The 278,833-nt window shown below is 38.0% G+C and overlaps 1 protein-coding gene and 1 pseudogene across 3 annotated transcripts; one reads left to right on the top strand and one right to left on the bottom strand.

Moving 5' to 3' along the window:
- The first annotated feature begins 90,226 nt into the window (after positions 1–90,226).
- UNC79 (unc-79 homolog, NALCN channel complex subunit) lies at positions 90,227–277,376 on the top strand. Of its 3 annotated transcripts, XM_063091206.1 has the most exons (49): positions 90,227–90,329; positions 98,515–98,607; positions 105,587–105,642; positions 106,275–106,404; positions 139,131–139,195; positions 141,800–141,888; positions 142,521–142,561; positions 144,880–144,908; positions 153,013–153,242; positions 155,041–155,212; positions 156,650–156,880; positions 158,846–159,036; positions 159,649–159,772; positions 161,647–161,787; positions 163,890–164,111; positions 166,280–166,507; positions 170,399–170,540; positions 173,477–173,556; positions 173,641–173,789; positions 178,818–178,975; positions 181,677–181,858; positions 184,151–184,352; positions 184,975–185,154; positions 186,595–186,660; positions 194,156–194,442; positions 195,809–195,991; positions 196,590–196,752; positions 199,280–199,429; positions 200,005–201,213; positions 207,843–207,950; positions 211,257–211,373; positions 213,847–213,930; positions 217,213–217,315; positions 219,456–219,596; positions 222,472–222,510; positions 230,701–230,813; positions 230,901–230,986; positions 231,894–232,067; positions 236,367–236,435; positions 239,451–239,561; positions 248,144–248,248; positions 255,226–255,303; positions 259,208–259,297; positions 261,289–261,464; positions 262,370–262,556; positions 263,966–264,163; positions 266,172–266,249; positions 275,765–275,806; positions 277,170–277,376. In XM_063091206.1, exons 1-49 carry the CDS (start codon positions 90,242–90,244, stop codon positions 277,374–277,376), a joined length of 7,587 nt encoding a protein of 2,528 aa, XP_062947276.1. In that variant the 5' UTR covers positions 90,227–90,241. The 3 variants fall into 3 exon arrangements, with proteins under 3 accessions (XP_062947276.1, XP_062947278.1, XP_062947277.1); XM_063091208.1 differs by lacking the exon at positions 186,595–186,660; XM_063091207.1 differs by lacking the exons at positions 186,595–186,660; positions 199,280–199,429 and having other exon boundaries at positions 90,242–90,329.
- On the bottom strand, positions 126,725–130,119 carry LOC134371772 (large ribosomal subunit protein uL24-like; annotated as a pseudogene).
- Positions 277,377–278,833: the final 1,457 nt, after the last annotated feature.

Here is a 278,833-nt window from a genome sequence, read left to right as displayed (position 1 = left end):
CAATGGCAAACTATATATCTATAGCTACATCTAGCTATATCTTATACATATTTTGTACATATATTTCTGTATGTGTTTGTATGTATGTGTGTTTGTGCGTGTGTTATATAGACATATATATTGTTAAAAGAAAAACTTTAGATAAATTTAACAATATATTTGAGGAAAGAATGATTCATGAATGGAGCAGCACTCAGAAGAACCAGAAGAGGTGCAGAAAGCTCCACCCACTGAACCTTTACAGGAAACAAAGTAGAGAAATGAACTGACTGGCTACCACCTAGGTGTTTGTCTTATTTGGGCATGGTGTGATATGGCATTTGCCTTATTTGGGCATGGTCTGATCAGTTGGCTGCCTGTGATTGGCTGATGCATTGCTGTTTGTGATTGGCTGAAACCCAGCTGTTTGTTACAAAAAGCAAACTCCTAAATTGGGATTTGGTTTATTTAAGTAATGTGCTAAGTTAGGTTGCAGTTTGTTATGTAAGAACTCAAAAGTATGGAGATAGCCTCAGGCCAATGGCTTTCTGCTTATTTAGTTTAACAATATGCGTATATGTTTTTAAGTAAACTTTTCAGTTAGAAGTTATTTTAGATTTGCGGAAAAGCTGTGAAGATAATGCAGAGAGTTTCTGTAAATGCTTACCCAGTTTTCCCTAATGTTAACACCTTGCATAACCACGGGATACTTGTCATGACTAAGAAATAAAAATTGGTACATTACTATTCACTGAACTCCAGACTTTATTTGGATTTCATAACTTTTAAAATTAATGTTCCTTTTTGATTCTAGGATCCAAGCCAGGGTACCACACCGCGTTTAGTTATATTTGGGCTTGATTCTTTAGGATAAACCCCAGGTGCAACAGCCTTGATAGTTGAGACAGCTTCAATTAAAATTCTCTTTCTCTCTCTCTCCTGCTTTTGCTGTCTCTCATTTTCTCTAGCTTTCTCTCATGCACTCGCATAGATATGTATGCAGGTATACAAACTAGAGTTCTCCCTTTGTCTTTGTGGGATCAGTAAAAGAGGAGACACTCTCCATTGGCACTCAGCCACACCTGATGGAGTGCATTTTGCAAGACTCAAGAAAGGAGTGGAATGAGAATAGTAGTTTCTTGAAGGAGAAGATGGTATACTGAGGATCAAGGGCTTCAAAAAAACAACCTCAAGGGGAAAAGGAAAAGTACAAGGAGGCAAGAGTTGGAGAATAAGATAGTGATTACGTGGGACACATTCTGAAGGCCCAGCCAGTGAGATCTTGCATATGTTGTGTGATATAAAGGGGAGAATTAACTATAGTGGAACACAACTCTCAATCTCTTTAGGACACATTTTGGAATCCTATAACAAAGAATTTCTTGAACTTCTAGTGTAATCCAGTGTATATTGGGTGGGATGACAAGCAAGATGGTTTTGGGAAGGGATAGCCTGCTCATGGGTCCCTCCATCCATCCTGTCCCAATATATATTATTACGTGGAGAGGTGTATTGACCATTAGAATACTCTCCAGAAGGAGAGACCACAAAAAATGCTCCTCTAATTCTTACTCACTCCCAGAAAAGTTACATACAGCTTTCATGGAACCAAGAGGAGAATCCCTGCCACATGAATTTGTAAACAACAACAAATACATTTCAGTTTTTAAACAGTTTACAAAATTGGGAAATACTTGGAGTAATAATCACGTATCCAGACTTAACATTTGTTCATTCATTAGTAGTTACTAAAAATCAGCCTATGGCAAATGAGTTATGGGTAGAAAATAAGCCTCAGGATTAGGACTCAACCAACTCTGACACTTCTGTGACTGTTCACTGTCATGCTTTTCCCCTGGAGGTATAAAAGAGTGTTTCCCAGATGCTTTTGTCTGCCTTACCATGGCTTCCCTGCAGGGACAAGGGAGCGCTCTTTGGTCTCGTCCCAGTGCAGAGGCTGAAACAAACTTCATCAGAGACTTGTAGTGACTTCTCCTTGAGGACTGGCATTCCTGCTCTGTCTCTAGGTGATTATAAAAATTTTCAATTCAGGAAGAGAAAATTTTAAATTTTAACCTTTGGGGAACTTTTTCCTTGTGATTAGAGAATATAAAGTGGGTGATACAGCCTTATTAGAGGTAGCATATACTACTCATAAAATCAGTATATTTGCCAGAATTATGTTTCTCCCTTTAGTGTATTTGAGAAGAAGAGGAAACTTGTGAGTTTGCCAGAATTATGTCTCTCCCTTTAGTGTATTTAAGAAGAGGAAACTTTTGAGAGATGCTGCCTTTGAGGCTTGGGGCTATAAAAAGAAAGAAGAATGGCTTGGAAACTTGGGTTGAAATATCAGGAGGAAAAGTCATGTACTAGAAATGTCACATGCCTGTCTTAGCCATGTCCCATTCTAACAGAAGCTGCTCTAGCCATAGGTGCTGCATTGGTGTGCTTTGTTATCATGTGTCCCAATTCTGTCCTTGGATATATTTGATTGGACTAAGGGGTTGTCAAATATGGCCAAAGATGCACTGGGCCAGTCAGTGTCTCTCTCTCTCACTTTTTCATAGAGATTTGTCCTTAGATACATGGTGTAGTGGATTGAATTATGTCCCTCCAAAACTCATTGAAGCTTGAATTGTGTCCCCCAAGTTTTGTGTATTAGAAACTTAGCCCCCAGTGTGACTGTTAAGAGGGTGAGAAATCCTATTATGGTAATTGAAAGTTGGGGCCTTGAAGAGGTGATTGGATTGTAGGACCATGCAGTAGTGGATGGATTAAAAATAGTGGTCAGGGGTGTGGTTCTAAGGGTTTTCAAAGAAGAGGAGAGTCTGTCTTTCACTCTCTCTGCTCTGCCATTTCACAATGTGATACGCTGTGTTACTGAAGTCACCACCAAGACCCTCAACAGATGTGTTCCCTGGACTTTGGACTTACTACCCTCTGAAACTGTGAGCAATAAATTTTGTTTTCTTTCTAAATTACCCAGTTCCAGGTGTTTTGTTATAAGCAACAGAAATGGACTAATAGGCTGAGGTGAGTGTGGCCAGGGTATGGCCAGCTCGGGGAGCCTGGTGTAGCTGGGACATAGTGAGTGCAGATGCAGGACTCCCTTGAAGATTTCTTGTAGGGCTGGTTGTGTAGTGGTCAACTCCCGCAGTTTTTGTTTGTCTGGAAGTGCTGGCCTTGGTTTGAAGATCTAAGAGAGTGGCTTCCAGTCAAGATGGTAGAATAGACAGTCCCCAGCATCACTCTCTCCCACAAATCAACCAATTTACAATGATTGAAAAGCAGCAATAGCCAAGCTGGGGCGTCTAGAACTCAGGGGAAGAGAAGAGACCTATGGAGTGCACGAAGGCAGGAAAAGCCATGACGAGAGAAAGAAAAGAACTGTTCCCACTGTTCTGACTATTTTGAGCCCCAGCCGCACCCAGGCTGGAGCTGCTGAGTGTGTGGAGCAGGAGACGGCAAAAGCCACAGCTGTGCCCTTTAGATGGAGTTGTTTGGAGGTGGCAGGGGAGAAGAGGGCTTGGTGGTCTCCAGGCCAGCAAGACTACTAATAGGGTTCCCGTGGACCCACATAGGAGTGAGGTGCCACAACAAGTGAAAAAAAGAAGCCTCTCAGAGGCCAGTGCACTACAAGGGACCAGCATATGGCCCGTTTCATGGGAAGTGTTTGGAACATGGGTGGTAGGTGAGACAGGCCCACTGGGAGAACACTGGGGCACAGCAAGGAGAGCTGATCTGCCCCCCAATCAGCACAGGACCACTCAGTGGAGACTGGTCAGGAATACAGAACTGCAGGGGTTGCAGTTTGCTGAAAAGACTCAGGCTCAGACCAGAGTTTCTATACAACCCAGGTGTACTGGATCTTTTGAGTTCTGGAAACACCTATAAAGCCAACCACTAAAACCTCAGCTGCACATAAAAGCCTTCCCCAGGGAATCAGCAGCAAAGCAATTTGGCTCAACCACAGAACTCAAGTACTGGTCCCCACAGGAACTTTCCCATTTTAGAAGTAAGCAGAGGACAACAAATTAGTTCCAATGCAGAGTTTAAGTGGTGGGAACAGCAAATAATCCAACACAGAACTGAAAGAAAAACCAAAATACCCACAGACCAGAGACAAAGTTTGATATTAATTAGTAAAAGTTTCTCATCGCTGAAGAATACCTGTGAAACCTAAAAGGACCAGAAGTCTCTTGGGCTACCAAGCAAGGGAAGGGGTAGGGCTGGGGGTCTCAGCCATGCTCCCGGACACCTGCAACCAGTCCTGAGGGTGGGGGGTCGAGGGCCTCAGCCACGCCCCTCAACATCTGCAACCAGGCCAGCAACAACCACCGAGCTGCTGCAGGAAGTGCCCCAGGCTCTCCCGAGTCAGGGTAGTGTGGGGCTGAGGACCTGGGCCATGCCCTCCCAACACCCACAACCAGCCCAGTGACAACCACTGAGCCACCGCAGGAAGCACTCCAAGCTTCCGAGCTGGGGCAGTGGGTGGGGGGAGGTGAGGGTTTCAGCCACACCCCTCTGACATCTGCACACAGCCCAGCAATGACCAAGACATTGCGGGAAGCCCCCTGGTATCCTATGAAGGAATGAGGGGGGTGCCTCAGGCCTCAAACCCACCCCTCCTCCTTCCTCCTTCTCTCACCCTATTTCCTTCCCCTTTCTGCTCTCCTCCTCCCCCCAACTGCTCTGCAACAACATCACAAAATGTGAAAAAAAAGTAATATTAATAAACAAATAAACTTAAAAAAAAGGACTAATATACATGGGTAGCATTATATAACAAACAGTGGGAGATGAGACTCAAAGGCCAGAATGTGGGGTAGTTGGAGAGGCTACAAGAGGCCACATGAAAGCCAACCTTAGACAGAGCAGACACTATGAAAAAGCAGACGAGTCTAGGACGAGAGGAGCAAAAGAGAGTAGGAGAGTCACGTTAGCAGTAGCAAAAGAGAGGATTCATGACCTGCCACTGCTGTGGTTGATCTCTGCTTTAAATCTAGAACTACTTCCAGCCCACACCTGTACTTGAGTTCCTGTTTGTGGACATCTATGATATTCTTACTACTCTAGATGTAACATTTATAAACATCTTTTACTTGAACTAGGTAGATTGTGTCTTTTTAGTTTTGCAAAGAGCCAAACTAAAACAAGTAGACTTATAAATGGGTGAAGGTTGAGAGAGAGTTTACACAGGCTATAGACACCTGAAAAAGTCATTATCTCTAATTATGCAGGGTTTGGTAAATATGAACAGGCTAGTAAACTTTTCTGAATTTGGTGAATCACAGAGATTTCTGTAATTGGCCATAAATGTTAAAGGTTTCATGACTTTAAGCCCAAACATGACCTTATATCCTGAAGACATTTATAATATACGTCAATTGCTATATTTCAGAATTTAATAAAACTGAAAAATTTCTTCACTGTTGATGGAGTTTGGATGTGTTGTCCCCTCCAAAACTCATGTGGAAATTTGAACTCCAATGTGGCAGTGTTGGAAACTGATTGAGTCATGAGGATGGATCCCTCATGAATGGATTAATGCTCTCCCTGGGGGAGGAGGGGTAGTGAGTGAGTTCTCACTTTATTAGTTCCCACAAGAGCTGATTGTTTAAAGGATCCTGGCACTTCCTCTTTCTCTCTCTCTTGCTTCCTCTCACCATGTGATCTGCTTGTACCTGCCGGCTGCCTGTCACTTTCCGCCATGAGTAGAAGCAGCCTGAGGCCTGTGCCAGATGCAGCTGTCCCAGAATCATAAGCCAAATAAACCTCTTTTCCTTATAAATTACCCAGTCTCAGGTATTTCTGTCATAGCAACACAAATGGACTAAAACAACTGTCAGAACTACCCACTTTAAAATATATATATTTAAAATTACACATTAAAACCGTTGTTGTGGCTGCTTGGGATTCTAATTTACAGAAGCAGATTTTAGAAATTTGCTTACAAAATGTCAGAGCTCCCCGTTGGTCATTCAGGTCTTCTTAAATATTGATAGTACTTCACATTTCAAATCTCATGACACAAGAGTTTATACAGACCAGAATTTAAATTCCAGCTCTGCCACTTCTTAGTGTTGTGAGTTTGGGTAAATTATTCCACTTGTCTCTTCCTCAGTTTAACTTCACAGGTTTGATCTGAGGACTAAAGGTACAACATAAATAAGGAACCAGGCATATATTTGATACATATGTTAGATTTGTTCTCTTTGTTGGGTGGCATGAGGAGTGGGACGGTGGGGATGACATTTTTCTCTACCTGGTTCAAGAAAAATTAGAACCGAGATATTATATCCACTTCCAAAGTCAAAGTATAAACATTTCTTTTCATTAAAGAATAGTACATTAATATTTTTGATATGGAAAAATGAAGATTATATACGTAATAAAAAGCACGAAGACTTCTTTCTCCCATCTCGTATCCTACTTCTCTCCCCAGATTAAGGGCCATCTCTGAGCCTTTCCCCTTGCTCTTCTCTCTGGAAGACTCTTCTCTATCATTATCCCCCTACCGCACAGTGGCTACTGCTGTATCTTCAGGTCACAGCTTGAATGTCATTTGCTCAGAGAAATCCCCTTTGACCACTCTAAGTAGGCCCCCGCCTCCTATTCTTTACCAGTACACCCTGTGCAGTTTCTTCACCATATTTATGCAAAATTGAAATTATGTAGTGAATATATTTGTTTGCTTCCCCTACTGGACTATAAGCTCTGTAAGGGCCAGACTTTGTTTTGTTCATCACCGTATACCAGGACCTAGCAGAGTGTTTGGCATATAGAATGGACTCAATAAATATTTGTTGGATTGAATGAAAGATGCTTGTTTAATGTTTTACTTTAGATTATATTCACCGTGTAGTTAATCTCATACTCATATTTTGGCCAAAACTGTAATATAGCCATATTGCAGAGATACTCCAGAGGAATCTGAAAATAGCAAACAAATGTACAAAATTAATATAGTTTCTAGGTTTTTTGATAGTTAAGGAGTTTTGTTGATTCATTAATATTTGTCAGTCATTTAATAAATAAATATCGAATGCCTTAGATACTCAGTGGTAAACAAGACAGGTATGTGGTCCCTGCCTACGTAGAATTATATTCCTAGTGGAGGAACACATTAATTTTTAAAAATTTTAACTTACAGATTGTAATTGTACATCCTTATGGGGTACAATATAATGTTATTTTAATTATTATTATTTTTTTAAAAGATGACTGGTAAGGGGATCTTAACCCTTGACTTGGTGTTGTCAGCACTACGCTCTCCCAAGTGAGCTAACCAGCCATCCTTATGTAGGGATCCAAACCCGTGGCCTTGGTGTTATAACACCATGCTCTAACCAGCTGAGTTAATCAGCCAGCTCTAAAAATTACTCTGTATTGGACATATTAATATTAATTTTTGAACTCAGAATTCAGTAGCTATATCTATTTATCTTCTGGCTGTTAATAATATGAGGTATATAATAGATGTGCCTCTGACAGGGAGGTTTATTATTGGCTAAGTGTAACACACATATCCCAGGAGGTTACGAATTGCCTGAGATATTACAACACATCCTATTCCATGTCTTGGTTTTAAGAATGAACTTTAGAGCAGCTTTAAGAAAAAAAGAACACCATTTCCCCACTCTGAATGTGTAAGAGTATGTGGTAGACAGAATAATGCCTGCCCTACTGCAACACCCAAAGTTGTCCTGGTCCTAATCCCCAGGACCTGTTAATATGTTACCTTACATGGCAAGAAGACTTGGCTGATGTGTTTGAATGAAGGATCTTGAGATGGGGAGATCATCCTGGATTACCCAGGTAGGTCCAATGGAATCACAAGGGTCCTGATAACAGGGAAGCAAGAAGGTCAGAAGGCCGAAGGAGATGTAATGACAGAAGCAGAGGAAGACAAGGTGATGTGATGCATGTCCCCAGCCAAAGAATGAGGAAGCTTCTAGAAGCTGGAAAAGACAAAAAAGGAGATTCTTTTCTAGAGCTCCCAGAAGGTACCAGCCCTGTTAAAACCTTGATTTTAGACCTGTGAGACTCATTTTGTACTTCTGGTTTCCGGAACTGTAAGAGAATAAACTTGTGTTGTTTTAAGTCACTAGGTTTGCAGTAATTTGTTACAGCAGCAATAGAATACTAATACACTGTACTTTAGTGTAAGTAAAAAAGTGGAAAGAGGCCCACAGATAATTCTTTAAATATTTATTGTTATCTAGGTTTACGTTTATGGTTTTTTTTTGTCTTTTTCGTGACGGGTACTCAGCCAGTGAGCGCACCAGCCATCCCTGTATAGGATCCGAACCCGCGGCGGGAGCGTCGCTGCGCTTCCAGCGCTGCACTCTACTGAGTGCGCCACGGGGTCAGCCCTTTCCTCGTTTACCTTTGATGTGGGTCTAGGAGCCTTAGATAATTACCTGGAATTCCATTTACAGGTAAATTGAAAAAAATAAAAGAAGCTTTATTATGGATGTAAGCCTATGAGTTGGCTTTAGAAGAGAGGTGTATCTACCTCAGGAAAATTATATAAAGATTTATATAGGTATATATTTGTCAGGAAGGTAACTACATATATATAGTGTGTGTATATATGTATACACACACTATATATATTCCTGAGGAAGCTTATACACACACACATACCTGGGGAAGGAAAGGAATATAATAATAATCATATATATATATGGGTTTAACAGTTTGCATGTCCTTTTCCTTTTTCCTTGTCTGCCTTTCTTTAAAATTAATTTTTTTCTTTTTTTAATAGCTGTTTTAGTTTTACGGATAAATTGAGCAGGAAGTACAGACAGTTCCCATAGCCTCCCCTACAACATACACGGTTTCTCCTGCTATTGACACCTTACATTAGTATGGTACATATGTTACAATTATGAATCAATGTTGATATATTATTATTAATTTTGCATTAGGGTTCCTTCTTCATATTGTGCGGTTCTGTGGGTTTTGACAAGTGCATAACATCATGTATTCACCACTACAGTATCATAGGGAATAGTTTTTGCTGCCCTAAAATTTCCCTGTGCTCCACCTGTGCTTCCCTCCCTCCATCTCTCTCCCTTATCCCCTGAAACCCTGGCAACCACTGTTTTTTTCCCCCCATCACCTCACACATTTATCATATCTCTATGTTGGAAACATTCAAAATCCTTTCTTCTAGCTAATTGAAACTATGTGATAAGTTGTTGTTAATTATAGTCGCCCTACAGTGCTATAGAACATTCTGTGTTATTCCTCTTATCCAGCTGTACTTTTGTACAACCTCTCGCTATCCCCCGTCCCCTCTACCCTTTCCAGCCTTGGGTAACTGCCATTCTCCCATCTACTTCTATGTGATCAACTTTCTTAGCTTCCACATGGGAATAAGAACACGTGGTATTTTTCTTTCTGTTCCTGGCTTACTTCACTTAACATGCTGTCCTCCAAGCTCATCCATGTTGCTGAAAATGACAGAATTTCATTCCTTTTTATAGCCGAATAGTATTCCATTGTGTTATATACCACATTTTCTTTATTCATCTGTTGATGGACACTTGGGTTAATTCCATGTCTTGACTATTGTAGACAGTGCTGTAATAAACATGACAGTGTAAATATCTTTTTGATATACTGATTTCTTTCCCTTTGAATTCGTACCCAGTAGTGGAATTGCTGGATCACATGGTAGTTCTATTTTCAGTTTTTTTGAGGGTCTTCCAGACTGTTTTCCAAGATGGTTGTATTAATTTATGTTCCTACCAACAGAGTTCCCATTTCTTTGCATCCTTGCCAGCATTTGTTATTTTCTGTCTTTTTGATAATAGCCATTATAACTGGAGTCAGGTGATATCTCATTGTAGTTTTGATTTGCATTTCCCTGATGATTAGTGATATTGAGTATTTTTTCATATACCTGTTGGCCATTTGTATGTCTTCTTTTGAGAAATGTCTATTCAGCTCATTTGCCCATTTTTGGATTGGATTATTTGTTTTCTTGCTGTTCACTTGTTAGAGTTTCTTGAATAATCTGGGTATTAATCCCTTGTTGGATGCATAGTTTGCAGATATTTTCTCCCATTCCGCAGGTTGTCTGTTCACTCTGTTGATTGCTTCCTTTGCCATGCAGAAGCTTTTTAGTTTTATATAATCTCATTTGTCTATTTTTGCTTTTGTTGCCTGTGCTTTTGAGGTCCTCTTCATAAAGTCTTTGCCCCGCCTGATGTCCTGAAGCCTTTCCCCTATATTTTCTTCTAGTAGTTTCATAGTTTTGGTTCTTACACTTAAAGCTCTAATCCATTTTGAATTGATTTTTGTACATGGTGAGAAATGGAGCTCTAGATTCATTCTTCTGCATATGGTGATCCAGTTTTCCCTGCACCAGTTATTAATGAGACTGTCCCTTCACCAATGAAAACTTTCAGCTCTTTTATTGAAAAATCAGTTGGCTGTAAATACATGGCTTTATTTCTGGGTTCTCTATTAAGTCCCCTGGGTCTGTGTGTCTGTTTTTATGCTGATACCATACTGTTTTGGTTATATAGCTTTGTAGTATATTTTGAGGCAGGCAGTGTGATGCTTCCAGTTTTGTTTTTTTTGTCCAGGATTGCTTTGGCTGTTCAGGGTCTTTTGGGATTCTATATGAATTTTAGGATTGTTTTTTCTATTTCTGTGAAGAATGTCATGGTATTTTGATAGGGATTGCACTGAATCTGTAGATTGCTTGCATAGTATGGTCATTTTCACAATATTAATTCTTCCAATCCATGAACATGGAATGTCTTTCCATTTCTTTGTGCTATTATAAATGGGTTGCTTTCTTGATTTCTTTTTCTTCTTGCTCATTATCTGTGTATAGAAATGCTACTGATATTTGTGTTTTGATTTTGTATCCTGCAACTTTACTGAATTTGTTTATCAGTTTTAAGAGTTTTTTTAGTGGAGCTTTCAGGTTTTTCTGTGTATAAAATTATGTCATCTGCAAACAGGGACAATTTGACTTCCTCTTTTCCAATGTGGATGCCCTTTTGTATTAGTCCATTTCTGTTGCTTATGATAAAATACATGGAACTGGGTAATTTATAAAGAAAACAATATTTATTGCTTACAGTTTCTGAGTCTAGGAAGCCAAAAGTCCAGAGAACATATCTGGTGAAGGCTTTCTTTGGTGGTGACTTCAGTGTTGGCAGAGTATCACATTACAAAAATGGTGGAGCAGAGAGAGAGCAGACAGAGCCAGACAGACTCTCCTCCTCTCTTCTTTTAAAGCCCTCAGCCTTCGACATTATACTAGAAATCCTAGTCAGTGCAAGAAAGTAAGAAAGAAATACAAATTGAAAATGAAGAAAAAAACTGTCATTATTTGCAGATAACATGATCGCATATACACAAAAATCCAAAAGAAATGAGAGATTAGATTCATAGAGAACTCAATATTATGGAGATATCAGATTATCTTCAGCTTGTCTCCTCAAATTATTTGTAGATTCAAAACAATACCAAAGTCCCCAAAGTGTGCATGTGTATGTACCTGACAAGCTGATTCTAAAGTTTATATGAAAATTCAAAGATGAAGAATAGCTACAGCATTCTCCAGGACAAGCAGCAATATGGAAGGACTCCAGATATGAAGACCTTTCTCTAAAGCTGCAGTGACTATGACTGTAGTATCAGCACAAGAATAGACAATAGATTGAGACAACAAAATAGAGCCCAGAAATAGAGTCACCAGTATATAGACACTTGAGTGGACAAAGGTGCCATTGTATAGCAGTGGATTAAGGATAGTCTTTTCAATAAATTGTGTGGGACAGTGTATATAAGAAAAACAAAGAAAAAAAAAAAGAAGAAAGAAAGAAAGAGAAAAGAAACTTGATGTCTACCTCATGCCATATCCCAAAATCAATTCCACGAGGACTGTAGATGTGAATGTGCATGGCAAAATGGTAAAGCTTTATAAGATAAAATAGGTGAATATCATCATGACTCCGGGGTAGGGAAAGATTTTTAAAAACAAATAAAAAGCACTAGCAGTACAGGAAAAAGTTGACAAATTTGACAGTAAAAGGAAGATCTTTTCATCAAAAGACAAATTTGAGAGAGTGTGCAGGTAGGCCACAGAGTGATAGAACTTATTTGCAAGAGGTATAACTGAAAAAGGGCTTGTATTTAGATGATATAAAATACTCCTATCAGCCAAAATGTATATCGACAAAAAAAAAAAAAAAAAGAATATATTCTAATGTATATATCATATAAAAAAATAAATAAAATAAAATACTCCTACACATGGATAAGGAAAAGAAAGACAATCTATAACAAATGGTTGAAGACTTGAGCAGGAGTCTTCCCAGAGAGGATATCCAAATGTCCAATAAATACTTGAAAAATGCTCAACTAATTAGTAATTAATGAATTGCAAATTTAAAAGAGAAACTGCTACACAAATACTTAAATGGCTTAAATTAAAAAGATGGCCACATATGGGCAAGGATGTGTAATGACAATTGGTGGGAGTGTAACCTGGCACAACCAGTTGGAAAACAGTTTAGTGTGATGCAGTAAAGTTGAATATGGCAGCCCTGTGGACAGCAATTTCACCCCTAGGTATGTACTCAACTGAAATATATCCACATATGTACTGGGAGACATGAGTCTTAATGTACATAGTACATTATATTTGATAGTTTCAACTTTATTATTATTTTATTTTATTTTTATTTTTTTTTAAAGATGACCGGTAAGGGGATCTTAACCCTTGACTTGGTGTTGTCAGCACCACACTCAGCCAGTGAGCGAACCGGCCATCCATATGTGGGATCCGAACCCGAGGCCTTGGTGTTATCAGCACCGCACTCTCCCGAGTGAGCCACGGGCCGGCCCAGATAGTTTCAACTTTAAATAAACATCTATTGCCAAGAATTGAGAAATAAGTTTTTGGTATATTTGTACAATGAAATACTATATAGTAATGAAAATAACAGGTGAAAGTTACATGCAACAACATGGATAATTTCAGAAGCAGTGTTGAAGGCTAGAAGAAAGACCAAAAGAAGTTATACTGTATGCTTTTATTTATGTAAGGTTAAAAAATAAGCAAAACTAAAGTGTACTCGTGTTTAGGGATACATACTTAGTGGGAAGGGTACAAGATGATTAAAAAAGAATCAAACACTTCAACATTTTTTACACAGTAACTATATTATACATACGGATAAGTAGTATGTACCATATTATAGGTTTCCCCCATATTTCTCAATATTTACACAGTAAGTCTTCAGTCCATTCTTTTTTATGAAAAACATAATGACAGGGATCACATAATTCAAACAAGCTAAAGAAGTGATTTTTTCCTCCACAAATAGCCACAGGAGGTGTCTAACAACTTTGACTTCATTTTTACCTCATTTCTATCACACATTCCAGCTGTTCCTTAGTAAGCATTCTCCATGGAACAGGATTGGGTTTTCTGTTCGAAATATTGACTGTGGATGAATGATCACTCAAATCTCTTGAAATGCATTAAGAATTCTGTGTTTGTACCACCCTGAAGAAATGAAGGACCTCATCATGGTCACCATTTCATCACTGGTAATAGGCTACAAAGGGTTTGGAATATATTAGGCCTCAGGATTGATATATACCATGAAGGTAACTTGGAACTTTAGTAAAACTATAAAAATAATTGTGTTAGTCCCTTTAAAATTGTTTTCAACTATACGTTCAGATACAGTCTAGTGATTAAAACTTTTTTGATAATTTTCCGTTCTTTCAAAAGCTCCCTTGTATAAGGAGAATTGTGAAGGCAATTACCCCCAGTCAGGTAGTTGTTACCTTTGGGGTGAAGGTGAGAATTCTAGATAGGAAAGGCAAATTGGAGGTTTTTCTTGTGTTGGCGTGCCCTGTTTCTTGACCTGGGAGATGGTTACATTGGTGTTTGCTTAAATAATAATCCATTAAGCTGCATATTTATGGTTTACATATTTTTCTATATGTGCTTTATTTCACAATATAGGTTGAGTATCCCTTATCTAAAATGCTTGGGACCAGAAGTGTTTTGGATTTTGGATTTCAGATTTTGGAATATTTGCATTATACTTACCATCCCAAATCTGAAAAATCTGAAATGCTCCAGTGAGCATTTCCTTTGAGAGTCATGTTGGTGCTCAAACATTTTTGGATTTTGGAGCATTTCAGATTTCAGATTTTTGGATTTGGGATGCTCAACCTGTATGAATGGCTTTAAAGAACCTGGGAGAGAATAATTGTAATTTATGTGTTTTATAAGTATCTTTTTTTTTTTTTTTTTTTTTGCAGCTAGCCTGAATGGGGATCTGAACCCCTTGACCTTGGTGTTATAACACTGCACTCTAACCAACTGAGGTACCTGGACAGGCCAGTAAGTATCTTTCTAAAGAAGACAAAATGTCAGAATATTCCTCTAGGCCTTTGTTGAATTTGATTTGTTAGAATATTTCATTGAGGATTAAGAGGTACCATGTGAGTTTTCTTGAAATGAGCATTCTTTGAAGAAAGATAATCAGTAGCTTGCCAGTTTGTGATTAGATATATACATATTGGATAACAGAGAGAAACTGTGATGTTTCAGAGAATGGAGAGCAGGATATATTGCATGTGGTAGGTGTCTTACTCCATTTTCTGCTGCTGTAACAGAATACTACAGACTAGCTAATTTATAAACAATAGAAGTTTGTTTGGCTAATGGTTCTGGAGGCTAGGAAGTCCAAGATAAGGGGTTGCATCTGGTGAGGGCCTTCTTGCTGCATCGTAACATGGTGTAAGTCATCACATGGTGAGAAAGCACATGCAAGGGAAGGCAAGAGTGTATGAGACAGAAAGATAGGGGCCAAACTTACCCTTTTCTCAGGAGCCCACTCCCACAATAGCCCACCTACTCCTGTGATAACAGCATTAATCTATTCACTTCTTACTGGTACCACCTCTCCACACTGATACATTGGCAATCAAATTTCAACAAAAATTTTGGAGAATACATTCAAACCATAGCTAGAATTCAGTAAATGTTTTTTGAATTAATCTAAGACTCAGTCATTAAAGAGGGCTCTTTTCAGAAACTGGACCTTACATTTGACGACTTCCATCAATATTTTATTGAGAATAAAGGTTGCAGTTTTCCATAATTAACATAGGAAATAGGATTCCTCTTATCAAACTGAGCCAAATTACATAGGCTTATTTCCAAAATTTTTAGCTGTCAAAAGTAATTTAGAGATAAAGACATTAACATATTACTTGAGTGTTCTTGCTGTTTTTCAGGGTGAAATTACATCTCGGGAGTACAGTCAAGTGAAGAATACATGTGTAAACTCCTCTAGGTAGAATCTTTTATTTTAGCATTTTCCTTAGAATATTCTTTTATAGGAATGACAAAATTGAAACAATTTTTTAAACAGCCACATTAGTTTTAGAAATGCAAGGATTCTTTTTCTTCTGGTTGTATGGTTGGATATTTTCCCCCTGGAAAATATTTACACTTTTTTTTCTTTTGCTGTTCCCCAATTCTTCCGTTTTCTTTAAGGTCTTAGTCCTTGGTCCTCTGCTATTATTTATGAATGCTATTTTATTTAGGGAGTAACTATTGTCCCTTTACTTCAATCATCACTTTAATGATCATAATTTCCAAGTTCTACCTCCTTTTCAAACTCCAGCCCAATTTTATCAGATTTCTTTAGAACATCTGGACGTCCCACCATACATTCAAGCTAAGTGTCTTCTAAACAGAATTTCTGGGACCTGTGACTAACTTCTCTCAAACTCTCAGCTTCTGCCAGTAGTCCTACCATGTTCTGTAGTGGAAATGAAGGCTATTTGGCTGTGAAATATATCATGCCATTGATCATCAGGTTTGATTTGCCTTACTTAGCTGTTTAGGTGGTTATTTCCACTGTTATTTTGCATACATTGTAATAAAAAAATACTTAACATCATTCAGTTATTACTATGTGCCAGGTACTTTTCTTTTTATTATTTATTTATTTATTTGTGTCAGGTACTTTTCTAAGAGCTTTACATGTATTTACCTATTTTATCCTCACATCAACACAGGTTTTTAATTTTTGCTTTATGCAGTTGTGTTTAAATAATATACGGGGGAAAAAGGATTATTACCCCCCTTTCTACTTTTATTTAACTGTGTAATTACCTTTTCTGTGCTTTTAATTTCTTTTGTGGATTTGAGTTACTTTCTAGGATTTTTTCTTTTAATTCTGAAGGACTCCCTTTAATATTTCTTTTCTTTTCTTTTTTTTCTTTTTTCTTTTTGTTGGCTGGTACAGGGATCAAATGCTGGACCTTAGTGTTATCAACCTGTGCTCTAACCAACTGAACTAACTGGCCAGCCTCCTTTTAATATTTCCTTCAGAATGGTCTGCTAGTGATGAATTCTCTAGGTTTTTGTTTATCTGGGAATGTCTTAATTTTGCCTTCATTTTTTAAAAGATAGTTTTGCTGGATATAGAATTCACATTTCACAGTTTTATTTTTCCTTGCCGAACTTTGAATATGTCATCCCACCATTTTTGGTGTCCACTGTTTCTGATGAAAAATCAGCTGTTGATCTTACTGAGTATCATATGTACATGACGAGTTACTTCTTTCTTGCAGCTTTCAAGATTCTCTTTGTCTTTTGACAGTTTTATTATGATGCATCTAGGCATGGATATATATATATTTTTTTTTTTCTTTGCATCTTTTTTTTTAAAAATTTTATTTTGTCGATATACATTGTGGTTGATTATTGTTGCCCCTTACCAAAACCTCCCTCCCTCCTCCCTCTCCTCCCTCCCCCGCCAACAATGTCCTTTCTGTTTGCTTGTCTTATCAACTTCAAGTAATTGTAGTTGTTATATCTTCTCCCCCCCGCCACGGTTTTCTTTTTGTGTGTGTGTGTGTGTGTGAATTTATATATTAATTTTTAGCTCCCACCAATAAGTGAGAACATGTGGTATTTCTCTTTCTGTGCCTGACTCGTTTCACTTAATATAATTCTCTCAAGGTCCATCCATGTTGTTGCAAATGGCAGTATTTCATTCGTTTTTATAGCTGAGTAGTATTCCATTGTGTAGATGTACCACATTTTCCGTATCCACTCATCTGATGATGGACATTTGGGCTGGTTCCAACTCTTGGCTATTGTAAAGAGTGCTGCGATGAACATTGGGGAACAGGTATACCTTCGACTTGATGATTTCCATTCCTCTGGGTATATTCCCAACAGTGGGATAGCTGGGTCGTATGGTAGATCTATCTGCAATTGTTTGAGGAACCTCCATACCATTTTCCATAGAGGCTCCACCATTTTGCAGTCCCACCAACAATGTATGAGAGTTCCTTTTTCTCCGCAACCTCGCCAGCATTTATCGTTCATAGTCTTTTGGATTTTAGCCATCCTAACTGGGGTTAGATGGTATCTCAGGGTGGTTTTGATTTGCATTTCCCGGATGTTGAGTGATGTTGAGCATTTTTTCATATGTCTGTTGGCCATTTGTATATCTTCCTTAGAGAAATGCCTACTTAGCTCTTTTGCCCATTTTTTAATTGGGTTGCTTGTTTTCTTCTTGTAAAGTTGTTTGAGTTCCTTATATATTCTGGATATTAATCCTTTGTCAGATGTATATTTTGCAAATATTTTCTCCCACTCTGTTGGTTGTCTTTTAACTCTGTTAATTGTTTCTTTTGCTGTGCAGAAGCTTTTTAGTTTGATATAATCCCATTTGTTTATTTTTCCTTTGGTTGCCTGTGCTTTTGGGGTCGTATTCATGAAGTCTGTGTCCAGTCCTATTTCCTGAAGTGTTTCTCCTATGTTTTCTTTAAGAAGTTTTATTGTTTCAAGGTGTATATTTAAATCCTTAATCCACTTTGAGTTGATTTTAGTATATGGTGAGAGGTATGGGTCTAGTTTCATTCTCCTGCATATGGATACCAGTTATCCCAGCACCATTTGCTAAAGAGGCAGTCCCTTCCCCAGTGAATAGGCTTGGTGCCTTTGTCAAAGATCAGATGGCAGTATGTGAGTGGGTTGATTTCTGGGTTCTCTATTCGATTCCATTGATCAGTGTGTCTGTTTTTATGCCAGTACCATACTGTTTTGGTTATTATAGCTTTGTAGTATAGCTTACAGTCGGGTAGTGTTATGCCTCCAGCTTTATTTTTTTTGCTCAGCATTGCTTTGGCTACACGTGGTCTTTTATTATTCCATATAAATGTCTGGATAGTTCTTTCCATTTCTGAGAAAAATGTCTTTGGAATTTTGATGGGGATTGCATTGAATTTGTATATCATTTTGGGTAGTATGGACATTTTCACTATGTTGATTCTTCCAATCCAAGAGCATGGGATATCTTTCCATCTTCTTGTATCCTCTCTAATTTCTCTCAGGAGTGGTTTGTAGTTCTCGTTATAGAGATTTTTCACCTCCTTGGTTAACTCAATTCCTAAGTATTTTATTTTTTTGGTGGCTATTGTAAATGGGCAGGCTTTCTTGATTTCTCTTTCTGCATGTTCACTATTGGAGAAAAGAAATGCTACTGATTTTTGTGTGTTGATTTTGTATCCTGCTACTGTACACAAATCATTTATCAATTCCAAGAGGTTTTTTTTTAGAGGTTTTAGGCTGTTTGATATATAGGATCATATCATCTGCACACAGGGACAGTTTGACTTCATCTTTTCCATTCTGGATGCCCTTTATTTCCTTCTCTTCTCTGATTGCTCTGGCTAGTACTTCCAACACTATGTTGAATAGGAGTGGTGAGAGTAGGCATCCTTGTCTAGTTCCTGTTCTTAAAGGAAAAGCTTTCAGCTTTTCCCCATTCAGGATGATATTGGCAGTGGGTTTGTCATATATGGCTTTAATTATATTGAGATACTTTCCCTCTATACCTAACTTATAGAGGGTCTTTGTCATGAATGAGTGCTGAATTTTATCAAATGCTTTTTTAGCATCTATAGAGATGATCATATGGTCCTTGTGTTTGACTTTATTAATATGGTGTATCACATTTATTGATATGCATATGTTGAACCAACCTTGCATCCCTGGGATGAATCTCACTTGATCGTGTTGAGTAATTTTACATATGTGTTGCTGTATTCTGTTTGCTAGTATTTTAGTGAGGATTTTTGCATCTATATTCATCAAGGATATCGGCCTGTAGTTTTCTTTTTTGGTTATATCTTTACCTGGTTTTGGTATCAGGATGATGTTTGCTTCATAGAATGAGTTTGGGAGATTTGCGTCCGTTTCAATCTTTTGGAATAGTTTGTAAAGAATCGGTGTCAATTCCTCTTTGAATGTTTGGTAAAATTCTGCTGTGAATCCATCCATCTGGTCCTGGGCTTTTCTTTGTTGGGAGCCTTCTGATAACAGCTTCAATCTCCTTTATTGTTATTGGTCTGTTCAAATTTTCTACGTCTTCATGGTTCAGTTTTGGGAGCTTGTGTGTGTCCAGAAATTTATCCATTTCCTCCAGATTTTCAAATTTGTTGGCATATAGTTGTTTATAGTAGTCTCAAATGATTCCTTGTATTTCAGATGAATCAGTTGTAATATCACCTTTTTCATTTCTAATTTTTGTTATTTGAATCTTCTCTCTTCTTTTTTGTTAGCCATGCTAATGGTTTGTCAATTTTATTTATCTTTTCAAAAAACCAACTTTTTGATTCATTGATCTTTTGTATTGTTTTTCGGGTTTCAATTTCATTCAGTTCTGCTCTGATCTTAATGATTTCTTTCCATCTGCTAACTTTAGGTTTGGATTGTTCTTGTTTTTCTAGGTCTTTAAGGTAAAGTGTTAGGTTGTTCACTTGCCATCTTTCCATTCTTCTGAGGTGAGCATTTAATGCAATAAAATTTCCCCTTAATACTGCTTTTGCAGTATCCCACAGGTTTTGGTATGATGTATCATTATTTTCATTAGTTTCAATAAATTTTTTGATTTCCTGCTTGATTTCTTCTTGGACCCATATGTCATTAAGTAGAATGCTGTTTAATTTCCATGTGTTTGTATAGTTTCCAGACTTTCGTTTGTTATTGATTTCTAGTTTTAATCCATTGTGGTCTGAGAAGATACGTGGGATAATTCCAATTTTTTTGAATTTATTGAGACTTGATTTGTGACCTAATATGTGATCTATCCTGGAGAATGATCCATGTGCTGATGAGAAGAATGAATATTCTGAGGTTGTTGGATGGAATGTTCTGTAGATATCTGCCAATTCCAATTGGTCTAGAGTATTGTTTAGATCTTGTGTTTCTCTACTGATTCTTTGCCTAGATGATCTGTCTAATATTGACAGTGGAGTGTTCAGGTCCCCTGCTATTATGGTATTAGTGTCTACTTCCTTCTTTAGGTCTAACAGAGTTTGTTTTATAAATCTGGCTGCTCCAACTTTGGGTGTGTACATATTTATGATTGTTATGTCTTCTTGATGCATCAGTCCTTTTATCATTAAGTAGTGTCCCTCATTGTCTCTTTTTATGGTTTTTAGTTTAAAGTCTATTTTGTCAGATATAAGAATAGCTACTCCAGCTCGTTTTTCTTTTCTGTTTGCATGGTAAATCTTTTTCCATCCTTTCACTCTTAGTCTATGTGAGTCTTTATGGGTGAGGTGGGTCTCTTGAAGGCAGCATATAGTTGGGTCCTCCTTTTTAATCCAGTCAGCCAGTCAGTGTCTTTTGATTGGGGAATTTAAGCCTTTTACATTAAGAGTTGTTATTGAAAAGTGTTGATTTATCTCTAGCATTTTATTGATTGTTGTTTGGTTGTCTTAGGTGTGTTTTGTTCCTTGCTTTCTGATTTACTGTTTGGTTTCTGTGTTTGTTGGTTCCTTAGGTTGTAGATAGCATTTTTGTTTGTTTGTTTTCTCTTCATGAATGCCATTTTTATTAAATTAGTGGGTTTTGATTTTTCTTGGGTTTTTTGTCAGTGGTAGTTATTTTTCAGGAACCAAACCAGTACTCCCTTGAGGATTTCTTGTAAGGGTGGTCATGTGGTAGTGAACTCCCGCAGTTTTTGTTTGTCTGAGAAATATACTATTTGCCCTTCATTTCGGAAGGATAGCCTTGCAGGGTAGAGTATTCTTGGCTGGCAATCTTTGTCTTTTAGTATTTTAAATATATCATCCCGTTACTTTTAAGATTTTAGGGTTTGTGGTGAAAAGTCTGATGTTAACCTGATTGGGGCTCCCTTATAGGGAGATTTGATGCTTCTCTCTTGCAGCTTTTAAGATTCTCTCTTTGTCTCTGAGTTTTGCCAATTTGAATATAATGTGTCTTCGAGAAAGCCTTTTTGGGTTGAATATGTTTGGAGATTGTTGAGCTTCCTGGATCTGAAGATCTGTGATTTTTTCCTATACCTGGGAAGTTTTCTGCCACTATTTTGTTGAATATGTTTTCAATGCAATTTCCATTTTTATCCCCTTCTGGGATACCCATGACTTGGATGTTTGAGCACTTAAGGTTGTCTGATATCTCTCTCAGATTTTCTTCAATGTCTTTGATTCTTTTTTCTTTTTTTTGTCTGCTTGTGTTATTTCAAACAGCCCATCTTCAAGTTCAGAGGTTCTCTCTTCAACTTCGACAAGCCTGCTGGTTAAACTCTCCATTGTGTTTTTTATTTCGCTGAATAACTTCTTCAGTTCAGCAAGTTCTGCTACATTTTTTTTCAGGACATTGATTTCCTTGTACATTTCCTCTTTCATGTCCTGTATACTTTTCCTCATTTCATCACGATATCTAGCTGAGTTTTCTTGTATCTCATTCAGTTTCCTTAGAATTATCACTCGAAATTCCTTGTCAGTCATTTCAAGGGCTTCTTGTTCTATAGGATCTAGAGTTTGAGATTTATTAACTTTTGGTGGTGTACTTTCTTGATTTTTTGTATTTCTGGTATCTTTTTTTTGATGTTTATTCATTGTGGCAGGAGGTTTCACAGTCCACCGGTTTGAGACTATTGACTAACTAAGATGTTGCTGTGGTTGCCAATTTGGTTTGGCTGCCTCCATGACTGCTCATTTGGCCTCTAGTGCCTTGTGTGTATGGTTGCCTTGGGTCTTGGGCCTCTCTGGGGAGCCACCTCTCTGGTCAGCTTGGACTCTGCTGGGCTGGTGGATCACGGGGCGGTACCGCAGGGTGTGTGGTCTCTGCTGAGCTTCCACTTCCCATGCAGGACTTCTCCCTTTCCATGCACTCTGGCCCGGGCTGCTGGATCACGCAGTGGTGGCCCCACAGGGTGTGTGGTTTCTGTCAAGTCTCCGCCTCCCTAGCTGGATGTCTCCCCACTCTGTGTGCTCTAGGATGGGCTGCTGGATCTCACAGTGTCGGCCCCGCAGGGTGTGTGTTTTCTGCTGAGTCTCCGCCTCCGTAGCTGGACATCTCCCTGCTCTGTGCGCACTGGGCTGGGCTGGGACGTGTCTTCTGCAACCCTTATCTATCAGCCGGGCCTTCAAGACCCTGCTCAGCACCGCCTCGCCCAGGAAGTCTACCAGGTTTCTGCTAGGCGCAGAGGACCAGTCACTCTGGGTACCTTTGTAGCACTGTGTAGATCTTTCTCGGGACTTATCACCTTCCTCCTGGTATCGCGGTTATTTGTGTACTTGTCTTATCTCCCATACCAGATTGTGAACTCCTCGGGGGAGGAGCCCACAGCACACGGTTCACCTTTGACTCCCCCTGGCGTGGACTGACTCCGGTGCCCGCCCGCAGTCAGCTCTCCGGCAGGTTCAAGCAACTCGGGATCGCTCTGACCACACTATTCCTAACCAGAAATCAGTTAGGCATTTTTCCGAACTGGTGGCCACAGAGATAGTATCTGCATCCCGGTAACAGGAAGTTTACCGGGGGCCGGAGCCCAGGGTGCGGTGGAGTGTCAGTAGGCCCAGCCCGTACTGCCTTGCCCTCCTGACACTGGCCAGGGATGCCCCACGCCACCAGCCCCGCCAGAAAACTGCGGAGGGAGTGTGAGGGGAGGCTGGCCCGCAGGCCCCGGAAAGCCCTGCGCCGTGGCAAGCAAGGGGGAAGTCTCAGTGAGGAGCCGAGCCGGGCGAGGAGGACAAGCTGGGCCGGAGCCGTCACCACCTGAGAAAATGGAGGCAGCACTGGGGCCGGTGAGTGGCCCGGTGGGGCAGGCGGAAGCCGGGCGGGCATCTGCCCCCCGAGCAGGGCCGGGCCGGGGGTCACTCACGGGGCTGGGCCAGCCTGGGCAGCTCCTTCTCTGCCTCTGCATCATCGCCGTCCCCATCCTCGGCCGCTGCCGCCTCGGGCTGCTCACTCGGTCCCGCCGCACAGCTCGGGCGCTCCCTGGAATCTTCTTTTATGCCAGCCTGAAACCTTGAATCCTGAATAGGGCAGCTGGCTGCTGCAGCTAAGAAACAGTTCTTTTCTTGCTCCATGCTTCAAAGCTGTTGCCTGTAAATGAGGCAGCCTCTCCTGCCAAGGGCAAAGTGGCGGTCAGCCCCCACGACTGGCCACCAGCAGCAGTCCTCCCTTAAGAGATGGCAAGAGGAATGTCCACAAGATTCCCTGCTGCCTAAGCTAGGCATGGATATTTTTGAATTTAGTCTACTTGAAGTTTATTGAGCTTCTTGGATGTGACAATTAATATTTTGTGTCCAGTTGGGAAGTTTTCAGCCAATACTTCTTCACATATTCTTTCTGTACCTTTCTCTGTCTCCACTTTTTCTAGGACTTCCATTATACATATTTCTGAAGTCCTGTTCATTTTTCTTCATTTTTTTTTGTTTTGTTCCTCAGACTGGCCACACTCAATTGACCTGTCTTCAAGTTCATTCATGTTTTTCTTCTGTCTGCTTAAATCTTTTGTTGAGCTTGTCTAGTGAATTTTTTATTTCAGTTATTGTTCTTTTCAACTTCAGAATTTCTTTTCAGTTACTAAAAAAAATTCTATCTCTGTTGATATTTTCTATTTAGTGAAACTTTATTCTCATACTTTGCTTTAGTCCTTTAGATATCATTTCCTTTAGTCTTTTGAACATATTTAAAATAGCTGAATGAAGTCTTTTTTTCTGGTAAGTTTAGTGTCAGGGCTTTCTCAGGACCAGTTTCTATTGATTGCTTTTTTCCTTGTTTATGGTTGATCCTTTTCTTGTTTCCTTACCTGTCTTATAGTTTTTTGTTGAAAACTAGACATTTAAATAATATCATGTGGTAGCTTTGTAAGTCACATTTTTTCCCTCCCCAGGGTTTGTTGTTGTTACTATTTGTTTTAGTTTGTATGTTTAGTAACTTTTCTGAATTACTTCTATAAAGTCTATATTCTTGTTTTGTGTGGCCACTGAAGTCTCTGCTTGGTTTGCTTAGTGATCAGCTAATTATTGGATGGAGATTTCCCTAACTGCCTTGAACCAAAAAATCTCCCAGACTTTGCTGAAGGGGTGTGTGTGTGTGAAGGCATGTCTTAAACTCTCAGTCAGACAGTTGACAATTCTGTCTTAGCCTTCACTTCCTGGTTACACAATGCTTCAATGTCAGCCATTGGTGACAGCTTAAAGCCTCCTTAGATTTTTCTTAGTATGTGATCACCCCTGGGTATGTGAGTAGTCTTCTAGTTTCCTAGGAATATATTGGAACTTTAAAAAAATACTGGAACATCTCATTCCCCATTGTTTCCCTCTAAGCTTTTTGGTTATTCTATTGTTTGTCCGAACTGTTATCCACCACCTCAGTAAGCTGTGAAGTCAAACAGGTTTGCCTTAATTGTTTTTGACAAAAGCCTTTGAAAAAGCCCTTTTGAATTTGCACTTGGACAGGCTCTAAGGGTAAAATACAGACAACATTGTAAGTGGGATCTTCCAGGGAACCACCAGACAGATCAAATAATGACAGTCCTCTGGGAACGGGGCTTTGAAGAAGCCCCAACAGTTTGTGACCCCCTCTAATGGCTGCCAGCTTCTAGTTTTCACTGCAAATGCAGTCTGTTGATTTTCAAGGCTGCTGCAGATCTGTAGTGTGGGGGATGGGACTATGGCAAACTAAAATGCCACAAAACTCTTTGTTCTTGCTGAGATTCAGTCATTTTTCTTGAGTAAATGCTGCCTGGATTGCTGCAAGCCTTTAGTTAATTTACAGAGTTCTGAAACAATTGATTCTGACAAGTTTTGCCTGTTTTCTCTTTGCTTTTACAGAATAGAATTTTCAGAGGTTCTTACTCTGCCATTTTCAGTGATGTCTTCTTAATAACTATTAATAACTTAATAACTCTGTTTTACATGATGTGGGTATATAGAAGCATAAGATTTTGTGTGTGTGTGCCACAAGAGTCTTGTGAATTGGTGTTACCTACAGAATAGGGATAAGCCAACCAGGTGGGATGTTTCTCTGGGCACAAGACAGAGTGTAACCAGGAAGACAGTAAGCCAAGGAAATTTGAAGTAAGGCATCCAGGATAGGGAAGTGGCAACATGATGGAGAAGAAGCAAGGTTGGAGCCTGGGTTACAATATTGTGCATACATCTGGAGGGGCATAATATGGGCAGAAATAAATGAATGTTAGAGCATAATCACATAAACAGGCCCAGGTGATTGGTTCAAGACTGAGACTATGTGTGACAAACTGGACCAGAGAACTCTAATTACCTGATGTCCATTGCATGTTCCTGGAGTAGAGTGGGGCAGGTATGGCTTATGAGAGTTATACCAGGCTAACAACTTGTAGTTTAATTGTCCAGGCAAATACCACAATGAAGCTTTGAATAATGCCAAGACAGTTTAGAATTTTCCTGAATTTTGTTATAAACTGAAAGGTTTTAAAGGAGAGGAAAATCAGTAATAGCTACAGTAGCCGGGAAGGTCTTCATGTAGAAGAAAATACTGCCCTTCAAATAATAGATGGGGTTTGGATAGGCAAGAGGGTAAGACATGCGGGTAGAAATGACTATGAAATGGAAAGGTGTGTGTTGGTGTAAACATGGAAATCCATTTTGGGTCATATCAGATTTCTTGGTGAAGTAGCATTTGAGAATAAGAAAATTTTTTTTTTTTTTTTTTTTTTTGTCTTTTTCGTGACCGGCACTCAGCCAGTGAGTGCACCGGCCATTCCCATATAGGATCCGAACCCGCGGCGGGAGCGCCGCACTCTCCCGAGTGCGCCATGGGCTCGGCCCAGACAATAAGAAAATTTTAAAATAGGAAATTGTCTGGAACAGAATGAGGTAAGGCCTCTAGGGAATCAAAAATAAGTGAAACATTTGCTGAGCACTATTCAAGATGGACACCATGAATTCATGGTAGGTCAGTTCTTCACAGTCATACTTTTTTTCCCACCCATTTTTCTTCTATTTTTCTCTTACTATTTTTGAGGAAAAAAGAGGGCTAATTTTATTAGACCCTAATATGTGCCAGGCACCATGCTAAGCACTTTATATGTGGATTTTACTCTTATCTGCTAGTATAAGATCTTTTCTGGACTGGCTGTCCAGGGAGTTAGGTAGAAACAAATAAACACATAAACCACAAACTTCCAGATAGGGAAAGGTGAGCCCAGAGGAATAGAAGAGAGAGAAAATAAAATAAGAACAAAATCCTCTCACACAAGATATATCCAAAGCAAGATCCCACAGATTAATCTAATGATAAATACAACAAAGAAAAAAAATATAAGAATGTGAATTCACTATAAATAAAATTATTTTTGTGCAGCAAGCTTTCAAAGGCCTTAAAAAAAGTATGTTTGATCTTGAATGAAGGAATAAAATCCATAAAGAAGAATAAAAATTATGAACAAAAATGAAGCAGATATGAAATGAGAACAAGTAGATATGAAAATATGCAATTAGATATGTGAAAGTGAAATATGTACATTATTGAAATGAAAAACTTAGTTGAAATATACACCAGATTGAACACAAAGAAACTAGTGAATATAAAAGTATTGGAGAATTCACTCAGAATGCACCATGAGAGGTAAAAAGATAAGGAATATGACCAAGCAGTTAAGAGATATGGAAAGAATAAGAGGTTCTGAAATATCAGATAGGAGTTCCAGAGCAAGAAAAGTGAGAAAATGATAGAGAAGAAACACAGGAGATAATGGAAGACAATTTTCCAGAATTAAAAAATGTCATGAGTTCACAGACAGAAAGTTCATTTTCAACATCAAGCAGTGTAAAATAAATCCACATGAAGACACCTCTTAGTGGATCTGTAGAACACGGATTATCAAAACAGTGTTTTAAAGCTACTAGAGAGGGAAAAAGTGGATTTTTTTTTAACAGCAGCTTCTCACCAATGAAGGATTCCAGAAAACAATGAAATATCTGATAAGTGTTTAAGGGAAAATGAATTTCAGCTAGAATCTTATACCCAGATAAATACCACATTAAGAGCGTGGGCAAAAGACTTCAGACCTATAAAGACTAAGAGAATTTTCCAGTCACATACCTTTTCTAAACTAATCAAGGATTAATTCAGTAAGAAGAAAAGTAAACTCAGAGGAAGGTACAGTGTATAAGAAATAATTGTGAGCACAGAAATTGATGAAGTGTGTCGGTAAATTTATGTAGTTATTGATCAAATGAATGATGAGTTTTATTTTTAAAGGCAAACTGAAACTCTAGGTAACATTAACAAAATGTGGAGTCGTGCTAAATTGGGAAGAGGATAGAAATACTGAGCAGTTTTACAGTTTGTTAGAAAAATTCATAAACATTTTATTTTTAAAACTACAAAACTAATCAGCAAAAAACTAGAACCACAATCCATATTTTTCAAATGAGCAGAAGAAAAGAGGGGATTACAGACAATTTTTTATTGAAAGTAAGATGGGAGAAAAGGAGAAAAAAGAAAAGACAGTAAAGACTATATAAAATAAGATGGTAAATGGATAAATGTCAAAGGTCGCTTCACATTAAAAGTATTAAAAAACAAAAGAGTAAACATAAGCTAAATTATATTAAAATCAATATAAAAAGATTCAGCACATTCATTAAAAGGAATGATCATATTGGATATAAACAAAATTTAGTTATTTGCTGCTTAAAAGAGACAAACTTAAAACCACACAGTTTTCAAAACACTAATTTTAAAGAGCTGATATAAATATATCATGCAAATTAGAATTTAGGGCAAAATCATTTGAAAGAATAAATAAGGATGCAGCACAGTAATAAAAAGAGAATTCACCAAGAAGATGTAACCATTTTAAATGTGTTTCCCTTAATAATATACTATTTAACTATGATTTATAATAATAATATTTTTATATAAATATAGATAACTAGAGCTAGAGCTAGGGTCTGGAGCTCACAGACCCCTCGAGCCCTTTCACAAACCCTTCACACGCAGGTCTACGAGCTAGGTAGCTGGACAGAAATGTCCTTGGAGCCTTGATTGAAGAAAGAGGAGTCTTTATTCAGCACACACAACACTATGAGCCAAGCAGTCCATAGAGAAACTTAGAAACTCAACTGCTACTGGCAAAGTCCAAAGAAAAACTGAGCAGTTGCCAGCAGAGTAAACATGTTCTATTTTTAGACACGAGCTCTCTGCCATCAGCTTCTGCTTCACCAACTCTGAAGAACACACACAATAGCAACAAAACTAAAAAGATACATTGGTGCACATGAGCACTAACTCCACCCACACACAACTTGTTTACAAGAAATGTGCTGCTCGACCCCCAACCGACCTGAACCCAGGGAGCCTAAATTATCCTATTTTCTCTACAATGGTTAAGTGTTTAACTCAAGAAACTAGAAATGGAACAGCAGAAGAGTAATTTCCTCCTCTCTCCTTATACTAACACCAAAAAATACCAGTAGAGTTTCATTTACAAAGGTCAACAACTGTCTTGATTGGTTCAAGACTGAGGGGATTTCTGGGACATTGTATTTTTAATGCTAAACTGGGACAGTCCCGGGCAAAACGGTATGGCTGGTCACCCCACACCTAACCATCAAAGAATAGATAATCGCTATTTTATATAAACTGAGATTAGACAAAGAAGGAAACCTACTCAGTTCAATTTTTCAGGCTACTATAGCCTTGATACTAAATCTGGACAAGAAAATTATTAACCATTGTCACTTCACACCATAAATGCAAAAATTCTAGAAAAAAAATTAGCACAGCAAATTCAGCAGTATTAAGAAAAAAAAGTATATTATGATCAAGTTTATTTCTGGAATGTGAGGATCCTTTAGAAAATCTATTAATGTAATTTATTTTCTTAACAGACATAAAACTGTATGATCATCTTAAAAGGTGATTTATTAAAACTTAATACAGAGTTCTGGTTTCTGCTCTAACACATAAAGAGCTTGAAAGTTATCACTCCTGTCCTCACAATAAGAAAAAAATCTGAAAACAACTCTTCTTAGATCTGTCAAATTATTAAGGTCAGAGGGCAAACTGCATGTATTAATTTCCTGGGGCTAGTACCACAAACTAGATGGCTTATAACAACAGAAACTTGTTCTGTTCCAGTTCTGGAGACTAGAAGTCCAAAAAATCAAGTGGAAGTCATGCTTCCTCCAAATGCTCTAGGAAAGAATACTTTCTTGCTTCTTACTTGCTTCAGGTGGCTTACAGAAACTTTGGCATTCCTTGACTTGTAGCTGTATCACTTCAACCTCTGCCTCCATCTTTACATGATCTTATTCTCTGTTCCTGTCTCTGTGTATCCTCTCTTCTTTTTATAGGACAGCAGTCATTGAATTTAAGGTCCACTTTGATACAGTATGACCTCATCTTAACTTGATTACATCTGCAAAGACCCTATTTCCAAATGAGGTTACATTCTGAGCTTCTAGGTAGACACAATTTTAGGGGATACTATTCAACCCATCATATCACCCCCCCCAAACTGGAGAGAGAGATGTATACAGAGAATCACAACTTTCAGGGAGCAGAAGCTTCTAGAGCCAATCACTGATAGAAACACTTAAATGATAATTGATGAATTGTTGGAGGCTGAGTGTGTACCAACTTAAGACTTAGAAACTCTTGGGGGCCTAGACTTGGTGGGGGTCCACTTCCATGAGTTTTACCTCTAGCAGGCCCATCAGGTTCTCATGGTGAAGATTTGAGAAAAATCTCCTTATGCTTCTTGCTGTAGAAGGAGAAAATGAATCACTTAAGAATACAACCAGAGTGGTCTGTTCTCCATGACAGAGGCCTGTCTTCAAGGGAAACTACCAGAGTCTTATCTGAGCTAGGGGAAGGCAATTGGAGCTCACTCTAGCCTTCCTATCTCACTAAAAGGAGAGAAAAAAGGCTAAGAAACTTTTCCTGAGATCACAGTCCAGGGACTCTGGCCCACTAAAAAAAAAAAAAAAAAATGGAGATTTAATCAGAACATTATAGGATGCTTCTCCTCCCCAATACCTTGTGACCACATCAACAGGGCTTCAGTATAACAGTACTTTATAAGTAAGAGAGTTGCAAGACAGACTGTTTATGAAGGAGTTTCTAGGGAAACTCAAAGACAGCAAGGGAGATAAAAACAAAGGCACTAAAGGAAATCGAAGCCTCTGACACCTACATCTAATATTAAAAACAGCTTTACTTCTAGCCAAATAAATGTAAAACTTAAACATAAAACCTCACACTGCAGACCTATTTACCTCAGTTCCTTTTACCTAATACATTATGTCTGACTTTTAACAAAAAATTACAGGGCATGCTGAAAGGCAAGAAAAAACACAGTTTGAAAAGACAAAGTAAGCATCAGTACCAGACTCAGACAAGGCAGAAGTATGATCAGACTGGGAATTTAAAATAACTATGATTAACTGGCCAGCCACCAAATAAATAAGTAAATAAATCAATACAGCTGATTAATATGCTAAGGGCTGGAATGGAAAAATGGACAATATACCAGAACAGATGGGTACTATAAGCAGAGAGATGGAAACTCTAAAATAATCAAAATGAAATGCTAGAAATAAAAAACTATAACAGAAACAAAGAATGCCTTTGATGAGCTCGTGCCTAGAATTGTACAACACAAAGAGTGAAGCCTAAAATAAACTAAGGACTTTAGTTAAGAATATTGCATCAACATTGTTTCATCAATTATAGGGAATGCACCACACTAATGCAAGATGTTACAAACAGGAAAAAGTGTGTGGGGGTGGGGTGGGGGGGGGAGAGAGGGTACGTGGGGGACTCTCTGTGCTGTCTGCTTAATGAAAGCTTTATACAAAATCTCAATACGTTTTCATCATTAAAAGCACTTAGCTAAATATAGCAGGAAACTTCTTCAACTTCCTCAAGCACATCTATAAAAATGTCTTATAATAAATTTAGTGATAAATTTTAGAAGCATTATCAATAAAATTTGGAATAAACTATACTGCTTTTATTCAACATTGTTCTGTAGATCTAATGCAATGTAATAAAACTAAACAATAATTATAGTAATTGGGAAGTGTGAGTCAAAACTCTTATTTGTAGATGCTGAGTTTGTCTGTGTAGAACATTTGGAGAATCTACAAAGTATCAGAACTCGTAAGACAGGTTAACAAGATTGCTGAATATAAGATCAAAAATTGACATTCTTTCTATATTCTAATAATAACTAATTAGAAAATGTAATATGAATGATATTTCACTCAAGATATCTATAAAATTATAAGGTACTTAGAAATCGAACAAAAGATGTTCAGGACCCTTATGGAGAAAGCTACAATATATTATTGAAAAACTGGATACGTGGTGTATCAATCCCTTTCTTTTGCTTATAACAATACCTAAAACTGGTTAATTTATGAAGAAATGAAATTCATTTCTTACAGTTTTGGAGTCTGGGAAGTCCACAGTCCAGGGAATATATCTGGTGAGGGCCTTCTGAGTACTCTCTACCACAACACTGCAATTCAGGGTGTCACATGGTGAGAGAAATGGAGTGAGCAAGATTGCTGACCTTCTTGTTTGCTCTCCTTATGAAGCCATCAGAACCACATCCATGATAATGCATTACTTCCTGAGTGGATTAATCCTTTCATGAAGGCACTCCTCATAATCCAATCACCTCTCAAAGGCCCCACCTTTCAAATACCACACTTGGATTTCCCACCCTCTTAACACTGTTACAATGGAGATCAAGTTTCCAATACATAAACTTTTGGGGAACACATTTCACTCATAGCATTTTGCCCCTGGCTTCCAAAGTTCATGTCCTTTTCACATGAAAATACATTCATTTGATCCCCCAAATCTTAAAATGTTTCAACTCAAAGGTCCAAAGTCTCATCTATGAAATCAAACAAGTTATCTACTTCCAAGATACAATGGGGGGACAAGCATGAGACAATTTCTTATCCCAAAATGGAGAAATGAGCCAAAAGAAAGGACTAACAGGTCAAAGTAAGCCCAGTACCCAGCAGGACAGATGTCAAATCTCAAAGCTGGCAAATAATCTACCTTGATTCCATGTTTGGCATCCTCTGCACACTAGTGCGGAGGTTGGGCCTCCAAGTTCTTGGGCAACCCTGCTCCTGTGGTTTTCCTAGGCTCAGCCCATGCTTCAGTTCTCCCAGGCTGGCATTGTGTGCTCGTAGCTTTCCAGTTCTGGTGTCTCAGTGGTAGTCCTGCTCTCATGGCTTCACTGGATGTGATCCTGAGGAGGTTTCTTTGCTGCAACTCTGACCCCCAGTTTGTGCTAGGAATCACTCTATGAAGGCTGCCTGTGGTGACTCTGCCCCTGCAACAGATCCCTTCCTGGGCTCCCAGGCTTTTCTATACATCCTTTAAAATTGGGGTAGAGGCTGCCATGACTCCACAGCTCTTGCATTCTGTGAGCCTGCAGACTTCACACCACATGGACCATGCCAAGATTTCTGGCTTGTGTCTTCCAAAGCAGTGGGTCCAGCAGCACAGGGAGCTGAATTAGTCATGCCTGGAGCAGGCAAGGAGTGCTGTGCTGGAATGCAGGGAGTAGCTTCCTGAGGCAGCCCTGGACAGTGGGCCTGTGGAGGGTACCCCAAGCACGTTCTTTGAAACCATTCTGTCTTCCCTAGGCCTCTGGGCCTGTGATGGACAGAGCAGCCTTGAAGATCTCTGAAATGCCTTCAAAGACTTCTTTCCATTCTCTTGATAATCCCTTCCTTCTGCACTAATCTCCTTATCAGAATGTCCCTGAGCTACACTTTTGGTTTCCTCTCCCAAAGACACCTTTTCACTCTTTAGGTGGCCAGGCTAAGTGTTTTCCAATTTTTTACCCTTTGCTTTCCTTTTAATTATAAATTCCAGCTTAACATCATGCCATAGCTGCCATACTGTAACGTTATGCTACAAGTAGCCACGTAGGCTGTTACAAGTAGCCATGCAGCTGCTTGACTGCTTTGCTGCTTAGAAATTTCTTTTGCCAAATACTCTGGTTCATTTTTAGGTTCCACAGTCCACAAAGCCCTCCAGCATGGACACAATTCAGCCACATTCTTTGCCAGTTGATAACAAGGGTGATCTTTGTCCCAGTTTCCAGTTAGCTCCTTCCCTTTTACATCTAAGACCTTCTCAGAATGGCGTTATTATCCATATTCCTGTCAGTATTCTGGTCATCACCATTTAACCAATCTCTAAGAAGTTCTAAACCTTCCCTGGTCTTCTTGTCTTTTAAGCCCTCACCAGAATCTAGACTGTTTTTTTAGCTGCCTACTCCAAATTCTTCCAGCCTTTGTCCATTACCTAGTTCCAAAGTTGCTTCCACACTTTCAGATATTCGTTATAAGCAGCACCTTACTTCTTGGTACCAATTTTCTGTATTAGTTCACTTCTGTTGCTTATAACAGAATACCTGAAACTGGGTACTTTATAAAGAAATGAAATTTATTTCTTACAGTTTTGAAGGGTGGGAAGTCCGCAGTCCAGGGAATATATCTGGTGAGAGCCTTCTTCTGGGTGGTGACTCTCTACTGTAACTCAGGGTATCACATGGTAAGAGAAATGGGGTGAGCAAGAGTGCTAACCTTCTCACATGCTGCCCTTATATAGCCATCAGAACCACACCATTATGACTCATTGCTTCTTGGATGGATTAATCCATCCATGAGGGCACAGTCCTCATGGTCCAATCACCTCTCAGAAGCCCCACCTTTCAAATACCACACTTGGATTTCCCACCCTCTTAACACTGTTACAAAGGAGATCAAATTTCCAATACATGAACTTTGGGGGACATATTTGGCCCACAGCACATGGAAAGAGAAATCATGTTCATGAATGGGAACACTCAAGACTAATTTGTTATTTCTAAATTAGTCCATAAATCCGAAGCAATTCCAATAAAAAACTCAACAAGTTTTTTTTTCATGAAATTTGAAAAGTTGATTCTAAAATTCATATGGTAGGCCAAAAGTTCAAGAATAGCCAGGACAAATTTGAAGAAGAAGAACAAGGTGGGGAGACTTGCCCTATAAGACTTATTATGAAGCTATAGTTGTTAAGACAGTAAGGTTAAGACAGGAATGTACAAATAGACCCATGGATCAGAATAGAAAGCTGGAAGATAGCCTCATGCATACATAATAAGTGGATTTATGACAAAGTTGGCATGGAATTAGACATTTTTACTTATTTTTATTTTTTTAATTTATTTTTATTTGTTTGTATTTTTGGCCAACAAAAAGCCTTAATACATTTTAAAAGACTAAGGTCATAAAAGAAATGATCTCTGACCACAATAACAGAAGGAAATTTAGAAAATTCACAAGTGTGTGTAAATTAAACAACACTCTCCTAAATAAACAATGGGTAAAAAGAAAAATCACAGGGAAATTAGAGAGTACTTTGAGATAAAAGTCAAAGTGCAACATATCAAAATTTATGGAATGCAGGGCGCATGCAGTGCTTAGAAGAAAATTTATACATGTAAACACCTACATTAAAACTAAGAAAAATCTCAAATCAGTAAGCTTCTACCTTTAGAAAATAGAAAAAGAAGAGCAAACTAAACCAAAAACAAATAGAATCTGGAAATAAAAAAGATTACAATAGAAATATATATAATAGAGAATTAAAAAGTAATAGAGAAAAATCAACAAAACCAAAAGTTGATTCTTTAAAAGATCAACAAAGTTTGTAAACTTTTTCTAGACAGACCAAGAAAAAGAGAGAAGACTGAAATTACTAAAATCAAAAATAAAGCAGGGTCATTATTACATTATCATTATGTTTTTTCATGGTGGTAAGATTTAGTTTCCTTCTCTTTCTCATTTTCAGTTTTGCTCTGCCAATGGGTTTTGTTCTTGTGTATCCAGGGTAGTGATAATTGTTTTTCAGATTCCAGATGCAGGACTTCCTTAAGGATTTCTTGTAGGTCTTGTTATGTGGTGCTGAACTCATTCAGTTTTTATTTGGAAAATACACTGTTTCTCCCTCATTTCTGAAGATAGCCTTGCTGGGTATAGTATTCTTGGCTCGAAGTTTTTTTTTTCTTTTAGTATTTTGCATATATCATCCCATTTTCTTCTGGCCCGTAGAGTTTCTCTTGAGAAGTTTGCTGTTAGTCTGACAGGGGCTCCCTTATAGGTGACTTGATGCTTTTCTCTCACTTCTTTTAAGATTCTCTCTTTGTCTTAGAGCTTTGCCAGTTTGACTATAATGTGTTTGCAAAGTATCTTTTTGGGATGAATCTGTCTGGGATATTTGAACCTCCTGGATCTGAAGGTCCATGTCTCTCCCTATACCTGGAAAATTTTCTGTTATTATTTCATTGAATGGGTTTTCAGTGCCTTTTCCTTTCTCCTTCCCTTTTGGAACATCCATGATTCAAATGTTAGTGCACTTAAGGGTGTCTTCCAGCTCTCTTAGATTTTCTTCATTTTTAAAAATTCTTTTTTTCTTTTTTTTTTCTACCTGGTTTAGTACAAAAAGACTATCTTTGGGATCCGAAATTCTTTCTTTTGCTTGTTCTAGCCTGCTGCTCAAGCTCTTGGTTGTGTTTTTTAAAAATTTTTTTGTATGAATCTTTCAGTTCCATGAGTTCTGATACATTCTTTTTTAAGGTATTGATCTCTTTGAAAATTTCCTCCTTCATATCCTAGAATTTTTTTTTCTCATTACATTATATTGTCTAGCTGAGTCTTCTCATATCTCATTGAGTGTCCTTAAGATTGTTGCTTGGAATTCCTTTTCAGTCATTTCAAGGGTTTCCTGCTCTATAGGGTCTAGTGTTTGGGAATTACTGTATTCTTTTGGTGATGTCATATTTTCTTGGGTTTTCACATTTCTAGTATCTCTGCGTTGATGTCTGGTCATCTGGTATAGCAGTTGCTGCTTCTATTACTCTGGAGTGGCTTTGAGGAGAGAGACATCCTTTTTTTTTTTTCTGGTCTCCACTGGTGACTCTCATTGTGTCAATGCAGTTGAGTGTCTGGTGGGCCACTATGGCTACTGCTGTGGTGTTGTGCTGCTTTTGTGGCAGCCATGTCTGTGGCAGTGGCTGTAGTGGGCCACCTGCAGAAAAGTGGTATTTTGGGTGTGCTCTCTTGCCTGCTTCCAGGTGTGTGTGTGTGTGTGTGGGGGGGTAATACCCTTAGCTCCTGCCATGATCCTGGGCATTGCTCTCTTGCCTGCTTCCAGGAGGGAAAGGGGGGCTCCTTTGGCTTGGAATTAGAAATTGTTGAGGAATAATTTAATAAATAGTTTAAGATGATACTTACCCATGCAGAAAAATGTAGTCCCATTCACACCATACACAAAAATAGATTTAAATTTAAACGAATGCTTAAATGTGAAAAGTAAAACTTTAAAACTTTTAGAATGAAATATAAGAATATTTTTATAACCTTGGGGATAGGAAAGAATTTCTTGAAATATGAAAGCAAAAAGTATAAAGAAAAGATTGATAAACTTGGCTACATTTACATTTTAAAACTTCTGTTCAATAAAAGACTCCATACACAAAGTTAAAAACCAAGCCATTGACTGGGAGAAGATCTGCATATTCATACGGTATCATTTTCCTTCAGCCAGAAGAACTTTCTTTAGCATTTCTTGTAGGGCAAGTCTGCTGGTGACAAATTCTCTTAGTTTTCTTCTATCTGAAAATGTCTTTATTTTGTCTCCATTCTGAAGGACTTTTTTGCCAAATGGACTGCTGCATTGACAATTTTCTTTTTCCTTTTATCACTTTAAAGATGTTATTTCGTTTTCTTCTTATTTTCATTATTTCTGACTAGAATTTGAGTTGATGTTACCTTGTGTATTAGTCAGGGTTCTTCGGAGAGACAGAATCAATAGGATACTTTATAATTATATGAGAGGGATTTATTAGGGGAATTAGCTCACATGGCTATGAGGAAAAATCCCACGATAGGCCGTCTATAAGCTGGATGCCGGTAGTGTGGCTCAGTCCAAGTCCAAAGGCCTCAAAACCAGGGAAGCTGATGATGCCCTTGGGGTAAGTCCTGGAACCCAAAGGCTGAAGAGTCTCGTAGCTCATGCGACTATAAAGAAAAGTCCCACGATAGGCCGATTGCAAACCGGATGCTGGTAGCGTGGCACAGTCCAAGTCCAAAGGCCTCAAAACCAGGGAAGGTGATGGTGTCCTTGGTGTAAGTCCTGGAACCCAAAAGCTGAAGAGTCTCAAGCACTAATGTCCATGGACAGGAGAGAAGATTGTATCCAGCTCCAGCGGGTCAAGAGAGAAAGCTTCATCTCTTTTCTGTCTTTTGTTCTCTCTGGACCCCCAGTGGATTGGATGGTTCCCAGCCACATTGAGGGTGGGTCTTTCCCACCCGGGCCACTCAGACTCTCATACTAATCTCTGCTGGAAACACCCTCATGGACACACCTAAAAAGATAGCTTTACCTGGTTTCTCAGCATTCCTTTATCTAACCAAGTTGACATCTAGAATTAACCTTCACACCCTGTATGTAATGTGTGTCATTGTGTGTCATTTTTCTCTGGTTGTTTCCAAGATTTCCACTTTATCTTTGGTTTTCATCAGTTTGAACCTGATATTCCTGGGCTTGATTTTCATTATATTTATACTGCTTGGGGGGGTTGCACTTCTTTTTGAATCTGTAAGTTTTTCTTTCACCAAATTTGCAGAATTTTCAGCCATTTTCCCCTTCTATTTCTCCTTATCCTTTCCTTACGTGAACACAGTTACTCATGTTAGACCTTTTACTGTTGTCTCACAGACCCCCCAGGCTCTGTTCATATTATTCTAATTTTTTCCTTTTCTTTGGATTGGATAATATCCATTGATTTATCTATAAGTTTATTTGCTATTTCTTCTATTTTTTGCATTATGCCATTAATCCCATTTAGAGATTTTTTAATTTCAAATATTGCATTTTTAAATTCTAAAATTTGCAGTTTTTTGAAATAGTTGCTATTTCTCTGTTGACTTTCCTATCTGTATGCCATTATGAGAATATTTTCTTTTACCTCACTAAGTATAATTAGATGATTTAAAATTCTTCTCTGGGCTGGCCCATGGCTCACTTGGGAGAGTGTGGTGTTGATAACACCAAGGCCATGGGTTCAGATCCCTATATAGGGATGGCCGGTTAGCTTACTTGGGAGAGCGTGGTGCTGACAACACCAAGTCAAGGGTTAAGATCCCCTTATGGGGGGGGGGGGAAAGTAAAATTCTTCTCTGCTGATTATAACATCTGGACCATCTTGGATTCATTTTCCGTTTCTTTCTTTTTTCCTGGTCAAATGGGTCACATTTTCTTGTGTTTTTTTTTTTTTTAATCTGTTAAGTAAATAATTTGGATTATATCCCAGATATTACAAAAGTTATGTTGTGGAGACTCTGTGTTCTGTTATTTTCCTCTGAAGAGTGCTGATATTTTTTAAAGCAGTTAACTAATTTAAAGGAACATAAACTACAAAGCAACCTTTGAGTGGCAGCTCAAATCTCAGTGTAGTTCTTTTATCCCTAGTTGTTTCATTCTTATTTGCATGCAGCCCTGCACATGTATGGCTCAGAGATCAGCTAGAGATTTGGGCAGAGACACATAATATCTCCTCCATGCTGGCTCTCTCTTTCTCATAGCTCTCCCTTCACTTTCCAGCAGCTTTGATTGCTTTAAACAAGGTGCTTTGATATTTCAGGTAAAAAGGCTATGAGTATGCTGTTGGAGTCTTTTGCCACTATGTTTGGCATCCCTCAGGCTAAAGGCCCTAAGTAATGAAAACTCATCCTGTCATCCTGGACTATTCTCTTCTTCCAAGTGTTGATGCCTCTCTAGAATCTCTCTAAATTCTTCATGTAGCTTGTGTGTGTGTGTTTTACCCAGAGTTTATAGTTATTGTCTTTGGGAGGGTAGGTCTGACAGTCATTTATTTTGCCATACTGGAAGTAGAATCTGGAGGGAGTCAAAACTCATGTAATAATTTCAGCGAGGAATTTGGCAGTATCTAGCAAGAGTTGAAGCTGAATATATTCTAGAGAATTCTTGTACATACACATAAGGACAAATGTGTAAGAATGCTCATTGCAGCTTTTTTTGTAGTAGCATAAAGTTGAAGTAACCAAAATTTCCATCAACAAGATAGTAGGTAAATAGATTGTGAAATATTAATCAGTATGATTAAGTCAAAATGCAATACTGAGCAAAAAGTTTTAGGAAGGTATGTACAATATGGTATTAATTATATAAAGTCAAAAAACATGAAACAATATGTATTGCTTATGGAAATAGACATATATAGTGTGTATGTAGTAGCTATCATATCTAAAATTTTACCTTACCCGAGATTTCAACTCCTTTGGTACAAACTGTTTATCCCTTAGTTTAATATTTTTCTTTTTAGTACTTATTAATACTTAATGTACTATGCATTTTACTTATTTAACTTTTTGTGTGTCTTCCTCACTAGAATATTAGCTCCATGATGCAGAGATTTTTGTCTTTTCTGTTCACCACAGTATTCCCTGTGTCTAGAACAGTGTCTGGCATGTAATAGGTACTCAATAAGTAGTTGCTGAACAAATAAATGAATAGTATAAAATATAAGAACATAATTAACCATGAATTCAGAATAATTTTTATAGGAGCTTCTAGTGTCTCTCAAATGTTTTATTTCTGAAAAGTAAAATATCTAATGTAACATGACAAAATATTAAGATCTGATGGGAATGGACAATGGTGGCATTATTGTTCATGGTATTATTTTTGATATTTCTACATTTGAAAGTACTTTATTAAACAATAAAAGGAACAAAAAGTTTGGAGAAGATTTTGGGGCACAATATATCATAGAAACCAAGGGAAGAGGGAGTTTCAAAAAGGAATATGGAGATATTTCAAATGCTGGCATTAGTCACCAAAAGTACTTGTAATACACTATTAGAAAATTATTTGTGACTTGAAAGAACCTATCTCAGCCAGGAGGTGATAGTTGGTGAGGAAATGGAGGCCACTTATATAGTAAGATGATAGGTACAACTTTTCCAGGATGGAAAATTTATCCATGTTTGTGAGCACTGTGGAAAAATCCATTGAAAAGATAGAGACTTAAAATTCTGGGAAGAGAGAAGATAATTAAGACATTAAATTCTAGAATAAATGGAAGCATTTATAATTACAGATGTAGATTAAGAAGGAAAGAGCATTTCATCTGGCAATAAGAAGAGGCACTACTTCTGCAATAAAAGAAAGGTGAGAAGGGTTGAGACAGGTGGAGATAAAAAGAAGGAAAGGTGAGGGGGTTCCTATTTGATTTATTGAAGTAAGTCAGGCCAAATGTTGGAATGGAGAAACTGGGTAATGGATATGGTCCAGGTTAGTGAATTTATCCAGTGAGCATGTCAGAAAGTTGAAGCTGCGAGAGCCTAGGTTGATAATTAGGGTATCAGTTATATGGGTGATTTCAGTCTTCGAAGGGTCTGAAACAGTCAGAACTAAGTTCAGTAGACTGGGTGCGTTTGAGTAGCTTGAGCAGTAACGTCAACAACAGCAATCGCTCATATGTGCCAGGGATTGCTCTAGATTCTCTTATGTATACTCATTTATTCCTGACAACAGCCGTTAATATGACTAATACCACCATTTTGCAGGTGAGGAAATTGAGGCATAGAGAAGTTAAATAACTTGCACAAGGTCACACAGCTCATAAAAGGCAGAGTGGAATTCAAACCCAGGCTAACTCCCAAGTCCATGACATTAGTAGCATTATACTCTCTCTCGGTGGGATAATGGGGGGTTTATTGATGACAAACAGCAGTAATAGTAAGTAGATGAAGGGAGAATAGTTTTCCCTTACATACTATGTCCTTTGTTTCTGGGTTATCCAAGGCACCCTTTAAAATTTTTTTCCACTTACTTGATCACTACACACTGTATACATGTTTTGAAATATAACTCTGTACCCCATAAGTATGTATAATCAATACATTTCAGTTAAAAATAAGTAAATAAAAAAATATTTCAATTACTGTTTTCTTTGTCAAAGCCTCAAGCTTCCCAGAAATTTCTGAACAAGTCGTTGAGCTTTCTTTTAATCACACAGAATGTTTGTCATCTTCTCAGAAATGTTCATTATATTCACATTTTCTTCAGAATGGTTCCAATTTGTTACCCAAGATGAACTCTTCAGCATCATTTTTCACATAATCACTTATCTTTTACTAAAGAATGGAACTTCTCTTCGGGCTGTGGTTTTGGGAATGAGCAATGATAGACCGACCAACCTGCCAATCAGTGAGTTGACAGATTTCAGTCATATATATATTTTATTTTATTTTATTTTATTTTTTTGAATGTTTGAGAATGTATTTATTAGCATTTCTTTACATATGACTTACTACCAAAAAATGCTAATGCAAACTTCTTTTTTTTATTTTTTATTTTTATTTTGTCGATATACATTGTAGCTGATTATTGCTCCCCATCACCAAGACCTCCCTCCCTTCTCCCTTCCCCCCTCCCCCCCAACAATGTCCTTTCTGTTTGCTTGTCGTATCAACTTCAAGTAATTGTGGTTGTTATATCTTCTCCCCCCCCCCCCGGTTTGTGTGTGTGTGTGTGTGTGTGTGTGTGAATTTATATATTAATTTTTAGCTCCCTCCAATAAGTGAGAACATGTGGTATTTCTCTTTCTGTGCCTGACTTGTTTCACTTAATATAATTCTCTCAAGGTCCATCCATGTTGTTGCAAATGGCAGTATTTCATTCGTTTTTATAGCTGAGTAGTATTCCATTGTGTAGATGTACCACATTTTCCGTATCCACTCATCTGATGATGGGCATTTGGGCTGGTTCCAACTCTTGGCTATTGTAAAGAGTGCTGCGATGAACATTGGGGAACAGGTATACCTTCGACTTGATGATTTCCATTCCTCTGGGTATATTCCCAACAGTGGGATGGCTGGGTCGTATGGTAGATCTATTTGCAATTGTTTAAGGAACCTCCATACCATTTTCCATAGAGGCTGCACCATTTTGCAGTCCCACCAACAATGTATGAGAGTTCCTTTTTCTCCGCAACTTCGCCAGCATTTATCGTTCATAGTCTTTTGGATTTTAGCCATCCTAACTGGGGTTAGATGGTATCTCAATGTGGTTTTGATTTGCATTTCCTGGATGCTGAGTGATGTTGAGCATTTTTTCATATGTCTGTTGGCCATTTGGATATCTTCCTTAGAGAAATGCCTACTTAGCTCTTTTGCCCATTTTTTAATTGGGTTGCTTGTTTTCTTCTTGTAAAGTTGTTTGAGTTCCTTATATATTCTGGATATTAATCCTTTGTCAGATGTATATTTTGCAAATATTTTCTCCCACTCTGTTGGTTGTCTTTTAACTCTTTTAATTGTTTCTTTTGCTGTGCAGAAGCTTTTTAGTTTGATATAATCCCATTTGTTTATTTTTCCTTTGGTTGCCTGTGCTTTTGGGGTCGTATTCATGAAGTCTGTGCCCAGTCCTATTTCCTGAAGTGTTTCTCCTATGTTTTCTTTAAGAAGTTTTATTGTCTCAGGGTGTATATTTAAATCCTTAATCCATTTTGAGTTGATTTTAGTATACGGTGAGAGGAATGGATCTAGTTTCATTCTCCTGCATATCGATATCCAGTTATCCCAGCACCACTTGCTGAAGAGGCAGTCCCTTCCCCAGTGAATAGGCTTGGTGCCTTTGTCAAAGATCAGATGGCAGTAAGTGTGTGGGTTGATTTCTGGATTCTCTATTCTATTCCATTGGTCAGTGTGTCTGTTTTTATGCCAGTACCATACTGTTTTGGTTATTATAGCTTTGTAGTATAGCTTAAAGTCAGGTAGTGTTATGCCTCCAGCTTTATTTTTTTTGCTCAGCATTGCTTTGGCTATGCGTGGTCTTTTATTGTTCCATATAAATGTCTGGATAGTTTTTTCCATTTCTGAGAAAAATGTCTTTGGAATTTTGATGGGGATTGCGTTGAATTTGTATATCACTTTGGGTAGTATGGACATTTTCACTATGTTGATTCTTCCAATCCAAGAGCATGGGATATCTTTCCATCTTCTTGTGTCCTCTCTAATTTCTCTCAGCAGTGGTTTGTAGTTCTCATTATAGAGATTTTTCACCTCCTTGGTTAACTCAATTCCTAAGTATTTTATTTTTTTGGTGGCTATTGTAAATGGGCAGGCTTTCTTGATTTCTCCTTCTGCATGTTCACTATTGGAGAAAAGAAATGCTACTGATTTTTGTGTGTTGATTTTGTATCCTGCTACTGTGCTGAAATCATTTATCAATTCCAACAGTTTTTTTGTAGAGGTTTTAGGCTGTTCGATATATAGGATCAAGTCATATATATATTTTAAAGAACCACTTCACTAACCTTTCATGAGCATTTTTGCAAATACCATGAAGCTTTATGTGTGCATCATAATGGGCAGCTTCCCTGTTACTTGCAGACTTTTTTTTTAGCCACTCAGAAACATCTTTTCTTGATATCTGTTCACAATATTTTTTCTGAATTGTCAAGACTTAATTTTAATATTTTGTACATATCATACAGCATTTAATATTATTTCCCCTAAAATAAGGATAATTTGTGCGTGTGTGCGATGGTAAAACATTGATTTAGTCACCACAGTTATCAGCATTAAAAATCATTGATCAACACTTCAATTCTGTTCCTATAGCTTTTGCTAAATCAGCCTGCTATGATTATTACCCCTCAGCTTTCGCAAATCAACCATTTGAGTGAAGAATGGTCATAATGGTTGGCGATTGTACAGTACTTCATTTTAAAAGGACTTTCACATCCATTACACCATTTGACACAGGCAATAGCTCTTTAGGTGACTGGGCAAGTTTTATTGCTCCCATTTTACAGATAAAGACCCGGAGGCTTGGGAAGATTAAAAGATTGGTCCTAGAGTGAGTAAGTGGTAGAACGGGGTCCTGAATCCATCTGGTCCTTCCTGATTCCAAGTCCAGGCTCACCCTGCAGTTGATCCTTTAGGCATCTTCCTGTTAATATGCATGATGCCCCTTTCTGTTCCTTCCTTTTCTGCGGGCTTCGGTTTTCCAGTAGAGGGGCTTCCCAACGTGCCTGTGTCCAGCCTGGGTGTTTGCACGGGGGCACACCTGGCTTCTTCCTGCCCCTAGTCTTTCATCTTCCTTTTCTGTGGCCCTTTCAGGTTCGCCATCCGTGGAAATCTCCTTCCCCTAGCCCCAACTTCTGGAGTGCTCTCCCAGCCCCCCTGGCAGTGGGACCTCCCGTCCCCAGTCCTCAGCAGGACTGCCCATCCGAGCCGGGAGGCAGAGGGCAGGGACCGCAGCACGCCGGGACGCCACGCCGAGGGCGACACCCCCACTCGTTTCCTCGCGGTCCTCGGGAGTAGCCTCGTCCTCCGGCCCCGGCTCTCTGCAGCCCGCCCCGGATCCGCCTCCCCGTCCTTCCTCCCGGAGGTGGAGACGGCGCGTGTGGCGCGCACCTGTGTCCCTCTCCGGTCGCCCCGTGGAGGCTCTGGGGGCTGCTTCGGGAACAAGGATTTACAGGCCCGGCGAACGCCAATGGGAGATCCGAACGGTCGGGGACTCCGGCACTTTAAGAGGCTTTTCTCTGGGAAACACCCGTCCGCTCCGTGCGCCTTATGAATGGAAACCCTCCTCCCCCGGTCGAGCCCATTTTCCCCTTTCACCAGGAGCCGCGACTCGCGCTCTCCTTTCGGTCTCCCCGCCCACACCCACGCGGGCAGCTCCAGCAGGGGACGGACAGGAAGCCTCTGGCCGCCTATTAAATCCCACCCATTTCTCCGGGGGCGATTTCCTAACCTTCCGGGACCGAATTCTGCAGTTTGATGTGCGTCTTGTCCGAATGGTAGCGACACGGGCCTAAGGGAGGGGGAGCGCGAGGGGGTGGGGGGTGGGGGGTATGCGCTCTTTTCCTCGCAACATCGCTGGCGGAGCGAGGGAGCTCACACGACACAGATTTTGGGGCAAAGCCTTTCCGTCTGGACAGCACCATGTCCACCAAAGCGGAGCAGTGTAAGTAGCAGCCGGCCCCGGCACTCCGGCCGGCCTCGGCTGGGAGCTGTCGCAGCCGCGGCGCTGGCGGCTGCCGGGAGACCTTGGCATGGTGCTGGTGCGGGGGTGGGGGCTGAGGCTGGGGCGGGTGGGGGCCGGGGGTGGAAGGACGGTGGGGGAGGGCGGGCGTTCGCGGCGACGCGGCGCTGTCCCCGGTGCTGGAAAAACAATGCGGTCTTCCTCAGGCTGGCGGTGGGCTTTGGCGAGACCGAAAGACGCTGCGAAATGGAAGGAAAATGGGGTCATTCTTGGGAAAAAAGAGGCCTCCTGCCTTTCAGATAAACATTTCAGTATCTCTTGTTGGAGTGGGGGAAGGGGGGCAGCGGCACATCAGGGGCGGGGAGCTGTCAGGGGCGACCAGAGCCTGCCTGGCCTTCTGAGCATGCCCAGCTCTCGGTGCTGGAGCCATAGGGGAGTTGGAGTCTGCAGTTTCCACTTCGGGTGGAAGAGGCAAGAAAAGGGGGAAGGGAGAGGGAGCAGGGAGCCAGACGGAATTCTGGATTCAGTGTGAGAAAAATGAACACGAATCCCAACAATACTGAAACTCACCACCACCATGCAGTGCTTAGAAGAGAGGGAAAGGGGCTCTGGGAAAATGTTGTAATTGATCTAATTATTTTTTCGAAGAGCAGTCTTGATTTGTAGGACAGCTCACACAAACTGTAACAAATAGCACAGGCGGATTTTGGTTGTCCCAGTAATGACTGACGGTGTGCTTGGTTGGAAACAACCTGCTAACTCCTTGTGGATGGAGGAAGTTTCTAATACGGTCCCTGTAGTCTTTCTTATTGCAGTGCGCACTAGTAGGCCTTCAGTATGTATTCATTCGGTAGGTTGATTAGTGTGAAACCTTTTCTTGAGTGCACTTGAGGGATTCAGGAGCTTAAACTTCTGATTGTGAATAAAACATGTTTTTATTAAGCAGTAAGTTTGAATTTTTAACAAATATCCCAGAACTTATTCACCCGAATGACTCTAATTTCTTCCTAAGCAGTACACACTTATGTTGATAATGCTGTCTCTACTGAAAAGTCTTTGTAATTCTTCTTTGGAATGGCTACTAAAGCCAATTTCTGAGACACATAAAACAATAGTTTCACTATTTGGGGGAAATACCTTGTATGTTGTAAAATACATTGTGTCACTTGTTCACCTGACATATTAAATGAGAACCCAGAATTCTTAGATTGATGATTCTTTAGAGATTGTGTATGCCCACCTACCATCCAGTGCATGTACCTCTTTATAATGTTTTTTTTTTTAATCTGGAAGACGAATCCTAGTTCTGCCACTGTTTGACCTTGGGCAAGATAACTGACCTCTCTGAACTTTATTTCTTCATCTGTAAACCTGGGGTAGTAATGCTGACGGGATTGTTGTGATTATAAATGAGAGAACACACATGGAAGGTTTAGTAGCGAGCCCAGCACATAGCATGTTCTCAGTAAATGATGACTATGATACTGACAAGTAGTTAGCACTTAAATAGTCTATCTCTTCTAAATAGTTAGGAAGCTCTCTTGTGATTTTTGGCTTGTTTCCAAAAGTTAAATCTACCCTCAAAATTAAATTTTGCTTCTACAAAGGCTTTCAAAAAACTGGATGCATTCTGTTTTGAGTAATGGTAACATAGTTGGATTCAGTGTAGACCTTCCCACTTGAGGATATCACACCCTTGAAGGTTTTATTATCGTATGGTTGTTTAAGAAAAACAACACCTGTCCTTTGGTTTTATAGTTACATATTACATAAGTAATTTCAGGTTGAAGCCAATGAGTGTTGCTGTCCTCTTCCTGTGTTCTCTCTTCCTTGTTATATTTTGAGATGCACTGGGTGCTTTGTCTTGTCTCTTTCCTGGGCAGTGAATGCCAGAAGGAATAAAATCTAGATGTGGACTTTGTTGTGCATTGCAATTAGTGGACATAAATAGCTACTTTAGACTTGTTTGTAAAACTGATTTTTTTCATCTGTAGAGAATACATGGATTTTAACTTTGCATGCCCTTCTAATGAACTTTGAGAAACTGGGTTATTAACTTAATAGTTTAGTGCCTCAGAGTTTTCGTCTTTAAAGTAAGGAATAGTAGTAGTGGTTATCTTTGTTTAGTCCTAAGGGTCTTGGAGGGCAAAGGAGGTAAATGGAAGTAGTCTCTCCTGTTTTTTTTTTTTGTCTTTTTCGTGACCGGCACTCAGCCAGTGAGTGCACCGGCCATTCCTATATAGGATCCGAACCCGCGGCGGGAGCGTCGCCGGGCTCCGAGCGCTGCACTCTCCCGAGTGCGCCACGGGCTCGGCCCAGGAAGTAGTCTCTGAAAAGGATGAGAATGCTGTTTTGGGGGGCATCTTTATTAAGAGTGTGTTTTTAGGTATCTTTATTTTTCTCTTACATGCACTGACATGAGTGGATTGACACTCGAGTGCACACTATACACTGAAAATAGAGCAAAAACATGAAAGGCTGCATAGTTGATGTTCATGCAGGGTAAATACTTTTTAATAAAAGTTGCAGTTGGTGGTGTTTTATCCTTGGACAAATGGCTAGGGGGAAAGAGAGGGCCATGAGATTTTTCTCTCCTACTGGGTGTGAAGACCACCAGAACAGAAGAGAAAGGGATAGTTCATTTCTCCTCTGCATTCAGGAGTGTGCACAGTACCACTTTCCTAAGCACCAAGGAGGGAGAATTAGGCTTGACATAATGCCAAATATTATTTCTATTACTCTTTTTCTTGGATCCTCTTGATGTAGATAAAGGTTTCATTGGTACGGGAAGTGGACATAGTTTGGTTGAACCAGCAAGAGGACGTACTTACATTTCAATCTAGATAGATTACGTGACTTATCCTTGAGGTGTAATGTGTCATAGAGATATGAAAAATGACTTTTACTTTTCTGTGGTGGCATTTTCTTTTATGAGATAAGTAATAGTGATGAAAGAGAGGCTAGTTTTAGCAAAGATATAGTTTGGAACCTGTTTTTAAATATTCAATCTATTTCCTATGTTATCTGTAGAGCATCATAACAGGAGGTGAAGGCTTCCTAGCAATTTCTCAGGTGATTGCACAAGAGTTAAATTTTTTTCTCTCTGAATACTTCTTTTACTTACAGTCAAAATTTACTGTAGTGAAAATGTTTATGTAGCTGATAAGGAATTGAGAACAATAAAATAAAAAATTACAGTTTTTTAAAATTTGGGATTCTAAAGAGAAGTTCAGCTCACCTGACACCCTTCACCCACCCAAATTTTCTCTGTCTTCTAAGAGTTAAAATTGATCAATCTGGAGTAGTTTGGGTATGCTTTTTCAAAAGAAGCTCTGCTTTTGATAACAGCAGAAGTTAAAAGTTGGGGTTCTAGAATTAGACTGCTGCCTGGTTTTGAATCCTGGCTATGCCTCCTGTAAGTTCTGTGACCTTGGACCAGTTAACTTCTCTAAGCCCTGATTGCATCATCTATAAAATGGGGATAGCAATAGTTGTTGCGAAGATGAAATGAGGTGATCCATGAGAAGTGCTTAGCACAGAATCCTGGCACATAGTGAGGGGTTAATAAATGTTAGCTACTATTATTATCACTATCATTATCATCAAGTATAAAACCATGCACTTGCTGCTGAAATGGAAATCATTATAAAGTTTGGATCTAGTCTCCAGAGTATAGCAGAAGATAAAGTAGCTATGATGTTATTTAAATGGGACATGGCTTTTGGACTATTTTTTGTTCTTCTTTCCTTGTCTCCGAGCCTCCTCTACAAAAATCAGCCTAACCCGTTTTGGGTGGGAGGGGATTCCTGCATGGCAGCTCCTTGACTTGGTATGTCTAGCAAGGCACTTGCTGATCACCTAAACAGAGCACTTCTTAGGCACAAATTGCCTATCCATTCATTACCTTTTGTATTATGATGACAGTGTAGTAGCTATAAATATAAATCCCTTATATAAATATCCATTAAAATATTTGTCAGATTTGGAATTTAACCAGCTGATAACTTGAATATAAGCTCAAAATAGCTAATTATAGAAATGTGAACATGTGTTATTTTTAATGTATGCACCCGACTCAACATCTTTATCTCGGTAGCTAAAAGTCTTTTTGATTACATCAGAGACAAACACTTGTAAGAGTATGGCTAATTAGCACTATGATTTAAAATTGACCTTGCCCCTCTCCCATGTATATTTAAGGGCCATGTTTGGAGAAATCAATAGTTTTTTAATTTCTTTTGCATATTATATAGTAATATTATTAAATTAGTAAAGATATAAGTGAAATAGAAAAGTGCTTTCCTTTGAATAGTACTGCAATCTGTAGTCATTTAGAAATCTTTGCACAACAACATTGCTAACTATTTTTTATTGCGTGTGTGTGTGGCTGGCTGGTATAGGGATCTGAACGCTTGACCTTGGTGTTAGAACACTGCCCTCTAAACAAGTGAGCTAACCGATCAGCCCTCATTGCTAACTTCTTATAGAAAGATTTAGTATTATATCTGCAAAAATTAGGTTATGGCTATTAACCATATCTATGGTTGCAAAGAGAAAACCGGTTTTCAGCCCTTGTCTTTCATGACTTCTCTATATCATTTCACATTAGTTGTTGCATTCCTTATTTAAACTTTTCTTTTCTTCTTTCTTTTTAAGCTATTCCTATTCACATTTTTTTCCTTAGGGTTGTCTTCTTCCTGCCCTTTAAAAATTGGGTTTACCTGGGATTCTGTCACTAGACCTCTGTCTCTCTCTCCTTTTTTAATCTCACAGGGTCTTGACTGCATTTTTCATGTGGTATCGGTTATCACCTCTGTGTGGATGGGCTCCTAAATGCGATTTTCTAGTCCAAACATGTCTCTGGAACCACAGGCCCTATCTCTATCCAGGCATCTTATATATATGTCCATAAACCCAAACTCATTGTCTTCTGTCCCAAATTTGCCTTTCTTTTTATATTACTCATTTTAGTGAATGGCACCCCATTTAACCAAGTCAAAAACTTGGGAGTCTTCCTAAACTCCTACTCTCTGCCATAAATACTCAACAAATCACCAAACCCTATCAATTCTAGCCCATCAACTCCATCTCTGCGCTATCTCTCCAATCTAATTACAATGGACTGGTTTTTCAGTTCCTCTAATCCATCATGTTCTTTTTGCCTAAAATGCTTTCTTTTCTTCCATGGTCCTCTTCTTTGCCTGTCTAATGCCTACTTATTGATCAATGCTTAACTTGGAAGCCTGGCCTGATTGCTTCTTTCCCCCTGTATGGCCTACTTGTGTGCTCACACTGTATTTATTTATTTATTCCCCACCGCCCCCAAAGTTCTTATTTTCTTTTTTGATTTTTATTTATTTTTGGGGCAGCTGGCCGGTACTGGGATCCGAACCTGTGACCTTGGTTTTATAAGGCTACGCTCTAACCAGCTGAACTAACTGGCTGGCTCCCTCACACTGTATTTAAATCATTAGCTTTCTTGTTGGTTGTCCCAATTTACTTTATATGTAGATTGCATTGGGTTCATTTCTGGGTCTCCAGCATGCAACTCATTGTTTAGTGCATAGTGTTTGCACAAAAAGTTGTTTCTTGGATATGTAAAAATGATCAAGAATGGATGAAATATCTTTTATAAGGAAGGATTACATAATCATGTTTTTATATATCATTAATTTGAAGATTTTACATTTTTGTTAATGAGAAGTTCTGCATTCTATACAATGTGAACATCGTACAAAATGCATGCTTTTCAAGTGGATTTACAGGTAAATAAAACTTCAGTTGTCAAAATACTTAAAATATATTTGCTAAATCAAATTTTATAGTGTTTATATAACAAGTTACACTTTTTCTGAACACTTGTTGTGGTTTTAATTCTTTCTGATTAGCTGAATTTTTCTTTTACCATATTCAGCATGATAATCATGATTCTTAATTGTTAGGCAATCTTAGCACACAGCCAACTGTTTTTCTTAAGATAAAGTGACAATAAATCTGAAGTCAGGGACTCTTCATGCTGTAATTTTACTTGGATCCTGTTCAAGTTTTATGTATTGATTACTCAACCAATAAATAAGCTTTAAGTTGGGATTCTCATTTTGAAGTATTGTTATGTTGGAAATGCACATGCATTTATTTATTATATTCTGAAAAGATATGGGTAGCTCTGCATATATGAACACATATGTTCGCTTAGAAATGAAATTCTTACTTCACCAAAAAGTATATTAAGCAAAATTGTATTCTTATCAACAAACTAGCTTTCTGTAGCATGGAAAGCTCAACCATTTTATTTAGAATTTTTAGCTTTTTTCAATCCATACATTCATTTTCTGTCTTGTTTTTCTTCTCCTTCTGGACCTTTCAAGAACAATATTCCCAAACGGCATATAGTTTATCATGTGAGTCTCATTTAATATTTGATGTGCGATTAAAATTGGAAAGGTATTCAACATTTCAGGATATCTTTCATTTTCATATGATTCATACACTTGGTCTGACACTAGAATAAAATTAAAAGGACTGGGCTGATCCCGTGGCGCACTCAGGAGAGTGCGGTGCTGGGAGCGCAGCGGCGCTCCCGCCGCGGGTTCGGATCCTATATAGGAATGGCCGGTGCGCTCACTGGCTGAGCGCCGGTCACGAAAAAGATAAAAAAAAAAAAAAAAAAATTAAAAGGACATATGTGTGTATACATATAACTTTAGGTGTATATACGCACATATTTCCCTATTTGAATCTTAAGCTCTTCAGGAAGGAGAGTTAGATATTTATTGTTTGTGCCTGCTATGTACTAGGCACTTTGGTATATATTAGCTTAACTAATTTTCATAATAGTTTTTAGAGACAAGTGCTATTATATTAGTACTCTAGTTTTATCTCTTAAATATCCCTCAAAAACCTCGTTTCCTGTTTATTCTTAACCATCGCCATTCTAATTATGGGGTTTATCATCTCTCTATAACAGCCTTTTAATTACCTCCCGGTGTCTGCTTTGTCCCCATCGAATCTATCCCCATGTGGCTGCCTGAATGCTCTGCCTGAATACAGAGACCATCATGTCATTCTTCTCTTTAAAATACTTCTGTAACTTCCCATCGCCTTTGACCCATATTAGAGTTCTGCCTCTTTGGGAGTAGAACTCTTCCTAGATGTTAGAATGTATACCATATATGTAGAGTAGTTGTTCAAAAATGTTTTATGATAACACGACTAAATTTCCAGACACTTTCCTTTTTACATCATCATTTAAAAATGTATTTCAGGTCTTCTTTATGTCTTTCTCAAAGTGTGGCACTTGTAAAAGGACTTAATAGCTCATAAGTAACCTACTTAGTGCAGAGTGCAGGAACCTATATTTCAAGATGCAAATATTCCTTTAGCTTTTTGTATAATAATATCAAGCTACTGGTCTGCTAAAATTGGCAGATCTTATCCATAGAAATGATTAAGTCAGTTTTCCTTCGTCCTCTGCCTGTGCAGTTGAAAGATGAAGGGCTTTGCTTAACCCTATATTCGTTTCCAAAATCTGCAGTAATAAAGACCACAAACTAGGTGGCTTAAAACAACAGAGTTTCTCTCACAGAAACTGTTTTGATTTTAGACGTCTGGAACCTAGACATTTGGAATCAAGGTTTTGGCAGGGCCATGACTTCTCTGCAGGCTCTAAAGAAGAATCCATCCTTGCTTCTCTCCCAGCTTCCGGTGGTGGCTGGCCGTCCTTGACATTCCTTGGCTTGTCGCTGCATCACTACAATCTCTGCCTCCGTTATACACATGGCCTGTTTCTCTGTATCCAAATCCCCCTTTCCTTTCTCTTATAAACACACCAGTAATTTGATTTAGAACCCACCCTAATCCAGTATGATCTCATCTTAACTTGATTACATCTGCAAAGACCCTATTTCCAAATAAGGTCATGTTTACAGGTGCCAGGGTTAATACTTGAACACATCTTTTGGGGGAACACCATTCAACCCATTACAAACCTGATTACATTTTATCTTAGTGACATTTCATTGTTATGTCTGATTCTGTCATCCAACATATTAGCCATTCTTCCATTAGTTTTGTATCAACTATCACAATGACATGCATTCTTATATGGAGTGTCCAAAATAAAAATGTCGATGAGGAGAAGAGAAGCACAAAAGCCCTGTGACATGCCATGAAATAACTGTTTCAAGTTGCCTTTGAGCTATTAATCAGTACATTTTAGATGTGACAGTTTCACTAGCCGCAAATCCATCCTATTGTGGTACATCTCAATCCGTATTTCATTGCTTGTCTATTCACTTCTTCAACAAATATTTGTTGGGTGTCTACAATGTGTTAGACACTGTATGAGGCTCTACAGGTGAGTCTCCACAGACATCATACTTTGCTGAGATACCTATATTCTCTTTAGCATTCCATTGATACCCTGTCTAGATCTCTAAAATAATAGGAAATTGAAATGACCTTGGCATGACTTATTCATAGAGGCCAACAATTGCTTCTAGTGACCATTATTACTCTTTTTTTTTTACTGGAGGCTAAAATTTTTGTAGAGAATTTTGTTAGAATCCACCCTCTTTTATTCCACATTGTTCATATTTTTCAACTTTTTCTGGTTTTCTTTTTCATTCCTCCAAATTAATTTTAAAACCAAGTTGCATAGCACCAGGAAAAAACCTGACAGTACTTTTATGAGTATTGCATTAAATTCATGAAATAACATACTTAGGGAAAACTGACATCTTTATGATATTGAATCTTTCTATCTGAGAGCATAATATGTCTCTCCATCTGTTAAGGTCTGTTTGTGCTTTTCCATAGATGCTTTATAGTTTTTCTCATATAGATTTGGGAATTTTTTGATGAGCTTATGCTTAATATTTTCTTTTATCTTCTTTTTTTTTGGCTATCATATTTGGGATGTGTCTTTTCACTGATTTTTGTGCACTAATTTCATAACACTACTTTACTAAATTATTTTCTTTTTTTAATCATTTTTCCATCTATTCTTTTGGGTTTTCAAGATATATAATTATATGGTCTGCAAATGAAAAATAGGTATATCCTTTCTTTTCTCTCCAATTTTTATGCCTCTAATTGTGTTCTCTTTTCTAATTACATTGGCAAATATCTCCAACACAGTATTGAACATAGCAGAGAGAGTAGGTACTCTTGTGTTGTTTTTAACTTTAGTAATAAAGCCTCTAGTATTTCTCTATTAAGTAAGATACTCTTTTGGGCTAAGGGAATATACTAACGAAGTATCCATCGATTCCTATTTTATTAAGCTTTTTTTAAAAACCTGAATGGGTACTGAGTAATGTTTATTTTCTGCATCTATAAAGACCTTATGACTTCTTCTGTTAACATTATTAATAGCTGGATTGGATTTTGTCATATTTCACTTAAGAATTGTTGCACTGATTTTAATAAGTTAGATTGGTCCACAGGTTTTTTGGAGGGTTAGGATGATGTGTAACTCTAGCCAGGATCTTGGAACAGTATTATACTCACTACATAAAGTGAGTTCAGAAATTTTCCTTTTTTCCAATGCTCTGGAATAATTAAAGTAGCATTGGGGTTATCTGTTCTTTAAAAGTTTGTTAGAGTTCCCCTGTGAAACCATCTGGTCTGATGCTTTTTTTGTAGTGGAACTCTAACTTTTTTCTCTACTTATTCTATGACACTTACTCTATTTAGATTTTCTGTTTCTACTGGGGTCAATTTTGGTAAGTTTTATTTTTCTAAAAAATTGTGCATTTTATCTAAGTTTTCAAATTTGTTTATATGGAATCATGCAAAGGAGTTTCTTAGATATTTTAAATCTTTCTCTATTTTGATATTTATTTTCTCCTTGCCATTTCTAATGTTGTGTAGTTATGCTTTATCCTCCTATCCCCTGCCCTTTTTGTATTGGGTTAGTCAGTGGTTTGTCTATTTTGTTGATTTCCTTTTTAAGGAATAAATTTTTGGATTTATTTATTAATCTACTGCTTTTTTGGTTTCTAAATTAATTTCAGCTTTTATTATTAATTCACTATTATTTTTTCCTGATTTCTTTGTTTTATTTTGGTGTTCCTTCTCTAACTTCTTGAGATGGCTGTAAATGGATTTATTTTAATTTTTATTGATATAGGGATTTCATGCAATGTATTTTTCTTTGATACATCCTTGAGTTGTAGCCTACATATTCTTAGAATGTCAGGCTTTTATTATCATTGTTTTCATACTCTGGTTTCTCTTCAGATCGCATAAATCTTTCGCCTTATTATCATTGTTTTCAAGAAAGTCTGCAATTGAATTATGTATTTTGCCTTTGACCCCAGAGTTGTTGAAAAGTGTGTGAATTTCCACCTGGAAGGGCGTTTTTGTTTATTTTGTTATTGATTTATAATTTTATTGCATTATGATCTGAGGATGTTATTTATATTATTTCTATTCCTTAGAACTTTGAGATTTTCTCTGTCTTAAGATTTAGTCAGTTTTTATGAATGTTCTATGTGTACTTGAAAATAAATTGTAATCTCTATTAGAATTTGATATATCTCTATAAGATCTACCTTATTTATGTTATTTAGGTCTTCTATACCTTTATTTAATTTTTAGTCCACTTGATCTCGGATTGTGAGAGGTATGTTAATGTCTCCTATTTTTAGTGTGTTTCTGTCTATTTCTCCTTGCATTTTCTGTAGGTTGCTGCTTAATGGAGTTATTGCGTGCATAAATATTAGCAACTAATATCTTCATTGTGAATTGTAGCCTTGAGCATTAGAGAGTGTACTTTTAAAAATCTGTTTTAATGCTTTTTGCTTTGAATTCCACTGTGTCAGATATCAAGATTATGATCCCTGTTTTCTTTCTATTTGTGTTTGCCTGATAAATCTTTCTCCATCCTTTTATTTTTAACTCTTTTGAATCTCTTTGTTTTAGGTGTGTCTCTTGTATTCTGCATAGTGTTGGATTTTGCTTTATTAGCCAATCTGAAAATCCTTTTCTTTCAATAGGTGAGTTAAGCCCATTTACATCTATTGATATGATTAATGTTTGGCCTCAGTTCTATCATATTGTTTTATTTTTATGTCTTTTATACCTAAGCTCTTTCATTATGCAGTGGGGCTTTTTTTTCTCATTTGTTCTATTGGTAACCTTCATACTAATATTTTTATATAATGCCATTACCACTTTTTTTTGGACTAATTGGTCCCTACGTTGAACAATATTCAAATTAGCTTGTAACCTCTTCTTCCTCCCCTCCTTCTATCCCAGTATCTGATATAAAGTAATATTATTTTATTTATGATTAATACCTATCCAATCATATTATACCAATCATACCCATATGTACTCCTTATTCCATGTGCCCCCTGATTTTTGATAATTGTATGATATCTACTATATTTTCTCCCTCATAACCATGGTTTAGCTTTGTTCTACAGGTACATTTACATTTAATAGTCACGACTAGTTCTTCTACTGATGTCTCTCAGTCTTTCTGGTTGTCTGAATCTCCTTTTCTAATAGATTCCTTAGGCAAAGGCTCACAGGATCAATATTCTCTGAGTTTTGGCAAGTTTATAAGATTGTTTGCAGCTTTGTACTTGAAGGTCAGTTTGGGTAGATATAAAATCCTTGACTTATATTTCCCTTATTTGAGTATTTAAAATTTTTATATCATTTTCTTTTGGCATTAAAGAATTGCTGAAAAGTCTGATGACAATCTTGTATTCTTTTTCCCGCCTAATTAGTAGTTTAGTCTTTTTGCCTGGTTGCCCAAATGATTTCAAATTTTTCTTTAATTAGCTTATATAATACGATTCAGTGTTGACCACGCTGAAATGATTGCAGTATGTCCTTTAAATATGTAATTTAAAAATATTTTTTGTTTTATGAAAGTATTCTGAAAATATAGTTTTAATATTTGTTTTGTTCCAGTGTTTGGCATTCTTCCTTGCGAATGCTATCATACATATCTTAAATCTTCTTTGCTTATCTTCTGAATGGATCACTTGCTATTGAATGTTTTGAAATCTTTTTCTGTATTTCTTTTGGATTTCTTTTAGAGCTACCCATGTGAATTAGGAAGTTAATGGTGGTTCTTCTTATATATAGAAGTATATTTATTTAGCTCTTAATTTGATATGTCAAATATGAATAAAAAGTTGACAATGTTCAGTTGAATGTTATCTTATTGCTCGTAAATCCAACTTACTTGTTATAAGTACAAGCATCTGACTACATCCTGATGCCTTCTAGTTTAGACATCCCCAAGTACTTATAGATCAGAATACATGCGATTTTGCCCTCCTTTTGATTATTACAGAAATAGTGACACATAATAAAATTCACCCGTTTTGAAAGCACAAATCGATGATGAATTTTGCTAAGTATATACAATCATATAACCACAGCCATAATCAAGAGGAAGAACAGTAATTTTACCATAAAAAGAATCCTTATGCTCTTTGCTCTTTTTTTTTTTTTTTTTTTTTTGTCTTTTTCGTGCACCGGCCATCCCTATATCCCGCTCCCAGCACCGCACTCTCCCGAGTGCGCCACGGGCTCGGCCCCTTTGCTCTTGATCTCCTTCTACTCCTAGTCCCCAGGCAGACACGGATCTTCTTTTCCATCATTATGGTGTTGTCTTTTATAGAATTTCAAATAAATGTAAATGGCATTATTCAGTACATAGTCTTTTCTGTTTGACTTCTTTTATTTAGCATAATGTTTTTGAGATTCATTCATGTCATGTTTATTAACATTTTGTTTCTTTTTGTTGCTGTGTAGTATTCCATAACCTGTGTATATTATAAATTTGTTTATCCATTTACCAGTTGATATACATTTGTGCTGTTTCCAGTCTTTGGCCATTATGAATAATGCTCCTATGAATATTTGCATACATGTTTTCATGTGGACATATGTTTTTATTTCTCTAGTTTAAATACTTAGGAGTGGAATTGCGTGATAGTATGGTAAATGAATAGTTACCGTTATATAATTGCCATACTGTTTTGCAAAGTGGGTATCACATTTTGCATTCCTTCCAGCAATGTAGGAGCAATCTGGTTGCTCCACATCCTCACTTGATAGTCTTTTAAATTTTAGTTATTCTAGTTGGTGTGCAGTGGTATCTCACTGTGGTTTTAATTAGCATTTCTCTGAGATCTAGTGATGTTGAACATTTTTTCATGTGCTTACTGACCATTTGTATATCTTCTAGGAAGTGTATGTTTCAATCTTTCGTCTATTTTTATTGGATTCTTTTTCGTCTTTTTATTAAGTTGTAGGAGTTGTTTATATATTCTGAAAAATTTTGCTTCCAATCTGTGGCTTACCTTTGTGTTTTCTTAACCATGACTTTTGAGAAGCGGAACTTGTAAATCACGAAGTCCATTTTATCAATATTTTTCTTTTATCATTTGTGCTTTTGTTATCCTGTTTAAGAAATCTTTGCCTAACCCAAAAAATCAAAGATTTTTTTCCAATGTTTTCTTCTAGAACTTTAATAGTTTTATCTTTAACATTTAGATCTATGAACATTTTTGGGTTAATTTCTATGCATGGTGTGATGTAAGGTTTGAGGTTCATTACTTCCACATACGATATCCAGTTGTTCCAGCACCATTTGTTGTAAGAACTGTAACTATCTTGTCTCTATTGAATTATCTTGGTACCTTTGTTGAAAACTAATCAATCATACAGTTATGTGTGTGGGTCAATCTCTGGACTGTATTCTGTCTATTCATCTACATGTCTCTCCTTATGTCAACAACATACTGTCTTTATTACTGTAAGACCTCCAACTTTGTTCTTATTTTTCAGAATTGTTTTAGCTATTTTAGGTCCTTTGCTTTCCATATAAATTTTAAAATCAACTTGTCATTTTTGTTAAAGGAAGCTTATTTGGATTTTGGTCTGTAGATCAGTTCGAGGAGTATTACTGTCTAAACAACACTGAGTCTTCAATCCTTGTAATGACGTATATACACACACACACACACACACACACACACACACACACACTTATTTAGGTCTTGTTTAATTCTCCTTTGCAATGTTTTGTAGTTGTTACATCTTTCATTAAGTTTACTCCTAAGTATTTTTGTGAATGGAGTTGTTTCTCAAATTTCATTTTCTAATATTTGTCGTTAGCATGGATAAATACAAATGATTTTTGCATGTTGGTCTTATATCTTGCACCCCTGCCACATTCACTTGTTAGGCTAGTAGCTTTTTTTGATCTGTATGCCTCTTGTTTCTGTTTTCTTTCTTTCTTTCTTTTTTTTTTTTTCTGGTGGCTGGCTGGTATGGGGATCCAAACCATTGACCTTTGCGTTATAACACTGTGTCTTAACCAACGAAGCTAATTGGCCAGCCTTTATTAAATTGTTCTGTTTTTGTTTTGTTTGCAGTTGGCTGGTTATGGGGATCCAAACCCTTGACCTTGGTGTTATTAACACTGCACTCTAACCAGCTGAACTAACCGGCCAGCCCACCATGAATTGTTTTTCATATTCACATTTCCCCATATTCCTATTCTACTATCCCTGTTAATCAGACTAAGGGTAAAATGTGTTTAAAATCCAAAGTCCAGGTGCCTTGTTTTCTCTGTAGACTGAGTTAATATGGAAATAACTCCCTCCATAACAATGTTAAATAAAAATAATGTGAGTGGAAGTCCTTGCTTTGTTCTTGTTCTTAGGTAGAAAACTTTGAAACTTTCACAATATTAGTCTAACTTTGCATTCCTGAAATAAACCCCATTTGATCGTAATGTACTGTATATCCTTTGAAAATATTGTTGGATTCAATTTGATAATATTTTGTTAAGGACAATTGTATCATGTTCGTGAGAGATACTGGCCTGTAGTTTTCTTTTCTTGTTATGTTTTTGTCTGGTTTTGGAATCAGTAAAATTGACCTCATAAAACGAGTTGGGAAGTGTTCCCCTTTTCTACATTTTCTGCAAGAGTTTCTGTAACATCCATAATGATTTTTATTACATTTTTGGTAAAATTCACATTGACGCCATTAGGGCCTGAGGTTAATTTTTTTCTTTTTGGGGGGGAAGGTTTTAAATTTTAAATTCAATTTCATTAATTGATATAGAGTTGTTCAAAGTGCATTTGTTTTAATTTCTTCTTGGGTCAGTTATGATTATTAGTGTCTTTCAAGGAATTTGTCCATTTTGTCTATTTGATAAATTTTTCCCATTGTCCATTTATTGGCATAAAGTTGTTTGTAATAATCCCTCCCTTATCATCCTTTTTACATCTGCAGAATCTGTTGCTATATCCCTCTTTTATTTCTGATTTGGCAATTTATCTTTCTTTTTTTCTTGATCTGTCTGGTTAGAGGTTTATAAATTTTATTGATCTTCTCAAACAACCAACATTTGGTTTTGATGATTTTCTCTATTTTCTATTTTATTGATTTCTGCACTTATCTATACTATTTCCTTCCTTTGGTTTGCTTTGAGTTTAATTTTCTCTTCTTTTTCTTGTTTCTTACAGTGAAAGTTTATATTATTGGTTTGAGACCTTTTTCTTTTTTAATTTAAGAGGCACTTAAAGCCATAAATTTCTTTGTAAGCCCTATTTTATCTGCATTCTACAAATTTTGATAGGTTGTATTTTCATTACTGTTCAGTTCAAAATATTCTCTAATTTATCTTGTAATTTTTTTCTTTGATCCAAAGTTTCTGTAGAAATGTATTGTTTAATTTCCAAATATTAGGAATTTTCCTGTTTATGTTATTATTTTTGATCTGTAACTTAATTCCATTTTTGTTGGATAACTTATTCTGTGTGCTTTTAGTCTTTTGACGTTTACTGAGACTTGTTTTATAGCCCCAAATACAGTTTATACTGGAAAATATTCCATATGCAACTGAAAAGAATATACATTTTGCAATTGTTGGGTGATGTGTTGAAATCCTCTTTGTCTTTGCTGATTTTTGTCTAGTTTTTCTATCAATTGCTGATAGAAGCAGATTGCAATATTTAACTATGATTATGTAATTAATTTTTTCCTTTAAATCTGTCAATTTTTGCTGCTTGTTTTTTGAAGCTCTGTTATTGGGTTATACACATTTATGATTATTATGTTTTCCTGTTGACTATCCCTCTTATTATTATTATGAAGTATCTTTTTTAATTTTTTTATTTAAGAAGGTCTATTTGCATGGATGTTAAGAACACTTAATTAAAAAATTTTTAACATTGTTTTTGGCAGCTGGCCAGGGCTGGGATCCGAACCCTTGACCTTGGTGTGACGTGTCTTCTTTATCCTTGTTATATATTTTGTTTCAAAATCTACTTTATCTGATAGTAATATTGCTACTCCAGTCTACTTTTGCTCGCTGTTTGTGATGGATATATTTTTCTATCCATTTCCTTTCAACCTTTTAAATTTTCCTATTGGCTTTTTAGGTATTTCTTTTTGCATTTTTAAAATAATGATTGCCCTAGCAATTATTATGTAATATTCTTAATTTTTCACAGTTAATAATCTACTACTTTATTTAAAATCATCTTGTAACCTTATAGGCCCGTAACCCTCTTTATTTTATGATTATCATATGTACTACATCTACGTATGTTATAAATCCTATAAAATAATGTTATGACTTTAATTTTAAAGTTATATGGTTAATAAAGAAGTTAGAAGGAAAAAGAAAATATAGTCTTTGGCATTTACCAGGATGTTTACCATTTCTGATTCTCTTCATTTTTCTCTGAGGATTTGAGTTTTTGTCTGGAATTGTTTCTCTTCAGCTCTGAAAACTTCCTTTAGCCTCTTTTGTAGGAGCTCTGCTTGTGACCAAATTCCCTAGATTTCTTTTGTCTGAAAATATCTTTATTTTGCTTTAATTCTTGAATAATATTTTTGCTGAATATAGGGTTCTGCTTTGACAGTCTTTTTTTATTCTTTCAGTACTTTAAAGATGTTATTCCGTCTGGCCTTCATGCTTTCAGAGAGGAATTCAGCCATTAATTGTCATATGTCTATAAAATGTATGTAAATTATTGTTTTTCCCTTTCAAGATAAACTCTTTTATCTTTGTCTTTCAACAGTTTATCACGTGCACTTCTATTGGCATGGACTACCGGGTGTTTATTCTGCTTGGTGTTTATCATTTTGTGTCTACAAATTTCTGCCTTTTATCAAATTTGAGAAATCTTTGGCCATTATTTTTGCAAATATTTTTTCTGCTCTGTTCTTTCTGTCCTCTCCTGGTATTCCCATTGCACATACATCTTACTTCTTGATGTCATCTAATAGGCCTCTGAGGCCCTGTTCATTTTTTCTTCCCCAGTCTTTTTTTCTCTCTGTTCTTTTCCTCGGCTACTTTCTATTGATCTCTTTTCAAGTTCATGTATTCTTTCCTCTGTCATGTTCATTCAGCTGTTAAGCCCATCCGGTGAATTCTATGTTTCAGAAATTATATTTTCCAGTTCTAGAATTTCTGCCTTATTCTTCTTTTATTATTTTTATTTTTCTGCTGAGCCTTCCCGTTTCTCTGATGAGAGTTTCGTGCATTGAAAGCATGTCTTGTTTTACTTCATTGAGGATAGTTATGGCATTTGCATTAGAATACTTGTCTGGTAGTTCCAACATCTGTTTCATTTCAGGATCAGACTACAATGACTTTTCTTCTGAGAATGTGTTTCATTTTCCTGGTCCTTCATATATTGCATAATTTTGAATTGTATTCTGGACATCATGAATGTTAAGTTGTGGAGACTTTGGATTCTATTATTTCCCACCGATGAATATTGCTTCCTTTATTTTAGTAGGTCATTTTCTTGGCTGGGATTGAATTGCAAACTCTTGCTCATGCAGAGCTCCTTTCTCTGTTCAGATCTTTTGCCTTTAGCTGGGCTGCTTTGAGTCTGTTTTGCACTTGTGTGTTTCAGGGTGTGTCAGAGGTGAGGACATTCAGAGTTTCTGCTTTTTTTTCTTTCTCTTGTGAGACTCCCCCACTCACTTCAGGAAGATAGCCTTTGGGTTGTAGTTTTTGGAGTCTGCTCCATCACTATGAGATCTTCTTACCTGAAGAACCCTTTCCTTGCTTTGACTGCTGTTTTCAGACTGGGCCACGGCAGTTTCCAGTGGGTGCCTGTTGACAGGTTGGGAGTTCTCATGTCCTGAAGACGATCAGAGACCGAATTTGCCTTCCTCTTATGTCTTCCCGCATGGATGTTGATACCACGTGGGTGTGTAGCTGTCAGCAGTTTGTCTGCATACTCTCATGTTGGTTCATGGGGTACCTTGTCATGTAGTTGTGTTGTCAGTATTGTCAGTGGGTCTTTGGTTTTGTTATCCTCGTTGATCTGTCTCTTTTTCATGGAAGGCCTTGAGCTGCTGCTGCCATTGCTGTCTTCCCAGAACGCTCCTCTGTTAGCATATTTAAGCTGACTACTTTTGGGTGCTTAAGCTCTATTCTCTGGTATTTAAAATCCATTTCTAAAATAAATGGCTGCTGCCTTTAGAACCAGTCCTGTGACTGTTCACCTATTCTCTGTTTCTAGGTCAATATGAAATCACAGCAGCCCCTTTATTCTTTAATGAAGGAGTGATGATCAAAGCTCATAAATACAGGAGCCTTCTCAACAATGGCAACGTGGTGTTTTTCTTTCATCACCACTGGTTTATAGTTGCTCTTTGGTTTTTAAAAATTAAGTAATACAGTGTTTGGGTAATACATATGCAGGGGATGAAACTATAAAGAAAGGCAAGGGAATGATGAACGGATGAGTTAGAAAAGTATTTGTGTTGGGCCGAGCCCGTGGCGCACTCGGGAGAGTGCGGCGCTGGGAGAGCGGCGATGCCCCCGCCACGGGTTCGGATCCTATATGGGAATGGCCGGTGCACTCCGGTCACGAAAAAGACAAAAAAAAAAAAAAAAAAAAGAAAAGTATTTGTGTTTATGGTGAATGAAGGGAATAAAAGCAGAGACAGGCTGTACTGGGCAGCTGTCAAACAAACAATCTGAGGGCCGACCCCGTGGCGCACTCAGGAGAGTGCAGCGCTGGGAGCGCCACAGGTTCGGATCCTATATAGGGATGGTCGGTGAGCTCACTGGCTGAGCGTGGTGTGGGCGACACCAAGCCAAGGGTTGTGATCACAAAAAGGACAAAAAAAAAAAAAAAAAAAAATCTGGTATAGGCACAGATAAGAAGCAGGAAATGTTCTATCTTCTAAACTTGGGCGATAGGTAAATGGTGTACATTTGTTATTATTTTTGAAAATGTGTAAATAATTGTATGCCATTTTTCATATCATGAAGATACGCTAATCAGAATCTCTGGGACAAGTCTTGAGTTCAGCTTCTCTGAAAGCCCTTCCTTGGGAATTCACTGACCAAGTTCTGGAGTGAGTTCCAGGAAGGAAGGGTTCATCCCAGTTGGAGCTTTGGCACTGCTGTAGCGTGAGCCAGGGGACTCTGGGCAAAACTGCGGTGGAGGAGTGGCTTACTCTGTATTTTTTGCTTAAGCTCATCATCACCTACCTCCAACTCTTAGAAGCAGGTCAAAGCAGAACACTTTCATGGGGGTAGAATGAGTGAGTGTCCTCGGCTGTTCCAGGGACACTGTGGAGGAGAGTAGGATCTTCATTGGCTCTAGAATGAGTTAGAATCTGGGCCACACTCACCCAGGGGTTCTGCCTTGGGTTAAAAACACAGTATGTTGGGTGTGGAGCTCTTGGTGATGACAGCTTTCAACAGTCTGTCTATTGAACCACACTGCTCTGTCCTTGATAGGGTGCCCTCTATGCCTGATGTGCAACTGGGTCTTTCTTCTCCCAGGAGAAAGGATGCGTTCATGAATGACTACACATGCCTTTGTTTTTGATTTGTAGTTTGCCTGAATATAGAATTCTACTTTGGGGATAATTTTTTTTTTCAGGGTTTTGAAGGCATTGCTTCATCATTGTCTTGCTTCTAGTGTTGCTTTTGAGAAGGCCAAAGCCATTTTGATTCTTGATCTTTCTTAAGTGATATAAAATTTAAAAAAACTCTAGAAACATGTCAAATCTTTTCTTTGTCTCCAGTTTCTGACGTTTCACAATGATGTGCATTGTTATGTGTCTATTTTTATTCATTGTGGTAGGCCCTTTTAATCTGCCTTTATCCAAAAATTTCTTAACTAATTCTGTTAACTCCTCTGGTTTTTCTGTTACCTTTTTCTGGAACTCCTTATATTCTGATGTTGGATCTCCTGGATTGATCATTTTTCCTTTATTTTGTCTCTTTGGCATTTTCCTATACTTTGAGGGAAATGTCCTCAATTGTTCAACTGTATCTTTTAGCCCTTATATTGATTATTTCTGGGATTATATTTTTAATATGCAAGAACTCTTTTTTGTTTGTTTGTTCTCTGTATGTTGTTTTCTTAAATAGCCAACATTCATTCATGGGTAGAGTATCCTGTCTTTCTGATATTAAAAACAGTTTGGTTTTTCTTAAAGGTTTTCTTCTTCTGCATAGACTGTTTTCTTCAAGTTGATTGAATTTCTGTTCCTTTTCTGATGTTGGATCTGTCTTATATGTTAGAGGCCTTCTTTAGATGGTTGTCCATGCTTTCCTGGACACATGATTAAGGGTTGGGACTAAGAAGCTGTTCTGTTGGTGGGCCATTTATTGGAGGAAACCCTGAAGTCACTGTGTTCAGGCCTTTCCCCTTTGACTGGTCAGATTCACAGAAGGAAGGAGGAAAAAAGAGGCTTCCGATCTCCAGTCTGAAGAGTAAGGGTCTGGCTTGCTAGGTGATGGGGAGCAGTGGCTGGCTCAGCTCTGTATTCAGCATGTACACTTCATACAGCCAGCAAACCCCCTGGTTCAGGTAGGTTACCTCTGTCTTCAACTATATTTGGTCTCTGCCGTTCCATAGACTCTGATATATATTCTCTCATGGCAATGAACTTCAGGTGAGGAGAAGTGATCTCTCAGGGATGTGAGGTAGCAGAGAGAATTTAGGGTTCCCAACAGGTCAGCTTCTTGTCCTAACCCTTAGTCATGATTAGAATTTAGGGTTCCAATTGCTGTTAAACAGTTTCCAGCCAATCCCTCTTGTTTCTAGCCTCCCACTCCTGCCTCTCGCCTGTAAGTACCAGAGCTATCTGGTGCTGCCAGTCTTGTGCCTGTTGAGAATTCTGAGATTACATCCATTGATTCTAAGCTTTCCCTGCTGCTGGCCTGGGATTCGACTTTCTCTGGTCTGCCAAGTCAACTGCTACTTCTCTATTTTGGCTTTTAAGCTTCCAAAATTATGTTGTTTTATGTCTTCTTGTCTATTCTCACTTTCTTCTTGTCTTTAAAATAACTTTTTCACTGTAGTTTAGTGACATTCCAAGTGTGTGTGGTTTAGATGATCGCCTTCACCTTGTAGTCTTAGCCCAGAACCTCTTTCTCCCACTTTTTCATGTTTAGCATCTTCTCATATTTTACGTCTTACTTATCTCTTCTGACAGGCCTTCTCAGACCGCCCTATGTAAAGAAGGCATTTCCTAAACCTTTCTTTATTCTCTATTTTAGCTCCCTGTATATTTCTTTATAGAACTTTAGAAAATATTCGTGGTTCTCTTTGTTCATTTTTTACGTTTTCCCATATGCTCCATGAGATTGAGTACTGTGGCTGTCTCCTACACTGTTATATCCCCTGTATTTGGCACATAGTCGACTCTCAATAAGCATTTGCTAAATGGGTGAAAGAACAGATTATACATGGACTGCATGAATTTTTTAAATTGATAGGAATTTCCTTAGTTTTTTCATCTGTAAAAGAAATAAGACAGGGAAATAAAAATAGCACCTACCTCACAGGATTGTTGTGAGGCCTACAAGAGTTAAAAGGGTAAGTACTTAGAAAAGTGACTGGCACGTGGCAAACACTATAAAAATGCTAGTTATCATGTTTTTGAGTCTTAAAAATAGTCCTCAAAGAGTTATAATTTTATATTTAATTGTTATTTAGTTTTGATTAAGTTTAAGATTTTGTTGTATGATGGATTGAATTATTCTTGAGAATTGTATAGTATGTTCTGAATCAAAGTCCATCTGAATTTTAACTCCAGGTTGATCATGAATCTCAGCTTGGATTAAGTACTGTCGTGGAAGAGAACATACTTCCACAGGAAAGTAGGATCCCAGATACTTCCCAGAGGTTGTCCGCATAGCCAAACATTTAAAGACAGTGATGTCTATGGTTCATCTTATTTAGGCAATTCTGTGATATCTGTCTTTCCTTAGGGAGTAGAATTTATTCTCAGCATAATAATTTTCTTTTGAAATTGAGCCACATTGATTGGATGGATGGTTGATAATTCAGATATGTCTTTAGCATTGCACTTAGTCGTAAAAACTTAAAGAATGATTAATTAATCACCAGCCTCTTTTATCTCTGAAATTATTTAATTTCCAACAAATAGGTCCTCAGTTCTTCAAAAATCCATGATTATTTTTTAATAGAGAGCTCAGTGCAGTTTAGCAATGAGAGATTAAAGCATTCTGTAGTTTTCATGTGCTAAATCCGTCTGCCTGGATTCGTGCTTTCTTGAACAGAGCAGTAACAATCTTGTGCCCCCCACCTCCTTGCAGTTTCAAGTACAATATTCAGATGTCTTGTCACAACCCTTAGAAAGTACAACTTGTGAGTCACTCTTTAGATGGGGTGGGAGGTGCTTCAATTTGGCCTCTTTGATTCTTTAATTTCAAAATCTTGATCTGAGGAAGCTGCTTAGTAAACTTTTAAAAGCAAGCTTCTATAACCTAACCTGATTGCTTCAAAATAGAATAGAGATTCATATTCCATTTCAAGTTATTACTAATATCATCAAACACTCAACTTGAAGAAAATCGAATGCCTTTGTCACTTTCTCCATCACACCATGAAATGAATCTTACTTACAAATTTCCTACTAGCACTAGCTCTCCTGACCAATACTGTGATAGAAATGGGAACAGCAACCTCTTTTGACTTGAGTAAATCGTTTTTACCCTTTTCTTTATTTCAAGTACCCCATATCAAATGAAGAGTTTTCATGTTTAAGCTTTTTCTAATTGGCAAGTGGTTAGTTCTCACTAATTCATGTATGGAAGCAAATTGGAAGGTTTTATGTATACATGTATCTTTTTAATGCGCTGGAAATGGGCAGTAGGCCACAATTAGTTTAAGTGTTTCTCTTTATAGGTGACATATCAGAAAACGGCTCTATCATTTACCTCCTATGTGACCTTGGGCGAGTAACTTAACGTTTCTAAGCCTCAGTTTTTTCATGGGTAATGTGGGAATAATAACAATACAACCATTGTTTATATGTTTATTGGCACACAGTAAACACTCAAAAGAATTATTATTAGAATTATTATTGTGATTATTGTGACCTAGAAGATGAGGATTTTGTCTTATTTATTGTTGACTTAGCAGCACCTCGAAGTGCCTAGTCAATTAATATTTGATAAATGAATAGCGTTGATATCTTTCCTTTCACCTTTCCCGATTAACTTGTTGCTTAATGTCTAAAATTCCCTAGAACTCCGGACATATGAGAGGTCTTCAAAAAACTCACGGAAAGATTTGTATTGTCTTTTAATTCCATTTTTCCATGAACTTTTTGAAGTACCCTTGTATTGCTTGTCACAAGTTAAGTGCTCAAAAACTTAATTGAATAATAGGTGTAGAAGTACTTTGAAAAATGTAAATGGTTACATATGTGTAACATATGATGATGATGATGATGGTGATAGTGATGGTGATGGTGATGGTGCTGGAGTCACTTGCCAAAGAGCGCTGATGTTCTTTGCCGACCTCTCCTGTCTGCCGAAAGTGCCAGATAAAGTTTGCCACCTGGAACTAAATCTGACTGTAGAATGTGTATGTAAGTATGCAAATATTTGAAAGAGCTTAACAGTGCAATTTGTGACATCTGACATCCTTTGGGCTGCTTTGGCTCTCTACCTGTGTGTGTTCTTTCCCATCACCCTTCATTTTTATCTTTTGTCAGGTTTTGCTTTCAGTTAAACAGGATGACCTTCCTCAAAGGAGGAGCATTATTCTTTGATCAAGGATTTGCAAAGAACTCTGCTTCTTGCTAGAACTCCCTAACAACATATTGTTGCTTTGTTCTCTCCACATCTCCATTTCTCAATATCTTTATTATTAGCTGCATTTATTTTTTATTCTTAAAAAAGCGACTCTCTGAATATAGAACTGAATTTTAGTACGAGATATAGCAGTAGAGAGAGAGAGAGAGAGAGAGAGAGAGAGAGAGAGTGTGTGTGTGTGTGTGTGTGTGTGTGTGTGTGTGTGTGTGTGTAGGGGGTTATGCTTGATTTTACTGATGCAAGATCACTGGTGTGTCTTCCTTACTCCACAGGTTACTCCCTTTTAAGGAACAGAGTATTGGATGAGGAAAGGGGAGGAACTCACATGTAATGGCCAGTTATAGTAGTAACTTATTATCTACTATGTGCCAGTCATTGTGCTGCACATGCAATAGTTAAAAATCCCAACAGAAATCCTGTGAGATAGATACTATTACCCCCATTTTATAGGGTAGGAAATTGAGGCTCAGAAAACTTCCTTACTTACCCAGGTTTTCATAGACAGTAAGTAGAAGAGTAGAATTCAAATGACACCTGGATTTTAGTTTTGGTTGTGACTCTAATTTTCTATATGACTTGAACTCTTCGTTCCTCTGTTTTTTCCATCTGGAAAATGTTTTGTGTGTGTGGGTGTGTGAAACACTGTAGTTGGTGGGGTAGGGAGAGGAAGAGGGTTGAAGTGACTCTCATGGTAGCTTCAGAAAGTTACAGATGTTGAGACATCAGGGTAGAAATGGAAATAAAGAAACCATAAGTTGAATATTCTCTGTGTTCTTGTGGTCTTCCTTAGGAGCCTGGTGAGTGTGAGTTGTAGTTGTGACCCTGGAAAGGCTGAGGAGGGGATATATATGGAATCTGGAAAATACCCTTCATAAATCTTGTTTGGCTCTTGATATTAAGGGATTTATTTGTTAATTTTGTTGGGTCTGATAATAGTATTGTGGTTATGTAATAGATGTCTTTATTAGTCAGAGATTATACTAAAATATTTATAAGTAGAATAACATGATGACTAGGATTTTCTTTAAGTACTTGAGCAAAAAAAGAGAAAAAGTGGAAGAGGATAGATAGTGACTTGAAGCTGGGCAATGGGTGTCCTCGAATGGGGTAGCCTGAGCTTGTTCTGCCCTCAGGGCTCTTTTTTCCTTGGTCCTTATACAACAGGGGAAAGGAGCTGCACTCGTTCTGAATAGAATGAAGCCAATTTTAGCTGTGCTAAGCCTTGTTTTTTTCTGCTTCTCCTCCTAAGATTATTTTTCGCCAAAGGTCCTTCCCAGGGGTGTGCCGCTATGCAGGGTGTTTCACTTCCCTGCACCTAGAGGTACATAGGTCTAGTTCTCAGTCACGACTGACTCAGAGAATGAAGAATATTTGTCTGCCTCTGCTCTGACTGTTCTCTGTGCTGGTCAGGGTGAGAGTGGGGCACACATCGTCCCACCCCGTGTGTGGCTGTGCCTGGCTTCTCACACGGTTCCTTAGAGCCAGGCTGGCTGTTTGCCCCTCTGATTCTTGGAAGTGTCTTTTCTTTGCTCTTGCTCAGTCCTTGCAGATATGGTCCCCTCCTCATACGTTCAGTCAGCTTTCAGCCAGACCAGCTCCATATCCCAAAATGGATAGTGGTGAAATTAAGGGATTTTGGAAGAAAATGTTAACAAGTAGTTCTTGTAATACAAATTGTTCTTCCTACAGCTAGTAGGAAGACGAGGTAGAGGAAAATTTAGTGTCATAGCTAATATCCAAAAATAGTCCAAAACTAGTCCATGAAAAGGATATAAACTCCAAACTGCTTTGTTGTACCAAGAGTCATGTGACAGTTCATTTATTCACTCGTTGATTCATTCATTCAACAAATATTTATTTAGGATCAGACCCTTATTAAATGCTGGGTGTACAAAAATAAGAGAGACAGTTTCTGATTTCAAGGATCTGATAGCCTCATGGAGGAGGAGCCATTGAAGTAATAATTATAGCATGCGGTGGTAAGTGCCATGACGGGTGCTGTGAAAGGTTGAGGGGATATACCTCGTGCAGCTTGGAGTAGGGAAGTTAGTTATCTATGGGGAAGTGGTTACAGCTGAGCTTTGAAGAATTCTCAGGAGTTGGCCAGGGAGAGAAGTATGGGTTGCATTCCTGTAGTAGAGAGTGCATACAAAACCATGGAAAAATACGAGCATCGTGAGTTGTTTTTGCAAGTTAGTATGGCTGAAGTGTGGCACACAAAGAACAGGGGTAGAAGATGAAGTGACAGGTGCAAGCAGGGAGCCATTCATGCCGGGCTAGATATGCTAAGTTAATAGCTTGGATTTCAACCGGCAGAAAATGAGGAAGATTTGAATTTTAGAAAGATTGCTGTGGGTGTCATATGGAAAAGGATTAGAATGGAATCAGTCTAGGTATCACAGCAATTAGTCTAGAAAAGAGATTGCACAAGCTTGAATGAAGGTCATGTCAGTGTGGCTGGAGAAGAAAGTAGATCCTAGAGATGATTTCTGGATAGAACTTATAGGACCAAGAAGTAGAATGTACTGGACATGAGGGACACAGAAAGAATGAATAAACACAGATATGCAGTGGTAATTAAGGAGGACGTCTGATTCCTTACCAATCCTCTAATCCAGAGAAGAAATTAAAAAGGAATCAAGCATAATTTTTACTTAAACCATGTGGTGAATAGTTACAGCAGTCCAAATTTGTGAAATATGTCTAAATACCCTTTATTTCTGTGTATCATTTTTAATGAAAGGTTAGACTGAAAAGAAAATGAATAGTTTAAAAGGGAGGAATGACAGTAAATCCATAAAGTCTTAGACTTTATGCAATGCAAGAAGAAACCAATACGAAATAAGATGGGATAAGGATATACACTATGAAATCTATAGCATTAATAACAAACATTTGCAAAGAATGTGGGGATATATTTCTTCAATTTCTCATTTGGCAGAGATAGAACAGAACAAAACAAACAAATGAGAACCCCTGAGGCTGAGATATTAAAGGATCTGCTTGAGGTCACCCAGAGCTGTAGGTGGGAACTCACACCTACACCTTGGATTTGGGGCCCAAATCATTAAAAGTAAAATCTGAGTGGCCAATCTGAAGAAAAAAATGAATACTGCGAATAATGAAGAACCTATTAAAAACATTTGGAATAAGTATCAAGTGTAATAATTTTTTTTGGAGTTCTGTTGGAATGAGAGATGGAAGGAAATAAATCATGAAAGAGTACTGCATTATTTACATGTTCTTCAAGCAAATGTTATTTAGAAATTACTTATTTGTGTGAGTTATATTAGAATTTTAAATAATTGGTTTTGGAGAATATCAATAGGACATGGGTAGTTAGCATTTAAGCTTTCAATTCATTTCAACCCCTGTGCTGCTGTTGACTGTCTGCTGTGTACTTAGCATTGTGACAAGCTCTGAGAGAGTTACAAGTGAAATATAAGACAGTCCTATCTTCCAAGATCTTAAAGTGTTATTAGGGAAACTAGACTTGCAGAATGAAACTAATTTAGAACCATCCAGAATAGTTTATAATCAGTGACATACTTATATAATGAAGTGACCAAATTTTGGAGGCAGGTAATATTCGTAAGTGCTCTGGGTAGTCAGAAAACAGAGATATTGATAATATCTGGAGTCAATTAGAAGGCTTCATGAATGATGTGACTCTGAAGTGGGACCCTGAAGAATAAAAGAGATTTAACTTTTCAAGAAGAAAAGGGTGGGACTCGTGATGTAAACATGTTTTGTTTTGTGTTTTCTAAAAAAAAAAAACAACAGATTTAGTCTAACATTTCATCTGTTCACTACAGTATTATTTAATGAAATATTGGAAACAACATAAGTGTCAGATAATAGAATAGGGGAAGTATTAATATTTCAGGCCATATTCATTTAATTGAATATTATTAAGCCAGTAAAAATAATTAAACACAATGTAGTCTGGTGGAAAAGCATGGCTTGCAGCCAATTAAACCATCAGTTCTACCCCTTACTAGCTTTGTGCCTTTGGGCAAGTCACTTACTGTTTTGAGCTTTGATTTATTCAGCTTAAAATGGGAATGATAATAAGCGGCTTGCAAAGTAATTGTGAAAATTAAAAATAATGTATATAGTGAATCCTCAATAAATGTTTTCATTCATATTTAATGGTGTATACTCTACTGGTATGTAAATAGATATTGCCTTTCTGAAGGGCAATTTCTCAGTTCTTACCAAAAGCTTTATAATGAGTATTTCCTGTTTGACCCAGCAATTCCATAACAAAAAATTTATTCTAAGGAAATAATTAAAAATGTATGCCCATATTTAAAAAGATATTCTTTGCAGCATTGAATAGAATAGTGAAAAATAACCTGAACTCTTACAAATAGAGGATTGGTGAAATAAATTATAATTCACTTACATAGAGGAAGTTATAAAGCCATTAAAATGGTAATGTAGGTATATATTTCTGATATAGAAAGTGAGCAAAACAGATTCTAAAACTATATATAATTTAATCCCATTTTTGTAAATATGTACTTATGCAGATAAAATTTTCTAGAAGGATAACACACCAAAATTTTTGCTACAATGTCTCTGAGTAGGAAGCCTTTAGGTGTTTTTTATATTCTATTAGTACTTACCTCAACTTTTTGCTTTTATGATAATGAGCATAGATAATTAAAATTTTAAAAATAGGAATGGATTGCTATTAAAAATATTTAGTGACACAGGAAAATGCTTAAGACTTAAAGAAAAAAGATGTAAAACTTATGTATTTTATGATCACAATTTTGTTGAAATATTTTTGTATCTGTGACTGAATTTTGCTTTTGTAGCTCTGTCTCACAAATGTAGAATATCTTCTAAGAAATGGTGGGGGCAGGGTGGATAGTATAGTAGCAGAGAGCAGAGATTAGGTTTGTGTAACACAAATAAAAATCATCACTTCCTTAGCGATGGATAAAACTTATCACTTTCTTAGACTCCTTTTGTTTTTTCTTCATTTTCACCACAGCTTAAGAATGGGATTTCTTGACTATTTTCGTAAATTTTTTAGTGAAGTTTAACCATTGCAAAGGCCCTGCCTCATTTCCTTTCATCCTTACTAGGAACTCAGCAAATTCAGTACTTACTAGGCACTGGGGACATACAATGGCAAACAAGAGACATGGTTCTTGGAACTCACTGTCCTCTTGGAAGAGATAGTAAACAGCCACCCCAAAATATATATAATTGCAAATTGCACTAACTACTGTGGAAAAAAAAAGAATAGGATATTATGAGAGAGAAAAATGGTGGTGGGGAACAGGGAATCAGCTCAGACAGGGAAGTCAGCAAAGACCTGAGGAAGTGACATTTAAAGTCAGCTTTGAAGTATGAGTAGGAATTAAACAAAACGTGGAGGGAAAAGCACACTAGAAAGAGGAACAAGCACACATAAAGGTTTTCAGGCAAAAAAATAGCTTTGTGTGTTAAAAAAATAAAAGTGGACAAGAGTTGGTGTGTTTGGCTCTTGTGGCTTGATATTAGATTGGAAGATAGGCAGGGACGTTGTATATTACATTAAGGATTTTGGATTTTATCCTGAGGGCAATGGGCAGCCACTGAAGGATTTTAAGCAGAGGATTGCACAAAGCAGTTTACAGTTTAAAAAGATCTCTTTGACTGCTCTGAGGAGAAATAACTGGAGAGAGGCAAGAGAATCCAGGACATGAGCTAGGCTTTAGTATCCATCTGGAGACAATGGATTCTGAAAAGAGTAATGACAGAGCAAATAAAGAACAGGAGACGGTTTGCAGAGGAATTTTGGTGGTAGCATCGATAGGACTTAATGATTCATAGGACTTAGTGATGGATTGGATTAGGGGAATGAGGGAGAGGGAATAGGAACTGTCAAGGATGATTTTCAGAATATTTTGCTTGAATGACTTGATAGATTACAAAGATGGTAGAGTAGGTTTCTTTTAGGAGAGTGGGAGGAGAGAGACAGAGTTCATTGTTGGATGTGTTTACTTTGAGATATCTATGATTCCCAAGTGAAGAAATTGAACAGATAAGGTCTGTTGTTCAAAAGAGATACCCATCTGGGATGGAGAGATGCATTTAAGAGTGCTTGACACATAGATAGTACTGAGAGCCCTGTGGATGAATGGGATTGCCTGTGGGGAGAACACTGAGAGAGAGGAACAGAGAGTCTAGGGCTGAGCCCTGGTGAATTCCAACATTTAAACATCAAGTAAAGGGGGAGAGGTGGCAAAGCACTTTGAGAGGGATACATTCCAGAGGGGGAAGACCAAGGGAATGTGTTGTCAGGGAAGTCATGGGGAGAAAGTTTCAAGAAAAGGGGAGGGATCGACTGAATGGAATGTGCTGAAAGGTCTAGTAAATTGGTGAGCCGAAAGTGTTCATTGGATTTGGCAAATCGAAGGCTCTAGTTGATTGTGGAAAAAGCAGATTCAGTGCAGTGGTGGAGGTGGAAGCCAAACCAGTGAGTGGAAGAAAGAATAAGAAGTGATGCAGAGATGAGCTTGTGTACACAGCTCTCAATGATCTTGGCTCCGAAGCCAGAGGCCAGTGGCTGGAAGGGGGTGGGAAGTCAAGGGAGAGGTTTTTTGTTTCCCTTTGACAAGGGAGATTCTAGAGTTTGTTTGAATGCTGGTGGGAATGATCTGGTAAAGAGGGAGAGATGAATGATGCAGGAGAGACAACTGGTGGATGGAGGGCTCTAGTGGTGAGATTGATGTTTGACAGGAAAAGGAAAGAAGGAGATGCAAGGAGGTTTTTGGTGTCTACTATGTGTTCAGTATGTACTAGGTACTATGTTAAGTGATTTACACAATAACTTATTTATTATTCACAAAAGCCCTCATTATGAAGTTGATATAATTATCCCCATTTTACAGATGAGGAAACTGGGGGTAAGTAGAGATAGAGCCAAGATCTTAATTCAGTATGTTTTATTTCATACTCTCACTTATAGGATTTCCTCTATGATGGTGTATTAGTTTGTTCAGGCCACCATCAAAGTACCAGAGACCAGGTGGTTTAAACACAGGAATCTATTTTCTCACAGTTCTGGAGGCTTGAAGTCCAAGATCAAAGTGTTGGCAGGTTTGGTTTCTCCTGAGGCTTGTCTCCTTGGCTTGCAGACAGCCGCCTTCTTGCTTGTCCTCACATGACCTCTTCTCTGTGCTCCTGCATTCCTGCTGTCTTCTTGTGTGTTCTAATCTCTTCTTGTGACACCAGTCAGATTGGATTAGGGCACATCACTGTAACAGCCACACTTTAACTTAATAACCTCTTTAAATGCCTTATCTCCAAATACAGTCACATTTTGAGATTAGGATTTCAACATGTAAATTTTGGTGGTGACACAATTTAGTCCATAACAGATGGTTTCTTAAAGTATAAGGAAAGGAACGGGCATAGGGGGAATTTTGAAGAGCGTGTAACTATAATTGAAGAGTAGAAGAAGGCGCTTACTAGAGAAATGTAGCCTTAGGGTCAATTGAGGTTGGAGATCATTTGTCTATATTCATCCTGTCCAATTATCTGAGTCTCTGCAGCGATAGTCAGGTATGTGCGTGCAGAACAAGAGCTCTGCTTTGATGAGATTGCTGGGTACTCACCTGGGCTTATTAACCAGCCAAATAATGATCATTGACGTACAAGGTTGAAATGTAAATAACTTTTATTTAGATCCTCAGCACAATCACAGATTACTATTTGCCAGGGAACTTTCTAGCTGTTCTCAAATAGTTGAAGGTGAAATCTATGACTGCTAAGATTTTTTTTGCATTCACCAATGCACAAATTAGCTTGAACATTTTCCCCAACCTGTTCTATATATTGTCTTTCATCATAACTCACCAATTCTTCCTCTTTTTCTCCTCACCTTTATTTCTTCCTTTTTTTCTCCGTCTTCACTCATCCATAATTTGAGTAACTACTAGGTATCTAGCCCTAGGCATAAAAAGAGTCTGCAATGTATTTTGTATGTATGTTTATGTACAAAAAACAAGTAATAAGTGCTGTTATTAAAGTGTTAATTAATTTGTTCATTTAATCCTACAAATATATCGAGTACCTAGTAAGTGCCAGAGAGAATGTTAGGCTTGGGACAGAGACTTGAGTAAGATATAATTTCTGACTTCAAGAAATTTACAACCTGGTGTAGAAAAATAAACAGGTAAGTAAACAAAGACAATACAGTGTGACTTTCGTAAAATACTATAATATCTCAGAGAAGGAAGTGACTTTAGTCTTTGCTTTCCCATGCATGTTTGGATACCTGCTGAAAAGAGCTATTGCTGCATTTTAACGAAATGAACTATAAAAAGAGTTTCCATTCATTTCACTCACATTTTTGAATGCTTGCAATCGTTGTGTAGTGACAGTTTTATAGCTCTTGAATTATGAGCAAGCTATTGAGTTGGGGGATCTATGACTTTTCTCCTCATTTGAGCATTTGTCCACAAGCTGCACTATCATCAACTCCTTTTTTAGATGGTGGAATGATTAATGGTATTCCTGAAATACTCTACAGAAACCCGCTGAATATTAAAACTTGAGAAATCATAGTAACAAAGCATTACTGTAATGGTGGGTGAGCAGAGAGCACGTGCTGGCCTAGCATATATTTCAGATGTTTGGAACTTGGAATTATTATTAATGTGTGTTTGTGGGGGGGTCCTCATAATGTGACTTTTAAAAATATAATTAATAGCAGATCAAAAACACTGAGAAGAAAATGGATTTTTGTAGATTATGTAATTGAAACATTTCAAGTGCCACCGATTTTTACCTTATCTCAGGAAAAAATTTATTTACAACCAAACACTTATGAGATTGAGACAATGGGTATAAACTTTCTTCAGAGCTGATGTGCTGTATAAACTCAAGGTATTATTATCTGTAATCTGGACTTATTTCTTTGGGAAAATGCTAACCATATTATGGAAACAGTTCAGGTAATAGAAGGGAGAAAAGGCAAATCTGATAAATGGTATATGTAGGATTTAGAATCAATGATTAACCTAATAACTGCTGAAAATTGCCTTGGTGTCATGCTATGAAAATTCACTGTCTGCATGTTGATTTCATTTTGGAATTGTATTCTAGAACATGTCCTAGTGGAAAGAGCACGGATTGGGAGTCAGGAAATCTAAGTGCTAGTCTAGCTGTGCCATTGATTACCTGTGTGCCTCCTTTTCCCCATCTTTAAAATGAAATGGCTATGGGAAAAGCTCTCTAAGGTCCTTCCAGTTCTGATATTTTATCGTTCTGTGATTCTATGTCCCACATCTATCAAAAGCATTTTGACTTTCTTTAAATTGCTTAAGCCAGCATTTCAGTTAGAATGCATCCGGGAGCTTAATTCCATGGGCTATTGGGAACAGGAAGGCCTTGCTTCTCCAGGACTTGATATGTCTTCTGTTAACTGCTGACAGTGAGCTATACCACCTAAAAGGCTCCTTTGGTAGCCTTAAAGATTGAAAGGACAAATGGACAGTATTGTGAACTCTGTGGAAGAGGAGACCAGAGAGACGTTGATCATCATGGCTCCTTGGGATTTGCAAAGAGGAATGACTAGAACTGGGCCATTCACTACAGCCAGGTCAAAGGTCAGGTCAGGAATGTGGACAATGCTGGTGACTCCAGGTAGGTCTAGGAGGGTGAATAAACCTATTTAGTCCCTCCTGAATCTTGAGAAGATCTGAGCAGCAAAGCTCAGAAAGCTATTAGGAAGTTTCCTAATTTATGAAATTCTTTGGAAGAAAAATGTGACATTAATTTTTCTATTTTTATTACTGCACAATCATCATATTCTTACTTAATACTCACCCACTACTCTTAACATATCCTCATAGTTCAAGCATTAACTAATCATGCTTTCACGATGACATATGAATTAAAAATCTGGTTTGATTTATACCATTGGGCAATGACCTCCCTATTTTTTAGGATATTTAGAGTGTTGTTGAAAGACCTTTGAATTTTCTCCTTCAATTTTAGTTAAGCAATATTAAATATATTTCTCTGCTGGCAGAGATTGTTATCTATTATTATTTTACCAATAATAAGCTAACTTGGGAGTGATTAGAAAACTATTTGGAATACTGCTTTTCTTACTAATAAAAAAATTAATGGATAATTTGTGGATAGGATATTAAACCAGATAACTAAAAATAATTTTGTGCGCTGAATACAATTATAAGAAATTAAAAGTCTTTTGTAATTGTTTCTGTCATGGAATTCCAGTAAAAATTTACATTTGTTCCTTACAATACTGATTAAATTCCTGTATGTAGTCATTTTTTAAAAATACGTATTACAAGATGATTCTTCTTTTTTTTTTTTTTTGTTCTGCTTTTATCTAGTTGCTTCCAAGATTCGGTACTTGCAGGAATATCATAACCGGGTTCTTCACAACATTTATCCTGTACCATCAGGAACAGATATTGCAAACACCTTGAAATACTTTTCTCAGACCTTGTTAAGGTAAGCTTTTAAATATCCTCTACTTTGACAGAATTATTAGGTAGTACTGCTGAATTTATTGGGACCTAAATTTTTATTGAATTGAAAGTTTTGAAGGGCCCTAAGTTTTTTAGTGCTCTGCCGGAAGAGTCTGGACTCAAGGGCTTTGGGTATACATAGTAGATCAGATCCCAGGCTTAACTGAAAAAAATGGGTTGCAGGGCTACTGCCTGCTTTCCTCAGTTGAACATCTTTTCAAGAGATTGATAAAATGATAGAAGTTCTTTGTTTGGCACTAATATAATGTGGGATTGAAAGGAGAGCCTACATTGCTTAAAATTAAGAATAGGAAGGACTTTTGGTCTAAAAGAAAATCAGAATTATGTAACTTTTTAGTTTCATCAATAGCATTTCCTATTTCCCTAAGTGTAATGTATAGTGATAAGTTATTTTTAATCTGCATAACACTATAAGTGTTCAACATGCTTTATAATTGATGTTGAAATTTCGTGGATGGCAAGGAAATGAAAACCTAGGAGCTCTTTTTATCCTGTCTACTTTTACTGTCTGCTTCATACTTCTCATTAGGAAAAACGAGCAAAGTTGAGCTTTTTAAGTAAAGCCTCAATTGTTTTGGGAAATAACAAAGAAGTCAGAAGAACACCTCACTTTCCATTGAATTCCAAGGCTCGGTCTCTTCCATTCCCATGATCTTCTTACTTCAAATCTGATTTTGGAAATACATAAATTGGCTTGCTACTGTTTCTTTTAGCTCTATAGCAGCAAAAATTTTGTAAGACAGATATTAGGAGAAGAACACAAATTCAGAATGACTGTATTGGATGTGGAGTTTCCAGCCGTCTAAGGCTTTGCCATGGCATTGGCAGACCAAAAACTTTGGAAAAGGAAGCTTCATGTGATCAAGTCAGCTACTAGTCTTTTGCAGTCCCCTTAATCTCTCTATTCTCCTTATTCTTTGGAATATCTTTTCTTCTTTAGAAATCTTGAGAATTCTTAGAATCCTTAATGTCTCTGTTCTGTAGTAAAAGGATTCTGTTTATCAGATTCATAGATTTCATACTTGCATCGTAAATTTAGGACCCTGTTACAGGCTGTTTCCCTTCTTTTCAAATTGTAGTGGAATAATTAGCCCAGTTTTCATAGTAATAATCAGATAAATTTATGAAGCAAGGCATCTGATTCTATTCTCTTGAATTCTCCTTTTGTCTTTGAGGGCAGGGTTCTCAAAGGGAAACACTTTCCTTTATCACAGATTCTGAAAGTTCTCAAAGTGAGAGACACTTCAGTAGGAAGCATTCTGAAGACTGTTTGCAAAGAAGCTGTGACATCCTAGTTGGCAGTTTAAAGCTTGCAGCTTAGCTCTTCATAATTGTGCCAAAAAGTTAACAAATTTAGGATACTGAAATCATGTTTCTAAGACATGAAGATTCCATTTTCTTGAGCAATGGATCGTTAGAATATGATCATGGGTGATACCACTTTAATGGTGAAACTGGTGTTAGGGTAATTTTTTCAAGTGGCCTCTTAGAGAAGATTCTGTGCAATTGAGCTGAGGCCATTTTCAAAGGGAGGCAACATCAACTACTCCTACCAGTGGTAGTAGAAACAATGGCTATCCTCATAGCAAAATTGTGTTACAATGATAGTATGTGCCAAGCACTGTTCTAAGCACTTTAAATGTGTCATCTCATTTAATCTCTCATAATAATTCTGTAAGTGTATTGTATACCCATTTTACAGATAATAAAACTAAGGCAAGATGGGTTAAATAAGTTGCTCAGAGTTACTTACCTAATAAGTGCTGGGACCAGGATTTGACCCTGATGGTCCTAATCCACAGCACATGCTCTTAACAAGCATGTTATATCGCTTCTCGTTAGTACTACTGTTTATCATACTTCAGGGACACTTCTTTCAGAAACAACTTGGTTTGGCCTTTGGGAATGCCAGCATCCATTATGAGTGCATAGAGTAGTTTTGGCTCTCTTTGAAATTAAGGGAAAAGGGGAGTGCTTAAAACAAAGATTTGCCATCTTTTCAAAAGTTAGATTGAGCGGCACCTGAGATGATGGGACAGTGTTTCAATTCCCAGATGTTCTGCCTCTGTCTTCCACTCAGCAATTAGTTGTGGATAGTGGGTCAGAGAAGAGTTGATAGACTGTAGTAAATGGGACGGACACACACACACACACACACACAAACACACACACACACACGAAAGAAAACAGAGGAATGTAACATGTCATGGGTTGGACTTTAATCATACAGGTTCAACTCTTGGGCTGAACCCCCAAAACAGGACTTGAAACTATTGTCCTATGTATTGGGCTGAGTTATGATTCCTTTCTCTGTTGATATATATACATCCATAACAATTGTATTTGTATTTGTTCATTTTATTTATGCTATTAGAAAGTTCAAGATCAATAAGATAGTTTAAATATTTGGTGTCCTAGATTATCGATAGTAAAATTTGCTATTACAAACAAGATGGTTCCCTTTGCATTTTACATATTTTTACATTCAGAAGCACTTCTTGCTTCTAGAACTCAGGTTCTTGGAGACAAACAAGAAAAAAGAATTAGAGATGAATTCTCGCAAAGTCGCCCTCTGTCTTTCTATTTGGATCTTCTCAATGAAGTTAAAATTATTATTGTTATTATTTTTTGTTAAAATATACAACTTGAAATTCCAGCAGCTTCATCTGTGTCAGAATTGCATTTTTAGAGCAATAGTCCTCTGGTATTCATGCATGCCTGCAACTCTCACTGATTTCAGTAGAGTTTTATACTTATTCTGAAAGAAGAGATTAGCCTAGGTGTTCAACTTCAATTAATTTCATCCACATGAGGGGAGAGATTATATGTTACCATAACTGACTATAAAATCAGTTGAGGAGTCTGCATATGGCCACTTAGCTTATAATTAGACTCATCTTAGAGTTCATGGAGGTCCCCTAAATTTTAGTAGTGGAAGGCAAGTCCTCTGTTATTCAGCTTGCTAGCCCTTGCACCTAGTAGTGCTTGGCCCTAAGAAGGGGATCAGTAAATTCTGAATTGAATTAACTTTAGTCCAAATTCCATTCAACGCAGGAACCCTTCTAGAGCATTTACTTAATCTAGTAGTGACCTGGGCTTCCGGGTAGAATTATTTCTGAGTTCTGAGGTGTATTCATTTTAATTTAGCAGGGACCAAAATTTGGCAATGAACACACAGTTTACACACAACTTCAGAGTTTAGTTTTTTATTTGCCTTTAGCATTAGAGCAACTACGAAGATCATCTAGTTCAATCTCCCCTCCCTGCTACAGAGTAGTCTCTTCATTTTAGATGAGAAGTATTCTGTGGCCATATTTTAAATATCTTAAGGTTTTAAGGATCTTGCCTTTTATTTGGCACAATATTTAAAGGTTCCCAGTCTTCTTCCTATGTCAGACATTCTTTTGGAATTCTGTCTTCTGGTGTAGTTCGAGCTGCTAGCATGTAACATCTTAAAAAATAAATCATTACATTTAGGGAAAGCTGCTTGCTGCTAACTCTTTAGAAAATGTTTAATATGTTTTTAAAAGGGATTCTAGTCTCACCCCAATAATGTTAATTGAATTATAATTTCTAATTGCTTAGGAAGAATATGAAAAAAAAATATATTTAACCTCCAAATTATTGATGTGAAGTCCATGGAGTAGATTTAGAGCACAGCGTAATCAAGTAAATTTTGTTTAGTGCATAGATTCAACTCAAATGTCAAAAATTCATAGGCTTGTAGGAAGTTTGACATATTAATTTTCTGTGCTATAAATACCTCAGGGCAACTTCTCACCTTCTCACACCCACAGAGGTCTTCTCTTATCTCATCTTAATGATGGAAGTCAAGGCTTGATAAAGAGAATCTCAGGAGGGAAAAGGAAAGGCGAAAAGTTGGCTTCTGGGTCGAGGTCTTCTGGGTCGAGGTCTTCTGAGCAGGGCATTCTTAATAACCAAAAATGGTTGGGTCTACAGACCTCTGGGAAATAATTTTAAATGGGGAGAATGGTTTTATCATTCCCAAGTTAGACAGTTTGGTTGGGGAAATTATTTTTTTTCCTGAATAAGCTTCACAAATGTCATAAAATCACAATGCATTCTACATTTATTCATAAGCCCTTCTTAAGTTTTTCCACAAATGAAAACATTTCCTTACATTGAGACATGAGTGGAATTTAAACTTGGTTTCATGGATAACTCATTTTCAGCCATTTTTTTCTCAACCTCACCGAATTACTAAATCTAAAAGCAGTGAGAGAGAAGTTTTGCTGTTTCAATGCTGACATGCGTCCCTCCCTGCATGTATGAGGCTGTTGCTTTCGTGTGGAAAGCACACATGTACAGGAAGGGAAAAATATCAAAGTGGTCTCCAAGGCTGATTTGATTAGGGTTTGTTAAATTATATCAAACTTTGGAAAAATACTAATGTATATTTGAAAAAATAATGTGTTATATTTTCCCCACCAAGGAGAAGTTTGATCAGAGCACTGCACTTAATTTAAAGGATAGCATTAATTTATGATATTCAGCTATTCTATTCTCTAAGGCAAAATGTTTTTCTTTACCACTTCTATAAGTAGAACCACATCTTGTAGTTTTGAGAAGATGCTGGTAGTAGACTAATTTAAGGCTAAGTTTGGGAAATAATATATCGGACTTATATCCATTGTGATTCTAAAGGAATTGTCATTAGGATAGAATCCTACAGGATTAAAACATGCTTTTGATGACTGGGCTTATCAAGAATGTAACATTTAAAGGTGGTACTCTTAGGAGTTATTGAGTTATATGAGAAAAGTATAAAGTCTGATAGAAAATCTGATGCATTTTATAATAGATGTAGGCAGGCAGGGGTAACTGGAATGCTGATATTATCACATTGTAAAGTCAAATATACATCACACACACAAAAAGGTAAATTAAATCCCTTTAAAAGTAAAAAAAATACACCAAATCTTAAGTTATATATTGCTAAGAAGTATTACATAACTATTCTGAAATTATTTTTATTATTATCAATTGTTTTTCCCTGGACATTGGGTAACAGAAGACAAAGGAAATCGAGGTAAATTAGGCACATGGAAAATAAAAAGCATGTAGTCATTTTTCTTACATTGTAACATTATTTTGTACTAAGAGTAAATAAAAATAAATGTAAACTTGACATAGCAAGCATGCTTGACACTAACCAATTCTTCACATCACTGTAAAATCATAAATGTAATTTCATTAACTAAGAACTTAGCAGTGTTTGATGCACATAGAATAAGTGTAAAACAGGTTCTTCTTATGTAACAAAATATTTATAAACTGTTATCTATTTTGACTAACATCCAAGTGTACCATATAAAAGCACTTTGTAAGTGCACCAGATATTATTATTATAATGTAAAGCTGTTGTCTTTAATGATAAATAGTATAGCCTAATTTTAAAAAACCTAAACATTTGGCTAAGCAGTAATTTCTTCTATTTTTTAAATTAACAACTTTTCTGCTTTATTGCTTTTACTAAAAGTTTTTTATTTTAAAATTAAGGCTAAAAGAAAACCAATCTATTTTTAGAGGTTATTTTTATTCCCGTTAAACTTTTTTTAACTTCCTAATTATCTTTCCTTTAGTTTTTAGTGAGTTTTGTTGAATAATAACGTAAGTAGTAGCAGTAATATATGAGAACTTATTGTATGATGTACAGCTATATGATAGACAATGCTTGCTTAGTCTTTAGAATTTTGAAGGTAACTATTTAATAAGCCACTGTTTGTATTCATAAAATAAAATGTTTCCTCCCTAACATGCAAAATTAAAAAAACACACATAAATAACCATTATCATTAGTTCACAAACATATGCTACGGACCATCTAGTATATATTATTTTATAGCTTTTCCAATGTAGTTTAGCTAACATTTTAGAAATATGTATTATTTCTAAATTCATATGCCTGTTTAAACTTCATTATCTCAAATGATACTGACAGAATGTCATGAAACAGTATCATAATATACATATAGACATTATTTTGATGCAATAAACATGTGATTTTTAAGACTTTCTTAATAAACACACATGTTTATTCTTTGCTAAAACATGTTTCTGCAAGTGCCGTACCTATATTTTGCAAGTTTCTATTTACCTGATTAAGACAGTCTTGCTGAAAACTTCTTTTCTTTTGAAAGCTCCTTATAATTAGAAATAAGAGCCCTTCATCATTAGACAAAGCCATTGCTTTTCCTTCCAGGAAACCTCCTTCACCAAATTGATGAACTGTAAAACATGGGTTTGGCACTGAAACATGCATTTTTATATTTTTGCTCCTTACTAACCAGATAACACATGAGATGCAATGAAACTTCCACAAAGTACACTTGTGTTATTGGTATCTCTGAGCTTGAAGCAATGTGACCAGCACTAGATTTGTAGACCCTGCTGGTGTGGCAATTGCATCTTATGTGGGATGTATCTGGTGTTTTATTATTTGTTTTAGAGTGTCATTTCAATGTAATGTGCTGTTCTTTGTGTCTTTGTTGTCTCTTTTTTTTCTTTGTCCCCCCAACAGCATTTTGTCCCGCACAGGGAAGAAGGAAAACCAAGATGCCTCCAATTTGACAGTGCCCATGACCATGTGTCTTTTTCCTGTGCCATTCCCACTCACCCCATCTCTAAGACCGCAGGTCAGTTCCATCAACCCTACTGTTACTCGCTCCCTCCTTTACAGCGTCCTGCGAGATGCTCCCTCAGAACGCGGCCCGCAAAGTCGTGATGCACAGTTGTCAGACTACCCTTCTTTGGACTACCAAGGCCTCTACGTGACTTTGGTGACTCTCCTGGATCTAGTTCCTTTACTACAGCATGGCCAACACGGTGAGCATTTAATCGAAACCTTTGGAAGTGTGCACATATATTATGAATGTATAGGATGCTGAGTAAGGGGCTCAGGGACTGTTGTTGTAATAAATCATGTGAAAGGGCTTTGTGTGGCTAAAGCCTTTCTTACACTGAAACTTAATAATGGTGTTTCCCATTATCATTTTACACTGTTTTACTGCCAGAGGGAAGTTATCCAAGGGAGCCTGTATTGGGGGAGAATAGACTGGAGGAAGGAGGAAGGACTAACAAGAAATTCTCTCTTTTCCCCTGATCAGTTTATTCATGGGGATTCTTGTTGAAATTATGATTGGGGAGCTAAGATTTTAAAGCTTGCCTCCAGAAAATGTAAGAGGCAAAGCTTGAAGAGCAGGCTCTGATCTACTGACTGATTCTGTGATTTTTTGGGACAAATCACAGAATCTCTCTGGGATCCATTTTTCCTGTCTTGAAAGTCAGGAAGTTAGATAAGAAGAAATCTCTAAGAACTCTTCCAAATTTAATTAACAGTCAATAGTCATTACAAAATGTTGTACCAAAATGTTAGTACAGAATATAATGGTGCTATATGCTGTATATAGGGTATAGCATACAGTGTTAACAAAGTATACTTCAGAATAGAAACCTAAGAGCATGTTTCTTTTCTTAACTCTTTCCCCTTTCTACTGTGTGTCTTTAGTCAATTTCATTATCTTGCTTGCTAGTCAAATTCTTTTAAGCCATGAAAAGTATAATAATATCTACTGCCAAAATGTATTTGGGAAAATCAAATGCAAAACCATACAGTAAGAACAGGGATTTTTGCAGAAAATGCACTTTAAAACATTAGTTGTCTTAACTGTAAAACACTGATAAATTTGGTCTCTGGAAGTACGACAACCAAAGTTTCACTGTACAGAAAAATTGGAATTTTGGGAAATGGGTGGGTGGTGGTGGTTATTTTGCTTTTTAGTTATGGCTAACTTTCCTAAGATAATGCTTAGTGGTTATTTAGTATGATGTGTTCCTGATTTTAAAAATTAAAAAAAAATGTACTTTCATAAAAATGATGAAATTGTGATTATTGAATTTATTTTTCATATATTTATCGTTCTGTATTATAGTGAATATAAAAAGTGTAGAAATGTGTAAAGTTGCTTATTGTATAATTTTGTAGCCATCTTAAGACTAGCCACTTTTACTGTGATCCTCTCCCAGCTCAGAACTTAAATGAAATGATTCTGGATATTAGACTACCAGAGCTGACTGTGGTGGGGGTCTTACAGTGCCTCTCCTTTGTGACTACCAGTGCTAAACTCACCATTGACCTGCCTTGTCCTGGCATGGGCCACTGTATTGGGCAGCTATCCTTTACCTTCAACCCCCCTTGAATAAGATAAAGACATTGAATTTGGTAAATTGCAACCCATATAATTGCAATTAATGTGAAAATTGTGAAAATTTCAGGGGAGATAATTTACATTTTTGCTCTTATACCTACAGCTGTTTTGTGACTTTACTCTTCATTGCTATGGACTTATTGCGTTCTTGTTCTGCATAATAGAGCTTATAAGATAGGAAGGAACTCACTAGACCATTCTAGTGAATGGTTTAGAGAAACAGTGCAGCACTGTTTCCCTAAGCATAGTCTGCAGAACATCAGAATCACCTAGGGAGTTTGGAACACGGAATCCTGGGTCCTATCCTGGGACTTCTGGATAAGAATCACTGAGGGGTCCTGAGGACCTGAATTTCTAGCAAGCTCCCCTGGGGTGCTTCTCTTGCACACTGAGTTTGAGAGCCACTGCACCACGTAGCCACCGCCACGGCTGTCTTCACCCTGGGTGTGGGTGGTGTACAGGGAAGAGCATTAGGCAGCATTTTTGTCACGGTTTAGCTACCAGCTCTCAGGTGATCTTGGGCAATCACTTCCCCTCTCTGGACCTCAGTTTCCTCATATGAAAAATACTCCAGGTGGGCCCTCAGGCCCCTTTCAGTGCTAATGTTCTGTAATTAGGCTAAAAGCCTTATTGAAAGCAGCTGAGGTGTCTCTTAGACACAGCTTCAGTTTGTAAAACACCTGTAAATTTTCCATTTCATTGATTTGCGCCCAAGGTTGACTGACCCTGGCTTCCCAATGAGCCATATGGCCACATCCTCCCTGTTGTCAGTTGATGTTCCTGTTGAGATGGCATATTAATTCTAATGATAATCAGAAATAATGTCAGGATCAAAATAAGACTAAGAAGGTAAATCTGCTGCAAAACAAACAAAAATCTATTCTTTTCTATTATAATGAATACGAAAATGACCAAAGTCTTTATTGTCAATTCTTGGCTGATGGCCTGTATTTTGGAAGGTCTACAAATATTAGAATGTACCATTTAGTGTGATGGAATTTGGTCTACATGCATTCTAAAACTAAATAGTTATGGTTTTTGAATGTCCTCTATTTTTACTCCTTGTGCAGGTAATAACAATAGTAACTATTAATATTAATAATAATGGCTAATATTTGTGGAACACACATTATGTGCTATGCGAAGCACTTTACATTTTTCTCATTTAAACCTCCTAACAATCCTTCTAATAAAGTGAGGTAGGTATCATTACTATCCCCATTTAAAAATGTTGATATATTATTATCACATGGCACTTCCTTTCATGATAATTGATTGCTAAATACACAGGGTCATGCAGTACTAGCTTATGGCTTCCTTTCTTTGGTGCTTGCTGAATCTGCCACTTTTCTGGAGTTGCAAATTACCCTACTGCCTAAGACTTCAGATGTAGGACCATTGTGGTTTAGTTAACAGAGCAGAAGTAGCCTGGTTTTATTTCTAGTCTTGCCCTTGACTTTTCTAAAACTTCCATTGGGCAAGTAATCTAACAGCATTGTGCCTCAGTTACCTTGTGTAAAATGTAATTGAGGTAAGAACACTGAAAGGATTTCAGGGTTCATTTTCACATGGGAAGGGCTTTGAATTTATGAGATCAAGTAGTAATATTAATACCATGTATTACTGAAGATTGATAGGGTGCTGAACGCTCATGTAATAGATATTTATATTTTTTAATATATTTGTCCATCAGTCATTTATTGACCAACCTCTGTAAACATAGCACACTATAGTAAGGAGTATGTTTCAGAACTCTTAACAGAAAGGGAGCAATAGTTGCTTATAATTTAAATGCTCATTAAAACTCAAAATGTAAAATTAGCATATTTTGTTAATGGCAAGTATTCAGTGACTGATTACTTAATTTTGTTTTGTAGATCTTGGACAGTCAATATTTTATACAACTACATGTTTGCTACCCTTTCTGAATGATGATATTCTGAGTACTTTGCCCTACACGATGATATCAACGTTAGCTACCTTTCCTCCATTTCTGCACAAGGATATTATTGAATATCTTAGCACATCTTTTCTACCAATGGCTATATGTAAGTTAATCTTACCTAATTCTAGATTATTTTTTATGTATTGAATGAATGGAAATTGCTTTTGCTGTTATTGGCTCTAGCTTTTCATGGTTATAATGAAATCACTTGTTATATACATGTCCTGTCATTTAAATTCAGTCACTTTAGCATGGATATTATGGTGAAAATCAAAAAAAGTGAAAGATAATTTTACCTCAGAATTGTTTTATTCACGTAGAATAGGAAGAAAGAACATGTCAAAGAACAGTATATATTTCCCATATATAAATTACAGAATCGTTTGCCATGTTAAAAAAAAAAGATGGAGAGAGTGTTGCCTCAGATATAGAAATCGTTATCTTTTGCATCTGAAAGGGTGTGATGGAAAGGGCAGTAGAGTCGGGATGGGTAGATTCTGGTCCCAACTCTGTGTTCAAGTTGCTGTGTGTTGTCGAGTAGCTCACATAGTTGAAACCTCATCTGCAGAATGAGGATCGCATCAGCTTTCCCTTGCAGGGGTGTTGTGATGATAACGTGAGTCAAAATTTACGAAAACACTTTGAAAAAAGCTAAAGTGTGCAACTCATGTGCAAGGTGTGGTTATAAACACAGAACTGATTTGAATTTTATTTCACTTTTATAGACTTAATTCTGCAGGCTTTCCAGACATGAGAGCAAAGACAAAAAAACAAAAACAAAACCAAAAAACTACAAAAAAAGTTGGGTTGTGGTTTTTATGATGAAAATCCTTCTATAGTATTTTTTAAAGGAATAGATTGTAGACTAATCCATGTTTTGTGGGTAATGTGAAAAGATTGTGGGTTTAGGAGTCAAACAGATCTAGATTCAAGTCACAGCCCTGCCACCGACTAGTTGTGTGTGTGACCTTAGGCAAATTACTTAAGCTTTCTGTTTCTTACCTGTAAAATGAGAGTAATAATAACAGCTACCTCATGGGGTTGTTGTGATAATTAAGATGATTAACCTGGTATATTGCTAAAGTGCTAGCACAATGCCTGATATGCAATAAGTGTTAGTTTACTTCTCTCCTTCCATCAGTTTTCATTCTGTAAAAATACCTTTATTGGTCACATTCAACTCCTAGCGATCATTGTTTACCATTTTAATTTTATGTACTCATGATCTTATTAAAGTTGTTGCTCTGTACTAACAATTGGTAAACATATATAAGTTTTGAGCTGCATTTGCTATTTTTACAATCAAATTTAATTTTAGCTATGGAATTGTAATTTTCATGTGTTTTCAGCAAAGAGTTTGACTTCTGCCTAAGTTATACAGTAATTCAGAGAAAAAAATTAGCAGACTGACCATACCGTTCAAGTAATTGAATATTTGATCATTCTCTTTTTTTGTTCTGTATCATCTTACTGACAAATACTTGTTTATGGATATAGTCTTAGAATTGTATAGTCATATTTTTTTAAATAAGTGGTATTAGCTATTAAACTTAGGCATAGGAATTCTTGTTTTTTTGTAGAATAGCATATGAAGCTGTATGTTTCTAATAATTAATCTTATTCACTGTATCCCTGCCTCTTAGGAATAAGTTACCAATTTTGGGAGAGGTGCTAAATACATCAGGCCTCTGCAGTTATGCTTAAGATTGATTGAGTATTGTGACAGCTGGCAATTTATTTCTTCACATTTGACTATTAATTCTACTTAGTTAGAAACACAGACCCCAAAACACACCTTGTAGTCATGTTAGAATTCTTACTTATATAACTGCGTGAACTTTGGCACCTGAGGAGAACAAAACAGTAAGTGGAGTTTACAAAATTTGTATGGGTTTTAGTACTTATTAGTGGAATAACTTGATGTTCTTTTAAGGTATGAACAAGCCACTTCATGTCTCTGGGACTCTTTTTTCCCCCAACCATAAAGAAGGGGTTTGGAAAAAATGTTTAATCTCTAAGGTTATTTCTTGCGTAATAATTCTAGGTTAAGTTACATCAATCTCATTTTATGTATGAGGCACATATCTTTCTGTAACCCAGCTTTTGATCTGGTTCATGAGTTTATTTGTTGCTCTGGTTTTAATTTCTTAGTTTTGACTTTCGGTTCTCAACATTATTCCTGTAATTCAATAGTAATCAATTGTTGTCATCTTTAATCTTTGAAAGTAACCTGTAGTACCAACCTTTACAGCCAAACTGTCAACACGGTTCAGGCGTTTCTTTTGTACAGAGACACAGATCCAAAGATAGAAGGGATCTGGATCCAGACCAATCATGTTAAAGGCTTGATGTGAGAATGTGTGTCTCTTCGTTGTATCCATGTTGTTTCTATTTTTGGTAGTAGTTTCAGTGTCTATAAAGTCTGACCAAAACAAGACTGGAGCATTCAACTTTTTCCAGAATATTTTTATTTTAGGACTGAGATGTTAGGATGAAGGATGTTGCATTTTCTGAGTACTTGATTAAGTCTTTAAGACAAAAAGGTTTTTGTCCTAACTCTTTGGTGTGTTCTTAGGGTCAGATATAAAACATGGACAGTTTGTCACGTGTTAAATGATTATATCATTAAGGACCTAGAAGATGAAGTTCTGAGCTTTGAAGTGGACCTAGTGAGGTACCACATCGCTTTCAGGTTGGGCCAGCATGTTTATCAGATATGTCTTTCATGCCATCTTTTTTTTTGTCTTTTTCGTGACCAGCACTCAGCCAGTGAGTGCACCGGCCATTCCTATACAGGATCCGAACCCGCGGCGGGAGCGTCGTTGCACTCCCAGCGCCGCACTCTCCTGAGTGCACCACGGGCTCGGCCCTCATGCCATCTTTTTCAAAAAACCAAGTGCTATACTTTTATTTTTAAGTAACTCCTTTTGAGGTTCTGCAGAGGAAATTTATTTATTATAAAATTTTTCTTTGACATGACCTTTTCTTTTTAACTCCTTCCATAAATAAAATATACTTCTCTTTATTCCAAATGTGTGCAATATGCTTTGTTTATAAAAGATATATTAAGGGAGTTACTAAGAATTGAAAAAGTCATTTGCATGTTACCATGGAAACCTCTCTTCTTCCAATAGAGGATCTGTGATTTGTGAACCACATTGAAATATGGATGTTTGAAAGATGGTGCTTTGGCAGAGAAGAGAGAAAGCTGGTTCTAAATGAACATTAATTGACGTAGACTACATTATTTTAAAGATAATAATAAAGCTGAACAATTATATCAGTTCAAGATGCTTCTAGTATTCTCTAATATCCTGGACTATGCAGTCTCATCTAGCTTTTTTTTCCAATTTAAATTTTTTCAAAAAGTCACCCTCTGGAAAAATAAAGGTTCATTCAGATCTTTGCATTGACTTAAAAGCAATTGTGTGATTTAATTGAACATCTGGTTCTACACCATTGGCCCTGCATCATTTTTTGTTCCATTATTACTACTAGGATGTGTGTTATGTTTCTATGATCTTCCAAAGAATAAAAGACAGTAAAAAAGACACAGCAAAATATTGATGATATTTAAATAATATTTAATATATGCAATCTGTTTAATTAGTGAATAATTATTTTTATAAGATAGGTCTTGCTATACTTTAACAGCTTTATTGCTGAATCATGGACAATGTTTTGGAATAGGAATCCAGAAGAGCTGAATTGTGGTTCTTTGGCTGTCAGCAAATCTCTTAACCTTTTTGAACTTCAGTTTCCTCAGTTGTAAAATGGTGAACAATCCTAACTTCCCGTGTCTACAAACCATGTTTGTTGTAAAGACCATGAAATAACATATGGGCATGGCCTTTGAATATTGCGTGATTTTAATACAAGTCCATAACAGACCAAATGCATAGTCAAATCACAGGCATGTCAAATCCCATTGCAACTAATTCCAATATTCTGTTGAAATTCACATGTTGTTCTGAAATTTTATCATCTTAAATATTGCTTGAGGTAAGGGGCTATATCCCCTGGGGCTTGGGATTTTTTTCCTCCTAGAATTTGTTGTATACAACAGTAATTATTATACCAAGTTCTGAGCTCATAGAACCTGACAGAACACTTCTGCAGTATTGATAGGCATCTCTGCGACTTTTCATTAATCTACCACTCTGCAAATATTTTAATGCTGCATAGACTTCAGGGCATGCTGTCTTAGTCTTCCCTTTATTTTTAACTGATATGCCCTTATGAAGGCAAGAATGTCTTATGCTTAAACCCTGTCTCATGGAACACAGTTACCTCTGCTCACACAAACAGAGGGCCTGAGTAGAGGAGAGACTACTTGTTAATCTAGGTAATGCAGTCTAGCAAAGCACATTCTGGAAATGATTCTGTCATATGGCAGAATGGGCACCAGAATGTGTTTTTTCTTTCCAGAAGACTCTTTTACCTTTACCCTTTAGGAAAGTGTAAAGCCCGTGGGGTTTATTTCAATATATCCCAATTCAGACCACTTCTTAACAACCATCTCTCATCTGAACCCATCCAGTAGTTGCTGAACTGGTCTCCTTACTTCCTCTCTTAGCCCTCCTACCTGCTGTTCTCCACCGAAAAGCCAGAGCTGTCCTCCAAACATGTAAATCAGATCATGTCACTTCCCTCATCAAAACCAGCCAGCTTCCCATCACTTTTACAAATCGAATGACTTGGTGCACCAGGCCTTCTGCCTACCTTCCTACTGTCATCCATGTGTTTGCTCTGCACTAGACGTGTCAGCCTTTCTGCCATTTCATAAAGGCTCTGAGCTTTTGCTTTTGCTCCCTCCTTTATACTTTGTCTCAAAGTGCTTCTCCCAAATGAATCATGGTCACATGATTTGCTTCCTTCCTTTCTTTAGGCCTCAGCTCAAGTACCACATCTTTTGAGATGCCCTTCTTTACCCTCTGGATAAAACAGGACCTTCTGTCACTTTCTATCTATTCTGTCGCCCTGCTTTATATTTCTCACAGGTGTCTGTTCGCCCTTTCCTTCAGAACAGTGCTGTCCACCAAACTTCCTGTGATGATGGAAATGTTCTGTAAAATTCTGTGCTGCTCAATGTAATAGCCTCTAGCCACATGTGGCTACTGAGCACTTGAAATGTGTCTAGTGAGACTGAGGAACTGAATTTTTAATTTTATTTGATTTTAATTAATTTAAATATAAACAGCCACATATGGCTAGTAGCTATAATATGGGATAACACAGCTCTGGATCTAAGATCCATAAGGACAAAGACCTGTCTATTGTCTTTACCACTCTATCCACAGGGCCTAGAACAGTGCCTGGTACACAGGAGGTACCAAAAAACAAACAAACAAAAAACTCATTGAATGAATAAGTGACCAGAGCATTAACTGTGAAGTTGAGTGACTTAGACTGTACTCTAATAATTAGATTGGTGCACTCATGCAAATAATTTGTTCTCTCTTTTATAAAATGGCTTTTCCCATATGTTTACTTATTTGGGTGAGAATCATATAAGAGCTGTACATGATAATACACTATGAATTATAATTAGGAATGATAATACTTTAGGAATTATAAAATGCAGGAACATGTTAAGGTATTGTTACTATTCATGGTATTGATTGTTCTGGTGGTGTTGGGAGGTTAAGGAATAAGACTGAAAACTTTTAATTGTATTTCTTGAGCACAATATTAAATGTAAAAATCTTATTTTGATTATCTTCTCCCTTTTATTGTATGTTGTTTTGGCTTTTTATATCCTCATAGGGACAAGCTGCACATCTGTTTATATCATGCCTTTTTAACAAGATTCAATAAATGATGTGTGCCTGTGCATATTTATTAAATTAGAATTTCAGTGATTTTATTCAGTCTGTTATAAGGCTAGGAAATTGCAAGGTACCGTCTGTTTATATAAGCATTGGAGCCAATTTCCTAGGACTGGAGCCAGGGAAATGCTTTTGGTTTTACGGCTGGCCATATTTGAGGGAGAGCATGGATTTGTAGGGGTAGCAGGGACATCCAAAGGTCGCTGAGCCATTTGGGCCGTTCGCCAAATAGACTTCACCTAAATCATTTGAAACATTTGGGCATCTCTCCCATTTTCGAAGTCCTCCAGGCACAGTGATTCTCAGCCTCTCTTAACAGTACTTTTCATTGTTGAGAAATGCTTATTATTAAAAAGTTCGAGATGAATTTAAACAAAAGTGAAAACACTGGTCCCAAAAGGAATGGATATAGAATATATATGTTCTTTTTTCATGAGTACATCTGAGACTGGGCTTTCTTTTCTTTTTCTTTTTTTTAAACAAAGGGCATAAGGGGCGTGCATTACTCCTCCCGCTGCTGGACACCTTGCTGGGTGTGTCCTTTCTTGTTTCTCATCCCTCTCATAGTACTTCTCAAACAGAGGTCCAAGGCTAGCTTGCATCAGAATCACCTGATGTGCTTATTAATTAAATATATAGTTTCCTGCTTTCCAAACTGACTAAGTTAGAATCTCTAGATATGGGTACCCGAGAAGCTGAATTTGAACAAGCTTCCTGGCTAAAGTTTGAGAGTAACTAAATCTTATTCTTTAGCATTTGACTCAAAGTTCTTTTTCCTGGGTTAATCATATTTGATTAATCATAATCAATTAACTTTACCATCTAAGAGCAGTGAACTGATCTCCACACCTCTGTCTAATTATTAATGCTTATTTATATTGTCTAGCCAAACTAACTTATCCACCTGAATATCACCAGCTTGGTGGTGGTGGGGGGAGGTTAGCAACAACCCAGCTGCAAGTCATTAATAAAAGCAAATTCAGGTAAATGGAATTTAATTATAGATCTTTTTTGTTTGTTTATTTCAGTAAAGCTGTCGGAAAGGCCACTGTCCATTATAGCGTTCAGAGTTCCTTATGTAACAAAAATGGAATTATGTTAAATTTTCTTTGTCTTTTCTAGTTTATTATGTGACAAATTTTTTATTAGTGTTTCAATGGTTCTATCATTCATGTGTTTTATTATATAAGTCATCTTATCCTTTTTGCATGTAGGTGAGATATAATCCCCACATATTGTACTTTAATGTAGAATAAAATAAAGCAGATTTTGAGATTATCTGGTTTTTCGTTGTTGCCTATGTCAGTGGTCTTCTCCATTATGTGTAGGAAATTGAGAGTTGACTTTTTGAGGGTGTTATATTCTCTGTTTTGTTCATGCCTGACAGTTTGCCACACAGCCTAGTTAAAAGGAGAGGTTTTTCCTACTTCTGCAATTATCCCTGAGAAAGGAGGAATTCATTTTATATTTGAGTCCTAATAAAGTTTCTCCTATTGTGGACCCTCTCTCAATTACTGTGTTTGGAATAATAAAGTACTCTTTGGAGACAACATATTACCCCAAATGACTTCCATACGTGCTACTTTTGAATACTTACAGGGGTTACCTGATACACCCTATTAAAAAGGAAAGACAAAGAAATTTAATACAGAGTTTGATGTCATTATAAACAAACCACTTAAAAATGACTTAAAAGCAGTATGTAAGTGGAGACCATAATTATACAGCTATAAGATGAATTTTGAAGAAACCAACTTGCTTTTGATTGAATACTTGTTGGCACAGGATAAAATGTCCAGCAACAGCGTTATTCACAAATGCAAAAAGTGCTTTATTTCAGACAACTCAGATGGATATGAAGATGGTAAGCTCTAGAAAACTAAAAAATGGTTCTCATAGTACTGAAGACATTGATGATTTAAGTTACATGTGAAGGTTTGAATAAAATTGTTTAATGATATATGAGAGTTGAAAACAATTTTTAAATTACTATGTTAGTTTTTAATAACACATGATTTAAAATTTGTAACTAAATAAATTATATATTTTAAGTAAACTATTAATTCATCCGCATATCTAAAAATTAATACATTCAAGTTGGGTTTAAAAATCTTTTCTTTTTACTTTCTTATTGGATAAACTTCACCATGTTTTTATATCTGGGCACATAGAGGATTCTGTTTTTTCTTTCTTTTCCATCTAGATATAAACATCTTGGGAGTAGAGATCACATCTAAGTGCAGCTCTGATAAAACATCACATTCTGGTGTTGTTCCTTCCTGTAGATTCTCAGTAAATTTTCGCTGTGGATGATGGCAACCGTAGCATGTGTATGCTAAGACAAATTTTGTGGATTGGGAATTTTTTTTCATAGTTCCTTCTTAGCTCTCATACTCTTTGTAAAGTAGCAAGTATATGCAGAGATTAAGTTGTGTCTAATCAAAAAACTTTTGGTTTCAGTGGGTTCCTCAAGGAGAGAAGGCGTCCCTGCCCATGTTAATCTCTCTGCATCGTCCATGCTAATGATTGCAATGCAGTATACATCCAATCCAGGTAAGTGGAAATTTGTGTGGCTTGACTAATTCCAAAACCAGTAATTAAAGAAGACATTAAACAAGCAGGCTGAAAATTCTCATACGAGAACTTCTCTTGATGGACTAGAAAGTTGGAGATGTGTTAGAGAACACACTTTTGAGTTGAAATAAATTTCCCTTGCCTATTGCTATTAGCAGTGATCTTGCTGGCCATTGATATTTTTAGAATATTTGAGAACATAATTTTAGAATATTGACTGGAAATTGGTTGAGTATAATTGTATAAAAATAGTTAAATTAGAAACACAAAAAATCACCTGTAATTCTAACAACTAAAGATAACAACTGTTAATATTTTACTGAATTTGCTACTGTAATGGTACATAAATATCTTTGAACATAAACTTTTTACTACATTTGTGATTATTTCCTTAGAATAAATTAATAAAAATGGTATTAATGGGTTAAAGGGCTTGAAAATTTTTCAATATTCTCACTAGTTATATATAAAAGTACTTGTCTCATTGTGACCTGTCATTGAGTATTAAAAAATGTGTACAGAGTTGGCCAGATAAAAAATAATTTCTCATTTTGATTTGTATTTCTTTAATTACTAATGATGGTGGGTAGGTTTTCATGTGACTTACTCTTGTTTGGTTTCTATTCATCAGTATAATTGCAGATGAACTTTGGAAAACTGACCTACAAAAGAGGCTGATTGTTGGATTCATATACTAATATATGAACTCAATTTTTATTTTCATTTAATGTTTATTTGGAAAGTGAACAAATTTGGTGGCACTGTGTTTAGCCATCTGCTTAGTTACATATAAACAATCTTTGAGTTTTTTACTCACGATGAGGAAAAAAGTTTTTTTCATTTCAAAATCTTAACCCTCCTTAGTTTGGAGTGTCATCTTTTGTCTTAGTTTGTTTGGGCTGCCACAGCAAAAATGCCATAAACTGGGTGGTTATAAATAGTGAAGATTTATTTCTCATAGTTCTGGAGGCTGGGAAGTCCAAGAGCAAGGTGCTAGCAGATTTGGTGTTTGGTGAGGGCCTGTTTCCTGGCTCCTAGATGGCCATATTGTCAATGTGTCTTCACATGGTGGAAAGGAAGGGAGTTCTCTGGGGCCTCTTTTATAAGGGCACTAATCCTATTCATGAGGACTCTGCCCTCATGACCTCATTACCTCCTAAAGGCCCCACCTCTAAATACCATCACATTGGGGTTTAGGATTTAACATATGAACTTCAGGGAATACAAACATTCAGTTTATAACATTCCACCCCTCGCCTCCCCAAACTCATATCCTTTTCACATGCAAAATACATTCATTCCATCCCAGTAACCCCCAAAGTCTTAACTTGTTCCAGCATCAAATCAAAAGTGCAAAGTCCAATACCTCATGTGTATATCATCTAAATCAATATGGGTGAGACTCAAGGTACGATTCATCCTGAGGCAATTTCCTCTCTAGGTATGAGCCTCTGAAATCAGACAAGTTAAATGCTTCCAAAATACAGTGGTGGGACAGGCATAGGATAGATATTCCCATCCAAAAGGGAGAAATGGGAAAGAAGAAATAGGTAACAGGTCCCAAATAAGTCCCAAACCAAGCAACGTTAAACCTTTAGGCTCAAGAATAATCTTCTTTGACTGATACTCTGCCTCCCAGGCCCACTGGGGCAGAGAAGCCACTTCTGGACTCACTGGGATGGTGGTTCTGCTCCCACAGCTTTGCCAGGTAGGGGTTCGGACCCCAAGGCCCTGCTCCTATGGGTTTGGGTGGCCCTGCCTCCATATCCCTGCTGGCCATTGCCCTAGTAGGGGCTTTCCATGGTGACTCCACCCCTACAGTGGTTCTCTGCATGGGCCCTGCTGTTGCAGGCTGCAGTCCTTTGCTTCTGACTCTCTGGGGGTGGGGTCCTGGCTCTCCTGGACATTCTTTGAAATCTAGGTGGAGGCAGATATACCCCTCCAGCTTTGCTGGTGCAGTGCATGCTGCACTGGGGCAAAAAGGGCTGCACTTAGGACATCTGTGGAATGTGCAAACTGGAGCCTGCAATGTTAGGCAGTGCCAGTTGACATGCCCTGAGGTCTCAGAAGTTCCAATGGCTTCTTCTTTGAAACCATTCTTCCCACAGTGCCCTTGCATTCTGGGCCTGTGAGGGGAGGGACATCTCTGATGATTTCTGAATTGCCTTTGAGGTCATTCTTGCCTTGTTTTGGACAATAGTTCCTAGCTGACTAATCTTCTTATTAAATGGTCACTTGGCTACACCCTCACTGTTCTCTCCCTAACAAGTTTTCTCATCCTTTCAATACAGATAGACCGGGAATTTTCCAAATCTTTAAGTTCTGCTTCCTCTTTGATTAACAATTCTGTCTTTAAATCATTTTTTTCTTCTTGCATTTTACTATAAGCAGTCAGAAGAAACCAGGCTGCACTTTCAACACTTTGTTAAGAAATTTCCTCAGCCAAATATCCAATTTCATCACTTAAAATTTCTACCTTCCACAAAACACTAGGACATGAAGACAATTCATCCAAGTTCTTTGCCATTTTATAAAAAAGAGCGCCTTTCCTTCAGTTTCCAGTAGCATTTCCTCATATCTGCTTGAGACCTCATCATAATTGCCTTTACTGTCCATATTTCTACCAATATTCTGCTCAGGATTACTTAGTTATTCTCTAAAAGACTGAGACTTTCTGCACAACTCTCCTCTTTTCATTCTGAGCCTTCACCAGAATTGCTTTTAAAGGTCCATTCATAGCAGTGTAGTTTTTTTCTAGCATTCAACTCAAAACTCTTCAAGCCCCTACCTATTATCCAGTTGTAAAGCTGTTTTTGCATTTTTAGATATTCATTATAGCAGCACCCCACTTCTCAGTACCAATTTTCCATTATAGTCCATTTGGGATGCTGTAACAAAAACATCGTGAATTGGGTGGTTTATAAGCAACAAACATTTATTTCTCACAATTCTGGAGTCTGAGAAGTCCAAGATCAAGGTGCTGATAGGTTCAGTGGTTTGGTGAGGGCCTGCTTCCTTGTTCATAGATGGCTGTCATTTTGCTCTGTCCTCATATGGCAGAAAGGGCAAGGGAGTTCTCTGGAACCTCTTTTATAAGTGCACTAATCCTATGATCTATTCACTTCCCAAAGGCCCCATCTCCTAATACCATTACCTTAGGGATTAGGATTTAGCATATAACTTCTTAGGGGGCACTAACAGTCAGTCTATAACATCCCTTAAGTATGAAATCTCTTATGATTATTATATGAATTTAGTGAAAATGTGTTTTTTGGGGGAAGTTATATTCTCATATCTCACTCTGTCTAGCTTATAGGACCATTGAAATATCAGTTGTATTTATAATATATTATGTTCTGGGAAAAAAAACCTTCATTTAGAATCTAGTTAGTCTCATCATGAGGCTTTAGTCCTAATTTCCAAGTTGGGAGGCAGTAAAGCAGAGTGGGTAAAATCATGTGGTTTGAGGTTAGATGTATGTGGATTCACACCTGAGCTCACCTGCAAATTACTAGTTAATGTAACCTTGAGCAAGTTCTTTAACCTCCTTACTATCAAGTTTCCTCATTTGCAAAATGGGAATAATTCTTTTTGCTGTACTTTAAAATGTTGTTGTGAGGATTTAATGAGTTAAGTGTACGTGAAGTGCTTACTTAGCATAGTGACTGGCACATTATAAATGCTCAATAAACAGCAATGCTAATCTCGACAATTTACCATATTCTTCTTGAAGTTGAATGTTTCACTGGAAAATTACTATGGCCAGATACAGTTATTGTATCTTCATTTGTTCATGGGGGATGTTTATAACCAGCTTTTCTATACTAGGAATTACATTTGAGACCCCAAACTAGTCTTGTGATGTGGAAAAGAAAGAGGCAGTATTTGCCAGGGGCTCTCTGGTACTAAGTATTAGGGTGTAATTCTGTTGTTTGAATTTGTATTGGGAAAAGCAGAAAGTGGCAGATAGAGCACAGTCCTTGCTCAAATAACAGGCATTCATCGAGTAACTTCTATGTACAGGGCTCTGTGCTAGGCATTGTGAAAACAACACAAAAATGTAAGGTTTGGTGCTTGCTATGGAACTTATGTCCATCTGGGAAGATCAGATATATTCACATAAATCATTAATTAGCAATGTAAAGTAGTACATGGAAAATACCAAATAAATACTGCAGACAGTATTAATTCATCAGAGGGAGAGAGTTCTACGGATTGAAATGATTGGGAAAGGCTTTAGGTCACATGAGCAAAGTATGGCTCTTAAACATGGACAGAGTTGATTGATAGGGTAAGTGGGAATTCTGGGAGGGGAAAGCAGTTTAAACAAAGGGACATTCCATGTCTGTTCATGGGGCAGTCAGTGGACTGCCCTGAACAGGATTCTTGTAGCAGACCCATGGAGAATAGCAGATGCTCTGTAAGCGAAAGTGTCCTGGAACATCTGCATTTGAGAAGTCAGTGATGGCTTCAGAACAACATTCCAATTCTAGAGTGACTAGTCAATAAATCCTTACTGAGTATCCACTATGTGCCAGGCACTGGGGACACTATGGTTAGCAAAGTAGAACTGACCCCTGCCCTTATCTAATGAAGCTTATCATATGGTTGGGGGAGGGGGAGGAGAAACTATTAATCGAATAATTATAAAATCAAGTGTAAAGTTTCAGTTGCAACAAGTGCTTCAAGTGTGTTGTGCTATGAGTCTCTATAAAAGGGGATTTTGCTTTTATTGGGGAGATCAGGGATGGCTTCTCTGTAACCGTTGGTCTGAGACCTGACGGAAGAACATTGTTAACAAGGCCTACAAGGGGAGGAGGATGGTTTGAGCAGAGGAATCTCCTGTCACCTGGCAAGCAGGTGAGACCGAAGGATCAGTGTAGCTGGAACTCGGAGTGAGGGCTGCCTGGTGTGAGATGAGACTTAGAGTTCCATGGGCCAGAACGTGTGGGATGTTGGGGCAGTGTTAGGGAGACCTGTGTTTACTCCAAGTCCAATGGGAAGCCCCTGAAGGACTTTGAGCATATGCGTGTGTCTAGCTGGTTGCAGTTGAGAATGGATTGAAAGGAGGCCAGATTGAATATAAATTGACCAATAAAGACGTCACTGCATTTGTCTGGGTATGCTAAAGGCAGGGGCAGTTGAAACTGAGAAAAGTGGATCTATCTGAGAGCTATTTAGAGAGTAAAATTGGTAGGACTTGGTGACATATTGCATATAATGCGTTCCTGGCTTGCAATAGCTGGATGCATGGTGGTTCTATTCACTGATAAAGGAAGAACTATTGGAAGAACTTCAGGCTTCTGAGGGAAGATCATGAGAGCTGTTTTGGACATGCTGTATTCAAGGTATCTTTGAGACATCTAAGAGAAGATGGTAATTATGTAGTTGTATTGTGGATCTGGAGCTCAGAACAGAGCTTTAGACTAGAGGTAAAGAACTTTGAGCCTACACTTAAGTGTCCAGTGACCTTCAGTGAATTGCACATAGGTGGGTAGTGAAGTTGAATGAGTGTGAGGTTGCTCAGGAGAGAGCATAGAGTGAAAAGTGGAGTGGTTCCATGACCAAGCTTTCAGAAATTCCAGCAGAAAATGGCCCAGTCGAGGAAGATGAGATTGCCAAGGAAGAGAGATTGTATTTATTAGGATTTCTTTGGCTGACTAACAGAGGCTTTAAACTACAAGCATGTTTGTCATTTATTTAATAGCCTACTATTAAGCCTTGAAGATAGCTCCACAATATCAGGGGGCTGAGATGGCATTTTTGTGTTTCTTTTGGACTCCCCCTCGTGTTTGCAAAGTGGCTGCCACAGTGGAGTTTATTATGTCTTCATATAACCACATCCAAAAAAAGGTAATAGGATCAGTCAGGGTCATTAGAGAAAGGCTTCCTGGTCCCTTTTTACTTCTATCTGAGAAAAAAAAAATGTCTCAGAAGTTCCCCAGCAGATTCTCTCTTAGTTCTTACTGTCTAGAACTGAGTCGTATGGCTATCTCCAGCTGCAAGGGAGTCTTGCTTTTCTAGTTTGTATATTGGCAGGTGGATGAGGAAGAAAGGGTTGTTGATAGCAGTTGAGTAGCAACAACACTGTGCACCACAGATGATAGGAGAGATTCTTGTCATGTCATGAGGCCAAGGAATAGTGTTTTAAAAACGAGACAATGGTCAGCCGTACTGAGTACTGCTGAAAAGTTAAGTAAGATGCAGACTGAAAAATTTCCACTGGATGGACCACCACAGAGGCCATTGGTGACGAAAATGAGACCTGCTTCAGTGTCATGATAGGCTTGGAATATAGATTAGGGAAGGTGTCAAACAGGCACCTAACTAGGATGAAGGTACTGTATCTTCCCCAAGTGAAGACAGGCAAATCAAGGAGGCTTGCTGTTGTGCAGCTTTTAAAAATTCTTTTACAAGATGGAATTGATGATCAAATGGTAAAGCTCCAATTCTAATCCATCAGTCTGTCACTTGCTATCTCTTCAACATTGGGCAAAATAGGAAACTAAGGCTCTGTTTCCTGATTGTAACATGGTGGTTGTGAGATAGTATATATAAAGCTCTTAGCACAATACCTGGCACATCATGGATACTCAATAAATGTGAGCTTTTATTTATGATCCTATTGGGCTATTTTTTCCCCTTATGTAGTTCTTCATTACGTTGATACAAGTTTATGTTATAGAAATATGATTACTAGGGACTTTTCTTAATATATCCTCTGTTAATAAGATGTATGAAATACTTCGCAATAAAGTAAATAAATACTTTGAAAAGAGCTTGATAAAGTCAAGGGCTTACATGATTTCTGAAAAGTACTGTATAAACATAAGGAGATAAGTCACTTCTAATTTAATGATTAGAATGAAAAGTCATACTAAAGTAGTTTATTATATCTCAAAGAATGTTTTGTCTGGTATTTAGATTTCATGTACAAATTACATTTTCTTCCTTACAGTATATCATTGTCAATTACTGGAATGTCTCATGAAATATAAACAAGAAGTCTGGAAAGTAAGTTTTGGGTCAAATTTAACCCTCCTCACAAACTTATTTATATGTATAGTAAAAATTGTTTGCATTTAATATGTTGTTTAGGTTATTTTTATTGATGTCTTATTATTTTGATGTGGCAAAACCTATAATTCTTTACTGGTTAATTATCACTTAAAGCAGAAATGATACTTTAAGGACAGAGTGTCTTGACATATAGTAATTGGATGTATCTTATTCTGGGAATTAAGCAGCTATTATATTCATGACAAATAATTTTATATAATTTGAAAGGTTGGTTGAGAATCTGTCTTCTTTCTAATAGGAAATGTGATTAGGAAAATATTTTTTAAATACGCAGTGTTTGGCAAACTGACATGCTATTCTGAAATCTTTAACATTAATCTCATTGGAGAAGAATTCGTTAAAAGATAGTGTTCTTTGAACTCTACCTGCGGGCTCATTTACGGACAGATCAATAAACAAATTAAAATGTGATCTAATCTGTAATGCATCCTGGATGATGAGATCCCAGGGAAATTACCCACCTCAACCTCTCTATTAGAGTTTTCACTGCTTTGGTAATATTGAATGAGATACCTTTATTTTTATTTGATGATGCTAAATCAAAATATGCTTCGTGTTTCCCTTAGGATCTTTTGTATGTGATCGCCTATGGGCCTTCACAAGTGAAACCTCCAGCTGTGCAAATGCTTTTCCACTACTGGCCCAATTTAAAACCTCCTGGGGCAATAAGCGAGTACAGGGGGTTGCAGTACACAGGTAAGAAGCGAAGAGCCCTGTGATGCCCCATCTTTATTTCTCCTGTATTTCTACTTGTATATATATTTTTATCTTGCTGGATTATGTTTACTGTGCCTTTAGACATTGTCGTAAATCCTTTCTGAAACTAGGTGGTTTAAAAATAAGTTAAAATTAATTTCAAAAGTGTTTATGACAGCATAGCAATTGCCCAAGTTCCAATCCCATTTGCTATGCAACCTGCCTATGGTCTTAACTCTTGCTAACATTCAGTACAAAGGCATGAGCAGTGAGAGTAATGCTGCAGGTTTGCTCATCAGTTAGCAAAAACCCCAACTGGCTAATCCTGCTCTAAGAATTTTAGCACTTTCAACATTACCAGCTCATGCACTAGGTAAAAATTAAATGATCCCGATAGCCTAGTTGGTTAGGAAGAGTCAACAATTGATGAATCTTGATGGAATTAATGAGAGGTAAATACTAAATATAATGACAGATATCTACCCCAAACCCCTGCAAAACAAACAAATAAAGAACCCCCAGGTCTTAGGGGCTTGTTTATGTTTATATACTGTAAAATAAAAGAGGAAACCTATAGATAATAAAGTTTCTGTTGTCCCTGCCCACCTTCTCACCCCACTTAATTGCATACATGTTTTTCTGAAAATGGAAAGGTGGATGTTTTTGCAAGGTTGGCTTTTATTCAAGTTATTGTAGGATTGTATGCTGATGTTCTGAGAATCTACTATTTGTTGGCATACTTGGCTTTACAAAGGTGATTTGAGGTGATTCGAAGGAGATTTAATATAATTCAGGTGTCTGATTTGTGTTCCTGATGAAAGATTTAAAGTCAAGTGTTTGAGATATTAATACCTGTCCATTTTGTGTTGCTATAACAGAAATTACTGAGACTGGGTAATTTATAAGGAAAAGAGGTTTATTTGGCTTACGATTCTGGGACAGCTGCATCTAGCACGGGCCTCAAGCTGCTTCTACTCATGGTGGAAAGTGGCAGGCAGCTGGCGGGTACAAACAGATCACATGGCGAGAGGAAGCAAGAGAGAGAGAGAGAGGAGGTGCCAGGGTCTTTTAAACAACAAGCTCTCATGGGAACTAATAGAGCGAGAACTCATTCATTAATCCCCCTCCCCAGGGAGAGCATTAATCCATTCATGAGGGATCTGCCCCCATTACTCAAACAGCTTCTAGCACTGCCACATGGGGGATCAGATTTCCACATGAGTTTTGGTGGGGACAACACATCCAAACTCCATCACCTGCTGTTTGGGCTTTGATGGCTTTTGGTGGGCTTATTCTAAACACAGAATAAGTGGTAACAATAACTTTAATAAAACAATGAAGGTAAATAGTAAGTAAATTTTTAAAATTGGTATCATTGGTGTTCTCTATCACCGATAGGAGAGAGTGTTTAAGTGTTGCTAAGTGAATAATTTGAATGTAAAAGCAGCAAGAAATTTGGAAGCATTGATAGAATTGATAGAATAAAGAAATTCGGAAGCATTGATAGAATAAAGGTGAAATGTCATTAGATCTTGAAATAAGTACTTAACTTATATGATGTATGAATGGGTAATCAGTATCCAATAAGTTCATTTGGTAAATATTTGATGAGTAACTTCTATGTGCCAGACACGTACTTTTTGTTGAGGATACAGGAACCAACAAAAAGCTTGACCTTGTGAAGCTTTAATACAGTATAGATATGGAAATTAATAAATATTTATGGGGTGTCTGCTATTAGCCAGGCATCATTGTAGGCACTGCTGGTAAAGCAGTGAACAGAACAGACCAAAATTAGCATCTTGGAGCTTACATTCTGGTTGTGGGAGAGAGACCCAGAAACTGCCTTACAATGTAATAAATGCTAAGGTAGAGCAAATACAGAGGGCTGTGGGAAGACAAAATTTGGGGAGGGGTATTTGTTAAGAAAGGTTCTTGGGTGAGTGACATTTAAGCTGATACCTGAAGGGTGTGTACATACATACTAGATGTCAGAAGGAGAGTGAGCCATGAGTGGATAAAATGTGAGTTTGAGGCAGAAGGAACTGCATGGGTTCAGACCTGGAGGCAAAAGATAGCATGATAGTGTTTAGGAACTGGAAAAAGTCAAATGCAGGTAGACAGTGGAGTGAGAGTAGAGTAGCCAGAGGTAAGCAGAAAGGCTGATAGGGCCTGTGAAGGAGTTCAGATTTTATCTTAATGGCAAAGGGAGACTGGGTACTGGTTTTAAAAAGGAGAAGCCACTTGGTGAGATTTGCCTGTTCAGAGCACCCCAGAGGCCCAGCAGACTGACAGCTGCTTCCACTTACCCCTGTGGATATAAACTGCAGGAAGAGCTAGCCAAACCTGTCTTCACTGAAATAGTTCAGCCTATGCCTATTTTTTTTGGTTATGAATATTCATGACATACAAAGCTGATTGTCATCCCTCGTCCCCATGATGTGGGGGCCAGATTCATACTGGCTGTATACCTATTACCACAAATTGCATTTGTACCCCATGTCCCCCACCCAATTATCCCCAACCTCCTTCCCCTGCTCCCCTTCCCCCCCACTCCACTTTGTATCCCTAGGTGTGCTGTCTCCCTCTTCAAGTCCATGCACTACTATGGTCTTTCTTTCCTTCCTTCTTTCTCTCTGAGCTCCCACTTATGAGTGAGCACATGCGGTATTTATCCCTCTGTGCTTTGCTTATTTCACTCAACATAAGTTTCTCCAGGCTCATCCATGTTGTTGCAAATGGGAGTATTTCATTCTTTTTTATGGCAGAGTAGTATTCCATGGTGTATGTATACCACAGTTTCCTTATCCAATCATCCGTCGATGAACATTTAGGTTGGTTCCATGTCTTGGCTATTGTGAACAGAGCTGCGATGAACATGGGAGTGCAGGTATCCCTTTGACATGATGATTTCCATTCCTTTGGGTATATACCCAGAAGAGGGTTTGCTGGATCATATGGAAGATCTATCTGTAGTTGTTTGAGAAACCTCCATAATGTTTTCCATAGTGGTTGTACTAATTTACAGTCCCACTAAGAGTGTAGGAGTGTTCCATTCTCTCCACACCCTCGCCAGCATTTGTAATTCACTGTCTGTTTGATTATAGCCAGTCTAACTGGAGTGAGGTGGTATCTCAATGTAGTTTTAATTTGCATTTCCCTGATGACTAGTGATGTTGAGCATTTTTTCATGTACCTGTTGGCCATTTGTATGTTTTCCTTTGAAAAATGTCTATTTAGCTCCTTTGCCTATTTTTTAATTGGGTTATATTTTTTACTATACAATTGTTTGAGTTCCTTGTATATTATAGATATTAGTACCTTGTTGGATGCATAGATTGCAAAAGTTTTCTCCCACTCTTTAGGTTGTTGGTTCCCTCTGTTGATTGTTTCCTTTGCTGTGCAGAAGCTTTTTAGTTTGATGTAGTCCCATTCGTTTATTTTTTCTATTGCTGCTTGTGCTTTCGGGCTCCTGTTCATAAAGTCTGTGCCCAGACCTAGTTGCTGGAGTGTTTCACCTATATTTTCCCTTAGTAATTTTACAGTTTCAGGTCTTATACTTACGTCTTTCATCCATTTTTGAGTTGATTTTAGTGTGTGGTGAGAGATGCATATCTAGTGTCATTCTTCTGCATATGGATTTCCAGTTTTCCCAGCACCACTTGTTGAAGAGACAATCTTTTCCCCAGTGTAGATTTTTGTTGCCTTTGTCCAATATCAGATGGCTATAAGCCTGAGGGGTGATTTCTGGGTTGGTTCTCAATTCTATTCCACTGGTCTGAATGTCTGTTTTTATACCAGTACCATGCTGCTTTGGTTACAATAGCTTTGTAGTATAATTTGAAGTCAGGTAGTGTTATGCCTTGCCTCGGGCTTTATTTTTTTTGCTCAGGATTGCGTTGGCTATTCAGGGTCTTTTGTTGTTCTATATGAAAGGTAAGATTGTTTTTTCCATTTCTGTGAAGAATGTCTTTGGTATTTTGATAGGGGTTGCATTGAATCTGTAGATCGCTTTGGGTAGTGTAGACATTTTCACAATGTTAATCCTTCCAATCCAGGAGTATGGAATATCTTTCCATCTTTTCATGTCTTCTTTAATTTCTTTCAGAAGTGGTTTTTAGTTCTCATTGTAGAGGTCTTTCACCTCCTTGGTTAAATTGATTACTAGGTATTTTATTTTTTTTTTGGTGACAATTGTAAATGTACTTAACTTTCTTTATTTCTCATTCTGTTAGTTGGTTATTTGAGTATATAAATGCAACTGATTTTGGGGCATTTATTTTATATCCTGCAACATTACCAAAGTTATTAACTAGCTCTAGGAGTTTTTTGATAGAGTCTTTAGGTTTTTCTATATATAGTATCATGTCATCTGCAAATAGAGACAGTTTGACTTTGTCTTTTCCAATCTGGATTTCCTTTATTCATTTCTCTTGCCTGAATGCTCTGGCTAGCACCTCTGGTACTATGTTACATAGTAGTGAAGAGAGTGGGCATCCTTGTCTTATTCCTGTTCTTAAGGGAAAGGCCCTCAGTTTTTCCCCATTCAGGATAATTCTGGAGGTTGGCTTGTCATAAATGACTTTTATTGTGTTGAGATACTTTCCTTCTACACCTAATTTGTTGAGTCTTTATCATGAAGGGATGTTGAATTTTGTCAAATGCTTTTGCAGGATCTATGAGATAAATGCCTATTAAGATCAGAGCAAGTCTTCCATTGTCTCTTGGGCTATCTGACCAAGATATCTTTAAAGGCATTCATTCTTCAACCTGTCCTTGCAATCATATGTCCATACCTCCATTCTTTCAACAGTGTGTTCTGACATGTGTGCTGCTTGCCAGGCACCGTCCTAGGCACTGGAGAAATAGCTTTCCTGGAACTCCCCTTCCAGTAGACTGTGGCATTCTAGGTAGGAAATAAAAGATCATGGAAAAAATGAATCATTCTGATCTGTATATTACTATTTATCCAGCACTGGCTGCTTGTTAGACATTTGTTTAGCTTATTATCTTATCAAAGTTTTTAGCCTTCTCCTAATTGAACACAATTTATAGGCCAAGCACCATATGAGGTTTTACAGATATTTACTCAATTAATCCTCATAAAATATCTTGGGAAGTAGGTTTTCTTATTTTAGTTCTGCAGGTGAGGAGTGGGACACAGAGTTTAAGTAATGTGCCTAAATTCACACACATTATAAGTGGCACAGCTTGGATCTAAACCCCACATTTTTCTACTCTAATGAGTATGATGTCACTTTTGTCAATTCAGTTCTTTAATTAAACTTTAGCTAGAACATTAGAATTCTTCTGCAATGCCTGCTGCAATGATAGAAATACCAAAGGGTATCATCAGTATTTAGTTGGCACTATGATCCCAAATACTCTTAATAATAAAAATTATGTGGAGATAGGATTTCATGGACTTGGAAGCTCAAGGATTAAATGCTTTCTTAGAAACCAGCAACTTTTCTATATTTTCACAGTGATTTACTTCCTCTTTAAAAACTAAGTTTTATTCTTTTATAAAAGGAAAATTTGCTTATAGAAAAATTACAACAATATGTAAGGAAGGAAAAAAAAAAAAACCCACCACCCAGAAATGACCATTGGTAACATTGGTGTATTTCTCTTCATTTTTTTAATGCACATTTTAAAATAAAATTAAGAACATATTGTATGTAATTATACTAGATTCCATCCAACCTTTCATTATAAAAATTTTAAATACAGAAAAGTTTAAAGAATAACACTAGGAACACATGTAAATTTAATTATTTTTAGTAATTCACCATAATTTCACTATACTATATATATCTATAAATTATGTACTGCTTTTTAAACATAGTTAAGGTAGGTGTGTTTATAGCTCATATGAAGAAGATCAAATAATGAGGATTTGTTGATCTCCAATGTTTACTTCTCTTTGATTTATTAGTGTATGTCAATGACAACTACTCCAGTTATTTTGATCATTAAATATGACTCTTAAAGATAAAAAAATTAGAGTCTCATGTATTTTGGGGACTCCCATGTATACATAATTAAAATGTATTTTCTCCTGTTAAAAAAAGATGCAAAAAATTATAACTTAAGTTTCTTGATAATGAAAATAGCCCTTGTGGTGTTCTATGCAGCTCTGCTTCTGTGGGGGAGAAGGAAATTTTTTAGCAATTTTTTTGTTTCAACATCCCAACTAGTAAATAAGTTAACCTTTGTTAGCAAAGAGCAGTGTCAGTTATTCTTTATTTTCCATTTGAACTATGAAACAAAAGGTGGGGTGCAAGACATGCATTTCCACGATAGAGACTGTTGTAAAAGTAGATAGAGAGTAACTAAAGATAGCACAAGGTTAAACTTTGGTTTAGGCTACTGAATATCTAACCCCACGTGGTGTAATTGGATTCTTGAGATGTATGCAAGTTGAGTATGGCAAGGTCTACTAGTGCTTTTATGTCATAACTTCCCCATTATTAAGTTCTTCATTATCTTTAAATTATCTTGATTTTATTTCCACATAATTAAAGTGTTTTAAAACTTTTTTATTAGTACATTATACACATACAGCAAAACACATAAATTACAAGTGTACATGGAACACTTCCCACCACGTATTCCCCGTCAATGATTTTCTCTTCCTTTTACTCTAGAGCTAACTACTGACCTGACTTCCAGCACCAGAGATTAGTTTTGTCTGTTTGTGAATTTTATAGAAGTGGAATCGTCCATTATTTATTAGAGTGCGTGAGTGTGTGTGTATGTGCGTGATTTGTCCATGGTGTGGAGGATAACTGTAGTTTGTTAATTTTTATCGCTATGTGTATTCTACCAAATAAATGTACCACAGTTTACTGATCCATTCTACTATTAATGAACATTTGGGTTGTTACCGCTTTTTGGCTGTAATAAATTATACTGCTGTGAACATCCTTCTACTGTCTTTTGGTGCACACATGCACACATTTCTGTTATGTATGCCTAGGGTGAAATTGCTGGATCAGAGGGTGTGCATATATCCACTTCAATGGATAATGGCAAACATCTTTCCAAAGTGGTTGTACTAATTTGTACTCCCATTATCAGTGTATGAGAGTTCTTTTTGTCTTATATTCCATGTCTTGGACAATACTTTGTTTTGTTAATTTTGAAAATTTTAGCCACTTTCAAGCCTTATTGTGGTTACAATTTGCATTTCCCTGATTACTAATGAAGTTGAACACTTTTTCATATGTTTATGGGCTATTTGTATATCCTCTTTATATAATATTTGTCAGTTATATATATCCTTTTTTATTTTTCATTCTCTCTCTCTCTCTCTCTCTCTCTCTCTCTTTGGTGCTTGGCCAGTGAGGGGGTTATTTTTTAACTTTTTTTTTTCTTACTATTTCTCCAATTAACTTTGAAAAAGTATTTTTTAAAATAAATAAATAAATTAATTAAATTGATTTTTTATTGAATCATAGTTGATTATACATATTTTTGGGATTCAGTGTTGACATATGTTGATCAAATCAGTACTACTAGTATGTACATTGTTACAAATTGTACTTATTCTTAATGCCCCTTGTCCAATCTCTCCCTATCCCCCTCTCCCTCTTGCCTCCCACCACTGATAACCCTAGATTTCTTCTCTCCCTGTGAAAGAGTAATGATTACTCTGTTGATTTGCTGCCTAGATGATCCGTCCAATGCTGAAAGGTGTGTTCAGGTCCCCCAATATTATCGTAGAGCAGATGCTTCTTCTGTCACTCTAGAATGGGCTTTGTGGGGAGAGACATCCTATTCTTTTCTTTGGTCTCTGCTGGTGGCTCTCCTTGTGTCACTGCACTCCAGTGGCTGGTGGACCATCTGTATGGTGGTTGTGATGTCTAGCCACTTTTGTGGCAGCCGTGATTACTGTGGTGGGCCACCCACGTGGAGGTGATGTTTTTGGCGTGTTCCTTGGTGCTGGCGGTGTGCTAGGTTATGGGTGGAGAGGTCCAGTCCCTGGCTCCCTGCCCCAGACCCCCGGGCAGGGCCCCGGGGTGGTGGTGGTGTGCCTGAATGTGGGAGTGGGGTCCGGTCTCCAGCTCCATGCCGTAGGTCCATGGGCAGGCCCTGAGGCGCTGGTGGTGTCCCTGGGCTGGAGCTAATTTTTTGTCCTTTGCTTACTTCTAAAGTGGGGGAACTTCCTGTGGGAACCAGTGCTTGAGATGTGTGGTTGAGCTAAATTGCTGCTTTGCTGCTTTTTCCCTAGGGAAGACTTTTTGTGCAGCTCAGGGTTTAATGGTTGACATTATAGGTACTTCTGACTCTCCTGAGACTCAGTGCATCTGGGTTGTGTAGAAACTGTCATCTGGGCCTGAGTTTTTTCATCAAACTGCACCCCATGCAAATCTGCATTCCTAACCAGTCTCCTCTGAGTGCTCCTGTGCTGACTGAGGGTGGATCAGCTGTCCTTGCTGTGTCCCAGTGTTCTCCCAGTGGGCCTGTCTCCCCCACCGCCTGTGCTCCAAACACTTCCCATGGGACAGGCTGTGCTCTGGTCCCTTGCGATGACTCACCGGCCTCTGAATGGCTCCGTTTTTCAGTTGTTCTGGCTCTTTGCTCCTGTGTGGGTCTGCGGGAACCCTATTAGTGGTCTTGCTGTCCTGGGGGCCACCAAGGCCCTCTTCTCCCCTGCCGCCTCTAAGCAACTTCATCTAAAGGGCAAAGCTGTGGTTTCTGCCGGCTCCTGCTCAATGAGCTCAGCAGCTCCAGTATTAAAGCAGCCGTGGCCTGAAACACTCTGAGCAGTTTTTTCTTTCTCTCATCGTGGTTTCTCCTGCCTTCATGCACTCCATAGGTCTCTCCTCCTCTTCCCCTGAGCTCTAGTGGCCCCAGCTTGGCTGTTGTTACATTTTTATAGTTGTAAATTCATTGATTTGTGGGAGAGAGTGATGCTGGGAACTGTCTATAGTGCCATCTAGACCAGACTCGTTTTTTACTCTCTTAATGATGTCTTTTGATTAACTGAAGTTCTTATTTTTAATGTAATCAAATTAGCAATCTTTTTCTTTATATTTAGTTGTTTTTATAAATTATCTAAGAAAATCTTTCCCTACCCCAAAACTATGATGATATTTTGTTATCTTCTATAATCTTTGATTTTACCATTTATATGTATCTGGAGTTAATTTTTCTGTATGGTGTGAGATAAAGGTCAATTCTTTTTTCTTATGGATAGCCAATTGACTCAACATCATTTATTGAAAAAATTGTCCTTCCTTTACTGCTCTGTAGTATCATTTTTGTCATAAATTGAGTGACATTTAAAGATGGTTCTGTCTCTGGATTCTTTATTTGGTTCAGTTGGTGTATTTTTCCTTTTGCCAATACACCTGTCTTAATTACTGTAGGTTAATAATAAAATGTGATATCTGTCATTGCAAGTCTTCCCACTTATTGCTGTTGCTGTCTTTCTTTTCCTTGTCCTCACCTGCTTCCTTCTCTTTCTGTGCTTTCTCCTTCTGCACCTTCTTTTCTTCCTCCTGCTTCAGGAATATCCTGTCTATTCCTAGCTCTTTGCTAAGTTAAAGAGTTTGTCAAGTCAAACACAAACAAACACTCAAACTGCTAGAATTATTATTTGGATTGCCTTAAGTCTATGTGGGGATAATCTTAATCAGTTTGGGGAACTGACATCTTTTTAATAATGAATCTTCCAGTCCATGAGCATGCTATATTTCTTCATTTATTTAGGCTTTCTTTAGTTTCTCTCAATGCTGTTTGGTAGTTTTCTGTGTAAATGTCTTAGATGTCTCTCATGCAGTTTATTCCTAGGTATTTAATTTTTGATGTTATTGTCAATAACATATCTTTAAAAAAATTTTTATTAAAGCATATTGATTGTACAAATATATCTTTTTAAAATTACATTTTCTAACCCTTTGTTGCTAGTATGTAAACATGAAATTAATTTTAGTATATTGATCTTGTATCCAGTAACCTCTCTAAATCACTTTTTAATTCTAATAATTTGTTGTGTTAGTTTTGTTTAATTTTTTTAATGTGCAAAAATATGCTATTGTTGAATAATCAAAGTTTAATGTCTCCTTTTCAATCCTTTTGTGAAGGAAGCCTTTTTATTATTGCACTGGGTAAAACCTCCTGTGCCATGCTGATGTCTAAGTTCCTGCAGGGTCATTAGAAGGATGCTTTATAACTTGATCCCTCTGTGGTCAGATAACATACTTTGTATTATTTCATTCTGTTGACATTTTTTATACTTCCTTTAGGGCTGAGCATATGGTCACTTTTGTAAATGTTCCTGTAACTTAGAACTTTTATTTGGCAGTCTTTTGTACAGTGTTCTGTGTATGTAAATTAAACCAAATTCATTAATTGTGTAGTTCAAATTTTCTGTATCCTTCTTGCATTTTTGTCTATTTCTTCTATCAGTTACTAAGGGTAGAGTTTTAAAATCCCTCACTATGATTGTGGATTTGTCTATTCCTACTTGTAGTTCTGTCAATAGTTGTGGCATATATTTTGAGACTTTATTATTAGGTGAGTACAAATTTAGAATGCAGTATCTTCCTGGTGAATTGAAACTTTTACCATTATGAAACACATGTCTTTATGTCTCGTAATGCTTTTTGTGTTAATATTTATTTTGTCTTAAACTAATATAGCTATACCAGTTTTCATGATATTTCTTTTTCCATCCTTTTATTTATTTATTTTAAAAATTTATTATTTTTTTATTGAATCATAATTGAGTATACATATCTTTGGGGTTCAACATTGATGTATGTTGATCAAATCAATATTATTAGCATATATATTATTACAAATCATACTTATTCTTTATGCCCCTTTGTTACACTTCTCGCTGTGTAATGGAGTTGTACAAAAGGATTACTCAAAGCAACATGAATGCAATGAGAAACCCAAAAGGACTGCACCTCAGCAACTCCTCAGAAGGAGGAAACTGGGTACAATCCTGATTTGAAGTTAGCTTCTGTTTTTTTATTGTAAAGACAAAGAAGTTTCACAAGAAAAATCAGTTGATTCAGTCATTTCAAAAGGACACAAATACATGGGCCGTGTGGCAAAAGTTATCTATGGCTAAGTATAGCTTATACAATGGAAACTAGTAACATCATTAAAATTAAAAATGTGATATTCTGAAGTACAATTTGTGAAAAGCTAAGTTGGTCAAACTGCGATCATTATCTAAAATATAACCTCTCCTGAAATGCTTTAAACAAAAGTTACATTCTTATGATTAAATATAAGTATAATTGTCTCTAAAGTTTCCATCAACAGACAGCTTGCCATTAGCACATTTTTTCACATTTTTCCCTACAACAATTCTTGAAAATCTCTTAACAGTATTGTTATGTCAACCACCTGTTAGCTTTAAAATCATTGAAGTATACAATCCCATACTTAAACCATGATTAGAGTTGATTAGATAGACTTTTGCCTGCTGGCTGTAGACTATTGTCTCTTAATCAAGGACTTTTGCCCCATACATGCATTATCTAAAAACCCTATTCTAAAAATCAAATGAGAATAAAGATTTCTAACCCTCTACACCCCTTATCCAATCTCTCCCCATCCCTCTTTCCCTCCCACTCCCATTTCTGATAACCCGAGGTTTCTTCTCTCTTTCTGAAAGAGTAACAGTTACTCTGTTGATTTGTTGCCTAGATGATCTGTCCAGTTCTGAGGGAGGTGTGTTCAGGTCTCCTACTATTATCGTAGAGCAGATGCTTCTTCTGTCACTCTGGAATGGGCTCTGTGGAAAGAGACATCCTCTTCTTTTCTTTGGTCTCTGCTGGAGACTCTCCTTGTGTCAATGTACTTGAGTGGCTGGGAGGCCACCTGCATGGTGGTTGTGGCATCTAGCCACTTTTGTGGCAGCCGTGGCTATTGTGGTGGCTGTGGTGGACCACCCACATGGAAACGGTGTTTTTGGTGTGCTCCTTGCCTGGTTGTGGGAGGAGGGGTTTGTCCCTGGCTCCATGATCAGGACCCTGGGTGGACCCCATGGCAGTGGTAGTGTGCTTGGTTGTGGGACGATGGGTTGGTCCCTGGCTCCATCTGTTTTTACATTCTAAGATGTTGTTTCAGAGCATTTGCGGGGAGGGGGAGAGAGGATGGGGGAAGGAAATAGGGTGGTAGAAGGAGGAAGGGGGCATGATTGAGGTCCATGGCACTCCCCTCATTCCTGCAAGGGAGACCAGGTGGCTTGGTTGTTGCTGGACTGAATGCAGATGTCAGGGGGGTATAGTTACAGCCCCCGGCCCCCCACTGCCCTTGCTCAGGAGACCAGGGGGCTTCTAGTGGTGGTTCAGTGTTTGCAACTGGGCTGGGTGCAGATGTTAGGGGGGTTGTGGTTGAAGCCCTCAGTCCTCCACTGCCCAGTCTTGGGAGCCTGGGATGTTTCCTATGGCAGCTCAGTGGTCATCACTGGGTTGGGTGTGGCTGAGGCCCAAGGCACCTCACTGCCCTGACTTGGGAGCCTGAGGCGCTTCCTGCAGCACTTGGTGGTGGTTGTTGCTGGGCTGGTTGTGGGTGTTGGAGGGCATGGCTGAGGCCCTTGGCCCTTCCCCCTCCCTGGCTTGGGGGCCCAGGGGCTTTCCAGTCCTTCTAGGTTTTGTAGGTGTTCTTTGGTGAAGCGAGACTTTTACTAGTTAATATCAAACTTTGTCTCTGGTCTGTGGGTATTTTGTTTTATCTTTCAGTTCTGTGTTGGATTATTTTCTGTTCCCACTACTTAAACTCTGCACTGGAACTTCTAAAATGGGCGAACTTCCTGTGGGGATAAGCACTTGAGCCCTGTGGTTGAGCTAAATTGCTGCTTTGCTTCTGATTCCCTGGGGAAGGCTCAGGTTTTAATGGTTGACTTTGTAGGTACTTCCAGGTCTCATGAGATCCAGTACACCTGGGTTGTGTAGAAACTCTTGTCTGGACCTGAGTCTTTTCAGCAAACTGCTCCCCTTGCAGTTCTATATTCCTGACCAGTCTGCACTGAGCAGTCCCGTGCCGATTGGAGGGCAGATCAGCTCTCCTTGCTGTGCCCCAATGTTTCCCTGGTGGCCCACCTCCCCTACCACCTACACTGCAAACACTTTCCATGGGACAGGCCATGCATTGGTCTCTTGCAGTGACTCACTGGCCTCTGAGTGGCTCCCTTTTGTCAGTTGTTCTGGCTCCTTGCTCCTGTGTGGGTCCACAGGAACCCTATTAGTGGTCTTGCTGGCCTGGGGGCCACCAAGGCCCTCTTCTCCCCTGCAGCCTCCAAGCAACTTCATACCACGGGCATGGCAGCAGCTTTTGCCTGCTCCTGCTCCATGCGCTCACCAGCTCCAGCCTTGAAGTGGCCGGGATTCAAAATGGTGGGAGCAATCATTTCTTTCTCTCACTGTGGCTTCTCCTGCCTTCATGCACTCCGTAGGTCTCTCCTCCTGTTCCCCTGAGCTCTTGTAGCCCCAGCTTTGCTGTCTTTGCTTTTCAATAGTGGTAAACTGATTTGTGGGAGAGAGTGTCACTGGGGACTGTTAATTCTGCCATCTTGACTGGAAACCCCTGCATCCTTTTATTTTTAACTTTTTATTCTTATATTTCTTGTGCTTCTTGTAAGCAGCATACAGTTCTTTTTTTAAGCTCAGTTTTTATGGTCTTTGCTGTTTAATTGGAGCATTAATCCAAATACGAATATGTATAATTACTGATATATTTGGTTTTAAATCCACAATTTTTATATTGTTTTTGTTTCTCCTGTATTTTCTGTTTCTTTTTCCTCTCCTTTTTGCCTCTTTTGCATTGATAAGTATTTTTAAATATTCCATCACTCCATCTTTGTCTTACTGAGTTATTCAGTTTTCTACTATCTTTCTAGTCATTTTTCTACAGATTATATTGTGCATCATTGGCCTATCAGTGCTCAGTATAAAATATTACTTTTACCTTTCATGACTGATGACTTTAACTCCTCTTACTCCCTCCTGACTTCCATGCTATGCTTTTATGCTATATATATGTTATTATTATTCCATGAAACATGATTATTATTGTTTTATGCAGCCAGTATTCCTTAGATTTTTTTTTTCTTGCTCTTTTTCGTTTTTTTATCTCCATGCTTCTATCTGGGATTGACATTTTTTTCTCTAATAATATCCTTTTAAATTTCTTCTAGTAACATTCTGGGAATAAATTTTTTCTGTTAGTGTTTGTCTGAAAATGTCTTTATTTTCCCTTTGTTTCTTAAGAACACTCTCAGTGTATGCAATTCTAGATTGGCAGCCATTTTATTTCCATACTTTGAAGGTCTTTTTATTTTTGTTGTTTCTATTAAGAAGTCAGCTGTCAGTGAACGCTCTTTTGAAGATAAATCTTTTTCTCTCTATGATATCTAGTTATGATATTATTTCTATTTGTGTTTTTGAGGGGTTCATAGGACTTCTTGATGTGTGGCTAGATGTCTTTTGTCAGTTTTGGAAAATTGTCAGATGTTACCTGTCTTTTGTTAGTGATAGCAGTACTTTATTAAGGTATATTTTGTACATAGTAAGATGCCCAAGTGTCAAGAGCATAGCTGGATCAGTTATGACAAATGTGTAATACTCATGTAATCATTACCCACATAAAGATAATAGGATGCTCCCCTCACCCCAGAAAGTAATGGTATGCTTTTTCTAATCAGCACCTCCTCTTCCACCCTGAGGCATTCACCACTCTGATTTCTTAATAATTCATGTATTCAATTTAGGTATTAATATAAATGGAGATCAAACGGTATATATTTTTGTGTGTGTCTGGTTTCATTCAGTCAACATAATGTTACTGAGATTCATTCATGTTGTTAAGGATATGAGTAGTTCTTTTTATTGCTACGTAAGTATTCCATTGCATGAACATGCCACAGTTTGCTTATCAGTTCTTGTATTAGTATACATTTGGGTTGTTTCTAGGTTTTGGCCAATATACATAAAGCTGCTGTGACCATCTTACACAAGTTTTTTGTGGACATGTACATTCATTCCTCTTGGTTGTACACTCAGGGGTGGAATTGTTGGGTCATAGAGTTTATAAGACATTTCTAAACAGTTCTCTAAAGCATTTATACCATTTTACATTTTATACAACAATGTATGAAAGTTTCAGTTGCTCTGCACTCTAACACTTGTGATTGTCAGTGTTTTTAATTTTAGCCATTCTTGTGGGTGTGTATCTCATCGTGACTTTAATTTATATTTCCCTGATGACTAATGTTAAGCACATTTTCATATACTTATTGGTCATTCAGATATCTTTTTTTAATGAAGTAATTGATAAAGTATTTTTCCAGTTATCTATTGGGTTGTTTGTCTTTTTATTATTGATATGTAATTGTTCTTTATGAAGTCTTGTATGAATCATTTATCAGATTTATAAATTGCACGTATTTTCTTCTAGTCTGTGGCCTGCTGTTTTACTTTCCTGTCTTCTGATGAGCACAAATTTTCAATTGTGATGAACTCAAATTCATCATTTTTTCTTTTATGGTTAATTCCTTCCATGTCTTGTATAAGAAGTCTTTGCCTTCACCAAGATGGTGAATATATTCTCCTTCCAGAAACTTTATAGTTTTATCTTGCACATTTAGGTCTTTGACCAATCTTAAGTTTAATTTTGTATATGATGGGTATGGTTGATTTATTTCTTTGTGGATTGTTCCAGCACCCTTTGTTGGAAAGATTACCTTTTCCCAATACAACTTATGTATTGGCCCTTGATCATATATATGTGGAGATTCTATTCTGTTTTATCAATCTGTATGTGTACACCAATTAAAAAAACTGTCTTAAATGCTTTTACTTTATAGTCTTGAAATCACATAGCTCAAGTTTCTAACTTTGTTCTTTTTCTTTGATCATCTTGACTATTTTAGGTTCTCTGTATTTCCATATAAATTTTAGTACCAGCTTTCGATTTCTGCCAAAAATAATCCTGCTGGAATTTTGATCTGGATCGTGTTAAATCTGTGGTTCCATTTGGAAAGAATCAACATTTTAACAACACTGCATTTTTTAATCCATGAATGTGGTACATATTTCCATTATTTAGGTCTTTTAAAATTTCTCTCAGCAGTGTTCTGTACTTTTCAGTGTAGAATTCTTGCATTTGTTTTGTTAAATTCTTAGGTCTTTGATTTTCTTGAAGCTATTGTAAATGGCATTATTTAAAAATTTAATTTCCAATTGTTTATTGCTAGTATAAAGAAATCCCATTGAGTTTTTATATATTGATCTTTTATCCTATGATTTTTGCTAAATTCATTGATTAGTTCTAGTAATTTATCAATTAGTTGGATTTTCTCTATAGGCAGTGGTGTCATTTGTGCTACTTCCATTCCAAACTTTATACCATTTATTGTTGTTGTTTTTTTGTTTGTTTTACTGTCTATAACCTTCAGAACAGAAATTCTTTTGAATAGAAATGGTAAGAATGACACCATTGTTTTGTTTCTAACTTTAGGGAACATTTCACCATTAAGTATGGCATTAGCTGTAGACTTTTGCTGATATCTGTTATGTTGGTTTCAGGAAATTTCATTTTATTTCACATTGACTTAAAGCTTTTATCCTGAATAGGTGTTAAATTTTAGCAAATTCATAGATAAACTAAAACAAAAAACAGGAAAAAATAATAAAAGTTGTGTTCTTTATGTATTTCATTGCTTTTCCTTTTAACTTTACTATTTTCTTCCTGTTACTTTCTGAGTTTAATTTTCTCTTCTTTTTTGTAGCTTTTTGAAGTAAAAACTTAGTTGGTTGATTTTCAATATTAAATTTTTTTCAGATTATCCATTTAAAATTACCAGTTTTCCTCTAAGCTGTACATTAGCTGCATCCACAAATTCTGATGTGTTGTTTTTATTAGCATTCATTCCAAAATATTAAAAAATTTTCATTGCTGTACTTCCTTTGCCTGTGTTATTTAGGAGAGTACTGTTTAATTTCTAAATATTGGGGTTCTTGTTATCTTTTTGTTTTAATTTCTACTGTAATTCCATTGTGATTAGTAAGTATTGATTTTCTCATTTAACACTTTATGGATGACAATCTTTTGTCTCTGATAGGAAATTGTACATTGTTCTTATGACTGTACCTCTGAATGGTACAATCATAATCATATTTTTAGAGGAATTCAGATAGTTCAGAATCTCTACAACACATTCTTTATTGGCCCATTACACAGTAAAAATTTTGCAAGATGTGAAAGGGCTAGAAAATGTGGCCCATAGAGAAAGAGAAAAAGAATCAAAATATGTAGACACAGATGATATTTTTCCCTGTCTCTTTTTAAGATTTTTCTCCTTATTTTTGGTATTTAGTAGTTTCATTATGATCTGAACAGCTATATAATATGATCTTAAGTATGGTGGTCTTTGCATTTATTCTGCTTGGGGTTTGCTGAGCTTCTTGATTCTGCGGTTCCATGTTCTTCCCTAGTTTTGGAAAATTTTTGAATGTTATCATTCTCAGGTATTTGTTCTGCCCTTTTCTTTTTCTCCTCTTATTCTGGAACTTTAAAATGTAGTTGATATTGTCCCACAGGTCTTAGATATTCTATTCCTTTTTTTTTTTTTTGACAAAAATTGTTTACCTGTGCTTTAGTTTGGATTTACATTAACCTGTCTTCAGGTTCACTGATTCTTTCTTCTGCTGTCTCCAATATTTTTTTAAAAAGCCCATCCAAAGAGTTAATTTCATACATTCTATTTTTTTAGCTTTATAATTTTTTTAGTTCTTTTTTAGAGTTTTCATTTCTCTGTTGGACTTCTCATCTTAATGATCTGTTTCTCTATATTCTTTAACATTTTTAAAGTACTTATTTTAAAATCTTTATTCCTAATTCCAAATGAGTTTATGTCATCTGTGTGTCTGCTTCTGTTGACACTTTTTCTCTTGATTATGGGTCACATTTTCTAGCCCTTTCATGTCTTGCAAATTTTTACTGTATAATGGGTATTATAAAGAACGTTGTAGAGTCTCTGAACTAGTTTATTTCCTCTAAAAAGTATTGAATTTTGTATTTTGTATTTGCTGGAGTGAAGTTACTGGTCAATCACCTTCTTCTGTCAAGGCTTAGTTTTATAATTTCTTAAGCCAGATATATTTCAGTTTTGCCTTTAGTCTTAGTGCATACTATTATTCCTATAGTATTATCATCAAGTTTTGTGGTATGTAGTGAAAGCAGTGCTTAGAAGGAAATTTATATCATTAAAGACATAGGTTAGAAAGAAGGAAGATCTAAAAACAAAAATACAGACTTCTCCCTTAGGAAACTAGAGAAAGAAGGTCAATTTAAGCCTACAGCATGCATTAAAAAAAGAAATAATAGGAGTTAGAGAAGTATTCAGTAAAATTTAAAGCAGGAAATAGAGAATATGAGCAAAACCAAAAACTTAAAAAAAAAAATCAATAAAGCTGATAAACTTCTAGCCAAGCTAACCAAGAAAAAAGAGAAAAAGAGAGATCATAAAAATTCTTAATATCAAAAAGGAAATAGAGGTCACCATTATTGATCCTGTGGACATTAAAAGGATAATAAAAGAATACCATGAACAGTTCTATGCCCATAAATTTGATAACCTAGGCCTAGAGCATGGTTTTCATTCCTAAGGTGTGACCTATCTGTTGACTCCTGAATTCCTGGTGTATTCACTAAAGTTCCTCACTTCAGCTACTTTGGAAATACCATGTATCCCCAGCACTTTGTGATCTCTAAAATCTCTGTTCAGCTTTCAACCATTGAGCAGCTCTTCTCAACTAGTCCGTGCAGAATTTTGCTCTGAGCACATGCAGTTTGGGATTAGGCCAAGGACCTGAAGGGTACCCTTACACAGATTTGTGGCACCTCTTTTCTGCAGCTCCCTTTTCTTCTGTACCTTTATTCAGAATTACATCTTCCTTAGCATTTCTTTACTCTGATATTTCTACAGTGAAATCCATTCCTCTATCCACTGAAAATGCTGGTTTCTTATTGGGTTCCACTTCCCTTTGCTGCAGTTTGGAAATGTCCCCAGGCAGAAAGCCAAGGTGAATGTAAAACTTAACTTGTATGCTTTACTTTTTAAAAAGGATTGCAGCTCTTTGTTAAAATCTATACCCAATGTCTAAAAGTATTTGCTTCATACATTTAGTCCAATGAGAGGATAAGTCCAATACCACCTTTGCCATCATGGCTATAACTGGAAGTCCTCTTATCTCTTCAAAAATAGCTTTTGCCATATTCTCATCTCTCTTTCTGGAATTCCAATGACATATGTTATACCTTTCCTCCATGTATCCTAAGTATATTTTGTGTAGTGCCCTTCCCCATTTCATCTTTCTGTGCTTCATGCTGAATCTCTTTTCTGACTCATCTTCCCATTCACTAATTCTTTAGCTTCCCAATTATATTCTTAATTTTGATTATTATATATCTTTTTTTCTGAAATTTTGTATCCTTTGACCAACATCTTCCCAGTCTCTCCCGCTGATTAATATATTTTTAAGTTCTAGAATTTCCATTTGGTCTTTTAAAGAGTATACACAGAAATGGCTGATTAGCTCATTTGTTTAGAGTGCGGTGTTATACAAGGGTTTGGATCCACATGCATAAACCTAACAAAACAAAAAATGTATATACAGATGGTTCTTGACTTAGGATAGTTTGTCTTATGATTTTTCAGCTTTAAGATGGTGCAAAAGTGACATGCATTCAGTAGAATATATACTTCGAGTACCCATATACCCATTTTGTTTTTCACTTTCAGTATAGTATTCAATAAAACACACAAGATATTCAACATGATATTATATTCAACGTGACAGGCTTTGTGTTAGATGATTTTGCCCAATTGTAGGCTAATGTAAGTGTTCAGAGTATGTTCAAGGTAGGCTAGGCTAAGCTATGATGTTTGGTAGGGTGTATTAAATGCACTTTTGACTTAATGATATTTTCAACTTATGATGGGTTTATTGGGATATAACCCCATTGTAAGTCGAGGAGCATCTGTATATATTTCAGTTATGTGATGATATTCTCTAATTTACTTTGTAGAACGTATTAAGCATAGTGTAAAAAAATCTGTTTCTGATAACTCAATATTCTGGATTCCTGAAGATTCTGATTCTATTATCTGTTGTTTCTTTTGTTTTCTTGTCTTCTTATATGTATGATTACTTTTTATTATGTGCAGGACATTAGATGTAAAAACTATAGAGCTAATTTGAGGCTTAGAATGATGTTATATTCCTTCAGAGAGGATTTACTTTTGCTTTTGGTGAGAAGATATGGACATTAGCCATCCAGGTCACCTTCATGCAGCTAAAAAAAAAAAAAAAAAAAATGAAAAAGACCTGTGTTCCATTCTTGAGATAATCTGAGGCTGATTTTCAGTCCCTGTGAAGATTGGTTTACTTCTGGTTCACCTTTACTCCTGTGTATGGCCTTTTGAGACCCCTTCCAACCCATAGCCTAGGGATATTTCGGGTCTCCCACTTCTTGGTGGTCCCTGAATTCCAATTTTTGTTTTGCTAGCTCAAAGATTTTGTTAAAATCTGCCTATCTTGTGGAACTGGTGGATAGAGAAATAAGCAAAGGAGGAAGAGTGGCCTTAGATTCCAGGTCCACCTCTCAGTGTTTGCTCCTTCTTATGAATCATGGCCCCATACTTCTCCCATAAAGCTCTCTGGGCTTTGTTTTGTGGTTGTTGTTTTGTTTTGTTTTTGATCTTGTCCAGTTTTTCTACTTATTCTCAGTAGGAGAATTGGCTTGAATTACTTTGTTTGTTGTTTCTGGAAATAAAACCCAGATTTTTTTTTCTGTCATATTTTCAGCAGTAGAATGTAGGTTATATGCATGTATTTTTTAAGCTTAGGCATATTTAGAAATGTCTTTCTATTGATTCACACCTAAAAGAAAACTCTGCTTCACTGTGAAAAATGTGTAAATATTGCTGCATTGTTTTCTGGCATTAAGTTATTAGAAGAGAAATCTCAGACCACTATGATTTTGTCTTCTGTAGGAATCCCTTCGTTGTTCTTTACTCTTGCAGACTTCTTTCTTTCTTTCTTTAAAAAGAAGTTTTCATAAATATTTCTAGATATGAATTTTTTTTTCTTTTCTTCATCTTAGCAGTTTTTATTGAATGTTGTATATAAAATTACTTTTTTCCTGCATCTTCTCAATTGTTTCTTCCTTGTATTTCCATTTTCCTTTCCTACTTGGTGAGATTTGACTTTCTGTTCAAGGATCTTTTTTTGATCTCCGTCCAGTTTTAGCCTAGTGATAACACGTTGCTGGAGTGAATGACCACATGGACAGTTGTGCCGATAGCCTTTTCCTGCTGTACCCGTTCAATGTAGATGACATATTTCTTCCTGGAAACGTGGATTACTTCACCAATTTGCTGACCTTTATAGTGTCCTAGCACAACTTGAACTTTGTACTTCTTTCTCAGCTCTTTAGAAAGAAGGGAAGACATAATCTTCCTGCAAATGTAGGAAGGTGCACTGAAATGCATTTTATAGCTCTTGCTTTGCTCAGAGGTCACAATGGGACTGAACGTCCTGCTGCCACCTGGGCAATGGCCACAAAAGGGAAGAGCTGAATTTCTTTTTCTTGACTTTTGCTTGTAATGTGAAGAGCATTTTCAATCTGCAAATTCAGGTTCTTTTTCAATATTTTTCAAGAAATTTCTCATTAATGAATTTTTAAATTATTGCATTTCTTTCAATTGTTTGGATATATTTCTCAGGATTAGCTATATTTCTCAGGTCAGATTTTTATTTTCTGTACTCTGTAGCTATTATAACCACTGGTTTCATACATTTATCTTTTCTTCTATATTCTTAGCTTCTCAGGATGGCTTACCTTATAGTTTACTTGATTTCTCCTCACCCCCAATCAGCTCTATTATTTATTGCTTTCAGTGAGAATTTCTAATTTTGCTATTTTATTTTTAGTTCATTTATACTTATTGTATATCTCATCCAAATTCATTTTATACCTTTCTGTTAACTTCCCCTTTTACTCTGAATTTCTATGACTTTCTTCTCCTGTTTTTATAGAGGCTATGTGTTCTTGCATCATGTTGCAGATGCCACATGCTTTCCTAAAATCTATTGATTTACGGACTAGATAATTTTCAGATGTGTGTTTCCTTTCAGTTTTTTAGTATGTTTTCTTTTCTTTGAAGTATATTTTTCATTGGCACTTTTTGTCTTCCTTTTTAAATCAAATATATCGAGGTGTAATTTTAATGCAATAAAATGACTCATTTTAAGCATACAACTGTAGTTTAATAACTTTTTTTCAGATATGTACACTAATGTAACTAACACTGTAATAAAAAATATAGAATACTTCCATCACTCGGCAAAGATTTCTTGTTTCTCTTTTCAATCAATCTGTCACACTCCCCACCATAAGCAACCACTGATCTGCTTTATGTTGTTATAGATTAGTTTTGGTTGTTCTAGGATTTTATATGAATGGAATCAGGTATGTGCCATCTTTTGTATCTGTTTATTTCACTCAGCATAATGTTTTTGAGATTTATCCATGTTGATGTATCAGTTTATTCCTTCTCATAGTTGCATAGTATTCTGTTGTATAGATATATCACAGTTAGTTTATTCATTCACTTCTTGAACATTTTTGGCTACTATGAGTAGAGCTATAAACATTGATGTAAAAGTGTTTTGTGAAAATATGCATTTATTTCTTTTGGTAAACACCTAGCAGTAAAAATACTGGATCATATGGTTAGTCTGTTTAATTTTATGAGAAATGTCCAAGGAGTTCTTCAGTAGTAGTTGTACCATTTTACACTTCCTGCAGCAGTGTATGAGAGTTCCAGTTGTTCTACATTATTTTCAACATTTGGAATTATCAGTTTTTTTAATGTTAGACATCCTGATGGCCATGTAGTAATATCACATTGTTGTTTAATTTGCATTTCTCTGATGAATGATAATGAGTGTGGTATCAGTTGCTTACTGGCCATTTGTATATCTTTTTGTGTGTGTGAAGTTCCCAGTGATGTTTTTTGCCCATTTTTAAATTGGGGTGCTTATCTTCTTACATTATATATTCAAAATATAAGATTTTTGTCAACATATTGTATGTTCTCTCAGTAAGAAACTAGGTATTTTGCCGAGCCCGTGGCGCACTTGGTAGAGTGCTGCGCTGGCAGCGTGGCGACGCTCCCGCCCGCGGGTTCGGATCCTATATAGGACTGACCGGTGCACTCACTGGCTGAGTGCCGGTCACGAAAAAAAAAAAAAAAAAAAAAAAAAAAAAAAAAAAAAGAAACTAGGTATTTCAAAAAGCAATTTTTAGTTTTGATAAATTGAAATTTATAATTTTTTTCTTTTATGGTTTTTTTTGTTTGTCTCTCCTAAGGTTGTAAAGAAATTCTCCTATGGTTCTAGAAGTTGTATAATTTAAGATTTTACATTTAAGTATATGATGCATTTGGAATTAATTTTTGTATATGGTAGGAGGAAGTGTTGCATTTTATTTCCTGTAAGGCTATACAGTTGTTTTGGTTCGATCTGCTGAAAAGATTATCCTTTCCACATTGAATTATCTGGTTCTTTTATTGAATAGTATTTGACCACATATATGTGTGTCTATTTCTAGGCTCTATTTTGTTTCAACGTCTATCCTTACACCAACATTGCATGATCTTGATTACTGTAGCTTCATAGTATATCTAGAAATTTTGCAGTGTAAGTTCTCTAGATTTTTTTCTTCTTCAAAATCGTTTTGGGAAGAAAAAGCACACCTGAGGTCCTAGGCAGGAACTGAGGGCAACCTCCTTTGCTGAGAAGTAGGCAAGGAATAGAGCTCACCTGGGGTCCTAGGCAGGAGCAGGCAAGGAACACACCAAAACACCACTTCAACGCAGGTAACCCACCACAGCAACTGCCACAGCCACAGCTGCTGCAAAAGTGGCTGGACACCACTGCAGTAGTCACAGCCACTATGCAGGTGACCTGCTAGACTCTTGACTGCATTGACACAAGGATTGTCACCAACAGAGACTGGAAAAAGAAGTGGACATCTCTTTCCTGAAAGCCCACTCCAGAGTAAGAGAAGAAACAACTTCTATACCAGATGACCAGACATCAATGTAGAGATACTAAAAATATGAAAACCCAAGAAAATATGTCACCACCAAAATAATTCTCAAATACCAGACCCCATAGAGCAGGAAACCCTTGAAATGACTGAAAAGGAATTCTGAGAAATCTTGATGAAACTCACTGAGATATGAAAAGACTCAGTTAGACCAAATAATGAAATGAGAAAAAAAAATCCAGGATATGAAGAAGGAAATTTACAAAGAGATTAATACCTTAAAAAAGTATGTAGCAGAACTCATGGAACTGAAAGATTCATTTAATGAAATAAAAAACACAACCAAGAGCTTAAGTAGCAGACTAGAACAAGCAGAAGAAAGAATTTCTGACCTTGATGATAGTCTTTTTGAAATAACCCAGGCAGACAAAAAAAAGGAAAAAAGAATTTTTAAAAAATGAAGAAAATCTAAGAGAGCTAGCAGACAACCTACATGCACAATTCAAATTGTGGGTATTCCAGAAGAAGAGGAGAAAGAAAAAGGGACTGAAACCTACTCAAGAAACTAATAATGGAAAACTTTCCCTGTATGGGGAAAGACATGGACATTCAGATCCAGGAGGCTCAAAGGTCCCTAAACAGATTAAACTCAAAAGGATCCTCTCCAAGACACATTATATTCTAACTGATAAACCTCAAAGACAAAGAGAGAATCTTAAAAGAAGCAAGCGGAAAGTGACAATTCACCTACAAGGGATCACCTATCAGACTAACAGCAGACTTCTCAACAGAAACTCTACAGGCCAGAAGAAAATGGGATGATATATTCAAAATACCAAAAGAGAAAAGCTGCCAGCTGAGAATACTATAACCAGCAAGGCTATCTTTTAGAAATGAGGAAGAAATAGTGCATTTTGCAGACAAAAAGTGCCGGAGTTCACTGCCAGAAGAACAGTCCTGCAAGAAATCCTCAAGGGAGTCCTGCATCCAGAATGTAAGAAATGATAATCACACATCATACTAGCTATAGTTCTGTTTAAACTCTTTTTTTTTCTTTCATAATTCAGTCTTGGTATGTGGCATGTTTCTAGGAATTTATTCATCTGGATGACCTAAATTGTTGATAAACAATTATTCATAGTATTCTCTTATAACCCTTTTGACGTCTGTAAATTTGGTTGTAATGACCCTTCTTTCATTTCTGATTTTAGTTATTTGAGTCTTTTCTCTATTTTCTTAATCCATTTAGGTAAAAGTTTGTAAATTTGTAGATCTCATCCAAGTACCAACTTTTGATTTCATTGATTTTCTCTGTTTTTGTTTTCTCTATCTTCTTTTTCTTTTATCTATGCTCTAAATTTTGATATTTACTTCCTTTGATAAGTCTGGGCTTAGTTTCTTCTTTATTTTCTAGTTTATCATGGTGTATAGGTGATTGTTGATTTGAAATCTTTCTTTTTTATTAATATACACATATACATTAAATAAATTTCCCTTTTAGCAAAAACAACAACTGCAGCAACAAAAAACCAAAAACAAACAAACAAACAAAACCCCCCCAAAAAACACAAAACAAAAAAGAATTGTTCTGGCTATTTTGCTACATTGTCATATAAATTTTACTATCAGCTTGTCATTTCTACAAAACAATATGCTTGGATTTTGAATGGGATTGTATTAAATATATCTTTTAATTTGGGGAGAATTGGCATATTAACAGTGAGTCTTCTTATCCATGAATGTGGCATATTTATCCATTTACTTAGATCTTTAATTTCTGTCAGCAATATTTGTTAGTTTTCAGTGTTAAGATATTGCAGATATTTTGTTAAAGGTATTCCTAAATATTTCATTGTTTTGGGTGATATTGTAAATAGTGTGTAAAAATTTCAGTACTCTGTTTATTGCTACTATATAGAAATGTAATTGATTTTTTAATATGTGGACTTTATATTCTGCAATCTTGCTAAATTCACTTAGTTTTCATAGCTTTTAAAGTTTTTATAGATTTTAATGTTTTAGAAGATTTTCTGTATAATGATTATGCTTTTTGCAAATAATTAAAAAAATTTTTTTCTTTTCTAATTTGTATGCTGTTCTTCTCTCTCTTTCTCTTTTTCTTTCCTTCTTTCTTTCTCTTCCTCTCCCTCTCTCCTTCCATCATTCCTTTTCCTTTCCTCCTTTCTTTTATTTCTTCCTTCCCTTCCTCCTTTCTTTTCTTCTTTTTTTCTCATTGCAATACTTCATATCTCCAGTTTATTGTTGAATAGAAGTGCGGAGAGTGGGCATCTTTGTTTTAATCCCTCAGTCTGTGAGAGAAAGTATTAAGGCTTTCACCACTAAATGTGATGTTAGGTGTAGGTTTTCATAGATACTTTATTAGAATGAGAAAGTTTCTATCTATTATTACTTTGTTGAGTTTTAATCATGAATGAATGAATGTCAATTTTTGTCAAATGCATTTTCTCTCTCTGTTGAGATGATATATGATTTCCTTCTTTTATTCTGTTAGTATGGTAAATTACATTAATTTACTTTGCAAATGTTAAGCCAACCTTGCATTCCTTGAATAAACTCCATTTTGTCATGCTGTATTATATTGCCAGATGTAATTTTCTAAGTTTTTGTTAAGTGTTCATGCTCCTACATTTATGAGGGATATTGATCTAGTTTTCTTTTTTTGTAATGCCTTCATCTGGTTTTGTTTACAGAGTAATGCTGACCTCATAAAATGAGTTGGGAAGTGTTTCCTTCTCTTTTATTTTCTGAAAGAGTTTATATAGGATTTCTATTAATTATTCCTTAAATGACTAATAGAATTCCATGGTGAAGCCATCAGGACTTGGGGTTTTTGTGTGTGTGGGGGAAGGTTTTATGTTATGAATTTATGGAGGTTTTATGTTATGAATTAAATTTCTTTAATAGTTATGGGGCTACTGTTTTTATTTTTATTGGGTCATATTTTGTAATCTTTGTATTTTGAGGAATGTGAGCATTTCATCCAAATTTTCAAATTTATTGGCATGTCTGTAGGATCTGTAGTGTTGTCCTACCTTTTATTACTAGAATTGTCAATTTGTCTTTTTTTTTTTTCTTTATCAGGCTGGCTAGGGGGATTATCAATTTTATTGATCTTTGCAAAGAACCAGGTTTTTGTTTTACTGATTTGGTCTATTGGTTTTCTGTTTTTAATTTCTATCATTATTATTATTCTATCATTGTTATTTTCTTTTATCATTATTATTTTCTTCTTCATACTAACATTGAGTTTGATTTGTTATTTTTCTATCTTTTTAATGTAGAAGCATAAATAATTTATTTTGGAACTTTTATATTATCTAAGAATTTAAAGCTATTAATTTCCTTTTAAACATTGCTTTAGTTGCTTCCCATAAATTTGTTATATATATGTTATGTTTTCATTGTATAGTATTTAAGTAAAGAATATTTATATTTTATTTTATTGAAAAAAGAATATTTTCTAATATTCCTTGTGATTTCTTTTTTGACTTGTGGATTGTTTAGAAGTGTGTTTTTTTAATGTACAAATATTTGGCGAATTTTCCAGATATCTTTGTGCCATTGGTTTTTAGTTTAATTCCACTGTGGTTAGAGAACATACTGTATGATGTACCTCCATTTAATTTTTTGAGACTTATTTTCTGGACCAGAATATTGTCTACCTTAGTAAATGTTGAATATGCACTTGAAAAAAATGTGTATTCCACAGTAGTTGAATGGAGATTTCTATCATTATCAATTAGGTTAAGTTGTCTGAGAGCATTCAAGTCTTATATTTTTACTGATTTTCTGTCTGCTTGTTTTATCAATTACTAAGAGAAGGTTGTTGAAATTTACAATTCTAATTGTGGATTTATTTTTCCTTTCAGTTCTGTCAGCTTAATGAGTGCACAAATATTTAAGATTGTTATCTTTTCTTGATGAATTGACCCTTTCATCATTGTGAAATGACCCTTTCATCATTTATTTTTGGTAATATTTTTTGTTCTGGAGCCTACTTTTTTTCCCCTGTAGTATTTATGTACACTCTTCAACTTTCTTAGGACTAGTGTTTGTATTGCATAAATTTTTATGTTTACTTTTAACTTATCTGTGTCTTTATATTTCAAGTGTGTTTCCCACAGGCAGCATACAATTGAATCATGGTTTTTTAAAAACTTAAGTCCTGTTTGGCAATCTCTGCCTTTCAAACCATTTACATTAATTTAATTATTGTTTAGACTATTTACATGTAATGTAATTACTGATATGTTTGGTCTTCAGTCTATCATTTTGTATTCATTTTCTATTTTTTCATATATATATATTTTGATATCTTGCCTTCTTTTGGATTTTTAGTATTCCATCTTATCTCTGTATTGGATTGTTAGCTATATCTCCTTTTATAAAATTGTTCTAACATTTATAATATGTACTTTTAACTTCACAGTCTTCCTTCAAATAATATACCAGTTTACATGTAACATAAGAACTCTATATATTTTTATTTTCCCTCTCCCATTCTTTTGTTCTTGTTATTAAACAAGATATATAGATGCTTCTATCTATAATATTAGCCTGAGTTCGTTAGTACTATTTTTTGTTTTAAATAGTCAATCATCTTTAACAACGTGTTAATATGAGTAAAAAAAAATCTTTTGTAGTTATTGACCATATTTATGATGTTCAGCACTCTTTATGCTTTTGTGTAGCCCTGAACTTCTATTTGGTATTGTTTTCCTTTAGCCTGAAGAACTTCCTTTAACATTTCTTATAGTGGAGCTCAAATAGCAATGCATTCTCTTATCTGGTGTTTGTCTTCAAATAGTCTTTATCTCATATTCATTTTTCAAGGATATTTTCACTGGGTATAGAATTCTAGGTTGACAGTTTTTTTCTTTCAGCCTATTAAAGATGTCGTTCCATTGTCTTCTGGCTTGCATTGTTTCTGACGAGAAATCAGCGATCATTCTTATCTTTGTTCCCCTGTAAGTAATGTGTCTTTTTTTTTTTTTCTGGATGCTTTTAAGATTTTCTTCTTATCATTGGTTTTCATTAATTTGGTTATAATGAGTTCTGGTGTGATTTTCTTTGCTTTTATCTTGCTCATGATTCATTGAGCTTCTTGGATCTGTGGGCAGATAGTTATTGTTAAATTTGAAAAATTTTGGCCATTGTTTCTTCAACTATTACCCCTCATGATCTTTTTGTGCTTTTAATCACATGTATTTTATACTGCCTGAAGTTTTCCTGTAGCTCAGTGAAACTCTATTTATTTCAGTACCTCAGTTTGGGTGGTTTCTGTTGTTATGTCTCCTAATTCACTGATCTATTCTTTTGCATTGTCTAATCTGTTGTTAAGCTTATTCAGTGATTTTTTTATTTTGGATATTGTATTTTTCATTTTTAGATGTTCCACTTTATTCTTTTATTATATCTTCCTGTTCTGTCCTCATTATGTTTATGTTCATGTTTTCCTTTGAATATGTTTATAATAGCTGTTTTAAACTCCTTGTTTGCTATCTCATCTCTGTAATTTCTGGGTTGTTTTTATTGATCGCTTTTTCCCTAGTTATAAGTAACATTTTCCTCCCTTTTTAAATATCAAGTGATTTTTGACTAGATGATGGATTTAATGAATATTACATTATTGAGTGTCTGGATTTTGTTGTTTTCCATTACAGAGTGCTGAAGTTTGTGTTGGCAGTCAAGCAACTTATGGATCATCTTGACCCTTTCAACACTTGTTGTGAAGCTTTGTTAGGGTGGGCCTAGAGTAGCTTTTTCCCTAATTTTATTTTAGTCATATTACTGAGGTATGACTCTTGTGGTGTCTGTATTGATTACCCCAGGTGTTCAAGAGTTTGCTCTACTCTGGCTGGTTGGAACTGGAATATCTCCAGTGTTAGCTCTAGGAATTGTTTAGCTTACAAACAACCCACAGTTTTTCCTTTATCCAGCCTTATGGGGTTTTACTTTACACACATTCAGCTTAGAATAAAGCCAAAGATCCAAAGAGACTTCTACTCTGATTTCTGGAGCTCCGTCTTTGCAAAGCTTTCCTTTCTTTGGTATTCTGTAGAGAAAATCCCCAGTCACCTTGCCTCTCCAAACTTCTGTTTCTGTCCCTTCAACTCAACAAAACTACCCTACTGTGCTTTTCTTTACCCTTCTAGGGGCAAAGTCTGAAAATTGCTTCCAGGAGGAAAGCTAGGCTGATTGTGGGTCTTATTGCATTGTTTTTCTTCTCTCAAGGATCACTGTCCTACAATACCTGTAGTCCAATTTCAGAAAATAGTTGTTTCATATATATTTTTCAGTTTTGTAGTTGTTTATGATGGGAAGGCAAGTCTAGTATCAATTATTCCAGGATAGTTGGAAGCAGATTCTTGTCTGATATGTTTTTATGCTGTATTTTTTGTTATTATTTTTGAATGGAGATCTATCATAACTATATTTACCACAAGATAAGGGATATTGATTGTCCTTATATTTAAATCAATTGTAGTGCTTTTCCTAATTACAAATACCTGTGTTCTATTCTCAGAGATCTTGATTAGGTAGATCTAACATAGGCTCCAGACATCATAGTTTAAAAAGCTCGGCAAGTGATTTTTTAATACCACAGCAAGAGCTTAGAATCACTGTTCTAGTAAGCTTAAATCTAATATGGCATTGATAAACTTAAATGAAGTATCCTACAACATGTTCTTAACTCAGTGACACCCAGGAAAAATGGAATAAAAATTTGGAGGAGTAGGACCTCCTGGATATCCCCATTGTCCACATAAAAAGCACTAATTTCTGGCAGAGCAGGAGTCTTTAGAGCCCTGATCAAGTGCTATGGTTGATGCTTGTTCTGATTTGTTTTTGCCTGTGCCACAGCATTGTCATGTATCTTGAATATCACTTCTGCCTGTAAGTGTCAAGAACCTCTTAATATTTATAAAGCAATCTGCAAACATTCTCAAAATACACTGATTCAGAGTTGGTTAGGAAATTTCATCTTGTATGACAATGCTGTTTTGATTAGCGGTGACTGCTTGGAGCTTAGTGGTAAGAAGGAACCTAAAGTCAGTTCTGGACTCAGCAGGAAGGTATGATGTTATGGATTAGCGATACCTGTCATCAGTTTGGAATTGAAGGAATGGGGCACATGTCCCATGTGTTTGCAATTCATGTATTGTTTATAGGCAGTCTTTTCCTCTAAGTTTTTCTAATTGCACAAGAAAAATGGTTCCCATTCTTTATATTCATATTGACTTTAGCACATATGAGAAACATCTTGTATTTAGGAGTACTGATACCCAAGTTATTTTTTCATTCATCTATGCATTTACTCCTTCACTTTTTCTTTCTCTTGCTCTAAAAATATAATTGGTATGATACCATGTTATTAGAATAATGGTATTTGGACTGTACTTCTTTTCTTCTTTTTAATTAAATAGACCCGTCGTATATTTCTAAAGGTCAGTGGCTCTGTTAACCATATTTTCCCGAATCTCCAACTAGACACAGAGTCTTATGCCTGGTCTAACAATAGGACAGAAGATTTGAAGTTGGGACACTTTTTGATAGAACATATAAAATGGCTGGAGCATAAATTAGTTCTGGATCGTTAATAATAAATATTTTTGAATTATAATCATATATGTAATAAGTAAGAATATTTCTCATCTGCAAATTCTTATGTATTAGGCCAATCATATTTTTATAATTTTAGAGTATGGTACTTTAGAAAAATGTCCTACTTTCAAGCATATAAACCTATTGTTATTGTTATTATCATTATTTATGAATAAAATATTGCTAGCTAAGTGCTTTGGGCTACAAAATCAACCAGATGATGATAATTACTGGTTGTGATTCTTATTCTGATTTACTCCAGGTCACTTAGTTCTTCTCCTCATTCTGTGTGTATATTGGGTTAAGGAGTTGGGTATTAGCAAACTAACAGGTTTAGTATGTGGGTCACTTGTATGAAAGAGATCTGCTTCTTTTGGGTAAGAAACTCATTTTTCCAGTCTCCATATTTGGTGGAGATGGGGTGGGAAGTGGAATGGTGGAGGATGCCTTACCATTTATTTCAGTTATTATCAATTTGGAATGCTTTCTGGTGCCAAAAATGTAGGATGTTTAGCATAGTATATTGTAGTGAAAAGAGCAGGGTGTCGAGAACCAAGAGCTATAGATTCTAGTCTTAACTTATCATTTGCTAACTCTGTGACCATATCAAGCTACTTAACCTTTATAACTTTAACTTATTTTTATATGAGATGGGATTAGCAATCTGTTTTACCTACCCCACAGAGTTGTTGGGTATCAAATGAAACCATAGTTTTTAAAAACCTTTGGGAACTTATTAATGGTATACCATTATGAGGTAATATGGAATGTATAACTGTGTGTGCCACTTATACTGGCTTGTCTTTTCCCCTGGGAAAATGCACAGAGTTGTGATATCTATGCCTGATTTTTAATTTTTTTATGGATTAAAAAAATGATTCTGTTAGGAAGCTTTCTGATGATGGTTCTATTTAGGAAAAAGAAAATTACTGAGGTTATCTGTTTTTTTACTAACTAAGTCACAGATAATTTCAATGAGGTGTATTCATCAGTTGTGCTTTGCTTTACAGCTTGGAATCCCATCCACTGCCAGCATATTGAATGCCACAATGCAATTAACAAACCAGCTGTGAAGGTACTGTTTTATTAGACCTTGTGCCATATTGTATTGTCAGTGGCCAGATTATCAGGAGCACATTACTGGATGAAGTGGGGTAGATTTCATCTTTCTTTGTAAAGCAGAGGCCTGTGATCTGTAGTAATCTGAAGTGCCTCCATGCTCAATCTGACTGTGCTTTGGTGGATTGGATCAAGACAAAGCAATGAATAGTGGTGTTTGCGGGTTTTAGCTGTGAATTCACAAAGAGCTTCCTTTTCTGTTTTTACTCTACACTTTCCAGAAAGTGTAGTTAATACTTGTTAATGCTTCCTGAGCTGGGGCCAATTTTTAGTACGGCAGGTCTGGCTTGGTGGTGTTCTTTCTTCACAATGTGAGCACTCCCAAACCCACACCATCAACATACGCTATGCAGGTCAAGGGTATTCAACATCCAGATGCTTACAAAATGATATTGAGTAAAAAGGAAAGCTATGAAATCATGTAGTATGATGCTATTGTCATTGAAAAATTACATTCATATATATTCATATTCACATTGAAAAACAACCAGTAATACTCATTAGAATGTTACAGGGATTGTATCGAGATGGAAGGTTAATGAGTTATTTGAATTTTCTTCTTTCCTTTTCTCCATTCTCCTAAGGCTCTACATTTGTCATGTGGTATATTTAGAAACAGAAAAATTACCATTTTAAATGTGTCAGACAGATATGAACACATTAGTATGGGTGTAAACTCAACTGTTCAGAGCAGAACAGAACTGACTTGACTAGTTACAAACCTTATGGGTTATGTTAATGTAATCATTCAAAAGGTCAGTGCTTTACTAGCTAATCTTTAAAGACTTTGTAGTTTTAACATCCTAATAGCTTCTCCTTTTGAGTTCAATGAAAAATATCTTTACCTGAAAGAGATATTAATGACTTATTAAAAAAGAGAGTATAGTAACAATATTCAAGAGGATTTCTAAATGTGTTGCATGGAGAAGACTTGGGGAAAATTGATTAATCCTCACTGAATACTTTCATAATAGTGAGCTACATCACTAGGCACTAATGATTTTCCAAATAGAAAAGTGTTATCTACTTTTGTTGCAACAGGCTGCAAAGAAGTGCTTTTTAGGCAAGAGTGAAGAGTTGTGATAGGATTAAGGATGAGAGTGTGTTGGAACTTATTACACTCTCCTTTTGGTTTTACTTGGTTCTATTTGAGGTCAACTTTATGAGATACTTTGGAGCCCAGATAATTATCTAAGACAGGGTCGGCAAACTACGACCCATAGCCAAATCTGGCCCACCGCCTGTTTTTGTAAATAAAGTTTTATTAGAACAAAGCTATGCTCATTTGCTTATGTATTATCTATGGCTGCTTTTATGCTACAGTCGCAGAATTGAGTAGTTATGACAGAAACTGTATGGCCCACAAACCCTAAAATACTTACTCTCTGGTCATTTATAGAAAAAGTTTGCCAATCCCTGAATTTAACACACCAGAAAGTAAGTATTCATTGTATCTGAGGAAGAATGAAACTTATATAAGGAAACTTTTTTCACACTGGGCCTTTAGCATCATGAAACATGTAGTCTATAAATTTTGATGGATGATTATTTAAATTTAGCAGTTCTAACTCTTGTTTCCTTAATCATTGAAAATCCTCAGAGTTTTAACTTTGAATTATAGACTTTTTGGGTTAAAAGTTTGGGTCATTTCCCCACTTCAGATCAGTCAAAGTAACTTAGGAAAAAGGCAGTGATGTTCCAGAAAAATTGGTATATTAGGCATATTAACTGCATACTCAGCTATAGCATGGATTGATTATTTCTTGAAGGGCAGGAACAGAATGCAAAATGACTTTGATAAATCATAGAAATTTAAACTGATACAATGCACAAAACACAGTTAGTCATCTGAATGTTTTGTTCACTTGATTTAAAACATCCAGATATTTGGAGTATCCTGATGATGAATTATGAAATTAATACTTTTTGTCTCTGTATTTAGGCTAGTGAAAATCCAGCCACAAAAAACAAGGCACAGCAGGGGTAAACAAATTATAGGTCACATGTAGGAAAAACACAACAACGTTAAAATGAAACGAGCGATTGATATAGAACTAAGATTCTGGAATAAAAAAAGCGAACCACTCAGTGTTAGATTTAATGCTAAATTTTCTGAATAAGGCATGACTTAAGAAGTAAAATTCTCTATTGCCAGCATTCTGTTATGTTATGACTTTGAAATCTTAATAATAGATTTTCCTTTTCCTAAAGAGATATCACTGTTTTTACCATTTTAGAGAAGGAATTACTGCAAGTAATATATAGCTGGTTTGAACGGCCATTGAACAGGATGATTTTTTTATCTTTGTGGAGTGAGGGTGGATTTCTTGACACTGTTACTTGAATTTGCAAATGACAGGAGAAAAGAAAAAGCACAGTTAACCACAGTTAAATCCCCAGTGTGCAGGAAAAACAGTTACAAGTTGAAAGAGTTTTCCTGGAAATATTTATTCCACTTTACTTTTGAATATCTGTCATTATTGAAGCATTTGAGCTCAGATTACAGGAAATGTGATAAATAGGAGCAAGAGAGTTCATTCTGTCTTTTCATGTGTTTCAGATGTGTATAGACCCTTCCCTGTCAGTAGCCTTGGGTGATAAACCACCCCCATTATATCTCTGTGAAGAATGCAGCGAGAGGATTGCAGGGTAGGTATAAGTCCTTGAAGAAAAGGAAATAGGACAAGATTAGAGAAGATAAGAAAAATCATTTGGACTTAAACTGGTTACATTACCCAAGTTTCCCACTACCCTCTGCATTTTTTTAAAGGTTAGTTTGTCTATTTAACATATAGCAAACTTTCATTTGGAAGGTTGCAGCTTTGAAAAGTTCCAATACTTGTCTTCATGTGACATGAGAAAGCAATTTCATTTAATAAAGCAGCTCCAGTTTTGAAGTAACCCTGTTAAAAAATCCACAGAGAAAAACAGATGTAAAAGAAAACCTTGGTTTCCAAACATGACGTATAAATCATCTGGGTTCTCTTTGCTTATTAATTTCACAGAATCACACTCAGCTTTGTACAGATCATGCAGTATTTTGATTGGCTTAATTATCATCTGGAAAGTATCCTTTAAAGATACCTGAAAATGATGAAATGCCTATAATTTATAATTTAGCTGGAATGCATTAGACATTTTAAAGATTTATTATGATAGTGCTCTTAATTACACTTCCTTTCTATTAAAAGCCTTTCAGCAATAGCGTGCAGTTTATAACATTCATGTGGAAGGGTAACATTTCAATGAAGCTCAAAGATGAATTTTGTTTTTCTTTACAGGGACCACAGTGAGTGGTTGATTGATGTTCTTCTGCCTCAAGGTACGGTTTACTTCAGAAAGGGTGAATAATGAGGAATCATGGCTAATGACATGGTTGATTTATGTCCTTTTGTACTATTTTATGTTACAAAGACAGTAACCAAAGTATTATGTTCTACATATATTCATTGATCTGAAGCATTACTTCAAATATCTTGCTTAAAAGATACTCACACATTTAATAATGAGGGAAGAGGTATCATCTCTACCAAAATTAAGGGTAGATGTTAGCGTTAGGATTCCATATGACTAAAGTCCTGCTGAACTATGTCTTAAGGGGTTTTCTGAATATCTAACAGGTTTTGCCAATGATGGGTTGCTATGCCAGGTCAGAAAGAGTGTTAGGAATACCAGCTGGAAGAAAATTGAATAGTGGGCCTTTTTCCTGCCCTCTATTACTAGTTCTGTGATTTGGGGGAAAGCTTTAATTGCTCTGAGACTCAGTCTTCCCATCAGTGAAATGGGGATGAAGTATATCTAACCCATCTCAATGGAAAGACAAGATTGCAGTGCTTCTTGAATTTTCTTAGAGTTCTGAAAGTTATGCCTTAAAAGCTGGTAGGTCCCAGACAGAACATTCCTTTGTACATGGGAGAAGCAGGTGTTCTAGCCACCTAATCGGAGGCTGAAATGACAAGGGAAAGTACTCAGGAAAGCAGAGGAAAGACAAAAGGTAGAAGAAGCTGGGGGCATACTGAGTGCAGATCAGGGACACAGGAAGAACTTGATATATGACTTCAGGTGTAGGTTATAAAAGAATTCATATGAAAGGTCCATTTGGAAAAAAAATGTAAAAACCCTACATTAACTAAATTCTGTGAACTTTCTTTTTAAAAACAAAGAAACACAAAAAACTGAAGGTCTTTGCTTGATGATAATAACACAATTTCTTTGTAGTCTAAGTTTTAATGTTAGGTCAACTCAACCTTAAGAGAGAAATTAATTTAGTGAGTTCTCTCCATCTATAAGACGGAGCAGTAATGTCAGCCTCTATATCCTTTAAAGGGACATTTTGAAAATTACATAAGAATGTCTGTAAAAAGATTTGGGCTTGTGCAAGTAAACGTAACTTTTTTTCTTTAAATTAAGCCACTTTATTAGGGAACTTCTAGTGCTCTGAGGTAAAACCCATAGACAAGTCCTATAATACATTTTAAATATCAGATATGTTGCTGAATTATGGTTATCATCTTCATATGATGTTCATATTTGGAAGAAAATTGTTAATAGCTTCTCCTTATTTATCTGGAGATGTGACACTAACCTCAGATTATCTAAGACAGACTCTAGGATATTAAACTGTTAAATAACCATTAATTACAGAAAACCAGTTTTAAAAATTGAGTTGTGAATATCATCGATTTGACATTCACTATTTTATAATTCCCAGACAGGGTTTGGGAGGCATTTACCTTTGATCCTAAATAAATTGTAACATAGACTATAATATAAATGAAGTGTTAGTCCATTTTTTGAGCTATTTCAGAAGAAATGTTATCAGATTCTTGGCAAAATTACTTTCAAGTACTCTCAAACCTCAGTTTTCATGGAAATAATTGATATGCCCATTAAAAGGAATTCTTATCCATTCATTAAAGTCAATCCTGTAAGTAGACAGTAGTTTGACAGTCTTGCTCCAACTGGTCTACCATTGGGTTTGACTATTGCTTTCTCTTAAATGACCATACAGTTGGTTTTACACTAATTAAGACTGATATAAATTTATAATTCAAGTCTGAGTTGTCCAACTTGGTAAGTTTTTCCTACAGTTTTGATATAGCAGACCATCCCATGGTGATGCTCCAAATATATCACATCAACTCAGTGTCATGGTACGATGGCAAGAGCAGAAAACAGGGAATCCAGAGATTTTAGCTCTAGGTATGCTTCCACCACTGACAGCCTGTGCGATCTTAAAGAACTCATCCAACCACAGTGGTCCTCAATCTTGTCCTCTGTAAGATGGGGAGATAAGATTAAAGTTGGTTGGCATTAACATGATCTGATTTCTAAGTCATGTCTGAAAAGGTAGAATTACTTGTGAGAATAGGTGAAATATTTACAGCATGCAGGTATATTTTACCTCATTGAACATAAACTCTAAAATCACTACTAGATGAAAAAAGAGATATATTTCATGCTTTCTGAAGAAAATAGAAGCCAATGAAAGTAGATGACAGTTTATGAGACAAGTTAAAAGCTCTTTCGGCCAAGTCCAGAGGTTGTGTTACTAAGATTTTTTTTTTTTTAATTCCCCTTCATGGCTGCCCTTATGGGCTCTTTTTCTTTGTTGATATTTTGTGTACCTTCCCCTTACAGCTGAAATATCTGCTATATGTCAGAAAAAGGTAAGAGCAAACCATCTGTGTGGTGGGGCATGATTTGCTGTGTTTGTATGTAAATTCATTCATTGACATCTGCCTCATTTCTGCACCATGGTTTCCCAGTATGTATATGTCACTGTATTTGTGAAGAGGGAGAGGAAATAATTTAGCATGCAAGATTGCTGTGTCCAAATGATCTCTATTTCCATCTCTGCTTTTGCTCACCCATCTTATGCACAATGTTTTTGTTAAGCAATCTGAAATAAACGCATATTTATAATTCTGAGATGAGTCTAATTCAAAAAGGTTTGAATGATAGTGCAATTCATGGGACTTAACTTTAGTAAAAGATGTATCTTGTATGTTAAAAATCTTTATTGTGTTGAAGTGGAGTGCAAATAGTCCTATTTGTATGTGTCAAAAACATACCCAGACCAACAATATGTGAAAAATATTCATTTATATGTGAGATGAATGACATATCTAGCTGCAGATTCCTCCTTTAAAATTTCCTTTAGCCACTTTTAATCACAGTTTCTCTAAGCCATTTCAATTTTCTCTTCTTGTTTTACTAGTTAAAAAGTATAAGAGAAGGTTGTATGGTGTTATAGAAAGAACTTTGACTAGTTGGTTGAGATACTTGGTTCCAGCCAACTCTATTCCCTCCTACCTATGTGGACCTTGTAAAAATCATTTAAACTTTTTGGGATGTTGATCACGAGTAAGTACATTTGGAGAGCCATCTCAGTTATCTTCTGCCTAACAAACCATCCTAAAACTTTGTGGCTAATAACAACAACTAATTGTTTGATCACAATTGTGGATTGGCAATTTGGCCTATGCTCAGCCAGGCAGTTCTTCTGATAAACTGCTTTAGGTTTACGCATGTATTTGCAGTCAATTGGTGGGTAGGCTGGGGATTGGCTGGTCCAAGATGCTCTGACTCCCATATCTGGGCCTCAGCTGGGATGGCTGGAATGCTTGGAATGACTGGGGTGTCTAGGCCTCCTTCTTTCCAAGAGGTGTCTCATCCTCCAGGAGGCTAGGCTCATAAGGACTTTCTCACAAGGTGGCAGTGAGAGAGTGAGACAGGAGGTTGCAAGACCCCTTGAGACTGAAGCTCAGAAGTCACACTGCATCACTTCTGCTGCATTCCATCGGTCAAAGCAAGCCCCAAGGCCAGCCCAGAATAAAGGAGTGGGGAAATAGGATCCTTCTGGTTATAGAAGGAGTGGCAAGAATTTTGTGGTCAGTTTTAATCTACTACAGCTCACCCTTTGGATATAATTATTTACGTTATTTCCACATACAAAATATGCTCACCACTTTACAAGACCTCTAAAAGTCTTATTTATTTATGGCTTCAGGCTTCAAGTCTAACATGTTGTGATCTGCCTCTGGTATGGTCACTGATGGAACTCCTTGGGTACAAATTCTCTTGATTCAGAGACCTGTGAACTAAAAAGGAAAGTTATCTGCCCCCTACCCACCCGAGACACAATGGTGAGATAGGGACAGGAGAACAGCAATAGAACTCTGTCCAAAAAGAGAAAGAGGAAGCAAGTAGCAGTCCTTGGTCTGTAGCAGCCCCAGCCATGAGCACGTCAACAGTTCTTCTGTCTCCAGGGATAGCAAATGTGCCTTGACTAGGATCTGGCTTTGTTTCCTAGGGGTAGTTAACTAATCCATTATTGCCCTCCTGAGCTCTTGGCTTCACTCTCTGAGACATATTCCCTTTTTAATAAGAAATGACCCATGTTGCAGCTAAGTAACTCACTAAATGTACTTCCTGCATGTGGAAGTTGGGGTCCCACAGACCTCTTTTCATTTTGAACTGTGTCTGTCTACTTTAGTTTTAGCTGGTGGTGCTTTTACTAGTATTTCCTAAAACTTTCCTAAGGACTTTGTGGATTTTTGGTGACTCTTGTGGGGGTTCCATACCCCCAAAGCCAAATATGTAATTATTTTTGAGACAGTTCTTTCTATACTTTGGGCATTTCAGTCTGCACTTAAAATGATTTGAAGCCCTGATCTAGCTGAGAGGCTCGACTAGGCACTACCTTATATTTTTCTGAAATCTTAACAAAAGATCTTCTAGTCATACAGCATAGGCTTGATTTGATCTTTATCTTGAGACCATTTCTTACTTTGGACTAGGATCTGAAACAGTTTTATTTTCTAAATCAGCATGTACCAGCACTGGTGGCATACCTCACATATTTGACACCCAGAGTAGATCATTTTTTAACACTTCCCTCTTTTATATGACAAAATTATTAGTAGTGGTAGGTTTTAAATTAGCACTTTTTTATTGCTCATCTTTAATAAACATTGTATTTTATATGAAAGTTAATTTGGAGAACTTCCATTAAGTTCCTGAGAGTTCAGTATTGTTTGAGCTTGTTCTGGGCACAGTTTGTGTCTCTCCCTCTTTTGGTACTAGATATTACCATATTTGAACAGTAGATTTGAAATAAGAAATGATAACATCATGACTGAAAAGATTTATTTCAATTCTGTTATTGTATGAGACTACTTGGAGTTATTTATTTGTATTTAAAATTCAAAGCAGTGAAATGGAGTGTGTGGAGTAAACATTTACAAACCATGCCCAGCTGAATCTGCATCTAAGGGATATCTCTCTAGTTTACTTTGAAAATGAATGCTTGCAGCTGAGTCCATGTGGGTTGAGGGCTTTCAGATACATTATTAAAGCTTAGTAGGAACCACAGCGATTGTTTAGAACTTTGACCAACCAAAGATTATTTTTTGGGAAAAGTATGTTATTGCTTATATTGTTTGGAATTAATGGCACAAGGTGATAAAGCAGATCAACTTTTAGTTGGTATTCCAGATACCATTGTATGCAGTATATACAGATACTACGTAAGAAACAAAATGCGGCAGCACAAACAACCACAATTCAGTTATGTTCGTGGATTCTGTGGATCAGAGATTTGGACAGGGTACAGCGGAGATAGCTTGTCTCGATTGATGATGTCTGGTGCCTCACCTGGGAAGGCTTGGGAACTGGAATTATCTAGAGGCCTCTAGATCATATGTTTGGGCTCTAGGATGGGGTGGCTTTGCTGGTGCTATTGATTAGAGACTTCAACCTGGCCTCTCCTTGTGGCTTGGCCTTCTCATGGCATCATGGCAGAGTTCTGGGAGGCAAATCCTAATAAGGAAGCTTCTGAATAGAGAACATTCCAAGGCAGCCATATGGAGGCTGCATGTCCTTTTATTACCTGCCCTCGGGAGTCATATAAGCATTACTTCTGCCATACTCTGTTGGTTGAAGCAATCACAAGCTCATCCAGATTCAAGGGGAGGGAAACTAAACCCTACTTCTTGATGGGTTTAACTTTCACAAATTATTTACATTCTTCCTACGTGTAAAATCCTGGCTAGAGGTCCAAGGTCTTGTCATCTAAATCAGGTCCAGGTGTGGATGAAGCTCTTTGGGTTTGGCTCCTTCTGTATGCTTCTACCTGTGTGAATACCTGTGGATGAAAGAGAGAGGTTATCTGCCTCCCACACAGTCAACATACAACAGTGATACAGGGATAGGATCACTGCAATAGACACTCGTGTAAAAAGTGAGAGAGTGAGAGGCACATAGTCACTGGTCCTTAAAAATTCTGAAATTCAGCAGGGTACATGTCACTTGTTCCCTTAGGGCTCAGTCCTACTTCCTGGGAGTTGGTCACTTTGGCTCTTGTCTCCACCCTCTGGGAGATGCCCGTTTTTTTTTTTTTTCTCATAAATAGTAGCCTGCTGTTTACAACTAAGTAGTTATATCATCTTACCTGTTGCTCACAAATGTTTGGAGTACAGAAGCGTCTTCTTTGTGGGCTGTCTCTGTCACTTTCAGTCCACACTGGTATAATTCCATTAAAAACATTATGGGCTTTTATATATGCAAGGCTGCTGGAAACAATGCCTTTAAGATTTTTGGAAACCTTATTGTTTAATGGAGAGAATGCTGAGGTATATATATACCCTTAAGATCCTTAGAAGGCCTTTTGTTTGTCTAAGAGAGTCTGTGATGTACCGTATTAAATTCTGTAGTTCTTTACAAAGGATTTTATATTCAAGCAACCGGTATCATCTTTTCCCTCTGAGACCACATTTTATTGCTAAGGCCCTGGATTTAATGTGCCCTGGAATTTTTTCTTACCTTGAGGACCATATGTGGGCTGGAAAGACTATCCTCAGCTCAATATTTTCCCTTTAAATTCTAGTTGAAAACAGAGTAATTCATTCTTTTGTTCATCTCTCTTCTCTCACATTTTTCTATAAGCCTCTAGAAGAAGCCAGGTGGTACTTTCGATACTGCTTGAAAATTTCCTTAGGTAGTTCTTGAATTTATTAGATGCATTTCCTACTTTCCATTATGCGGGCAATGTTGTAGCTGATCTTTATACCATTGCATAACAAATATCCTTTTCTTCCAGTTTCTGATAACATTTTCCTCACTTTCCTTTAAGTCTTCCCTGAGGTGTATCTGACTTCACTAACCATCTCCTCAAGGCCTTTCTAGCTTCTTCCTGCTGCCTGGTATGAAGCCAGTGACTCATGTTTTAGGTTTTTATTACAGCAGCACCTAACATACAGGGACTAAATTGTTCCAGATTCTCAATAATAATCCACTCCAAAGTTTGCTCTATATTTCCTCCAGCTTCTGCTTTCCAATTGAATAGTTCTCTCTTTAGCTTACCCATCTCCTTCCATACTCTATCAAATGCAGTTAACAGAAAATAATTGGCCCTTTCAACATTCTGCCTGGAAATTTCCTTAGTCACATTCCCAAATTTATTGGATGCCTTTTCTGTCTCACAAGTTATTGCAGGCAACAGTTTGCCAGTTGTTTCACTACTGTAAAATATAGGTCACCTTTTTTATAGCTTCCAAAGACACTTTCCTTACTGCCTTTTTTGTCCTCCACTGACAGTTTGCCTTTCCTTTTTGCCTTTCCAGTTTGCTTTTCACTATATCTGCTGCCTGATCCCAATGCCAATGCAACATGTTTGCAGCTTTTCTTATGATAGTACCCCACTTCTGGAGTCAATTTCTGTCTCAGTTATGGCATAACAAAACATAATAGTTTATTACAATAGCCTCGTATTTGTTCACAATTCTGTGGGCTGGCGGTTTGGCTGGGATTAACTGGGCATTTCCTCTGGTCTTGGCTGGATTCATACTTACAAGTATGATTAGTTGGTGGGCAGGTTGGTCCCAGATATCCTTACTCCCATATCTGGGGCCTCAGCTGGGATGGCTGAAATGTCTGGAATGACTGGGCATCTGAATACTTTTTCCATGAGGCATATCATCCTCCAGCAGGCTAGTCTGGGCTTGTTCACAAGGTGTCTCATCCTCTAGGAGGCTAGCCTGGGCTTGTTCACAAGTGTCCCAAGATAGCAAGAATGGAAGTTGCAAGGCCTCTTGAGGTGGAAATTGGAAGTCACACAGTGTCACATCTGCTGTATTCTGTTGGTCCAAAGCAAGCTCCAAAGCCCTCTCAGATTCAAGAGGAGGGGAAATAATCTCTACCTATTGACAGAAAAAGCTGGAAGTGCCTCTAGACAGCAGGGACCGGGCTCAGACATGATACATATGTCTCTATTTGCTTGAGTTTGAATACATATGAACACATACAGGAGAAAGAAGTGAAAAATCAGATAGGCAGTCAGTGAGTAACAATAGCCCCATGCAAATAAGCACTTTTTTGAGGACTTAGTATTGTACCAGGTGTGCAGTCGACCTTTCATAAATCCTGTTGTTGTTGCTTTCACAAGATAGCTATGTAGGATTTCTTCCTGATGTAGCTGGTGTCTACGTTATCTATACAACTGAATTTTTCAGAAAGATGGTGGGCATTATTTTCTCTGCATATCTAAATTTATTTGTTATGTTCTACATAAACCATAGGAAAGCATCACATTGATCATTCGTAGACAATTCTGGTAAAAGAAGTTTCCTTTCTTGTATTTAATGAGTCAAGAAGTCTACAGTAAAAAGTCAAAAAACTTGAGAGCAATACTAGGATTTGGATGTTATTTGGGTAGTAGAAAACAGGGTTTGTAATAGCAGACCTTCAACTTCAGGACTTTATTATAGCTAATAACTGCCTGCTAAACCCATATCCACATCCTATTTTTTTTTATTTAACAGTGAGAATCCCAAAGAAATAAAGACTAATTATAACTGTCTTAGTCCATATGGGCTGCCATGACAAAATACCATAAATTGGGTGGCTTATAAACAATACCCATTTACTTCTCACAGTTCTGGAGACTGGGAAGTCCAAGATCAAGGCACTGGCAGATTCAATATCTGGTGAGGAGGGCCTGTTCCTCATACATGGTGCCTTCTCTCTGCATCCTCCGATGGTGGAAAGGACTAGTTAGCTCTCTGGGGCTTCTTTTATGAGGGCAGTAATCCCAGTCATGAAGTCAGAGACCAAAAGGCCTCACCTGCTAATACCATCACCTTGGAAGCTAGGATTTGAACCTAAGAATTTGTGGGATAGGGAGGATATAAACATTCAGACCACAGCAATAACCAAAAGGAAGAAATAAATACTAAGAATATATTTTAGTGCCTACTGCACTGCTGGTAGATTGGTACTGGTTTGGTGGGTGAGCAAGAGAAGCCCCAGACTAATAAAGATTCACGTGATTCCAGAGTGAACTTAGCGTGTGAAAGAGAAAGGCCACAAAGCAAGAAAAATAACCCACTTAGAGAAGTCAGGGCTGACTTGGATACCAAAGAGATGAGGGCTTCCAATACAGAAGAAACACACTGTATTTTAACAAATGATTTTTTTCAAAATAATTAATAAAAAAAACTATAAACATCTTAAACTCTGAAGACAATGAGCATATGCTCTCTGGTGGAAATTTTTGAAAATACAGTAGCCTGAGTATCCCCATCTTGCTTTTATGATTGAGTGCTCTGAGTCCTGTTGAGAAAATGAGATTTTTCCAAAACTAGTGTGTAGAGTCAGCAGCCTTGTTCTAGGACCAAAGTGGAACAAGCCTTGCTCTGAAGTGGGCATTGACATTCAGTACATTGTCAGCGTTTTGATGTAGGTCTTGTACTTGCCTTTTTCCTTCTGTCTTCCCCCAGTTTATCTGTCGTGGAGGGTTCTCGAATCTTCACCAAGCTGAGTTCATAAAGGCTTAGGGTATTAGGGGCGTTCACATCTTTACAAGCCCTGCTGAAAGGCTGAAACGCTCTCTGGACTCATAGGAATGTGGGGTGGCAGCATCTCTGACGGGCTGGGGCACATTTTTTTGCTTCCTGTGGATGCTGCTACACTCCTCTGCCTCTTGTCAGGGCAGCTGTAACAATAGCCTCCTTGAACTTTGGAACCTCTCACACACTACTCTTATCGTCTCATTTCCATCACTTTGCCTGTTGATTCTTTTTCTGTGGTTGGTGTCAATAGCTCATTCTATGACCGGTTCTTGCTGTGTTTTGGTGTGTCCCTGTGGTGTCAGTTGAGGTATTCTTTAGGTCCTCATAGAGAGAGCTCTGGTGGGAGTGGAGAGGCCTGCTCTGGGGCCAACCTAGCGCAGCACAACCCCCACCTGTCCTTGAAGGCAGCAAGGACAGACAAGCTGCAATGGAAATCTGCTCTTCAAGTGGCCGATAAAATAATTTTGAAAGCGTTTATTCTGGGAGTGAAAATTATTCCTTTCCTACTTTGATTTGCAGTGATGTGCTCTCTCTGGACCACTGTTCTAATTTTTTTTCTTTATATTTCTGCTGAAAACTCTTGAAACATTAAATTGAAATAATCCAGAAAGCCTTCTCCCTTACTTCCGTCCCCCCCATAGCTGAGGTGACTTTACAGATGGCTTTCCAACACAGTTCTACTGATATTTAGAGCATTTCTACCACTCACACCAATAGAAAACACTTCTCCCTTTTATTTTTAGCTATGACTGAAATCTCACTACTTAGAAGATAACCTGCATTTTGGAAACTAGTGACACTTTAGAAATGTGCCGTCACTTTAGATGGCCCCTTGAGTTTCCATTTGTTCCAGTTCTTAGCCAAGTTTACCTCGGTGGTCAATTTTAATTGATTTCACTTTTTTTTTTTTTTTTACTTCTAGAATTGTAGTTCCCATGTTAGAAGAGCAGTTGTCACCTGCTTTTCAGCAGGGTGCTGTGGTCGTCACGGAAACAGGCCTGTTCGGTACTGCAAAAGATGCCACTCGAATCATCACAGTAATGAAGTGGGGGCTGCTGCGGAGACCCACCTCTATCAGACCTCCCCTCCGCCCATCAACACCCGGGAATGTGGTGCCGAGGAGCTGGTCTGCGCAGTGGAGGCAGTGATCAGGTACCACGCGCTTTGCTAGCAGTTTCCCCTGAAAACATCACCTTCACTTTGCACTAACCTTTGCACAGTGAGATGAGTAAATTTAATCCAACTTCAGATGCCCTCAGCTTAGCAGTTCATCTTCCCACAACATTGCAGTGATATTTTAATTCATCCATTCCATATATATGTATATGTGTGTGTGTGTGTGTGCGTGTGTGTGTGTGTGTGTGTGTGTGTAAATCAAATGTCTGTTATGTGTCTGGCACTGTGCCAGGCACTTGGGAGACAGAAGGGAATAAAATACAGTCTCTGCCCTCAAATTACTCATGAAAATTGAATTGCTTGAAAAATTACTTGAAAATTGTAATTGTGGTCCAGTATGGTGAGTGCAGTGACAGCACTGAATGAGGGGGTCTCAGGGGAAAGAAGTGGAGGTGCCAGTCGGAGTAAGGGGTGGGTTGGGGATGCCTGGCTTGACTGAGAGCAGCATTAGCCAGTCAGGAGGAAGGAAAGGTGGCATGCACAAATTACCTGCATAGGAACAGCAAGGTGCCGGCGAACTCCGAGTAATTGGGTGCTAGGGTGAACCATGAAGCTGTGGGGTCAGAGAGGGCCAGAACTTGCAGGCTGTTGTTTTTTCCCTTCTATCACATGACAGAGAAAGCGGCGTGATAACCCCTAGACTTATTCTCTTTTTGTATACTTTTCATTGAGGCAAGATTTTTAAAAATTAAATAAATAGTATTAGAATGTAAGTTTTTAAGGACAGGGGCTAAGTGTTTTTCGTTTCTCTCCTCCCAATTGCTGACATATAGTGGAAATGCAATAAATATTTGTCAAATAAAACATTACGGAAAGTTTGGAAATAAAAAAAAAAAATCAGCCATAATGCCATCATCATCATCATCAGTTTTGCCTGTGTTCTAGATTTATTCATATGCATGTTTTATTTATATAACTGCAATCACAGTTCTTTTTGATGTAACATTAGACTGTTAGCTCTTTTCCATGTTGTTGTATAGTTTACATATTTATCATTTTTTAGCAAATACATAATATTCATCTAGATGCAATTTATTTTCCTCCACCATTAGATATTTAGATTGCTACTACTTTTTTGTAATAGATTTCTTTTATAAATAATAGATTTCTTTTATAATTTATCAAAGAATAAATATTTTTGTGCATAGTGCTGTTCCTGTATTTTTTATTTTCTTAGGGTAGGGTGGATTATCACATGTGGGCTGACGGGCTCAAAGGTGTATAAATCTTTTAATGGCTTTGACACATTACCAAATTGCTTTTCAAAGCATGTATTTGAGTTTACAATGTCAGCAGTGTGTATGAAGTTGCTGATTTTTGCTGCACCATTGCCAACATTGAGTATCATGTTTTGAAATTGTTACTTGTTTAGCAAATTGAAAAAGGCATCTTCATAGCTTCACTTTCAGGTGTTTGAAATACTGAATATTTTTCCACTTGAGTACAAGTTCCTCAATCTCTCCTTGTATCACGAATTCGCTAGCCCCATGATAGACACAGGGGAGCCATTGATTTATAGTGGGATGGTTGGTGGACCAGAAGTCAGAAGGCATCTGTTCTGCTCGACTCTAATTCATTGGAGGCATTAGCTTCTTTGTGCCTCCGTTTGTTCATCTTTTAAATGGGAGTGCAGTAGGCTTCGTGGTATAATGCCTGCCAATTTAAAGGAGAGCAATCCGTGATACTGAGTACTCGTGAAGTACTTGCTCTAAATAGCTCATGATCTAGAATGTGTTTTTCCGTAGTCTAACTTGAAATCACCCCTCTTTGGCAGCTTGTTGAAAGAAGCCGAGTTCCATGCCGAGCAGAGGGAATACGAGCTGAATCGCCGGCGGCAGCTGGGCCTCTCTTCCTCTCACCATTCCTTGGATAATGCTGACTTTGACAACAAGGACGATGACAAACATGACCAGAGGCTGCTCAGTCAATTTGGAATATGGTTCTTAGTAAGAAAAAGATGTTAACTATTCACTCTCTTATTTCTCATTCCAGGATTGCACTGATGTGGAATTTTTCCTCCTCTTTTGAAAGGAGTAAATAGTGAAAAATGAACCTTAGCAACGGGACTGTGTACTCTGGGGCAGGAGCTCTCAACCCCGGGCGCCACATTAGATTTACCTAGGAAAGCTTTTAAAAATAGCAATGCCCAGATCCCATCCCAGAATCTTAGGAATTTTTAGAAAAGCTCCCCTGTTGGTTTTAATGAACAGCCAGGTGTTGAAACCTACAGTGCCAGGGTCTAGACCAGTTCAAATGCATGTTTTTGACAGGAAACAAAGGGAAAAGTTGCTAGTGTAGATTGTCAAATACTGAAGTCAATATAATTTATATATAATTCATGTCCCGTCATCTATACACATGAAATTTTTCTTGAAAGTTCAGTCTCTGGGGAGTTTTTTGTATATTTCTGGCAAGTCTGTGTATGCCAGAGAAATTATAGGCAAACTAACACAAGAAATATGATTGTAATTGACAGATTCAACTGCAACATTCATTCAGTAGAGATCAAATCTGTACAGATCCAAATTCCTAAAGAAGCTGAATTTACCAGTTCTGCAGAGAAGCCAGCAGGCTTTTTGTTTTTGCCCACTGGAGACATGGGTTAAGTCCCCATAGTGATACGTCTTTTTTATGATTGCACATAGTTCTCTGAAAAAGTCTTTATTAAATTGGGATTTAATTGTTGATTTAGCATGTCTTGCTTCTAGAACTTATTATCTAATGACATAATAGCTACTACTGTGAATAGCTACTACTCTTTGAAGGTGGAGATAGTGTTTTATTTATTTTTTGTATTCCTAGTTCCTGCTACAATGCTCAATAAAAGATTATTTCAGAATGAATGATTGGGCTGGCTGGTTAGCTCAGTTGGTTAGAGCGTGGTGTTATAACACCGAGGTCAAAGGTCAAGCATTTGGATCTCGGCTGGCCAGCTGCAAAAAAAAAAAAGAATGATTGATGTTTTAAAAAGTCTACTTATAATGTGGTGAATTGGGGGGCTCCATGGTGTCAAAATTATTACCGATACAAAATTCTTAGCTAAATCTGATTATTTTAGAACTAAAATGGATATAGGATTATTTTTCACTGAAGATATTGACAGCTTAACTTTTTAAAAATATTTATCTAGTGCAGATTATGTAATAGATTTCTTGGCTGACAAAATGCTTATTGGAAGGCGAAATCTTGAAGGAAAGTTATTTTTGCAATCATGTGTCCCTGTAGAGAGGAACACAGTTTCTAGATAAGTGATCATCATGTATGAAACTGCCTGTTTCAAATGGATTATCTGGGACTTTTAATTTTTTCTTTGCTTTTAAATGTACATGTAATAATTTTGTAAAGATGAATGGAGGCTGAACAAGGTTTTTATCTGCCTTAAGGTGAGCCTTTGCACACCGAGTGAGAACACACCTACGGAAAGTTTGGCCCGGCTGGTGGCCATGGTATTTCAGTGGTTTCACTCCACGGCATATATGATGGATGATGAAGTTGGAAGTTTGGTGGAAAAACTTAAGCCTCAGTTTGTCACCAAGTGGTTGAAGACAGTATGCGATGTTCGCTTTGATGTCATGGTCATGTGCCTTCTTCCCAAACCCATGGAATTTGCCAGGGTAAGTGGAGGTCTACAGCTTGGACCTTTTTAGAGATGAGGACTTGTGGGAGAAGCACTATCATAGTCATTAGAGTGTTATCAGTGTCTGTAGCAGAGGAACATCTCTCCTTATTTTAGTTAATATAGCTAAATGAGTTTAGTTTCAGAGTTTTGGGTGATGTGCTGCTTTGATGTTGATCTGGGATAGGGAAGAATGGAAAGATGAACTTGTGAGGTGTCTTAAAAAATTTAAGGGAATGTTCCTTCTTGACATTGCTGAATATTTTGATTAAGAAACAAACAACGGCAACAAAAGCCTTTCTGTGAGGTTGCTAAAGCTCAGTCCTTTTCTGGCTTACATTCTTTGGAAAGGCTACCATTCATCTAGGGGAAATCATGGTGGTTTCCCATATATTTCTAGATATGAAATACAAAAAGGTTCAGGGACTGCCAAAATGCTCTTTTTCCTCTGGCTTACAGGACAAATTTCTCTGTTGCTTATCCTCTTGCTTCTGCCTCAGTGGATCACAGATTTCAGTCAAACAACTGGAAAGACCCCATGTTTTTTGAATATAGTAGAATTTATGTCTAGCCTGGAAAGGTGGATGCCCAGAACCAGCTTTTGGCAGCAATAACTGACATTTTTTCAATGTATTTTCTAAGTTTTACTATTATTTGTGATTTTTTTGTTTTCTTGCAAAGAGGTCTTGAGGCTGTTTTCAGTTTAAAACTGTGCTAAGATAGGACATTTGAGGATAAAACAGAACACAGATCATCTAAAGGAGTAGATTTTATTCAATTTCCAGGATTCAGAGTGAACTGTGCATCTATCGAGGTATACTTCTTTCTTCTTTGGTGCCACCTACTGACATTCATAAAACTGAATTTTTGCGTATTGGAAATTTCCCTTTTCCTGGCATTCTTTGAATGTGTTGATATGTTTTCTATTATTGTTTCTCTTGGAATAGTGAAGGATTGGTGTAATCTGCTTCTGGAAGATGAGAAGAAGTGATTACGTTAGGAGGAAAAACTTTTCCAACTAGAGTCCAATTATGGGGGGACTGCAAATTAAGTGACAATAGACAGATTAATAGGAGAGAAGACAAGGTTTATTTATGAGTACATGTGGGAGTACTCAGTGATGAATTACTCCCGGAATAGCCAGAGATAAAAGATTTATATACCAAACTCCACAAAGGGTTTTTGCTGGGCTTTAGTGAGAAAGTATGCAAAGTTCTGTGAGGCTTTTTGGTGTTAATGGAGCTGGACAGGCACTGGACCGTCTCCATGGCAACTGAATTCACAGGAAACTTTCTTTATAGGGAGATTAATGAAGGTATATTTTCTGGAGTCTTTGCTTTAGTCAGATGATGGAAGTTCAGCTAATATTTCCTTCTGCATGTTCTTTAGCTGAAATGCTTTCACTTTAAAATAATCTTTATATCAGCTCTAGGGGTTTGAGCGGATCCCCACATTTCCCCCAGCTGAAATGCCTCTTGAAGTTTTGCGCGCGCGCGCGCACACACACACACACACACACACACACACACACACACACACACACACACACACACACACACACACACAAGAAGGGTTTGATTGCTGTGGAAAGAAGCCTCAGGTTAGAAATTCTGAGGTAAGAGATCCGCAGAGGGGGAAAAGAGCATAGATTAGAATGAGGAAACAAAAAGAAAAGCAAAGATTAATGGTTGGTATAAATTATAAACCTAGCTTCTGAGTCCAGAGGGCAGCCAGTTGAGAAGATTTATAGATGTTGAGCTCGAAGCATCTTTAGATGGTGGAGTGAGAACATTAGTGTCACAGTCATGGTTATTTCCCAGAGCAGAGAAGATGTGGATGTTTGGTGAACTTCCTGAGTAGCCCAAACTGTTGTCTTTATCCTGTTCCTTTAGGAAGTCCTTGAGTATAATTGTAACAACTGTGTTTTATTCTTATCTCCTGTGGCTATGGAAACTCCCATCAGGTTGGTGGTTACTGGGATAAGTCCTGCAGCACAGTGACTCAGTTGAAGGAAGGTCTCAACCGAATCCTCTGCCTGATCCCCTACAATGTCATCAATCAATCTGTATGGGAGTGTATTATGCCGGAATGGCTGGAAGCCATCAGAACAGAAGTTCCAGATAATCAGTTAAAAGAATTCAGGGAAGTATTAAGGTGGGTAAGTAGTTTAATGAAGTCACTGTAATTATAATGATATCTAATACTTATTGAGCACATACAGTGTGCCAGTTACTCTCTAAGCATTTTGTATAATCTTACTTACTTTTTAACAATCCTGTGGAGAAATTGGAAGCCCCCAAGTGAAATAGCTGCTATAAGATGATTTGATACCATCGAGAAAAAATTTTGTTCTTGTGTAATAATAAATAGATACAATATATTGTTTGTTTGTTTCAAATATAATTTATGATTGGTGGGATATGGTGGGATATGGTGGGAAAGTGCAAAGGGAAAATGGTTTTGGATGCTAGGGAGAAACTCTAATTCCTTAGAAATGCAATTCCTTCTGTTAAATCTAATATGAGTATAAACACTAATGTTATTAACAGCCATAGGAATTATTTGTAAGATACCTATTCCAGTGATGTAAACTATTTTCTTACAATAAAATGAGGCATGCTAATAATAATTCAGAGCACAAATTAACCTAAAGGGTTTAGCTCCCTGAATGGCGTAGAGTTAGAAATACTTTGGTGGCATCAGTAGACCCATCGGTCATTTACATTATGCGCATTGGTCATTTACTTTTGCTGCTCTGCTTTCCAGCAAAATGTTTGACATTGAGCTCTGTCCTCTGCCTTTTTCAATGGAAGAGATGTTTGGCTTTATTAGCTGTCGGTTTACAGGATACCCCTCCTCTGTGCAGGAGCAAGCTTTACTATGGCTTCATGTAAGTGAATGATACTTTTTATTACTTTGGGCAATAGTTCTTAGCCTACGAGTTTTTTGATCCCTGGGTAGAGGGGCACGAGGTTATTGCAAAGAGTCTATAAATCCCTATGTTTGCCGAGGACTGTCTGTGCATATGCACAGATAAAGGAATAAAGTTCAAATATATGTAGCTCTTGTGATGGTTAACAAAATACAAGTTCATACAATAGTATTACAGAATTCATAGTTGCTTTTGGTCTTTATGTATTTTTCCATCAATGGACACTAAAAATGTAATAGCTATCTTGAGGAATTCTGATAAATCTTTGCTATTAAACAGGTCCTTTGCTTGGAAAGGTTGGGAACTACTGATTTAGGGAGTAGTTCATGCTGTTCCCACAGCCTGGAAAGACTCCTATCTCCATTTGTGAACTCCAACTTAACCTTTAAAGTCCAACTCAGAAATTACCTCCTCTGTGAAGTTTTCTGCTCCTTCACACCCCATCTTCCCATCAGAATTCATTGTTCCCTCTCCCAGTGTTCATACAGGTTCTCTGTGTGAATTCTGTTCTATTTCGGTCTTGTGGTTAGTTTTTGTTTGTTTCTCCCATATATGCTTTGTATTTAGTGGATATTCAATAAAAATTTATTGAGTTGAGTTGAATACCTGATACAAAATTTGAACAGTTTCAGAAAAAATGATGACAGAATCAATGTTTAGATTAACTATGGGTATAGATACCCATTGTGTGTCACATAAGAATGTGATCCCATAAGTTCTTCAAGTTGATGCCTCTCTGGCTTCTTAACTAAGGAACAATATTTCTCACAATTCACAAAGAGTAAAAGGACTATTTTTTTAAAAGTCACCTTTGGGAGCCTGAATTGTAACTTCTTTATCCCCAAATAGATCTCAGTATTTCTACAGATGGCCAGATGTTGCCTCAGTTACTCATATACACATCCTTTAAGCTGTGTCATCCGGGGATGAGCAAGCAGGCTATAAACCTCTGTCTCTACCATAGCTAGAGCAGTTACAGTTTACATGTTCCATGGACCAGGCTTTGATACAGCTTTGGTTTGGAGATAGAGTGCTGCAGTTGAAGGACGTTTTAAAGCCCTAGTCTAAACATTTGGGGACTCAAATGAACAGTACAGTGGTTGGAGTTGACTCATTTGTTAATTAATTGTGGAAATATTTGCAGAACTCCTATATGCCAGCCACTGTAATAGGCATTGGGAAAAAAAAATAGGATAAGAAATGATCCTTCTCTCATACTTCCTTTCTTCAAGCAGCCCACAGTGGGAGTGATAATATTAGATAATTAAATATAACAAAAGGTGATGACTGCTCTAATAAAGTTGTATATTAAGTACTAAGAAAACAGAAAAGAGGGATAGATTAATTCTGTTGGAAGAAAGGAGGCATCTATTTCCAGAAAATTTATTACAGATAAGGTGACTTGATTTTGGCACAGAAAGTCACTGAGCTTGTACCAGAGAGCAAGATCGGATGGGGCATTCAGATGAGAGTGGGGATGGACTGGAGGAAGATTGCTCACAGTTTATTCTAGTCCAGGAGAAAGGTACTGAACCAAGGCCCTAGCAGCAGGTGTGAAGAAGAGGAGACAGCATCAAGAGAAACTTAGAAATTTTAATAGAGAGAACATGGTGACTTACTGGATGCTGGGGTTGGGGAAAAGAGAAGGTTCAATATTACTTTGATTTTCTTAGTGCTAAGATTTGACGATGACTGTGCTGATAGTCAGAATATGTGTAAAGGTAAATGTCATTGTGTTCAATAGTTTGCTTTGGAAAAAAATGTTAAATGTAGTTTTTTTTGAGTTTTAAAGTTTACATGTTTTTGGGGGGGATATATGCCTTTTTCCTCAGGTATTATCGGAGTTAGATATCATGGTTCCACTTCAACTGTTAATAAGTATGTTTTCTGATGGAGTTAATTCTGTCAAAGAACTTGCAAATCAAAGAAAATCGAGAGTCAGTGAACTGGCAGGGAACCTTGCAGCTCGAAGGGTAATTATTGCCATGACTGTTCTTGTCTTACTTGTTAAGATTTTGAAAACTCTTGTCGATTATACCAGGCGTGAAAGTAGCATCATAAGAGACCTCTCTGGAAATGCTTTTTCATCCCATCTCACTCTTAATCTTTTGATCACATTAAATAAGAAAACATTTATGTAAGATGTGTTTGGTAGAGTCTGTAACCAGTAAGTTATTGAGTTTTCATTTTCTTTTGAATTTTTTTGAATTTTAGTTCTCAGACTTGATGAAAGGAAAAAGAGTAGCTTTTTTGGTAATATTCCATTTTGGGGGGTCTCCTGTTGAATGAGAATTCTTCATCAGGTACCAGGCAGATCAGTGCTTTACTTTGAGGGTAAGGAGTCTAGATGATTTTTTTTCCGTTATGTTTTGGGAGGACATGATCTACTGGGGGTGACTATGAGCAATGCCGTCACTGTGAACCCTCTGAGCCCTTTTATTGACCCCTTTGCACCTTGGGGATAAGAAAAGTCAGTGTAGTCTGACTGAAGTGAATAAAACTGTTGGAAATTTTTGATAATTTTTCTATGAAAGACCTGATAGAATTTCTGCTGATGTACTGACATTCCCGGAGCATGATTAAGTCTGCAGAGGTTTATACTCAGGGGACGATTGGCAAGGACCGTTCTCAACTCTCTCCTCATCAAGTCTCCTCTGCAAAATTTTCTCCACTGTACACCACAGGCCCTCAGCTGTGCTACCTGTTATCCAACAACCAAAAAAATAACATGATTATGAGATTATAGTTTGTATTCAGTGCTTTTTAAAAAATCATTGCTGCTTTTCTCATCTGCCTGATAGGAGCCAGCTGCCAACTGTTTATGTTTTCTTTCTTCTATGACCTTTAAGATGACATTACTGTACAGCATTTTATTCTGTGCAATGTATTCACAGTGAACAATACCACAGAACTTTTGAGGGAGGGAAGGACTCATTATCCTTATTTTACAGCTATTTGACAAGCACTTACAGTGAAGTGGAGTGACTTCCCATAGATAACACTATCACTATCTGGGTATTCTGGTCCTTAATGGGGTACTCTTCCTCTTTACCTTAAAAATGGTTTTTGAGGAGGTTTTTGGTTACTAAAATATAAGAGAGAAAATATGATTTGAGAGTGATGTACATATATGTCAGTCAGGATCCTGATACAGAATCCCAGGTAGTTAAATGAAGAGACCTTGATGGAGATTCTGCCGATAGAGTGATGGGAAAGGTTAAAGGAGCGGTAAAGGGTTGCTGAGGCACCTAAAGTCTAACAACAGTCCAATAGGAAGCCATTATTCCCCTAGGGCAGAAGGAACAAGAAAAAGAGTTTCCGGAGCCAATTGGAAGCTGCAAGTCTAAGGAAGGGCTTGCTAGAGAGACTGTAGAACACTGGAAATGCTCCTGTAGATGGAGCACCACAGTAGACGGGCTGGGGAGAAATAGTCCCCCTCTCTCTCCTCCAGCGTCAGGTCTTCTGCTGGTGTCTCCCATTGACTGAAGCCAACTGGAAGCCAGGGGAGACTCAGTCCATAGCGTGCTTGGGCATAGAGCAGGCTAGAGAAGGGCAGTAAGGGTCTGGGGTGGGGCTGGGATGGGCAAACGGAGAAGAACCAGGACAGTAGGTTTGACGTGCATTGTTTTCCCATGAAAGCTTAATAATTGTAATCCCCAGAAGCTATTCATCTTTAACTAATCATGTCAACCTGAGATTCTGGGCTTATACTTCTAAAAATTTTCTTGCAAGATTTTACTTTAGTAAGTTCTCATTTTTTTATTTTTATTTTTTTGGTTATGATTTTCAGGAGATTCAGACAATCTAGGTTAACTGGAAATGTTTGATGGGATGAAAAATACAATGGCAAAGGCTTCCATTCTTCAGGGTGCTGAGTTTCATTCCCTGACAATTTGTTAGAAAGTTTGGGTGGTTTTAGTTCTTATTTTTATATTTTGAGAGGATCCATATGCCATTGGCTAAGGAAGGAAACCAGTGTGATAGCTGGAAATACCTTTCATAGTCCCCAGATATTTCATATACCCATTTGAGCTTCTTTGAGTTCATTTATATGTGTTGACATTCTCTCTTGTAGGTGAGTGTTGCCTCTGATCCTGGTCGGCGAGTTCAGCACAACATGCTGAGCCCATTTCATAGCCCTTTCCAGAGTCCGTTTCGGAGTCCCATGCGTAGTCCGTTTCGTAGCCCTTTCAAGAATTTTGGACACCCAGGTGGAAGGACTATTGACTTTGATTGTGAAGATGATGAAATGAATCTAAATTGTTTCATCCTCATGTTCGATCTTCTCCTGAAGCAGGTAGCTGAAGCATGAGCTTCCTTTAGTTCAGAGGTGAAGAATGAGCGAAGGCACTGTATAGTGATTCTTTCCACATGTTGGGCATCTTCTTACTTACTGAAGTGATGCAGCATTACTCAGGACATTTTACGAACTCTTTGGGGATTTCCCAAAGAGTCTGAAAACTACTTGTGGGCATATCTGCAATGACGTTGACATATGAGAATGGATTTGAATTTTAGAAACATCCAGCATCATTAGAATTGATTCTGTTGAATAAATTGGATGAACAAAGTGGATAATACTATTGTTGGGAAGAGCAAGGTACAACTTTATAGTAATGGGGCTAATTTTAATATATTTTATAAATTGAGTTTTGAAGGTAATTTCAAAAGCAAAGTTTAAAAAGTTTTGATCGGGAGAATATTTCTTCTTAACTTTTTATTTTGAAATAGTTTCAGATTTGCAGAAAAGTTGCAACAATAGTACAGAGAATCGTCAAATAGTCTTCCCCAAATCCTCCAGATGTGATATTTACCACATTGATTTCTCCCTCTGTCTCTTGCTCTGTATGTGTATGCATGAATTTTTTAATGAATCATTTGAGAATAAGTTGCAAACATGATGTTTCCCTAAAAACTTTAGAGTATTTTCTAAGAAAATAAGGAGACTCTTACATAACCACAATACAGTTATCTAAAACAGGAAATTAAAAAAAGAAAAAAAAAAAAAAGAAAAGAAAGAAAGAAAAACCAAAAAATATCAGCAAATTAATATTGTTTTAATACTATTATCTAACTTACAGAAATTATTCAGTTTTTAAACTATGATGTAATAAGGCTGGCTGGTTAGTTCAGTTGGTTAGAGTAGAGTGTTATAACACCAAGGTCAAGGGTTTGGATCCCCATACTGGCCAGTTGCCAAATAAATAAATAAATTGATATAATAATATTATATTTATAGCAAAAGAAAAACAATTATTTTTTTTATCCAGGAACAATCCAGGATCACTCACTGTAATTATTTCTCCTGTTTCCTTAGTCTTCTTTAATCAAGGACAGTTCCTCAGTCTTTATTTTCAATGTCCTTGATGTTTTTGAACAGTCAAGTCCAGTTATTTTGTAGAATGTCCCTCAATTCAAGTTTGTCTAATGTTTTCTTATGAATTAATTTGGGTCATGTGTTTTTGGCAGAATGATCACAAATGTGATGTGATGTCCTTTGTAGTGCTTTATATCAGGAGGCACAAGATATAATAACATCCCATTACTGGTAATAATAACTTTCGTCACTTGGTTAAGGTGATTTCTGTCAGGTTTCTCTACTAAAAGTCACCCTTTTGTAATTAATAAGTAGCTTGTGGGGAAATACATTAAGACTTTGAGTTTTCCTGTTTCTTATCAGACTTTCACCTACTAGTTTTAGCATCGATGGATGATTCATGGTCGAATCAATTATTGCTATGATGTCTGCCAAGTGATAATACTTTTTAATTCCATCATTTCTTCTCAAGTTATTATCTGGTATTCTACTGATGGAACAGTTTTCCCTTCTCTCCCATTTATGTGTTCATTTATCTACTTACTCTCTCATGTACCCATGGATTCTTATTTTATTCAGTGGATTATAATCTGTTACTATGATTGTTTATTTTGATGCTCATGTTGTCCCATATTTGGCCAGTTGGAGTCCCTTCAAGCTGGCTCCTGTGTTCTTTTGACATGTCTGCATCATTCTTTGAGCACTTCCTTGATTTCTGGCATGACAAGATGTTCCAGGCTCATCTTATATTTTCCTAGCCCCAACCCTGGAATCAACCATTTCTCTAAGGAGCCCTGGTTCCTTTTATTGGATAATGGTATTTAGAAACCAAGATCTGGACACTAGGTGAGGGATAGCATTTCTAAAATGTGTAAAATGTCACAAAGTGATGAGTTTAAAAAAACAACTCTCTTTTAAATGTCTGTGATTTAAAAAATAATTCCCATTACTTTGTATTGTGTTTATATTCTTTTTAGAAGAATCCATGGATAGCAACGTGTATTCATGGTCTTAAAGCCTATATTGTCTTTAAATAATTTAATATTGCTGTCAGTTAGTCAAAATTATCCCGAAGAAGTACGCCAATGGAATATTGGACAAAAGAATCAAACTCCTTTTTTTTTTGTATTTTTTTCTGTGTCTTTCAGATGGAGCTACAAGATGATGGAATCACGATGGGTTTAGAGCACAGCTTGTCAAAGGACATTATTTCTATTATAAACAATGTCTTCCAAGCCCCCTGGGGGGGCTCTCACACCTGCCAGAAGGAGGAAAAAGCAACTGAGTGTAACTTATGTCAGTCTAGCATTCTCTGCTATCAGCTTGCTTGTGAACTGCTGGAGAGACTAGCTCCCAAAGAAGAAAGCCGGCTGGTGGTAAGCAGTTGAGGAAATGAGATGACCTGTCTGTAATAGTAGTAAAGACTGCAGTGCTGGTGTAATGGAGCCTTCCTTCAGTATTATCTTATGCTCCATGCTGGCTTATATGTGAGACTGTGTTAAAAGAAAGTTTTCCTGTTGCTTCTGCCAACTCTGGCTCCAGGAAAGGGATGTGAGATGAAGCTACACCATACAGAATTCTGTCAGGTGGCTTGAGTTAGGGTTGTAGCACCTCCATTCACACGGTTTTTATGAATACAAAGTATTACTGGGTATTCTTAAAAAAACTTTTATCACAAAGGTGTATTACAAAGTTTAAATAATAATGAATACTATGAAATACACATATCAGTTACTAAGTAAGTAGGTTGTATATGGACACTAAGAATTCCTAGGTAACCTTGGTTTATAAAACCCATTGACTTCATCAGCAATCAATAAAACCTTCCTTCCTTTTTCTGGTTACTGATCCATACATTAGCTATTCTCTGTTTAGCCTGTTTTTTAAATCTAAGACATACACATCACCAGAATGCCCTCAGAAATCACAGGTAGATGAACCTGAATGATTTGAGCCAGAATTTGTCATTGCTTTTTCTTCCTTTCTCCTAATGTTTGTCTAAGGTAGGAAGTAACTTCTTTAAAAAAAATTTTTTTTTGAATTATAACATGCAGGCAACAAAGTGTTTTTTCACGTTCAGCCCATTTGAGTCATTAGTCCTACCCTTCTTAATATAACATCCCTGTAGTGTGGTCTCTTAAAATAGTTATTGAATACTTACTATAAAACAGTCAAATCTCCCTGTTCCGCTCACTCCCCAGCCTCTGGTGCTCAACATTATACTCTCTGCTACAATGAGTTTGATTGTTTTAGATTCCACATAGAAATGAGAACATGCAGTATTTATATTTCTGTGCCTGGCTTATCTGACTTAGCACAATGTCCTCCAGGTTCATCCACATATGATTTGTCAATATAAGGTAAAATAAATTTTAAAAAACCCACAAAACCAAACAAAACCTGTCGTAATAGATGAGAAAATAGAAATTAAAGCCAAGAATGTTACAGTCTAATTAGGAAGATGTTTGAACAAGGTAGCTATGGGAGTAGAGAGAAGGGACAACGAATGTAAATTAAGGGTGTACTGAGGTCAGGAAGGTCTTCTCCGGGGAGATGACACCTGGGCTTATTTATATCTAAAGGAGGAGTGGCGTTAGCAACAGGCAGATGGGAGGAGAGAAAGGAGGGGTGATGCACTCAGAAAACTGCAGACAGTTCGGTGTTGCAGGGAGGAGGACGGGAAAGCAGTGGACGCTGAGTTTGGAAAGATAGTCTTAGTTTTACGTTCACATTTATTAAGGACACTGTCTGCCAATCTAGGAAGTTTGGATGGTGTCTTGGAGACAATGGGGGACTCCTGAAGACTTTTCACCGGGGAGATGATACAATTTCATGAATTCGAGAGACTCATTCTGCCAGTGGAGGGGATAGTTTGGAGGATTTGAACTCTGGGGATAGGAATCCAATCTGAAGGCTAATGCAGTCACCCAGGAAAGAAAATAGGGAAGCCTGCCCTGCAGCAATGGTGGTGGTGATGGAGAGAAGGGGTAGGCCTGAAAGATATTTAGGAAGGAGAATCAACAGTGCTTGATGTTTAGGTATGGAAAAGTTTAGGATAGATCCAAGTGAATTGAGATGGCTTTTAGACATCCGAGTGGAGATGTCACGCTCCTGGGATGTGTGCATGTGGCTCTTGGGAAGGGTGGGAAGGAGGTAAAGGTCTGCAGTCCTGTGCATCCTGTGGTAGGACGTATGGAGTGAGAAGGGAAGAGTGCTGAGGCGAGAATCTGTGAAGCACCAACTCTTAAGAGGGAAAAAGGGGAAGAGAAGACCAGAAGTAAATTGAGAAGAGGCCAGAGATGCAAGAAAAACACTGAGGGAGGGCAGTAACTCAGAAACCGGTGGGAGACAGTGTAGAAAAGGAGACAGTAGTTAATCATGCCAAATTTTGAAGAGAGGAAAAAGAAAAGACTGAAAAGAGCCCAGACGATTCTGAAATTAGGGGGTCCCTTGTACCTTGGGGGTAACCACAGACTAAAGAATGATTCCAGTAGTTTGCAGTTTGAGAACAGGATTAGCTGGGGAAGTGGCTACGTGAAATATTGATTTCTCTTTCGAGAAGCCAGTGAGGAGGTGAAGAGACTGGATGGATGGGGGTGTCCTGAGTCACCCTTAACCCTGCCCCTAGCAGGCTTTCTTTATTGTGTCAGTTTCGACAGGGCTGTTCCCTGAAGCAAAGGGAGGAATAAGCATAAATGTGGAGAAGCTGAGCACCGAAACAACCCTCCATGTGCATAACGTTCTTGACATTTGTCACGTCTTAGAACACGTGGTCTCCACTGCATGTGCCAGCCACTTTAGCTGTTCCGTTCTCCTCCTGGGACAAGTGGAGGACCAGAGGGTAGGGTGGAGACATGAAGGATCAGCTGGCAGGAGGCTTGAGCTAGTTCGCAAGACAGGCAACACCAGTCCTGCTATCTGGGAGGACAGTACCAGAAGCATGGGTTACCGGGGTGTATGCAGAGGAGTCAATATGCAGCAGGCGCCTTTTCACCCTATCAAATGGTGTGAAACCCAGCTGATGATTTGACTCGGGGTCTTTTCACTAGGATGGCCTAGGAAAGGTATTTTTCAGAGCTCTCGCAGCCACCGTTTTAGCACTGGTTTCATTCTTCCTGGGGTCATTCTGGTATTCCATCAGTCTTTGTATCCTTCTTGCTTTGAGCTGGCTGGCAAATAACTCTTGAAAAGAATGTTATGGGTTAAAGTGTTAGCTAAAAGAGGAGAGTTTTGAAAGAGGATATTTGAAGATGGAACCCAAAAGAAAGAAAAAAGGTAGAATAGGAGAATAACTAGAGGTAGATATTTTAAATGGTAGCCATATCTAGTGCTCTCTCTCTCATTTTTTAAATAAAAAACTTCTCTTCCCCCCCATTTTTGCAGCTTGTTATATATGTATAAATATAACACATAAAGTATATAAATGTAAATATATATAAATGTATAGTGCTAAGTATATTCACATTGTAGTGCAGCCAATCTCCAGAACTTCCTCATCTTGCAAAACTGAAAATCTATACCCATTAAACAATTTCCCCATTCCCTCCTCCCCCCAGCCCCTGTTTCTATGAGTTTTGCTGCTGTAGATACCTCATATAAGTGGAATCACAGTATATGTCCTTTTGTGTCTGGCTTATTTCACTTAGCATCATGTCCTCAAGGTTCATAAATGTTGCAGCATGTGTCAGAATCTCCTTTCTTTTTAAGTCTGGATAATATTCTATTGTATGTACAGACCACATTTTGCTTATACATCCATTTGTTGGTGGTCACTCGGGTTTCCATACCTTGTTCTTTAACTTTCACGTTATGGCAATTTCTTGCTCCTAAATATTTTACTTCCCCAGACAACCAGTATTTGTATTTTAATATATCTCTGTGAACCCCTTATTATCCCCTCCTAATTAAGATCTGTTATTGAACAAAATGTGCGTGAGTGGGAGTCACTTGGTGACAGAGACACTGAACTCAGGGATTGAATCAGAGGTGGGAAGGCAGGCCTAGGAAGATTTGACGGTATTTTTGATATTTTTCCATATTCATTTCAGGTGAAAGCAAATGTTTGAGCAATAGCTGATACAGATTTCCCTTCACTGTTATGAAAATAAGCTCCAGGCTCTTCTGAGATGGTGCCTTTGCCCTCCTGGGCTGAGCAAAGGGCCTGGAACACAGCAGACACTCTGTCTTTGCTGAACTAAGCCAACCCCCACTTTACGTCACTTATCCCTCAAGGGCTGCTCATCTGGCTGTTGTCCTGTTTGTTTCAGGAGCCCACAGACAGCCTTGAGGACAGTCTCCTTTCTTCCAGACCAGAGTTTATTATAGGTCCCGAAGGAGAGGAGGAAGAGAATCCAGCAACCAAGCATGGGGAGAACCCAGGCAATCGCACTGAACCCACAGAACATGCTGGTAGGTGAACTCTGGGTGACGTGAGAGCACAGCGTGCACATCCCAGTTGGCACAGGGCCTGATGTTCAGAACCTTGGTTTCTTAGGTTAGTGTCGACTTAGGCAAGTTCAGATCTGGCTTCGTCAGATGAACCATTTCCACCACATTATGAAGTGAACAGATCCGTTCTGGTTCCAGGAGAACAAAGTTCACTGAGCATCTTCAGTGCATCAGGAGCTTATTATCAATAAAAACCCATTGTGTTAGTGTAGAAAGCATCACCTTCCTACTTACGAGGCATTGTGTTCTCCATGAACCGAGGCTGAATGGCCAAAGCAGAGGTTGCTGACAATCTCATCAGCCACTCAGGGCATTTGGCCAGAGCAGAGTGTTTTTGGAAGGAGGCCACAGAGCTTGTGCTCATGCCGCTTCTGTGCCCCAGGGGCTTGGCTGGGACCCTGGATGTGCTCACCATGCACAATTGTTTTCGTTGTGCTCAAAGGCTAGTTGGCCTGGCTCCTAGCTGGGTGGAAGGATGGCTTCTTTTCTAATTTGCTTAAAGGCTCTGAGTGGGTGTATTGGGGACAGCAAGATGACGGGCAGGCTCAGGAATCATACTCTAGCTCCTCACATTCTGGAGGCGTTTAGTGAATTTAGGATGTGACCCCTTGTGTCCCTGGGAAAGCCTGATTTCTAGATCTAGATAGTGGTACTCTGGAAATGTGTATAGAACCTGGGGCAAATTTGAGCAGTTTTTTTTTTTACCTTCCTACTTACACTGTCCTGAACTTTTAGAATAGCTTGCTCTTGGGAGGCCCACGCCAGAATTGGGAAGCATGGGCTTTACATCATTTCTTCAGTGCACAGCATGCATTATTAGGGCACTCCTGTGGGGTACATTGCAGCTGCTGGTGTGTCTTATTCAGAGCGAAGTAACTACATCATTACTATAAAATTCTTGGTCAGAACTAACTACTCCTACACGGATCACATAAATGGTCAATTGAGCATGAATATCTCTACTCACACTATTTAATGCCATTGAAACTTAGAATTTGAAGGAACACCTGAGATGATCTATTCCATTGGTTTTCAACGTGTACTTCCTGGAGTTGTAAAGGTTCTGTGTTATTTCCCTTGGAACTTCCTTAATTGTGGTGACAACTGGTGGGAAGAGGAGGCAAATGACAAAGACCCGGGCTCCCCATCCTACTTCCAACAGAATGCTCTGACTTGCTCTATTTCATAGATTGGAGTCCTAAGTAAGATTTTCTTTAAACAAAGTATTCCGCAGAAAATTTGAAATCTGCTGATCAAGTTCAGTCTTCTCACTTTGCACATGAGGAAAGTAAACCCCAGATGGGTTAAACAACTCGCCCATGGTCCTGTAGCTTGTATTTTGCACTCACAATTTATACTTTATACATAAATGCTTCCAAATCTATAATGGAGCATCAGAATCATCCAAAGGCACAAAGCACAAACAAGACAAATGAGATCCACTCTTCCACGCCTGGTTCTGGGTGTTCTGGAATGGGGGCCTAGGAATTAGAAATCCTAATATTGTACAATGAGTTAATGGCAGGATTGGGAGGAGAACCCATGTCTCCCGGTTTACTTAAGATAAATTAGCTTGCTTTAGGCACTGCCGCGGCTGAGGCCCAGGCCCAGGGTTGTGTTTCTATCAGGCATCAATGTCTAAGGAAAGCGAGGACTTCACTTATGTAACTTGTACACTTTCTATGTAAATATATTTTTTAAACCTAAGATAGCACACAAATCAATTAACTGCCACTTTTATTTGCAGTAACATTTTATCTGAAAAATGGTTAAAATGATTACTTCAGGCTCCTGTCACAGCTTTGGCCTATTTTCCTGCTTCTGCTTTCTGCTGTCTTGCAGAATGCAGTTGTAAATTGTCCCCTCAGGGAAGCCCCTGTCAACTTTCTTCCAAGACCGTTGTTCTCTGCTGCTCAGAGACTCGACCCTGCTTCTCTGCTCAGACCCTTGACCCTGCTTCTGCTCTGTGCACCTTCAGGCAGAGTGATCTTGAGCTCCTCTCTCCTGGAACCGAGGGGTGTTCTGTCGACATATGTTCAGTGATTTCCCCTTCTAGAGCATTTCCTTTTTCTGCACTTTGTGGCCTAGCACCTATTTCTTATAGCAGTCAGATATGTCTGCCATTAAAAATATATTTAGAACTTTTACATTGAAGAAAACAGAGTTGAATGCTGATAACAAGCATTTAAAATTCATTCGAGTGGAAGATCCCCAATAAACTGTTTAGTATATAGACCAAGAGGTTTGACTGCCATTGTCTCTGATCCTAGGAATTGCCAAAACTTAATAATGGTGATTTTAGCACATTTTAAACTAGTTTCCACATCTAGTTAACTTGTGAATCCTTTTCATTTGCATGCTTCCTGAACAATATATTGCTGCCCCCCACCCTGGGGGCAAAGGCTTTAGAGATCCGCCCAAGAAGATAAAACCATGAGTAGCTGTTCTCATCTGAATATGCTCAACTTCAAAATGCCCCCCTTTTGCACGAGTTCATGGGCTAAACCCCTCCTTAGGTGCTAACAGGACTTGAATGCTTATCTTAATACTTGCTTATGTCCCTTTCAGCTAGGAAAGCATGCCTAGCCAGGCTGCAGGTCCCTTCGGCAGCAACCGACTAACAGCCCACAGGAGAACTGGACAGGGACCCGAAGACACTGAGAAGCACTGTAGAAAGGAGAAACCGAGAATCCTAAATTTAGATTTCCTGCCCTTGCCCAATAGAAGGGATATATGCTAATTTGGAGAGCAAATAAAAACATTACACAAACGTTTTGTAATACTTGTACATTCTATATCTAGTTTTTACTCCTCTTGGTTTTATGATCTTGCTCAATTGATGAATGATGGAGGAAAGGAGGAGTTAGGCTAACCTTTGTGTAATTATTTCTTCACAGCAATAAAGAATGATACCGAAAGAAAATTTTGCTACCAACAGCTTCCAGTAACACTGAGACTTATATATACCATTTTCCAGGTATATTTTCTGAAATCTTTGAATATTCGGCTTAGTAGCATTGCTGTTTTGGATAACTCAGTAACCATATGGTTCTTTCCGTAGGAAATGGCTAAGTTTGAAGAGCCAGACATTCTTTTTAATATGCTCAATTGCCTGAAGATTCTCTGTCTGCATGGAGAGTGTTTATACATTGCTAGAAAGGATTATCCTCAATTTTTAGCCTACATTCAGGATCACATGTTGATTGCAAGGTATGTCTTCCTAATGGTTTACTTTTGCTTGTTTATATTGTAGGCTTTAGTTGTGAAAATTAAAGTTAAAATAAGACTTATTAGTTCATTTGTGGTAATTTTCTTAGCCAAGACAGCCTAATTGCCTACGAGAACAACTTTTCTTTTATTTGATCTAATTTTTAAGTATGTCAATACAAAGAATGATAATTTTTATTTGCCAGATACTGTAGAAATAGAAAAGGTAAAATAAGGATTATTTTATGACTTTCACTTGTTAGATGGCTTAAGAATATAGAAAATATAGAAAAATGTCAACATACAATAAGTAAATATTAACCTAGTGTGATTGAGTAAGGACTTACCCACTTACCTGAAATGGAGCTGCTAATAGACATCTAAAATCTCCCCATATATTGTCTAAGTTATTTTTTCGAGACTGCTGGGGCTTTTTGAGAATACTCATAAAACATTACTTTAGATTTGCAGTGTTTCACTTCCTGAGACCCTTAAAATAGCTCCTGCAGTCTTCCTGGAAGTAAGAAAAATATTGTTCTTATTTTATATGTAAAAGGATAAGTTGATAAAAAAAGAAAATATTGGTCAGGTTAACTCGGTGACAAAACCAAGTTGAGGCTTTATCTGTCTTTATTCATTTTGTTCATTTATTTATTCATTTATTCAACAAATATTATGAGGGTTTACTACATTCCTTAATATTCTAGGTACTTAGGGAATTTGCAGTCTAGTTTGGAAGAGGGTAAATATTACATATACAGAAGGTGACTACATAATTTGTTATTCAAATTGGTCTAGGTTTGAGTGTGAAGAGGGGATGGTCTTCATAATAATTCCAAAACAATAAGCATAAGTTGGATGGTCTTGGAATAAACTAAGATACATGGTTGCCCCATGTATTTATAAGTCATTGTCAATCCAAGAAAATGTAATAAAAGATTTTCAAATAGTTCAGAGGTGGAAGAGATCATTTCTGGATTAATGACTGAGGAAGGGCTCAGGAGCAGATACCGTATAGATGGGCATTAAAATAATGGTAGAATTTTGATTGGTAGTGACTTGAGATGGATAGGGCGTGTTGTGGAAAGCGAAAATGTCAAGAACAAACAGATATCAGAGTTGGAAAGAAAGGGTAAGAAATGAGCAGAGCATACTTAGGTGATACCAAGGTTTTTTTTTTTTTTTTTTGCTGGATGATGTGGTTTTAGAGGAATTAGGAAACAATTAGAGAAGTAGGTTGGGACCCAAGTGTGAAGGGCCTCAAAGATAGGGACTTTATCTAATGATGTTTAGAGATCCATGGACAATCTTAAAACAATGAACAAAGGCAGGACTGTGCCTTAATAGAAGTACGGAGAAAAGAGAGCTCCTTTGGATACCACCCGCATGTGAGGGAGTCAGAGCATGTTGCAAGAGCTTAAGGAACAGAAAGATTTAATACAGAGCTTTCTTCTGAAAAGTTGGTTAGAAAAGGAAGGGAAACATCAGATAGAGGGGAAAAGGAGTGGCCAGACAGCAAGGATTTTTAGGATAATCTGAACATATTTATGGTCAGTGGGAAAGGGCCAGTGGAAAGGGCCAAAAAAGGGGAACAGCTAGTGGAGCAAGGTTCTGGAAGGCAAGAGGGTGTGTGGTTAAGGACAAAGAGTGGGGTGGAAAAGAGGAGAATGCTTTCTTTTGAAAGGAGATAAATTTTGAGGAAAAGAGAAGAAAATTGGTAAGGGGAGTTCATAACAGGTGACAAACTTTAAGAATAGTAAATATTGATGTCTCCTGAGAGGGAGAAAGATAGAGGTTGGGTTGGGAGCTTGAGGAACAAGGAAAAAGCATGGAACAGCCCCCACGAGGCAAGAAGTAGGGAGTCGACAAGGAATAACCAAAGAATTGCCAGCTCCAGGGCCCAGCTGAAGTTAGCTGGCCCAGTTCATAGTAGACCCAGTTAGCAGGAGTTTGGGTTTCTTTTTCTCTAGTACTTAGGGGCCTGTGAGTGGATGAGAGAGTATGAGCGATGGGTTTATTCAGGATTAGGGATTAGGATTTGATTGGGGTGCGATGTCAGAGGGACAAGGAATTCCAGAGTGTTGAGATGGTTTACTCTGGATCCAGTCTAAGACTGGAGGCAGATAAGGCCGGAAGAATTGATGTCTGGGAGAGGAACGTAGAAAAGAGGGCAAGGACGTCTCAGTCAGGATCAGGGTGGGGAGAGCTGAGCGTTCTCCGTCTCAGAGAGGTGAGCTCGGCGGTGTATCCGATAGACTAGAGACAAAGGTCACTGTGACACCTATGAGACCAGAGCTGGATCCACTAAGGAGCTGGCCGAGGCTGGGGAGAGGAGGAAGACTGAGCGGGCTGCCCAGTTCACGAAGGAACGAGGAGAGGGCCCTAGAAGTAGATGTTACGGGTGTCCAAAGAAAGAGGCTGGTAGGAGGACTGGGGCAAGTGGTGTGAAGCAAGGATCATTTGAGCAAGTGAAGACTCACTGAGAGAACTGACGGGAAGTTGTGCGACCAGGGAAATGTCAGGTTTCAGCCAAGGTGGGGAGGAGGAAGCTGTATGAGTTTCCTAGGGCAGCTTTAGTAAATTGCCACAAACTGAGTGGCTTAAAACAACAGAAATTTATTTTCTCAGAGTTCTGGATGCTAGAAGTCTGGAATCAAGGTGTCGGCAGGGTCATGCTCCCTCGGAAGACTCTCGGAAAAAATCCTTCCTTGCCTCTCTCCTAGATTCTGGTGGTTGCTGGCAATCCGTGGTGTTCCTTGGCTTGTCGATGCATCACTCCGATCCCTACCGCGTGGCGTTAGTCCCTCTGCGTGTCTCTGTGTGTTCTATCCTCTTCTTATAAAGACACCAATTATTAGATTTAGGCATGACCTCCTCCTAACTAAGAGCATCTGCAAAGACCCTATTTCCAAATAAGGTCACATTCTGAGGTTCTGGGTAGACATGAATTTTGGGGGAACACCATTCGACCTGGTATGAAAGCATATTATGGGAAAGGAGGAAGGATTTACAGAAGATTCCGGGTAGTAAAATGGGAATTCTACAGGTACAATGGGAGGAGGAGCAGGTGGAAGGGTCACATGGCTGACCTGGATGTGGGGAGGAGCAGGAATGATCCGTAAGGATCAGTGTGAAGGATCAGACAAGCAGCAAATCCACGCAACAGCAATGGTGGAACAAGGTCAGGAGTTAGGCAGATGCTCTGTTAATTCAAGGGTAATAGGAAGACTAAATGGGCCTTTTTTTAATTGTTAAAGCAACCTCCACCTAAAATGTACCCATGCTGAATGGATTCTTAGTGCCATGGGACCTCCAACTTGGCCTTTGGGGTACATAGCCCAGATTTTCTGCCAGCACAGAAACCATGATGGACAATGAAGGGACCTGAGGGAAGGACACCCTTCCTCTTTTAAACAAGGCTGCCTTAGAGAACTGGGAAAGTCAAATGGGACAGGCCAAATCCAGGGATTTTTTTTTTTCATTTGTCATTGAGATGGGTTTCTAGCAGTGCTGTATACGGTTTGCCTCTGTCAACTAAATTAAAATTTACATGAAGGGACAGACTATATGTTCTTTTTCCTTTGCATTCTTCCTAGGGCCTATTATTGTGCTAGGGAAGTATCTTCATTCTTATCCTCGGGATGATAACAATAGCTCAAGGTTTTTGAATCCCTGCTATGTGCCAAGCACTCTGCATCATCTCATCTAATACAACCTGTGTTGGGAGGGACCAAAGGCTCAGAGGAGTTAAGAAATGTGCACACGTTGTACAGCTAATGAATGGCAGGGTTGGGATTAGATCCATATTTGTCTGACTTCCAGTACTCAGATGACGTATGCGGTGTTTGAACATTGCTCTTTTTCCTTCTATAGCTCTGGTATGTCTTCTGAGAACAAGCACCTCTAGTCCCTTGTACCTCAATATGCTCTCTGTAGAGTGGAGATGGTATGTGTCACTGTCCCCACCTCTTAGCAGTTGCATCATGAGCTTTTTAAAGTCACAAATAGCTTTAATTCTGATATTAACTCTAGAGCCAAATAGAAAACAGACACAAGGCATACTTTAAGTAATTGAATAAAAATTTTGAAACCAATAATATATTATTATCGAAAATATATTCTTAACTATTCTGGTAGAACTTGATAGGGACTTTGCTTAACTTTGCTAAGGTGCAAGATGTTATCAGGGATCTCTCTCTCTCTCTCACTGTCTTTTCTTTCTCCCCTTTCTCCCTTCCTCCCCATCACTAAGTCCAGTTCTGTTTTGGTTTCTTAGATGAATGTTAGTGTTGACTTCTTGATTAAATGTTGGCTTCTTCTCAGGCAGGCTGCCCCTGGGAGTTGGGAAAGAGAGCCACTGGTGCCCCAGATCGTCGTTTCGCTTTGTGCCTGAGATTTCAGAAGGAGAAAGACCCTCTCTCTCCCAGAGTTGATATCAGTCACCAAAAAAAAAAGGATTCTGACATTCCCATGCCTGGGTCATGTGCCCACTCCTACACTAATCACTCCATTCTGAGTTTTGAAGTGCTTTGATCAGCCTATGTTTTGTGTCCACGCTTATGATAGGAAAGGTGGGAGAGCTTGACTGACAGCTGCCAATTCTTGGAGGGGCTGTTATTAATTCCCCAGAATAAGGGGAAAGGGCTGCAGGGCAGGCAAAACCAACAGAACTTCCCAGATGTTCACTATAAGAGAGTTCTAAAAAATCTCTTATCACCTCATCAATTTTGCATATTATTTAGCAGTCATTGTTCATTTATAATATGTGATTTTTAATTTTTATGTTAAAAACGTGAGTGTATGTTAAGTGGTGTCTTTCTATATTGATCCTTAAAGTAATTTCTTAAAAAAAACAATTAACAGAACAGAGCACAGGGAAAGTTTCTCAGAGGATTGTAGTCTTGTGCATGAGTGTAATTTCATCAGAAGCAGCTGCCTATTAACTGCGCTTCCCGTGAGTTAAGACAGCAGGGTTTCCTTCTGCGGGCGAGGCTGTGATGACCGCACACTTGCTTCTCCTTGCTTCCCCAGCCTGTGGAGGGTCGTCAAGTCCGAGTTCTCCCAGCTCTCTTCACTGGCAGTTCCTCTCCTTCTCCACGCTCTGTCACTTCCTCATGGTGCTGACATCTTCTGGACAATCATAAATGGCAATTTCAACAGCAAAGACTGGAAGATGAGGTTTGAAGCAGGTACCTCTGTATTAGCTTTAAAATCCTCTCTGGGTCACAAGGTAAACCAGGTGTCCTGCCATGACACCTATTTTTGGTGCTCCATGCTCTTCCTTTCTTCCTAAAGGGTATGCTCCTGCTTGCTGGTGTTCTTTGGTGATTCTACTTAGCTGAACTTCCTCTGTAAATTGACAGTATTTTTGCACAGTGATCCTTAGGTAGGGTGACCCTGCCCAAGTTTGCCTAAGTGTCGTTATGCCTCTTATCCAAGTTTAATTATTAACTGCACACTTGTTTACCCCCAGATGGGTCCCGGCTTGGGTGATAAATAATCTGGTCACCCTATTAGGTTCCTTGCATCAAAGTTACTGGGAATGTTTATGAAAAATGCAGATTATTGGGTTCCACCCTACATCTGCTGAATCAGAATCTCAGGGCAGAGGAAAAAGGGGGTTTAAGTGAGAAACTTAGATTTTTAATAAGTTCTCCAGGTAATTCAATGAGGTTTGAGAATATCTGCCATATACCCTTTCCATTGAGGCATTAGGGACCAAGTCTGGTGCAGTGATGGGTATAATTTGCTAATGCTTGGAATGGCCAGTTCTCAGGGTCACATGATGAAAGAGGAACCTGGAAGTGTTCTCTTAGCCTCGCATCTGCCAGCTCACCGTCTCCCCAGTCTGCTAGCCAGCTGGGACAGCATGCTATTGTGGGGCTTATCAGAACAGTTCCACATATTTTAGTGTCTCAAAAGTTTGTCACAGAAACGGAAGTTGCATCAGGTGAGTCAACTATTATACCTTAGAGTTCAGTTCCCAAATATCTGTCCATTTCAAAGAGTTCTTGTTCTTTAATGCCCACATGAATCCCAGGGACTACTTTATTTATATGATAGCACGTGATGGTGGTAGGGAATTAGAGTAAGATTTTCTAGTAAAAGCCCGCATGGTATAAGCAACATTTATTTGATAGGTTTTAAAGCGAATGAAGTAGACAAATATTTAACTATACTCTTTTATTTCCATTTAGGGATTAGATTGTTGTCAGATTAATTTTCTCAATCACAGTTCTGATTGTTACTTTTCAACTCAAAATTTTAATTAAAATTTAATAAAAAAATTTTTTAATGGGTTTTCAATGCCTAGAGAATAAAGGTCAGACTCCTTAAGCTGACATTCAAAGCCTCCCATAGTCTACCTACAGATGTTTGCAGTCTCATTTCCACTTTTCTTTCTATTCACACCATTGCTGTTTTCCCATTGCTTCCTGCTTCCCCCTTCCTCCATGCCTTGGCCATTCTGTGCTCTCCATCTGAAATCCTCTTCCTTCAAGGCCCTACTCAAATGCCACCTCCATTTGATTCACCTTCCAATGCCACCATTGAGTTCCACCATCTTGGTCTCCTTGGTGGAAAATGGTTTCATCGCCTAATCTCCCATAGCATTTTATTTGTACCTCATTAAAGGCATTTACCTATTTTTATATTACATTTTAGTTATGGTTGTACCTCTTTTGTCTCTTTTAGTCATCTTGACCTTGAAGTCAAGAGTTATGTGATTCATCTTTCCATTTACTTCCATCTCCACCTAAGTGTCTAAGACAGTTTCTTAGTGACACGTATTCATGCTTAATATATATTTTTAAAAATAAATAAATCGATGAATTTATTGAGTAAATATTAAATGTTCTAGGTACTATGGGAGCAATGAAAAGAAGTGTAAGAGCAGATTTCTTTTCTCAGAATGCTCCCAATTTAATTGATGAGACCAAATATAAACATGTAAGAGGTTAACAAACTTTATAAAAGGCATGAATATAATTCAAGACCACAAAAGAAGATACATCATATAGCTATATATGAGCACACAAATGCCATATGTATTGACAGTGTGTAAATGAGTAGTTTTTTTACAGGAGTTTATGGAATGGAAAGGTCACTCTAGGAGGTCACAGTAGACTTTACATAACAAGTAGAATTTTAGCAGTAGATTCTTCAAGGACGGCAGAATGTCAATAAGTGAAAAAGAGTAGAAACAATGTTCTAGGCTGCTGGAACAGCTTGCACAAAGTACTGAAATGTGTTAATTCACATCACACTATGTTGTTTTACTAGCTATTATAACTTTTTATAAAGCTATGCTTTTAAGAGTGGCTGGAACCATTCAACACAGACTGCAAAGTAATTAGAAATCTATCAAGTAAGACTATATTTATATCATGGAAGAAGTACATGGCCTCTGTAGCCCCAGGAAGTGTCTGTTTGGTTTTGTCATTTCACATCATGACTTATTAAGGGCACAGTAGGGAGCCTAGGACCTAGAGGCAGGGTGGTGGGCATCTCCCCTCCCATCTTCTTCTGTAGTCTGCAGAGCTTCTATGGAATAGCCACAGAAATGAGCATAGAGGCATTTTGAATAGTTTGAAATGTAGCTAAAAGTTAAGCAAAGAGAAAGGCCATTAAAAATATAAAGGGCAATCCAGAGCTAAATCAAGGCTGCCTGGCAGAAAAATGCTACACAGAGTAGAAACAATCTCTGCTGCACAGAGGAAATGGAACACTCATGAAGGCATTAGAATTTCCTTTTGGTATTTAAAATCACCATGTAGGGGGCCCAGAAGTAACTTTTTCTCTGTGGGTTCAGTTCTCAGAATGTCTAAATAAATATGTGTACGTGTTGTATATATGTACACATGTGTATAAAATCTGTATTTTACATTGCAGTGGAAAAAGTGGCTGTTATTTGTAGATTTCTGGATATTCACTCCGTGACCAAAAACCACCTGCTGAAGTACTCCCTGGCACATGCCTTCTGCTGCTTTCTGACGGCTGTGGAGGATGTCAATCCAGCAGTGGCTACCAGAGCTGGTCTCCTGCTAGACACCATAAAGAGGCCAGCACTGCAGGTGATGAGTGATGTGTGTTATTGCTTTGCAGACTGTTTGTGTCAGCAATACCAAGTCATTGAGTCATTTTTACATGTCTTAGTCTGTCCCACCTACTATAACAAAATACCATAAACTGGGTGGCTTATAAACAACAGAAGTTTTTATTTCTCACAGTTCTGGAAGCTGAGAAGTTCAAGATCAAGGTGCTGACAGATTCATTGTCTGGTGAGGGCCTGTTTTATGGTTCACAGATGGTGCCTTTTGCTGTATCCTCACTTGGTGGAAGTGGCAAAGCAGCTCTTTGGGGCCTCTTGTAAAAAGGCACTAATCCTGGGCCGACCCCGTGGCTCACTCGGGAGAGTGCGGTGCTGGGAGCGCAGTGGCACTCCCGCCACGGGTTCGGATCCTATATAGGGATGGCTGGTGCACTCACTGGCTGAGCGCCGTGCGGGCGACACCGAGCCAAGGGTTGCGATCCCCTTACCGGTCACAAAAAAGGCCAAAAAAAAAAAAAAAAAAAAAAAGCACTAATCCTATTCATGAGAGCCCTGCCTGCATGACCTAATCACCTCTCAAAGGCCCCACCTCCTCATACTATCACACTGGTGATTTTCAACATATGAATTTTGGGGGGATGAACATTCAGACCATAGCATCATATAAACACATGTGATACTGATGATAATGATGATGATAATAGTGGAAATGTTTGAATTGGAAAAAAACTCCCAGAACCACACATATTAAAAGATTCCTTTTTTTTATTTGTTGATACTTCTTTTCAGTCTTTGTTCATATGCTGATATCACTTTTGGACAGATGTAATTATTGTATATGTATAACTTTTTAGTGTGTGTGGCAAAGTTTTAAACTAGGCTGGTTTATCTTATACCATTTAGCTGGCTCCCGGGCTGGAAGCCCATATCATTAGAGCCTAGGTGTTAAGTGAAATTACATGAATTATAATGTTAATCACAGTAAAAGAAAGTAAGTATACTACCACAGCGAAACATTACAAATCAAAGCCAAAGAGACATGGGATATGAGACCTGAAGAGAGATATATATTTATCTTGTTTGGCATCTTCATTTTGCAGTTAAGAAACCAAGTCTCTGAGAGATAATGTGCCTTATCAAAGGACACAGAGTGAATTAGTGAGAGAACCAGGACTAGAACTTCCAAAGTCCTGATTTACTGTTTTTCCATATTTGACATCTGATTTATTTTTGTTGTTATTATTGAAACTAATAATGGCAAGAGCTAACATTTGTCAAATAGGTACCATGTTGCCAGGGCAGTGTATTAAAAGTGTCCTATCAAGCATTATCTCTCACAGTACCCTTTTGTGTGTACCCATTTTACAGATAGAGAAGGTGTGAGTTAGAAAGGTTAAGGAACTTTTTCAGAGTCACATAGCTAGTAGGTGGCAGAATAAACTCAGACTGACTCATAATAAAGTCCATGTTCTTAATTCTGTGTGTGTGTGTGTGTGTGTGTGTGCATACACACTGCCACCCAATCCAGTATAAGGGTTCTTCCTGTATTTTAAGACCAAGAATCACGGACAAACTGTGATTCTGAAAAATTGTAGGGTTATGTTTCCTGTAGCACACCCTCTCTTGTTTAATTCCCACTTGTCTTCTGGATAGTTCTTTGTTGGTCTTACTAGGTAGTTGTATGTCCTACCCCTGGTCAGGGCCAGGAACATGGGAGGCACTCCCATGAATGAATGAGATAGCTGGATGAATTATAATTTTTAAATTTTGTTCATTTAAAAAAGAGGAGGAATGGTAGACTCATATACTAGAGAAATGGATTCTTAATCCATTCCAACTTTGTTTTTTTAACATTCTACTTTCTACTCACATTCTAAGAAGACAAGGTGACTTTACTTTCTTTTAGAATCATGAAATCTAGGATTGAAAGGGAATTTAAAGACCATCTTCTTGTGTATTCTAAAATGTAGCTGTGAAAGTATGCTTCTTTAAATAAAAACTACAGACTTTGAAAAAGATAGATTGGTTTGAGGGTTTTGGATTAAGTGGTTATTATATAATACATTAGAAAACCAATAGCATACATTTAGTTTAGATTTCTGAATCAAAATTCAAGATATTCTACAGTTAGGAGGAACTCCTATTTTGCATTCTTTCCCTACCAAAAATTCCAATAAAAAAAATTTCAATTGGATTATTTTACATTATAGATCAAATAGGTTGCCTTGTTTCATTGACCTTGCCTAGTATATTGGCTTTGATATAATTTAGATGTTTATACATCTAACTTTCTTTTTTCCCCCCTCTTTCCCAGGGTTTGTGTCTCTGTCTTGACTTCCAATTTGATACTGTGGTTAAAGACCGACCCACGATATTGAGCAAGCTTTTACTCTTGCATTTTCTTAAGCAAGATATTCCTGCTTTGAGCTGGGAGTTCTTTGTCAATAGATTTGAGACACTTTCTTTGGAAGCTCAGCTACATTTGGATTGTAACAAAGAATTTCCTTTTCCTACAAGTAGGTAAAACAAAGAACTTGCTGTAAACAGTCTCAGTTCCTATTGTGCTTCCTACATAAGCAGAAGATACTCTGTGTGTAGTTTAATTTCCCACATGGAGGATGCCTTGACTTTATGTACCCCATTCATCAAATGTTTATTGAATACCTACTGTAGCAATCCATAGATGTATAAGTATATTCTGGCATTCCAAGATCAGAATTTTTCTCATTTCCCTGAGGACCTATGAATACCGATTGTGACTATGTGTTTCTTAAATGTTATTCAATCATTATGTTTATAATGTTTGTGAGCAATTTTGTGAGATATATGTGCACCTTGCAAACTCACTCTTACATGCTTCTTAATAAGTTACCTACAGCTCTAAATAGATGGGGAAAAGACTTTTGTTGCTCAACTATCAACAAAATTAGATAATTTAATCTTATGGTCCAAACAGAAAAATGATAGGCAATAGCCATGATTTTTTATGTAAGACTCACCAGAGAGGCAGATGGATGACTCATGCCTCTGTGGAAGATGTATTTTAATATTGAAACTACACACATGAATTGTTTCAAACTGGCTGTATTACATACCTAGTAAAGCAAAATGATAGCCTCTTTAATTCCTTTTGCAAAGCCATCACTGCTGTGAGGACCAATGTTGCTAACCTCAGTGACGCAGCGTTATGGAAGATCAAGAGGGCTCGCTTTGCAAGGAACCGCCAGAAGAGCGTGCGTTCCCTGAGGGACAGCGTGAAGGGACCCGTGGAGTCCAAGAGGGCGCTCTCCCTCCCAGAAACCCTCACCTCCAAAATTCGTTGAGTACCTTCCTCCCTCCCTCTATTAAATCTGTTTAATGTCTTTCTGAAGCTGACTTGTCATGTCGAATGTTCACAGAGAGTAGCACATTTAGCAAACTGAACTTGTTCAGCCAATCTGGCTTTCAGATTCCCTAGAGAAGCACCCCAGTGGTGTAAATGCCATGGGTGGCTTTCTCCAGTTTGTGGGTGCAGCAAAGCTCTGATCTAGCAGTAGATTGTTTTTGAAATGCAGAGGGCAGCATGTCCATTGATGCTTGGCATGAAACTTAGAAGAAGCCTTTGCTCCTAAAGCTTAGAACATGAAGGTTTGCACCACTGGCCTTGTAACCTAAGAGCTTTCTGAGTGAGACTCAGACAATAAGAGTCATGGCAGCTAAGGAGAAAGAATTCAAATTTGGAGTGGATTTTCTTTTCATGCATGATGGAAACAGCCACACAAGCCCCCAGATAAACTAATAATAATACTTGCTTTTGAAAAAGAAAAATCAGGCTGAGGAGAAGTTGAATTTCTGCCCGATTTTACCAGATAACTTATAAATAAAAAAAGCTTCATTGCCAAAAAAAAAAAAAAAAAAAAAAAAGACCATAGACACCGTATACCAGACCATTTATTATAAAGGTCTTTCTTTATATTGCACATTTAAAGAAAATAAAATTTTCCTTAAATTATCAAATGACTAGATAAACTTTAATGATTAGCAGTGGCTCATGAATGACAAATAATTAAAAATTCATAACTAAATAACCATATTGAGTATATTTAAATATATTACTAACTTGTAAAATTTATTAAATAATTTAATCCATAAATAACTGCTGTGAAGTTAATAAAAATAACACGTTAAAAAGTATTTCTTATCCTGTCAGAAGCTGAAAGGTTTGCTTTTTCATTGGCATTTACTAAAAGACAGCCTTATATAACAACCATTTTTAATTGTAAATGTGATTTTATTTTATTTGTTACATTTTATGTCAAGCTCCAGAAATATGGTATTTTGAACTTTGGACGAGTCAATGAAAGCACAGGTGGCCATTTAAGAATAAACTGCACGAGGGCTAGGCCCCAGGTGAAATTGTTTCAGATCCTAGAAACCGATACCTAGATTAAGTAAAAAACAATTTTTATATGAATGTCCCAGCTCTTTTATAACCTCACTGATCAGTTTCAGATATAAAGTTTATGTATTGTTATTTCTTGCTAACTGATTCACATGATAATTTTGAAGATTAAGAATTGAAGTAACATTGAAGGATGTTCTTGAGATTCAAATAAAACCACAAAACCTTTGTTACATAAACATCTTTTATGTGATGTTAATTACAGATAGGAAAACTAAACTTTCCCCTGCTATCCAATGCATTTAGCACTGAGTATATTTTCTAGGCTCAAGTTGTTTGTAATGCTTATTTAAATAGAGTTGTTGTTGATTTTTAAGCTATGAGGTTGACCAGGCATGAGCAGTCTGCTCCAGCTCTCGGTGGGACACCCGAACAGACACCAGGTGGGTACTTCTGATATTGAAGGGCTTATCACAGGTGGACAAGGTAAAGAATGCAGTGTCTCTAACTGGACTGGGATTTGCAAGCTCCAAAGAGTCTTACTCCAAATGCTCAAGTGTTTGAGCCCCTGACGTGGCAGTTCTTTCCATCTTATTATTAGCAGATGACTTTTGATCCCATTAACTTTTGGTCCAGTAAGAAGCATCGTATTACCTGAGTATGCACCTTTCTCCAGGGAGCCAATATGAATAGAACTATACATAGTACTTATATTTGTATGTGTATTTACACATAGAAATATTATGTTTATATATATCTGCTATAGGAAAAACATACATTTCATTTACATTTAAAAGGCTATACATTTGAACCACCATCACCCACTCATCCCTTTAGCCATTCCTGATTCTTTGCAACTCTACATGCATTTCTGTTTCTCAGAGACTGGAGGATTTCCATTGTTTGGAGGACCGTAGGATCATATTCAGCATGGAACAATGTAACTATGATTTGATGTTTCGTGATATATTACAATTTATCATGAGGCTTATCCTAAGGGTTCAAGGGACATTGGCAAGGAATTTACAGATTGAAGGTTATGCACGTGAACGGTGCCATGACTCCTTGGGAAGACTGTGAAGCTTATGAATACCTGCTTATTTGTCAAAAACAAACTTGCTAACTACTACCTGTGTATCATGCTGTAGAACATTTGGTTTTTCATCTATCAGTAGTTTTAAGACAGACTTCAGAATGGTACTGACACTCTCAGAAGGAAAATTTCAAGTATGGAAACTTTGAAGATCATGTGTATAACGTGTTACAAAAAACACACTCGAAAGAGAGGGAGGAAGCAGGAGAGGAGGAAAAGAGAGAGAGAGCCCCAAGGTCAGGAATGCAGTTGGTCGATGGTGGCCAAAGTGTATTTTCTCTTTTAAAATTGATGAGAAAAAAGGAATAGCAAACACTTGGTAGGGTCTCTCTATCTTTTACATGTTACTCGTGTCTCTACTGTGCTGTGATTAAAAAAAAATAAAAGTAAGACTTTCTGATCCTGAGCTGCAATAGAAATATGAAATTCATCCAGTTCTCCTTCAGTTAGGGCATTTTTGAGATTGTTCTTATGCAGTTTCATAGCTTGTCTTTGTTTCATCCCAGCTTGTCTTTTTGACTTGAGGCTTAATTGAAAAGCTAATCTTTAATTATTATTATTAACCATTTTTACAATCCAAGCAAAGTAGTCCTCTCACATCTCTGTGAGAAAATGTGTACATGTGTTTCTTGAAGTAAAGAAAAGCCTTTAGGCATCTAATTATTTCACCAAAAGTGACCAGGTGGAAAAAGGGCAGATAATAGCATTGTTTGAATTAAATATGAAGCTAAAACTTCTGGAAGGACAATTTATTCATAACTACCATAAGCAAAATTTGCTTAAATTTGGAAACAGCTGGCCAGTTTATATTGTAATTTCAAACTAGTGATTCATTTTTGCATTATTTTTTACTGGACACTGAGTGTTCTAACTTGGGAGCAAAGACATGCCAGAATAATCATAAGATTGTGCTGGATGGTTTAACATAGTAATTAAATGGAAACTGAGGAACTTGCTACTTAACAAACATACTTTTGTTTGGTCCAATTAATGAGCTCCTCTGTGCAGACTTCTTATTGATGAGGCCTGAAATAAAGCAGATGCCCTTTAATTAGGTGGCAAGACTTAATTTTAATTGCTGTTTAAGCTGAACTTTTTGGCATTGGGCTTACAATTTATGTCTTTGATATTAGCCTTTACATAATACTCACCGCAAATAGAATAGAAAATTCTGTTTTCTCTGGAAGGTATACTCAGCAAGGCTTATAAAGAGCTGCATTCCTCTGACATTTACGAGTCAAATAAAAGGCCTTTGTGCATATGAATAAAATTTATAGAATGTTATAGATAAAACATTAGATATATGTTAACATTCTCATTTTACAGAAGAAGAAACTGAGCTTCTCACAAAGCAACAAGTGTTACAAGCTTGTTGATGATCTGGGTCTCAAGCCCAGAGGTCCTGTGCTCTGTTACAAGGCATGCCTGGTAAATGCTAGTAGACACTCGGCTTCACTTTGGCCTAATTGATGAAATATACAATCTTTTTAACTGCTAATCTGAAACTTGTATAATTAGATGTAAGGTGTATTTTTCACTGATGCTGTGAGAACCAGGAATTCTTTGTCTTTGGCTATTTAGAACACCTGTTGAAGATTGACTATAGTGCAGTAGTTATATCAGCAAATACTGAATGAATGATATCAACCCCATGTGAACATAGGGTGCTTACTTGTGTCTTGTTCCTCATCCACTGGAATGAATAATTAAATAGTATGAGTATATAAGAATTATATTTCATATGTAGATAGTACCTCTTTACCTCTAAAGAGTGTTTTTATGCATGTCATCTAATTTTGACTTCACAACAACTCTGGAAATATGTAAAATAGGTTTTTTTTGTGTGGTTTTTTTTTTTTGTTTTTTTTTCACTTTACATACAGGCAGGAAAACTGACGTACTGAGAGATTAAGTAATTCTGCTTAGGTGATTTGCTTAAGGTCACTTACGACGAACTAGTTACCGACCGAACTGATACATCTTGGAAACTTGACTTGCTTTTATTCTACAACAACTACCTCTTGATGATTTGGTCTTAGGGTATGGTCCAGTGGGACATGAGTCTGGTTATGGAGGTGACCTGGGCATTCAGGCCTGCCATAGCATGGCTTAAGCCCATAAGTATCCAGACCAAAGGACCTTCCCAGTTAGGACCCCAGATTGGTTCAGAGCTATCCCAACCCCTCACAGGAGTTGCATATTTCCAGTTCTACTCCAGCCTGCAGAGAAACCTGGAAATCTCTTGACCTGCATCTGTATCCACGAGAGAAGGTGCCCAATGCTAGTCAGCCCTGGTAAAACTCTCGTATATTGACCTTTTCCTGCCTCCTCCTTAGTATCCCACCCTAGAATTCCAAATAACTTCTCTTTGGGCTCTCTCTTTCTGCAGATGGTTTTCAATCTACTTCTTCACTAACTTACAAAATGCCTGTAGATTATTAAGATCCAATAAATCAAAGAGTACAGTTTTTTATAGGAATGCTCTTGTTTGAAATTACATTTTTTGGAAATGACAATTTTTATTCAGCAAACATTTATTACGTACCTGCTATACTAGAAAATATGAGTAATACAAAGATGAACTAGAAATATTTATACTTTCAAGTTGCATGTGATCAAGTAAGGGAGCTAAAGCATGAACATCTGTAAACTCTCATCTAAAGTGACATTGACAGTACTTAGGATGGGTCATGTCAAATGCAAATGGAAGAAGGGTCTCCTACCTGTTGGAGCCATAAGGGAAGCTCTTGTGAACAGGTGGCTTTTCAGCCAGGCTTTGTTTGGTGGACACGATGTAAACACATTTTAACAGGAGGTGGGACAGGAAGGGGCAAAGGCAGGGATCGAGAGCATATGAGGATATGCAGTTAGCCGCCAGCCCCAGCCTTCTGTGGCTGTGTGCACACACACGCAACTGCTCTGAGTGAAGCTTTAAGTTGATGTAATGAGCTAGGAAGATCGTGAGGCAGTGTAATTAGAACTACTGGCAGGATGCAACCTTATTTATGGTGTTTGGGCACTGGCTTCTCTGGACCAAATTCAGAGTAAGCTCGTGAAAGGGGTCTTTTTTCTCTCTACCTAATTGTCATTTGTTGGTTTAACAGAGGGGTCAGTGAGTCAGTTTATACAGAGGAATGTTCCTGTTTCCCTGCTGTTTTGAGACTTCATAAATTTTTCTCTTATGTAGAATATAGGACCTGAAATATTTATTTGAATCCAATGTACTTAAACAGACATTTATGAACAGTAAGCATCTACTGTATGTGCTGATCTAATCCACCAGGTACTGCCCCATATTCTGTGAGGGATATAAAAGTGGATAAGATATAGCACTTGCCTTCAAGAAGCCCTTGCTCTTATCAGGGAAGTAAGGCAAATGAATAAATAAAAAGTCTGTCTTGCATAATAGTTATGTGCCGCATGAGAGTTAGGAAATGTTAAAGGAAATTTTCCTTCATTCTTCTTTTTCTTTCTCCCATCTTTTCTCCTTTCTTGTCTTTGGAAATTCATAGAACTTAGGGATCACATCACATCCAATTGCTAAGAGGGTGGGTGTATGTAATAAGAATGGTTTTGCGGGGGGACCAGATCTGTGTCATAAAATTGGGAGGGGGCTAGAGGATCACCTTGCAAGGTGAAGAGAGTGCCATGAGCAGACACAAAGGTGAAGAAATACTGGCTCCATTCTGAGATCCCCAGCTCATAAGAATGTTGAACATTCTGGGTGGACTAATAGGAGATAAGTCTGGAAATGCAGATCCTGATCTTGCCTGGTTTCAAATCATCTGAATAAATACTATTGTGTTATACTTTGCAGTTTCAATCAGTTATGCAACTCTGTGGATGGACTGTGATGGACTCAGTCCATGTTGAAGTTATAGCAGGAGTAGCTCTGCCTCCGTGATTATAAAGACACTTACATTTTTCCTTATAGAAATAATATAATCAAACCTCTTAACATGTTAAATCTCTATGATTAAGACAGATACAGGAATTTTATAGGTCGTAATTCAAAACTACTGAGTGTTTTAATTGTCATACCTTAGAGAAAATAGTGAAAGCATTTAATTTTAAAATTAAAGTTTCATACCTTTTGTAGATAACTAAAACAATAACATTGTCTTTATCAATAAAGAACATTTCAGCTTGTCTGCAGCTCATTTTTCTAAGGTGAGAAAAGCTGTCTGATTAAGGCAGCTTTTCTTTATGAAGAGTGTGCCAGCCACAAGCTTACTCTATTTTAAAGAAAGACAGTGAACAAAGTGCAGATTTGCAAAGCCCACAACTGGAAAGGTAAATTATTGGAATGAGAAGAGATTTTTTTTTCACTTTATACAAAAGGTTCCATTAAGAGTACACAACGTTTTGTTAAAGGTCACTCATTACTGCATATTCAGGGAGAGCAAAACAAGAACAGCAAACTCACAGCTAAAGCACTGAAGATCAATGACAGTGAATCTGCAGTGAGGCTGGGGCTCAGATGAAATCATACTTGGTCATTAGGAAGATATGAAAACGTCCGCTTGCAATGGGAAGAAAAGTCTTGAAATATTTAAGCTGAAGTCTGATGGCTTATTTTCTAGACTTGAATTGGGATGGAATGAAGTGGGAGCGGGATCCTAGTTGGACCTTGTAGGGAACTCTCTTTCTTTTGCACTGAGATCCCTAGATTCTCAGGGATATCCAACAAAGATGCAACTCAGATACTCCCCAGTTCCTTTTTTTAACTTTGAGACATTGGAGTCAAGCCAGTCTGGGCTTGGAAGTGGCTGAGCAGGACTGAGTGATATGTGCTCTCTTAAACCTTGCACCCTAGAGCTAAAATGAATTAATGAATGAAGCTATATTATAACAGCCATCAGTTGTCGCTCCAGTAACATTGGACCCCATATAATCTAGACATTCCATTTGTCACATTCTTGGCCCAAACTGCCCAAAGCAAAAATGGCCTTCTAGTTGTAAAATAATACTCTGGAGGAGAAAAAAATCAAGAGTAAATACTTTTTAATGCTGAAAAGATAGTTCTCTAAACTTTTTCTATTTTTTTTTTAACAGGGAGGGATTTACATAGGTATTGCTTTGGTCAAACTCTATATTAAAAATATTAAATTTAATTATAATGTACAGCAATGCTTCACATTTCTGGTCTCTCACTGAAATCATAAATTGATTTTTTTTCTGATGCATGACTGATAAATAATGATAATGTTTATTGATCACTCTCTGCATGTGAAACACTGTAACGAACAAATCCTTAGGTTTTATTTGAATGAAATCCTCTAAAGTACATTACACATATTTATTCTTTCATGAACCAACTCTGTGAGACAGAAAATGTTAATGTCCTAGAGTCATATTGAAATGCATTAGATAGTTTCCTCTGTATTAGAGGCTCTTAGACTAACTTGCAGCCTCTTCACTTATTGTCAAACATCTCTTCTCAGTATATCACTTTTGAACAGACCAATGTTCTTCTGATTGTCTGGGGAGACTAGACAACCAAGCTTGTTACCTTATGTGCAGGCCTAAACAAGTAAATTCTGAGTTTGACCTTCACTACTATCCCAAAGAAAAATGGTTGTGCTCGAGATAGTTTATTTCTACAGTGACCAGAAACATCTTTTATATCTTGCTTCTCTTGGCTGTGTCCTGGAAGATTGAGATTGTGTCAAATTAATTGAAGAGTTAGTGGATATAAATTAATACCTAGCTCTTTATTGCATCCTTTATACCATAATTATAATGGATGTAACTGAGGCTTGGTTTATAGTGGTTTGTAACCAAAACTTGTCATCATTTAGTAGAACTTTTCCTTGCGGGATGAGAGACAAGAATGCTAGCGTGCTCATCTAACTCACCAGATAAAAACTTTGTTTTCAATTTAGAATTTCTAATGTTGTTCATCAAAAGGAGGACAAGAGTGCAAAGAGTATTTTGAATGAGCCCCCAAACATACATATAGAAGAGGAATATCACTCTTCCTTCCCTAAAGTCCTAAGCCAAACCTCATGAGAAAGGGCAGAAGAGCAAAAGGAGATAGGGTGTAATTTCTGACTTTGACACTGGACAATGTCAGGGAGCTTCTCAGATATGATTATTTATTAGGCTAACAGGAAGTTGAGGGCTAAGGTATCTTTTCTTTCCATGTGAACTTTCAGCTCACCTTCATGTGATGTTTTTCTGTTTTTAAAAGTTCATGCTTTTCTGTCTGTGTTTCCCCGCCTTGTTTGTTTCTCATTACATACAGCAGGGCTTATAATTTGCTATGTATAATTTTGACTGTCTCATTCAAAGAGTACACATTGCGAATATCTCATGATTTGGAAAAGAAAACTTATTTTTGCATCAGCTGATTCATGAACATATGAATTGAGATAATAATTTAAACAATATAACACAATGGCTTTTTTGTGCTCAGTGGATTTTTAGACTATATTTTTCTGCAGTTATTCTTACATGCTTAATTTACAAAGCTGGAAGGGAAACTTCTCCTTACCAATGAGGATAAAAGTTTGCCAAGATATTAAAAAATTTGCTAAATGTGATGTTAATTTAGATTTTTGTCTTATTGTTTGAGGATAACCTTGCTTTATAGTGCCTTATTTTTATTTCCATTCCCTTATTATTTCCAGATTACTTGGTTGTTGATGAACAGTGTAACTTCCACCCCTGGACTAATGCTATGCTTAGCAGGCCATATTGTGCCTTTAAATTTTTTTGTCTGGAACAGAATCTTTATTTAGTAGAAGCAGAAACAATGATGCTTTGTCAATATCTAAGTGAGATTTTAGTGTAAACTGACTTGTGGGGGAGCTGCCCACTGACAGCCCTTCTTGCACTGACAGGGCAACAGTCTCCTGAGAATGACAACACCATCAAGGATCTACTCCCAGAAGATGCTGGGATCGACCACCAGACAGTCCACCAGCTGATTACAGTGCTCATGAAGTTCATGGCCAAGGATGAAAGCAGCGCCGAGTCAGACATCAGTAGTGCCAAGGCCTTCAACACCGTCAAGCGGCACCTGTACATCTTGCTTGGCTACGACCAACAGGAAGGTTGCTTCATGATTGCGCCTCAAAAAATGCGCCTGTCAACTTGTTTTAATGCATTTATTGCAGGAATTGCCCAAGTAAGTGTAATAACAGCTTTCAGAAGTCACACCATCTGGCTTTTAGTAGAAGCAAGGCATTAAATTCCATTTAGCCAACACTGATTGAGTGTAAAGAATTTTGCAAATTACTTGGTATTAGGCAGGGGTCTGTGGAGGGGACTGGAGAGATGAACAAGAGTCAGTAGCCTGGTATATGAGGGGAGTGTGGGATTTTTTATATATATATATTCATACATATCATAAAGCTTATCATTTTAACCATTTTATGTGTACAGTTCAGTGGCATTAAGTACCTTAAACATTGTTATACAGTCATCACTATTTATCCCCAGAACTTTTTCATCACCCTAAACTCTATACCTATTAAACAATAAGGGAGTATAGAATTTTTTATTTGCTTGGGTTTTAAAAGAATCCTTTTTCTTTTTTGGCTTTAAGTGGAAAAAGTTGAATTAATCATTCGACATCACACTATCATTGTATTAGTCCATTTCTGTTGCTTATAACAAAATACAAGGAACTGGGTAATTTGTAAGAAAATGACATTTATTGCTTACAATTTCTGAGGCTGGGAAGTCCACAGTCTAAGGAACACATCCGGTGGTGGTGACAGTGATCCAGAGGTCTCATATTGCAAGATGGTGAAAGCAGAGAGAGACTAACTTCTTATGTGCTCCTCGGAACCACACCTATGGCCACCGTTTTTAATCCATTCACTAGGCATGGTCCTCAGAATCAAATCACCTCTTCAAGGGCCCACCTTTCAATTACTGTAATAGGATTTCCCACCCTCCCAACAAATTGAAAAATTGTTGTTTTCAATTTGGGACAACTGTAAAAAAAGCCATGCTGAATATCTTTATACATACATTTTGGAACACTTGTCTGATTATTTCCTTAGGATATATTGAATTGCTGTACTAGAGGGTATGTGCTTTTTCTTACTTTTGAATACATACCGTTAAATTGCTCTTCTGAAAGATGGTACCAAGTGATACACTTGCCAGCAAAGTCCAAGAATGCCCATTTCCCCACATGGTTGCCAATACTAGGTCCTTTTTGTTATTAAGCCTAGTTTTATTCTAGCTAATAGTTTAAAGATATATTTTAATACATAAAATTTTAATTTCAATAGAGAATAAAATAAATAGGTAATTAGATAATTAAGTAGACTAAAACTACTTTCATTTACAAGTTTTTCAAAATTTCTTATGAGGTTAGACTTTCACCCCTTTGTGTATACTGGTCACTGCTATTAATATCGTATGAACTGGCTGTTAAATATGTTGCTTTGTTTTTTTGGGGGATGGTTCAAATTTTTCCTTTGGACTTCTGAGTGTTCTTTGTGGTTTTCCTTCAGTTGGTAATATTTTTTCTATTTCAGGTTATGGACTATAACATTAACTTGGGAAAACACCTTCTCCCCTTGGTGGTTCAGGTGCTCAAATACTGCTCTTGTCCTCAACTACGGCATTATTTCCAACAGCCACCTCGATGTTCCCTCTGGTCCCTAAAACCTCACATCCGGCAGATGTGGTTGAAGGCCTTGCTTGTCATCCTGTACAAGGTGAGCTGCTATAGTCACTCGTATTTGGGTGGAATGATTCTCTTACAGAGTACAACATTAGGAGCATACCTTAGAGACTTAAGTTGAGGATTTTGTAGGATAATAATTTGACCTTCAGAAGAAGAATCATAATGAGCAATTAGTGTTGAGAAGCAAAGATCTATTGGAATGAAAAAGAAATGGGAGGACATGTCAATGTATGCTCTAAAAATGTTTAAAACAAAAAATGGTGAATTGTAGGACATTGATCAACAACCTCTATTTATGATCAAAATCTCATATTTTATCTAAATATTAATTATTGTGTCAAAAAACAAAGAAGATACCCCAAAACTGCAGTCACCCACCAAATGTTTATGCCAGATAATTTTCTTGAAAGGAATTGTAACTATGAACTAGCATGCAAAGCCAACAGAGGTTTGGTGCAAGAGGCAGGGAGTATAGTTCCTTGTAAAAATAAGGCCATCAGAATCTATGTTTTTACCTTTCTGTATATTTTTGTCCCCGAGGGATAATGAGAAAAATGGCAAGATCAAGTGGAAAAACTTACCCTTAACAATAACCATTTATATTTTCCTCCCTCCATTTTATTGAGCAGTATCCATACCGAGACTGTGATATCAGCAAGATCCTGCTGCACCTGATTCACATAACAGTCAATACACTCAATGCACAGTATCATAGCTGCAAGCCCCATGCCACGGCAGGACCTTTGTACAGTGACAACAGTAACATAAGCAGATACAGCGAAAAAGAAAAAGGTACTTTCTATCTCAGAATTCTATCCCAAACTTAGCTTAAATACGTACATTTCTGGACAGTGTTTTTCTTAAGAGTTAGAGGAGCCCCAGCAGGTATCATTTTGGAGTCAAAAAAAAAAAAAAATCACTTACTGCTTCCTTAATTTTCCAACTTTTCCATGAATGTTGCTGCTTAACCTTTTAACTGAGCATTCAAGAGAAATAATTGATATGATTCTAAAACCCATCTCGTATGAGATAATGTTTTGTAAAATATCTTCTGCTGCTTGATTAAGGGGCCTTTGTAAGCCTTTTTCTTACGTGTTGGGAATGTCTTGCTTCTGGGCTGTGAAGTAAATCTTGGTCGGCACTCAGTGAAGTCATCATTTTTAGGTGTCTATTTTGTCCCTGAACTTTGTGCTCCCAGAATTCTAAGGGAATCTAAATCTACTGAAATGCTTTTTCCTAGCCTCATTATTTAATGCAAGGTGATTCAAGGCAATGGAAATGAAACATTTTTGCTGCATAGGTTTAAATTATTTGCACTTTTTCTATTGATAGCTCTTCCTCAAAAGAGACAGTAGAATGAAACTGAGATAGAGTAAAATTATAGCCTGATGTTTTAAGATGAGAGATGAAGAACCAAGGTGTGTATCTGTAGTGCATGTACAGGTGACTACACCTGTAAAAAGGTGACATCATCTAATCCAATGCTGAGAGAAAGCCAAACATCCAATGACCCTTTGTGCTGTTAGTACAGTCTGATTTGGTAGGACTGCTCTAGAAATATCTCAGTAGGGTGGATTGTAGCCAGTGTTCCACTGTTTTATTATTGCTGAAATTTTCAAGAATGTAGGTTGGCTACAGACGAAACTCCGAGCACTAGGTTCTTTTAGTTCTGGTACAATCCAGATCCTTCCTGAAGAACATCTTGCCTACCAGCTTAGGTCTTAGTCTCTGGGATATTGGGTAGATTAGGTTCAACTATGGATGTTCTCAGTGTGGATTTAGTGTTTGGGTCAATCCCAGATTAACTTTCTGGATGGGAGGCACCATCTTGCGGTCTTTCTGTCTCTATTATTCAGTACATTTTCAGAATTATTTCAAAGTTATGTAATGGAAGTTACATAGCTATTTGCTTGAAAAACTGTATTTTTCAAAGGGAAATTTTTTTTTAAAAAGGAAAAAAAGAAATAAAACAGATCACTGTGTTGCATTTCCCCGGAAACATGGGAATTCGATTGTGGAAGTGCACTGGGGGTTTTGTATTCATTTTGATTGTTCACGTTTATTTTTTATCTGATTAAAAATATTAATATGGTTATTTCTTATGAAGTTTACTGCTTCAAGTTTCATTTATTTGTAGAATCTCGAGCATTAGGACAGGATCAGTCCTTAAAAGTAATGTTTATACTCCTCTAATACTTAAGAATCTTGAATAATGATAATTACACCCGAGCTTCATTTTGTCATGGAGGTAGACATGAATATAGGCAAAATATTCTGATTTCAGTGACTTCAACTTGAGCAGTGGGCTAATTCCATTTATTGTGGTATTGAATGCATTTTAATAGCATTTTCTCTTGCCGCTTTGTATGTGGCTTTGGCCTCTCAGAAGGATGAAAGAAGAAAATTTGTTAAATGAACTATGTGGGTTGCAACACAGCAATTCTTTCTTCATTAATGTGTCTTGGGTTTATCTTTGATTTTAAAATGGCTAAATGAGGATAGAAGAAAGGGCATAGAAACAAGCTCAACAGGTGTTCTAAGTGACTGATTTGTTTATGGAGCCTTAGGATCATATGAGTCAGAGATTCTTTCTGGGATTCATGAGGTCCATGAACGTTACATGTGGTAAACTCCTCAGAGAAGAGTCTTGCTTTAATAGGAGGAAATGTTATTTTCTGTTTTCTTTTTCCTTTGTTTACTCTTTTAGTCCATAATCATTTGTGGAGCTTTGGGGATGATAAGTGGCTTTTCTAAGCTTTTTCTGTGTGTTGTGTGTTTCATTACCAAATGTAGAGTACAGTATTTTGCATTCACAAAATATAAAGTGCATGTAGTGTTAGGCTGTGTCTATGCCAGTTCCTAAATCTCAGGGAGGCATATATTTTTTAGAAAGGGCATAATCCACTCATTTTGTTTAATTTTCTTTTGCCAAATTAGCTTGAAAATCCACCCAAAGCAGGCAAGTTCAAGCAGTGTCACAGACTCCTAGAAAAAGTAGCTGACATCTATGTGTCATCTGGTGTTAAGTGCACTGGAAAAGTTTCCCCTAGAAAGCTGTATTGGAGTATCAAGATGCCTCTCTTAAAAATGCTGCCAATTGTCACATGGAAAATGATGGGCAATTTTGTAACAGATTGCTTTGTTCAACATATGGATAATTTGATGCCTGGATGAAATATCAACCCATGGCTAGACTTGGGCTGGTGCAGGAACCACCCCAGACTTTCTTCCGTAATGCTTTCATTGAAATGCTTGTGTAGACACAGCCTAAGAGAGAATAACCTCTTAAGTGTAATTTTGACTTTCTCTCCCCAATTAGAAGAAGATAGTGTTTTTGATGAATCTGATATTCATGATACACCTACTGGACCCTGCAATAAAGAGTCTCAAACTTTTTTTGCAAGATTGAAAAGGATAGGCGGCAGCAAAATGGTGAAATATCAGCCGGTTGAGATGAATGTTCAGAGAAGTATGAATTTTTTCTCTTAGTAATTTTATGCAGAAATGTTGTACTCTACTGTTTGTTTGGGGTGAAATCTTAATTTTATTATGTTATTACACATTTTAATACCGTTGATTTTTATCTATATGTATGCACAAACAGTATATATATATATACCCATTTATATATATACGTGAATTGACAAATACATCATTAATGTCATGATCGTCTTTGAGGGCCATTGCTTGATTTGATTTGTTGCAAAATGTTTGCTTCTCTTCCACACAATTTGGATACGGTTTCCTAGATCTGCCTCAGCCAAAATATGAACCCCTGTCTTGTGCACAAATGAATAGAGCTGAGGAACTATCCTGAAGCCTGATTTTGGAAATCAGATCGTAAATTGCTATTTTGGTTTCTTTCATTTCAAAGTTTCCTGGTTTTTGAAATTAGAATGAATCCTACAAAAACTTGGCCAGAAAGTCCATTTTCCCTTCTGGTGGAGCTGGGATTGTGATTATGATTTATGCAATTGTATGAGGGGAAAAAAAAATGGTAAAACCTCTAAGTAAAATAGTACTAGCTTTTTCTGTTTTAATCAGGTGAAATAGAACTGGCTGAATATAGAGAAACGGGTGCATTACAAGACAGCCTTCTACACTGTGTGAGAGAAGAAAGCATTCAGAAAAAAAAGCTGCGCTCTTTTAAACAAAAATCTCTTGATATAGGGAATGCAGACTCCCTCTTGTTTACGCTAGATGAACATCGTAGAAAGTCTTGCATAGATCGGTGTGACATAGATAAGCCTCCTGCCCAAGCTGCTTATATCACACAGAGACAAAATGACCACGGACGTTCTAGACAGAATTCTGCTACAAGGCCTGACAATATTGAAATCCCCGAGAACCCAGCTGTGGAAGGTTTTCAAGAAACTCGAAGGCCTGTAATACCAGAAGTTAGGTTAAACTGCATGGAGACGTTTGAGGTGAACGTTGACTCTCCAGCAAAGCCTGCTCCTAAAGAGGATTTAGATCTGATAGATTTGTCCTCAGATTCAACATCTGGGCCTGAAAAGCACTCTCTACTCTCAACGTCTGACAGTGACTCCCTTGTATTTGAGCCTCTTCCGCCTCTCAGAATCGTGGAGAGTGACGAAGAGGAGGAGATGATGAACCAAGGGAATGGTGGGACGTCTGTGAAAACTGCTGCCTCCTCTCCGTCCAGCCCCAGCCATCCCTCTGTCCTCAGCCTAAGCACAACTCCCCTTGTGCAAGTAAGTGTGGAGGACTGTTCCAAAGACTTTTCCCCTAAGGACTCAGGAAATAACCAGTCAGCAGGTCACAAGGACTCTGCTCTCATAGCCCTGGAAGACCCTGCAGACTCTGAAGAACTGTCAAAGCAAGAGGTTTCCTATGGCAGCCCACTAACACTTAAGCAGAAACGAGACCTCCTCCAGAAGTCATTCGCTCTCCCCGAGATGTCACTGGACGATAACCTTGACCCTGGCACTGATGAAGAGAAGTCTGGTGGGCTGACGCCAAGTTCAGGAGCTAAAACTGTCCTCCTCAAAGTTCCTGAAGATGCTGAGAATCCCACAGAAAGTGAGAAGCCTGATACCAGTGCTGAATCTGATATGGAACAGCATGCTGAAAGGAAGGCAGAAGAGGATGGAGCTGAGGAATCAGAATTCAAGATTCAGATTATTCCCAGGCAGAGGAAACAGAGAAAGATTGCTGTCAGTGCTATCCAGAGAGAATACCTCGACATTTCCTTCAACATTCTAGACAAATTGGGAGAACAGAAAGACCCAGGTAAGCCCGTCTCTCTTCTCTCTCCCAGCCTTGACTTCACGTTTGTGCATCTTACCTGGTAGGTTATGGGCACTGAATACGCATCAGACTCAGAATCTTATAATGTCAGGGTGTGGCATTATAATGCTCCGTGATCACTCTGGGTCCTCCTTGCTTACTGGACTGTGATGGATTCAGATGTGGTTCTACTGGCTCCATAAATGTTTCTGTATTTGTTGTTTCTCAATTCTGCAGTCCGTTCTTGACCATCCTTGGCAATAAGAGGTCATGGCTAATTCATATCAGGGTATTCCAAATATCATTTTAGTCTTCCTCAAGCAGCAAAAGTCATTAATTTGAATTCTTTTGGCTTTCTTCCTGCCCACACCCCCTCTACTTTAGTGAGCTATGACATAGTCCAAAGGAGGAACACAGGTGAAGGGCTAAAATAAAGCAAAGAGTGCTTGCAATGATTAAGAACTGACTGGGATCTTTTAGGGTATGCAGCTGATTTTGTATACTAGCCAATCATCAGGAAGCAAAAAATTCCGGTTACAACCTAGACCCTAATCCATGAACACCACTCAGTGGTGAAATTGTCACAGCATATGGATTCCCTGCCTCGGGCACTATTTCTCATGTTTCCTTGGAGGCACTGTTTCTAAAAAAAAAACCTGGAAAAAGTGGCAAGTCAATAGTCCACCTCATCCTAACACACAGTCTTCTGTAGTATTACCTCAATACTGATTTGAAATGCTTCTTAATTTCTTAGTCCAGATCTAAAAAAAGAAAAAAAATTAATGTGATTCTTCGGATAAAATAGGATTAACCAGGGATGATTATTTTAGGAGATTCATAGACTATAGATCATTGGGAACTGGCAAAGATCTTGGAGACCTCCAGCCTAGCCCCTCATTTTATACAAGAGGATACTGAGGCTTAAAGGAGGTGATACAACCTGCCTCAGGCCACACGGCCAGCCAGAAGCAGTGCTAGGACGATTCTGATTCCAGTCCTGCTTCTCCCATGACTCCACACAAAAGCAACTAAGAGAACGTGCTTGGATTTTTTTATTTGAGCATTTCCAGAAGTTTCTATCTGTTCTTTAGCTCACAGGACAGTGCTGAGTACTTCAAGGATGCTCTGTAAAAATCTGTTGAATGAACATTTGGAGAAGGTCAGGCTCTAGCCATGCAGGGGGAAATAAAAAGATTCTCTTAATATCAAGAAAGCTTGAGAAGTTAAGAAGGTTTCTAGGGAAACTGAGAGACCTTTTTATTGTTTGGAGCCAGAAAAATTGCTGCAGATGGATGGAGAACAGAATTGGCCTAGAAACTATAGAGATCTATAGGGTAGGTATGTAAGAAACTATGTAAGGTTGACAGGGTGGGTATACGTGAAATATAGGTTATAGGACATATGTTTGTGTGTGCATGTGTGTTGCCTTCTTTATTCATCATTATGTCAGATTGTTCTTCAGGTTAACAGGGAGGAAATTGATTTTGTATTCAGACATTTGTTACCATAATCAGACAACTGTGATAATGTCTTTAAAATTTTTATACTATTTATTACAGTATCATAATAATTTTATGTCTCTATAGCATCCATCTCCCACAGACATACAGATCTTCTACCCTTCCTTGCTGGGCACTGGAAGGAGGCTCGTGTGCTCAGAGTACAACTTGGGCTTCCCTAGACTTTCTTGCCCCTATCAGCAGGAGCGAGGGAGCCCCAGACACCTACCTCTCCTGATCCTCCCAAACTCACAGACTCGCCACTGCTAATTGCCTTGAGTCCAAGACTAATCTCACCGAGCACTTTCTCTCTGTTTATGTTGTACCTGCAACAGGCTCCAGAGCTGGGCTGCTTTTCATCTTCTTCACTCAGCTTTCCCTGAGGCCCTGCACTCCTGTTCTGAACCTTTCTCCCCCTTGACTCTGATTCCTAAAACCCTCTCCCTGAGTCCTCAGAGATTCATGGTCCTTCATGAGCAAAATCTCCTATATACTCGCTCTCTCCTCTGACTGTTCCCTTTGTCTTCTCGGTCTGCTGGGAGCCCAGCGCTCCCTGAGGACATTGATTTCCCCACAGCCCGTGGTCACAGGGCTTGGGCCAGGGGAAGGCATCTTCCCTGCTCATTGCTGCCCCTTCCTGGGCATTCCCTCCTTGTCTTTAACCCCCCCAGCTCTGGGCCACATATCAGCCCATCCCACCCACGTCTCTCATTGTTGCATCATTACTAACCCCTGACTCTCATTTGTTGACAAATATGACTCCTGACTCTTCTTGGTCTTTCCTAAATTATTCCTGTCTTAATTCTTATTGATTTCAATATTAGTGTAGATGACTCTTGTGACACGCTGGCTTCTCATTTCCTTGAATTCATCTCCTCCAGTGATTTTTTGTTTTTATCCTCTATGTTAGCTCAGCTACTCATTCTCATGGTCATGTCACAGACCTTGTTATTACCAATAACCATGCCTTCTATTTTCTGATGACTATTTCCTCTTTCTCTGGACAACACTGTATGGATCCTACTATCTTCCACTGTCCCTCCCCTACTTCATGTCTTCTCTCCTTACTCAACTTAAATGCAAGTCTACCAGGATAGTCCCTCCTGCCTGGCCTCCCTCTCTGGCCTTTGTTTTTTCATACTTGCTTAGCTAAACACCACCCTTGTTAAATCCCATTTTTCGTCTACTAGCAGGTGAGTGTGACTGGATAAAAACACATACTGTTGACTGGTCTCATTTAAAATTCATGGCATGAATCTCAATTGGGTCCTTAAAGCTACCTGGCAAGTGCACCGTATTTTCCTGGTCCATTCACGTTTCCCTCCTCCCAAGTGACTATTTCATAGCAATTTCTCCCTCACCCCCAAACTTTCAGCAACTTTGAGCACACAAATATAATCTTATTGGGCCGGCCCCGTGGCTCACTCAGGAGAGTGCAGTGCTGGGAGCGCCGAGGCCGTGGGTTCAGATCCTATACAGGGATGGCCGGTGCGCTCACTGGCTGAGCGTGGTGCGGACGACACTGAGCCAAGAGTAGCGATCTCCTTACCGGTCAAAACAAAAACAAAAACAAAAACAAAAAAACAAATATAATCTTATTTTTCTCTCTTTAAAAAAAATCTCTGTATTCCAATTCTTGCAACAATTATTTTATTTTGTTCCTCTCCTTGTAGCAAAACTTTTCAGAAGAGTTATCGATACTATCACTCTCTCCAATCTTCTCCTATTCTATTCTTTCTAAAAATCATTTCTATTAAGCTTTCACCCAACAACTCCACCAAAACTGCATTTATCAAGGTCACTAGTGACCTTTACTGCTAAATTCAAAGGTCAGACCTTACGTCTTTTCTTCTGACATATCTGCAGTATCTGACACAGTTGGTCACTCCCACTTTACTTGGCTTCCAGGATACCACACTCCCTTGGTTTTCTTCTTATTCAAGTGGTCACTCCTTCTCAGTTTCTTCTGTTGGTTCCTCCTTATCTTCCTAATGAGAGAGTGTCCTGGGATCTCTGTCCTTGATCTTCACTCTGTTGGTGATCTCACTTAGTCTTATGGCTTTACATATTGTCTGTATCTTGAGACAACTCTCCTATTGCTGGAATAATGCTATGTAACAAAGTCTCAGCAGCATACGGCAATAAGCATTTATTGAGTTCAAGAACCTATTGGTCATCTGGGGATCAGCTAATCTAGGCTGGGCTTGGCTGGGTGACTAGGCTCTGCTTCTCATGCCTGCCAACCTCTTCTGGACGTGAAGCCTGGCATTATTCTCATGGCAATGGCAGAGCCACAAGAGAGCAAGCCCAATTGCACAAGCACGTTTCAAGCCTTTGGTCATATTATGCCTGCAAATATTCTTTTAGCCAAAGCAAACTACATGGCTGAACCATAGTCAAGAGGAGAAATATACTCTGCCTCTTAGTGGGAGGAGCTTTAAAGTCTCATAGCAAAAGGCATGGATTCAGGGAGAAGTGAAAAACTGGGACCACATCTTTCAAATATCGCATGGGACATATGCTAAAAATGGTCTGTTGTTTATCTGAAATTAAAATTTAACTGAATGTCCTCTATTTTATCTGGCAACCTTACTCTACCTTCAGAACATATCCAGGATGTGGTGCCTTCTTATTACTTCCAGTCTTTGCACCCTTGTCTGAGCCACCAACATCTCTCCCCTGGGTTAACAGCTATAGCCTCCTGACTGGTCTCCCACCTTCTACCCTTGTCACCTTCATGTCTTCTTAACACAGCAGCCACAATGATCATTAAAACATGGGCTTACACTATTCCTCTGCTTAAAACCTTCTACGGGCTCCTCATTTCTTTCATAGGAGAAACTCAAGCTCCTTAAATGCCTAGAAAGTCCTATGTGGTCCCTGTTCTCATTAGCTCTCGATTTCCTTTGCACCGCTCTCTCCACACTTCTACTCAGCCACAGTGGCCCCTTGTCATTTTGTGAACACTCTCTCAGTCTGTACTGTCAGATATCTGTCTAGGTCACCCCTTACTTCTTTTAATTCTTTGATCAAACTTCAGGTTCCAAATGAGGCTTGCCCTGGACTACATCTACCCCCTACCGCTACCTGACATCTTGGTATCTCTTTGTCTTCTCTGTTTCTCTCCTACAAAGAATTGATCTTCTAACATACAATAATTTATTTACTTTTATGCATATTAATCATCTGTCTCTCCCCCCCCCAAAATGAAAGCTCCCAAAGGCAAGGATTTTTGTCTGGTTTGTTTGCTGACTGTATCCCAACTGATGAGTAGAGTGCTGGAAAATATTTGATGAATGAATGAAAGGATAGTAGGACATTTTCTGCACATCACTATAAAAAAATTGAATACAAGTATTTTAAGCCAAGCGGACAGCTCTGTTCATATATTTGTCTTAAACTGCCCACAAATAAAAGGTTTCATAAAACGATTAAGGACTGAGAAAAAAATTGCCTGGCTTAAAGAATCTTGGTTCACTAATAATTTTTAAAAATTATCTTACAGTAATGACATTTCTTTAAAACTAAAAATATACCAAGGATTTTAATAACCATACCAAAACTCTAAAAGTCTTATTAATATTTCAATGAATTTTTGAAAATTAGCCTAAGCTTTCTCATTCTATGTTAGTGATGAGATTAGTTTGCCATAGTTGCAGTACACGTAGAATGGAGGCAGATGAGGGTAAAAGAGGTAATTATGCCTGTTTTTCAGTAGAGGTTTGGGGAGAGCACCTGAGAGAAAAATAATACCTTATCTTTAATAGCTTCGTGATTAAAATAATTTAAAATTAATAGTTATTTAATGCTTTATTAAGATGGTTCGGGAAATTTTACAACAGTTATACTCTTTTTGTTATCAAGAAGTTATTTATCTGGCAACCATATCTACCCAGAAAGACCTCTGAAAATCAAAAATAGGTGTTTCAAAATCAATGTTTAAAACCTTTTCTCCCAGGCCCCTCACCTGAGATCTATTCTACTTTTATTTCTGACAGTTTAGTATGTTTAATGATCATCCAATAATAGAAGAGCATCTGCACACTTAAATTGTATATATACATGAATGTATGGCGGATTGCTCTGTGGCAAGAAAAAATAATTGATACTACAAAAAGGGTGAGACGGACACCTTCTTAAGCTTACGTGCTTGAAGCCGTTCAGGGAGGGCGTCCCTGCATTACAGTACGGTGTAGTCAGGGAAGCCACAGCGGTCATGCCAAGTCGGCCACTGTATAGTGCTGATACGATGGAAGAAGATTGGTAAAGAATTTCATGAGGTTTGCTATGATAAACCATTAAACTTTTTGGAAAGTTGTAAGGATAATCTGTAGTCACCTAGTATAATGTGGGATGCTTGTTTCCCATTATCGATAGGTTATTAGGACAACATTATAGGCAGAAAGTATTTCACCTTAGATACAACATATGTCAAATAGGAGGAGAAAATGATACAGTCTGTTTCTTGCTAAAATATAAAACCTGAATTAATAGCGAGTATTTATTCCAAGTTAGATACAGTCCCTGTTCTTAAATTACTTCTGGTTTAGTGTAGTTTACAGACAAGTAAACAGACAATTACATAATAATGTGATAAGTTTGAAAAAGGTTAAGGACTAGGTGCTCTCTGTAATTACTTAAGACGGTCACCTGACCCCGTGTTTTTGTTTGCCTTTTTAGGGCGAGAGGGATCCTAGAAACCTCCTTGGAGGTGGAATTTTCTATATAAGTTGAGCTGTAAATGAGGAGTAGGAAATTGCTAGACAAAGGTGGAGATAGGTGAAATGGACAAGTAGGCATTTTTAGGTATTAGATGAAAGGAAATTCAGTACAGAAAGGCGAAGTGACGTGTTCAAGGGTATGCACTGCGAGCACGCTGAGCTTTAGTTCTGTCGTCGTGTTGTCGACAGTCTCTAAGAGGCACATCCATTAGATGCAAAATGTAATGTAGAATCGGCTCTCCATGGAACTTTGAAACGAGTGTATGTGTAATTTCTTTAAAGTAATTATTAGGGCCAGAAAATACATAAAGATTTGAATGGGTGTAGTAGGCAAGAGGGGAAAAGATATGGAAAAGTTTCTTGAACTTGCTCTTAATGTGTCCAGAGTTTTAAATAATATTTCTGTTTGTAGATCCCTCTGCTAAAGGACTTTCAACTCTGGAAATGCCACGAGAATCCTCCTCTGCCCCTACGTTAGAAGCCGGTGTGCCAGAAACAAGTAGCCATTCCTCGATATCAAGTAAGAGTCCCTCTGACGATCATTTCACCTGTACACTGATTTTGGAACACTGTCTTCTGCATTATGTTCAATTTTTGCAATCTTCGTATTGTTTTTTTCTTTTTTAATGTTGTGCTAGCTTTCTTGGTGACACTGTGTTGTGTGCTCTCAGAGACCTTGAGCCCACTTTTGTCCATACCTCAAGTGTTTGATGAATCAAGTGTATGACTATTGATTGGCCAAGAATCCTAATTTGTTAAAAAATAATCACTGAATTTTCATCATTCAGTAAAATAAAAATTGTACATTACTAGCCTAAACATAAAACATGGAACTGGTTTGGGGCACATGAAAAACATTGTCTATGGCAGAATTTTACATGGAACACCTTTATTTAATTTGAATCACCTCCATCACTGACAAAATTTTATCTAGGTTGTCATAAAATGTATCATCTATCCAGATCCCCAAATCATAACTGTATCTAGCCATTTTGGACTGGAAAATAAAAATGGCATGACGTTTTACATGATCTATGGGAGGCAAGTATTTTGAAACCACCTTCTGTCGTTGGAGACTAGATTTTGTCTATGAGAAGCTTGAGTTCCATTGAGCTTCTGTGAGCATGAACGTGTCTGCCTGACTCAGTGGACTTAAGAGACTTTAGCATGGGAAATTCTTAACTGGAATCAGACATACAAACAAAGGTGCAAATTTTGCAAACCTCTGTCATTTGTGCTGATAAATTTTGTGTTCCGTGTGGACACTGCCTGAAAAGCTAGTTAATTTTTATTTGATCATCTTTTTAAATGAGGATGATCCTGAAAAACCAGATAAGGATCTTAACTTAAATGCTGGACTGGTAGTATGGAACATCATCATGTTTATCGTTCATTCATTCCTGTGTTCATTCAGTCAGCAGCTATTTATTAAGTGTCCACTGGGTTCAAGGCACTGTGGTTGTCACTAGAGATCAAAGTGAATAAATAAGACACCCCTTGTTCTTAAGGAGTTTACAGTCATAGTAGTAATTGTAGCTACCTATTATTGACACCGATCATGTGCCAGGCACTGTGCTACATGGTTCACAGACATTGCTACCTGGTCCATTCCTTACATCTTTATTGCATGGCAAATATTGTTGATCCCATTTTTCAGATTAGGAAACTGAGGTCCAGAGAAGCTAACCAACTTGCTTAAAGTCATACAGCTACTAAGTGATAGAGACAGAAGTTGAGGCTAGCTCTGGTAGACATTCAAACCCATGTTCTTTTTTAGTATACCATACAGCCTTAGAATAATTCAAATTTAATTGTAATAGAGATCACAGAAAACCTAAGAAATAGTTTACAAGTGACAATATTTGGCCTTTTGGTAGCAAAGAAGAATGGCTGGTTCTGAATCTAATTGTTCTTTTTATCACAAAAAATCTGTTTGATAACATGATAAAATGCCCATTTTAAGTTCACATACTAAAATCATGAAAGCGTATTTTCTCTTACTAATTTGCATGAGTTATTTTTTTTAAAAAAAGATAGTGAATTCTAGTTGGAATTTCAAAATTTCAAGTGGGGTATAATTTGAGATAGGATGATTAAGTCAGTGTGACTTCAGTGCTTCAGTTAAATGTATCACAAAATAAATGTATCATGATTCCAAAGTCATGTTTGAATCTAAACTTTTCTGGGTTTAGTTTAGTGCATCATTAGATTTCCACCTCTCTTCTCTCCACTAACAGCATGCATCCACAGCTCCCAGTGGCGTGCTCTTGGAAGCTAATGCCAGGTTCCTTACACACTGAGCTAAACATTAAGGGTTTTTGCTCTCAGGGGGTTCTGCTGTCTTTAAAAACAACTGAGAATTGGAGAAATTATTCAGTCATTAGAGGTTTTAAATCCTTCTTTGATTGGGTCTGCTAGATGCTGCTAATTTTTAAATTTGTTTAATCCTTTAGAAGATTTCTGCTTTTGAATTTTACTTGAAGCTGCATTTTTCAAGTGAGTCATAAAATTGTAAATTTTACCAATCAACAAGAAAAATCACAGAGGTTATTAATGTTAGGTTGAGTAATCATTTCTGTGAGTTCAGTTAATATGGACTCTAAGACACAAGAATTCCCATCACACTGTTCTCTTTTGATCAGTTTATCAGCTAATTATTTTGTAGCTAACCATGGCATGACCACCATTAATCAAACAGCGTGCTAATTACATTAAGAAATAATGTTATGACTGATTTCACATCACGCCAAGTTACTGCCTTGGTACCGCGATTGCGAAACCAGTGTATAACATTTAGGGCTCTCTGGGGGCCATGCGGTCATCCCTTTTCTACCACCCCCTCTAGGGCACATAGTTCATAGCTTCAGTTTCTTAAATTGTCCTTATCAGAGAGTGAATAACCACAAGTTGTCAAATATCCAGGTGTTTGGGGTCATGTAGAAAAGCCACGTTGGTGATGCTCTGTCTCTCGCACTGGGCTGGTTGGTAGAGATTGGTGGGGCAGGAGCAGAGGAGGCAGGCTGCTTTCTAACTAGCAGTCTACTGGCGTAAGTGCATTTGCTTGTGTTCTGGTTTGAAAATGCTTCTACAGAACTTGACATTTCACTGGTGGCATATTTGTCAATGCCTATTTGCAGGATAAAAATATTACCATTGTTTTCTAAAACAAAGACGTGTACTAGAATATGATTGTGGAATGTTATTTAATTCACATTTTTCAAACAGTAGGCAGAGGCTCATACAGAGATGGAAAACAGCATTGACTTTGGAGCTGATATGTTTTGGTTTTAGGACCACCTTAGTTGCTGGTTGGTTCTAAGTAACATCATTTCATTTGCTTCAGTTTTTCTCTCCAAAAATTGGAGTTGATATGTGTACATCCCAAACTATACATGCATATACACACACACACAGACACACACGGACCTCATGGGGATATGATGAAGACTGAAACTATGGATGCACGAGCTCCATTAAAGACAGTTAAGCTATAAATTCCAAGTAGTATTATCTGTCTTAAATGTTTTTTGTAACATGGCAGAGTGTATAAATAGAAAAGTAAATGAAAATCATCATATTTCATTGTGTTGTAACTGGGGTAAATATTGACAGGTTACAGATCAGTGCTAATCGGTACTGTTGTCTGTACTGAGTGAAGAAAGGCACCCAGAGCAGCGGAATGTCTTTGGACCAGAGCATACAATTTACCAAAAATTATGAATAGCTAATAAAGATTCAATGAAGATTCTATATGGATGTGTAAAGCCTTTGTGTGCTGTGGAAATTTATTCCTCCCAGTAATCATCTCCTCATTTCCTCCATATAGCTCAGTATAGGCAGATGAAAAGGGGATCCCTGGGAGTTCTCACAATGAGCCAGTTAATGAAGCGACAGCTGGAACATCAGTCTAGCGCCCCCCATAACATCAGCAACTGGGACACTGGTGGGTCACGCTTTTTCTTCTTGTTTTACCTCTCAGATTAGCTTATGCCACTTTCTCTGTGTCCACTCTGCTCCCTTGCTGAGGAATAGAGTTTCTCTCATGTTCTTTGGTTCAAAGAATTTTTTACAAGAATCCCTAATAATTAAATCTATCTAAGTGTTCCGAGTGTCCTAGAATGCCACGTTCTTCCATCTAGGCTGGTCCAACTCTTTTTCTCTCTAAGACCCAGATTCCAGATATTAGAGTATTGATCTGGGGAGGAGGGGATGGAACTATAATTTCATGAAACAGATTTTAAAGAAACACACCAGATTATCAATATCTTCCATTTTACAAACTATAAAGTATCCCCCAAATAAGGGAATATTAATAGTAATAATAATAGTGATAACAAATGTCAGCTTAGTGATGCCATGATGTGCCAGTAGGTTTGGGAATACGAATTCTGTGTTTTAGTCAGCAGGGTCACCAGGTTCAGCTGCACACCCTCGTGTTCATAAGATGGAACTGCATCTAACCTCAGTTTTAAAGTAAGAATGGACTGCCGTGACATGTCTCTTTTGAACATGCTTACTCTGCATTTTCTCAAGCCAGTGGTACTGCTGCGATCTTCTTCTAAGTGCCTGCCTTTTCTTTATTTTTCTTTTGTTCTTTTTTAATTAAATGGGTCATTTGAGTTACAAGATTATAAACGTGGAAGCACTTTGAGACACACATGCACTATGAAAACATAAAGGTTTATTATTGTGATGCGCTCTAGGGGCCAACAGTCAGATTGGATTCATTTAGTATCTTGGATACTACTTTCTGGCTACAGTTGAATGAGTAGGAATTACAATATTCTCAAAACCAAAATCTTGAGATACTGTTATTCTCTTCAAAACAATAATATTTATATACATGTCATCTTATTTGCCCTCATTATTCTTAAAAAAAAAAAAAAAAGTTAGTCTAGATTACTAAATCCCACACACCATACCCAATCCCACATTTTAACAGATAGTTTCAACTCTCCTGGACTTTATAAGGGTTCCTGACATTTTAAAGGAGTAGTGTTTTCTCTACTTTTTAGTGATATGTGGTAGGGAGCAGTGAATAGCCAAAAGCCAACAGGCAAGGGACAGAAGGAGGAAAACGCTGGATAGCTAACCTCAAGGATTTATTTGGTTTGGGTGAAGTCTTTCAGCCTGCACCGATGAGGACTGTGTTTCTCTCTTTACTGAGATGAAGTTATGTAAGGAACTGACAATGGGGACTTTGACTGGTTGGGTCTCTGATAATTAAATGCCCAGCTTTGGTTAGGTTGACCTGAGGACTCTGAAGATTATTTTCCCATGCTACTTTATTCCAGGTCAAGTAGCTGAGCCCAAGCCAACCATCCTAGATTCTGACTGAACTTACAGCTTAGTTTGATTCTCAGTAGAGTTATAAAAAGGCAAACTGACCTCAATTTCCAATCCAAATTTTTATCTAAAAAATTCTACATGATGCCCAATAACCCATTTAAATGAACTTTTTACTTTTCAACCAAACTTCGACCTTGTTCATGTCACTCTGGTTTCTCAATACTTCCCATTTACATGATGTCTGAATTTCTTTCACCTGAGTTTTCTGGGCTTGTTTTCCATCCTCCAAGTTGGTTCTCTGGTCACCAAGTCCTACCAGAGCTTCATCTCAATGTCCTCATTTCTATCAGTGCCTTAAAAAGTACGTCCCAGACCCAAGCCCAGAGAGTCTATGAACGTGTAGTACAATGCTAGGTGGCATGTTGCTTTAAACCACACATGTTGATTCAGTGACTTGCTAGTCTCCACAAGAACAAATCAGGTCATGTGGACACACTGGGAAAGGCAGCCTACGACATGGGTCATGACAGGCTCACCTCAGCACGCACTGGCTCGTGCACAGGGCACCTTCCTCTTCTCCACCGTGCACACCTGGATGACCTGCTTCTTTGCCTCAAGTGTCATGTGAACAAATGTTCCTGAAGCACCACTCCTCCATGTCTGCCCCACCCCTCGCTCCTCTCCCCCATTCTCCAAAGGCCTATCATTTCCTTCTACCACTTCCATATGCTGTCTTATGACCTTTCTGGCCACAGACCAAAATTATCACTTATGTATTTATTGATGTGAATAAAGCATTTCTTCCATGGCTGTGACATTGGCCTTTCATTTCATACCAGGAGATAAGGGGTTTGAGCTTTTTCGGAGGGGGGGGAGTCTGGACTTCTTTTGGGTGGTTTTAGATGCTCTCCTACTTTTGGTTGCATTTTATACAATTGAATGGCAGGTTTGTAGTGAAACCCCAAACAACCCTACCCTAAAATCTAAGATGTGTCCTGTAAATGCTAATAATCAACAGTAACACTGAGAAAAAAAATGGCTCCAAGAGATTACCGGTTAAATTTTTTGTATTGTGAATCATGCTAAACTGACCACACTGAAGACCGAAATACTCTCTCTATCCACAGAACAGATACAGCCCGGGAAACGCCAATGTAATGTGCCAATGTGCCTAAATCCTGACCTGGAGGGACAGCCATTGAGAACGAGAGGTTAGTCAAGTCACAGAATCTTAGACTGTAAGAACTGAAAGAGATTATATGTTCAGCAGGTGGTGTAACCTTTTCTTCAGCAGCTCCACGAAGTGGGTCCGACCTTTGCTCAAACTCCTCCAGGGACTGGGAATTCATGACTCTCATTTTTGAATGACTGACAGAGAGTTCTTCCTTGTAGTGATTTCCTAACCCTTGGGGCCACACAAAACAAGTCTTTCTCCCATCATTTTTTGAACTTTCAAAAATAGCCACCCTCAGTCTTTTCTAGACCAGACATCCCTGGGTCCTTCAGTATTTCTCCTAATACATATCAGTTTTCTATATCATCCTGTGTCTACTGTTCTGAGCATGGTCCAGCTTATGCTTATCTGTATTTCTTCTAGAATATTGAGATCAAAGGTAAACAGCTTCTTTTCAGCTACCTAAAGTGTATATTGAAAGTATATACTTGAGTTTATGCCTGCTCACGGGAGCAAGGTGAGTCTAAATCTGTGCTAAGATCATCAGAATATTTATTTTCATAAATTCATCCCATGAGTTTTAACTACAAAAGTAGTTAACCATTATTTTTGTTCTTTTCTTAAATTCAGAAATCAGGTTAACCTGTCGTGGGTAAAAAACAAAAAACCAGAAAAGAATTATGAATCACGTCTGATAACTAATCCCTTAAATCAAGCAGAACTATTTTTTCTAGACTATATCTCTTTTCTGATTTTCCTAAGGAATGAAGAGATATTTATCTCCAGCCTTTGCTAACATTTCTTTGGCAGCAAGTAGCAGTTTTAGCCCCTGTATCAGATGAGGTGAGACTCTTTTCATCTACGGGGCTAGGAAAAGCTTTTATGAGTAGAAGTCAGGGTGGTCGAAAAAATCACTGGTACTTGCTCATGATCTAGTGACTCGGTTGCAGCAAAAATGGAGCAAGGTAATGGGAAGAGAGATGGGAAGTAAGTCTCTCACAGTTTATGGAAGAGTTCGCTGATGTGGCTGGGGGACTGATGTGTGCATGCTTGCCTTGTGACAAACACCTGTAGAGTTTCCCTGTCTCCAAGATTCCCAAAGGGGCTTTTGTCAAAATCTCCAGCTTTGAAGTTGGGCTTTGAAGATGGTCTCTGCCTTACTCACATTTCTGAGAACCCTGCTTCTGCTCCTAGTTCTGTGTAGAGCACACTCTGGGTTTTCAGAGGGGAACCAGAAGTGGAGGCATCAGAAGTGTTGGCAGCACCTGGGGGATAACAGGGACTGTCTTTAACACTGCAGACGTAGTGCTGACTCACCTATAACAATAGGTAGCTGAGGTCTGTGGCTTCAGTTTTGCACGTCCCACCTTCTCCTTGTACATTACTTTCTGCTCTCACTTCAGTGGCATTTTTCAGAAATCCATTGATTCAGCTAATGTTGCCCTACAGGGGCCAAAGCCCAATAACTTAGCCTGCTGTTACAGACGACTGCCAGAAATATTGCAGCATACAGTCTGTGTTGTTATATGGAAAAACAAATTCACAATGCTATTTTCAAAAATACCTCTTCTCTGGCATTTTGATTAGGTAATGATTATTTCAAAAATGACTTTGAGCTTCTGCCTTTTTTGGACTTTAGTTGTGATTACTATATAATAGCAATTGGCAATAATCTTCTGAAAGCTTTGACTGACAAATTTTTATTTTTATCAATTTCTTATGTTTCTAGTATGGCTGTATACCTGTCACCATATATCTTATGGGCTGAATTTTTCCACTTTTAACACAGGCATTTTGGCATCTGGTTGACATGATCTGTAAACGTTCAAGATATGTGGAGTATTGGATTTAAACTTTCTGTGTTTTGGGTTCTTGAAGCAACTTCATGCTGTTTACCATACTGTTTAATAATTAATTGTGTCTTTTGTCTTGGTCCAGTTCTTGGCTTTTCTACTATTAATCAATTTATACTTACGCTTGTAATAATGTTGCTTCCACTCAAAGCAACATCTTTATGAAATAATTGGAGATCTTTGTTAATGATACATTTAGGTATACTTAGGAAAGAATGTTATCTCAGAGATAGCTGATAAATATAGTATAAAATTTGGATTCCCATTTGGGAGCTCGGGAAGTGACATGAAAGCTATTTTCAGATACTTTCTTCTGCCATTTGGGTTTGCAGGTGTCACTTCTCGTAAGTATATTTTGTAAACTCGAACAGGCAAGGAAGTCTGTGGTATGGAAGCATCTTGACTTTTCAAAGGCTTCAATAGCATTTTCTTCCCCTCAGATTGAAACACACTGCCCACTTGGCCAGGTCTCTAAAAATTCTGTTTTGATTCCTTTAGAAATAAATTCTGAATCATTATCCTTCTATTTAAGGAATGATCATACAGTTTTATTTTTGTTTTTGTTCCTTTTTTTAGCACCAAGTTGCCATACCTTGAAGAGAAACAGATTGGTTAATGACCATTGGGTTTTTCTGCCTTTTCTGTTTGAAGAACTCAGAGTCTTAGTTATTATTTTAGTAGGACATGGCATTATTCTGGTTTGTCACTTTGGGATTCTTCTTTTCTACAGTTCCCAGAGAATGTGTCCAACATTAGTGGCTTTCTTAATAGAGAATAGCCTCCTGACTCTCCAGATTTACTCATCACTGGGCACATTGCTAAGACTCCTGCCTCAGGTTTTCTTGAAGGCATCAAAATCCTAAGTTTTAAACACTGTGGTATAGATTGGCTGGAGTGGAATGAATCACTGGATGGTTCCTTCAAAACGTGGTATTTCATTCATAAATCAGTTTGAAAAAAGCTTTGGGGCTTATGATATGAATTTCCAAAGTAGAAAACTGCACTGATATTTCTTAGATCAAATGTTCATCCTTGCTTAGGTTAGCAACACTTTAATGTTGATATGCATTTGTGATTTTAGAAATACACTATCAAATGGGCAGCTTCCATTCACGCCTGGCAAACAAGGGTTGTACTCATTTAAGTGTGCCATTGAATAGATTTCCCGTTTTGTTTTTCATCTTTGTCCTAGTCCTCCATTGGCACACCTAAACTCTTTCTGATTTTTTTCAAAGAAGCAAAGGGAGAGATAGAAGTCAGCTCTTAAAATCATACAAACAGAAACAAATCACAATCTATCTTGACTTCATTTTTACGATTGAAGGTTTTTCACAATGCATTGGGGATGACCGAGTCGCATTCCTGTGAATATGATCTTGGGAGGGTTTATAAGAGTAGAGTGGGACCTTTCCTGGCCCCCGGAAGCAGATCTTTATTCACCGGTTGTCTCTCTGCTGCTTCCCCAGGTGCCACTAAATCCAGCCTGCTGTCAGCACCCAGCATAGTCAGTATGTTTGTGCCTGCACCTGAAGAATTCACTGACGAGCAGCCAACGGTGATGGCGGACAAGTAAGCTCACACAGTCATTTTCTTCGCCCGGTTTACAGAACTAGAATTTGGTCACATGGTTGTGAGAAAGTATCAGAGGAAGCGTGCTCTGCGTTTAAGTCACAGTTTGCTCTTCCAGTGGCTGCAGCTGTGTTTGTCTGCATTTGTGATATTACGGGTGCCTCGTTGTCGAGCAGCTTCCATATATGCTTAGGCATTTTCCTTTTTTAAATTTGGATGAATGCAAATAATATCACTTATTCATTATCCCTAGCAATAACTTTGCACCAATAAAATCTCTCAACCAGAAGCCTCAAACTTTTAGGATGGGAATGAGGAGGAGACTAGATTGGTATTCCATCCCAGCAGCAGGACATGTTCTCTGAATCTCAGATTGCTGATGGCACCTCTCAGCCTGTCAGCCTTCACTATCCCCAGATTTCTTCTAGGATAAAGTCCAAATGCCTTAGCTTACTGTGTAAGGCCTTTAGACTGCGAAGGTATGGCCTTACCACTCCTCACCAGGAACTCTTTCCCCAGCACCCTTACTTTGTCCAGAGCGTGTCTGATGGGTTCTTTCCTCTGTGATTTCGTAGGTGCCCTTTTCCTTGTACCTCCTCTGCCTGGTGATCTATTCATGCTTCAAGACCAGCTTAAGGCAGTTTCCCTGATTCCATTAGGCAGAATTAGTCATACCATGTTCTGAGTTTCTATAGCATTTGATGCATTTCCCTATTTTAGCACTTACTACATTTGTTTTAATTATATGGTTATATGGACATGTTCTGTAATAGATTGGGAGTTCCTCAGGGACTAGGACCATTTCTTCTGCATTTTATACTCTAAGCTTCCAGGATATTGCCTGGTACATAAATGCTTGTTCAGTGAGTATGATAAAGAAGATAACTTATAGGATTTTAAGTTTGAAGAGATCCCCCTGGACCAGGAAGGATTCCTGGAAAAGGTGATTCAGTTGACAGACTGGGTAGACCCAATGTCTTCTGATGAAAGGAGAGGAGGGTGAAGTGAAGGGGCTGGTGTGAGTGTCCATGTAGCTGGCCATCCACTACTCATTCAGTAATGAGCTGATTGTCGTTACTGCAGAAGTGAAGCTTCCTGTCTTGTGCAGCTGCCGTGGAATGTCCATGTGGGAGCCCTGAGTTGCCTGTGGAGGGCTCTTCTTGGCTCTTCCTTTGGCATAATTTCTCCATTTTGTGTCCCCCACCAAGTCCCAATCTTTCCTAGTTGCCCTTCTGGTTGCCTCTTTCTGGTGGACTCCATTTCTCCTCTTTTAGTTATAAATGTGAATCCTAATTTTAAGAAGTCAATTTGTAAGAACTTTTCTTATTTATTTATTTTTTTATTGGCTCATATTTAGGAAGGTTTCAGATGGAAAGGTCACAACAGCAATTGTAGCTCTGGTTCCCTTGCCGTTCCTGGTAGACCTCCCCTTTGCTTTATAAAGCTGCTCGCTTAATAAAGCTGGCTTTGGTTGAGTTGAATTAAATGGAACCTGCATTAGGACACTACAAAGAGCAATAAGTTGTAAGTTACTTACGAGCAGGTGCCATTTTGTGTTTTTACATATTACACTCAGTAGGCCTGGTGAGTTCACAGAACTGATCTAAGTGAGTCGTAGAGAAGAGACTCTCCCCAGGCTTTCTAGATTGTTCTGTTGACTTGACTACCTGTTTACCCACAAATAGGACATTTTTTGAATGCTTCCATGAATGCCAAGGCATTTTTCATTTTTAATTTAGACAAATAAAAGAAATACAGTTACTTATTATCCCTAGTAATATTGTCACATGCATAAAATCCCTCACTCAGAAGCTTCAAACTGATAGTACAATTGGCACTCATTCTAAAAGGGAGCAATAACCCATGTGTAGGCCAGATGCTTGTGAGTTGAAAGAATGTTTTCAGTAATCCAAGGAACCTTCATGATCTCCGCCATGTGTGCTTTCTATCTCTGCAGTGATGGTATCACCACAGACACAGAAAGTCCTTTTGGGACTTCCAGTGATACCATCACCACAGACACAAAAAGTGCTCTTGGGGACTTTTGCAAGACTTTACAGAAACGGCTGCGTGTGTAGTATGTTATATTTTGAAACCGTAGTTGGCTTTCATAGAAAGTATTCCTTTGTTTTCTTTGCAGATGCCATGACTGTGGGGCCATTCTTGAAGAATATGATGAAGAAACTCTTGGGCTGGCCATTGTGGTCCTCTCCACATTCATTCACTTAAGCCCAGACTTGGCAGCCCCGCTGTTGCTGGATATCATGCAGTCTGTAGGAAGGTGAATGTCAGCTTCTGTTTTGTTTGGTTGGAAAGTCCCTTATTCAACCTCTATCTTGAAGTAAAGACTACCAATTCAAAAGTGAAACATTCAGTCACCTTGTAGTGCTTGGTATCTGCGGGATCACTTCAGAAGTCTTTAAAAACCCAAATGGACTGATTTTATATTGAATTCCCCAGCCATGTAGGCTCATGAGTCACAATGTCTGAGTGAAGCTAGAGGAAACTGCACCAAGAAAACCCTACTGCTTGTTGTTCTCTGTTGTTATAAATGTATGTAACAGTGCTCAGAACTGTCAGTAATTCATAGCAAGCAAGCACTATTCAGTATTAACCATTGCTGTTATTATTATTTCTCTTTAGCTGTTTTGAGATGAATTCTCTAGGCATTTTGTTGTCCAAGGCAAACCTGAGGCATTGTTATATGAGGGGATGCATGGAAATATAGCAGTTTCACATTCGTTACTCAGATAAAGAAGGATGCACACATTTTGGGGAAGATTAACCTTAATTGCCTTGAGAGTGTTCATGTTAAGAAAATTTCATTTTAGTAGATAGGACATTAGAAGATAAATGATGCATTTCATGGATATGAATGAAGTTCAAAATCAATAGCAAACTGTAGCCCTAGCATTCACAACTTATAGGAGAGGACTGAATTAATTCTGCGTGAATTTATTCTGTTTCCAAACTGAGCTAGCACAGTGCTAGGTGCTTCAGGCTGCAGGCATTGAGACTTAGCTCCTGCCCTCAAATAATTTGTGGCTTAGTTGTCGGAGAGGATGATTATTTGTGAAATCATTGAGTAGCCTTACAAGATAGGGCATGCTTAAGTGCTGTAATGAGTGGTAAGTGCTACCGAAGTTAGGATGGAAAATATTTCTTACAGAAGGTCTATAAAGAGGAGGTACGACAAGAACTGGATTCTGCAAATTTCTGGCATTTGAGGGAGGGAAAGAGAATGAACCTTAATGGAGCTAAAATTTAAACTTTTTTGTAAATGAAGAAACGCTGATTTCAAGTTAAAGACAAACAGGAAAATATTAAAAAATCCTCAACCCCAAAAGTATATGACCCTCTTACCCCCCTTCCCCAGTTTTTTTTTTGGTGGTATTCTTAGGAGTCATATAGAAAGAGATGATATAAAGATGACTCGAACCATTCCAGCTTTAAACTTTGAAATGGCCAATGTGCTAAGTAAGCCATGAATATGGGAATATAGAGAGATAAGAAAAGATTAATTATCTCATTTAAGCCCTTAGGTTTGACCTAATCATAGTAATTGTAGAATAAATGTTGTATCAGCCACACTTAACGGAGTTGAAGGGTTTTATTAATGCGAGGTCACAATTCCTACCGTCAGGACTTTTTAGTTTTAGAACAGATAGAATTTTTGTTCTGGTCTGTTACCATCTCTTGGAAACAACTGACCTAAGTTATCATAACTGTATAGAGGGGTTTGTTTTTGTTTTTATTTTTTGTTTGTTTTGACATAAGCGAGAACATTCCATGTTCAAGTATTGCCAACTGTTAGGATGTAAACACAAGAGCACTGATGAAAAGCAAAGGAAAAACAGTAGCAGATACATTTCTTTATTTTTACATATACATATATTTAAATCTCTACCTCTTTTGGCTAGACTAGCAAGCGTCAGGGAGAGCATTTAATGCAAGCTGCCACAATTCTTAGCAACCTAAGCCTAATCACCAAAGCAACCAAGAAAACAGATTCAGCAGTCACCTATTTCAGGGTTTCTTTGCATGCCTCACTCCACCAGGAAGAACAGATGAGGTAATGTGGATTCACAAACACGTAGTTTATTTATGCCAGTTAGGACCACAGGAACCATTCCCAGGGTCTTCTAAGAGTATGTAAACTCAGCATAACCTTTTTATTTATCATCCAAGATTTTCCATATGATTTCATATTTTATTCTCTACTTGGATCCCTTTTAAACTTTACCTATCCCTTTTTCTTGGTCACATTTACATCACATTTACCGCAGTCTTAATTACTGTTTAGTTTATTGGCTGACATTTATCTATTCGTTGTTGTGCCATGAGCAGGAGAGGGCCTGTAAACAGAGCAGCTGGAAACGGCGTCTGGTGTTAGTGGTTGCTGGACCCTCTGTTCCTGTCCAAATGGGCTCTTGGCTCAGCTCGCTCTTGTGGTCTTAATAAAGTAAATAAATGTGCAGCATTTTCCTTATCTGTTTCTCCAGTATGTTATTGGTCAAGACATGTTCTTCTACACCTATCGATTTACTACACTCTGTTTCTACATAACATGTAGACTATTTCCATGCATACGAAACCATATAATAATGCTTTTCAAAAATTACATGTTTGCATTGATTACTTAACCAATACATTTCTTTTCTCAATATAACAGGGTTCCCTTCTCTTCATTTCAACCCAACAATTAGCTGACAAATACCTCTGTTATCTATTTTAGCATCTTATAGAGGCTGTTACCATTTCTGGTTTGTTTGTAGTTAGGTTTCAGAGATTGCATGCAAAGAAATGAATTGCGTTAACATGGAGATGGACTGGGTCAAATGCTGTTCTGCTATCTGTCTAATCGGGCTGCAGAGGTCATTTTGTAAATTGGCTGAGTGATAGAAAATCAACTTTAATTGCATGCCTCTCTGTGGAACTATCTGACTTGACACAAAAAGTAGGTTTCAGGGACTGGGTTAAGTTTAACACTGGAGGCTAACCACTGGGTGGGCCCTCTCTCCCTGGTCGGGGTAATTGTCAACAGTTATTCATGTATCCCCATCCAAACCTGAGCTGCAACAGGTCCTACCATAACATTAGTGCATTTCATCATGAAAACTTAAGATATTTGTGTGACTGTTTCTTTTGTTTCCTAGATTGGCATCCAGCACTACTTTTTCGAATCAAGCAGAAAGGTAAGGTCCTTAAGTGAGCCCAAACCTCACTTTCTTTTTGTCTCCCATACATGTCCATCTCATTTCTGAAACACCAGAGTGCACACCATTGGAGGGCTATTGCTAGGTTCTAGTTGTAGCACCAGAGAGCACTAGGTGTTCTTTTTCTATTCATGATTTTATTCATTCATTCATTCCTCATTTTAGACCATAAATACTTTTAAGTTCACCCTGTGCTAGATACTTAGATTTTAACTGGGGGCAAAATAACATAATTCCTGCCCTCATGGGGCTCACAATCTATTGGGGAGGCTAACATAAATAAAATATTTGCAGAAATTTGTAACTGTAAACTGTGCTAGTTCTGTGAAGAAAATGTACAGAGAGACATATAACATCAATTTATTCAACAAGTATTTATGGAGTTAATTCTAGGTACTGAGGATACAGTGGTTAACAAAACAGCAAATCCTGGCTTTCGTGGAACTTATATTCCAGTCAAGGAGGGTGAAAATAAGCAAATTAACCAACGAGAAAACTGACAGTGTACTATAATGTCATTTAGTGCTAACTGCTATGAAAATTAATCAAGTTAGTCCAGGAGATAGAGAGTGACTGGAGGTGGTATTTTAGATATAATGGTCAGGAATAGCTTCTCTGAGGAAGTAATATGTGGACCAAACCTGGATGAAGTGAGAGTCATCCATGAAGCAATTTATGGAAATAACATTCCAGACAGAGGGAGCAGCCAGTGCAGTCTCTAAGTCAGGAAAATGCCTCGTATATTTGGGGAACACATGGATATGGCTGGAGCGGATTAAGCATGGACAAGAGTGGGGGGAGTGGGATGGAAGAGGTAATGGGAAGCCAGACCAGGTGGAGCCCTGAAGGTCATTGTACGGAGTTTGGTTTTTACTGAATGAAACAGGGAGCCATTGGAGTGACGAGTGATGTGTGGCATGCTTTAACTGGTGTTTTGAGAGGATCACTGTCTAGTCTAATTCGTAGAATCAAAGAGTGGAATGGTGGTGGCCAGGGGCCTGGTGGCGGGGAGCGGGGGGAGCATGTGGGAAGGGGGAAATGGGAATTACTAATCAATGGGCATGAAGTTTGAGTCAAGTACCTCTACAGCATTGTACCTATGGCCAACAATAGTGTACACTTAAAAATATGTTAAGAGGATAGATCTGTTAAGTGTTCTTATCAGAATAAAATTAAATTTTTAAAAAAGAAGAAAGAGGAGATCACTGTGGCCAATGTGTTTAAAACAGTCAAGGGGGAGGGACGGTGGGTAAGAGTGGAAGCAGGGAACCAGTCTGGAGACCATCTCAAAGGTACAGGTAAGATGACAATGGCTTGGGCTAAGGTGGTGAGATATAGTCAGAAAATATTTTGAAAGTAGAGCCAACAGAATTTGCTGATAGATTGGATGGTTAGTAGTGAGAGAAGGAGAAGAGGCAAGAATGACTTCCAGGTTTTGGTTTGAACAATTGGGTGGATGGGTGTGCCATTCACTGAGATGGGCAAGCCTCGCTGAGAGGTAGTGCCATAGCAGGCATAGCAGGCAGTCTTGATCCGGTCTGGGTAGTGGGAGAGGAAGGGAAAAGGAAGGAAGGGCTTCCCTTAAGAAGTGGTGTTTTAAAAGCACAGGCAACCAAAGGAAAAATAAACAAATGGGATTATATCAAACTAAAAAGCTTCTGCACAGCAAAAGAAACAATTAACAGAGCAAAAAGACAACCAACAGAGTGGGAGAAAATTCTTGCAAAATATACATCTGACAAAGGATTATTGTCCAGAATATACAAGGAACTTAAACAACTTTACAAGAAAAAAGCAAGCAACCCAATTAAAAAATGGGCAAAAGAGCTAAGTAGGCATTTCTCTAAGGAAGATATACAAATGGCCAACAGACACATGAAAAAATGCTCAACATCACTCAGCATTCGGGAAATGCAAATCAAAACCACACTGAGATACCATCTCACGCCAGTTAGGATGGCTAAAATCCAAAAGACTCTGAACGATAAATGCTGGCGAGGTTGCAGAGAAAAAAGAACTCTCATACATTGTTGGTGGGACTGCAAAATGGTGCAGCCTCTATGGAAAATGGTATGGAGATTCCTCAAACAATTGCAGATAGATCTACCATATGACCCAGCTATCCCACTGCTGGGAATATACCAGAGGAATGGAAATCATCATGCCGAAGGGATACCTGTACTCCAATGTCTATTGCAGCACTATTTACAATAACCAAGAGTTGGAACCAGCCTAAATGCCCATCATCAGATGAGTGGATAAGGAAACTGTGGTATATCTACATAATGGAATACTACTCTGCTATTAAAAAAAAAAAAAGAAATACTGCCATTTGCAACGACATGGATGGACCTAGAGAAAATTATATTAAGTGAAATAAGCCAGGCACAGAAAAAGAAATACCACATGTTCTGAATTATTTGTGGGAGCTAAAAAATAAATAAATAAGTATACAAACAAATAAATGAGGTGGGGGGGGGGGGAGAAGACACAAGAACACAACAATTCCTTGAACTTGTTAAGACCAGTGAACAGGTATGAGGTTGATGGGGGAACGGAGAAGAAGGGGGGAAAGAGGAATTGGTAAAGGGACACGAAAATCAAGTACATTGTATATTGATAAATTAAAATAAAAACATGTTTAAACACACACAGATACACACAAAAAAGTGGAAAAAATGAGCTGAACTTAATTATGTAACTAGTTATGGAAATAGCATGTGCAGGGGTCCTGAGGTGATAAAGAACAGTGTGTAAGAGGAACTATGAAAAGTATAGCACAGAGATGCAAGCTCCTGCTGAGACCTGCTTGCCGGATTATAAACTTATAAGGCTTATAAACAACGTAAGATATTTTGGGCTTCCTTCTAGCAGCAGTAGGAAGCCACTGAAGGATTTTTAAGCAGCACTGTGTGTGTGCATGCATGTGCCATGTAGAAAGGTTACTTTGGCTGCAGTAGGAAGAGAAAGAACTAGAAAAGGGCAAGAGTGGATGCTGTGTGGCTTTAGGCACACTGATCTCTCTCTTAGTTATCTCATCTGTGAAAGAGGAATGATGATATATGCCCTTCTTGTGCCACAGGGCTATCTGCTGTGGGTCCATGTGATAGACTGTGTGTGTGATACTGTAACTGTAGCAGGTCCTACAAACATGAGGTGGTGTTCTATAACTTATGGTCTTGCAGATGTTTGCTTTTCTCTCTCTTGTTCTATTCAGTGATATAATTTTTTTTTTTTTTTGACCAGTAAGGAGATCGCAACCCTTGGCACGGTGTTGTCTGCACCACGCTCAGCCAGTGAGTGCACCGGCCATCCCTATATAGGATCTGAACCCACGGCCTTGGCGCCACCAGTGCCGCACTCTCCCGAGTGAGCCACGGGGCTGGCCCATGATAGAATTTTTTTAAAAACTTTTTTCTCAGCATTTTATTATAAGAAATTTTAAACATACTGCAAAGTTGGAAGAATTTTATAGTAAACACTCATATACCTAGCACATAGATTCTACAATGAACATTTTTTTTTTTTGGCATCTGGCTGGTACAGAAATCCAAACCCTTGACCTTGGTGTTATAAGATTGCACTCTAACTATCTGAGCTCATGGACCAGCCTATAATGAACATTTTATTTGCGTTATCATACATCTAACCCTCTATCCATCCATCAATCCATTTTGTTTTTGGATGCATTTCAAAGTAAATTTCAGACATTAGTATACTTTCTCCCCTACACACCTCAACAAAGTTAGCATTAACTAAAGTTCAGTTTTTGTATATGGTAGTTTCTTCCCCCCCCAGCTTTATTGAGATGTGATTGACAAATAAAAAATTGTGCATATTTAAGGTGCACACGTGATGTTTTGATGTATGTATACACAGTGAAATGGTCACCACAATCAAGCTAATTAACATATCCATCAACTCACATGGTTACCTTTTTTTTTTGGTTTGGTGAGAACACTTGAAATGTACTGTTTTAGCAAATTTCAAGTATACAACACTTTATTATTAACTATAGTAACCATGCTGTACGTCAGGTGTGTTTCTTTTGTTAAATTTACATACAAGGAAGTGAGCAAATCTTAAGAGTACATTCATTGAATTTTGACAAATGCATACGCCTGCATAGCACAAACCTGCCAAGATATAGAACATTATCATCAATCCCAGAAAATTCCCTCGTGCACCTTTCTAGCCAATCTCACAGTGAACACTGCTGTGACTTTTCCCCCCAAATAGGTTAATTTTGCCTATTCTAGAGCTTCATATAAATGAAATCATACTGTATGTGCTCTTTTGTGTCTAATTTCTTTTACTCAGCATGTTTTAGACATTTATCCATGTTGTTGCTTGTATCAGTAGTTTGTTTCTTTTTCAGGGCTGAATAAGTATCCATAGTTTTATTCTTTTTCCTATTGAAGGACATCTGGGTGATTTCCAGTTTGGCACTATTATAAAAAGAGCTGCTATAAACATTCTTATACAAATCTTCTTGTAAACATACGTTTTTATTTCTCTTGGGGAAATACCTAGGAATGGAATTGTTGGATCACAGGATAGGCATATGTTTAATTTTATAGAAATCACCAGAATTTCTCTTGAAGTGGTTATGCCATTTTATATTCCCATCATCAATGTATGAGATCGCTGGTTGTTCCATATCCTTGCCAAAGTTTGGTACTGTTGGTCTTTATTTATTTTTTGCGGCTGGCTGGTACAGGGATCTGAACCAGTGACTTTAATGTTATAAGACTGTGCTCTAAGCAACTGTGCTAACTGGCCAGCCACTGGTCTTTTTAATTTAAACCATAATGGTGGGTGTGTAGTGGGTATCTCATTGTAGTTTTAATTTGCATTTCCCTGATGACATTTTTTTCAAGTGCTTATTGACCCTTTGTATATATTCTTTTGTGAAGTGTTTGCTCAAATCTTTTGTGTATTTCTAATTGGATTTTTTTTTTTTTTTGGTCTTTTTCGTGACCGGCACTCAGCCAGTGAGTGCACCGGCCATTCCTATATAGGATCCGAACCTGCGGCGGGAGCGTCGCTGCACTCCCAGCGCCGCACTCTCCCGGGTGCGCCACGGGCTCGGCCCTCTAATTGGATTTTTGTCTTTCTATTACTGAGCTGTAGGACTTCATTATATATCCTGAAAAGCAGTCCTTTGTTAAATACATTTCGAGACGATTTTCACCCTGACTGGGGCTTGCCTATTCCTTTTCTTAATGGTATCTTTTGCTGAGTTTTTAATTTAGATGAATTCTAACTTTTTAAAAGTTTTAAAAAATTTACAATGATTGCTTCCTGTCGTTTGTCTAAGAAATCTTTGTCTATTTCCAAGACATGAAGATACTCTCCAATGTTTTCTTCTAAAAGTTTTATGGTTTTAGTATTATATTTAGCATTTATATGATCCATCTCAAATTAATTTTTATGTATGGTGTTAGGTAGGCGGAGGGGTTCGTTTTTATCCACATGGATATCCAGTTGTTTCAACACCATTTTTTAAAAAAAGGACTTTCCCTTTCCTCATTGGGTCATTGTAGTGTCTGTTAAATTCAAAAAACCATGTAAGGGTAGGCGGGTCTATCTCTGGGCTCCTTATCCTGTTCCATCAGTCTATAAGTTGACCCTTAAGTTAGCGCCACACTGTCTTGATTACAGTTGCAAAGCTCAAAGTCAGGTAGTGTGAGTTGTCCAACTTTAATTATCTTTTCCAAGATTTGTTTACTATCTAGATTCTTTACATTTCCATATAAATTTTGGAATAAACTTCTAATTTTTTTTTTTTTTTTTACCAAAAAACCTGCTGGGATTGTATTGAAAGTATGAATCAATTTGTGGATAACTGACATCATAAAGATATTGAATCTTTCAATTCATGAGCATGATATATATCTCTATTTCATTAGATCTTCTGTAATTCCTCTCAGCAATGTTTTTTAGTTTTTAATGTAGAGGACTTGCACATCTTTTGTTAAATTTTTTCCCAGGAATTTTATGTTTTTTGATGCTAATATAAATGGAATATTTAAAATTTTCATTTGCAAATTTTTGCTACTGGTATATAAATTGATTTTTGTATATTAACATTGTATCCTAGCTAACTTCATTTATTAGTTTTAGTAGTTGCTTTGTTGTGGAATATACTATAAAGCATATGTACCTCACAGGGCCTGGTTTTCCAAAGCCTTGCAGTTTCAAATATTAACCTTGCAGAGGACTGGAAATTTTCCTCCGGCTATAAAGTCTCTGGTGTAAGATAAAGATTTGTGGCACAGCAAGGTTGCTGGCTCAAGGACAGACTAGTTACTGATTGAAATGTAAAGATACTGGAAAATTTCTGGAGGAAGAAGGAATGTTTGCTAAGATCAAGCTTTTGTTGGTGGATCACTTGTCTAATGGAATGTCATCTGGCTTGTTTCACTGAAAGTTACCAGCCTATACTGTTAAACTATAACCCCACCTATGTTTTCTTCCTGTAACTTCCTGATCTGGAAAATAAATGCAGGAAGAGAACCTGAATTTGGGGTTAATTTCCTGAGGAAGGGTTGCCTCTTGCTGGAGCATTTCCAGGGAAGTTAACCACTTTGGGGTTTCTCACTGCTCAGAAGAGATGAGCTTTGAGTAATCCTTTGCATCTCCGTCACCCAGGGGAAGTGGGGTGACAAATCCGTGGGGGGCGAAGCAACACAAAGCAACACTTTGTAGATTCCTTAAGATTTGATTTTTTATGGAAAAAAATCATATTGTCCATAGATAGTGACAGTTTTTCTGACTTCCTTTTCGATCTTTATGCCTTTTTACTTCTTTTTATTGCCTTATTGCAATGGCTAGGATCTCCAGTACAATATTAGAGATGTGAGAGTGGGCATCCTTGCCTTGTTTCCTATCTTACAAGAAAGTTTTCAATTCCTTACTATTAATTACATTAACTGTAGAGGTTTTTTTTTTTAAAAAAAATAGAAGCCCTTTAGCAAATTGAGAATGTTTCCTTCTATTTCCAGTTTGTTGAGTTTTTACCATGAATATGTGTTGATTTTAGTCAAATGTATTTTCTGCACCTATTGAAATAATCAAAAGGTTTTTGTCCTTTATTCTTTAATATATTGAATTGCATTGACTGATTTTTGATATTAAACTATTCTTACATTCCTGGGATAAGCCCTACTTGGTCATGATGTATATTCTTTTAATGTATAGTTGGATTTAGTATCCATGAGGACTTTTGGTTTGTCTTTTCTCTTTTTATTTCTTTTTTGTTTCCTTCTTTGTTTTTATTTATTTATTTATTTTGATAATGGCTTTATCTGATTTTAGTTTTAGGGTTATGCCGGCCTCATAAAACAAACTGGGAAGGGTTCCCTCCTTCCCTATTTTCCTAAAGTTACTTTAAGTTTGGTGTTATTTTTTCCTGAAGAACCTTTTTGACCTAAAAGTTTGAACCAGAATTTCAGGGTAGACATGGTATAACAAGGCAATAATTGGCATAATTAAGTGGGCTTCTCACCCTTTATCCATTTGGGTTCTTTGATTTCCTCTTTCTCCTTTGGTAACTTAGCCCCTACCCATCTCAGTAAACATCTAGTACCTTGATCTGCGGGTCAGGGCACATGAAGATCTTTTAGCTCCCTTTCTGACATGCGGAAGGGTACAACAGGCGAAGGGAAAACCGCACCTATTAAAGTCTTATCCTTTTTACAAGTGCCTGCTCAGATTCCTCAGGAAAACTCCCCCAGATCTCCCAGTGGGAATGAACATCTCCCTCCCTGCATTTTTCCTCAGAGCAGCTCTCTCTTGGTCAATGGAATTTTTCTGCGAGGATCTTGCTGATAATCCTCTTCCAAGGTTCTAGTCCTAACTCTGCCATTCTCTGGACATGTAGCCTCTGCAGGTCACCTTTTCTCTCTGGGCCTTGGAACCGCATCTGTACGTTGTGGGGCCAGGAGTAAGTCTGTGACGCTTTGGCACTTCATGGTTCTTGCTAAAACTTGTTTAAAGGGTTTAGATCTGATCAGAATATTTCATCTCACCCATGAACACGACAACAAAATATTCCATAAGAGGACCGGTGTGTAAATGCCTAAACTCTAAGTAAATAAATAAATACTTGAACACTTGCTCGCTGGCCCATGATTTCTTGTCTTTTCTCTCCCTGATCAACCCCAGCATGATGGTTCCTGGCAATGCAGCAGGGGTGGCCAAGCAGTTCCTGCGCTGCGTCTTCCATCAGCTGGCCCCCAATGGCATCTTCCCGCAGCTGTTCCAGAGCACTATCAAAGGTATTCATCCGTTCAGGACCCAGACACCCCAAACTTGGCTAGTCCCTGAAACCTGAGCACGACTAAATCCGACTGTTGACTTTCCAGATGGGACTTTTTTACGGACCTTAGCCACGTCTCTGATGGACTTCAATGAGCTGAGCTCTATTGCCGCCCTCAGTCAGCTCCTGGAGGTAGGTTTGCTTTAACGATCCCCTCAGCCCCAGGCGAGTTAGCAAGGCACGTGTCTGAGTCAGTCCACATAGTCCTGCTGAGGAGGAAATTCAGTCATTGAATTTAAAAATAAAAATTAAAAAAAATTAATTTTAGGGCATAGAAAGTGTCATTTGGACATTGCTGTTCTGTGTGGACTTACTATTCATTTAAAGCTTCTGGACCCTGTAATTAAATAGTGAACCCATCGTTGAGCGCTCACCCCCACCGAATAACTGGCTTTGCAAATGCGGTGCGGTGGGTAGAGCTCTGTGCACTCTATCGCGAGACTTGGATCCAAGGCTCAGCTCCCCGGCTCCACTGTTTTTCCGCTGTATCGCGAGACTTGGATCCAAGGCTCAGCTCCCCTGCTCCACTGTTTTTCCGCTGTATCGCGAGACTCGGTTTAAGTCTCAGCCCCAGTGCTTGTTAGCTCTGTTATCTTGGGGCGATTGGTGGTTGCTGGATGGGAAGCTGCTGCTCCTCTAGCTCTTATTTCCATTCTTTGTCCTGGAGAATTCTTTCCTGCTAGCATCATTCCTTGTGTCTTCTTAAGACCCAACCATGCCGATTGTCGATCCTTAGAAGATCTTTTTGGGGCGGCTGTCCGGTATGGGGATCCGAACCCTTGACCTTTGTGTTACCAACACCTTGCTTTAACCCACTGAGCTACCCCCCAGCCCTTTTGAAGACGTTTCTTATTTCTTCTCACTGAGTCAAAGATCACCAGTTTTTTCACTAAAATTTGTCTGAACTTGTCGATTTTTCTTTGTATGCCTCCTGTCTATTATGATTGTGAATATGTGGTTTTTAAACTGATCTTTACCAAAGAGCTACATGAATTCCCATGCTGTTTCAGCAGTTGATTGCGTATGCTTTTGTTTTTAGGGTCTAAATAACAAAAAGAATTTACCAGCAGGGGGTGCTATGATACGTTGTTTGGAAAACATCGCTACCTTCATGGAAGCTTTGCCCATGGACTCTCCTAGTAGTCTCTGGACCACAATCAGCAATCAGTTTCAGACGTTTTTTGCCAAGCTGCCTTGTGTTTTACCTCTGAAGGTAAGCTGAGCCCAGGATATCATTTTAAATTATTTTCTTGCCATTTGCAGACCATTTCGTTACAGAGAACAATGTAAGAAGCAAAGTGTTGGGTGATTTAATGTATTACGAAGGACTGTAAGGATCTCTGTCAGCCACAGAGTGAAGAGAATTATTTAAGTTCTCTCTAATATTACAGAATGACAGCAATATGGAATAGTGGGCATTTGGCTCACTGATTATGAATATGCACAGTGATTACATGTTTCCAGTTTATTTTAAAAAAAGGTCAGGAAGACATTAGTAGATTATGTTTATCTAGAAATTTTTCTCAGGTGGATATTAAATAAGTAAGTAAATAGATAAGGAGCCTATACATATAATGTAAAGTTTCAATTTTAGAGAATTATCTAAGGTGAGGTGATTGCTTGTGTGTTTGTGAATAAAGTAGTTGCAAGACCAAGACGATATTTCCGTTTGTCTGCTTTCCCCTCAATGCCACACCGTCCCCAAGGATACACACACAATTGCCTAGCTGGAAATCTGGTGGCCCAAGGTTCATTATCAACCTGAGCCCATTAAATGCAAAAACTGGAGCCTGTACTGCTAAAGCTGGAAGAGTCCTATGAAGATCATCCTTTCCAATGTCCCCATTTTCTAGATGGGGGACTACAGATTCAGAGAGGTGGTGTGACTTGCTTAAACAGCTTGGTGGTGGCAGTGTGCGGATTAGAGCTCAAGTCTCCTGACTCATAGTCCAGTGCTCTTTCCACTAATAGACTCCGAATGCCCAGCTCAGGGGTGAGTTGAAGGCATTCACATCTCTAGAGCAGGGAGGAAGGAGGTGGCTGGCAGCGGCATTGCTGTCTTTGAATCTCGCTTGTTCTACAGGGCTTTTTGTGCTTTCTCTATGCAGATCATAAATAGAAGTATTTACCTGAAACAGGATGAATCATTTGCTGATCTGATAAGTGAAGTTACATGTTGGTAGCTGCACTTCTGAAATGATTACTATACTATGTAAAATGTCTTATAAAGATCATCCACCTCTGATAATACCTTTTTCCAAACCGGCAGATACCGCTAATAGGGGCTGTAAGGGTGATATGTTAGTCCATTTGTGTTGCTTATAACAGAGTACACGGAACTGGGTGATTTATAAAGAAAATGAAATTTATTGCTTACAGTTTCTGAGGCTGAGAAGTCCAAAGTCCATCTGGTGGTGGCGACAGTGACCCAGGGGTCTCACATTGCAAGATGGTGGAAGCAGAGAGAGCAGAGAGAGAGCAAGACAGACTCTTCTCTTCTTTTAAAGCCCTCAGAACCACGCCCCTGACCACCATTTTTAATCCATTCACTAGTGCATGGTCCTACAATCCAATCACCTCTTCAAGGCTCCACCTTTCAATTATCATCATAGGATTCTCCACTCTCTTAACAGTCACAGTGGGGGGCTAAGTTTCTAATATATAAGTCGTGGGGGGCACAATTCAAGCTTCAATGAGTTTTGGGGGGACATAATTCAATCTACTATATTCCGGCCCTGGTCCCCCAAAATTCTTGTCCTTTTCACATAAAAATACATTCATTTTATCCCCAGAGTCTTAATTTGTCTCAACTCAAAAGTCTAAAGTTCAAATCCCATCTGTGAAATTCAAAACAAGTTATTTACTTCCCAGATAACAATGGTGGGACAAACATAGGGTACATATTCCCATTCCAAAAGGGAGAAATAGGCCAAAAGAAAGGTGTAACAGGTCCCAAACAAGTCCAAAACCCAGCAGGGCAGCCATTAAATCTCAAGGCTGGTGAATCATGTACCTTGACTCCATATTCAACATCCTCTGCACACTGGTGTGGGGGTTGGGTCCCCAGGTCCTCAGGCAGCTCTGCTCCTATGGTTTTGCTGGTCTCAGGTGATACTTCGGCTCTTCCAGGCTGGTGTTGCATGCTGGTAACTCCACAGGTCTGGGGTCTCCATGGTGGTCCCGCTCTCATGGCTCCACTAGATGTGGCGCTGATGGGGTTTCTCTGCTGCAACTCCGACCCCACATTTCTGCTGGGCAATGCTCTAGTGAAGGTTGCCTGTGGTGACTCCTCCCCGCGACAGATCTCGTCCTGGGACCCCAGACTTTTCCATACATCCTTTGAAATCGGGGTGGAGGCTCCTGAGCCTCCACAGCTCTGGCATTCTGCCAGCCTGCAGACTTAACCCCATGTAGATGCCGCCAAGACTTCCGGCTTGTATCTTCCAAAGCTATATGTCCAGCCACACCTGGGGCCAAGTTAGCCACAGCTGGAACAGCCAAAGCAGCTGGGGTGCTGGTGCTGGAAGCAGTTTCCCGAGGTGGTCCTGAGCAGTGAGCCTGTGGATTTCCCACCCTCTTAACAGTCATAGTGGGGGTTAAGTTTCTAATACATATGTCGTGGGGGGCACAATTCAATCTTCAATGAGTTTTGGGGGGACATAATTCAATCCACTACAGATGATTACTCAGGGAACCTTAGCTTGGTGTGTGCTGCTTTGAGTTTGAAGTTACTGTGAGTAGCAGGGGTATGAAGAAGGGGTCTTTACCACCTCTCACATTCTATGATCCTTGTTTGCCCACAAATCTGCACTAGCTGAAAAACCCAAGCCAGAGGACTAGTACTTTGAAACCATGTATTGTATATAGTTACTGTACATACACTCATAGGAAATCAAGTCTACACATTTTAACATGGCCACACAATCTCCCCAGGACCAGAGAGCCATTCAGGGCCATTCATTGCTAAAGAGCCACACACTCTAAGAGAAGGGGTGGGGCAGATATGGCAAATTCAAGTGCCTGTAGGCAGATATGATAGTCAAAATATTTAACTTGAACACTGACCAGTCAGAATTGTTGCCAGCTGTAAACAACTGGTATGCCTGCTTTGTGACAATTAGCCCTGCCCATGGGGATCCTGCCTGCAAGATTAATGAGTGTAGTGGGGTGAGGTAGGATAATAAGCAGAGTTGAGACCCTTGAGAACTGGAACACACCAGTCCTACCAGGGTCAGCTGCTACTCCACTCCTGACTATTGTCGTTATGTGGGAATGCAAACTTCATGTTGTCACACTTCCCATTTTTTTCTAAGATGACATTTCCTGATTTTTACTTCACTCCAGAGGCCTGATGAGCAGCCAGTTTTCAGCCTCTGGTTTAAAGTAATGTAAATGTCACATCAACTCTAGTGGGTATTGAGCAGACTGAATAGACCAGTGGTTCCCTTAGGAGGCACTTGTGAAATACTTTCAGACTTTATATAAGAATCTGCCCTGCTAGGTCAGATCTGGGCAGATCTGAGCACTATCTCAAATCATTTTCTGCTTTTATTTTTAATCTCTGGGGAAGATATTAATCAATTGAAAAACTGTCTGTTGTTTGTTCTCATCAGTTTAGAGAAGATCTCAAACTTCAGTGAACATCAGTGTCTCTAAAGGACTTGCTAAAACACAAATTACTGGGCCTGAATCTAGAGTTTCTGATTCAGTAGGGGTGGGGCCTGAGGATTTGCATTCTAACAAATTTCCAGGTAATAGAGATGCTGCTGGTCCAGGGATTCTACTTGGACAACCACTGGCTTAGTTTGTACCACCTTAAAGAGGTTAATATACACAGCTGCAAAAATTTAACTATAGCCTGCTACTGTGATATTATTTGCAATATTAAATAATATTATTTATTCTTGCTCTGACATTTTCTCCCAATCCAAGTAAACTCAATTTTAAAAGTACATTTTGATGTGGAATCTTGCCAGAATAGAACTCTTAACAGATACATAAGGCATGATTTTCTCTTGTAGAAATTTTGTTGCTTTTTCCCAGGTTTTGTCATGTCTTTTTGTAGCAGAGAAAGGGAAGATAAAACCGGTTCTTATTTGGACTAATGATTTTTAAATAGATCTAAGTAGGGTTCCCCCCACCAACATGGCCTCTCACAATTAGTGCACCTCTTTAGAGTTGGATACATTTAATATCTACCTATTCACCTATTTGTCCTTCCATCTGTCTATCCATTCATCCATCCAGTTCTCTATCTGATTTAATTTTAGGGCTGTAGCTTTGAAAAATAGTTTAGGAGCTGAGTTCAATTGTTTAACATTGTTTAATTAATTGTTTAGTTAAAAATTTTAAAGAATGATATTTTTCAATGTGATTATATGGTGTGGGAAACTGTTGAGAGGCACTTGTATTTCACATTTTTCTTTTTGCTAAAATAAATGCTTTCAGGAAATATTTGAAGCAAGAGATATATTACGGGAATTAACTTCTGCTTTTTCATATTTGTTCACAGTGTTCTTTAGATTCCAGTTTGAGAATCATGATCTGCCTCTTGAAGATACCCTCTACCAATGCCACAAGGGTATGTATGTTTTAGAAAAACATAACCAGTTGGTTATTCAATTGTGTTTTAACCTAAAAAGACAGGCATGCAACGACATGAAGACATAGTTATAGCATACTGAATGCCTCCCTTTCCACGTCCTTTCCTGTCCTTGTGCTAGCTCAGTGTCTGGTATAAAGAGCTCTAATACATCACAATGTCATTGCTTATAATTGGTCTTCCTAGTCCTGGACGCTGCTCACCAATCCACCCTCCATACTACTAACTAGGTGATCCTTGTAAACACAGATCTCATTGTGTTGGTTCCTTGCTTAAAAATCTTTGATAACTTCTCATTTCTTTCAGGATATTGTCCATATTTCTTAATATTGCCTACAAGAAATTTCCTCCGAACCTGCCAGCATACCTTTCCAATTTAATCTTTGGCTACTTGTTCCATCCCCATGCCTCTGATACATTTTTAGAATCAGCATTTTTATCATCATCAAAACAACAACCATAATTTGTTGGACACTTACCATATGGCAGGCAATGTGCGTAGTGCTTTACATATATAATCTTACTTAATTTCCTGTCTCCTTGCCTTTGCTTAGGCCATTTCCTTTGCCTGAATGCTTTGTACCCATGTTGGTGTGAACTCTTTCTCATTCTTCAGGGTTTCATTTAAATTAAAAATAAATTCTCATCTCATCTGTAGCAACTTCCTCCCATATCATCTCCCACAGTACTTGATAGAGCCCTTTATATCAGCACTGACATTGTCCCGAAGTCTCTCCAGTGCGACTGTGAGCTTCATGAAGCCAGTGCTGTGTCTCACTCACTTTTGTATTCCTGGCAGTATTTCTGGGCCGCATCAAATGCTGTTGCAATAGTTTGTATTGCAATAGCTTGTAATTGCTAATTACTGTACCAACAATGCACGTCTCCTGCAACTGTTTACCTTGACTGCTTTCATAGACTCAAGGTTTATTCTAGAAAGTTGCAAAGAGATCATTTGGTTCAGTCTGCTCATTTACAGATAAAGAAAAAGGTTCAGAGAGACGAGTGACTTGGCCAAGGTCACGTAGCTGGTTAGTAGATTTGAGACTTGAACATAGGTCCTTGGAGTCCAAGTTCCTTGGTTATCCTGTTGTATCATATTGCTCCATCACCATGCTGCTCTGCTAGATAGAAGGGCAAGTTTCTATATAGGCTTGAATTCTGGTTTCTCATTTTGCACAATAAGGTGCATTATATATCAACGTGAGACAGATTCCCATCCCGTTCATCCATTGTCAGTGTTTCAAGGCCACAACATTTACATGGAGCAAAGAATACTGAATCAACATACTCTTTCAAAGAGTTACTTTAAGATTTTCTACATGGAAAGCACTACATGGGTTTCTGTGCGGAATACAAACAGGTAAAAGACGTAATTCATATCTTCAGAGGCAACTAGCATGTACATTCATTTTTTTATCAATAAGGAGAAAGAACCTCAAAAATGCTCATGTTCTTTGATTTAGTCATTCTTTTTCTGGGAATCTATTCTAAGTAAGAAAATGAAAATGACAATTTCATGCAAGAATATATTTATTGGGATGTTATTTATAGTAAAATGTGGCTTTTGTGGCCATTAAAATGGATTATTATGAAGAATTAAATAGCACTGGAAATTTCTTAGGTTTTATTAAGTTAATAAAAAACAAAATATGGGAGCGTATATGTGTAAGATTTCAACTAAGTGAACTGGTACATGATGAGGAAGGGAAATATATAAAAATGTTTTCACTAGGTGGTGGGACTATGGATGACTTCTGTTTCCCAATCTGTACTTTCCTACATATCCTGAGTTTGCACATTGAGCATGTATTACTTTTATAATCCAGACAGTAAGGACTATAGAGGATGAGAAGTAGTGGAAATTAAGGTGTGAATGTCCTTTGGGGTCCATTTAAAATACTGTCTTCTCTACAGAGCAATTCCAGCTTTAGAAAATTTCCCTGGAACTTGGGTATGAATTCCAATTGATAGCTGTATGGCCTTAGGCAAGTTACTTGTCTTCTTAACTGCCTCAGCTATAGAACAGAGAAGGATACTAAAGCTTCAGAGGGTTAATAGTGAAGATCTTGCCTAATATTGATGGAGGGCTTACTGTTGCTAAGTGCTTTACATACGTTATCTCCTTCAGTTCTCACAAAAACCCTAATGAGGTGGAAGTCATTGTTATCTCTTAAGAGAAAACTAAGTTCCAGAGAGGTTAAATCATTTATTCAAGGTCACAGAGAGCTAGAGTTTGAAAACACTTGTGTCGGAATCTAGAGCTTGTGTCATTAACTATGTTAGAATATGCTGTCTCCCAGGATAGTTATAAAAGTTTGAATGAGATGAACTATATGAAAACACCTACCTCTGCCTGACACTCGGTAGGTAAATGTTTCTAAATGACTTAAGAAAGCATATGGAACTATAATTACCCTTTATGGATGGGATTCAGGTGGCAAAACCAAAATGAACATTGCCTTCCGGATAAACATTGGCAGGAGGCTGGGTTGTGCTGAATTTTGTCTAAGCTAATAGACTTTGGTACTTACAGACAAGGGTGGTTTGTGCTCCTTAACTGAGAAGACAGGCTTCTGGAGGATCTGAAGATCTCAATCTGATGAACCCATAGACACCTGAGGTTTCTAAAAACAGAGTGGATGATCCTAATGCAAACTTCACAGAGTCTTGATTGCGTAGGGTGGACATGAGGATAGGGTGTAGTTAGGTTTGTAAATGATGTCACATGGAAAAATGGATTTTATTTTAGCAACAGAGTGATTCAATCTATTAATCATGATTGAATCATGCTCTTTGAGCCATTAATTGAAGGTGTGGGTCTGTTTTTATTAGACCAACACGGTTGCTACAGTAGCCATCTGGCAACAGATTTTAAATAAAAAAAAGAATGATTCCATTAGTTAAAGTACTGTAAGACTTTAATACTTTTTTTTTTTTTTTTTTAACAAGGGAATTAGCAATTGATTTTATTTGGTCCCAATCTCATTGCAGAGTTTGTTGGAACCATTTTCAAAACTACTCAGCTTTGTAATTCAGAATGCTGTCTTCACTCTGGCCTACCTGGTGGAGCTGTGCGGCTTGTGTTACCGAGCTTTCACTAAGGTAACTTTCCACACGTGTGTTCCTGTGAAAATTGGCAGAAATATATTCTTTCTGCTCAGTGTCAAATACCTATTAGGTTAATTGCTTCATGATAGTTAAAAAATGAGTAATTCCACTGAGGTCTAATAAATATCATGGGGAGGAAACACTTTACACATATATACATAAACTGTGTCTAAAATAGGGCAGATTTGGAGAATTGAGGGTCATGTGGTTTAGAAGAGAAGTGATATTTTGAATGAAACAAGGTAATGTTCTACATGACCTCATAAGGCCCTTTTCAAGTTCACTATCCCATGATTAGTGTGTAAGCCAACACGACATATCATTTTTATACCCAGAATAGGAAAATATTGGCTTGTCATTTGTAAAAGCCTGTGGAGAGCTCCTTAGTTTTCATCATTCGTGACTCTATCCACTTCTGGGCTCTCGGCCCCTGAGATTGTAATCTCATCTTTTGTCATCTTGCCTCAGTAATGGTTTCTCTATTTCATTATCTCTAGTACCCCCTTCACTACTGAGCAAGTGGAAAAGTACCACTTGCCCCGTAGATATAGCAGCCTTGTTGGAGCTGGCAGACACTGTCCTCATGGAAAAGCAGAGGGCCGGGGAAACGGGAGCATTTCTGTCCTTAAGAACAATGTGCAAATGTTATTACCCTTCCTGTTTCCAAATTTTCTGAGTTTATTTTCAATGCGGTCTCTGTTTCTGTTGTTCCCTCCTGAACATTCAGAATGCTCCTTTATTCATGTTGTCCCCTTCTATAAGCCCTTTATTTTCCTCATAAAAATCTAATTTTATACTAAGGCTTTCATGCTGTTTAAAACGCCCTTATTTCCTTTCTTTCCGATTTGTGTCCATTCTGCCATGTTAAGTGTTCCATGATAACCATGACTTTGACTTTTCTGGTTATAAACTGTGTATCACCCTGCCTGGAGCAATATGTTTTCTAATTACCAAAATATTCAGCACTGTTTTCTTCTTTCAAATCCTCCTTGAAAAATAACTTCTCCCCCCACCTTTTTTTTCCACTTATAAAAGTAGATCTGTAAGACACAGCACCAAATATAATAATAAAGATGTTCTATTTTTAGAAGTCATTTTATTTCTTAATTATCTTTTGTTTGATTTGTTTATACCTTTTGTCAGAGGAAGAATCATAATGAGTTTGTACTTTCTATATCGTGAACTACAGGTATTGATTGCAGGGGACCTTCCAGCATTCTGAATTCAAGATGTTCATCATTTTGGATATTCATTATACATTCTATCCCTTCATAATCCATCATAATTTTAGTGGCATTTCACTTCCCTTAGTCATTCACCCATCCTCATTTCTCCAACACAGAATGATTGTTATTTGTAGAAAGCTTCAATCCAGGGTATTCCTACCTTCCTCATAGATAATGAGAAACTATAAGAAATACTTAAAATAACAATATCTAACTGAGCATTCTCCCTTACATAATCAAAAGACAAAGCACGGAAAGGTAAAAGCTTGGAGACTTCCCTTTCTGGCAATTTGGCAGTCTGGGTAACCTGAAAACTATCTCACATAAAATACTAGAAGTGCTGGATGAATTGTAATAAACATGATTTTAAATGTATAGCTAATTTTATAAGGGGCAAAAATGAAGAGGCAATTGAGAACCAGAGTGGTAAGCATATAACTAGTCCTGGGGTAGAGGAATGGCTTGTCTTTGTAACTTGGTGGTTTGAGTTTTAAAGCCCACACAAGGAAAGAAGATGAGGTCTTGGGACTATTCCAGGCTGGGAGTCGGAGCTGAGTCATCCCAGCAGAAAGTCAGAACCCTTGAAAGGCTATACACTTTGTAAAAGGGTGGTTTGGAAAGAATATACTCTTGTAAGGAAGTGATGATGAATGGTATCCATCTCAGCCTGGGAACTGGCAGAATTATTTATAGTCTCCCTTAAAAATTAGTGAGCATGGGCTTCTCTTTAAATAGGCTTAGAATTTGGATTTATAATACCTGCATGTTCTGGGAACCCGCAAGCTCAAAAGTCAAGTAACATTGGTGCTGAGAAAGTAATAATATCTGGCAGAAGCAAGCTCAAAAGCAAGCCCCAAACCTGTCTGGAGGGATATGCCTTCAACCTAGGCCCAACAAGATTCCCAGAGGTAAAATCCTGATGAACATGAACTCACAATTTAAAATTACAAAACAAATGAAGAAATAACCCGCTGTAGGCTAGATTAGTAAAGTCAATAAACAGCAAGATTATTCCCCAAGGACTTCCAATATTAAGACTATGCAATAGAGGCTATAAAAATACCTTAAATGATAAGCAGATAAAGGATAAAGAAAAAAAAACCCCAGAAGATATCTAGTCACTTTCAAAAGAAGAGGAAAAAGAACAACTACTGGACATTTGAACAAAGTAGAAATTCTAGAAATGAAAACCAGTGACTGACATAAAAAGTTCAATTGTCAGGTTAAACAGAAAATTAGATACAGCTAAAGAGATAATTGGTGAAATGGAAAATAGATGTGAAGAAATTAACCTACAACACAGCAAAAAGAGATAAAGAGATGAAGGATATGAAGAGAAGATCTAACATATCTAATAAGGGTTTTAGAGAAAGAAAACAGGCCTTTTATTAGTTCCAGAATTGATTTAAATCATTAATTCTCTGATTCAGGAAGAACAATAAGCCCTACAAAATATTGCAAATAAACTGAAGTTTTACCCGCTCACGTCACAGTTTATATGAGTAGCTAGAACTTGGCAGAACAGCCACAAAGAAAATATTTTAAGAGTAACCGAGAAAAAAAACACTCTAAAGATACTGACAACAGGCTTCTCAATAGCACAATGGATGCCACGAGATAAGGGGAGAAATGTCTTTAAGATGGTGAGAAAAAAAGAACTGTCTACCTGGAATTCTCTACCAGCTAGGCTATTCTTCAAGAGTGATGGCTGAGTAAATACTTGTATGCTGTGAGGAAAATAAGAAATTTTCTGATACATTCTTATTGAAACAACTACTGAAAGATATATTTTAGTAAGAATGAAGGAAGAAGGAGTGAAATGTATAAAGGAATGGTGCTCAAAGAAATTGGTAAAGCTTGAAAATCTAAGTGATCATTGACAATATAAGGCAGCAGTAATAATAATGTTAATCAGATGGGTATAAAAACAAAATGACACTAAGATACTGGATAACAACCTGGAAGATGGAGGTGTGCACATGTGGCTGTGGGTTGGAGTTAAAGCGTTCTATATATTGTTCACAAGAAGGGTAGAGATGATGAGTAATTTTAAATTCTTAAGAATACACGTAATTGTTTTAAGTATAAACTCCAAAGGCCAGAAATACAATATGTAAGTTCCAAGCAAGTAGAGGATAAAACAGTAATAAAAACTCAGTCAAAAAGAGAATCAGAGAACAAGCTATAATAGGCACAAGTAAGATGAAAGAAATAAATTCCAAATATTCCAGTAATCACAATAAATATAAATTTAATAAACTCATTAGGGATTATCAGATTAGATTTTAGTTTATTTTATTGCCTTATTTTATTATTATTTTTTATTTATTGAAACATAATTGATTGTACATATCTTTGGCATGCAACATTGAATATCAATACCTGTGTGCAATATGTGATACGCAAATCAGGATAACTAGTGTATTCAACATTACACATTGTAATCATTTTTTGTGGCCCTCTACCAATTTCTTGCTAACCCCCCTCTGCCTCACCCTTACCTGCCTCTGGTGGCCTCAGTTCTGTCAAATTGGATTTTAAAAATTGAGTGACATGTTATTTATATGAGACACATCTAAAACATGTCTAAAGACACTAAGAAAGTTTGAAAGAAAAAGACTGAAAAAAGATACGCCAGGCAAATACTAATTAAAAAAGAAAGCTGAAGTCAGTAAACTGATTTTAAGTTGAAAAGCATTATTGTAAAGGAAGTCACTATATTTTGATAAAAGGAGTAATTCACAAGGAAAACATGACAATTCTGAATCTCCACAGAGCTAATAATAAAGCCTCCAAATATATGTAAAACAAAAATTCATAGGATTGCAAAGAGAAATTTACAAATTCATAGTCATAGGGGTAGATTTTAACAGCCCTTTTTCAGTAATTGATAGAACAAACAGATAAAAAATGAATAAGACTATAGTAGATTTGAACAATACAGTGAACAAATGGGATCCAACAGACATAAAAAGAATCTCAAATCCACCAATTTGAGAATATATTTAAAAATATGTAACATTTTAAGACACAGAACAGGTAATAGGCTATAAATTAGGTCTTAACACATACTGGAGAGTTAGTTTCAAAGAGACAAAGTTCTGTAATCACAATGCAATTAAATTGTAAATCCACAAAAAAGCCATCATTGCATATAAGTATTCAAGGGTAGCCTGAACAAGGCCTCCACATCTAAGGGGATACTATTTACATTTTAGACTTTAAATTTTATTGAGTATTGAAGCAGGTATAGAGATGTGGGGCTTCCTGGTTAAGTCTTAGAGCAGCTGGAAGAGTCTCCCCCCACATAAAATCACAGCAGGTCACAGGGTTCTGAAAACATGGAGAAGAATATACAAGCACACATGACTGGTACACACAGTTGTACATGGCTGTGCCATGTCCCAACTATGTCCCAGGAGACTTTGAGATTCTTCTTTTGACTACCCCCTGTTCTCAGATGTCTGAATCCTGTCCCCTTGCCAGATTCTGACCCAGTCACTTTACCTGCAGGGGTGGGGTGTGTGTAGAGTGAGTGCATGTGTGGCATTGAAGGTGTGGGTGAATGGGTGAGAGTGCATGTGCACACGTGTAGCCAGGGCCGTTGACTGCCAGGGCTCTGAAAACTCATGTAGTTGTTCAGGTTTTGCAGTCATATAGTAATGTGAGTGTGTGTGTGTGTGTGTGTGTGTGTGTGTGTGTGTGTGTGTGTCTTTGTATGTACTTTTTCTGATTCACACAAAGGTGCTGTATGGGTTAATGGTGTCTGGGACTTGCTATATTTGGAAATTAAAAATATAGTTTTAAATAATTCATAGATCAAAGGAAATGTTATGAAAATTTAGAAAAATATTTAGAAATAAACAATTATGAAAATAATACATTCCAAAATTTGAGAGATATAGACACAGAGATATTTAGAAAAAAAATTGTCTTAAACACTTTTATTGGAAAAGAAGAAAAACTAAATGAGCTAAAGTCAGTTTAAATTAGAATAAGAATAATAAGTGCAAGAAAATTTAAAGGAAGGAAATAAAAATGAGAGCAGAAATCAGGCTGGTCCAAAGGTGGTGAGTGATCTCCACTGATCACATCACTTACAGATCTAACTCCTTGTTCTACTTTTTCCCTTTCTCACTACTGTGCTGGACTAATCTTAAATTTTCTTTTTTAAAGAGCAGAAATCAATGAAATAGAAAACATAAATACAGTAGAGGATCAGTGCAACCAAAAGGGGGCTATTTGATTAGACTAATAAAACAGACAATGAAGAAGGGAACATAGCTGCAGATGTGTTAGAGATTTAAAAATGAAAAGCTTTGTGCCTGTAAATTTGAAATCTTGGGTACTATGGACAATTCTTCAGAAAAATGTAATATGTAACAATCAGAAAAAAATAAAAGAAAGAGAAAAAAACTGATTAGACTTATATGATTAAAAAAATGGAATCAGTAGTTAAAAACATACCAACAAAAACCATCGCAGCTTTAGAGACAACTTCTGTTAAACATTTAGGAAAAGACCGATCTCTACTTTATACAAACTGGTAGAATAGAAGAAGGGAACACTTCCCAACACATTTTATGAGGTCAATAGAATCTCGATACCAACCAGACAAGAGCAATAGGGGAAAGGAAAATCGTAGACCAATATCCTTCATAGATGCAGAAAGTCTGAATGAATTATAGCAAATCAGTGCTCTAAAAATAGAGCCTCATGACCCAGTTGGGATTTTCTTGAAATATAAAATGGTTTAAATATTAGAACATCTGTTAATGTCACCATGTTATGCCAGATTAAAGGAGAAAAACTTTTATCATTATTTCAGCAGATGCAAGAAAAGCATTTTTTACAATTCAGCACCCATTTATCATAAACGCTTATCAAACTAGGAATAGAAGGAACTTAACTTGATAAAGGGGGTCTACCAGAAACCTCTTGCAAGCATTAAGTTTAATGATGAAATGCAAACAGTAGTCCCTTTAAAATCATAAGTAAAACAAGGATGCTTATTATCACTGTGGCTATTTGTCATGGTGCTGGAGGTCCTACTCGGTTCAGCAAGACAGGAAGAAGAAATAACGGGTGTAAGGATTGCAAAGGAAAAATACAACTCTCGTTTTTCATAAATGATGTGACCCCAGATGAATCAAAGAGAATCCATCTTTTTAGAATTTATGAGAGAGTTCAGTGAGGATGCTGGATAAAACTGAATACTCAGAAATCACCTACTTTCAATATTCAGTAAAAATGATTATAAAATGAGGGAGGGAGGTTTCGGTAATTGGCCACAATAATCAACCATATTGTATTTTGACAAAATAAAATAAAATAAAATATTTTTTAAAATGTCATTTATTATGGCAACAAAAAATAAGTCTAACAAGTATGTGCAAGAACTTTATGGAAATAACCAGAAAACTTTACTGAAGAACATCAAAGAATGTTAAATAGATGGAAACAGATCTCATGTTCATGGATGAGGACCCAGTATAATAAAGATAGCTAATTCTCATAGAGTAACCTATATGTCTAGTATAATTTCAATAACAATCCTGGACTTTCTCTTCTGATAATGGTGGACTAGATAATTTGAACCTATCCTCCTACTTAACTTAAAAAGTAAAAAAAAAAAAAAAAGTGAAAAAAAATATTTCCTGGAAACTTCTTCAAACCATCAAAATGCTAATCAGATACAGAAGAATTGTGAGGCTAAGATCTGGGAGAGCACAGAAATACAGAGGTGGGAGCCTAGCACTAATAAAGGCCTTTTTTGCCCTGGAGGTGTTTGTTAATCTGGAAGATGCAACTGAGAGGCTGAGTTGCAATTATGGAAGCCCCGTGAGGTTAGAGGGACCAAAATCACAATCCAGGACTTACTAAGAGTGGGCACCCTGATACTATACCCCTTGACCCACACACTTTTGGCTGGGACCACAAAGTAAAGATAACCCAGAAGTAAACTTGCCTTTACATGGGTATAGCTCAGTGGCAAGCCCCGTGGTGGCCCAAGGTAAGATATTATAAGCCTTAGATGTATAATAAGGTAACCCTGGTCTGCCAGTACCTACAGTCATCTTGCAAAAAACAAACTGAAAGCTCTTTGAAGGAAGATAACATTTCAAGCCACAAATTATTTCTGCAAATAATTTTTTGGTAAAGCATCCAGCATACAAAGATAACCAGACATATGAGGAGGCAAGGTACACTGAGTGAAAATGAGTAGAAAGAAAAGACAGTGGATTCAGACTGCAGGGACTCCAGTTACTTGATTATGAAAGGATCAAGAAAGGACACACAGGGCCTTTGAAGGAGTTTGCAATTGCAATGTGCTGTTAATCCTGCGTGGGTGGGTGATTGCATGAGTGTTCAATCCACCTCAGTCCATTTAACTGTAGGCTTATATCTTATGTACATTTCTGCATGTGTGTTACATTTGACAATAAAAAAGGCTTACAAAGTTGAAACAAATCAACAGGAGAATTGATTGATGAATTTCGGTATGTTCATATAGTAAAATATTATTAAACTGTATTTTAGAAGAATTAAAGCTACATGTATCAATAGGGATTATTCTCAAAAATATAATGTAGTGAATAATTGTAAGTTGCAGAAAGATATGGACAGTGCGATGCCATTATAGAAAGTTAAAAAGCATGCAGAACAATTTTATACATCTTTAGAGGCATATGTATGGGGTCAAAGTGTAAAAATATGCATGAAATAATAAGCATTTGATTCAGAATAGTGGCTACTTCAAGGAAGGGAGGAAAGAGGAAAGAGAAGAGAGCACTGTATAGGTAGCTGCAACTGTTTTGTAGTATTTTATCACTAAAAAAGGATGAATAAAATAAAGCAAAATGACACAATTTAACAAAGATGGGTGGTAGGTACGTAACATTCCATTCTCTCTTTTTTCTGTATGCTTGAAATAGTTAATAAAAAGTAAGTTCCTAGGAGAGAGATGGAACCCATTAAGAGTTAAGTATCATTTTCTGTAAATAATTTTGTATTGAAAAAAAAACTTTTAGACTTGTTTAATGGCTGCAGTTCTTGGGACCTATCTCCTGTGACTAAGAACCAAATCCTGTGGTTTCAATATTTAAGAGATAGCCTGTTTTTTTTTCTTATCCACTAAATTATGTGTTCTCAGTGCTTCAGTAATAACACACCAAAAAAATGCCTTTTTCTTTTCAGTTTTAATTTTATTTCTTAAGGGACAGTTCACTACACCTTCTTAAATGCCGTTTTTTATATATGATGTGTGAATCTTTTGGAAGCGCTTCTGACATAGATATACTCTAATTGAGTTTTTAAATCCCTTACCTTCTTCTATTTTGTTTTCTTTAGGAACGGGATAAATTCTACTTGTCTCGTAGTGTTGTTCTAGAACTTCTGCAGGCCCTAAAGCTCAAATCTCCTTTACCAGATACAAACCTCCTTTTGCTTGTCCAGGTAGGCTTATGCTTTATTCGTAAAATTTTTCATGAGATCCATGCGTGTTTGGAAAAATTAAGGGAGGTGTGGAGCATATGCGTAAAACCAAATGTCTTTTCCTGGAGAGGAGAAATAATACATCTTATATGAGCCATGATCTAAGTAATGCTAGGCACTTGGCACTTCCACTGGCTAAAAAAGACAGAAGGAGTATTTATTTTGTTCCCACTGTGGAATTAGTTCTGTGAGGGACAGAAAGAAGAATGAAATAATTTCTGTCCTCAAGAAATTTGTAATCCGGTAGGTTGGATGGGCAGCTGACTCACCAGAGGTGAGACAGGACTAATGAAGCCAGAAATGGGGGAGGCTGGCCGGTCAGGTCAGTTGGTAGAGTGTGGTGCTGCCAACACCAAGGGCAAAGGTTCAGATCCCCAGCTGCCAAACAAAGAAAAATATTAGGGAGCAGGCCGAGCCTGAGGTCTCATTGCAGAGTTGGAAGAGTATGGGGGGGTCATTTAATCTTTGTGAAGCAGGAGTGAAGTGCATGGTGGGCCAGGCAAGATACAGTCAAATGGCAGGATATACTGAGCCAAACCAAGGTGGGGGTAGATGTGAATCAGCCCCCATGGGACCACTGAGGCAGAAGGGCTTGAATGCATACCAGGCAGGTTCTGGAGAACTGACAACAGTTATGCTTTTGGTTGTAGGGCTGCTGCTTATGAGGGCTGAAGCCTTCCATCCTCAGCGTCCTTAACTCAGCATCTTAGGCAAGCATGCAGGTTTTGATCACCTGAGACAGGCTATGACTAGTGGAGTGTGTGTGTGAGAGAGAGAGAGAGAGAGAGAGAGAGAGAGAGAGAGAGTGTGTGTGTGTGTGTGTGTGTGTGTGTGTGTGTGTGTCCTGGGGGAATTTGGGAGCAGGAGGGATCCCACCTCATATGGTGTGAAATCAGGGAAGACTTCATGAAGGAAGTGACATGACATTCAAGCTGGGTCACGAAGGACTGGTGGATGCAGACAAATGTCTTTGCCTGGAGTTGGGGTTCAGCCCAGAAGCTGGCTGGCTTTAAGCAATAGGGGAGGCTTAGGCAGGAAGGTGGGATAAATTTAGGGATAATGAATTTATTCCTAAATAAATGGGGTTGAGAAAAAGAAGACTGGCAATGCCAGATGAGTCAGTAGGGGATCAGGTGACCTAGGTCCCCACCTCCAGCCAAGGGCTGAGGCTGGATTTAAAGACAGCCATGAGCTACAGCTGGGATCAGGGTATCATTCAGGTGGCTTTTGTGCTGAGTGCCCCTACCTGCGTCACAGCTGTTTTCAATTCTCCCTGATGAGCATTAAGACCAGTCTCAGAGTCTGGGCAGATGAGTTTGAGGTTAAATTATTGGAGGAAAATGGAAGGTTGGTCAAGGAACTAGATAGATTTCCCTGAATTGTAGAGATGAGGGAGAAAGGAACATTAATTGAGCACCTGTTATGTGCCAAGCAGTGTGTTGGGTGCTTTACTTGCTCCCCCAACTTAATCCTTACAAACCATGTGAGGTATCGGTTCTGCACTGCAGAGGGGTTCAATGGCTTTCCCAGAGCACACAGCTGGCCTAACTGATAGTATCAGCATCTGACCAAAGGGCAGTAGGACTCCAGAACCCACTCTAGTCAGTGTGAAGCACAGCCTAGTTGGGCTCTTTACATCTCTTGCCTGGATTACTGTAGTAACTCTTAGCTTTTTTCCCCGCCTTCATCTCTGTCCACACCCATCCAATCTTCTGGCCTATGGCTGCCTAGCAGAATTTTGCTAAAACTGTGCTTTTTATCGGTTCACTCCCTACATTAAATACCTAGAGTGACCTTGTAGCACCCGAAATATCCAGGTCTTCCATCACCTGGCTGCATTTGACTATGCAGCATTATTTCCCACTACAAATATTTCCTGACCACCTGTGTTGGGCTAGGTTCTGGGGTTATAGAGATGTGAAAGGCATATCCTGATAATGTGCTAACTACTGTCACTAAAGTACTATGGAGGAGGGAGTGGCTAACTCAGCCTGAGACATGGAGGAAGGCTTCAGAAGTGCCACAGGGTACCACACAGGGTGCCAGGAAAACAGACAAATGAGCCATGGCCCCTTCCTTCCAGGAGTTTGCAATCTAGTAGGTGAAGGTGATGTATAAACAAAAAATTCCAACACAGTGTAATGGGTGCAGGAGTAGAGGTGCGGACTGAGTGAGGAAGTGGTGTAGAAAAGGGACCGCGTACACCTCAAACGATGCGCAGTTCAGGTGTTTATCCAGTAAGAGAAGAGGAGGAGCAACACTTGTCATTTACCATTTAATGTCCACTGCCTATCCTCTTCCTCCCCTCCATACATTTCTAATCATTAGGACCAGAATTTAGTTTTTCTCAAAGGCTTGTGATTTAATACAAAGTTGTTGTACTTTCAGTAAAGAGTTGTCTGTAAGTTATCTCTGAAGAGCTTTCCAGGGCACACTGAAGCTCTCTGAGAGCATATGCTAGTGAGAGTTCGTGACTGCTGGAAAATGACAGCGATGGATGTTGGGCATGATGAAGTCAGAATGAAATGGCTCCCATCGTATCCAGACACTAGACAGCTCAAGAGGAAGACAGAAGCAAAATCACAACCAGAAAATATGTGCTCTCCTAAGGAGAGGCAAACTGAACCTCTCCCCGTGGACTGGTCTTGGCCAGCGCCTCGTACGCACACGTCAGCAGCAGCGCTGCTTTCGAGTACAAGCAACTCTGACAAACTGACTTTAAAGATTAATGGAACGTGTGCTCGTTTGGAGGAGAGGGCAGGTGAACAGGGCTTAGTGAAATAGCCCAGGAGGGATTTAAGGTTAGCAGATCGACAATGGCTGGGGGTCACTTGCTTCTGATGGCATTTCAGTTGGGGACAAAAACAACCTAGGTTTTAGGGCCTGAAGGGGCTTTTCTGTGGGCATTGGACAGTTATTCCCTTAATTGCCCTTAATCCTCAGCAGAGCAGATCTGTGTGGCTGATCTTTTTGGGGTCTAGCACCCCACGCTGTAACGGCCGAGGGGTGGTTTTCTATGAAGTACATTAGTCAAGCATAATAAGCACTTGTCACAAGACAGCAAAAGAACACTGACAGTATAAATTACCCAGTGCTTAAGGAAACCGTGAAAACAGTGATTATTGTATCCCAGTCAGGTGAATAAATAACAAAAACAAATTAGCTTTAGGAAGAAAGAAGGCAAAAAGTAGATACTCCTAAATATGTTTTATGGATTTTTCATCTGCCATTTTAAATGTATGACATTTTCGTGTTTTAAAAACAAATATGTATTTGTCATTGAATCATTAAGTTAAGTTTAAAAAGTCAAGTTATGGGCCGGCCCTGTGGCTCACTCAGGATAGTGCGGCGTTGGCAGCGCCGAGGCTGCGGGTTCGGATCCTATATAGGGATGGCCGGTGCGCTCACTGGCTGAGTGTGGTGCAGACCACACCGTGCCGAAGGTTGCGATCCCCTTACCGGTCCAAAAAAAAAAAAAAAAAAAAAATCAAGTTATTCAGGTTGGAAAGGTATTTTGAAGACATTCTGAGATCATGCCCGTGAGGAACAACTTTATCAGTAGTGTTTCAGCCTTCTCCAATGAATAATGTTAAACATCATGCCATTTTGAAATAACTTATCCTTGTTCTACAAACTCTTGGAGTAAACCATTTTGATTACTAATGAGAGAAATAAAAGTGAGGCATACCGTAAAAAACAGAGTAGTTCCCCTTTCTGCCCTGTGGTCCTGCCTGCCACGGAGAGAAGTCCCAGGATGAAGAAGCATTTTTGTTTCTGTTCATGAGTAGTGCCCCTTTCTGTAGGGTTGCTCAGTTCCTTTTGCTCCTGCCCTTGACTGCCTGGGCCCTCCAGGTGTCCTCTGGGGGACAGTGGAGGTGACAGCCTGCTCTCTGGTAGCTTCTCTAGGGCTGGAGGATCCTGGCTGGAGTCAGAGGGAAGCTCTCCCCTGTACTGATGGGCAATGTCAGTTCTGGGCACCTGGACAACCAGGCGCACCGTATGGATGGATATTGCGTCAGTGACGTTCATTACGGCTATCAGTGACCATCCTCTGAAGGCAGTGGGGGAGGGTCTGTTTAACTGAAAATGCAACTTGGAAACAGAAAAGAAAGCAATGTTTGAAAGGAAAAACTCCCCAGGTGATCAATCATGAATGACACTGGCCCCACCAGTGAGAACAGAGTCAGTTGCTCCAATGCTGGGATTACCATTTATTCTTTCACTATGAGGAATCACGAGGGTACTTTATCTACTGCTTCTCTAATTAATGACTTAGTAGACAGATGAGTTCACTGAGATGGAAGCGTTTATATTCTTCTCATAGATAGACCATGCCTTTGTTGTTTACCAAATACTCTGGCAGTAAAAGAAACCCTTTTTAGGACAATGAAGCACTTGCCCCAGGAATGTGGGGTCTCCCAAGTTCTAAACATGTCAGGCAGTAACAGGTACCAGTCTTTTTTAATTCCTAGAATTCTTCCAGGAGACCTGGCGTCATGGGACATTTCCCAGCCTGCTATATTGTGGTTGTCTAGTCATGACTGCTATTATCTGATTTTACTTACCTATGAGGTCAGATGGCTTTATTAAATTTTCAACTGGATTTTTTTTTTCCCAAAGAAAAAAAGGCATGGAGATAGGAAAGAATTTGCCAAATAGAAAAAAAATTATATTCTTTAGAGTCTAAATTGTCGACCACCAGGGCATAGTTCTCCTGTACTTTGGACAGATGCAATAACATGTTATTTTAATTCAGATCTATCGTCATTTATGCTTTTGCTTATAACATGTTCTCTTCTGCTGGTTTGCTGTAGATATTTTAGATGTAATAGGTTATTACAATTGTTCTTGAGATAGATTAAAGGAGAGTTTTCATAATTGAGTGATAACTCATTAAAAGCCACCATAAAGTCTATTTATGTTCAAATCAAAATGAATTTCCTCAGCTCCCACTATGTGTTGAGAGTATATGTTCTGCTGATTTGCGTGTATCCCTCCCACTCTGTGGGATTTACTTGCCTGTTAAGTTATGAGAAATCATGTCAGTGAAAGGTTTTCTTTTAAAGATAGGTTAGTTGTGGGCTGGAGGACAAAGAAATAGCAGTGGTATGGCTGTTGTCTTTAACTCAGGGAGTTGCTGTTGAGGGGGTTATTAATATTAGTTGAGTTGGTAATAATCCAATCACTCTACGGGATGAGAGGTGGAGATACTATTTTGGGTATCATTTTGATAATAAATTTCATAATGACACATAATGGATGTTGTATTTCTTTTGTATTCATGGGGGAGTGCATATTTCAGTGGCATATTTCTCTCTGAAAGTATAGATTTCTTCCTTCTATAGGAATTATAATTTCCCTCTCTGATGTTAGTTATGTCTTTATACTTTGAGCAGTTCTATAAAATTATAGTCAATTTTTTTCAGTTCATGGTTAGCAGCCATAGAAAACAAAGACAGAGGGATTTATTAAGGTTTCAATTGTATGTATGGTGTGAAAATACAGTGGATTAAAATGCGTTGATAAATAATAGATGATTTTAGAGGCGTATGTGCTTTTTTCCCCTTTGATATGCCAGACTCTCTGAGGCACCTCCATTACTTTTAGGGTGATTTTTTAAATGAATTCTGACTTATAAGGGTTATCACAAGTCAGACATTTGAATTTGACTTCAGATCTTGACCCTGTGTGGCTATTAACCATGCTGACCATGTGCTTCCATTAGGCTACTCATTCAACTTTGCCGAGTATGGTAGGTGGGAAAGGCATCTGCTGAAGGGAGATAGCGACATTTGAAGTTTTGCTTCTTCACCAATCTTATCTTGCCTTCAAGGAGCCAGCCAGGTCATGCAAGCATACTTGAGGGGCTCCAGGACCCACCCAGCTTTCCTGTGCCTTCCAGTATGAGAGAGGAATGAATGAGGAGGAGGAGCTGTCAGTGTTGAAACTTCTTTGGAGCCTCTGAACTCTGCTGCGTAACAGCAGCTTTGGACCCCCACATTGTTAGGGCCACTGGCCAGAGGCCAGGAAAGAAAAATTAAACAGGAACTAATTGCACATAGCAAAGTCTGCAGACTGTGTGTTTAACTTTTTTTCTTAAAACCATTAATATGTAGTCGAATGTTACATTAAGTGGGGAGCACCTGTCAAAATCTGTTAATGAAGCAAATTAAATTGTAATCTGGAAAATTCATCCTCACCGTGATCTCAAGTCATAATTGATTAATCTATTTGTTTCATAAACTCTGGCTGAGCCCCTCTGAGATGGCAGGCACTAGGCTGGTGCTGGGAATGAGGTGTGTCAAGCGTGTGCTCTTGAAGGGCTCCTCACAGATTGAGAAATAGACTCATAGGTCACCACAGTCTAATGTGATGACTGTTAGAATGCAAGTGTGTGAGAAGTCCTGTGGGTGGCCAGAGCAGGAGTGGGGTCATTGTCAGCAGGGGATACATGTGGGTGAAGTGGTGGGTGGAAGACCAAACGCTGAAGGCCCTTGGAGGGGAAGAAACAGGTTGAATACTCACTCTGAGGTTGATTGTTTTCCTGGTTTTATTCTATACATATGATACAATGATAAAAGTTATGAAAATCTGTGAATGTGTGCATAACAGTACTGCCAAAAAGTGCTAAAGAATAAATACAGTGACTTCAGAATAAATCTGACAATGCTGACATCTATTATTTCTTCCTTGATTGAATGTACCATTTCAGTGCCATTTATCTTTCTGGGTAAAGTAGGAATCTGCATGCTAATGTCAGTACTATAGTTCTGAGTTTCTGATAGGAATGAACTATTGTGATTAGCAAGTCCGATATATCCAGGGCAGATTGTCACAAGAGTAAACACTAACGAGTTTAAGCCAAATTAATAAAATTATAAATTTCTTATTACTGTCCAAGTACTCTTAAAATAATTATCCTTTCAATTTTTTATTAGTTTATTTGTGCAGATGCTGGAACCAAACTAGCTGAGTCAACAATCCTGAGCAAGCAGATGATAGCCTGTGTACCTGGAGTAAGTCCTGACCAAATTAATTGTCTACATTTTTATATTTAATAGAATAGTGGTTAAGAGTGTAGGCTTTAGACTCGTGCCAGGGTTTGAAGCCTGCCATTTACTAGCTGTATGATTTTAGGAAAGTATTTTAACCTATGATACTTTGATTTGTATCATCTGTGGAATGGACATAACACGGCCTAATGTGCAAATTGAGGATTGAATGAGAAAATGCATATAAAGCATATGAGCATGCTGCCAGACATATAGTAAGTGCTGAGTAAGTGCTATCTATTAAAAATAATATTAATAAACATGATCTATTGTTGTATATTTTAGGTTTTTTTCAATATTCTGAAATTGTAATTAAAATGCAGTGAACATCTTTGTGCCTGAATCCTTGTTTATATTTTAGGCTGTCTTTATAATATATTTCTGGGAGTAAAATTACTAGACTGTGGTTTTTTTTTAAGGGTTCTTGATAATAGTTAGGATAGTACAAGATGCAATGAGATAAAATCCCCATTTTCAGTGACTTAACACAAAAGCAGTTTATTGTTTGCTCATGTGAAGTTTAAATGGGTGTCCTGATTGATAGGGGAATGGGACTTCTACATGGATGTGCAGGGATCAGGATCCTTCCATCATTTAGTCCTCTGCCATCAGCTGGCGTTTGGGTTAAGAGAAGAGAATATGGTATGTGGAAGGTTTTCATGACCAGATCTAGAAGTGCATGTCTCTTTTACTCAGGTTGCATTGACCGGAACTGTCACATCACCACACCGAACTGAAGGGAGGATGGGAAATGTGGTCTAGTTGTGTGCCAGGAACAAGAGAAATGGGTCTGCAGAGTAGCCAGCCAGTCTTTGCTGCACTTGCTGTTTCCTTATTGTTTAATTCTTTAAAACTCAATGTTTGTTACCTATGTGATAGCTAAAAACAGTAACATCTCTAATATATAAAAGATATATTGAAATCCATGAGTAAAAGACAAACATTCCAATACCAACAACGAAAAAGCAACAGTTATAGGATTTACATACAGTGTTCTTCCCAATGACCAATAAGCCATTCAAATAAACCTTTTACCCTCCTTAGCAATCAATGAATTATAAATTAATTTAAAAATATTTAAAAATATAAAAATTAAAATTGGCTAGCACACCAGCAGATTTTTCCTTTACTTTAAAAAAAAATCACTTTATTGAGGTATGATTGACATACGAAAAGCTGAACATCTTTGATATATGCAAATTGATTAGTTTGGCAATAAGTGTACACCCATGAAATAATCACCACCATCTGTGCCATAAGCATATCCATCATCTCCAAAAGTTTCTTCCTACCCTCTTTATTTGTGTATTAATTATTGTCATTAGTGATAAGAACACTTTACATAAGATCTATCCTCTTAGCTAGTTTTTAAGTGTATAATACAGTATTGCCAACTATAGGCACTATGCTGTGCAGTAGATCTCTAGGACTTATTCATCTGCATAACTGCAACTTTGTACCCTTTGACTAATACCTCCTCATTCACCACCCCACAGCAGATTTTTCTCGATGATTGAACTTACTGATGGTGAAGTGAGGCAAGCATCCTTATATGCTACTGGTGGTAGTGAAACAACTTTGCTGGAAGGCAGTTTGAAAATCTATTTCTAGGACTATGTTTGAGAAAATAAATATGTCCATGAAGATTTATATATAAGTATATTTATTAAAGCATCATTTAAAATAGCAAAACTATGGAAACAAATGTCCAACATTATGGTATTGTTTAAATAAAATAAGGTACATCCATAAGATAGACTATTATGTGGCTACCAAATCAAAGTTTCAAACAATGTTTAATTAATTGGAAAATGCTTAGGATGGATTTAATGAAAAAACAAGTTAAAAAAAAGTTATCTCAATCTTATAAAAAATTATATGTATGTGTGTATGTTTTATGCATTCAAAAAAAACTTGGGAGGAAATAGTAACAGTGGTTTTCTCAGAGGTGGAAAACCAGAATTAGGATTATGGTGGTTTTAATTTTCTTTTTTAGTAATTTGTACTTTATAAACTTTCTACATAGAACATGTGTTACTTTCATAATCTAAGAAATCTAACTTTAAAATAACATACAAGTTTTGAGGAAGAATCGGATATGATTTGCTTCAGTTCATGTTTGAGGTTAGAGTATGTTTTCAAGTTCTTTACCTCAATTTTCGTATTGAAATAAATATAGGTCTTTGAAACAAACGGAGCTTGGCTCCTTATGTTTTGTTTTGTTTTGTTTTTTAAATAACACGCCTAAGGCTATATTCACACTTTGCAAAGTAAAAAAAAAGGGGGGGAGGCAGTGGAATGGAAATTATATGCTTTGTTTTATAAATGTAGATGGCTAAGATTCTCCTGACTTTAAAGCGGATTTTAAGGATTTTATTAGATGTAGTTGTCTCTAGAGCAAAAGTAAATAGATAATAGTAAATTTTTCACTCTCACTTTTTGAGATTCCAACTTAAAAGACAAATATTGAATAATGCTCCTCGTTATTATTTTTGGTGACATTTGCTTAGTTGAAATGGTATAAAATATTGCCTATAAAAGGCAACAAATCCCTTTCAAGAAATGCATGCACAGAGTCTACGCTCCTGTTTGCATGACGTGAAAGGTCAGAGAAAATGGAATAAATCAGGGGGAAATCCTTTCTTGCACTAAAGGATTAATATTCCAAAAGCAAGAACACAATAACCTTTTATAATTCCTCCACCTGATTTAAATTAAAAGAAGAAAACCTTAGAACATATGCAATGCTTGGAAAACACTCTGACAGACTGCCAATGACCTTATTTTACTGTTTGTTATCCTGTCAGAAGAACTGACAAGCGTAACATTCTAGAAGAGAGAGAAGGTGATATAGTTCAATGCTGTGCAGATTTACATGAATATGGGAAAATAAGAGCCACTGGGTGAGCTAGTTAAGTATATAAAGTTCCAGATTTTCCTAAGAAAGCCAAAAAAGGCCTTTAGCATAGTATTCATATGGCTTCAAAGACTGCCTGCTTTTGATCCGCACTATACCCAGCCTGATGTGTGGGTTCTCTCGTACAGCTTTGATGTAGCAGCCTGTCTGCTCATTTTCCTTTGCTTTGCTTATAATCCTGAATTCACTGCATTGCCCTGAGAGAGCAGGTTCATGCCATTTAATAAGTAAAACAGGCTTGCTTTCTTCTCCTTTAAAACTTCCCAAACAGTCTTCCCCAACTGCATGGGGAACATGACCATTTTGTTTATTTCTTTTATTTATCCTTGGCAAGAACTTGATGATAAGTGGTACATTTATCTATTTAATAGTGTATCTACTATGTATAAAAAGTTAATTTGTAGGTGAATTGAGTGAGAATTTCTGCCTTTTTCAGCAAACACGATGTTTATTTCTGTCCTTTTTTTTTTGGATCGAAAAAGATCCAAGGTTCTGGTGGTAGAATTTGGTGGCACATATTTATGTACATCTAAGACTTCCCTAGAGTGATAACATGTTACTATCGTTTTGGGGCTATTCATGTCATAAGGACTCTGACACTAATGGCATCACAAAGGCTGAATCGTTGTATACAAACCAGTTTAAAGATAAGTAAACAAAAATCAGTTCAATTACCCAGTGGAAAAAGCATTTAACCCTGTCTCTCACAGGCCTCTCCTTTCCACCCCAACCTTTTATTTTATTTATTTTTTGCTCTCCACCCCAAACCTTTTATCAATTTTTGTCCAAACTGTGGGCAGATAATCACAGACTATGCTGAGAAGAATGGATTGGGTCAGAAATCCAGAAAATGAAACAACTCATTAGTAAACAGCATGAAACCAGAGTGGGACAGTCATTGCAGTCAGGGCACAATTGGAGCTGTGACCCAGCTGTGTCTTTGTGTTTCAGTGTGGGACCGCAGCGATGGAGTGCGTGCGTCAGTACATCAACGAAGTGCTGGATTTCATGGCAGACATGCATACACTAACCAAACTGAAGGTGAGGTGGCTCCCATCACTGATCTCCTAGGTTCATGAAACACAGAGACACTCTTAGAGAATTGAACAGACCATGCAGGAATGTATTGCTACCTGGGGAGGCAGCTGTGGCTCCATTGAATGATCCTGTCTTGGGGGTCTGAAGAAACAGGGCCCAACTCTGCAAAGAGAGCAAGAAGAAGGGAAAGGATATTCACATGGCATCGGCTCTTTGCATAGCTTTACTTTTGCTGTTTATTCAATTCTCACAATGTCCCTATTAAGATATTATCTTCATTTTACGAATGTAGAAACTGAAGCTTGGGGTGCTGCAGTCCATTGCTCAAGGTCGCACTGCTAGTAAGTGGTGAAGTCAAGGTTGAACCTAAAACTGTCGTGTCTCCCAGTCCATTCTCTTTTCACCATATCATGTAGCATCATTTAATTACCTTGAGACAGTTTCCTCATTTGAAGAACAAGTCTAATAATACCTACCTTGCCTGACTGGTACAAGGTTTGGTATAAAATAATGTATGTAAAGAGACTTTCATAACTTGTAGCACGTTATGCAAACATAAACCATTTATTATTTTTATCTGCATCTAAGATATCTTCTTCAAGAAAATAATTTTAGAAAGGGTATAGAACAACCTTTAATCTACATGTGGCCCAAATCCCAGTGAAGTTGTTGAATTTATTGGTGGTTTTGTAGGGTGGGATGAATTGCTGATGCAGATCCAACCTCCCTGCCGTGATTCGACTAGGGAGCTACAAGATTAATAGTCTGAAAGATCTGAGGAAGGCCCTGGACAGAGGGCAGAAGAGAATGTAAACACGGTCCAGGGAGCAGCCAAATTGCAATCTGGCACTAAATGATTCTTTTTTGGTAAACAGGAACGGAGTGATCCCAGAAGTTCACCAGCTGAAAATATGATTCCTTCATCACAGAACTCAGTTTTCAGACTTGACTCAGATAATTCAGAGTGTTTCTTGGTATAGGGATAGATTTATACATGCTAGGTGGAAAGTAGAATCAAAATTTAAGCTGGTAATTTTGCATATCTAAACTCAGTCATTTCTTAGTAAGTTTTATGCTGGTTACTGATTGGTGAACCTGGTTGCCCACACTTACATGATTTTGATGTATAAAGAAGAGGAAGCGATTTTACCTAAACATTTTTAGCTTGTTTTGCAGACACTTGTCCAAGAAGGATCCATGATGATCAAAAGGTTGGGAACTACAGGCATAATCCAACCCTCTGACCTTACATATTAGGAAACTGATCAGAAAGGTCAAGTGGCAAGTGGCTTATCCAAGGCCAAGCAACTACGTAGGACACAAGTGGGCCTAGAATCTAGTTCAGTGCTCTTCTACCAGGCCACACTGAACAAAGAAATCTTTCTAAATTAATTCATCAAATATGTATTGGGCACCTGTACTGTTCCTGCTCTGTTCTGGGCATTGGGGATGCCCTGATGAGCAAAAACAGACACAGTGGCTGTCCTCATTTGATTTACAGTCTGGTAGTGGAGGCAAAATTTAATGAACATTTCACACAGACTAAAGTAGAATTGTGACTCTCACATTGCTGTAAAGAGTGGGTAGACGGTGGCGTGGACCTAGCCAGGTAACTCAGGCGAGTCTTCACGGGAGAAGTGACACTTGAATTATGATCTTAGCAAGTAGGTGAAGAGAGGCAGGAACAGTATTTTGAGCAGAGGGAATAGTAGTGGGAGGGAACATGGAGAGCAGTGTGGCTGGAACCACAGGATGAGGGGTAGGATGCAGAGGTCTGCAGTAGCTAGACTATTCCCGGCTCTGCGGGCCATGCTAAGGAATTTCCCCCTCCTTTCTCCTAAGAACGATGGGAAGCCACTGAAACAGTCTGAGCAGGTTGTGTGCTTGGACTGGTGACAGGAGGGGTGAAAATGACAACCCGATCTTTTAAAAAGAGTGTCCTGGCATGTCTCCAGGCATCTTCCAAAGTTACAGAATTCCATTTGGTTTTGTAGAGCCACATGAAGACATGTTCCCAGCCTCTGCATGAAGACACCTTTGGTGGACATCTCAAAGTTGGGCTGGCTCAGATTGCAGCCATGGAGATCTCACGGGGCAACCACAGAGATAACAAAGCTGTGATCCGCTATCTGCCTTGGCTCTATCATCCCCCTTCTGCAATGCAGCAAGGGTAAGATGCTCCTTATTCCAGGAATGAGGGTGAATAAGGCAGGAAGTGCCCCTGAGTTTCCTGGGGCTCAGCTACAGCCAATGAGTGCATTGAGGATCTGTGAGAGTGGAGTATGCTTGGTTAGGAAGACAGATGTTGAAGCCCAGCTCCATACTTAACTTGCCAATCCAGAGCACTTTGTGACATGCTGCCAACAAAAGAAACTTGCCCTCAATCAAAACCCTCAGTCATCCTAGTGGATGATGAGTTAAATCAGTAGATACGTATGAGCACTTGCTTGGCCTCTGCCTTCAAGCAGCTTAGGTTCTAGCTGGAACAAAAGCTAAAGCAGACATGAAATAGAGTGCAAGGAGGCACAAGTCCCTGCCTGCCCCTAAGGGAGGCTGAAGAAGAGAGGGGCACGCGTGGGCTGGTTTTCCTGGGCACTCAGGTCAGACTTGAGCCTGCCGTTTTGTGTGGTTGGCTTTCCTGGCTGGAGGAAAGGTTTGGAGGAGGGCAGGGGACAATATTACTGCTGGGCAGGGGAATGTACGGCTGTGTCTTGTCTCTCTTCCTCTATCCCCTCCCCTCCAGTGGGGATGGCAGAGAAGAACTTTCTAATGAGAGGAAGAAAGAGTTTAGGAAGAGAAGCTAGTCAGAGAGGCAGCCAGATTTGTGGAAGAATCATATTTAATCCTGTGTCACCAAAGGCTACTCTTTGTTCAAGAAGCTAAGATCTAGGATTAGAGCAGAAAACAAGAAAAACAGATACATTATTTGGTTGACATACTGTTGCCTTGGTGTTTTATTTTATGTAATTGCCTACAAGACTACAGTTTTCATCCCTTCCTTCAATAAGGATTTATTGAGCACCCACAAAACAGAAAACATGCAGTCACCTTTAACGCTTCCTTCTTCCCTAACAGGCCTAAGGAGTTCATCGAATGTGTCTCCCACATCCGGCTGTTGTCGTGGCTGCTTTTGGGTTCCCTCACTCACAATGCAGTGTGTCCAAATGCCTCCTCTCCCTGCCTGCCCATACCTCTGGATGCAGGTTCCCATATTGCAGACCATCTTATTGTTATCCTGATTGGATTTCCAGAGCAATCAAAGGTAAGTGATTTCTGCAAGATTAAGACCATATACACTGAAATTGCTAATGGAAACCCTTATCAGCCAATTATGTTTCTTTTCAGAAGAACGTGCATCTTATCACTTGCCCTGCTGTGGATGTAAGAAAAGCAACTTAGTGCTAATGCCTTATTTAAAGTTGTTTAAATTCCCAGACTATCTTTTTCTCCCCCTAAATTGTTTTTTGGCTTACTTTTATGAAGATAAATTATGGAGGCAAGCAAGATATGGCTTCCTAGGCATTTCTGTCTCAAAATAATGAAGAAAAATAAAAGGCTACACATACAATAAAAATTCTGTGATCAGTTTTTAGAACCAAAGACAAAGTGGAAGAAAATTTCTGCTCTGTCTTATTCTTCATGCAGTATCTTTTCAACTCAAATCTCTAGAGATACATGAAGATACAAAATGAAAATAAGAAGGCCAGTTGGGAACTCACTAAAGTACACATTGGAATCACCCACACAGAGAAACTTTGTTAATTGTAGAGACAGATGATGTGCTTAAGGGAGGAAAGTAAACCCAAGGCAAGCGTCCATCAGGAGCCCATACAAGCAAACCATGCACATAGGTACTAATCAGCTGCGAGGAGCCAAGGGCCCTTCCCAGAGCTTAGGCAAGTTCTGGAGATCATGGTGGGTTTGGGGACAGCTGGGATTTAGGCCAGAGCAAGCTGACTGTGTGATAAAATAGAGCACCTATCCAAATGACCTGAATGATGTTTGCAAAAGGAATTAGGCAGTCAGTTCCCGATATTTCAACCCAGACCTGTGTTTGATTCTTAACCTTCGTATTTGTGATTTTATGAGTTTGAGAAGTTACTTACCCTCTCTGAGCTTCAGTTTTTCATCTGTAAATTAGGTGAGAGGATGGCTTGAGAATTGTGGAGGTGGTCTGTGAAGTCTTTAGCAGTGTCTGTGGCATGTTGTAGATGCTCACTCAGTGCATGCTTACCACCAGTAGGAGTACCAGCGCTGCTGCTGCCGCAGCTACTACTATTGCTATAATGATCAGGTGCTGGGTAGTGCGTTCTTATTTACTCTTCACCCCAACTCTTTGAGGAGGTTACTAATATCCCCATTCTACAGATGAGGAAACATCCTAAAATGGCAGAATGATTTTTCTTCTTAATCTAGTTTAGCCATGGGAATGTCAGTTTCATTAAAGGGCAAGGGGGTGGGTAGATTTATTCAGCAAATTAAGGTGCCCTCTCTTGGAAAAGATGCTTTGTTCTCTGAGCACACTCCCACTGACTGAGTGAAGAGCAGACTGTTTTCAGGTGATGAATCACGAGTCTGTAGCTCAGATAACTCCTTTGTGCTTCGGTGGGCTCCCCGGCAGGGCCCCAGCTGTGCTGAGATGTGACAGCGCCCTGTCATCTTCCTTTTCAGACCTCCGTGCTGCACATGTGTTCCCTCTTTCACGCCTTCATCTTTGCTCAGCTCTGGACGGTGTATTGCGAACAAAGTGCCGTAGCTACAAATGTGCAAAGTCAGAATGAATTCAGCTTCACGGCCATACTGACGGCTCTGGAGTTTTGGAGTAGGGTGACACCCAGCATCCTTCAGCTAATGGCCCATAACAAAGTGGTGAGTTCACAGAGAAGGTTCCCCTCCAGGATAGAATCTCAGAATGCTAGACTGCTCCTCACACTACCTGTTTCTTTACAGATCGCAGTTGTAAGATTGTATAAATGGATTGGTGATTTGTTATAAGCTGGATGTTCTACTTGCATAAGGATTTCAATTAAAAACAAAGCAAACAATAGTGCACGTCTAGTACGTGATGATGCCTATAGTTAATAATGATATATTGTATACTTGAAAATTGCTAAGAGAGTGGATTTTAAGTACTCTCAGCACAAAGAATGATGAGTTTGTGAGATAATGCATATGTATATTAAATAGCTTGATTCAGTCACTCCATAATGTATACATATATCAAACCATCATGTTGTACACCATAAATATTTTTTAAAGACCCCAAACAAACAAAACAAAGAAGTAAATTTAATAAACAATTTTTTGTTTTCTCTACCTAATGCCAAATGAAATTTAAAGGACATTTCTTTTAAATGATATTTAAGGGTTGTTTTTGTGCTGCAAAGTCAGAGGATTAGGAGTGAAATTCATATTATTTTTGGATTCCAAAGCAATTTGGAAAAACCTGAGCCAATTAGGTTTTCTTTTTGTGGTGGTTTAAGAACAGACTGACCACAGGCGTTCATTCCACTGAGGCCTCAAAGCCTGAAAAGAGCCTCACCTTGTGGAGTTGCCTTAAGCCTCAGTGGAAAATGTGGGGTATGGTTAACCCGAATCTACTTCATTGAACTTGCTTGGGTCGGTCCTCATGGAGTCATGATTGGAGGGTGTATGGGAGGAATTTACAAAGGAGTCCTTTGGTTCAGTTTGCTACACTGGAGGAAGACTCTCAGCTGGGACAGTGGCAGCCAGTTTTGGCTATGGGGGCACCATCAGTGGTCTTGTCTGTGAGGGGCAGAGGACCTGGAAGAACATCCTAATGATGATTCCAGGGTGCCCAGGAACCCAACACTGCACTGTCCACAAATGCATTCGGGAAATGATTTTTTAATTGATTGACAAGACTAAGAAATATTTTCTTTTAGCTTTAATTGGAAAGGGGATTATATATTTCCTTTAGCGAAGCACTTTCTTTTCTTTACAGAAGCAGATGAAATAAGGCAATTCTAAGTAGAGAGATGTTTTAGTTCAATTTAAAGGAAATGTATGTGAAAATTTTTGGCTTTGCAAATAGTTCTGAGTACTTTGGAGATAATTATGTTTATTGGAGCACAGCTTTTAGTACTAAAGAAGAACTTGGAGATCAAGCATTCTGTTCTCTTATTTTACAATGAAACTGGAACCTTAAACTTGAACTAGAGATTAAAATTTTCCTTCTATTGTCATTAGTGTTTTGATACCAATAATACCTCCTCCTCCAAAGCACTCTTGATATTCAGATGTTACAAATGAATTTGTTACCAATGGATTTCGTAATAAATGCAAATTAATTTTATTCTGAAAGTTTTGTTAAACTGTACAAGCCAGTCCCTTAAAATCCCCCCTGGAGTGCTTACAATCTAGCTTTAGAAATTTCTGATGAGAGATATCATCTATAGTACTTTTGAATTGTTCTAAGCATGGCTACCTTGTTCCACAGAGAATAAAGCCTCAGAGGCAGATCTGCAGTAAATTAAACAGCCATTCCTCATGAAAAAACTGTGGAGAAAGGATCAAGATGGAGCAAAGGACCTAAGCCCAAAGAGTTCTGTAGTTGCAAAGGAAGGAAGCAGAAGCCATTTATCCTTTGGTGTGAGTTACAGTGCAGTGCAGATTGGTGACATCAATATGTTCCGTTGGCAGCCCCGAGCTGGGTGAGGAAGGCATGACAATTGCAAAATCTCTGGTTTCTGGTTTGAAGTTTTAGAGGTGAATGAACACCACTGCCTGTGGTCCTCTATGATCATTATGCAGAAAGACCTCACAGGCACAGGATATCAGTCGTCTGGCTGCAGACTAGTTTGCAAGGTTTCCATATCCTTGGGAGTGGAATTGACTTTCATGTTTGTTGTTTCAGATGGTAGAAATGGTGTGTCTCCATGTGATTAGTTTAATGGAGGCATTGCAAGAATGCAATTCAACCATTTTTGTCAAGGTAGGAAAATCTTAATGACTTTTATAGACCGTTTCTTACTGCTAAAAACAAATGTGGATTTATTTGGAGTGTCCTTTCTCAAGAGAAAAGTAAAACTGATTTAGTTTTAACTTTCAGAGTTGGGGCTGGACCCCCTACTCTTCCAAGCTGGGGCTGGGGGGGGGGGGAGCTGAGGGCTTCAGCCACACCCCGCTGATATCTGCATCCAGCCCAGCAATGACCCAACCACCACTGGAAGCCCCCTGATCTCCCCTGCAGGAATGAGAAAGGTGCCACAGGGCTCCACCACTCCCCCCTTCCTGCTCCCACCCTATTTCCTTCCCCCTTCCTCTCTCTCCCTCCTCTCCAACTGCTCTGCAACAACATCTTAGGATGTAAAATAATAATATTATTAAATAAAATTAAAAAAAATAAAAATTAAAATAAAAAATATTTTGGGGGGACTGGAGGATTTAGGTTCCTATAACAACCCTTTACCAAGTGAACATATTTGGTTATGTGTAACACAGATAATTAAAATCTTACTGAGGAAACGGATCTGAAAATAACCCTCTAGTAATTATAAATTGGTTCGTGGTACCTCACCTTGTAAAAGATAGCCAGAAAACCAGGGAAAATACTGTAGTCTGTAATTGTACCTAGTGCTTTTATCTCAGGTAAATGTATTTCGTTTCAAATATTGTTATTCTAAATCATTATACAGTGTATGAAAGTAATTCAGGTATTTGTCATCAATTCAGGGACATCAGAAACAAACAAGTGTGATTAAAAAAAACAAAGAGTAAAGACCTTGGTTTCTCACTCCCTTTATCTCCAGCTTCCCTCTGTTTCCTTTACGTCCTGCCACTCCACCTCTTTGTCCCATTGGTCCCTCTTTGTCCCTCTTTTTCCTTCCTCTTGTCCCCTTCCTTCTCTACCTTTCACTTCCATGTTCTGTTATCTTGGCCGTCGTCACCACCTCTACCCACCAAAGTTCATCAGTTTGGAAACTTTTATAACTTGTTATTTCACTTCTTGGTTAACTCCACTCTTGGTTAAGGACACTTGTCATGTTAAGTCACACTTTGCTGAAGAAAAGCAGCCCAATTTCAGGGAAAACTTGACTGCTCTCAGAACAGTGCAAGGTCATTGGTTCAAATGGGATAAATGTATCTATGAGAGAAACTATATGGCTGACAATTAGGCGACCGTACCTAATTTTATTTTTTACAGTGTTGTTGAAGTATAATTTACACATGAAAAGCTGTACATATTTAAAATGTACAGTTTGATAAGTCTTGACATATATTATACCCATGAAACCATCACCACAATCAAGATAATAAACATATCTGTTACCTCCAAAAGTTTTCTCATACCTGTTTATAATCCCTGTATTCCATCACTTGGTATCCATCTCTCTGACGTCTGGCAGCTACTGATCTGCTTTCTGTCACTATAGATTAGTTTGTGCTTTCTGGAATTTTCTATAAGTGGATTTATACAGTACACACATTTTTTTCTGCCTTCTTTCACTCATAATAATTATATTGAGATGAATCCATGTTGTTGCATGTATCTGTAGACCATTACTTTTTATTTCTGAGTAGTATCTATTGTTATTTATTTTCTTCTTTCTGATTACTTCTGATTTTATTTGCTCTTCTTTTTCTAGTTTCTTAAGGTGGGAGTGGAAGCTCAGTGATTTGAGAATTATTTTTTCTGACATAAGTGATTAGTCCTGTAAATTTCCCTCTAAGCACTGGATTAACTACATTCCACAATTTGGTATATTGTGTTCTCATTCCATTCAGTTCAAAATACTTTCTAATTTCTTTTTTGCTTTCTTTTTGGGCCCACTGATTATATAGAAGTATATTATTTAGTTTCTAAATATTTGGGGATTTCCAGAGATATTTCTGTTATGGATTTCTAATTTAATTTCGTGGTAGTCAGAGAACATACTTTATATAATTTGAATCATTTTAAATTATTGAGACTTGTTTTATGGCCCACAATATTGTCTACCTTTGTAAATGCTCTGCGTGCACTAGAGAAGAATGTGTCTTCTGCTGTTGTTGGTTGGAGTTCCCGATGTCAGTTCAAACCTGCTGATAATGTTGCGCAAGTCTTCTGTGTCCTTCCTTCTATATCTGTTTACTTATTCTATCAATTATTGAGAAAGGGGTATTGAAAAGTCTCTATCATTGTGGATGTGTTTATTTATCTTTTATTTATCTTTTCAATTTTTGCTTCATATATTATGAAGCTCTTTTATTGCATAAATGTTTAGGATTGTTATATTTTCTTAATGAATTGAAATTATAGAATGTCCCTCTTTATCCTTGGTAATATTCTTTGATCTTTAAGCTACTTTGTCAGATATTAATAGAAGTAGTACAGCTTCTTCTAGCTAGTGTTAGGATGACATGTCTTTTTCTATCCTTTTACTTCTAACCTATCTGTGTCTTTATGTTTAAAATGTACTTCTTATAGGCAGCATACAGTTGGATGTTGCTTTTTAAAAAACGCAATCTAACAAATCCCTTCCTTTTGATTGGGGTTTTTATATCATTTTTATTTGATGTGTTTTGTGATATTGCTGGGTTTAAATCTGCCATCTTGCTATTTGTTTCCTATATTTCTTAGTTCTTTGCCCCCTGTTCTCTCTTTGCATCCCTTCTTTTGGATTAATTGAGGTTTTTATGATTAAATTTTTGATATAATTTCCTCTTTGTCTAGTTTCTTAAGATGGAAACAGATAATTAACTTGAGAACTCTCTCCTTTTCAAACATCAGTATTTAGTGCTCTGAGTTTCCTTTTAAGTACTGCTTTAGCTGCTTTACCCCAAATTTTGACATATTCTAATTTTCATTCAGTTCAAAATACTTTCTTTTTTTTTAAATAAATGTTTTTATTGATAATTTATCACACTTATTTGTAGTTAGTATATACTTTTTTGAAGATTATTATTGTTAATTTTTAAAATTTTATTTTGTCGATATACAATGTGTTTGATTATTGTGGCCCATTACCAAAACCTCCCTCCCTCCTCCCTCTCCCTCCTCACACCCAACAATGTCCTTTCTGTTTGCTTGTTGTGTCAACTTCAAGGAATTGTAATTATTGTGTCTTCTTCCCCCCCTGGTTTTTTTTTTTTTTTGTGTGTGTGTGTGTGTGTGTGTGTGTGAATTTATTTATTTATTTTTAGCTCCCACCAATAAGTGAGAACATGTGGTATTTCTCTTTCTGTGCCTGACTTGTTTCACTTAATATAATTCTCTCTAGATCCATCCATGTCATTGCAAATGGCAGTATTTCATTCTTTTTTATAGCTGAGTAGTATTCCATTGTGTAGATATACCACATTTTCCGTATCCACTCATCTGATGATGGACATTTGGGCTGGTTCCAACTCTTGGCTATTGTAAAGAGTGCTGTGATGAACATTGGGGAACAGGTATACCTTTGACATGATGATTTCCATTCCTCTGGGTATATTCCCAGCAGTGGGATAGCTGGGTCATACGGTAGATCTATCTGCAATTGTTTGAGGAATCTCCATACCATTTTCCATAAAGGCTGCACCATTTTGCAGTCCCACCAACAATGTATGAGAGTTCCTTTTTCTCCGCAACCTCGCCAGCATTTATTGTTCACAGTCTTTTGGATTTTAGCCATCCTAACTGGGGTGAGATGGTATCTCAGTGTGGTTTTGATTTGCATTTCCCGAAAGCTGGAGGCATAACACTACCTGACTTTAAACTATACTACAAAGCTATAATAACCAAAACAGTATGGTACTGGCATAAAAACAGACACACTGATCAATGGAATAGAATAGAGAATCCAGAAATCAACCTACACACCTACAGCCATCTGATCTTTGACAAAGGCACCAAGCCTATACACTGGGGAAGAGACTGCCTCTTTAGCAAAGGGTGCTGGGAGAACTGGATATCAATATGCAGGAGAATGGAACTTAGACCCATACCTTTCACCATACACTAAAGTCAACTCAAAATGGATTAAAGAATTAAATATACTCCCTGAAACAATAAAACTTCTTAAAGAAAACATAGGAGAAACACTTCAGGAAGTAGGACTGGACACAGACTTCATGAGTATGACCCCAAAAGCATGGGCAACCCAAGAAAAATAAACAAATGGGCTTATATCAAACTAAAGAGTTTCTGCACAGCAAAAGAAACAATTAACAGAGTTAAAAGACAACCAACAGAGTGGGAGAAAATATTTGCAAAATACACATCTGACAAAGGATTAATATCCAGAATATACAAGGAACTCAAACAACTTTACAAGAAAAAAACAAGCAACCCAATTAAAAAATGGGCAAAAGAGCTAAATAGGCATTTTTCTAAGGAAGATATACGAATGGCCAACAGACACATGAAAAAATGCTCAACATCACTCAAAATACTTTCTGATTTCCATTTTGGGTTCTTCTTTGACACATAGGTTATTTAGAAGTGAATTTCTTAATTATCTTATTAGCTAGATGTCTTCTGTTGTTGTTTTACTGATTGATTTAGAGTTTATAGTGTGTATTTTTAACTCATCACAATCTGCCTTCAAGTGGTAGTATACCATTTCATGTATTGTATAAAAACTACATAAAAGTATACTTCCATTTCCCATCTGCTGGCTTTATGCTGTTATTGTCAGATATTTTAGTTTTCTATATATTATAAACCAAACCATACATTGTTATTATTTTTGCTTTAAAAACAGCCAATTCTGTCTTAAAGAGACTTTTTTTAAAGCTTTATATTTATTTATATTTTCTATTATTGTCATATTTATATTTGCCATTTTCAGTGCTCTTCATTGCTTTTTATAGATCTAAACTTACATCTTTTATTATCTTTCCTTTTGCCCAAAGGGCTTTGGTTAACATTTCTTGCATAGGTCTGCTGGTGATTATTTCCTTTAGCTTTTGTATGCCTCAGAAAATCTTTATTTTGCCTTCATTTTGAAAGATAATTTCCCTGTGTATTGAATTCTAGATTAACATTTTTTTTAGTACCTTAAAGATATTGCTCCTCCACTGCTTTCTTGCTCACATTGTTTCCAACAAGAAATATGTGGTGTTATCATTTTTTATCTGTATATGATATGTCTTTTTTCTCTGGCTGCTTGAAGATTTTGTCTTTGCCACTTTTGTTAAGCAATTTGATGATGACATACCTCGGTATAGTTTTTTTCTGGGCTTGTTGAGCTTCTTGGATATGTGGATTTATAGTTTTCAGTAGATTCAGAAAAGTGTCAGCCATTGTTTCATCAAATATTTTCTTCAGTGCTTCTATTCAACATGTGCAATCTCTCCTCTACCTTTTTGACCATGTTGAATATCGTTATAATAACTGTTCTTATGTCCATGTCTACTAATTCTGTTATCTGTGTCATTTTTGTTTTTTTCCCATTGATTGATTTTTCTCATCATTTATGGGTCACATTTTCCTATTTCTATTCATGTCTGGTCATTTTTTTATTGGATTCTTGACACTATAGATTTGACTATCTGTGTGCTGGATATTTTTGTATTCATATAAGTATTCTTGAGCTGTATCCTGTGACACAGTGAAATTACTTACAGATATTTTTATCTTTTGAGGCTTGCATTTAAGCTTTGTTGGGTAGGATCAGAGCAGCAGTTTTTCCTAGGGCTAATATTTCTTCACTACTTCTGCTTCTGCTACAGCACTGTCCTTGTGAGTACTTTACTTGATAGTCTATGAATTACAAGATTTTTCCACTCTGACTAGTTGGTACACAAACTATTCCTGGCCCTATGTGATCTCCAGGGATTATGCCTTCTAATCTTTTGGGGTTGTTTTTTTCTTCAGTGTTGGGTAGTTTTCTTCCCTGTGTGCTCTGCTCAGTATTCAGCTGAAGCCTCAAAGGGAACCCTTTGCAGATCTTTGGATTTCTCTCTCTGTGTGAGCTCTCCTCTCCAGTACTCTGCCTTGCAAACTCTAGCCACCTCTGCCTCCCCGGACTTCCTGTATGTCTCCTCAACTCAGGAAGATGCCAGGCTCTACCTGGTTTCCTCCTCCCTGTGCTACAGGGAAAACTCCCTCTAGGTGGTGAGCCAGGATAATTGCAGGGCTCACCTTGTTTGTTTCTTCCTCCTCAGTGATCTCTGTCCTGCACTGCACAATGCTCAATGTCTGGAAGCCATTGTTGTATATCGTTTGTTTGGAGGTTTGGTTGTCCAGGCAGGAGGGTAAATCTGACTTTTGTTATACCATCTTGGCTACAATAGAAAGTTTCATCATCAATTTTAATTTTGAGGGCTGGAACAAGTAGAGGTGAAATGAATATTTCCAACCAAGCAGGAAGTCTTCCATTTATTCTGTAGCATAAACAAAGATAAGAGGAAATGTTTCACTTTTATTTTTGTAAAAAACAATGTATTTTTTTTAAATGTCCTTTAGTTATATGGATATTGTTTCTGGAGAGGGAAAAAAACCCAACCAATTTACTTTATTATAACATGACAGAGCCCCCAAATAAATTACATCTAATTCTTACTGACAGCTTTGAAGGAATCACTAGCAGAAGAGAACTAAAATGGATGTTATTCAATAAGTCAAATTAGCGTTCTGTAAGTAGGATGACTGCTGGGTTATATAATCCTATCAATAATGATGAGCTTTGACCTGATGCCTTTAGTCAGGTGATCTGTAAATCACAAACCTGAAGGTTCCTTGCAGGTGCGTTTTAGAATCACATGGTCACATGTTACATCAGTGGGAAAATAACAAAACGCCTTTTAAAACCAACATCACTATTTCCCTTGCTTGCCTCATCTGGGCCCTCAGCCCCAGGGACAGACTGGGAGGGCGTGTACCCAGGGCCAGGGCACTCAGTGCTCTCTGGCCCCCAACCCTCCGCAGTCCCTCAGAATTCTTACTGGGAGGTTAGTTCAAGTTATTTCCCAAATATCAAGTCAAGAGGCATATGGTCCTGTTTCCATATTAGTCAAAGGTCAACAAAAATCTGTAGATTTAGGACCCCCATGGCCTGCTTTTTGCTGAGCAGATGTTGTGGGGGGTGATGGTTAGACTAGCTATTTTTTCCCATTCATAACGTTTAGATGAACTAGTCCTACTAAGGGCCAGGGAGCATAGCCTTATCTGGTACCAACCTTTGTAATCCCAGTTTTGTTACAAGATTTGGGGGTCTGGGAGAGTCATGGAGAGGGTGTCACTTTCTGCTAATTGGAGTTTGAGTTCAATGCCATCTTCTGGTACACACCATACTCCATTTCCAAACACAATTTTTTGTTAGAGGCAGAGCATTAGCTGGCCTTGACACAACGCTGTGTTAGGGATGTTTAGGAGTAAACGTCGATGGAAGTCAAATTAGCAAACTGTGTACATCAACAGAATGTTAAAAGTAGAGCAACAGCCAGATTTAGTCTTGGGAGCAGAGCCATAGAAGTCATTTATCACTTCACCAGGTTTATTTTTAAGAAAATATTTTGATGAATTCAGTGAGACCAGCAGCCCATGGCTATGGCTAACTATGAACTACAAGGTCACTGATACCCTGTCTGCCCCACCTCCTTGCAAACAGGCCCTCCTCCTGGGTCTTTGGTTTCATTCCTTGCATCTCTGTCCTCCACTTGGCCCAGGCTGGAAACCTGAGCCTCTTCTTTGACATTTTCCTCACTCCAAAGAGCAAGCTCGTCCTGGGATCCTCAGGGGTTGTCTCTGCAGGCAGCATCCCTCTCCATCCCTAGAGACTGTTCCTGGACCATCGAGGCAGCCTCCACTCTGGGCCCTGCCTCCATTCTCCATGGCTTCCTCCCCCTAGTCTGCAGACTGCTGCTGCAGTGACCCTTCTGCAGCACAGTCCTGCTCACGGTGATCGGAGCCCCCTCTTTGAAAGTCGTATTGAATTTGAAATAAAATCCAACCCCCCTCATTGGGCATTCAGGGTCATCTGTGGGCAGATGATGAGAGGCTCCAGCTTCTGCTTTTCTGAACTCATTTTTCATGACCCTCTCCTAAGGACCTCGCATGTCAGCACCACACAAATCCCTCCCACCCTGATCTCTCTGCACACCCCCACCTCTGAGCTTTGCTTGTGCTACTTTCTCTCTTGCAGTGCCCTTGTATTAGTTTTGTAGGGCTACTATGACAAAGTATTACAATCTGGGTGGCTTATACAACAGAAATATATTTTCTCGTAGTTCTGGAAGCCAGAGTCTGAGATCAAGGTGTCAGCAGGGCCGGTTCCATCTGAGGCTGTGAGGGAGGATCTGTTCCAAGCCTCTCCTCTAGCTTCTGGTGGTTTGCTGGCAGTCTTTGGCATTCCTCGGCTTGTAGATCGCTACCTTCATGTTTACGTGGAATTTTCCCTCTGTGTGTGTGTGTTCCCTTTTTATGAGGATGCCAATCATATTGGATTAGGGGCTCACCCCACTCCAGGATGACCCCATCTTAACTAATTACATCTGAAACAACCTCATTTCCAAGTAAGATCACGTTCTGAGGCAGTGAGGGTTAGGACAGATTTTGAGGAGATAATTCAATCTGTAACACTCTACTCCTCTTTTGGAGTGGAGAGTTGGAAGGAACGTGGAGTGCGATGATATGATGCATGTTAGCCTAGTAAGGATCTGAGAAGTACTGAGGTAAAGAAACTAGCATTTCCTAACTTACTGGATCATAACCCCTCTCCCCCATTTAAAATTTAAATCTCACCAAACTAGAGTTCTGTGGAACATGGCTCGGGAAGTGTCCTAGTCTGTCCTAACTTTCAGATTTACAAGGCTGTGAATATTTACTTAAATTTTGAAGGACTAAAACATGGCCAAGAGACCAAAGCAGAGATCAGGGAGCTGCTCCTGGAAGCACTTGGGTTGGGGCACCCCAGTGATCTCCTAGGAAGGGCCACATCATAGGGGTGAAGGGCCAACCAGAGAGGTGGCAGAGGGACAAGTCACCCCAGCAGGGTCTTGCTGTTTGTCTGCATGTGCACCCACACTCTACAAATGCCTGGCTCGATCTTGCTGTATTTCGCCTTCCAAATCACAGCCAGGCAACTCTAGGGGTTGTCTTTCTGTATCACTGAAGCATTCTGACCACTGCCCAGTGGTATTTTCTCAAGGACTATGTGCAAATAGAGTCACCATTCCACTTGGAGACTCAGTTCTAAAGATCCCTTGGAGGAAATTCTATTTCAAGAAAGTGAGGATTTAATTAAATAAATACACATTTAATTTCCCGTGCTTGGTAGCTTTCAAGAGATAATCAGTCATTTACTCTAAAGTGTGTATTTCAGGCACTCATGTGGTGCTTATTAACCTCTAAATGCCACCAGCTCAGCAGGGTTTGGCCTCAGAAAGACATTTTGCTGATAATGGGTAGCTCCACAGCAGGGGCCCACATCCTTGCATGATGCTAGAGGGGTTTGGTGTGGCCTGTTTCCCCTTGCAATAGTCGAAGCTTATGTGGGATAATGGCGAATGATAATAACAAAATTTCTGTCTTTCTCCACACAGCTGATACCTATGTGGTTGCCAATGATTCAATCAAATATCAAGGTAAGTCACCCCCTGGGCTTCCTGGAAGCTCACTGTCTTCCAGAGAATATCAAAACATTCACAGGGATTGTTGATGCTCCACTTACTATGGAGAAGGATGAATTCAACTTGCTTTTGGTCTTAGAGGGCTGATCTATTCAGGAGACCCTATGGGACAGGTAAGGGGCCTGCAGGCAGAGGCTGACAGCAGAAGCTACTGTCCTGCCAGTCACTGGTGATGACAGTGCAGGTGGAGGGGGAGTAGCCCAGAGTCCAAGCGAGGCTCAGCCCACTGATGACAATCAGGCTGAAAAGTCACCTCATCTCTGGGGAATAACCATGGGATCTAGGCCCAGGCACATCTAGTGATATTTCCTGGCCACTAAGGTTGATTTTCTACAATGGGAAGAATTCTATTAAGAAAGGATAGCATTCAATGGATGACAGAATTAGGTGTGAAGGAACCTACCCCCTCATTTTGCATATGAGGAAATTTAGGACCAAAAGGCAGAGTGACTTGGACAGGGTCCCATGGCCTAGAAGGGGAAGACCCTGGCTGAATGTATTTCCCAATCCCAGGCCTCACCTTGAATGATGCTTTGTCACTGATGCTGTTTGTGGCCACTGGTGGGGGCATCAGCACTGCTGAAAACCTCATCTCAGTACTGGTTTTTCCTGTGAAAAGTGAGTTGCTACTTCCACCTTGAAGCATTCCAGATTGCCTCTCCCACCCATTTCTTTCTCTACTTTGTGGCAGTCTGTGGCGATTTTACATTCACAAAGTGCCAAGAGAAGGCCGAGAGAACTTGATGAGAAGCTACTTCATGTGCACTAACACGTGGACAGAGAGACTAATCGTAATTAAAACGCAATGAGCACTTACTATGTGCCAAATTCTGTTCTAAACACTTTATTCACTCATTTATCCTTACAACCTCCCACCCTGCTAAATAAGGGTTACTACCTCCACTTGACCCATGAGAAAACCCAAAACAGACTGGAAAACCTCGTTCCCAAAGTTGCCTACAGAGGAGCCAGGCTTTGCACCCAGGGAGCCTGTCAGCAGAACCCTGTGCTTACCCACCACACTGGGCCATGTGGGATGCCGTTCCTGGGGGTAAAAGTGTGTGTCAGCCCAGATGCCGGGGTGTCAGCTTTATGCTCCTGTGGCATGTCATTTGAAGGATAGATTTGAGCCAGGGTGACTCTAGAAACATGGTATGGGCCCATGTCCTCCGCCCCGAGCGCTGCCAAATTTGAGAGTTTGCCAGACAGCCCCTGAGCCCAGCGTAAGTTCTGCTTGCAGAAGCAGCCCCAGTGGCCACTTCCCGAGTTGCCCGTGAACGCTAGGAGGAAACTAACCCATCTTGCCCTTTCTTAACAGCACTTGTCTGCGGGCCTCCAGCTTCGCCTCCAGGCCATTCAGAACAACGTGAACCACCACAGCCTAAGGACGCCGCCGGGCTCGGGCTCGGGCCAGAGCAGCGCCGGCCTGGTGGCCCTCCGCAAGTGGCTGCAGTGCACCCAGTTCAAAATGGCCCAGGTGGAGATCCAGTCCTCAGAAGCAGCCTCTCAGTTTTATCCTCTATGAGCGGACTCCTCGGCTCTCAGCGTCAACACTCTGGTTTAGCAATAATGGGTTTAAAAACAAAACAATTTGATCCAAGCAGTTGGGGAACATATTGGTACTGTACATTCTCTTTCTAGTTTAGTAAAAGACGTGCAAAGGCCAGAGAGGGCCACAAACGAAGCTTTCTTGCTACACACATTTCTGATGACTCCTTGGGCTATCTGATTAAGTGTTTCCTTACATTATTTTTTAAAAACCAAATCATTTTTCTTTAACTAACTTCTATTTTTTTTAAGAAAAAAAAAAAAATAGACTGGTGGGTACTCACAGAAAAGTTGTATAAGTCCCCCTGTTGCTATTTTTGATGATAGAGAATAAATAGGGTTTTTGAAACCTTTGTAGTGTTTTTTCTTAAAATCCACTCTTGGCAATGCAATAAAAAACCCGTCACCATAAGCCAGTGACACCTGACTGGAGCTTTTTGTCATTACCTTGGGAAAAGTGGCAGCTTGCAAGGAACATTACAAAGTGCACTTAGAAATTAGGTGGTTAAACTGTGCCAACTGTTTCCTTTGTTTTATAATATCATTTTCCAAAACTGTCCAGTAAGTCTTATTATTTTTAAAACTAGTTTTTCAACTCATGAGTTCTAGGCTGTACTTTCTTGTAAGCTTTATGATAACCACTTTAGTTTTGTGAATAATAAATTTTATTCTTTTGTTAATACTTGTATACAATTCAATTTAAAACTGTAGATTGCATACTGGACCAGGCGAGTCCCCGCGCTGGCACAGAGCACTGCACCTGGAGTTATGTTTCATACAACGGAATTTTAATAGTGTAAGAGCACCAAGATTTATCAGCACTTATACGTAGCATTTGACTGTGCATTCCAAATGAAATTTCTTTTCTTTATCCCTGTAATGCACTGACTAAAAGAAGACTTACTACACATTTAAGCTGTATATTGACATGCTATTAAATGCATTTTTTTTTTATTATCTTTGTGCGCCTGGGGTTTTTTAAAAACAATTTGTAGAGCTAGAGGTTAGTTCCTGCCTACCGTTTCTTCTAAACTTTTAGAACTTCTAACTTCCCTTAAAATTTCAATTATTCGGAGGAAAAGGCTTGCTTTCAGGTCGTTTGGTGAGAGAAATGCACAACTTATTGGAAGCCTGTTCTCTAGGAAGGACTTTGAGGGCATAGGACGGGGGTCCTTTTTTCTTTGCTGTTTTTTCCTCTTCTTTCTTCTGGGAGGTCTGACATCTCAGTGCTTCTCAGGGGAAAACATCTCCTCAGATGTTTGAGTGTTTGACCTGAGTTCTAGAAAGACAGATGGCAGATCTTCATTCTTATGAAAACTAGCAGGGCAACAATAGGACCCTATGTGAAGCACATAGAACTTATTTCTCTTTGTATTTTACAAACAAGCTCTTCTGAAAGGCCTTGCCCCAGTCAGAACTCTCAGTTCCAGTTGC

Source organism: Cynocephalus volans, chromosome 3 (assembly GCF_027409185.1).
Source record: "Cynocephalus volans isolate mCynVol1 chromosome 3, mCynVol1.pri, whole genome shotgun sequence".
Taxonomy (NCBI): Eukaryota; Metazoa; Chordata; class Mammalia; order Dermoptera; family Cynocephalidae; genus Cynocephalus; species Cynocephalus volans.
Note: the sequence above shows the minus strand (reverse complement) of the source record. Positions and strands in the feature narration are given on the sequence as shown.

Coding starts and splice junctions, on each gene's coding strand:
- UNC79 (XM_063091206.1), top strand. CDS start 90,242: ATGATATCAACGTTAGCTACCTTTCCTCCATTTCTGCACAAGGATATT. Junction 196,753..199,279: donor ATACAGCGAAAAAGAAAAAG/GTACTTTCTATC, acceptor CTCCCCAATTAG/AAGAAGATAGTGTTTTTGAT. Junction 211,374..213,846: donor CATCAGCAACTGGGACACTG/GTGGGTCACGCT, acceptor CTCTATCCACAG/AACAGATACAGCCCGGGAAA.